The 282,273-nt window shown below is 28.5% G+C and overlaps 6 protein-coding genes across 27 annotated transcripts; all 6 read right to left on the bottom strand.

The window, feature by feature from the left end:
- Nucleotides 1–14,025: 14,025 nt before the first annotated feature.
- Nucleotides 14,026–17,291, bottom strand: LOC123297994. The gene is made up of 5 exons (XM_044879844.1): nucleotides 16,999–17,291; nucleotides 16,113–16,260; nucleotides 15,636–15,863; nucleotides 14,334–14,564; nucleotides 14,026–14,270 (listed from the first exon to the last, which is right to left on the bottom strand). Exons 1-5 carry the CDS (start codon nucleotides 17,197–17,199, stop codon nucleotides 14,065–14,067), a joined length of 1,014 nt encoding a protein of 337 aa, XP_044735779.1. The 5' UTR covers nucleotides 17,200–17,291; the 3' UTR covers nucleotides 14,026–14,064.
- A 21,569-nt stretch (nucleotides 17,292–38,860) lies between these two features.
- Nucleotides 38,861–41,582, bottom strand: LOC123297719 (nedd8-activating enzyme E1 catalytic subunit). Its single transcript, XM_044879477.1, has 3 exons — nucleotides 41,415–41,582; nucleotides 40,410–41,316; nucleotides 38,861–39,327 (listed from the first exon to the last, which is right to left on the bottom strand). Exons 2-3 carry the CDS (start codon nucleotides 41,307–41,309, stop codon nucleotides 38,896–38,898), a joined length of 1,332 nt encoding a protein of 443 aa, XP_044735412.1. The 5' UTR covers nucleotides 41,310–41,316; nucleotides 41,415–41,582; the 3' UTR covers nucleotides 38,861–38,895.
- Nucleotides 41,583–58,118: 16,536 nt separating this feature from the next.
- Nucleotides 58,119–77,731, bottom strand: LOC123299050 (protein argonaute-2). Its single transcript, XM_044881195.1, has 17 exons — nucleotides 77,603–77,731; nucleotides 75,018–75,135; nucleotides 67,945–68,019; nucleotides 66,417–66,649; nucleotides 65,666–66,032; nucleotides 65,155–65,455; nucleotides 64,807–64,915; nucleotides 64,480–64,601; nucleotides 63,971–64,151; nucleotides 63,684–63,914; nucleotides 63,533–63,620; nucleotides 62,256–62,422; nucleotides 62,002–62,186; nucleotides 61,088–61,170; nucleotides 59,753–60,003; nucleotides 59,472–59,671; nucleotides 58,119–58,434 (listed from the first exon to the last, which is right to left on the bottom strand). The coding sequence occupies exons 2-17, from the start codon at nucleotides 75,124–75,126 to the stop codon at nucleotides 58,326–58,328; spliced, it is 2,811 nt and encodes a 936-aa protein (XP_044737130.1). The 5' UTR covers nucleotides 75,127–75,135; nucleotides 77,603–77,731; the 3' UTR covers nucleotides 58,119–58,325.
- A 768-nt stretch (nucleotides 77,732–78,499) lies between these two features.
- On the bottom strand, nucleotides 78,500–79,062 carry LOC123298443 (DNA-directed RNA polymerases I, II, and III subunit RPABC4). The gene is made up of 3 exons (XM_044880443.1): nucleotides 78,932–79,062; nucleotides 78,776–78,868; nucleotides 78,500–78,703 (listed from the first exon to the last, which is right to left on the bottom strand). Exons 1-3 carry the CDS (start codon nucleotides 78,993–78,995, stop codon nucleotides 78,681–78,683), a joined length of 180 nt encoding a protein of 59 aa, XP_044736378.1. The 5' UTR covers nucleotides 78,996–79,062; the 3' UTR covers nucleotides 78,500–78,680.
- A 10,552-nt stretch (nucleotides 79,063–89,614) lies between these two features.
- On the bottom strand, nucleotides 89,615–270,627 carry LOC123298601 (calcium/calmodulin-dependent protein kinase type II alpha chain). 22 transcript variants are annotated; one of them, XM_044880666.1, is made up of 21 exons: nucleotides 270,385–270,626; nucleotides 187,154–187,248; nucleotides 172,248–172,307; nucleotides 161,779–161,820; nucleotides 129,594–129,648; nucleotides 123,050–123,188; nucleotides 122,412–122,549; nucleotides 121,161–121,304; nucleotides 120,973–121,095; nucleotides 120,815–120,898; nucleotides 119,889–119,931; nucleotides 119,006–119,014; nucleotides 117,618–117,707; nucleotides 110,560–110,616; nucleotides 100,721–100,828; nucleotides 96,566–96,622; nucleotides 93,441–93,503; nucleotides 92,809–92,884; nucleotides 92,107–92,201; nucleotides 91,932–92,046; nucleotides 89,615–90,365 (listed from the first exon to the last, which is right to left on the bottom strand). In XM_044880666.1, the coding sequence occupies exons 1-21, from the start codon at nucleotides 270,444–270,446 to the stop codon at nucleotides 90,218–90,220; spliced, it is 1,803 nt and encodes a 600-aa protein (XP_044736601.1). In that variant the 5' UTR covers nucleotides 270,447–270,626; the 3' UTR covers nucleotides 89,615–90,217. The 22 variants fall into 22 exon arrangements, with proteins under 22 accessions (XP_044736601.1, XP_044736597.1, XP_044736599.1 ...); XM_044880662.1 differs by having other exon boundaries at nucleotides 91,932–92,201; nucleotides 270,385–270,627; XM_044880664.1 differs by lacking the exon at nucleotides 161,779–161,820 and having other exon boundaries at nucleotides 91,932–92,201; nucleotides 270,385–270,627.
- A 2,590-nt stretch (nucleotides 270,628–273,217) lies between these two features.
- LOC123298033 (HIG1 domain family member 1A, mitochondrial-like) lies at nucleotides 273,218–276,929 on the bottom strand. Its single transcript, XM_044879904.1, has 3 exons — nucleotides 276,619–276,929; nucleotides 276,357–276,440; nucleotides 273,218–273,540 (listed from the first exon to the last, which is right to left on the bottom strand). Exons 2-3 carry the CDS (start codon nucleotides 276,436–276,438, stop codon nucleotides 273,353–273,355), a joined length of 270 nt encoding a protein of 89 aa, XP_044735839.1. The 5' UTR covers nucleotides 276,439–276,440; nucleotides 276,619–276,929; the 3' UTR covers nucleotides 273,218–273,352.
- Nucleotides 276,930–282,273: the final 5,344 nt, after the last annotated feature.

Below are 282,273 nucleotides of genomic sequence, written 5' to 3'. Positions count from 1 at the left end.
TAGGATTGTCTTATCAACATTCATTTTTAAACAATAACAAATAATTTATAAAAAATACATTAAAAAAAAAATTTTTTTTTTAACATTACATTAATACTTACTTAATTCAGTTTTTTAAATATAAATTAAGCTAGTTTTGGTTAATAATATTGTCTTTTTTTAGATTCAAAAGCTTAGGTTAGTAAAATTGTCTTGTTTTTACTTAGTTATTTATAAATGATTGAACTGAAACAAATAAATTGATTCATATACATAAAAACTATAACAGCAGAGGCGGATCTTTAAACAAAACGTGCAATTGCTTTCTATTTCTTTTTAGGAATATAAGTAGATAGAAAGCACCATTAAGTTTAGCAAATACCAATTATACCTAATTTTAAAATTTATTATTATTACTTTTTGTTTTTTGTTTACTTTTAATCATGCATACGTTATTTATTTACATCATGATCTCTTCGATTATAATTGATGCTTTTAATACGATACATACAGTGTAAACTAAATATTGATAACTATCTTGTCTAGTAATCTTAACTAAAGAGAATTGAAAAAAATACACTCGAGTCCTGGTTCGAGGGAATAATTTTATTTTTAGAGAATAATTAGCTTTAATCAGTAAGTATTTGTGTGTACCTTCAGCAATATAATTATTTAATCACTGGGAAAAATTTTTATGCAATGGATAATATTACGAAAGAGACTTTCTTCATTTTATCTACTAAATTATAAGTTATTAAGAGTAGTATTGGCGAATTAGGGCAAAAAAAAATTAGTGAGTAAATTACTGAAATATTCTAATTTTTAGATTAGTTTCTAAATATTGCTATCTAAGCTCACATTAGAAGAGAAACATCTTCGTTCTTTACTTTAACCAGCTCAATGATCGTGCGAATTAAATCGTCTTTAAAACCTTCGAACTAATTATTGGAGCCAGATTTAATTTTTTTGCATTGGACAACAACTTTTTTTTAATCAAAGAAAATTCTTTTTTTTTTACTTTTCCGAATTTTTTAGGAATAACTTAGCCATTGATTAGTCGTGCACAAAAGACGCTATGCTTCTCGGCTTGTTTTCTTCTGTAACAACGTATTTTTTGTTTTCTGGTAGCAATTTTGTCAAATTTAACAATGGGCATCCGCAGATTAATTGGTTTAATGTTACTTGCTGATTATAATTGGTGAAGTAATTTTTAAAATCGGTTAAGTAGTGGATTCAAAAATTACGGATTTTCAAACAAACTTACATCCCCTATCCATAACCGGTAGTTTAATTTAAATTCATCCGAGTGTATAGCTTTGAATGTCTCGTGATGAGTCAGTCAGTCAATCATTGTTATTTCACTTAGATATATTTAGAAGATTGATAAACTGAAAAAAAAGTAATGGTCAATACTTTTTTAATAACACAATGCCTTTAATAAAATACATAAACCTAATGGTGTAATAAAAGCACGTTTTTTAACACATGATATTTTTACGGAATTTTCTTAAAAATTAATTTATCAATAATTTTGTTTTATCTTAGACCAATAATATAAGCTATCAAATCAAATTTTTGCATAACCTGTTTTATCTACGAAATTTATTATGTTTATCAAAAATAGCCTCAAATGTTTCATTTAGTTAAAACAAAATAGAAACTGAAATTTGATCTAAAATCACCAAACAAAACTCATAGATCTTCACAAAAATAATTTTTGCATTTTTTTGCGGTTTGGGGCTAGTCAGATTTTTTTAAAGAGCCAACTTTTTGTATTCTATAATTTATTAAATTTTTTTTCCTCAAATTCTTTAGTTAATTATTTACCAAGGTTGCTATAAGACCAGTAGAATCAAAATGCATTGGATTCTAATAGCGAATTAAAACATTATCATAAACCGCATGTTTAAATTTTTTATTTATGGCTGCCGTACACCTCGCCTTGTGTACTAACTCTTTCTACGAAACGAATTCGAAATTTTTCAACATTTCGATTAACTCAAAAAGTTCGATACTCATTAAATATTTTTAGTAATTTTAAGAGAAGGCATTTCTTCTCTATAATATAGTTTATATAAAACATGAATAGGTACTGCACAATATTCTTAATATCCAAACATTACACAAATAGAGTTTATTTAGTGGACAGCTCTTGAATGAGTTATTAAGCTTTTTTACCACTTGCTGCTATGCGATCACGGTGGCTGTTGGATATAATACTAATGTATAAACATTGTCTCTAAAAGACAATCTTTTGCAAATTAAAATATTGCAAATATTCATCAAGTAGTATTTCTACCATAAAAATTGAAATATATCTGGACTCTAACGAGTTCCAATTTGTTTATAACAAAACAAAACAAAAATTACATACATACTTGGTTTTAATTTTTTATATTACGCTGATTCGGATAATCAGTGATTCGAAACGCCGAGCTATCAATTAAGTTTTATTTCATTTCTAAAAGTTAAATTATCTAGGAGTAAAACCATCACTATTATCGTGCTCCTGACCATTAATAATAACAATAGATACTTTTATGTTCACATGGCCAACATATTTTAATGATCTGTATGTAGAAATGGTCAAGAAACAAAATTAATTGAGGTAAAATTAATTAATTGTTGTATGTAATTAACATATATGATATTCAAAATGATGTTTAATAATAATATGACATAATGAAGTGAAGTGATTTGATGATAGATAATAATTCTTAAGTGTTTAATGTACATTTGTAGGTCATAGGTGATACCATTTTAATATATTATTGACGATAATACTAAGATAGTTCAACATGTGAATAGATAACACGTGATAATGTTTGTTTAACAATTGACAAAATTAAATAATTACACCTTTTAGTTTTCATTCAATCCATTTATCATGTGAATCAGTCCTTGAAGTTTATATGGACAATATACATCATGGGCGTTGACTAGGGGGGCAGATAGGGACAGCTTCCCCCCTTTAGATCCCCAAAAATGATTCAAAATGTACTTATTTGATTTCAAAATGTAATATTCTACTGAATTCAAAATTTCATTTCAAACTATCGTTTTCATTTATGGTCCGAGTACAATCGTAGGCGTTCCGACGGCTATTACAGGATACTGGTTGGGCGGTTTGCGTGCTGAACCCCTGAGCCTGGCAGTGTATCTCGACTACTTCAGGAGCTGTCACAGTGGTGAGGAGGAGGAGACAATATCTCATCTTCTCTGTCTATGCCCAGCTCTTGCCATGAGGAGATGGACTTACTTGAGCCAGCCTCTCTTTGACGACCCCTCCGACCAAAAGTCCGTCGACGTCAAAGCTTTCCTGCTGTTCTTAAAAAAACCCCTTCAAAAAATTCCAAAAAATCGAAAAAAATTTATGGTTTCTGATTTGGATAAAACTTAGTATATAGGGTAATTTTGACCCAAAAAATTCAAAAATCGTATTCATTTGATGATTCGAAGTATAGTTTTTGAAATATCACCCATTATCCCATATTTTGGCTCGATATCTCCGAAACTAGTTTCCTAATCGTTATATAAATACGATTTTTGTAAATTATGGGTCAAAATTACCTTATAAACAGAGTTTTATCGAAATCGGAGCCAACATTTTTTTTTCGATTTTTTCGATTTTTGTAAAGGGGTACCCCTTAAAAAAATTTCAAAAAATCGAAAAAAATTTATGGTTTCTGATTTGGATAAAACTTAGTATATAGGGTAATTTTGACCCAAAAAATTCAAAAATCGTATTCATTTGATGATTCGAAGTATAGTTTTTGAAATATCACCCATTATCCCATATTTTGGCTCGATATCTCCGAAACTAGTTTCCTAATCGTTATATAAATACGATTTTTGTAAATTATGGGTCAAAATTACCTTATAAACAGAGTTTTATCGAAATCGGAGCCAACATTTTTTTTTCGATTTTTTCGATTTTTGTAAAGGGGTACCCCTTAAAAAAATTTCAAAAAATCGAAAAAAATTTATGGTTTCTGATTTGGATAAAACTTAGTATATAAGGTAATTTTGACCCAAAAAATTCAAAAATCGTATTCATTTGATGATTCGAAGTATAGTTTTTGAAATATCACCCATTATCCCATATTTTGGCTCGATATCTCCGAAACTAGTTTCCTAATCGTTATATAAATACGATTTTTGTAAATTATGGGTCAAAATTACCTTAGAAACAGAGTTTTTTCGAAATCGGAGCCAACATTTTTTTTTCGATTTTTTCGATTTTTGTAAAGGGGTACCCCTTAAAAAAATTTCAAAAAATCGAAAAAAATTTATGGTTTCTGATTTGGATAAAACTTAGTATATAAGGTAATTTTGACCCAAAAAATTCAAAAATCGTATTCATTTGATGATTGGAAGTATAGTTTTTGAAATATCACCCATTATCCCATATTTTGGCTCGATATCTCCGAAACTAGTTTCCTAATCGTTATATAAATACGATTTTTGTAAATTATGGGTCAAAATTACCTTAGAAACAGAGTTTTTTCGAAATCGGAGCCAACATTTTTTTTTCGATTTTTTCGATTTTTGTAAAGGGGTACCCCTTAAAAAAATTCCAAAAAATCGAAAAAAATTTATGGTTTCTGATTTGGATAAAACTTAGTATATAAGGTAATTTTGACCCAAAAAATTCAAAAATCGTATTCATTTGATGATTCGAAGTATAGTTTTTGAAATATCACCCATTACCCCATATTTTGGCTCGATATCTCCGAAACTAGTTTCCTAATCGTTATATAAATATACGGTTTTTGTAAATTATGGGTCAAAATTACCTTATAAACAGAGTTTTATCGAAATCGGACAATATATAATATTATATGTAAAACGAGCATTTTTTATGACATTAAGTATACATTGAGTTCAAAATTATAACTTACCTATCTTCTTCATTAAAAGAATTAAATACCATGTTCCATTCATAATTTAATAGCAAATAGTAGAAAAGTTTTCGATATCAAAATATTTAGAAAAACAATTTATTGATATCGATTGTCTCATCTCGTATTTTCAAGGATCTCCATTTTTTTTGTACTCAAATTTTTATATAAGCTGGACATAAACACTCTTTTTTAAGTTTATAGCACTTCACTATAAAATCATTTTAAACTCGTTTTTAGAATAAATAATTTAAAGGATATTTGAGCAAAAATTAAAGACTTATTCTTAAACCGCAATGATTTTTTAAACTAATAAACATATTTAGTAAAAGGTCATTAAATTTCAGGTATTATTTAAGTATTTTCATTTTTTTCTGATTTGTGTATTATTTGTTTTTATTATTTACAATTATTTTTTTATGATTTTTATTTCATCAGCAAAAATATAAATACACATAGTATCGATACAAAATTGCAATCAGTATCACCAGAAATGTGAATAGACTCTCGTGATATTATTATGACATATATTGTATCTAATTTATAAATATAAACATCGATCAAGTAAGTATACTAGACCTCAGAGGTCGAAGATTCCAAACACTTCAATAAACATTCAAATTCGTACTTATGAGATCAAATTGGAGTATATAAAATACCCATGAGGGTACTTTAACGTAGTTCGAGAGCAAAGTTTAAACTTGTAGTTGAAATTATTTGTACCTTATTTTCAACTTTGATGATGAATTTTGTTATAACTTCATGAATGTAGACGATAAATAAGAAAAGAATTTTTCGATATTTGCCTTAGTTTTCAAAATAGCGAAGAAATAAATAAACAAAATTTTCAATATTTTAAAATTACTCTAGATATTGAAAAATTGTATTCTTAAAAAATTCGACATTTTTGTGCTAAGCAAAATTTTACCAGAACTTGCTTAAAGAACGAGCTTAATATTTACAGGGAAATTTACGTTCATAGTTCTTAAGTAAGATTTTGATTTTTTTCGAAATTTGAAAAAATTTTCGGGTAATTTTAATTTTACGTTTACGTTTACGTCTGAAAAAAATTTTATCATTTCGAAAGATATTTGATTTTAAATTTTAGAAATTTGAACGTGAACGTGAATAACTGGAAGTATCAAATTTTCAATGATTATTACTAACAAACGTCAGTTACGTCACTAATAATAATTTTAAAATCTACTTCAAGAAATTTATGGGTTACGTTGATACAATCAACAAAAATATTTGGTACGTGATCCTATAAATTAAGGGGGAATAAGGAAGCACAATTTATTAGTATAATATGCAGGAGATTTATTCCCATTAAAGATATAAATATATAAATCAAATTTTATGTTTATATTTTTAATAATTATTGATTTTTTTTATTAATTGACAATATAAAGTTATTGTTTACAAAACAACTACATAAATAAGAATATGTACTTATCTTTTGTTATACAGGGTGGTCAAATTTATAAAAGCAAGACTTCATCAGACGGTAGCTACCACGTTAAAATAATGACAATTTATCGTCACACTTACAGCCGAGGAAACGATATTTTCCGGGATTGTTTAAATTTTGTTGAAGAAAAAGGATAAATTTCGATTAGATTACAGGATAAAATAATCCTACCAAGGGTACTATTTTTAGTACACATTTAACTCTTAAGAGTTCAACACTTTCAATCCCACCAAGGGCGTACAACTAGGATAGGTTTAAAACCTAAAAACCTTACGTTCTATCCCAATAGATTTATGCTAAACCTATTTTATATGTGAACATTTTTACCCTTTTAAAAGAAGCCAACCAACATGCCTAATTTCAAGAAAATAGCATTTCACGTTTGGAGTAAAATTTAAAAAAATTCAAAATATCCATTTCAGGGTTGCTTAGCTACCAAAGGAAACCACCTGGTACCTGGCCGAGGTAACTTTAAGCTGTAAAATATCTGGTAAAGCGTTATACAGACTTTTCAGGGACACTCTATATATAACTTTGAATGCATGCATGTAAGAACAATTAATCAAATAATTATTTATCATTTATAATAAAAAAGTTTATCAATAAAATAATTTTTCGAGTCAAATAGATTGAAGTTGAAGTCTACAAAATTTTTAAATCGTCACGTAGACAAAAAGTTATTCAAACATATTTTCGACATACCAAAAAAATAAAACAATCTGAATCCTGAAATCACCCATTTTGATACTAAAATACGAAAGAGGGATTAGATCTCATGGCGTTTCTTTTTAGTTTAAAATATTTTTGGATTATTTTAAATATTTCGTTTGGAATATTTAAATTTTTTTCTTCTTCCAACAAAGAAGCTGATTTCGAGGTATTGTAGTGGAAAATTAAAAAAAATCGAGTATTTTTTTAAGATAAGCTTTCGTTTGAATAATCTCGAAGAAGGGGATGATAAAATACCTGAACGGCGCAAAATTATTTTCTGATTACCAAAGCTAAAAAATAGGCAGTAAATAAAATATAAACTAAGTAATATACATAAACTAACTATATGCGAATGAATATACAACATTTAAGATGAAGTCACCTCCATAATTTCGTTATTGATAGGAATATCGATTTGAATTTTTACACTGTCATACAAATCTAAACTCAGCCTTCTACAAATTGACAAATAGAATCGATTCTAAATAATTTACGTTGCGTTAGATAAATCGAAAAAGTCGTTAAGAATATTTTTTTATATCCATATACCGATTTTCTGAAGTTTTTTTGTTTTTACTTTTTAACACATGACACTATTAAATGTCAATTTGAAAGCACACTAGTTATGTTATACCATGTATATGAAATATATCAAGGTATACTAAGTTTAGTGCCAAGTTTGTAACAGTTAAAAATATTGATACTATGAAAAACATTTTGGAATAGGTGTTCATAAAATCATTTAAATAGTCCATTTCCGGTTGTCTGTCTGTCTGCCTGTCTGTCTGTCGTCTGCCAGTCCGTCTGTCATGACGATTACTCAAAAACTTAAAGAGATATCAAGATGAAATTATAACGTGCTAAGGACGTAAAAAGGGAGGTCGAGTTTGTAAATGAGCAACATAGGTCAATTAGATCTTGAGTCCGTAGGACCCACCTTGTAAACCGTTAGAGATAGAACAAATGTTTCAATGTAAAAAATATTCCTTATAAAAAAATACACTTTTGTTTGAAACATTTTTTCGTAAACAGTAATTTATATGGGAAAATCGGTTATATATGTGTGACATGTAGGTATGTATGTGTAATGTGACAGAGTAATCAACTCTGTCTATACATGGTATTTCAACAATTAACTCAATCAATTGTTTGTTTACACTTGTTATAAAATTAAAAAATAAACTTGTAATAATTTTGAGTGTAGCCCAAAATAATGAAAACAATTACAAATGCGAATTTTGCCTCTTTTTGAAATATTCTTAGCAACTTTTTCTAACAATTTTTTTTCGATATTTCTAACGCGAAGCAAAATATTAAGAATAAGACCTATTTGTCAATTTTTAGTACATTTAAAGTTTAAAGTTCACATTTTAAAAAATGTGACCTATCTCATCCTGTATGAATGCGCAAACATTCAAATTGTAATTGCTCGAAATTATGAAGGTGTCTTCATCTCAAATGCAATACACTGTATATAGGAATGCATAAAACTGAATGATAATTTATCTTTTTCGCACAATGAATACATTAGTTTCTCTTTTAAAAATTTATAATGTAAATAATATAATAAAATTATTACATATTTAATATAAACAATCAATAATTAATAATTATTTAATAAATATAATATAATATTATAATGTATATATATATAATATAATAAAATTATTACATATTTAATATAAACAATCAAGAATTATTTAATAAACAATTTTCAAATTGATTAAAAACGACATTTGAACTAAATTTTTGTGGCAACCGTGACATTAATTACAAAATTTAGAAAAATTTACGTACTTGAAACTAAAACACAAAAATTGAGTTTAAAAAATTATTATTTATCAAAATTTATGTAGTTTATTTACAGAATTATTAATTTATTAATTTATTATTACAATTTTAGAACAAATTATTAATGATTAAATTAATAGCCAATCAATTAATTGATTCAATAAATTTTTATTAATTTTATTTAGATTTATTAGTAAAACGATGAAAGGTTAAAATTTATAAACGCAAAGGTGAAATAGTGGATTTTAATTGGTAACAAACTTATTTCCATTAAATATTCTTCCCTAAAAACTTTGCGTCAGTTTGGTTGTAATTTAGTTCCAACAATCAAACAAAATTTCACACAAATAAAAAAGTAAAACCTTAAGAAGACTTTTTCAAGAATTCGTTCTAGAAAAATTAAAAAGTTTCGGTTTGTAAACTGAATACAAATTCAAAGAATTGCAATTGATTTGAATTCAATAAATTAAAATAATAAAAAATAATTTTATTATTAGTGTATGACTACAAGTTTTTTTATTTGATCTCAAAATTTTTTGAACTTGCGTTTTTGGCAAACTACCCTTCCTTTTTCAGAAAAGTTGCTCGCTATTAACAATTATCACTCTATTCAAATTATCAAGAAGATCCGTGGGAGCAACAGTGGACTCTCAGCACCAGTCGCATTTGTCCAGCTTCAGCAGCTTAAAAGCTAAATAAATTTCTTGCATGCATAAATCATTCAAGTTATTTCACTTACGCTAGACTCTTCGAACTTTTAAAATTATATTTTTGTCGCGATGGCGAAAATAGCTAACAACCTGGCCGAAACGATTATTTTTAAAAAGGTCAAATAAATAATCTGCCATAGTTTTCTCAAACTAAGATTGCTAGCGCAGTTTGCCTTATAAAGCAGGATTCCATTTATGTATTATGGGGCAGGATTCCATAAAATAAGATAAACTCTGGCTATATCCGTGAATAATTCCTCAATGTGGTACCCGTGGCTAAAACAGTCTAAAGAATTTTGTCGTATCAATAAATGTTTTTAGTTGGGAGTCCTCAATAACGGCTCCGATTTTGATGATTTTTTTTTTGAAATGATTAATTTTGTATATTATTAAAAATCAAAAACATTTCAAAAGGAAATAATCTGGAAGGGGAACGCAGCCTAAATCACTAATCGACACGCAGCCTAAATCACTAATGATAGAAGTTTGAAATTTCGAGGGCATATTGACTTGATTGAATTGATTATACTGTATATGTCACATACAGTATCTATATATTAGTCGTGGCATTGCCTATTCCTTCTCCAGAAAATTTCCCCCTTCTGAAATGTTTCTGATTTTAAATAATAAACCAAAAGAATCATTTTGAAGAAAAAAAAATCATGAAATTGGAAGCTGATGTGAGGATTTTCTAAGAATGGCTATTTTATGTATTCCCCCTATCCGACTAATTAATATAATATCAATTTACTTTATTTTTATTTATAGGCAATATTACTACAGATATGATGTACAAATTACGCAATGATAAAAATTGATGACAAGTGACCGTGAGTCCATTTTATTTCATAATAGATAGCATGATAAGCTTAAAAGAGAGGTAAATCATAATAAGAAAACTTACAAGTATAGTTACCTCTAACCGGAGACGCACCGTATATTACAGTATACAAATTGACCACATTATAATGTGCAGCATATGCAATTCAAATTTTATTACTTGAATAGCAAGTTATAAGTAGTATGTTTAAAGAAAATTAACTGCATTAAGCAGTCATATAGTTATCATGCAATAATAACCTTAAATTAAACGTAAATTACACAACATAATCCTGCGGAAATGAAAGTCATTATTAAATATAATTATATCAATTCATTTCAATATGCACAATAATGAAAAATAATATGACTTTCATCATTGCGTACGTATGTACCATACAATAAATCATACAACAATAGGACTCTTTGGAATATTCCAGGAGCGTCCCGCCAATAATATAAACCATTTCATTGGTAAGGATTGAAGAAATAAAATATTAAATAAATAAAAGTGGACTAAGCAAAGAAAATTGGAAATTTTATTTCTTCAATCCTAATTATGGAGTTCCACAAAATAAAGCTCTCTACAATTAATCATTTCATTGGTTTCTTATATCGTTCAAATATAAAGTCTTTTTTTGTTAGGTTATTATTATTAAATACGTTAATGCGAAAAACTAGTAAAATTTACTGCAATTTGTTAAAATTAAGTTAGACTGTTCACATAGCTTTTGAATCATCCAGTAAAAATTGTAGTTATCAATACATAGTATGAAACAAAATCATTTCCCGCTGCCTGTCTCTATCTATGCTTAGATCTTTAAAACTACGCAACGGATTTTGATTCGGTTTTTTCATATAGATAAAGTAATTCATAAGGAAGGTTTTTATGTATAATACATGCATAACATAGTAGAGTGAGGGATTGAAATAGGGATTGAAATGGATGTGCTGCAAAAACTTTGTACATCGATGCAAAAGTTGTGCATCGATTAAGCTGAATATTACAAGATATACAACCAGCCTCAAGGATTATTAAAAGGTCGAGCGAGAAAGTGCGAATGAATAATCGAGCATTTTCCAATATACCCAAGTGGGGTATCAAAGCAAAGAGCATGACGTGTACAAAACTGGAACCACTACGCAAGGGGGTATGGGGGAGGGGTGAAGTGGGGATGTTGCCGAGCAAAACGGATAGTTCACATGTAGTCCTGGATATTTCTTATTTTCTCCTTGTTAATAATTGGATTTATTTACGAATCTAAATTTCCACTCAGAATTTTTCCAGGATAATTTATTCAAGTCAATTTTCCTTATTTCTAATAGAATGTCCATCAATGGAACTAGCAAACAGACAAAGGACAATATTTATTAAATTTCACGGCAAAAATTCATTATAATAAATAATTTGTCAAGAATTTGCTCTTGAAGCATTAAAGAAACAAGGTTGATTATTACCAATGACAGGAAAATATTAATTTTGATTTAGATTTTTTTACCTTAGTTAAAGCTACAAGGAAAATTGACAAATAATTTTTTGTACTAAAAACAAGTAACTTTAATTATGCGGTCGATATACGTGCGGTTTTAAATATCTATCATTAAATTTTTAATATATTTTTTTGCTTAAATTCTGAAGTAATATTATGAATAATTTTACAAAGGTGACGGTACCTTAAATGGCAACAAACTTTGAGCTGAACAAAATCGAAGACCTTCAAATAAATCATGGGCTTAATTTTTCGAGTGTCTTCTTTCGAATGCCGAATTCTTTTTTAGAAAACCATAGGGTGAAACGGTGTATGAATACTAGATTCAAAATGCGTTCTAAGTCATCACTTAGAATGAGCGGGAGTACCATTTCTGTTACAATAGAGAACTTATTGTATTAATTTTTTTTTGCCACAAATTCATATATAAATCAAAAAATAATTCATTTAAAGTATATTTAAGTAATTTTTTTTTTTAATTAATTCCATTTTTTTAGTAATTATTAATAAAAATATTTATATTTTTGAATAGAAAAAACGACTTGTTATTAGTAGTGACGTATTTACACCCGTTCAAACTGTGAGTAAATTTGGAATCGCTCTAAATTCACATTTTTCGGCTTGTTTCTGAGAGACAAACCACTTATCGTTATTCACTTTATTTTATCATTTCTCCGTGCGGTAATGGTGTTATGAAAGCAATACGTTACTGCCGCTTGAATTTATAGATAAAAAATAAAAAAACAAACAACTTCTGTACTTAAGATAAAGAAACAGCCTCCGTCAAATTTTCTGAAAATTTGGTAGAGGCAAGCTTTTACCTTATTGATGAAAGGTGTCAGTGTTACAAAAGTTTTTCAGTGGCAATTTTTCTTTGAATCTTTAATCAGCAAAGTAAGAACTACGTTCTTCCTATCAAATTTTACATACACGTACCAAAATTTGTCGCAGTCCAAAACCTATAACATCGTTGAAAAGCAAAAAAAAAAAAAAGCTTAGTCAAATATGTTTACCTCTATGAATTGGTTGTCATGGTACTAGTGGCTAGACCGTTTGGCTAATAGTAGGTTTCCTCAGCCAGTGAATTTTTCGGCGTATGATAAGCGTAGCCTTCCAACTTGATTTATTCTATTGTATTATTCATACTAAATACTTTAATTTTATATCTTGTAATAATGTTCACAGCGGTTTGAGGTTTTATTTTGTAACAATATAATTTAATAATTACTCTATAATAGCAATTATTAAATTAAAAACTCATGGTTTGATATTTATAAAATATCTCTTTTTGGGTTTTCCAAATAATGTTCAGCTTTGATTTAATTAATAAATCAAGTTGTTAAACATTGCTTTTAAAGCTATTATCTATACGTTTTTCAATTATACTGCAAATTTTTTCAATTGGCGATTTTTTATCATATTCGGGATTTTTGCTATGTAATTAATATGAATACTAATTATAATATATTCTACTAAAAATTGTATTTAGATATTTATAACTTTATCTATCCTAAACATAAATTGTTAAAAATAATAACAATAATAAAGATCAAAAAGTTCTTAGACAACACGTCCTAAATTTAATTGCACGCTGTGAAATCTTTTTTTATTACAATTGCAGATAAGGAAAATAGGTTAAATTTGTGTATTACAAAAAGGTCACATATAATATTTATTTTTATTTTTTTTTTTTTTTAATTTAGAAATTATTTAAATATAAACATACAAAAAAAATTGATAATTTTGTACATAGAAAAATTCTTATGGCCTATTTTTTTTATAATAAACTATTCAAATAAAAAAATACATTCTTGAACAATAATTATATAAATCTCAAAAATAAAAAATTTTGATCAATATTTTTATCGAATATTTAAATATATCACATATTCTTAACTTAACATCAATTCGAGTCTTACATCTCGAATTCGAGTCTTATCTATTTAACTTTAAATTATTATATAAATATAATAAAAAGCGTTCAAAATTAAGGTAGTACGAGCACCAAGTCAATTTTGGAGTTAGGGTTGAAATTATTTGTACCTTATTTTCAACTTTGAGGATGAATTTTGTTATAACTTCATCATCAAAGTTGAAAATAAAATACAAATAATTTCAATCCTAAATCTTAAAAATACCTTTTTGCAGCCAGAAACAATAATAGAAAAACGATTTTTATTGTACTTAAAAATTTAATCAAATTTATTTGTATACTTTAAAATATTAACTTGTGCTTTCAAATTCATTGCTTCAATTTTTAACATTTCAGCTTTTGCTCGAACCATACTAGCTTCAGCTAACTGTTTAAGTGATTCATTTAATACTTTTAACGACTTTGCTATTTCGAGTGTTGCTTTATACTGACGAATTTGTAATTTCTTGTATTTCTTTGCTCGTTCTAAAACAAAATATTTATTAGTTATCATAATTCTATATTTGAGAAAGCTTTTCCATGTATTACCAATAGTTTTCAAACGTTTCATATTTCGATAATTCAATGTATTTTGTTCTTTGGATTTCTTATTTGTATTTAAATTTTCAGGAACAACACAAAATTCAGAAAATGGTACAATCGTTGGAAATGATGTGTGGGAATGATTTTCTTGAGAATTTTTTGATAAATTATGTATTTTTGTTATTTCATCTGGTATGGTTTTGAAATTTTGTGCAGCCATAAAATTCAATCGCAAATCTAAAAAAACATATTTTTGGAATAAAAACTACAAAATTTTAATGCAGTTAAAATGAACTAGGACAAATTCCAGTATGTAAAGACTCTTTTAATGGTAATATTGATAAAAACCATAGGGGAAAGTGTTCTATAATGACTCCCCTAAGAAAAAATGTAATTTATAGCCAAACTATTCGAGATATGTACAACGTCGAAATATATTTTGGTTTCTTTATTCAAGAGTTGCAATATTGGCATACCAATTTCTTTTGATTTGTTCAAATTTTTAGAACAATTCAATATTTCCCAAAAGGTATCGTTTCACTGACCTTGTAAGAAACGGTGAGTAAAATGATCCCATTGTACTTATTTTGTACCAAGCAGTTCACATAAAATATTAATTGTTCTTTTACGTTGCATCGATTAGTATAAAAACAAAAATCACTGGTAAAATTCTTTAAATCCACACATTCAAGACTCGCCACATGGTGAGGGATCATTTTACCTGTTATTATTTTACACACAAAATAGGGATCATTTTAAAGAATATAAAGGGGATCATTTTATCCGTAACGACATATTTGAATATCCTCATAAAAACTAACCTTAAGCTTGATTATACGACTACAAAATTATGTTATAATATTATTAAAAGTCAACAGAAGCCAAGAGTAAAACAACCAGTCAGTTGAAATTTGTCTTACCATAGATAATAAGCAGTAAAATTAATATTTTTGCTACGAAACACAAAACAGCTTTTACATTGCCAAAAGTCTTTGCTGAACAATTAATTTGATCACGTTGAAGCTATCTATCGATAAATATATAAGAAGGCTTTAATGGTTCACTTAAAACAACGAGGGATTATTTTACCCTGAGGGATCATTATAGAGCACTTTCCCTCACAGACTTAAACTTATTTTTAAGGTAGCACAACCGTAAACCCCATTTTCTGTTTGCTGTAATAAGTAATAACTTTTTGATTGGATAAATTTTTGATAAATTCCAAAAAGAACTTTCTTTCTGGAATTTCTCCTTTTTCATTGAAAATCAAAATCATCTATGATATTAAATAGTATATTAGACACGTACTTGACTGTTTTTGACCAATTAAAAATTGTTGATCTAATTTAGCTATGCTTAAGTCAGGTGTAGAATCATTTTCTGGCGAGTCTAAAGACTCTTCCGAAGGAGCAAAATTTGGATCTGGTGTTTCATCATCTTTTGAGTATTCAACCATATTATCTAAAAATGATGTACTCAGATTTTCAGATTTGATTTCCATTTCATCAGAAGGTTGTATACTATTTGATGAATGTTCTGGAAAAAATAAATTGATTAAAGTTTCCGGCAAAGTTCAAAAAACAATTTTTCCTCAGACCCCCCCCCCCAAATTTTCAGAATTGATTTAGACTTAATCAAGTTTTTTATTAATTGCCTTGGTGCTCGTACAGCCTTAAAAAGGAGACGTATTTGTTAATCTCAGATATTCAAGGCCTCAAATCAAAACATTCCTCGAAGAAATTTAACCATACTTTCTTTATAAATAAAATAACTATTCAAAAATACCATTTTCATTTTTGTTTCTTGCATCACCCAAAAGCTCCAATAATCTATCTTCAACATGTGCTAATTCTCGTACATCGGTTTTACCTTCTTCTGGTTTATGTAATAATCGTGATCTTCTTCTTGTATTGGCTTTCCATTCACACCAAATCTTTAAAAATTAAACAAGCCATGTTTTATAAAAGCTAGCTATCAACTACCCACTTTGCTGGTCAACATCTGTACTTTCACCCCTCCCACATTTTCCCTTGTGTAGGGGTTACAGTTATGTAATGTACAAGTCATGCATTTTTATTTGATTCCACACTTGGGTATATTTGAAAATATTCGATTCTCCATCCCCACTTTCTCGCTCCACCTTTCCACCCTTACTCCCCCCCCCCCGAAGGTTAAAAATAGATAATATTAATCCTTGAAGCTGGTTACATATCTTGTCAATATTTGAGCTTAATCGATGCACAACTATTTAAGTTTTTTAATGCACATCCATTACAACCCCTATTTCAACCCCTTACTATACTATATTATGCATGTATTATACATAAAAACATAAAAACCTTCGTTTTGAGTCACTCTATCTATTAGAAAAAACCACATCTAAATCCGTTACATAGTTTTAAAGATCTAAGCATACGTAGGGATTAGGGACAGGCAGGCGCATTGAAGCGACTGTTTTTATAGGTATTGATGATATAAAAAATCAAATTCATTATTTGAAAAATTTAGAAAATAAAATGGTAAAAGTTGCGTTATTAATTGATTTGTAACGTTTCGCTACTTTTATTTGACTTCTTCAAGTTCTCTGCAAGTTAATATTTGCTAAAACGTTTAAAATCAATTAATAAAACAAAGTTTGTAATATTCAGTAATATATATTGATATTGTATACCTTACGCCATTGTCTTGCCGTTTTTGTTGGACCAAGGCCTAATTGATTAATATGCGTTTCAAATTGTTTCCATAAAACATCAACGTTATATATTTCTCTTGGACCATATTTACTTTTTAACAATATTCTATTATTTTCAACAAAATTTAATAATTCTACATACTGTTTTCGAGTAGTTTTCGGTAATCGTTTCTGTCCCATTGTTTATTTATCTTCTGTTTATATTTTTCAGACAGTAAATAAATTGTTTTATGGCAAACGACTAAAAAATATACTGGAAATCACCGTTATGTTAACAGAACTGTAATGGCTGTCGACTATTATGTATGTTATATCAACTGTTGTGTTTGTTTACAGATAAAGTTAACGTCATTTGCAGAGTTGCATTATGAATATTATTTTATAACAAGGAATATGTTCACGTTATTTCAACATTCAAACATCAAAAATTTATTATAAACAAATAAAATACATTAAGATGGAAACTAAACAAAATAATGATTGTTCAATATGATCAAGTAGTTAAATAAATGTTTAAAAATATCGTTTTACTAATTAGACCAAGCGCCCATGATTAGAAAATGATTATTTTTGTCTGCCTTTTGAAAGACTCATAAAGGTGAATTTCGTAGCAAATAAAATTCAGTTTTAACCGAGACTCGAAGGTCAAAATATGTATTTAAAAATGTTATGAACAATTAATAAATTAACAGGAAATTCGCAACTATCGAAAAGGTTGAAAAACGATTTTGTTTTCCACAATTGCACTTCGTTACTCAACACTCAACCTACGGTTAAAAGCTTCGCTTTTCTTCGTTAATGTATTTACCTTTCTCAGTCGTTAAGAGGCTGGCAAAAAATTAATTACAGTTTCGTTGCATTGTACTCATTCTTCTATACAAGATATCAAGTTGTTCTTTATAAATACACAAACATTTTTTTGTAAAAGAAATAGTTCAGGCAGTAATTGATACTAAAAATCTACCTTTTTGTGCGTTTTTTCATTCAATTTGAACAAAAATGATCTTTATAGAAAAACGAACCACTTTTATTGGATTTATGGGAAAATTTTTTTTTCGAAGGGTGCCTAGATTTCACAGAAACAATTATACGAAAAAACAATTTTGGGTAAAACTTTCAGTTCGTTTTTTCCTAAACTGTACGGTTTGTGGAAAAATGTTTCGAATAAAAATATTACTTTTTTAATCAACTTTCTAATTTAAATTGTTCCATCGATTACTAGTTATAGAGTAGAGTGAGTTTTTCATTGAAATTGAAAACTTAGGTCAAGTTCAATGGCTGCGTAAGATGTGCGACTACACACCCAGCATCTTTCGCTTGAAATTTGATGAAACTCCCATAGAAATTTTTGTTTTTTGTATTCTCTATGCTCTGCGGATTTGGTATTAAATTGAAATCACCAGACTTTGTAGTTGAAACTACCTACAAATTTTCAACACTCTATGGTTTATAGTTTTGCAGAAAATGACCATCATAATTTTGCGCTAATTTGCACCTTCATCGGAAAACAATAATGTTTCAAACAAACGTTGTTTATTGTTTTATATTTAAACTTTTGTTCTATCTCTCACAGTTTACAAGACGGGTCCTGTGGGCCCATAACCCTATTGACCTATATTGCTCATTTAGTACGCTATAAAAATTTTACTTCCTTACCTCTTTTTTTTGAATTACCTTGTTAACGGACGAACAGGTGGACAGACAGACGGGCAAATAAGAAATAGACTAATTAAGTAATTTTATGAACAACTAAACCAAAAATTTGTTTGACAATATTTCTAAGCGTTACAAACTTGGAACTAAACTTAATATATTATGACTAAACTTAATAATTGAAGGAAGAACGACTCCACTTCTGATAATTTTGAGTCAAATCTTCTGTTATATATTCGAGAACCAATTTTTACTTCAGCAGTTTGGCAAAGATTGACTGATCTAAACTAAATATGCCGGTCGGCTCCAAACGACAGTTGGGTAGTCAGGGAAGTGATGAGTAATCGTTTTCTCCTTCTCTTCACTGTGGCAACTTCTGCCATAGTGCTTACAAAAACTATTAAAGCGAATAATGAATAAAATAGTAGCGGTTAAAATGTGATTACTGTTATTATCAATAATAACACAACCAACTTATGTTACGGGCCTGTTCTGTTACAAAACATACCAACACATTCACAAAATGTATTGAAATCAGTAACTAGCCTCACGTTCAGTTAACATAATAGCATCTGTTATACGCATGTTCCATGTTATTTACTTTTATGAATTGTAGTCATCAGCAAACAACAAAGTTATATATTGCAGATTACAGACCTTTGTGTTCTAATAATTTTAGTTTAGACTTTAGAGTATGAATATGTTATTTATTTATTATATGAATAATAATATTTATAAGAAAAAAATTTGATATGTATACCACACGACTACCTTGTTGTGTAAAAAAACAAGCAAATCGAAAAATTACTTAACTGTAAATGCATAAGAGATACGTCCTGCTTGATCGAAAATGGCTTTTTTTTCGAGACTTCGTCCCGGCGCCCTCTAAACAATGTTCGGAACGGAAAATTGTCCCGTTTTCAGCTAACATGTTGCAATGCCGATTTCTTCAAAATAAAACCAAAAGGAAGAAAATCGGTTTACGCAAGAAATATTTCAAGATGTTTATTAAAATCTCTGAAAATTTACTTGAAGTAATACTCCATTTACTTCAATACATTATTGTGGTAACGTCGGTCACAATAAAAATATCGTGTCGATAAAAATCGATTTGTATACAAGTTAACAATGAAGTATAAAGGCTAATTTTTGCCAAGTTTTTCATAAATATCTTGTAGTTTTTCTTCCGTTGTCTTACAACAGAAACGTATTGGAAGAAAAGGTAGGTAATATAATTATCTACAATAAAAGTTTTACCATTTTGTCAAAAGTACACGGTTATGGAGATTTACCCCAAAACAGTTTTCCTTAAAATGGAGGCACTTCCCCAGCCTATTTTTGTAAGAATTTTCTGCATTTACATTCAGTACGTGATACTGAACCTATTTAAATAAAAATAAGAACTCCTGTAATTTAGTACATTATGGACAAGAGTAAACTAGCTTCAATAAAACCTGTATTATATAATGCATTTTGCTAATTATCGACATGTGGGCAAATAAACCTATTCTATCGACATGTGGGAAAATAAAGCTATTCTTTTTCGTCTAGAATATATGTTTTTTGTCAGAATTAGAAGCCTTTACATTTTTTAAACTTGAAATTCTTATCGAAGCTCCCTACTAAATTGAATAAAGTATCACTTAGATTTTACCTCATTCCAATTAGTTCGAGACGATTACTTATGTCATCCATCAAAAATGCTCGATAAAAATCTTTGAATAATTTACATTATAAATTCGATAAAATAAATTTATTCATATATTATTTACAAAACTAATAATTCATTTTAAATGAAAAGGTTTTGAAATACTAAATTGTTTATTGTTATAAAATAATGGTTGCTTTAACATTTTATTTGAATATTCTATTAACAATTTATAACTATTTTCATTATCAATGCATTATATTTTTATACGATGGTAATTTTTATAAAATAGTTTTAGTGTTTCTAATTAATAAACAATTAAATATTTTAAGAAATGAATTACAAATTAAAATCAGAAATTATTAAATTATCGAAGCATTTCATGGCTGAACAAATCAGTATATCTATATTTTCATTAAACGTCCACGGAAATATTAATAAAAAGTCAAAACATATCCGCTGTTTTCAACCATTAATTATTGCTGTGGAAAATTTAAATGGCAGAATAGTCTTAGATAAGGTATCTAATTAGTTTTGAACATTGTTATATCCTGTGAAAGATTTATTTTCCAGCATAATGTGACGTTAAAATGTAACCAATAAATAAAGTATGGTCCTTTTTTTTCTGCAAATAATTATAGTAAGGCAGATTGAATTTTAATGGAGCTACAGGATCCTGCACTAGCAACTATGTACGGCGTTGGTGTATACTAACTTTGCATAAGTATTTCAAACTTAACTTCGGTACCGGAATTTTAAAAATTTTTTGACTTTCCCGTCTATTTCGCTTCGAATATTTATAAAGAGTTAGTATCCAGAAACGCCGTTCATATTTTCTGGTGCAGGGGTGAGACACCAAGGGAGCTTAAACTTACTTTTACATATAGAAGCATATACAGTACAGTTAAAGATGTTACAAATAAAGGATAATAAAAGAAATTTTAGATGTCAAATATCATTAGTAAGGTATGAGTTGAGGTGTCAAATATCATTAGTAAGGCATGAGTAGTGCAAATGTTTATATTTGTTAATAAACAATAAATTATTTATTTAATTGAACGGTTTATGTTAAAGTTGACTTACAAAATTAATGATAAATAGGCAACTTGAAATACTTATACGTTATACATGTATAAAAGTTTTCGATTATTTCACAAGCACTTAACATTTACGTCATACAAGTTGCCTATTTACTAATTTTTTAAGTGAACTTTAACATTGATCGTTAGATTGAATTCACAATTTATTGTTTATTAACAAATAGAAACATTTGCACCACTAACTTCTGTCTTACTAATGATATTTGACATCTACAAAATTCGAGCGGTTTCTTTCATTTCCTTTATTGGCCGATTTTTGGTAAAATCTTTTACTGAACTAAAACTGTACTCCAAAATTTTTAGCATGAGCTTATTGTTATACGTGCATAGAGAAAAGTCAACCGATAACAGTAACGATACTAAACTGAATACAGTACCTTCTCAACGATAAGAGTACGCTGTGAAGCTAAGATCAAACCGTTTCTCTCTTGAAGTTAACTGCAATTGTGGTCAGCTAACAGCGAAGTTTTTATAATTTTCAGATAATCTTTTACATATACAAATTTATTAATGTATTTTTAGATTTTGGAAAACAATTTATGTGATCCACGTTTAAAATGGGTTTATATTGATACAAATGGCTTTAATTCATCAATTGATATCGATGATGATGTAACGGAACCCACAAAATGTATTAATTATTTAAAATTAAGCCATTCCACAAGCAATAACTTTTCACTTATAGAATCAATTCCTTGTACTACCACAATTTTAAATTGGAAGTCTAAATTTTCAAGACCTGTTTGTTCAAATTATCATCCTTTTACAATAGGTGTGTGGCAGTTTAAAAATGAGGTAATGGCTCTTTTGTTTATAGAACTGCAGTGTATCCCACTTTTACAACTATTTTAAGCGAAGGATCTCGTTCAAAAAAAACTTTTCCTGTCTTTGGTTTTTAGGTAATATATATTTTAATATTCAAAATTCATTAACATGTTTTAAAATAATAATTTAAAAACTCTGTTCAATAAGAGGTGGAATAATAGTCGTTAGTGGAAACTGTTTTTTTTTTTTTTGTGAAAATTTTTGAATAAGGTGACAATGGTTTTAAAAAAATTTGATAAAAAAATTGTATCTTACGGCGTTTTCCAAAAAGAAAACATAAAAAAACTTTGGTTTTTGACGCTTTTACGATATTTTTAGAACATTTTATTACATTTACGCTATAGAAATTGCCTAGTTACTAGTTAACTAGTCACGTGACGGCCGGACTACTTTAATATAATTTAAATACCGGATAATATTAATGAAAAAGTGAATCTCTTATGTAAAGCGAATAGTATTATTATGTTTTTAGAATGAAGAAGGTGACCCCAAATTCAATGACCCCAGTTTATTTTTCTTTTTGTGGATAAACCAGAGGTGAGTAGATTGCTAAATAATATCAAGATACAAACACTTATGTATGACAGGACGTTATTCAATATATAAGTATCCTCGATTTGAAGACTTAATTATGTGCGTATACTGATTATTCAATTAATTTTTAAATTTTTTTTATATAAGAATCAACATTTTACAATATGACATACGTATAATCAATTCTGAGAGGGAAATGAAAGATGCGTTTATCAATGACACAGTGGATTTGGGCATTTTCTCCTTATTCATGGGCTATGAAGAGTTCTCGGAGGCGAAATATACATTTCCTATAGATGTTGTACCGTAAGTATCTCTCATAAGATTCAAAATGTACTGCGAGTCTAATCTTGGATCTTTGATCCATAATCTGTATCAGGATGGCATGGATCTCGAAAATTGTTCGAAAAATATTCACCACGAGATTTTTTCTAAAAGTATTTGAGAAAATATTCAAAAAAAGTTTAAGCAAACGCTATGCAACCAATGTCTTGGTCAGTTTGACGAAGAAGTCAAGAAAAAAATTGATATGTTTTTGTGTTACAGCGTTTTCAAAATTGCCCATTTGTCTGTCCCGCCCTTTATTTTACGTTGGTCCTTACTTACGCAAATGTTGCATCTTTACTTTTAATCTTTGATATTTACTGATTACAGATTCCGAGTATATTTAGCCAAAGAAACAATATTAAAAATTGGATGGAATTTATATTTTAAACCACTCTCATTCAAAATATGGATGATTTTAGCTTTTTTTATCATTTTTAACTCAATAATTTTAACATTCATTTATAGACAGTTATGTATTGGAAATTTAAATTTTATAACTGGTTTCACAATATGGTGCAGTTTTTGTAATCGAGGTAGGTAATAAAAAATTACATTTACTTTACACTTTAAGTATGTGCGAGCGCCGTGGAAATTTTGGATAAAAGGCATGATTTTCTTATATGAAGTTGATTCTGAAAATTTTAGGAGGGGTTGTCCGATTATTAACATAAATAAATGACTTCAAAAGTTGATATATTTAATATTGGCTTTATGAGAAAACGGTAGATGGATGATATGTTTTCATAGATTTCTCCAAAACTAGTCGGTGGAAATTAAAAAAACTATTTAAATTAAGGTTATAACCTTAATAAATTATTGAAAAAAAAATAAAAAATGCGTTGTGCCCGACTAATTAAGGATGTATGAGCACGGTAGTGGGGACACAAATTTTAAAAAGAATATCTACATTTTCAATTTTGATGGTGAATTATGTTATAACTTGACAATATAAGACAAAAAGTAAGAATAAAATTTTTCGATATCTGGAGTAATTTTCGATATCTGGAGTAATTTTCATAATATCGAAAATTGAAAATTTTGTTTAATTATTTAGCTTCGATATTTCGAAAACCAGAGAGGATATCGAAAAATTTTATATTTACTTTTCGTCTAAATTCATGAAGTTATAACAAAATTCATCATCAAAGTTGAAAATAAGGTACAAATAATTTCAATCGCAAGTCTAAGCTTGCCTTGGTGCTCGTACTACCTTCAATAATTTCATCTAGTCATATTATAATCAAGGAATGTTTTTGCAGCTTTTCCAGAAACACCCACAACTGTTTCACAAAAGTTTCTAATGATTATGTTTCATTTTACCTTCTACACAATATGGGCTTGTTATAACGCTTTACTCTTCAGTTATTTTTCTGTTCAATTTAGTGATAAACCAATTGAAACTAAAAAAGAACTATTCAATTCGAATTATAAATTGGCAGCTTCTCAATATGATCATGATATAATAGTAAAGCAATATCCGATTTTGAAACATCGAACTGAAATGTTTATTTTTGAAGAAGATTTGGTAAACAAATTTTCTCGTTTGTGTAAAGAAGATTTTGGAGTATTTACCTGTTTATCCGAAAAGGCAATGAAAAATATCTCAAAAAAAGTTGAATGCGAATATTATACAATAAACATGGGACTAACGGCTTATACATCCTATGCAGTTGCAAATGATACACCTTTGGGGAAATTAATTAGTCAAAGGTATAAAACTTTAATAGATATCTATATTAAAACTTTAATATTCACCTAGCTGTGAACTACCCGCTTTGCTGAGCAACATTCCCACTTTCTATTTGATAGCCCACTTGGGTATATTTGAAAATATTCGATTATTCATCCCTACTTTATTGCCCCAACTTTTCACCCCCCGAAAGTTAAAAATAAATTTAAAAAAATCATTGAAGCTGGTTATATATTTTTGTCAATATTTGAGCTTAATCGATGCTTACTTTTTACTTTTAATTTTTTTAGTATATCTGCAGTACGTGAATATGGAATTTTTTCACGTAGGACTTTCATTAAAAAAATTTATTACAAAGAGCCTTTCGACCCCATTTTTATTGAAATAACAACACCATTATTCAGTTTGCTTACAATTATGAGCGCTATTTCATTACTTATACTTTTAATTGAAATCTATTGGAATAAAAATGGTAAAGTATTCTGAATGGTTACATTTTACAATTTAAAAAAAATGTATATATATATATATATATTAATAGTACAGTAGAAGATGTTACAAAAATCGGCTAATCAAAGAAAATGAAAGAAACTGCTTGCATTTTGCTAAAACCTTATGGAATTTGTTTCTAAGGTGTCAAATATCATTAGTAACGCATGAGCTAGTGGCGCAAATCATTCTATTTGTTAATAAACAAGAAATTATTAATTCAATGAACTATTAATTCATGAACAATCAATGTTAATGTTCACTTAAAAAATTAGTAAATAGGCAACTTGTATGACGTAAATGTTAAGTGTTGGTCAAATAATCGAAAACTATTATACATGTATAACGTATTAGTAATTCAAGTTGCATATTTATTAATTTTGTAAGTCAACTTTAACATTGATTATTTATTTCATTTAATTAACAATTTATTGTTTATTAACAAATAGAAACATTTGCGCCACTAATTCATGCGTTACTAATGATATTTGACATCTAAGGAACATATTTTCCTTTATTTGTAACATCTTTTATTGTACTATAATATAATTTTTTTTAAATCTAATAAAAACAATGATTATCGACGGATTTCCATCTGTTCACCATTTTATTTTGCAGATTGAAACACTACTTAATGTTATTAGTTAATTACTAAAAACTCATTAAAAACTCTTGTTTTGTATTAGAAAATAAATTGATTTTAAGAGAGAATGGTTGTTGGTAATTGTTTTATTTTAAGTTACTACATATTGTCTAAAATAACAGACACTGTATTTCACGTTCAAAATCTGTTTCTTGGATTGGTAATTACAAAAATATATTTTCAGATCTTAACATGCTTATTGAAACTTACAAATTAAAATCGCATTTACATTAGATAAATAATTTAATGATGATTTGTTAACACTTTCCATAAGTTGCTTTATTTATATCAATAAATAAATAAACCTTAATTATTTCTCATTTTTATGTATATACATTACAATACTTACAACACTCACAATACTTACAATATATTACAAATTACAATATTAATAATTTATATATACATACTTAATCATTTAATAAACCGAATTTTCATCTAGAGGAGAGTTGCCCATTGCGTACAAACTAGCCCTTTAGGGTTACTTTTATTTTATTTTCTAAACTAGTGGTATTTTTCTATAATTTTGTAGGTATACCACAAAAAGAAATTAAAATAGAGAACACGCATAGTTTATGGGAAAAAGAAACATTTCCTATAATACGATTAATTAGTTCAATATTTAGTCGATCGTTACCATTGAATATTGTATGTTTGGGTGCACGAGCACCAAACACAACTATACCAACAATGGATGCAGTATTCGCAACAATCGTATATTTAATAATGCTCGTTATATTTTCATCATGGACAACAATTCAAATTAATGCCATACGTAAAATAGTTCAATTGAAAAGTGTCCATTGTATTAGTCGTTCAGGTAGTTTTCACTTTATTTAAGTGCAAGTAACGGGCTCCAAGGCTATTAATTTTGATTGCAGGTGTTGAAGCATTATTGGCATTAATACCAGATTTAATTGTCAGTCATTTTCCATTTAACAGTATTTTTGCATTTTTATATTATTTTAGTATTTTTACATTGGGATTGTTAACACAAACCATTTTTATAACAGGTAATGTTCATTTAAACCACTAAGTTTCACAAACTTTACAAGTCTAGGGTTCACAGTAGTAATTGACAGTCGTTCCAGAACGGATAGGCATTAGTTAGAAGTAGAGAAAAACAGACATTTCAATAAATAAGTGAGCCTTTATCGAGCTTCTTAGTTTCTTAGGTAATTTCCAGCCGTTCTGAAGTGACGGTCAAATTCTATGCGTGGCTATGGTCTAATAAAATGATCCTTAACAGCAGAATGTGAGAACTTGTAGGTGTATTGGATTCAATCGAAGATATAAAACCAGCATTCCATCATTATCGTTTACAATTTTGTGTCTTATTATGTGGCTTATCGTATTGTTTCGCTCTAATATTTACAACACCCATACATGACATAATAATTGAGTCGTGGTATTTTTTTGCACGCCATTTGGTGGTTTTAATTTCAATAACATTGTATGGGACAGCTGTTATGTGGATTTATGGTGCAAATCGTTTACAAAACGATATCGATTTTATGTATAAAACAAAATTATCGATGAAATTCTGGATAATATGTTGGAAATGTTTTCCATTTGTGGCTGCAACGATACTCAGTTATTTTTTTTATAAAGTGGACAAGATATTTAATACATTTATTTTGAATCAATTTTCTATGAGAGAAATTTGTGGTGTTTTCACATTTGTTATTTTATTGCCCATTCCAGTTGCTGCTACCTATTTTTATTTTCGAAATATTCGATTTGTTGCAACGAATGTAAGTTTTTTGTTTTTATTTCTGACCAAAGCCGTATAAAATTGGAATTGTCAAGTTTAGATTTGTCAATTCCAATTTTATAACAAGTTATTCATGTGAATGCGACCTTTATGGCCTGGAACAAAAATATTTTTTGATATATGAAATATATCAAGGTATACTAAGCTTAGTCCCAAGTTTGTAACGTTTAAAATATTGATGCCACGAACAAAATTCTGGTATAGGTGTTCATAAAATCCATTTCCGATTGTCCATCTCGATGTCTGTCTGTCCGTAAAATATAAAGTTAATCTTTATAAAATAACTAACAAATTTTTGTTTTCACATTCCCAGAATGTAACATCATTATTCAAAAATAGTACACAATGGGGACCGCCAGATGCTGGAATTCGACGGGCTAGAAATCGTTTTAATCCAAAATTTGAGAAACGTTTTAAAGCTGAGATACAGCAATGCACACATAGGTGTTTGATTAATTCAAGACGTTTAACAAGTGAAGTAGAACGTTTAGAAGCTAATCGAAAATTATTTTTAGAAGAAATTAAAAAATTACAAGGTGAAGATGGCACCATCATGCCACGGGAAATTATATCTGGTTCAGATAATTTATCACAAATTTATTAATTTTTTTATAAGATACAATTTATTTCAAATTATTTTTATTTTGTTTCATTTATGAATCTATTTCAGAATTTTTTGTGAAGGCGATATAATTTCGCCTGTGTGTGAAATTTTTCATTTTTTCTAAATTAATATAAATAAATAAAAATCGTTATAAATTTTAAATTTTAAATTTTGTTTTTATTTTTTAAATTTTCTATCCTATTTTTTATTTCAGAACAAAATTATCAATTAATAAATAATTTAGTAAAGGTAAGTATTAAGATAATTCTTATGATTATACATAGTCCAGGTAGCTGTGTGGATATAGCACTTATCTATGAATCCAAGGAACCCTGGTTCGTATCCTGGTGAAGATAATAGTTTTTCTTTTAAATAATTGAATTTTTCCTGTTGTTTAAATTTTCCACTCTTTTTATAATTAGACCCGCCCTCTTGTCATAAATCATGTCAATTATACATATGTCATAAATCACTATTCTTTCAGGGGGTGGGAACTTAAATAATCATAAATATTCTTTAAAATCATAAATCATTTTTGAATAGGAAAACATGTAATAAGGTTTATCTCACTCATATTCTCCTATTACAATATATTAAAATTGTAGTACTAAAATTAAAAAATAGCTTGGTTACGCTAAAATTTGATACTTTTTAATAGGATAACTTCAATTTTTTTCACATTTCTACTAGGAGAACATCATGAACGGACGGAATAAGTACTACCTGATAGCAAGGTAATTGTTGTCACCTCGTAAGTCAGAAAGTTAGTGGTCTACATACCCGTGTTTGGTGAGTGTGACCTCTAGTGGGCAGACCAATAACTTTCTGCCAAAATAAAATTTTAGACTTTCGGGGTGAAAACACTTACTAACCTTTCTCCTTATCAGGAACTACAAATTCCCACTTATGTTCTCCTAGTATAAATGTTGAAAAAATTAAAGATTTTGTAATAGGAGAACATGTTATTTCACAAAAACAAAAAAATTAATTATGTTAGTAAAATTGATTTCTCCGGCATAATAATTACTTAATAATTAATCGGGACAATGCTAGATACGAACCGAGGAACTCTGTATCCCAATGCGAGTGATCTAACCACTAGTCCAACTTTGACATGTTAAATATATAAATAATGTAATATACTTACCTTTTACTCACCTATTTTAAGTAAACTTGTTTTCTTAAACTTAGTTTTTATTTTCTTTTACTAACCTTTTTTATTAAACTTATCCATTCCGTATTTCTTTTTACTCATCTTTTTCCAATAAACTTACCTATAAATGAATACTTGTAGTAACATTTTGTTAAATCTTAGGTTCTGTTTGATATTCCTGAAATCGATGTAAAGGATAAAAGATAAAGGTAGGTATAATATTGAATAATAATAATTAAACCAGAAAAATTGATAAAAACGATATTTTATTTGATATGTATGTACAAATTTCACCTGAAATAAATATGAATGAATAATAATGGTTATTTTATACAGTTTAAAATTAATTTTTGGGATAACGTTTTCATTTTTTCTAAATTAATATAAATAAATAAAAATCGTTATAAATTTTAAATTTTGTGTTTATTTTTTAAATTTTCTTTTCTATTTTTTTTTTTCAGAACACAATTATCAATTAATAAATAATTTAGTAAAAGTAAGTATTAAGATAATTATCCACCATCCAAATTAATAATTAGTTCAACAAGTTTGCCATAAATGGCACCACAGTCGAAATTAATAGTTAGTTCAACCAGTTGACAATAGATGGCAATGCCATCGAAATTAATAGTTAGTTCAACAAATTTGTCATAGATGGCACCACCATCGAAATTAATAATTAGTTCAACAAGTTTGTCATAGATGGCACCACAGTCGAAATTAATAGTTAGTTCAACCGGTTTACAATAGATGGCAATGCAATCGAAATTAATAGTTAGTTCAACAAGTTTGTCATAGATGGCACCATAGTCGAAATTAATAATTAGTTCAACAATTTTGTCATAGATGGCACCGCCATCGAAATTAATAATTAGTTCAACAAGTTTAACATAGGTGGCACCGTCAAAATAAATGTTAGTTCAATATGTAGTTCATAGATGGCATTTAGATGTCTTTCTTTTGTTTTTTTTTGTGTTAGTCAAGGTTGCTTTTAACAACTAGCGACCGCAGATTATACATTATTATATTTTGTTTTTGTTATCCAATTTGCACTGCAATAGTACTAATTAAAATTCATACTTATTCAAAATACATCTTAATGCCCTCTATGGTAAACTTGTTGAACTAACTATTAACTTCGACGGTGGTGCCATCTATGGTAAACTTGTTGAACTATTTATTAATTTCGACTGTTGTGTCATCTATGGGAAACTTGTTGAACTAACTATTTGTTTCGATGGTGGTGCCATCTATTTTAAACTGGTTGAACTGACTATTTATTTCGACTGTGGTGCCATCTATGGTAAACTTGTTGAACTAACGTTAATTTCGATGGCATTGCCATCTATTTTAAACTGGTTGAACTAACTATTTATTTCGACTGTGGTGCCATCTATGGTAAAGTTGTTGAGCTAACGTTAATTTCGATGGCATTGCCTTCTATTTTAAACTGGTTGAAGTAACTATTTATTTCGACTGTGGTGCCATCTATGGCAAACTTCTTGAACTAACTATTAATTTCGATGGTAGTGCCATCTATGGTAATTTTGGTGAACTTTTTCGATGGTGGTGCTACCTATGAATAACCTGTTGAACTAACGTTAATTTCAAATATTATAAATGAATATTGATTTTTTTGCAATAAAACCAACCTGATAGGGAAATGATAAGTAAGTGTTTTCACCCTAAAAACGTTTATGTAAATCTTTTGCTGTAAATCTAAGTGTACTCACCTATGATGTTCTCCTAATACATATATTAGAAAATTGAAATAATTTTGGCCAATAAACACAATAAAAAGAAAACTTTTAACAAAAAGAAAACCGACTTCAAAAGAAAAACTTTTCCAAAACAAATTAATATGCACTAAAAAGTAAAAAAATAACGATAATATAATGCAGTTAAAATCATTGTTATTTTTGGAGTCGTTGTCAGCCAAGGAAACAACTCTGACAGAACAGTGTGCTACATTAACTTGACTGACACCGACTTCAAAAATAACAATAATTTTAACTACATTAAATTATCGTTATTTTTTTACTTTTTGGTGCATTTTAATTTCTTTTGGAAAAGTTTTTCTTTTGATGTCGGTTTTCTTTTTGTTAAAAGTTTTTTTTATTTTGTGCTTTTTAGTGTATCTGAAGTACACTAACTAATTTATCACTAAAAAAAAAGAATCATCGAAATCGGTTGGCGTGATATTGATTTATTCGTCCTATTGTCGTGCATACTTAATGCAAATTTAAAACTTTTATGGTTTTCTCATGGATATCGTTGTCAGAACTCGATCAAAATGAAATGGGACCACACGGGAAGCACTAGCTTTCAAATAGACAGAGAATCATCAAAATCGATTCACCCAGTCGAAAGTTCTGAAGTAACAAACATTAAAAAAAAAATACAGTCGAATTCTTTTCTTGTTTGAAGTCGGTTAAAAATGTTGGCTCTATTGGTAGCCCTGCATAGCCATGGAGTGTAGAGCAAACCTCTACCGGCTACAATCCATAACAGCCATAAAACACATGTATATACCATAGAATTGTTATATATAACCTCTTTGGTATGTTTAGACATTGGGTGCGTTTGGCAGAAAATAGCGCTTGAGAGCGCTTACTAGCGCTGAAAAACAAACTGTACAGTTTTCGGCCAGGACATATTTGCTAACTTCAATATCTTCCATCTCTTCTTCATCATTCACTACATTATTTAATATATTATTCATTATTGGTAATAATTTAATATGAATAATTTACAAACATATATTTAAATTAGGTTAGGTTCCCCGGTTAAAGCTAACTTAGCGTCCTAGAGGAATATAGCTATTTACTATTTGACAGCGCTTACCGCTTAACAATCGCCACTTTGCTTACAAGCGCTACCTAGCGCTTTTTTTGCTAAACGCACCCATTGTTGATTTAAAATTGATGTGTCGGTCAAAAAATTAGCTAAGGTATGATTGTAATATTTCGACATTTTTATTTAGCTGCTAGGGATACTAGTATTTTTCGAAAATATCTACTTTGTTATAAAACTACGATCATTTCATTATTTAATAAGATCTAGATTTCACTATTTAATAAGATGTGATAAGTCACAAGAACTTAAAACCAGGCCCGTTCGCAAGGGAGGGGTTTGGGGGTCAAAACTCCTCCCATTGAGAATCTGTCCACATAAATTTTGCATGTACAACATAATCCTGTAAATTCATCCGTTTATGAGTCTCATTTCCACTGACGAATTAAATATCCATACATATTTTGAGCTCGGTACATTCTTTGCAAATTTTTTTTTTCCAAAATCCCCATTTAAATGAATGTTTTCAACAACTTTGTATTGGTACGAATAAGGAAATTTGGTACAATTTTTTAAAATCAGATTAGTGTGTCTTCATCTTAAATGCAACACACTGTATATATATAATACATATAATAAATGTATTGGCTCTTTAAAGTTAAGTGGTTCGATTACAACTACTCTCCCTTAATATTCATAAATTAATTATAAATCAATATTCCTCCGTATAATAATTCATTTTTACAAAAAACCTGTTTGTATTGTTTCATGTTTGTAACGAATTTTAAAAAGAAATGGTTGTTTTAACGTCTTATTTGAATATTCTATTAACAATTTATAACTATTTTCATTATCAATGCATTATATTTTTATACGATGGTAATTTTTATAAAACAGTTTTAGTGTCTCTAATTAATAAACAATTAAATATTTTAAGAAATGAATTGCGAATTAAAATCAGAAATTATTAAATTATCGAGGAGTTTAATGAGTAAACAAATCAGTATATCTGTAGTTTCATTAAATGTTCCAAGAAAGCTAAATAAAAAATCAAAACATATTCATTGTTTTCAACCATTAATTATTGCCGTTGAAAATCTAAATGACACAATCGTCTTAGATAAGGTAAAGTTTATTAGTGTGCCTCGTATTACAGAACTAGTTCCGGCCTTAGACCAATGAGTTACATAGACTGAGCGTCAAAAGATTTTAAGAGTGCCAACATCTGAGGTAATTAATTGGGTCAAATCAAAGAATGTACCGAGCTCAAATAAATGAGCGCATTCACAGGGCTATATTGTTAATTCAAAATTTATATGTGAACAGATTCTCAATGGGAGGGGTTTTTAACACCCAAAACCACTCCCTTGTGCACGTTTCTGAATAAAATTATATGAAGGTAGAAAAATACTCATAACACGAGTGCGGATGGGTTAAATTCGTATACTTAATTATGTATTTTTATCTCTACCTATTCTTATCTGTATTCAAAATCAAATGAACTTTTAGATTTTGGAAAACAATTTATGTGATCCACGATTTAAATGGATTTATATTGATACCAATGACTTTAATTCTTCAATTGACATCGATGTAATGGTACCTTCAAAATGTATCAATTATTTAAAATTGAGTCGTTACTCCTACAACAGCTTATCATTGACTGAATCAATTCCATGTACTACTCAACCTTTATTCAGGAAGTCTAAAATTGCAAGACCTGTTTGTTTAAATTATTATCCTTTAAAAATAGGCGTATGGATGTACACCTCACGGGTATATGTTCTTATAATTAAAAAACTAATGGTAACTTTTGAGACTAAATCACTTTTGCTTGGGCTGTAAATGTCAGCCCATTTGCTTGGGGTAAAAATACCTATTATGTACAAAGTGTCCTACACTTTGCCACACACAATATGTGAAAGTTTTTTAGTTTTCAATTACAAAGTTATCAAAATTAAAAGCAAAATTAGGAAAAGTACTCACCACTTATAGGTACAATTACATTATTAACTATATTTTATACGTATTTATAGAGTAAGGAAAGGCTGAAGCGCATAGATCCTATGCATATTTTCTTTTTGTGGATAAACCAAAGGTAAATATAGTGTTTATTCCAAGTGACCCAAGAATTTTTAACCGTCAACTCAAAATGAACATATCATTGATTTAAGTATGTACAAGTGCCAGGGCAATTTTGGATAAAAGGTTTCATTTATTTTATATGAAGTTGGACTAAATCTAAATCAATTATAAAAATTTTAGGGCGAGAGGAGAGTCGTGGTTATTTAAATAAGTAAATTGATCTTATTGGAAAACGGTAGATAGATGATATGTTTTCATAGATTTCTCCAAAACTAGTCGGTTAAAATTAAAAAAACTATTTACTTTAAAATTAAAACCTTTATAAATTATTAAAGAAGAAAAAACAAATTGAACCCGACCATTTAAGGATGTGTGAGCACGGTAGAGGGGACATAAATTTAAAAAAAATATTTTTTTTCAATTTTGATCGTGAATTATGTTAACTTGGCAATATAAGAATGACTTTTTTTCTTAAAATGAAAAATAAGAAAATTTACAAGTATAGTTACTTCTATCCGGGGACACACTATATATATTAAGAGTCATGTAACAAAATCTTGGCTCACAGACTTAAGAGTTTCAAAATTAAATACAATAAATTTTGTATGAATTTACTTATTTGCTCATTTATTTGTTAAACTGTTTTATAAGAATCAACATTTTACAATATGACATATATATAACACATTCTGCAAGTGAAATGGAAGATATATTTATCAATGACACAGTGGATTTGGGTATATTAACGGCGCGGATGGGCTATGAAGACTTCCCACTTTCAAAACTAAGTTTTCCTACGAGAGTAATACCGTAAGTATTCACTTTGTTTTCAATGTGATGCGGCAGAGTGGTATTGCTTGTCAAATCAACCTTGTGTACCATTTATTCGGTAACCCGGTAGGAAATGGTTAAAACAAAATTAACAAAAAAAGTTCTTAGACATTTTTCTTTAAACCCTCCAGTTTTTGAATAAAAAATTCGTTGAAAAAACGCGATTTTTACGATTATCATGCCTCAAAAAAGTCTATATGTTTGCGTTATTTACAAAAAATCACACAAACACTGATTCTCAAAACTTTAGCTATATCCGATATATCGGATAAAAACAATTCAGTCAGTTAAGTGTTATTTTCATTGATTTAAAATTATTTAGTAGGTATTCGCACCGTGCGTAAGTTTTATTAGAGGCGTTTCCGTGGTAACGATACACTGCTTTAATTATAGAATTGAAAATTACATTGAAAATTTAATATTATTGTCTCACAAATTTAAATAAATAATTATGATAATTTACATATGAAAAATAATATTTGTACAATTTGATTTCTTATATTCACAATTTGTAATGCATTAAGTTTAATTAATTAGTGTTTTTCAACAATTTTAATTTGACATTTTCTATAACATTAACATGTAAAGAACTGCAAATTAGTCATAACAGCCTCCTTTATCTCCCAAATTTTTCACTGGAAACTCTGGCATCGATTTTATTGTCCCTACCATGACTACGCACACAATTAATGAATTGGTACAACAATTTAACTCTCATATTTTAGATTCCGAGTATACTTAGCCAAAGAAACAATTTTAAAAATAGGGTGGAATTTATATTTAAAACCACTTTCATTTAAAATGTGGGCGTGTTTAGCTCTCTTTATCATTTCGAATTCTATCATTTTTACAGTAATTTATAGAAAATTATGTATTGGAAATTTAAATTTTATAACTGGTTTTACATTATGGTTCTGTTTTTGTAATCAAGGTAAGGCAAAAGTTGCTTAAAATTTATTTTAAAGATGTACCTACGATCGATCACTAAGGCAATTTTAAATATGAATTTGCACAAAGTCTAAATCAATTGCGAAAATTTTAGGGGGATTTGCTCGATTATTTTTATTTAATAAATAAATGACTTTCAAAAAAAGCATATTTAACATTGGTTTTAAGGTAAAACGCTAGATGGGTGAAATTTTAGTTTAAGGTAAAACCTTAATAAATTGTTAAAAACGAAAAAACCCGTTGCGCTCGATTAATTAAGGATGTATAAGCACGGTAGTGGGACCACAAATTTAAAAAAATATTTATTTTCTTTTTTGATGGTGAATTATGTTAAATAACTTGACAATATAAAACGAAAAGTAACAATACAATTATTCGACATCTGGAGTAATTTTCAAAATGTTGAAAATTGAAAATTTTGTTTAATTATTTAGCTTTCGATATTTCGAAAATCAAGACAGATGTCGAAAATTTTTATTCTTATTATTCGTCTACATTATAACAAAATTCATTATCAAAGTTGAAAATAAGGTATAAATAATTCCTATCTTTAATCTATATTTTGCCTTGGTGCTCGTACTACCTTAAATTAATTTAATTATGAATTCTTTTTGTAGGTTTTTTAGAAATACCTAGAACTTGGTCGCAAAAATTTCTAATGATAATATTTGATTTTACTTTCTACATATTATGGGCTGGTTATAATGCTTTACTTTTCAGTTATTTTTCAGTACAATCAAGTGAAAAACCAATTGAAACGCAGCAACAATTAATTGACTCTAACTATCGACTAGGTGTTTCTAATTACGATTTTGATGTGATAGTAAAACCGTATCAACATTTGGAACATCGAATGGAAAAGTACAATTTTGAAAGAGACACAATAAATAGATTTTCACGAATGTGTAAGGAAAACTTTGGAATATTCGCAAGTGTCAGTGAAAAGTTGATGGCACAAGTTAGGGATAAAACCGAATGTGATTATTATACTCTAAACATGGGACTATACGGTTATAAATCCTATGCAGTTGCAAACGATACACCGCTGGAAGATTATATTAATCAATGGTATAAATGTTGAAATATTAAATGTAAAAATTGTAGTTTGATAATACCATATGCTTTTTACGCATTAAGTTTGACAGAGTGTAACAAAATATCACAAAGTTTAAATTTGTTAGCACTAAATAATACTGGTAACGATGTTAAATTTTGTTTTCACTTGGTCGCAACTACAATTGCGTGCAATCGTGAATCAAGTCTAGCACTACTTATTTACTAAACAGACTCACATACGACCCTCTTTTTTTATAAAACTAGCCGTGAACTACCCGCTTTGCTTGGCAATATCAACACTTCACCCCCTTCCCCCATACCCCCTTGCGTAGGAGATACAGTTTTGTACACGTCATAATCTTTTATTTGATACCCCACTTGGGTATATTTGAAAATATTCGATTAATCATCCCCACTTTTTCGCTCCTCTTTTCCACCCCCCAAAGGTAAAAAATAGATAAAAACAATCCTTCAAGCTGGTTGTATATCTTGTCAATATTGCTTAATTGTACAACTTTTTTGAAGTACATAACTATTAACCCCTAGATTTTAACCCCTTACCGCTTGAATAACTTAGAATAAACCGCATCAAAATCTGTTGCGTAGTTTTAAATATCTAAGCAAACATAGGGATTAGGGACAGACAGGCGGAAGCGACTTTGTTTATACTATGTATTGATATATACCAAAGTAGAAATAAACCCCAAAATACGATTCAATAAAAAAAAAGTTTTATAACAGCTGAAAATCTAATTCTTTTAGGTTGTGTTCCTTGAACCGTCAGAATCTTTCTTGGACAACATCCTAATGGAGCTCGCCATTCCCAAAAAATTATGGAGCAGACCCTTAAATTTATTCTTCAAAATGACATAGCCAAATAAAATAATAATTTGATCGTTGATTACGAATTTCATGCTAAAAACCCTTACAATACGAACCTATAAAACACCTCATAAACCCAGAAAAGTAAATAATATTAAGATTTTTAAATAATTTCGTCCCACTTTATTGTTTGTATTCGTCTCCAGAACCATAATTCATATTCATCCAGAGATTTCATTAGAACATTGTTAGATTCCAACAATCACAGCCATAGGTAAGCGCCGACCAAATACAAGATTGAAAAACTTTTTGCTTAGTGTTGATACTAATGTTTTTATTACAAATCACATTTTTTTAACTTCATTTTTAACACTTTTGTTGCCATAGTGATTCTTCGTCTCATTTCTCTCGCATCTTTGCCCAAATTATTGACCGATAACATATTTTTACTATTTTTAATTGTTTTTGCAATTTTTTTAGCATAACTGCAATACGTGAATATGGAATTTTGTCAAAGTTATATGCCGTTAATGAACAAATATTTTACGAGGAACCATTTTATGCTATTTTTATTGAAATAACAACACCATTATTCAGTTTACTCATAATTACGAGCATTATTTCATTACTCATACTGATAGTAGAAATCTACTGGAATAAACATCGTAATAAAACTGTAAATGAAATTATATAGAAATCGACAATTTATAAAAACGCCATGTCTTTAGTGGAAGGTAGAATGTAGCGGTCAATAAAATTGCGACAATCGATTTTTGAAAGTTATATCATGGTGTCCAAATTAATTCTTTTAAATGTTTTTTTTCACAGCAAATAAAACAATAATAAAATTGTCTAATTAAGATTTATTCATTTATAAAAATTGATAATAAAAATACACAAATTAATTAACATCCATTGTTCTGGATCGGATTTTAAAAAAGATTGAATTAGGAGACGTTATATCATTGACAACCAACTCAGAACCATCCACTAATCCAAGTTCACACAATGTTTTCTTAAGATTTTTTCGTGTTGCCTCTTCAATACTTGGTACATTCTCCATATATAATGTTTTATTTTTTCCATTCATATCTGTCGTTGTTAATCCTGGCGATTTCATTTGATATGTAACATTTTCTTTTAACAATTGAATAATATCCTCTAATTTTGTTTTTTCTAAATCATTTATTTCTAACGGTTGTGATTTCTGACTACAACCAATGCAATCATCTTTTTTCTCAGCTTCATAAGTGTATGTGTAAATACCATCCACATTATTAAATACCATGTAATTACTAAACGGTGCACAGCAACTCGTAGCTAATTTAAAGGCCTGAAATTTTTTAATTATGAATGCGCAATATTAAATAAAATATTTAGCTTTTAATGTGGTCTAAGATACAGTTTAAGGTCCGCGATATCGAGAGGCGGTACCAAGGAAGATGGGATGTGACTATGCTTGCAGGCTACTGTATAATTTTTAATAAACGAGTGCTTTTACCAATTTTCAGTTTTTGAATTTGCAATAAAGCCTTACGTGATAGAAATGGCCATCATTTCTGAAATCAGCGCATTCTAAAACATATAATTTACTAAAAATATCTCATGCAGCTGACAAAAAAAATTTTTTTGCAGACCTGTGTTATCTGTGTTTCAAATTTTCAGTCACTATATTTAGTTATATTATACGGTCATTTAAATATCATTCAGTATAAATGTGGTTAAAATAATGTTAACTTTTCCAATCAAATGCTTGTTCCAATGATAGATTTCTAAATATATTTAACTTCGTAGACGAAAAAACTTCAAAGATTGGCAAATTTTGAAATCGAACCTTTTTTTCTGCATTTGACTGACTCTGCTGAAAATACTTTCCTTTGTTTCAAGAAAACATTGTTAATCCAGTTATCACCACACTTTGAGCAAATACGCGAAAGAAATGTTTAGAATGAGCATAAACTTTAAACAAAACCGAACTTGCACGAAATTTTCATGTGGTTGGCCTTTATTAATAGATGCCTTTACGAACTATATCGAAGGTTTGAAAATTAGTATGAAAGTATTTCATAAATCAACCCAATCTATTTTCTCAATAAATAATCAATGTGAAAAATTTATAAAATTTGGAGTATTTTAGTTTTAATAATATACGATAATCGCCCTGATAAAAAAACCGGATTCATCAAATCGTAAATTTCGGATTCGCCATGTTATTTCAAGTGCTTTTGTCTGCTAAACGGTGACAATTTCTATAAAATGTTGGCAAAACAGTCTCTTTTCATTTGATGAAGGCATTTAAGAAGTTACTTCCTGAATTATTTTAAGGAAGAATATGTTTATTTACTTTGAATTCGAAATTTACGATTCATGAATTCGACTTTTTTATCTGGGCATGAATACAGAGAAAATAAATACCTCTGTCGCACATGCAGCAGCAATAGCCGCATTGGTAGAAGCTACTGCTGGAATAATATTTTTCACAACACCTTGTACAAGTCGATAAGTTAAACCAGATATATTAAATTGATTTGCTCTTTCCACTGACTTTTCGTATATCCAATTAATATGTTGAGGATCATCTCCATCGATAACAGCACCATTAAATGGATCTTCTTTACCCCATTGTATCAATTTCACATACTCAATACAATGTTCTGGCAATCGAGGAGTATTTGCAATCGTACACAATGGATAATTTACTTGTGGTGGATACAAATCTAAGGTGCATTCAATGCAAGCAGTTAAACCAGGTATTATTACTCGTGCATTACCTTTAAAACCTTCAGTTCCACCGTCAATTAAAGGTATAATTGATGATTGATCTACTTCCCCATCCTCTGAATATTGTAACGTGGATATTAAAAGTCCATTTATCCATCGACGTGTTACAATATTATCTAATCCGGATATAATTATATTAAAATTCGTAAAGAAATCTTCATCCAAACTTTGTAATTTACAACAATGTGGTGTTACTTGACAGCCTCGAATACGTTTGTTAATAAATTCAGCAGCACATTCGGCTTTTGATCGACCAATATCTTTTTGCCGAAATAAAAATTGTCTATTTAAATTCGAGAGTTCTATTGTATCCATATCAACAACATCTAGCTTTTTGAAACCCATCAAAGCTAAGTCTTTCAGTAATTCACAGCCTAATCCACCTGCACCAATTATTAATATTCTACATTGATTAAAAATTTGATCCATTAATTGCGATGATGGTTCAAATTCTGGATGACAGAATGGTCCACCTCTCTCTAAGACTTTTTTGATATTTGACCAACGGCGAGGTAAATCTTTTTTGTCCGTCATTTTCTTACTAAAATTTATAAATAGTTTTAATTTATAAAAATCGTTTATAGCTTCAATTTTATATTTTTAAATTTAAGGTCACCATTTGATGTGTTTTGAACTCACTTTTTAGAACCAACAATATGCTTAATATAGTCTCAAGTATATTAGAATATAATAAAAAATGTAATTTTTAACAATAATATACCATAATTTATAATTATAATAAGTTTACATTTGTTTTATAAATACCGGTTCCTCAAAATTAAATCTGCCAATGACATTTATAGACCATATATTTGACAATAGACATGTTGCTTTGCTACCTGGTTTACCGATATAAAGGCTCCTTAACACTACAGTAGTACAGTTACATTTCCAAAGTCTTTAATAATTTCGCTTGTTAAACCGTGGGACACCACGGTTTTTTTAAATGATGAATACATTCTTGAAACTTCGTGATCGACTTCCTTTTGACGAGCCTACCAAAGCTTTCCTATACGATTTTTTTCTATAAGGCTGCGTTTTAAATGAGTATGATGACGTCATATTTGAGATATCGATTTGAAAAAATGCAGTAGGAAATTTGTCGAACACTATGACCACTTGATAACATTAATAATTATTAAATAATTCAGCAAAAGTAAACCATTCAAAAACAAAAATTCTTAATTACGGCATGTTCAAGGTGATATACAAGCTTATCGGTACAGTATTTTTGTCGGACAAAATATTTTATTGTTTAATAATTATTAATGTTATCAAGTGGTCATAGTGTCCGACAAATTCTCTGGTGCGTTTTTTAGCACGATAACTCAAATATGACGCCATCATGCTCATTTGAAAACGGAGCCTTTTCGAAAAAAATCGTTGAGGAAAGTTTGATAGACTCATGAAAAGCAAGCTACTCACGAAGTTTCAAGCATTTATCATATAAAAAAAACCCGTAGTGTCCCACGGTCTATATAAGGACGTTTAGTAAGGTATCCGGAAAATTAATTACATCATTCTTTATCCACATATTTCAATGTTTATTGTTGGTGGCAGTAAAATACATAACTTTTTTGATCAATTGATAAGTTTTTTTGGATTTAAAATATTATATGAAATTAGTTTAAATATTAACCGTACAAATTTTACGCCAATCAAATTAACTTTTCCTTATAGGTGATAGAACGAAAAAAAATTTTAATCCGAAAGATATTTTAATATATTGGAGGCGGGGGGTCCTTTGGTGAGCTTTACTTCAAAAATGCTACTTTTGGAAAAACATACCGCCATCCTGAACTTGGTCCCTAGTAGTTTTAACGAAAAAATTGAGGTAAAAATTATTGTAAATTAAATTTTCTACAGATATTCAACACTTCTGGTTTCCAGCTCGATATTTACTGCCGAATTATGTGTGGATTTTGGAACACATTAATATTTCTTTTAGAAACTTGTGCATTAAAATATTAATGATTTTTAAGTGATTTTTGTATCTGGTATTGCTGCCGAGTCATATTTCACTATCTTTTGTAAAGGCGTGTAAAAGGTATTACACATTTTCACAATCACGTTTACAGGAAAACTGTCATACTTGCTCACATATCTTCTTATACTTATCAAAATCTTTTTCGCTTTTACACTCAATCGTTCAACATTTAGAATCCAACTTCCGTTACAAGACAAAGTTAAATCCAAATACTCAAAATTTTTCACATTTTCTATCACATGCTCCTTATACTTCTATACCTTATTTTTGCATTATATTTTTGCCCATTATTCACAATCATAATTTTTACATAGTTGCTCCTGTAAGTGTAAAAAGTATATAAATAAAACCAAATGAAATAAAATAATTTTTATTAATAAAGATGATTCAGTTACATTACTTTGTAATTCATAAAATTCAAATTTTGTCTCTTAAATAGGTACTTATTTTGATTATGACTTCCGCATTATACAATATTATGCAATTTACATTAAACATCATCATAAGTTACTCGCAATAATAATTAGAATTTAATTTTTAAAGCTTCTTTTTATATGGTTTCAATAACATTTCGTTCTTTAAATTTAACACGATCCTCTTTTTTTTATTTTTACTTTAAAATATTATGTAATTTTTCATTTTTATTATTTAGATTTAATATTATTTTCTCAATATGGATTGGTTTATTCTTATTTTTATTAAATTATTTATTATTAAAACTCGAGATCTATTCACTATAGCATCTAACTTTTTTTTTCACACACATATTTGTAAATAATTTTTCTATTTCCAAAATGACTTACAATATTAAAAATAAGTTTTTATGTTTAGTCATAGAAATATTTATAAAAAAATTAATAGTTTAGTATAAAAAAACTGCATGGCGGCTTCGCACATGACCATATTCCAATGTTCGGCAATTAAGTATTTTTAAGGAAACTGAAGTACTTTTAAGGGGGGATAGAATTTCTTATACAATCTTTATCAAAAATTATTATTTTAGTTTTTTGATAAAGTATGATTTGTAAATAAATAAACGAATAAAATTTTTTAGTAGCTCTGATCCAATCCGATCAATCAATTAAAAATACGAAATCGAATAACTCATTGACTTTGACAGCATTTCTTATTGCTTGAATCTGATGCGTAAAAAATCTGCTATACAAGCCAAGTAGTAGCTAAGATTTCTAAATGCCGAGCATCGGATACATCCACGCGAATACAGAAATGTATTAAAATTTTCATTATTATTTCTAAAATATAATTGGTTTAATATATTAATTTATTTCGGCCACAATAGAAATTAGTGACTTTTATTAATAAGAAACTTAATTTTTTTAAACAATTTATATGAATTTTCATAATTCTTTTGATTACAATTTTCCAAAAATGACCTTCGTTTAAGGAAGTTTAAAATTATACTTGTTTTGTTTCGCAAGTTCATGAGTTAAATGTAAATGAAAGTTCTTTCTAAATGACGGGTAGGATTTATTGATGACAGGTTTCTCATATAAGAGCATCATGTTTTTATGGTGGGTTTGGGGACTGTGGTTAAACTTGCTTACAAATGAAAGTTTGTGTTTTTGTTTTTTTAATTATTTCCGACAATATATCAATTTACCACTTTGAACTCACTATCGTTATAGCTCAAATTTAATGCACTTTAGCTAGTGGTTCAACGATAACGATAAAGTGGAATTATTTGGCAGTTTATAGCTCACACAATCCATTTCTTCCACATTAAAAAGCTACCTATCATCTTATGATAAAAAAAAGCTATCAATTACTAGAAAATTGATGTAACAAAATTTAATATGAAAGTCTTCTTTATATTCACTCTTATTATTTTAAAAATGGCGTGAAAATATAACACTAACAAAAAAAAAAGAGCAGTTCAGTTATTCGAAAGACATTTTTGGAAAAATTAATGAATTCATTAACAATATATAAGTACTCATATTTGTCTTTCATAATTCATATAAAAAAAGTTCTAATAAATATTTATTAGATTCTTATAAAGAAAACCGTTCGTGAAAAAAGCATACTGTTTGAGTAATGAGTGCAACCCCGATATATCTTTACTAAACCAAGCATAAAATAATATTATGTATTAATTCTAAGAAATTATTAACAAAATTCTAATTGTATTAAAATTAAATAAGTTTAAATTTTATTGTACACAAATTCTAGACGACATTAACAACAATATATCAATATTTAACAAACGACAAAAATTGTTTTTTTTTTTTTGTAAAATTAAAAACATTACTAAGAACATAAAAAAAACATAAATAAGTTATATATTGTATTTATATAGTAGTTTAAAATTATGAAATGATATTTTGAAACGACGACTTAATTACTAATTTATCTGATTAATTTATTTAATTATGTGCCATGTGCATTAATATTAATTTTATTGTAAAATCGATTTTTTTGTTTCTATTTAGAATAAGTATGCTAACGTGGAATTTTCAACGATTTATCAATTAAAAATAATATTTCTGAAAGGATTCATGTAATTAATTCTTCGATAAAAATATATTGTACTCATTAAAATAAGGAAACAAATACTCAGGATGCCTATTTCAGTTTGTATTATCTCTTGAAGACTGAGCGGTCTGTGAGTCAATATCTAATATAAAATTCATTGCCGAATCCGCCCTGATAAAAGAGTCCGATTCATGAAATTTAAATTTACAATTCAATCAACCGGAATGAATAGGACTCAAATGGGAAAATTTTCCGAATTCATTTCGGTTCATTTCAATTGAAAACAATTTCAAATTTGAATCGAAATTTAATTGAGAATAATCGGATTTACTTGGAAAAAAATTTCGATTCATTGCAATTGAAATCGATTTTAACTGGCAATTTCCAATTTGTTTCAATTCATGAGTGGGATCGAATTGAAAATTTTTGGTTAGTTTCTATTGGATTGACCCGGAATTGAAACGGAATGAATAGGAATTGAATTGAACTTTTATATCAGGGTGTACACATTTCACTTATTTGTCTTGAATTTAATGCGAGTTTGTAATCATGAAACTTGAAATGTATTTCTCAAATATGTGCACGAAATGTTAATTCCATAAAATGGGCTCTTTCTGGATAGGACTACTATAACAGTTCTAATTTATAAAAAAAAAGCACATATTTGCTAAAATTAGTTAGGTTTCCTAAAAAGGAACACAATATTTCGTGGAGAAAAATTGCATACATGAAAGGGCATTGTGTTCATAAAATATATTTTCATTATTTCTAAACGTTTGCTTCTAATAATAATGAATACCATATTATCGTAGAAATTACAATCTTTCGGAAACATCCTAAACTATTGATAAACCATCTTCTTACTTTATATTATGTAAACCAGGCTTATGTAATGACTTAATATCTAATTCCGAGCTTTTTTTATCACTTATTAAATAATATTAAAAAATTTATTTTCATTGAATGTTTTTCCCTATTCAATTTCAATTATTTTTGTCAATAATTCTTATATATTTGGCACAATAAATAAAAAAGAATATTTTTTTAAATAAAATAGTTAACACAGCTCTCAAGTTTTTTATTGAGATGAGCTGGTTAACTTTTGTAAACAGTTCATTGAATAAGACCTTTTTTTTTATTTCTATGGAAGAATATTAGCAAAGTTGAGGATGCTAATACTGATTGATTGATGAATATGTTCAAGTTTGTGGGGATTTTTTTTATTGATTCAGTATTTGGACATATCCCTAGATTTCGCACCTCAGTAAGCCACATGTTGAAAGGTTTTGCACATCAGTATCTCAGTATCTAATAATTAAGAGGTTGTTAAGGTAAATCATTTCTTTCTGAATTATAATCCTACTCGTAATTTAGAGAATCGGGTGTTAGTTATACGACTTATAATAAATTGTTCGATACTTTTCAACAAAAACTTTTTTAAACTATTGATATCTGAACATATCGCTAAATATTTTCATTTATTGTTGAGATACTTTTTAATAAGATTAAGTTTAAACTACTTTGTTATGGTCGACATTGGTAATTTTAATCAGTAAGTCGGATGAGCTTAGCGTAATATTGAAATGAAACTATTTATGCCACTTTTTTTATGTCCCAAAATCTAGTTTAGTACAGCAAACGATCGCACATCTTTCAATTCAACCATTATAAGACAGCCTTCAAACCTAGGTTACTATTAATAAAAATTTAATAGACCTTTTCATTTTAAATTAAGCCTACTTTTGTTATCAGGCAGAATAAAAATTACTTAAAACTACTTTAGTATAAAATATCAAATGCAGTGAAACTTGCTGAATTACGCCTGTTAGTGAGACGACTCTATATTTGAGAATCGTTCTTTCGATTTTATCGTCATAGTTATCTCTATAACTGAGACAGCGAGTGAATTTTATATGCATTAAATTCTGTAACTGAGAACTGAAATAACATCGCCTTGTTTGTTTACTGCTTATTCTTATTCTACTCGCAAATTCCGCACTTAACTAATTTTGAGCCTCAATAACTTTCAGTTTTAGTTTCGCTATACTATCATACCCATGTTTATTTGAAAAAAGCTGAAACCAAGGCTCAAATCTTTATCAGTACGTGAAAAACTGAAGTTAATATTACTTTATAAAAGTGAGAAGACACGCAATGAAGATTAAGCCAGTGTCAAATTTAATGTGCTAAAATCTACTCTTTGTAAAATAATTCTGAATAAAGATAAAATTGCACGTTTCTCAGATTATGAATATAACTTGAGCAGTGTTTGCTAACATGGGTCAAGCAACTTCGTAACAAAAACGTTCCGATAAGTGGACCGATGATTAAAGAAGCCCAGAAGCGAGAGTGAGATAAATTTGCAGATACCTTGATGTCTCACTAAACCAGGTTTCACTGTATCTCTTATATTTGTCAAAAAAAAAAAATTTTTATTTTTTATGTGATTGGTTTTTTGTCATTGGTTTGTCTAAAACAAAAACAAATCGTAATTTAAAAATCAAAGGTCTTAACAGTGATGCTAGTTTTGTGCTAAATAAAAAAAACTTCTATAAATTAACGCCCTTGCTAAGTTAATAAAACCCTTAATAAATTAAATAAATTAAGGCCCTGCAATATTAATAAAACCCTTATTAGTACATTATATAGTTCATATTTTGTAAACAGTATAAAAATTTATTCCAACTTAAGAAGCGCGAAAATAAACATACATACATAAGGTTCGGTTTAGAATCATTGACAAATACAATTGAATTTTAATAAATCATACGCAAATCTTAACTATAAATAAACATATAATTATAGATATATATTATTATACTCCGTACTTTTATTTTTTTATTTATTATTTTATTTTATTATTTCATTTTTTGGTTTTAACAAGATGCTTGATGAACAGCTTTAATATTTTCAAAAATTTTAACTTCTAATTTTAAATAATTTTATAAATTGTTAAAGCGTATTAGATTTTGATGACTTATTTTTAGACATCTTTAATTTGTTTTGATATTTATAACGAAATATGGATTCTAAAATATGTGATGACTATCGAAACCAATCATAAAAGGATTTTTATATGACACGGGAGAGATTATTGCATTTAAGATATTATTGCATTTCTTGCCATGTTCATTAACGAAGAAAAAAAAAACGTCTCTATTTGTAGATTTTTAGATTTAGTCCACTGGACCTTTTCCCTTATATCCACCACTGAAAACGTTATATGTCCAAAGTTCATTACTGTTTCGGACAGACAGTAATAAGTTGGACAAAGGTATAGTATATTTGTTATTTATTTGCCTGAAACAAAAAATAAACATTTTTTTAAATGTAAAGGTATATTGCACATGCTCACGACAAAAGACTTCAATTCTAGAATAGACTTTATAATGTAATAAAGTAGCCTCTTTTAATCAATTGAACAGAAATTCAAATTTTACAAAATAATTTTTCTTTTATAAAATGTCACTTGAGCCTGCTTTGAAACAAAAAAAAAGATCTATTTTTTTGCAAATATACCGAGTGAATAAGAACAAGCGACTTATAATGAAGGGAATGTTAAAATACACCAAAACAAAAGTTTTGCTGTGTCCGGAAATCCCCTTCCGGAGTTTCTTTATTGGGCAGTCCAATAATAATAATTTTTCTTTGTTTAAATTTAAACTTTTAAAGTATACCATTTAAAAGTGCGCACTTAGAAACAATTTGAAATAAAAAAAATGCGGCACATATTTTCCACCAAATCCAAGTAGTCTGCATGGATACACTTTTAAACACATCAAACGGAGCTAGAGAATTAGAAAATTGAAAAAAGACTTGTGTTCTTAGTTATATATAGCTTTCCCGCAATTAGGACACATTCATTTTATGTTAAAATACATTATACAATGCAATAATATCTCAGAGAAATTTTCTATTTTTTGTTTTAATGACTGATCTAATATATTTTATGATAATTTTACTAATATTAAAACGAAGATAAAAATTGATCTGGCCAATGATAAGTTTTACAGTAATTTTTTTTCATTTAATGTTATGTACAAAATGATTCGACACTTAATGATTTTCTTATCAGAGTTTCTAGTCTTATGTTTTTTTAGAATTTTTCCCCTGCTAGTATTGATAAAAGATTTATTGAATTTTGAACAAATGTCTACATTAATAGTCAATTTAAATTAATAATTATTAATCTTATATGTTCTGAAGGCATTTAGAAAACTGTATCTATAATGAAAACATTGACAATTTGATGTTTAAGACATGAAAAATTTTCCGATATAACAAACAATTCATGCAAATTTTAAATGCTTTAATACATCATTCAAATCAATTCATTTAAATCGTTGGAATAGAAAAAGTATTTCCTCCTTGTAAAAAGCAACAATAATTGAGCTCACTACAAGTTTGCATTACATATTCCGGAGGTGATTGAAGTAGTCAGTGAGTTAATTAAGATTTTATTAGCTTAATTAATAATTATCATGCAATTATTTCAATAATTAAAATTTCCTTTATTGAAAATACAATTATTTTATAGAACTCTAAGGTACTTTCGATAGCAACAAATAAATTATAAAATTTGATAAAAGTTAAAATTTATGTAGAATTACGATTATTCAATATTCTGATTTTGAGGCATTAAAGCACATTATTGTTTTATTATGGTACTTTCGATAATAAAAAATAAATTATAAAATTTGATAAAAATTAAAATTTATGTAGAAATATAATTAAATTTTCTGATTTTGAGGCATAAAAGTGCATAGCACATTATTGCACATTATTGTTTTATTATGGTACTTTCAATAGTAAAAAATAAATTATAAAATTAAAATTTATATAGAAATATAATTAAATATTCTGATTTTGAGACATAAAAGCAGTGCATATTGTTTTATTATATTAAAATTAAGAGTCGTAATTTTGAATCTGTATATCACGTGACCTAAAACACGCGCCGCCATGATGTAACATGATATAGGCAAAAATAATATGCATTAATTACTAATTTGTTGATGGCTTTCATAGTAATTATAGGTTATGTTACCATCAACTTTATTCATAAATAAAATAATTACATACAAGACTGTTGTTTTTATCAATATTACGTCACTAAAATGGCTGGCAGGGTTTTGGAAGGAATCAAAAAATTTTAAAATTTATTTTTTGTGGCTTCTATTATTTCATTGATTAGGGGTTCACAATATTTGGCTTCGGTTTTAATATTTGATTCAATCAAGTGAATCGTCATCTGGTTTCTATCTCTGTTGTTTATTACGTTAAAACGAATTGTGCACGCAAATTTGAATTGTAAAAAATTCCTTAGATTATATATAACGAGTTTATAAATGGTATCATAATTAAATGCCAACAAATATTAATATTTTATTCATAATCAAAATAATATAAATTAAAATTACGTCGTCTTTGTAAAAAAAAGGGAATTTTTGAACTCATGTTTATTAATTTTTTTATGATTTTTAATTATTGTTAAAACGTATTAAAGGTAAATGTTTACTCAAATCACTTCTACTAAAGATGCCTTTTTGGCCCTCGCATTAACCCTATGACGACTTCCACCCTATGTTGTACGGGTTGGGCATGCTTTTAATGGGGTCGAATTAGCACAGGTCTGCGGTTTTTTTTTTTTGCTTTTGCGTTCATGTAATATATGTAATTTTATCAAAAGAGAGTTAAATGAACATTTACCTAAAAACCAATAATTAAAAATGCTAATTTGACTAAACTGTTTCCCGCCTCGACACTGATAAACTACCTTAAATCACCATTGAACTTAATTGTAAAATTGTCAATGAATTCATATTTTTTTAAATATATAAAATTCTCACTTATAAAGTCATCAAAATAAAAACAAATAATTTGTTATAAATAGTGTAATAATTTTTGTTACATGTCAATGTCACAATGTATAGTTGCGAAAACATTGCTTAGGCACAGATTAGACGAATGACATATAAATGAAATTGAGGCTCTAATTTCATCGTATGTCATTCACTAAAACAACCAACACTTCTTTATCATATTTAAGATTAACAAAATTAGACACAATTTTGAAAATACGTAAATTTTTAGATAAAACAACATATATGCAAGTGTTTTTTAGTAAAAATCAATTCGGATATGAAAATAAAACCTTATTACTGGAAATCTTATTATTAATAAATCTTATTATTGACATGGAAATACTGTTAAAAATTGTTTAATTGTTTTAATAGTTAATTGTTGTTAATTGTAATTGTTAATGTGATTTTTAATGATGTGTTTTCACGTCACGGTGTTTTAACATTTGTAGATTTAGAAATAAATAAAACTAAGAGAATTAAAATTTTGACTGTGACATAAACACAATTTTTGTATTATTATAAAGTTTCGTAATTGTTCGATTGACGATACACAAAACATTTATTGTAATGATTATAAAATATATGCTCTTTCAGCTTTCAGGACCGATGATTAAAGAAAAGGTACAAGATTTCGTGGGAAAGCTCAGTATTCATAATTTTGTATAGCAGCAATGGTTGGTTGGAAGGATTAAAAAAAGAAACCCTCTGTAAATGAGACAGATATTGATTTATACCTGGATATCGGAGACACTGGTGGAATATCTCTATAAGTTAGACAAATTTGCAGGTCCTTTGATGTCTCAATTACCAGATTTCACTGCATTTTCAATAATCTCGCTAAACCTTAATAATTACTATATATTTTTATAAATCAGTTTTCTAAAATTAAGTTTGAATTTAAAAAATATATAAATTTTGACGAAGTGTTTTATTATTATCTTAATAGAAAGAATTTTTATTCACAATTAACCACAAGTAAAAGTGAGCTAGCGATAGAGAGTAGAAAGAGCCAGCATTAGTAACCGAAAGTAAGCAACAGGATAAACTACTTTCATATCTTATTAACCTTAACCAACTCTAATTCTCTGAAATAGTGAAGCTAAACCTTTTCTAAATCTACAAATGAAAAAACTCCACAGGCATTCACAAACTTGAAAGTTTATGATCTTTAAACGATTATTATTGGTAGATTAACTTATCACACTCCAATAAATTATAAATGAAACGCAAACGTAATATCTTTCGATTAAGTTCTTATTAAGACGCATGTACGACGAGGAAACGTTGAGCATAATCGATTTGTAAGTTTTTAAAAAGAAAAAATCTTAAACAAGTATATGAGTTGATGATAATGACTAAATGGACACATATTGAAAACAATTAGAATAAAGCTGCGTGTGCTTATGGTATTTTTTCAAATAATAAGCTAATAGATCGATCACAAGCCCATGCTGAAATTTTTCGGGTGAAATGATTCACCAGGAATCATGTTGAAAAAGATGCTCCTATATGTAAAAGTAACTTTAAGCACCATGGCGTTAGTTTTGCGCCGTACAGGTGAAAACATGGATGTCACACCCTTTGGTGTTTCTTTCCTGTACCAGCAAATATGTACGGCGTCGGTGGATACTAACTCTGCAAAGGTATTCGAAACGAATTATATAAATTCCGTACAGAAATAAATTCGGTCTTCAGTACCGGAAGTTAAAGAAAACTTTTGATCTTCTGCCAATTTCCTACGTCCTACGTGTTTATTTCTGTACGGCATTTATGTTATTCGCTTCGAATACTTATGCAGTTAGTATCCAGCAACGCCATGCATATTTGCTGGTGCAGGCAGGGGTGAGATATCAAGTGGTGTGACATCTATATTTTCACCTGTACCGAAGCCATGGTAATTAAAGTTACTTTTACATAGAGGAGGTTTTTCGACATATTTCCTGGTGGGTCATTTCACCTGAAAAATTTCAACCATTCAGTGGTCTATAATTTAATGTTTACTAAATAAAAATTTCGTAAAATATTTATAAATTGTACAATCAAATAATCTTAAATTGATTTTTACTCCAGTGGTTAGTAATTTTCTAAAACTTAAAATTAATTTTTAAAACTGGACCCACACTGACGCTAAAACTAATATATAACGATTTTTAACGTACATTTATTTCAACCTCAAAACTGATTTTTTTTAAAGCGTAAATGTTGTTTTTGTATTATTTGTTTATATCATGAATATTGTTTCTTAAATTATTAATTTTTCATTATTTTTAAAAACTAGTTCAATGTCATAAAAAATATTACGTTATTATAATCAAATTATAGCCTAGTATACGTCAATGATCATTTAGTAGCTATTTTATTCAACTTTAGTGGCATTTATACATAGAGACTTAGTTCACTTTTTAGTTCATTAAAAGATATAACAAAAATCGGTTAGTTGAAAAAAATAAAATAAACCGTTCACTTTTAAAAATCTGATAGAATGTGTTTCTTATAAGTCAAAAATCATTCGTAAACCATGAGTTAGTTGCGCAAATGTTTATATTTGTTAATAAACAATAAATTTGTTAATTAAAGTAGTTCGGCCGTTACATGACTAGTCAAGTTAGAAACTAATTTATATTCATTGAATTAAAATCTAAGTTATGAATAAAAATAATATTTGTATCACGTAGATGTTTTTTAATGCATTAAAAATATCGTAAAAGATAAAGTTTATACGCCAATTTGACTAGGTTTTGACGTTTAAACGTCAAAAACTAAAGTTTTATATGTTTTATTTTTGGAAAGCACCTTAATGTTTATTTTTCCATAAACAGAATCTGTGACAAATTTTCTTCATAATGAAAACTTTTTTGAAGCTCAATCACCGATTAATTTTTGTACAATTGACATTATTGTGAGTTCATCCATAAGGTACTGTGTTAAAAATCACAATTTTAAAATGGAATAATTCACAATTTTGCCCCGTAAGAGGCCCCAAAACTGTGTTTATTGTGATCAAGGGGCAAGAACTATCATTTACCGCAAAAAAAAAATGAACATTCACTGTACTTGCTAAAACAGGCGAACCACTTTAAATGAAACGTTAAATATATAAAGTTAAATTAAAAAATTCATAAATAGGCGTTCAAAAAAATTCATGAGCGGTTTATTTCATTTTTTTAATCTGTTTACATCTTTCGACTATTCTAATTCATTTAAAAAACACATAGTTACATCGTTACATTTGGGAAACATTTGATAAACAAAATAATTTTTTATTTCTATGCTCGAACAAAGAATAGCTATTTTTATTTATTTGTATGGTTCTAATTTTTAAGCGTAAAAAACGTGTCTGTTCTCTGAACTACATGAGTTGGATTACAATAAAAATTAATTCTAATACTTAAATAAATTGAAGGATAATATTGTTTTTTTAACATAATTTTTTTACAAATAAAATTTTTCATGTTTATTATGCGTATAAAAATAAAATAAATGTTTCAATTCAATTGTATAAAAAAAAAAAAATTGGAAAATGTAAATGTTAACAAGAAGATTTAGGATCGGATTAACCATTAGGAATAGTAGGCTACTGTCTAGGGGCCCGCGCACACAAAGTATCGAGTAGTATAACTAATAAATAATATGGATGCGTTACATTACTTGAATTAAAATACCCGCATCAAAATTATTTTCTTTCGTGTATCGTATTTTATTGCATTTAACTCCTTTGGACCCTTTGCCTCAATAATTACATTTTCTATAATCCCCGACATGGTTAATCCGGCCCTGATGAGACTATTATATTTTATACACACAAAAAATGTGTTTGTAGGTCCAAAGAAAACAAGTTACCAGATATATTCTAAAGTAACAATAAAAATTTTTTACTTTAATAAAGGTTTTACTTTATTATTTATGAAAAATTTTAATTAGTTAACAGCCAAAGAATATTTTATTTATAATTATTAGATTCGGCATGATTTAAAATATTTTAGGATAGTCAACATGTTTAGTATAAGTCAGACTAATTTTCTGTATGACTTTCATTATAATAAAACCCTTTTATTTCTAAAATTGTCAAGAAATTTGGTCATTATCTATTTGAACTCAAACATTCCACTTTTTTCTTATTCAATTCAGGAGATTGATGGCAACAAATATTGCAAAACTATAGTTAATTTTTTTTGGCCACATATCAGGCTTCGGCCACTTGCCTATTGCGTTTCTACTTTTGATCTAATGACCCATTTGATAATTTTAATTATGAACATTTTAGATACTGAGTGAACCTATTTTTAAAACAATTTCGCGTAATATTAGGAAGATGATTTCTTTGTTGTTGTTTTTTTTTTTTTTGTCATATTTAAATTTTGTTAAAAGGTCAAATTTTTTTAAAATATGATATGCAAAAGTAAAATTAATATTCCCTGATAATCAAATTTGATCCTGTTAATATCACAGATGTAGTTAAAAAAAATGCTTAAAATGATTATTTACAAAAAATTATTTATAAAGCATGCAAGAATGTTGTATGAAATTGTTTTTCGAAATTTTCAAATATATCTGGTAACTTAATCATTTTTTGATATTGTTTTTGTACTTTCAATCTTAAAAACATATGCGGCATTATAAATATTTGAAGAGCGTTAATTATCAAGACAAAGGGAAATTGTTTCTCTTTACGATAATTTATAACCAGTTTGATATTAACTCAATTTTTGATAACCTTACCAGATTCTATATTTACTTTCTGATTAACGATTTTGTAATATAAATAATCTGTTTTAATCGAATTCTAAAATAAAGTTGATAATTAGCGATCCATGATGAGTATCGCCTGGTAAATATCGTAAAGTATTATAATCTTACTTCTCTGTTAATTTAACGCTCTTGAAGTTCCATTATAGTATAAGAGATAGCAACGTCACGAAAAAGTTGATTTCAAAACATCTGGATTTTGAATTGAATGATGAATAAAGTATATCGCATCTGAGAGCGGTTTATAAAGTTTACGAAAAATTTGCGAAAATTACTAAATTTAATATCATTTTAAAGCAATTTTTTTCATATTATTTTTCACGTCTTTTTAGCGATATCTAATAATTTAAAAAATAAAAAGTATTTTAATTATTATAGGAGGTATGTAATTTTAACATGATTTAGTTTAATAGTTGAAGAAAGTATCTGCCAGACGGAAATTCGATTGCTTTACTAGATTCCATAATATATTAATGCAACCGCTCTCCGATGAAAGACGTATTTCATTCCTTTCTAATTTCAATAAAGAAAGAAATATCCGAAATTCAGCCATTCTAAAATAAACTCTTAAAAACGTTGCCAGCAGTTCTCGTAGCATTAAGTATTTCATAATTTCTACACACATAATTTGTTGCAGGGTACAGTTAAATATAATACATTATGGTAAGGTAGGGCTGAAATTATTCAAGTATTCAATTATTGTTTGGAATTTGCTTTGTGTTTTTTTTTTCTGCTTTTTTATAAATAAATAAATTTACTTTCAAGCGTAAAATTTTTAAAAATACTATTTCAAATATGAAACAAGTTTATTTCTTAAACTAAACTAGTTATTGGACAAATCGACGCTTTACAAATTGCTGCCAAGACTTATGCTTGTTTATCTTATAATTTTCTAGTGTGACATTGTAATTTGAAGCAGAAAATATGAACGACTGTCAAAAAATTACAAATTTTGAATAGAAAAATAACATTTTAGAGATAATTTTTGTTAAAATCACAAACACATTATTATTATTATTAACAATAAATATTATGCATATCAAATTGAATGGCTTTAGTTTTACAATTACAATACAAATTAATTCATTCAAAATAATAATTCGATGGAATCAATTTATAGAAACTTTTTTCATTGTCGGAGCTTTATTAAAAACACAATTTTTTAATAATTACTTGGCTTTAAAAAACAAAAAATAAATTAAAAGAACTAATGTGGGTATAAATTAAATTATTTGCATACTTAAGATCGTCAGAAACACTATTCTTTTTCCATAGATTTTAAACAAAATGATGTTTGGTGTACGTATAAAATCGGTAAGTGCGTTATCAGCTAATCCTGTAGCGTAAAATTAATATGAACTGTATTATTAAGAAACAGATGTTTTTTATGAACTTTTATATTTTTTATACCACAATTCTTCAAAGTTATGACACACTTACGGATTTTAACTGCTGCCCTTTGGTAGTTAATTTAAAGCCTTCAGTCATACTACTTTTGATAATCTTTGGTTTTAGTCGCATATTTAAAACATAATTTATCGAATTTATATAATTTATATCAAGATTGCCATCCAATTAATTGCAACATCTTCAACAGTTACAGGACGCACGGCTGTTTTATGTTGGGGCAAACATTTAAAAAAGAATTATGTCTATGACAAAGTATACAAATATGTGCTCGAACATTTTTCCCGATGCATCGTCACCAATTTGCGATTCAATTTTCTCATAGAAATTTGAATCAAATCCGATATAATTAGAATATTTGTATTGGAAATGAAACTTACAATACTTTGATAATTTTATTTTATACAAAATAATAAGAGATCGAAAATGATTGATTTTAGTATTTGAAACATCATTGTATAATAGAAGCATATTTAGATTCTCATCAATAATTTGAACAAATATAATTTGTTTCGATAAAAATAAATTATTTAAGTGTAAATTAGAAAAATTGAACCCTTTGTACAAATATTGTAAACAAAAAAAAAGTATTAATTTACACACATAAAAATGTTGCATACGTAAAAACGTAATTTGTAAATTTATATGAGAGTCTATAGAGTACACCCGCCTTACGGTTAAATAATAATTATATAATATTAATTTAATTCAAAAACGTCAAATAATAAAAAATAACATCTTATATAATATAAATAATAATATGATTTGTTTTCTTAATTTTTTTTAAAACCTAATTTTTATACAATTTTTTTCGTTTACACGCGTTCCTTTTATAAAATGGTCGTTCGCTGCATTGATATTTTGGTTCCTTTCATTTTTTTTTTTTAATATTTAATATCTAAATGTTTTCTTTAGCTTATTATCTAAGAATTTATTAATTAATATTAATATTCTCAATATAAAGTGGCTTATTATGCAGTGATTTTTTTAAAACATTGTTTTGCATTTCTCCGTTGATATAATTATAATAATTTATAAATTTGATTAATTGACTTAAGCGAAGTACATTACTTTTTTTGTATCTGCATGTACAGTTATCGCTCGAGCCATTGCGCCTGGTGTTCGATCTTCGGAACAACCTGATTGATGTGAACCTTCCCCACTAGAGAAAAACAAATTTTATTTTATAATTATGCCATGTTCCAAAATAAGAGAAATACCGAATCAAATGATTTTACTTTCAATAAAAAAAGATAGATTTTTTAAATTTAGGCAAAAAGTGTGTGGCCTAATGTGATTCTTTTTCTTTAAAATGGCCTAATGTGATTCTTTTTATTGAAAATACAATAATTTAACCCGATTTATCTATGTTTAAAAAACTACTAAAATAAATAATACTGTAAGGTGAAGATAATAACTGAATTATTCAAATATCCTGCATATGCTTAAATATCAATATTGGAACTATTTATAATTATTAAAATTGTAAAATGTAAGTACAGTGAAACTTGGTAAAGTGGGACCTGCATAAGTGAGAAACTTCCATTACTGGAACTCATGCTGAGATCCCAAAACTTTGGCACTAAATTACCTCTGTTAGTGGGACGAAGCAGACCTTAATATCTGGGATTCGTTCTTTCTATTTTATCGTCATAGTTATCTCTATAACTGAGACAGCGAGTGAATTTTATATGCTTTAACCTCTGTAACTGAGAATTGAGATAACATAGTTTTGTTTGTTTATTCACTCATTCTTATTCTACCCGCAAAATTCCGCACTTAACTAATTTTGAGACTCAATGACCTTCAGTTTTAGTTATGCTTTACTATCATACGGATGTTTATTTGAAAAATGCCGAAATGAATGCTCAAATCGTTATCAGTACGTGCAAAATTAAAGTTAATATCCGTTTATGAAAGTGGGAAGACACGCAAAGAAGATTAAGCCTGTGTCAAATTTAATGTGCTAAAATCTACTCTTTGTAGAATAATTCAGAATAAAGATAAAATTCAATCATAATGTTTATCAGAATATGAATATAACTCGAGCAGTGTTTGCTAACATGGGTCAAGCAATTTCGTAACAAAAACGTTCCGGTAAGTGGACCGATAATTAAAGAAAAGGTAAAAAATTTCGCCAGTTATTCTGCGCAATTATTTCTATCGCAAATAATTAATCTAAATAAAATAATAACATACCTGTCATGTTCTTTTTCAACTAAATGATATCGTGCTCTAAATGCAACAAGATGAGCATAATATGCAGGCGCAGGTATCGAAACAGATCTTGTACATCTAACATAAGTATGACATAGTTGATAGGTTAAACATTGTAATTCATCCGAATCTAAATGTGAATCATCCCAAAGTACATGATAGTGTGATGGACGTGAAGTACCCTAAAAAATAGTAGCAATATAATAAAAATCTATTGCTAAACGTATAAATTAGAATAATTATAAAAACTTCAAAATACATACTTGAATTCCTTGATGACTACATAAATAAAAATCGAATTCTGTAGGATGTGTTATACCCACATCAACTGTTGTACCAGCTGGTATATTACCAGATTTACCCGATTGTTCTTTTTTATCAGCACAAAACAATCTTGTGTGATGTCTTTTTTGAACAACTATAAATGTAATACCTGGTTTATAATCAGCTTCTAATTTAATACAGGCTTCACGAACAGCTGGCAATTCATGTTGTAATAAGTGTATAAATTGGCCTGAAAAATTTTTTAAATGAAATTTGATAAAATTTCAAAGTGTTTTTTAAATCTGTGTTAAGTGGGCAAATAATTTTTATAGACGTAGTCCACTATTAAATGACGTTTAACAAATTATTAGAAGATTTCACATTCACTTTGCTAAATTTCTGTCTGTGGCATCGTAGCTCGTAAACGGATGAACTGATTTTGATTTTTTTTTTTTTTTTTGTTTTTTTTTTTTTTTTTTTGTTTGAAAGTTAGTTGCTGATGAAATATAAAAGACTTTCACCAAGAAAAATGGTGATGATCTTTAAACGAGTGAGCAAATTTTCTTAAAACAGTGCTAGAAACACTCTCGATCAAATTACCTTTCAAAGAAACAAAATTTCATTCGTCCGATATGCACAGATAACTTTCTTAGTATATAACTAATCAAATAAAATCAGAATTGTTAGGGAGCAAGACCTAAGCTGGCTAAATTGCAATTGTTACTTTTTTAATCAATAACAACTTTCTAATTTAAAGTGTTCAGCTACCGATTACCAGTTATGGAGTAAAGTGAGCCTTTCGTTGAGCTTGAAAACTAGATCACGTTTATTGTCTGCGTAACTTGTGCGCCTACACACTCAATTTTTTTTGCTTGAGGCATTTTTATCAATAAAAGTTATTTTTCGAGTTTTATGCATATGTCAACTTAAAAAAGACACCTTGTATAGATGAGATAAGAATAAAATTGGTCTGATAGAATTGTCTGCTAGCTTCCGTTGACTCTCTAAAAATCGTACTGTAATTGACTGATGGTATTTTATTATCTACCACTAGCTATAAAACCTAGAGTATAACACGCTGTACACAAGTATGACAAGAAGAATAGAATAACTCTTAGCCCTGTGTATCCATATATTATGAAAATGATCTGGCAATATGCTTTTATTTTCATTTAAATAAAATTAATATTGAGAATTCGCCGCCTTCTCTAGTTTATAACAAAAAATGATGATAATATCCATGAAGCAAGAGTATTTTAGTGAATTTTTCGTTAGATGATTTTATATCTCACTCAACAAAGAACAATTAAAAAATATAAATAATTTTAATTTACCTTCTGAAACTCCATCTCTATACATAATAATTCGATGAGGTTTATAACCACCAGTAGATTTGTAAAACATAATTAATAACTCCCTGTAAAAAATAAACAAGAAACAAATGAAACAATGATTATAAAATTTAACGCCGCACAATGTAGTTAGTATTCATATCAAATTTCTGGTAAAAAGTCAGAAAACTCAATTCTTTTGTTTTGCATTGAAAATTGTTTTTTGGTGTTGTTAGATAACCACTCCATCACAAATAGGCCACTGGAGTTACCTCAACCTCGCCCCCCCCCCACCTGCTCATACGGATGCATGTTATCAGGTAATTTTTTTCATTAAATTTATCATACTCAAAGCTTTTTGTCGAACAAAATTTTTTGTAACAAGGCAAAGTTAGCAACAAGGCGCGAATTAGCACCTTTTAAGATTAAGATAAGGATAAAATAAAATAGCTTAAGGCAAAATTAAAAAAAGGAGCAAGCAATTTTTCAGAAAAACTTTGCAACTTATAATTCCAGTATCACATTTCGTGGAAATAAAAGCAAGCATAGATAAGATAAAAAGTGGCTCAAAAGCAGAATAAATTAAAAAAATTGTAGAATATGAATTAATTTGGTTTGAAAACGAATATGACTAAAAATTTTAATTATTGCCAAATAAAAGGTACTTTTCATCTAAATAATCTTTTTAATCAAATTTGTACACAAAAAACCCTTCATTATATTTTGATAAGAAATTTGATATAAATACTCCATTGAACGTCGTTGGGTTGGATTACATGATTACAAGCATAGATTTTTAATATTTTTAAGCTTTTACATAACTCAAAAATATATCGTATTTCTAGCTTAAGCTGAATATTAATTCAGATATTGATCAAGAACGCTGAATATTAATTTAGATAAGTGGTAGAACCTACCGAACCATAGAACTAAGTTCTTGAATAATTTCTTGTCGATGCTGTTGCACACGAACAGTAGCCGCATATCGTGAAGGATGAGCATCCATGCTACCAACGACAGCTGCAATTGAAGGTTTTTTATTATCACCAGCTGGAGGATGTGTAACATCAGCACCCAAGAATATCAACGGTTCGTTGAACACCTAAAATAATACATGAGTTTGTTAAGAATAGAAATTGAACAATCAAATAACTAAACGTAATATTCACACCTTAGGGCGAATTGAAGGCACAAGGATGCTATTGATACCACCCAATTTGACGTTTATTTTTAGGCACAAATTAGACAGTGTTTGCGGTGATGTCTTGTTTACATTTTTTGCTTGGACGCATTGAGTTGCCATTCCCAAAACAGTATCTCCAACACGTTTTACTTCAGCTAAAAATTGAAAAATTTTTATAATTATATTTCCTAGCCCCAAGTGCAAGATTTAAAAAAATTTTTGTCGCAATTTTTACTACTTGTTGATACGTATCAGTTGGTCTATGAGTTAAGGGGCTATATTCATTTGCGAGCGCAAAAAACACTTTATTAGAAACTTGAGTAATATTTTTATGTTTATTCCTCAATGCCGAGAACCGTTGCAAGGATGGTAATGCTCACTAGATTAAAGAATTAAGGGGTTATATCTAGTTGCAAGCACAAAAAACACGTTTTTGAGTTGTTTTTTTTTTTAGGAGTATCATTTATTTTACATAAATATAAAAAACGTATACATATAGGACATTTCTTTAATTTTAAGATTCCGTTGTCCGATTGCAGAAAATTTCTTTAGTCGATAGATGAATACAGGTATTAATCGAAGCAATAGTCAAAATCTCGCTGACTTTGAAAACGCAGTTTCGAGAAAAATGTAAAATTAGTTTCAAAAGACGTTTACACTCAGTTAAAAACTTTTTTATTTGATGCGTTTATCTACTTTAATATTTCTCGGATCAAAATGAAATTTTCAGAGAATATACTTCAATACATGTACATTCCGGAAAAAATCGATTCTTTGATTCATTTCATGGTTTCCTAAGATTCAAATTACATCGCAAAAATTGGGAAAGTATCCTAGGCGTTGCCAAGCTGCTTAAACATTATACGAGAGGCTCACAACCAATTGTCAAAATATGTATCCTTGATATTTTGAGAATTCACAGTGAGTCTCTTGTATATTGTTTTATATCGTGGGAATTTCTAGTTAACTATTTTTCTTCGTTTCTTGCCCAAATTTAAAAAAAAATCCACCCGCTACATAATTTTTGTATGAAATTTGTGTATTTGAGACATGAATAGCTTATACCAACAATTTTCGAAATAAAACATTGCACAAGAGGCCATGAATTAATAACTCCAATTCAACTCATAGACCACCAGATAAGAAGTCTCTTCGAGTAGTAAATTTTGCGACAAAAAATTATTTAAATCGTTGTCTCTACTCCAAAATGCGAGGATGGTTACATTTAAAGTGCGGCACACTGAATAAATGAATATATAACTTACCATAAACCGGAGTTTTTCCTGGTAAAACAACCACGATTAATTGCAAAGCTGCGAATGTTGATTTCAAATAACGAAACATTGGTTCTACCTAAAAAAAATTGTATATATTTTTATTGAAGATGTATTTTACTAAATCATTATGAAATTTTACCTGATCGGGACCTGTGGCATATTTACAAAAACATGGTTGACCAATAATTGGCATTCCAGCATCATTACTAATTTTTTGCAATTGCTGTGTAAAATTTCTTAAGGCATCCTCTCGGACAGTTCGCTGTGGAGCAAAACATGCAATAGCCCATACTCGAATTTCGACACCGGTAAAGAATTGTTTACCTCGCATATCCCATACGCCTTGATGAGGCATAGCTTGTTGTTTACACTGTAAAAAGTAAACATTAGTAAATGTTTAAAATTATTTTAAAATTTAAAAATTACTTGTGTGCTTAATGATGTCATTCGTCCGCCATACTGTAATTTTGGTGGTGGTAAAACTCGTCCACGAACTTCCATCATACTATTACTAATTGTTAATCCAAATTCTTGTACGTACGCGTCGTTATTGAAATCAGCTCGTCTTACTAAATTATTAATTTCTCTTTCACGATCAGGCGCAGATCTGTCAATATAAATTAATTGATTAAATAAGTGAAAGATGTGAGAACAATGTTGCGTCAAAGATTAAATTTCGATTTTTGTTTTATTTGATGTCGTATTAATTCCAATTCCAAAGTTTTGGATTATTTACGTCTTATGAAATAATTATGCTTCTCTAGAGAAACTACCGAAACGAGCAAGGTTCATAACGTTATTATTTTAATTAGATATTTATTTATTTATTTTTTTTACATTTTAGGTATCCAAAAATTCTGATGAAAAACTTTCAACCCTAAATGGTAATATGTGAGAACTAATAGTGAATTTTTGGTGATAAATATTTTTCATACCTTGCAGTAGCTTTAATCATAGTTGACGTTTGCATATCCGTTAATTTCTTAATACACCGCTGACCAGCAACAATATTACAAACTTCTAATGGCAAGTATGTATGTTTATGTTCCTGACCAACCTGAAACAAAAAATTAAGTTTTTTTAAGAATTTTTGTGATAATATATTAAGATATATGATAATATATAATCTTCTCACTATATTTACTTTGTAAAAAAGGAATCGTAAGAAATATAGTACTAAGATATGTTGAAAAAGGTGTAATGGAATTAATCAAAGAATATTCAACTATGAAAATAACTAGGGTAAAACGAAAAAAACTTACCTGTAAGCATGGTAGATGAGGATATCGAAGTTTCATTTTGTATTTATCAAGAAAGTATTTAGCTACCGTACATTCAACAGTTTGTCCATTTTCTAGTTGTAGTGGAAATCTATTTAAAAAAAACACTAATTAATTTATAAAACATATACAGAAATAGCATATTACGATTCTAGACCAGAAAGTTGGCTTTCCTGACGGATGTGCAACATTCTGACCGTCTAGCCGAGGAGAGTACGGTATAACAATCTTTTAAATAGCGATTTAAATTTATGCAAATAAATTTTAATCGATTTTCACTATAAACAATCACATATGCAAACGATTAATAAATTAGAAAAAACAACATACGATTGCATTTGAGCTGGCCTTCTTGTAACATTACACACACGATATTTTCGTCGCATCGTTCCACAATGTGTAATTTCAATTTTTAATCCTTTAATTTCCTTTGTAAATTTAACACGTTGACTGTCTGTTAAAGGTTTCCGCTGTTCATTAATGTCTCTTAGATCTAAAACTTCACACATAAAATCGATAACTGGTTGTGCTTTATAAAAGGCTGTTGCTGATACATCAATATTTAACATCATTTTCCACTGACTAGGACGTACTGACTGATGAAAACCAAACCAAACCTCTCTCCCTCCACCTAGAAAAGAAAATTAATGTTATTTTTAAACATTAATATTTTAAATTAAACTTTTAAATTAATTCCTCATTAGGAATATGTGAGTTGCAAAGGATACATATTCCAAAAGAAAAAAAATTGAGGCTGAAGTGATATAGTCATTTTAATTACAAATAATTGCGAGCACGTTTAGTAATGTATAAACTAGCAATTCAGACTGTAATTACTTACCAAGCGGATGGTAATATCCATCTGGTGTACTGAAGAAACTTCTACCTACGGGAGTATAGCTCATAGATGGTAAATGTCGCATAACGACATCTAATGCAGAAATTGCTTCGTATGGAATTTGACGAGTTCTACCTTCTAATGCTTCTTCAAGACCAAATAGTGACACTTGAGCTACCCATTTGATTGTCACTCGAAACAATCTGTCTTTACCTTCACCAGGTAAAGTTACTTCTAATTCTTCTCGTACATTACCAATAGGAAGTGGATCTCTCGTGTATAAATTATTACGCCCGTCGAATACTGGTTTTAAATTTCCGAATATTTTTCCATACGCATGAACCATAGTTTCAATAATTTCTCTGTTAACCTAGAATGCACAAAAATATTTTATTGAAAAACTTAATGTGAGTACAATTTGGCTTTCCCTGAAATATGAAACTCTGAATTCTTGATATTTCTGCTTTAGTATTTGCCTAAGGAGAAAAGTAGCTTATGGCAGACTTTTATTTTAATTTTAAAGATCTTTCCAAAAAATACTCTCGAACTGTTTCGCAAAGATCAAGAAACATTTTCAGGCGCGTAACAGGTCTGCATCACCGTTGTTTGCATAAATACCAGATTAAAAATTAAAGATTTTTAAATAAAGAAAATTGAATACTTATTTAGTACGAATTATTATCGCCAGTTGGCGGGATTGTAACTCTCTTTATCTAAAGAACTTTTATCATATTTTTTTAATAGTTTAGCTTACCTTTCGTGGACATTTATCGGGTTGTATATTTACATCGTAATGATGTACAAACCCTCTTGGCATAGTAATTTGAAAATGATTTGCCCGTAATCCAATTGGTCGTCCTTCTCTTCCTAAATTCGGCCGCCTCGGACAACAAAATAGTGGTTGTTCGCCAGCTGATGGACTTCCTGCAGTGACGCTGGCAAGAGCGACACTTTGCGTGGAAGAACTTCCAGGTTGTGTCGCTGCTTCTTCAACAAACAAATTTCCCATAACTCATACAGAAACATAAAAAGTTTCAAAATTTCCAACATTTACTTTTATTTTTAAAATAAACAATGCAATAGTAGTAAGCATAGAAGTTTGTGATTATAAAAAGCTTGTTTATGGTTGCAAAGCAATTTTTGTTACTGCATTTTCAAAATCATAAAAAGCTAATTTTCATTTTAGTTAAAAAAAAAATTTTTTATATAATTTACAAAAAAAAGAAATTTGAATCGCAAAATTATACTTTAAAGGCTATACAAAATACTTTAGAGCAGTCGTAGAAAACTTCTATAATTACGTGATTTCCATTGCTAAAACGAATTTGACAATCTCAGAAAATTACATGATTACAAATCTCAAAAAAATTTAACAAAGAAATATAGGAAATAAGATTATTTACATGGCGCCCAAAATACCTTATTATTAGTAATACTCTTCTCCATTCGAAAATTTAAAAATATTTTAGCCGATCACATTTATTGTACCAAAAATAATTTTAAATTTTTTTTGTAATTTAACAATAAAAGGCAGAATTACAACATCCGACGAAACTCGATTTGACGATTTAGTCAAAATAAATCGAAAATGGAAAATACCAAATTTCGAAGCCTTAAATGTAAAATTTTTGACGTAGTTTTTAAAAAATAACTACAGCAAGATTCTTTTTTTATTTACTTGATTGGCTAAAATATTTTTAAAAATAGATTATTTAAAATAAGTCACGACGGTAATGATAGCCGTCCAAATATATGGTTAATAATTAGAATAAAATTTTGATTTAAAGTACCTAATTTTCTTAGCTTTTTCATAAGAAATTTTAAAAGTATCAGAAAATTAATATAGGTCTAAAATCAAGAGATATTTAAAAAATAATTCTCTTATCGAGTTCAATTCATAAAAAATTTTATTTGTCTACTGTAAACATATTTTGAGGGGAAGAGATGCTATTCATGAAACTCAAAAACTTTACGACAAAATCTAAAACATACTCGCTAGAAATATATGTTTACAATGACTGAACGAAACTTTTAAGCCCTAAACTCTTTTTAAAAGAAAAATTAAGTTGATTTGACCTTTATTAATTTTCATGACATGTAAGCCTAAAAATTATATATTTATTCACAATTTACTGGTCCGTCCATAAGTATGACCAAAACCATCGTGACAATCCCTAATAAAATGGTTCAAAATCTACTTGATGTAATAAATTAATAGCAGAATGATAAATGACAAATTTTCAAATCAACTTGTTTTATATTAATGCACCATACAAACTTACGTGAAAATTGATCTGAAACAGACGTCTGGGTGCCAGGGCTCCCCGTTTGTCTTGGTGGGCTTGAAGTCCATGTTTCTACAGGAAAAAATTGGAAGGTCGCAATGATGAAAATTAAAATAAATACAAAAGTAACACAAAAACTACTGAAACAATACAATTTGTCAATTGTATAGTTTCCGCACTGAATTGCGCCAATAAAAATAAGTGATCTGATTAAAAAGATTTTTTACGTAATTTCCGCACTAAAAAAGAGAATGAAAGCAAAAAGCTGACAAAGTTTCTAAAGGCAAACATATCTTTACCAAATCGGGTTGATTACAAACAAATTTAGAAAAACAGCCTGACTCAGGAAAAAAGACCACGCCAGTTGGTTTTTTTGTTTATATCGAAAACTTTGAGGTTTGGTAAAAGTTGTCATGTGATTTTGTTGAGTACACTCTTTAAATAAACATTTCCCACTTGCTCCCATAAAAATAAACTGGCAAGGAGTTTTTTCTGTGTTAAACCCTTCATTTCATACTGTATTATGTTAGCCACATAGTTCGAAATTCGAGTATATTAGAAGAAGTGAAAAAATTTATATTCCATTTTTTCTTGGATTATGTTGACCCTTTAATTTAGTGCGGAACTTACAATTTACGAATTCAGCAACAATCTTTTGAATAAGTGATTTTAATTTACTTTCATTTATGCAAAAATGAATTGTGTGGATTCATTTAATTGTCAGATCTGCTGATAGATGCGGATTGGTTAAATAGAAGTTTTAAAATATCTGTAGGAATAAAATTAGAGTAATTTTTGTACAATAATTACAAAAAAGTTCGTATTTTATACATTTAAAAGTTAGTTAAGCAATATACACTTATAAGTAGAATAGACTAGCTAAGAGTTATATGAAGTTAGCATCACTATATGTAGATTCATATTAACATTAAGCTATTCACTCTTGACATCGAATGTACAGGATGAACACATTGAAAAATTTCGATAGTAATGTTAATGGTCGCTTTGAAATGTAGACCATTTAGAACAAATAATAAAGGAAACGGTTCAATAAATCACTCCCGAGAAATATAGGAGTGCATTTAAAGAATTTTGTAAAATAACAATTACATGTATAGAACATGAAGGTGGGTTGACGTTGAGGCAAAAACGAACTGAAGATAACCATTGTTACTTACGTCAACAATAGTAATTGTATTTGTAATGTAATGTATGAACAAGTGAAAACAAACAATTGACTGAGTTAATTGTTGAAATATCATGCATAGTCAGTGTTGATTTCTTTATCACATAACACATACAAACATGTGACACATACATAACTGATAATCAAGTATAGTAAATATTATAAAATTTCCGCCTAATTGGCGCCCTCACGGGTAAACAGTGATGTTTACGAAAAAATGTTTCAAACAAAAGTTGTTTAATTTTTGATAAGGAACATTTTTTACATTTAAACTTTTGTTCTATCTCTACCGTCCACAGACGGACGGACGGACGGACATACGGAAATGGACTAAATAAGTGATTTTATGAACACCTATGACAAAATTTTTTTCCTAGCATCCTTATTTTTAAGCGTTACAAACTTTGGACTAAACTTAATATACTATGTATATTTCATATATGCATGGTATAAAAATAGATATTTTGTTACATATTGTACATTAAATGTGCCAATGTACATAATGAAGTACGATATCTGATTAATTAGGATAACAAATAACGGGTTTTATAAATAAGATTTGCAAGATTTAATTTAAAATTGAAGTGATCTAATATTTCTATCGATAGGAATTTATTCCTAAACAGTTATCTTCAGTTCGTTTTTGCCTCAAGGTATCCACTTTCGTCTTTTGAATACACTTCAACTCATCTCGAAAAAGATTTCTTGAACCGTTTCCCTTAATATCTGTTCTAAATGGTCTACATTTAAAACGAACATTAACAATTGCATCGAATTTTTTTAATTTGTGGACCACCCTGTATATTCGATGTCAAAAGTGAATAGCTAAATATGAATATTTATAAAAAAGTTTTTCATATGGAGCCAACTTAAGTAGACACTCTGTATATTAAAATGAGATTCAAATAACTTACTGTAAATAATTTACAAAGAGTGAATAATTATAAAACAGACTAAATTGATAGTTTTTAAATGAAACATTTTTTTTCCTCAGATGGCAGAGAAGTGGACGCATACCATCGATCATAGTAGTGCCACAGTCAATAGGACAGGAAAATAACGTCCATCTGGATCAATTAGAGAAGCGAAGATCAGTTCATAACGTACCACGCAGTATAAACATTAAAGGGGTACTCAGTTTTGGTACAATTTTAGCATAAATCGTTGAATCGTCGGGTATGTAACTGATGGTCGAGTAGGCCAATTTTTACCTCGAATTATACAAGCTGACTACAATTTTATAAGAAACTTGCCTCGAATACTTCAAGGTACTACTTTATTTATTCAACGGACATCATTTTTTTTTATATTGGGTATTTTTGTTTAATTTATTTTTTTACTATTTGATTTTACATTATTGTAAAAAGTAATTGGAAGCTGGAAATTGGAATTTTTATCTGTAAACATCATACAATTAGATCGCTGGTTGTGTTTTACAGGGTAACACTGAAATATCTTTACAACCAAGTTAAAAGCAGTTCAAAATAAGCCGATTTAGTAAAACTTACGCAAGTTGCTTAAAAAATTATAATAAATATCAATTCATTATCATAAAACGTGGGTGGAGAGCCTTTAGAAATTAAAACTCCCCAATTTGTACTTCAATAGACTCGAAGTATTTTAAGTATCTATAAAAATTTGATTAAATAAATTGTTTACTACAAAGAGGTACTTTTAAATACAAAACCGAGGGACTGGGCTTTACGATATTGAATTGATATTCATTCAACTTTAGAACCGTATAGCGTATACATAGACTTATATATTGGGCTTCACTTTATCCGAAAGAGCGTTACACAAACCCACTAGGACATCCTGTATATTATGTCTTCTTAATTTATCATTTTTAAAGATTTTATCGGCTATAATATTTTAAAAACGATAATTCTTGCTGCCTTTTTATGAATAAGGTCTAGACCACATACAGATAAAGTGATAAACCTTAACCTTAATCGGTAAACACATACATAAATTAAAGAATTTTGAACCTAATTTTATACATTTGGGATGGTTTAACTATTATCAATTTTTAAGAATTAGTTCAAAACATAAATTAAAAATATTGCTTTTATTTTGAAAATTTATTTTTTTGTAAAATTTTACGATAACGGGGTATTATTAAAATTACTTATTTTACTGATTTTTAAAAATTAATAACGAAATATACTTTTAATTATTTTCAAATTTAAATATAAATAATAAAAATTTTGATGAATATATATTAAAGCTCAACGAAATTATGACAAAGGAGGTTAAATTTTTCAATATTAAATTTAATATTCGAAAAATAAAGCCTTATATTGAGGGAAATAAGAAAATTATTTATATTTATAATGACAATTCCAAAAAATCCAACTTAAAAAATCCGATTACCCACAATTTAGCTAGAAATTCATTCATCTAAGCTCTTATGTGTAGGGTATTCCCCGAACCATATTTCACAGATAAAATTTTAGAACTACATATTACATCCGATATTTCGAAATTAAAGACGATTTTAAAAACATTTATTAATTTTTGTTATCTTATCAAGTTCTTAAAGAATCCATCAAAACTTGTCGATCAAGAAATGATAATATTGCTACTAAATGCACTGGGGGATATTATTGTTCATTAAAGAATGTAGACAACATATTACTGTTATATCATCGTTAAGAAGAGTAATGTTACTTAAGCAAATTGAAAGATGCTGAATTGCAATATAACATTAAAATCAAGTTTTATCATTTAAAATTTTCATTTAGATTTTATGTGTTTACGTTATTTATAAAGAAAAACCCATTAATTCATGATAATAATTCATTGGAAAAGGTATGAATCACTTAATAACTTTTCCGAACATTAAATTGTAAACATTGTAAAATGATATCACCAAAATCGATTAATAAAAACATAACCTCTGCAAATGAATAAGTACCTGTAGATTAGCTACAAAATTTGTATATATACATAAAATAAAGTATAAAAGCTTTAAGAAGCATTTTTTATTTTTAAACAAAAGTTAATTTTTTTTTTTATTTGGGTATACAGCAAAAAATTTAGACAAAAGATGTATATATGTACAAAAAAACACGCATTAAAAGCCGTTTGTGTACAAAAAGTATGACATACAAAGTAAATTAATTGAATATCTAAATTCATTTAAATGCCTTTAATAAAGTTTTCGTCAGTAAAAACAATTAGTAAAGCATTAAAATTATGTAAAAAAAATTTGCAACATGCAGCTGATTGAACTTATTTAAATTGTTTTTTAATAAACGTATACTTGTATGTATTTTAAAAAACAAAATTTTTTGTTACTTACGATTGCTAGGATACATATTTGTTTAAAAAAAATTTGACACCAAAATATTAAATTTATGACAGTAAAATATTTAACTAATATGTATATATACACACACTATCTCACAAATGGCAGACTTTATACTTCAATTTATAAATCTTTGAAGAATAAAACCGTACTAACTACAATACAAAAAGTAATTACTAATTATGTTGTTCATTTGTAACATTTTTAATATTTAGAATATCTGGTTTATATTATTTATTAAAAGAAATAATGTACGAACAATGTAACACTCTTCATTATTAGGAAATTACTATGTGATGTTCGTAGAAAATTGTGCGTTGATAAATCCAATATGGCTTCCTATTTGTATAAAGCTGCGGTTACATGTATATATTATACCAAGTTTATCTATAGGTGTGTTCTTTATTTGAAATATTTCATTACATTGTTGAATTTTTGTCTTTTAAAAGGCTAGTGTAAGATAACATAAATTAAAGTCAACGTTTGCCTTTACTTGATTGTATCTAATATTTTGTTTTTGTTTTTTCTTAATACTTGTAAACAAAATCTTATATCACAATTAATATGCCACGTGTTTATTCATTCCCCAGGCATAACAAAACTTTAAAGATAAAAATGTTCAAATTTTCCTTGCCACGATAAACAGTTAGGGTAGAAGTCTCGCTCGAGCTATCAGCTCCTATCTTAACTATTATTATGCCAATGAAAATTGCCTTAAATGACGAAATTTATTTCTAAGAAAGGTTGTCTATTATCCAGCCAAGCGGAAAAAGTATTCACTTCGAATCTCTTTGATTCCAAACTCATGACCAATTAATGATTTTTGGCGGCTTTGTCACTATTGTCACTGTATAGTTTTTTTCACCAAAATATTATTAATGTAATACATAGTACTAAAACTGACATATATTTTCAAATTTCAGTTCGAAACAAAAGTGTAATTGGATGACAAATTCTACCTGAATTTCCCAATGAGTGTTTTTTCCTTGTATTATGTCATTATATCTCTTAGGAAAGTGTAATTGAGGCTTTATAATATAGTTTTAATACAATGTGCCTTTAAGTAGAGGACATTCACACCGTCACTAACTACATCTATTTTAAAGCGATTGAACTATTTTGTACAATGAGGTATTTTTATTATTTGTTTTCAAATATTACGTTTTAAATAAAATAAATTGTGTTTAAAACGCTTATAAAATTACAGAATAAGTTTCGAATAAAAATTAGGAGTACTATTACGCGTGAACGCAAATTCTCATGCAATTTTTGATAGCTGCTAACTAAATTATCTGAATTCGAATTCAAAATTCTTTCACAGTCGGTGGTTTTAGATTAAATTAACAATACATTTCTTCGTTAACGAGTTTTAATTATTAGAATGTAACCATATGATTAATTAAATCTACAAAAATTTAATTTACAAAGTAAAGTAAAAACTTCGTTTTAATTTACAAAATCAAGTAAAAAATTTGTTTTAAATTAATTCGAGATTTCTGTTTTAGATAAGTAAGAAAAAAATTCAAAAAACATTTGGTCAAGTGTTTTTCATTTTCGAAATATATTTATACAAAAAGAACGTAGGTAAATTTATTGCCGTATATTCTGATTAGCTATTAATATTTATGCTCATATTCGGAGTATGAAGTTAAAAAAATGTCAAGAAAAGTCGCAAATCTCTTAAATTAGTTAATTTGTTTAAACAATTTCAAGATTCGTTAATATAAAAATCCAATCTTTTGTTAAGCAGAAAAAAATTGCTAATTTTGAGTTTTTTTTTGTTTATAACAATTGAATGATCAAAAATAAAAGTTCTAGCCTTAAACGACGTATTTTGTTAACATCTTAATTTTTTGGATCTTAACTTTCTTTTGGCCGGCGCACTGTTTCCCTTGAAAAGTTGAAAAACCTCAAAACAATGAAAATTGCCCCTAAAAATCATAATTTTTAACAATGAACTCAGAGTTTGCAAATTTTTTTGTCACCATCGTATTCAGTGCATTTTTTATATAAATAAAATATTGAATAAACTGGCCTCTTTAATTTTCAATCGTAAAAAAAGTTGGCTCGATTAGGCTAGAACAGTGATTACTGTATGTTTCAGTTCCAATTTCTGACACCTGCAGTTTCGCAGGGGAGTATTCCGGGTATATCTTTCTTATAAAAAATTGTATATGATACAACCGATAAAAAATTGTTAATAAAAAAAACTGATCCAAATTTCGTCTGCGAAATTGTCATAAGTTCCAGAATTTTTAGTAAGATATTTCGTTCCCTCCTGAATGTTTTAATATTATATAAATAATGAATTTGCTTACCAAAAAAGCGAAGTTTAATAAAACTCACGAAAACAACAAAAAGTATATAAATCATATCACTGCATTCAAACAACAAATAAAATTTCAAAAAACATAAATATTAAAAAATGAACCAATTTGAATTGTTTTTTTTCTCCCGAAATGTAAAAGAAAATCAAAGTAAAACATTTTTTTTTTTTTAAATAAAAAATAAAGAATTACTAATTAGGTAAGTATTATAAATGGTATAGTTAGGTAATTATGAAAACAAACATACCACTGCACTGAACACAGTCAAGAAAACTTAGTGCGGATATATCGGGAATCAATTGTTGAATGCTAGCGGCTGTAGCCATTGCACCAGTCGACATATCTTCTGTTGGCATTGTTATGGGCTGTAAATCAAAACAAAGTTAAATTAATATCAACAATTCTATGAAATTTGAGAATTTGTTTACATATTTCTAGGAATTTTAACATATAATATTAAACATTTATTTTAAAATTTTAAAACAATGTAGTGTAGTATTTTACAATGAAACAATTTCATTAATATTCTGGTATAGCCCAGTCAACAAATTGAAAATGGTGAAAAAAAGAGAAAATGCTCTTAAAAATCTGTGCGATAGCTCTTTCGATTCGAAATGATGAATATTTCATAAACTATTAATTCTCCAATCATCTTAATAGTGTTTCGCCTCGGAATCTAACGGAATAAGCTGAATTTTTGTACAAACCTTTATTTTGAACGTACAAATGTTGTCTCAAAAGTCACATACGGTCACGCGTGCGCCTATTATTATATTAATATAATATATTATTATTTATTAACAATTATTAATATTTATTGCCATTTTATTATGATAAAATTCATAAACGTATTATGTATAATCTAAGGAATTTTTAAGGGAAAAAATTTGATGAAAAAATAATAACTAAATAAGTTAACTTTGATTTGATTTCAAATGCATTATGTCACCTAGCCTCCGGACTACTTCTATTGTTAACTTTAACTTAAATGATGCAACAGGTGCAACGTATACACTGAAGAGGCAGAGGGGGTTCAAACAGAAAGATTCTTGTTTTACACTTCTTACAACATTCGAATACTCCTTATTTCATTTCGAACAGAATTTGAACATTATAACGGTTTTAGTCAATCTTCTAGAAGTTAATTATATAAATTTATAATTTGTTTCGTGTTGAAACGCTTTTTATCTACAATCCACTTTGGAGTAGAACAAAGAAATTGAAAAAGCGTACTTTTAAATAAGTAAAAATAAATGAAGATGTGATTCTGCACAAAGGCGTCGTCAGTGGAGGGGAGGGGTGGCAAGAAAGGCCAGTTGTTAATTTTAAATTTCAATAAAACATCAGAAATTTTGAAGTTAATATTTCTTTATCGTTCGAGGGATCTATCTGAAATTTTGTAAATAACGATAAAGAAGGGCATAATTCAATATTTTCTCTCTATTTGATTTCATTTTCCCTTTGCTCTCTGTTATTTCATAATAGGGTTTCAGGTATAGGTTTAGTACAATGACGGTACAAGATGTACAATAAAGGTTACAGGGTGCACATAGTGCTTAATACAGGGTGCAAAACAATATGCAGGATACAAGACTCACTACTTTTTCTATATGTACTGTAATTCTTCAGCTAATAAACTAAAAACTCTTCTCTTTAGTTTTAAGTATAATCAGAATTTCAGTGTACTAAACCTTAAGAAATGTTTAGCGTCAATTACAATGCTGGTATGGTATAGAGACAGACACTACAGTATCTATGTAAGCATAAGTAATATTACAGTATTTAATAGGGCTATCCACCAGAAGTATTGTGATATAATCCACCAGTATGTGCAAGACGCCCATCCTGCATTGACTCGTCCACATTTCTATTGCTAATATATATAATTTCCGCAATTCTCAACAGTACAGGCACGTTCGAAGGGTGTCCGATTATTAGATATGTCGAAATAAGTGTCGGGCTAGTGAGACTACTGTAATATTATAAGTAATATCAAAGATAATTTGAGCGATAATTCTAGGATTTTTCAAATTAAATTCCGATTTTCCCCCAATTTCCCAAATTAATCATTGTGGGTAAAATCATATATTTTTACGAAGACCTTCAGACTTTCTTTTATAAGTATTACTTTTCTTTTTTAAATATTAAACTCAATTCAATGTACAACTATATGATAGTAGTTATGGAAAAGTGATAATACATGACTTTATTCCACATTATTTTTTATGCTTCATTTAACTTTAACGCAATTATATATTTTTGCAAACTTTTTTAAAATTGCAAGAAGCTATTTTCCCGTTTTTTATTTAATTATAGGTAGGTATACAGACAAAAGAAATTTTAATAAAAAGTAGTCCTTCCTAATTCTTACATTAGAAGAACTGTTCTGTTGAAAAATATCCCATCTCTCTGCATAAATTTTTAAAATATGCTTTAACAAAAGACTAGATAGACTACATCGGATTCTCAAGTACATTACATTCATCTAAATAATAAATAAAAAAATATTATCTAACTTATACAGCTATTGTAGCACTTTAAGAATTTAATTAATTACCAAAAACTTATTTTAATGTTAAAAACTTATCTTCTGAAAGTACGAAGATACGATAAAACAAAAAGCCATGGGGTCTTGCGGTGTTTTTGTTTACAAAATGAGAGGGAATGAAGAACATTGTATTACGTAGGTTTTACAGATACCTGTAAAAAATCTTGGCGCTTTCTCAAGGCTACTATTGTCACAGAATATGCGGTATATTTTTATATTTAAGATATTCCAATATTTATCACATACATGTAAAATTTTATAAAATTTATTAATAAATATATTACCTAGTATGATTTAATAACATTGTCACATGAATATTTTGTCTAAACACAGAATTATGAGTTTTTAAAATGATGAAACATTAATTATACATATATTACTTAATAAACTAAAATGAGCTATTTTAGTTTTCATTAATATTTAAAATACATTAATTTTTCACAATCAGTTAATTTCATTAATAAGTCAATTTGAATTTTTACACATTTTTTGCGTGAAATATGATATGAAAATTTTCAACTTGTTCATTAAATTATAATTAAACACAATCGGTGTTTATATGAAACTTCTTATTATTTATTAAGTTTAATTGATCGATTTGGATTTAGAACCAAATAAAATCACTTATGTTTACAAATAAACTGTTATTTTTTTTATTAGAATATTCCATAAGTGTGATCACTTTATTGCGCACTTTTTATATACTATTTCAAATTTGATTTTCAATAAAACTTGACACATCATCAAAATTATTTATTAATATACACAATCAAATAATTTTTTATTCAATTCAATTTTTATTTATTAATCGGTTCAAACAAAACGCATTTGCACTTGTTTGCATGAATACAGATATAATCTAAATTTAAGTTCAACCAGCTTTCTGTACTTAATACGCTTGCGTTTTATTTATGTTCGTACCATGGTATTTGTTGCGTATTTGCAAATGAGTATAAAAAAAAAAATTCCAAAAAATAACATAAATAAAAAAAATCAAAATCTGTTAACAAAAATAAATGAACTAAATTATTTATTAGGAATGGATTTGTAAAGGAAAACTTATTTAAATAAAATAAAATTTATATTAATACAAAATATTTTTATTTTTGCCTAAGTAAAAAGTTACATCAATATTATAATTAAAATTTAATGTTTTCAAAACAAAATAAACATATTTGGCGGTAATTGTAAACAATACTCCGTTTGATTGAAATGATGAACTCTACTTTTTGACATTTATTGATCGTTTAACAATGACCTTGAGGATTCGTAATATATTACGATTTGGTGTAAGCATGAACCTATGTCAATAGAAAATGAACCTAGATACTAAATTGATGTGACAATTAACCTAAAAACAAATTACCGTGCATCGAACACGACAACTGTAAAAATTTTAGTTAAGGAAAAATATTAACTCGAAATACATTTTTTAACATAAATTTATAAAAGGATACGTCGTTTTGTACGTTTTTTATACATAATACGGTAACCACATTCTCGACATCTTATTGGATCTCTAGCACGAATTTCGTTTTCGTGATGACATTCTATTAAAAAAAAATATTTTATGAATTTATGGTGTATTTTTTATAGGTTATTAATTTACATACCGCCACAAATATAAACCATTGGTGTTCTTATCACTGTTTCTTTACTTGAAGATGGCTCAGACATTGTAGTATAGATTTTATATTTAGTTAAAAAATTATTTAAAGTGTAAATAATAATAAAACAATTTTTAATAGTTAGCAAATTTTCCGAAATATTTTGAAAATCTTCAGTTGTTTTAAATTTTTAATTGTTAAGTTAGATGCATACTAAATGTCAAGGTGACAACTTTATGAATGTTCCTATACATCAATAAAAATTCCCTATTTATTTTTTTTCTTTAGGTCAAATAAAATACTTTCTTTAACTTTAGATCTAATAAAATACTGTACCACTCATACATTATATTAGGCACGCAGGAAATTTTAAAATTATTTTTGTATGGATGATCAAGTAAGTTTAGGTAGGTAAACATGGTATAAAATGAATGGGAAAGGAAGTGTCATTCACTCCGAGTCACTAAAAATTCCATATTGATACCCCTACTATATGTCAGCGTTCTATTTGGACCCATTGAAAGAACCTTTACGGGGAGAGTGAAATGCATTTGTTCTCCGTATGATAATAATCACAAGTTGCACAGAAATGTGCGGATTTGCCAGTGTGCGAGTGAGACATATATTGTCTACTCTCTTTTGATTTCGCCAGACATCTCTGGATTGGCCCTACAGAAGGAGTATTGTAAATATTATTTTTCAAATGTAAATTATCATAATCAAAGATATTGTAATAGTAATAATTAATTATTTAAATTTGTGAGACAATAATATTAAATTTTCAATGTCAGTCTTAAATGCAATCCATACAATTATATATGCATCCATACAATTCTATAATTAGTGTATCGTTACCATGGAAACGAAACTCACGCACGGAGCGGATTGACTGACTTAACCATGTACACAGAAGCAATTTACTTTGGACACATATATTTATACTTCCTAAAATTCAGTGGGCTGTCGAAAAATTAAAAAATTTTACTTACCTTTTTATCTCGAACTATTGTTGTTGACGCTTAATGTGGATGCAGAACTTAATAAAAAACTACTACTGGCCATTATATTAATGTATATTTCAGAAAAAGGCTATAGTTTAATGGAGTAAAGATATTAAACGAATCTTTTGAGGTGGCATCTCTTAGACCTTGAATGAGAATTGATGACATCATAACGTGCTAATTGGCATGACTAAAATAGTTCGTATCAGAGATGTTGCGCATGTAGATCTCTTAACATCCGTGGAAAAACTCTAGTGGAAAAGTACGAGAGATTTGAAATATACAGATCCTCAAGAAATTTTATGCTCTATAACTTTGAACTGAATCATTTTTTTCCTTAAATCCATAATTTTTAATTTGCAAATGGGAAAAAACACTGGCAATTTATGGATTTTACGAAATCACTCTGCGCACACGCAAATTTTCGTTATGGAAATTGAAAGCTACAACTTGGCAAAGGTGAATTTGCTGCTTTTTACTTCAGAAAATCAGCGATATTTCATCTAATTCAGACGGAGTACTTTTTCGTTACAAAAATAAAATGTCTTACCAATAATAATAAATTTATTTGTGATCAATAATAATAACAAAATGATAAATAAAATATAAAACATAAACATCATATAAAACTATTGTAAACAATTTATAAATAAATAAATAAAATAAAAAATAAATGTTGTCTAAAAACAAAAAAAACTAACAATATAGAACTTTCCGATGTACTACTAGTGGTAATAAATAGTACTAGAGCAAACAATGAATTTTATTATTTTTATTATATTTTATATATTTATATTAATTTTTTTTTTGTAAGTTTTTCTCTTTTTTTCCTTTTTATCCGTGTCATTATCGTTAATACAAATAAATTCCCTGAAAATAGGGAAAATAAAGGTATTTTTATTTGATTTCTAATTTTGAAACAGAAATAGAAAAGTGTTTTGAATTAGTGATTTGCAATCAACTATCGTAATAATCATTTTGTATGGAAATTTGTTATTAACACTTGTAGGCGGTTTTTAATATTAACACCCAAAACGAACTATAAAGTTAAATAAATGGCATGATTATCCAGAAACACTAGAAAAGCAGAGCTTGTGGATTGAAAAAGTTCGTCGGTTGAAGGAAATAAATTATACGCTGGCATTTTTCTGTACTTATAGATCTCATAAAGTAATTTATCAGATAGGTATTTATTTTTTTTTTTACTGTTGAGTGTTGTAATTTTCTTTTAATATTCAAGTAAAAATTATTTTCCATTTTGTGTGCATTTGAAATGTATTTGAAATTTGTGTGCATTAAAAAATGTGCTTTACAAAAAAAGTGACCCAAATTTAAAATTTAGCTGTATATACTTGCGTCATTTGTACAGCAATAAGCAGTTTATATATACAACTGTTTGATCACTTCAAGCTGCAAAGAACAAAATCTTGGATACATATAGTTTTCAGAAGTAAGTTTTTAAAGGAAAGTCACGTTTTCTTTGCCGAATAAAACAAAAAAGTTTCGTGGAAAAATTGTACCTTCGACGCAATAATAAACTCTTAAAGAAAACGCATACCTACACGCGAAAATTTTAAGTTGTGTTACAAATACATATTTTGGACTCCAGCTTAATATAATTTATAATAAAAAATCTCTTTAAACATGAAAAACTATTTTCTAAATACTGATAATTTTTTTTAGTTCGTAGTTTAATCATTCTGAATAAACATTCCCATTACCTTTGTTAGAAAAATTATTCCTTTTTGGATGTCCTGCCAATCAACTCAGTTATTCACAATAACTAAGAGCTATAATATATATAGGTAAAAATCAGACATTTTGAATAAAATTAATTTTCATTAATTTGATTTTTGTGGAGATTTTCAATTTTAAAAATATTAATGTTAGTCAAGAAAATAAACGTAAATCGAACCAACTGCAGCGAAACAAGATCCGTCTACTTGGATATGTTCTTTTATTTCTTATGAAGTCTAGAATAAACAGTTTAGGAGCTGTGCTTAAATTACGTAACGCATTTTCAACCCCCTACCCTCTTACCCCCCTATGTAACACATAGTAACAAAATATTAAATTTGGCTTAAAAACAAAAACGACCGTGCCGTGTTACAGAATGTATCAAGGAATCACGGTGTCCCATACAAATTTTGCTCTCGTTTTTCACCCCCTTAGGGGTAGAACTTCATACCCTCCAAGTTTCAGATTTCTACGATCAGAGCTGTGCTTTGATCCGTCAGTCAGTCCGTCAATTCATCGATAGTTCAAGACAAAGCATTTTATATGTGTAGATTTAACATTTTACAACAACAACAAACTATTTTCAACTTTTTAGACATCAAAAGTAACCGCATGACGTATCATAGAAAGTAGATAGGTATCGTATTCTAGTTCGTTCGATCTCTGTTTTTGCATGTATGTTTTCTTGATTATATTTAATAAAATTAATAAGATATTAAACAATTTCAAAATTAGAAAAAATCAAATAGTAAAATAAAAAAAATTGTACATGTAAAATTACAATACAAATACAATTTATATATGTTTATATATTAACAAACACACAAATTTATTTAACGGAAAATGAATTTCAGTAATATTCAATAAAGTTACAACGATATATAAGCATATATGACAGACATTATTATTATTACTCTTTGTCCTCAAATACATATTTACACAATTTTGTTTTTTTTTTTATTAATGAGTACAAAGGCGAAATACAATAGTTTCATAAAAGAACAAAGTACAATTATGTGACAACATTATTTATCCATCATTTTAAGATCCCTTATCATAGTAATTTGAAGAGATATATATATATATATATATCAGATCGATGGCTAGTTTTATATTAGCAAGAAGATGGCACATTAGGTAAATAATTCTTTTTTTTTAATGGCACACGAATGTAAATGTAAATTCTTCTTTAAGATTTCGTAAGCGAAAATAAATTTTTATGTTGCACATAAATATATTTTGTAGTCATAAATATTAGAAAATGGGTTTTATTTATGACTAGATTTATATTTTTTTTTAACAAGATCAAGAAAATAAATTTAAAAAATTTATGGAATTTGCGTCTTTCAAAATCAAAGAATTAATTATTACTCCATAGGAGATATTTTTATGATTTTTGAATAATTGTTTTTCTTATAATGAACTAATTATATAAACTTTTTTCTTTTTTTTTTCAATTTGAAATGGCGCAAATTCAAAATTTTATATTAACAATAGAACAACTTTTTCTTAAAATACTTTGAATAATATCTTTAGAAATGTATGTATCTGTTTATGAAATAATATATCAGATGGATCCAATTCACTTCGTAATAATGTTTTTATTAATTTATCGGAGACCTCTTTTGAAATAACTTCCCAGGTTTATCTCGTGTGAAAAGTTTGTAATGTTTTACCAAAGGTCATTCTCAAAAACTCATAGTCACCTAATAGTGATTATGGAAGTTTTCATAGTATTATTCTTTTGCGTAGGGGCACTAATAGGATGAGATTCAATGTGTCTGGATAGAGAGGAGGAGAAAATGCCCTATTACTTGATAATGCAATGAACTTTGGATGTTTCATAATTTGAAGAGAATATCCAAGTTATTAAAAGAAAAAAAAATTACTGATCGATAAGAATTAGACCCATCTCGTATATTTTAGTTTGTATAGTTAAATTATAGACTGTTTATTTCGTTCGTATATAATACACATTTAAAACAATCACTTTGTACATTAAACAGAATAAATAGTTGTTTTTATCAGAAATATTTTATGATCTCTTGAATGAAATCTAAAACTTCGATTGCAAATCGAATTTAGAAATCGTAATATTATATAAGATTTAACAGAAATATAATATTTTCTGGTAAAAATGGCCCATATATTTAAATTGTCCGTTGTTTTTGAAATATTTTTCTAATAATAAAAAAAAAAAACACCAACTAAATAATAAAAATCAAATTATTTTTATTTATTTTTTACTTAACTACTCTTTGGAAGAGATTTAGATGATTTGATTTTTTTTTTAGATTCTATTTTTTCATTTTTATTTATTTTTTTTTTAATTTAAATATTTTGTATTAAACATTATTATAAATATTAACAAACGACAAAAAATTGTTCATATTTTTTTAATATATTTACGTTGATAATAATACTAAAGTGATGATTTAAAAATTAAGTAACGCAACTTGAAAGAATTTATTCTCTTTATCATATTAAACTTTATATTAACTCGAAAATATTATTTTTATTACATTGTATTAAATTGAGCGCGCTTGAATAATGTACTTAATAGGAGTTTGAGATAATTATAAGATTTGATTTTTTTAGAAAAAAAAAAAAAAAAACGAATCACTACTAGGATCCAATAACACGAGTTTCGAATCTGAATTTATTTTGAAGTACTGTTGCAGTAAAAGATTAAGTGTCTGTGCTTTCTATCCCAATTTACTCAAAATGATTGGAAAGATCTGGGAGCAGCACAGATATGAATCCTAGAGAAATTGTGGGTAAAGAGATCACCATAATAAAAAAAAAAAGATAAAACTTATCGAGGAACTTATTAAATTATGGCACGATAATGACGAAATTAAAATTAAATGTTCAGTTCTTGTGATATAACGTATTTAACAATGAAAGAAAAACATAATTTTCGAGTTATTATTTCAAACATGTATAAAGAAATATTTTTATATCGGATGTGTCACAATAATTAATCCTAACTTTAAGAAATTTTCGAAATTATTCTATCTAAATTCATACAATGATAATTCTCTTCAAGGAATTGGAAATATTAAATAAAAAATTGTGGTAAAATTTAGAAAATAAAGTTAAGAATAGTTACTCTGATGAACCTAAATGATTCCACAACATTTGTTTTATGGATAATGGTTTTCAAATAACATTTACAAATAAAAAAAAGAACACTTTTGACTATTTTTATTCAAAAGAATTCAAGTTTTCTTTAAGTTTTTATTCAAATTGATCGAAAGCCTATTTTCCATATAAAAAATTGTGAGATCGTATGTTTTTTGGTAAAACAGAAGCATTGTATACAAATACCGCGCCCTTGTAGTAAACCAATTTTAGCAAGTGATTGATTTTCATTTTTTTTGATAAGTATAGAAAACTTTAAAAATGCTATTATATATAATATTAAAAACACAATAATTAACTATTTTATTTAAATTACAAATAGAGTGATTTTTTTTTACATATACATATTATATATTCTTTTTAAATTATAGCAAACACATTAAGGTATTTTTTTTTATACTATCTTTTTAATTCATTTATTTATATATATAATTTCTTTTTTTCAATAATAATTTAATTTGATCTCTTTTTTTTCCAAGTTTAAAGTTTAAGCAAATTAATTTTTAAACAAAATCCACTGTTGCAAAAATTTATAATTATTAAGTATCAGAATTTTTTTAAATAAAATATTAACAAATTATTTCATTAGGGCGTTTAATAAAATGATTTGTAGGCTTGTTAGATAAGTTTTTATGCATTAGTTTTTCGGGGCATAGAAGTGAATTTACGATTTATTATTCAGTAACAAATTATATGTCTTAACTGACATTATTTTTTTTCATTTTGACTCCAGAATTACTCCAATTATTCTTTGATTATCGTGTTTATTTCAATTTTACCAAGTACAATTAAAAATAAAATTCTTCATTACCCTACATGTGATTGCACTCATTGAAGGACAAGACGATTATTTCAAAGTAAAAATTTCGATTAGAGAATAATTTTTTTTGAGAAGCCTCATACGAACACCTGGGGTCATTTTCACAATGTCATCAGTCCTCTCATTTGACAGTGTTAGGTACAATTTACATATTGGGTTGTTTAATTTGTATTCCTTCTGACCGCTGTAACCTCACATTTTCCACTTTATCTGCAAACTTTTTGAAAAATGAACGAATTGAGTTGAAATTCTGGAAAATATGTAATTTACGAGTATAAAAAAGAGTGGTGAATTTTAACCCGATACACGATACAAAACCTCAATTTTCTTCATATTTTTCATAACAAAAATTTCAACAACTTTAATAACAAAATTTTCAACAGGCAAATCATCGGTTTTTAACTTTTCTTTTCTTTTCTTTTGTTTTTTGTTTGTTTGTTTGTTTTTCTTTTTAAATTGGACATATTTTATGTACTTTCGGATAGTACGAATGTTTTTTTTTCCAAATTCTGATTGAGCCGAAACATTACAAAACAAAAATGCAAAAAATAAAACGAAAAAATCCAGATTTGGATTCGAAAAAGTCCAGTTTGAGTCCAGTGAATATCAATTTGAATTTTTAAGAATTTTTTGCATTTTTTTGTTGTTGTTATAATACTTTGACAGATAATCAGGTTTTGAAAAAAAATGTTCGCACTATCCGAAAGTACATAAAAAAAACCTCCAATTAAAAATAAAAAAGAGTTAAAATCCGATGATTTACCTAAACTGTACGAGCTGTTGAAATTTTTCAGAAAAATTCGTTTTTTACCCAATTAAAATGAAATTTGTATAATTCGAATTAATTGGTGATTTAGATCTCGATAATTCGTAACTGATCGTATTTTTGCATTTGATCGTGTGTCAATAATCGAGTCTTTTAAAATTGGTGCTAAATAACAACATGTAAATATTTAAATTCAAGCCCCTAAATATCTTATCTTTACAATCTTATATCACTTGACGTTTTACTACAAAGAAATTCAAGATTTGAAAATAAAATGATATTCGCAATAAAGCCAAAGAAATGTAAAAATAGTGCCCTACAAATATTTATATGATTAATCTAAATGAGGTCCCATCAAAAACAAATTTGACCTACATTCAGTGATTCTGATATGATATTCAAAAATTGAATATTTTATTTTATTTTTTTAAGTACAATTTATAGGAAAGTATAACATTATTTATAAAAAATTGTTATACACAGGTTTTATAAACATGCTTAAAAGTCGATTTCATTTTTTTTGTGTTTTATTTTTATTTTTTTGTATTCCGTATATGGAAAACGTATAAACCAACAAACGTTTAGTATATAAAGTGATTTGAAAAGGTAACATTTTTTGTTTTTTGTTTTGATACTATATAGGTAATTACTTAATTAAGTTTTTTGTTTTGAACACAAAATTGCAAATTAAAAAATATTTCGATGCGACTTATTTTCAATAATTATTATTTTTTTAATATACATCAATTAATAAGAGTCGATAGAACAAAAGGGTGGATACAAGTTTGATAGTTTCATCAAAAGGTGATTTTCATCAAAAGGGCGCCTTCGGCGCCCTGAAGATCTTATATTGCTTCCAAGGGCCTCTATTAGCAAAGTTGTTCCGACTATTACAGGACACTGGCTGGGCGGCTGGGCGGTAGGTTGTTAGGAGGAGGAGACAATGTCTCATCTTCTCTATCACTGTTCAGCTCGTTTCATGAGGAGATGGACTTACTTCAGCTAGCCTCTCTTTGACGACAAAGCACTCCTGTTGTTCTTAAACAGCTCCAAATGGTTCATAGAGTAGTGATCGAGAATGGATCAACACTTTTTCGGTATCACAACGGACCCTATGGTCTAAGTGTGTCCCTAACCTAACCTAACAAAGATGCATTTTCCATGGCATTCACAGAACGTTAAATCATGCGAACTTGATTACGCGGGGTTAATACCTACTTTTTGTCGTTGTATAAGAATGGAACATTTGAAAAAATGTTGAGTGAATCACGTTCGATCCAAAGTTTCTACAAGTATCGACGAAGTTCGAAGAATTTATTGTATTATATTATTAACGACAATTAGATTTTTGATTGATCTTAAAAGAAAAAATGATTCTCCGATAAATATAATTATTCTCAATATTTTGATCGTTCCGATACGGTAGGCTTAGGCGAACAATATAAAACTAGTTACCATTTTTATTTAAACTTGGACGCTACTTTTTTGTGCGATTGACTCATATTAACTGATGTGCTATTATTTTCAATAATGAGAAGTTATTAGTGATTTCTTTTAATTCATTAATTAATTTTCAAATTCTTACAACACTCTGACGACATTATATACTTATAAATTATTTAATTTTTTTTTTTCATTTTTATACATATACGCTTATAACATTAAAGAAACACCGGTGTATGCAAGTTATTTCATAAATACTTAGAAAAGGATTATGCGCTCATTAAGTTCAAGTATTGTATGAGAAAATTTTATCAGCGACACTTGCTAATCAAATTTTGTGCGCATACATGAGTCGAAGAGATATTTTAAGCACAATAATAAGTACATTATATTTCCACTTCCGACAGTCATTCTTAAGTAAATTGCCGACACTGATTCTATGAAACAATTTTTTCAGTGAATATCACTTTTACAATATATAACAACAATTGCTTAATGGGCGCCAACCTTAAATATTATTTTTATATAATCAGTTACAAATTGTGAATAAAAAGGTGATCAAATATTTTCGTGTTTCGGATCGGAAACTAAATCCATAATAACTCGAAATTATATTATCGAATCATATTTACGAAATAACTTACTTATATACAGGATGTCTAATATAAGTTTCATTTGGGGGGGCAAAATTTATTTTAGTGTAATGGTGCTTTTTCTAGCTTTGTTATTAATTTGTAAATGGTTGGAAATTTATTAATTGGTTTTCTTAATTTAATAATATAATTATAAAAAAAAAAAATTGTTCAATTTTCGATAATATTATGTTTTTAAAAAGAGTATTTCAATTTTGGAAGTATTAATAAAATAATTCGGAAATTAATTGAAATTTTTTAAAATGATTGTTAGAAATTTTTCCCTGACAATACAAACATTTTTTGAAATCAAATATGTGTTTTCTGTGTTCCGCAAACCAAAGAATATCTCATTCAATCTTAATTTATTAGTATCTAAGATTTTTATTACCGCCAATTACCTTTATTAGCAGTTCAATTAACAGCCTTACCTTTTAACTAAATGACAGCATTCAACTAACGAACTCAGTTCATTAAATGTTGTAGTAGCCGCTACGGCTGAACACCCTACAAGCTGCTAGTTGAACGACGGCATTAAGTTCCTAGGCTGGGCTGTTAACTGAACAGCTAATGAAGTTAATTGGCTGCGACATTAATATGTAAGAAGTTACTACGCCGAATTACACACGTTGTCACTATACTGAGTGACACGTAAGAGCTAAAAAATAACTATACCTCTTTATTCGATTTAATTTGATAGACCTATAGATGTAATAGTAATATAAAAGACTCTTCCAATAAATAAATGGATGAAGTGTTTCAGCAAACTTGCCTGATGAAAAAACTTTTAATTTTCAAAGGTTGAATAAATTCATTGCGACGTTTGATTGGATTAAGTTAATACAATTAGACGATTAGAAATGCAACATATCCTCAAGTATATGGTATAGCGCCTGTGATTTTACAAAGTTGTATGAGGAGCGATGAACTTCCAGAAAAAATTTAATTTCCAAATTCTCTTAATATCGTATCGAAGAAAACAAAGATTATATTTATAATTTAAAGTAATTGCTTTATGATAATGATACATTTTAATCAAATTTCGTAATATCCAAGTGAAACTTATGTAGAAAACATCCTATATTCTATAACAATTTGCAAATTTTTTATCTATAGTTTTGAAATAATTTAGTGTATATTATTTATATATGTATATATATTATTTAAATAATGCTATATAATAATTTAAATGGTTCTAGAACCAATATTCAAGTAAATTACTAGAGTCACAGTGTTCTCTCATGCCTCTCTCAGATCTCTAGTTGATTAAAAAAGACTAAATTTCCTAAATTTTAAATGTTAGTATGTGTTCTTGTTTTTTTTTTATTCTCTTTTTTAAAGTTTAGATTATAATTTTAATTCAAGGATCAGTTAAGTTATGCTCACTAATTGTTTTATTTTACTGATTGCAAATAAAATCTTGCTCTCTTTTTAACAAACGTTTTCTTATATTTTCATGATTCTCTTGTAAATCATCTGTCATCAATTATAAGATTTATTTTTCCTTAATTTGACTAAAAAAAATTGATAGATAATAAATTTGAAAAATATAGAACATTCATGCGACACAGCCCTCACATCCGTTTTTTTTAATCTCATAAAATTTGTTTAAAGAAACAATTTATTATGAAGTATATTTTATAGAGATTATCATAAATTTGATTAAGAAGAATACTGTCGATAATATAACCATGATGACAGACAAATCACATTGAATATAAACAAAGTACATAACCGCCAAGCACTGGCTTATTTGTGCGATGAACCACTAAAACCAAATGCTGCACCAGATCCAGTACAACTGCCACTACGATGAAAATGTACATTTTGCCATTTATTATCACGTTTATGCCACACTCGACTTTCTTCTGATTGATGAGTATGTGCTTGTCCGTGTCTAGTAAACAATAAATTTTTGTGAGTTTATTTTATTATAGTAAAGTTTACAGGACTAGTGCTAGCGTAACCATTAGCAACTCGTTTTATCGTGAACAGAAATTTAAAAGCTGGTTGTTACTGTCGGGTCCTTAGCCGTAAAGCTTCTTAAAGTTAAAGAACCGTAAAGCTACTTAAAGTTAGAAGAGATTCAACATGGATAAAATGATGCATCCTTAAATTTTTTTGAAAAATATCAGAGTTGGTAGCCAAACAGTTTATGGTTGTGAGAACAAAAAATTAGCGCAAAGTAAATATTTAGTGAAACAAACAAACTTGCCTTTTTCGCGTAATTGCGTATTAAATATGTTTGAACTTTGCCTGTTCTTAGTATTTCGTGCCCATAAAACTCTACTCGTCAAGAAAATATCAGAATATGTATTTCAGAAATTTTGAGGGAAAATCAATTTACCAATGAAAATAGTAATATCCTTTCAGCCGTTGATAACCAGTTGCTTAAATGTACACTAACCCTAGAGACATTGACTTTTTAACATATAGGGTGGGTCATTTTAATCTATAATAGGTAATATCTCGTTTTGTAGTTAATCAATCAAAAAATAACTTAACCAAAAGTTACTGAATTTGATGGGGGATATCATGTTCTGACATCAGATTTGACCTAGTTTTCGTCTGTGTTCATGACTTTGACCTAAAATTATCGATAAACTTTAAGCGTATTTTCTTTCGAATAAATGCAATAATGACATATTCTTAAGTCACATTTCCTCCGACAGCTGTCGATTTTCAAAAAAATAGTTTAGATGAAAAATGTTAATTTTTTATTAAGATTAACTTTCTAATCTCTTGCCGTTTAAGATCTTAATTAGGTATTAACTAAACCCGAAGAACTAGGTCAAATCTGATGTCAGAACATGATGTACCCCATTAATCTCAGTAACTTTTGTATTAGTTATTTTTTGATTGGTTAATTACAAAACGAGCTAATAACCATTGCACATTAAAATGATCCACCCTGTATTTTAAATTAAACTAAACGCAGTTATATCAATTAACCATGTATTCATCGAAATATAGAAACAATAGCCGGGTATCAATTTGAGGCAGAATTTTATGGACTCAGAAATATTAATTTAACATAAAGGATAGTTCACGGCCTCTCTAGCAGATGGCATAATTGGCAAACGAAATCGGCAAACTAGTGTATGAAATGTAGATAATAGTAATTACAGTAGAACTCCGGTAATTTGACCTCTGGCTAATCCGGCGCCCCCCATGTAATCCGACATGTCTATTATTATTGAATACATAATGAAGTATGATTTGTACTTCAGAGTATAACATATAGAATCTTATAATTGGATTTGTTATTTGACGAATTAGAAGGTACTCTTTTGTAAATTGCTGACTATAAGGGGTCTTAGGCAATACTCTATAATCCCACAAATTCGAAAGTTCGACACTACCCTGCAAAACGTTTACGGGATTATCGCGGTTCCACTATAGTTACGGTTTATTTATATTGAAGTATTCACACGAAGGATACTAATATCTAAAAAATACTTACTTATCCATGTATTGAGTAAGGCGAACGTACGCTATACATGCGCCATCTTCACCTATCAGATGAACATGGGGATTGAGAATCGTTGTATTCACAGCCTTGCAGTTTTTACCTAATACTAAAAGTTGTAAATAATTATAATATGGAATAACTATTATTTTTTTATTAATTAAATTACCATTATCGAAGTAAAATTTATGGAAATCCATTCCTTCAACTAAATTGCCCATAGCTTCAGGTTCAAATGCGGTTAGATGAGGATCACATATTTTTCTAAAATGACATAAGATCATTATTGTAAATATTAAAATAAAAATTAAATATAATCTTATATATTTAAACGAGCAATTCTTGAATATATATATCTAGAATCTCAGAAACGGCTCCAACGATTTTCATGAAATTTAGCATGCAGGGGGTTTTTGGGACGCAAAATCGATCTAGCTAGGTTTTATTTTTAGAAATTGTCGTTTTATGAGTGTTTTTAGGAAAAACTGAAACATAAACTGAAAAATATGATTCTTCCTGACATCTATCTCCACATCCGGTCTCTAAGTGTGACATCTATCTCCAAGTTGAATTTTTTCATATCTCAGATTTATGTCAAATATGTTACTTTCTATTTAAAAGTGTCATTCTTTTATTAGTTATTAAATTCAAGGTCACCGAAAAATGTCTCGTTTCGAACAGAATAACTATTTTCGGTTTTTTCTTCTAAAAATTAAAATGCTTTGTTTGGGGGATATTCTTTTAGATGGTTTAAAATAGGGCATGCTGTATGGAGTATCTTTTAAATTTCCAATTTTTTACCCTTATGCGACAAAAAAGTAACCACAAAAGTTTGTAGATATCCCACAAGAGTAAACTTTTATTAACTTACGTGTATGCTTCATAATCTCCTGTGTTAATGGCTTCTATTAATTGTTCAGTCATTTTAATGATTTCTTGACGGCGAGCTGTAAATACACAATAAATTAGTACACAATTAAATAACAAATTTTACACATATACAGAGTTCGTCAAGATTTTCATGATGTAAAATTTACTACTGGTTTGTAGAGAAAGTATTCAAGGGTAAAAATAAAAGGGAATAATAATAATATTTCATAGTTAGAAAAATAGTTTCAGTATAAAATGAATGAATTTTGAATATATGAGAAATATAGAATCCTTAAAATAAACTGCATCTTTATTGAATAATTTTATTTTAATATTATTAACTGTTGAATACTTAATATGTGTTTAGAAATAATAGAAGAAACTTTTGAAAATAGAAACAACACAGAAAATACGAATTAATATACATGCAGCAAGAAAATATTTTCATTTTATCTGAAAATTAAAATTAATTGTTTTTTTTTTTATGTACAGAGAGAAATTTTAATTTTTAGAGCTTAAAATGAAAAAATAATAAATAGTTTTAGGCTTATTTAAATAAATTACTTCGATTACGCACCAATGAATTTTTTAATAAAATTAAGTATTCCTATATTAATATTACATAATATTTACCTGAACATTGAGAATTAGTTGAAAGTTGTGAATATGTCTTAGTGGGACATAATATCCTTATTTCTACAGCCAAGAATAAAACAAGCTTGTTAGTAAATAAAAAAATTAGCACAAATTATTTTAGCTGATCACACGAAATTTGCATAAATTAAACGTGAATATCCTCCCATTTATGTTAATAAAATTTAACATAAAATTATTTTTTTAGCTAGAATTTGTTAATTTTCATTAAGTTTTATTGCATATTCTATTTATATTATCATGCATATTCTATTTATAATAATGTCTTTTAAAAAGCTCTTAATGTACTTTAAAGCTATTTTAAACATAATTTGGTAGTAATATTAAGAAAGAAATAAGCAAACAAATTATAGTTTCCGCTGAAATTACAAAATTCTTTTCAATAAACCTCATGAAAATTAGCTGTCAGAAAAAGTGAATTGAAGTTTTGTAGTTTATGCTTCTTTGATTATGTCTATCTATTTACAAAATTTATATATGACTGTTTCCAGAGTTAGAGAAGCGTTTGGTTAATCTATTTGGTATAAATGGTTGGTTGATATCAATTTTAACAGCGCTATTCGTAATCATAATTTTATTATTTATAGGAATATCGACTTTAAATTTTGCATAGCGATAGGCATGGTGTTGGGTTACGAAATTAGCTTTTTTAATTTTTTGATTATTTTGGCCTTTTCTCAAGTTTATTGAAATATTTGAATACAAAACACTATTAAATTATCAATTTGTCCAGTTTTTACATTCCATAGCACACTAGTTATAAAAGTTTATTTATGTATAACTTATGTATTATGGAATGTAAAAACTGGACAAATTGATAATTTATAGTGATATGTATTCAAATATTTTAATAAACTTGATATCATTTTGAGTAAAGACCAAATAATGAAAAATTAAAAATGCGAATTTTGTCATGAAAATCGATATATGGGTATAAAAAAATATTCTAAACAACTTTTTCTAATAATTTCGGTATCTCTAACCATCTCTGACACTAGGCAAATTTTTAAGAATCTGCCTTATTTGTTAATTTGTAGTTGGCTGAATTTAAAATTGCGATTTCAGTTAGATATCTTAAGAAATGTGATCCATCACTCTGTATGACTGTGCAAAATTTCAAAATGATGTTCCTATAAATAACGAAAATATGGGGGTGTCGTGGAATTAGTAAATATAAGTCTCTGATTTAAGTCGGCATTTTTGATATTAGTTTAAGTATTCTCAGTCTTATTGCTCGTGGTAAAATTTTAATATTTTACTCATATTATAAACATAATTAATTTATTATGTTAGCTATAAATTTTGATGCATATTGCATTTTCTTTACGAAGTTGAAGCTGTTCGTAATAATAGGCCTTTTGTTGGTAATATAAAATGTTACCCATGCCATGTTATTAGAAAATTTTATAATATCAATTCATTTCAGTTTCGGAGAATTTGATATAAACTTACGAACCAAATACGAAAAATTTAGATCTCTGATAACAGTCATATTCAAGCTTTCTGCCACCGGTTGAAACCGGAAATTTAGTTTCATAATTTGTTCAATAAAATTATTCGCAATTGAAAATGACAACCTTAAAATATGTAGCTTAAAGCAAGCTATGTTTAAGAATTGTCATTGTTACATCTAACATAGTAACATCACTAAAACAATGAATAATGTAAACACTTCTCAATGAAAACTATCTTTCTCTAATCTATTCAAGTTATCATTTCTTATCTTTTTTTGTACTTATTAGAATAATTTGTATTTAATAATTTTCACTAGGTTTAAGTAGCTTTGTTACTGATAGATAAAATATTTTATTTTTAGCAGAATGTACGTAGTTCTTAGAATTGCGTGAAGTTTTTATGTCATCATATTGAATTGGTAAGCACTTACTAGAGAATCTGGGTACTCAATACTATGATACATTTAATCTCAAATTACGTGCATTGTATTTTTAAGCAGCATTAAATATTTGCTTGTTCTATTTTATGAGTATGGAAGAAATATTGTTAAAAGTGAACTAAGTTTATGTGATATAAAAATAAGAAAGTTGTGTATTTAAACAGAACTAGTTCGGTTATCAAACTATTAGAGTAATTTCAGGTTTAATTTTTTATATACTCTTAACTAGTTTGCACACGAAGCCTCTCAAGTTTCTAATTATAGGCTTATTATGTCTCAGAAATATTGGACCCCCAAAAAAACAGACATATACAGGGTGTCTATAATTGGCTGTAGACCTATTCGCTTCTTGAATATGCTGAGGAAAAAAGAGAAGAAAATGATCTTTAGCATATTTGGATCTAAGGCCTAATTTACGAGATAATTAACACCATCAATTAATAAAAATACATTCATCAAAATAAAATTTATCCAATAAAATACCACTTAAACAGAGGATGTGTTTTTTCAAAGTGTGAAACAACCTATCGCAACCTATCGTGCACATATCACATACCTTAGCATGTATTTATCAAAACAGACAGTAGCCTTACAGACAAACCACACTTTCTATAGTCTGTTGAGGCTGTAATTTTTACGATGTATAAGAGTTTTTTGTGTACTAATTTTGCATGTAGGTCACTCCTCCACACTATGATAAAATACATCCTCTGCTTAAGTGGTGTTTTATTGGATGGATGTTATTTTGATGAATGTATTTTTTATTAACTGATGATGTTAATTATTTCGTAAATGAGGCCTCAAATCCAAATTTGGTAAAGAGCATTTTCTTCTTTTTTTTCTCATTTTAATCAAGAAGCGGAGAGGTCTGCAGTCAATTATAGAACTCCTTGCGAACATGCGAATGTAAATTCTTCCTTATTAACAAATTGAAGAAGTTGGTAAGATTGTTTAGACGGTAAGAATCGGAGACTTGAGTAGTTTCGCATACATTACACATTGCTTTGCTCAATTTTAATTAACTATAAGCGCCAGCATATGTAATAATCCATGTAACACCTAAATTTTTATGAAAGTGCAGCTTATTAATTAAAAACACTACTTAAACTATTTTGCTAATTTGCTATAAGCTCCAAAACCAAAACAAACAAAAAAGTGTCTATTTAAAAAAAAAATAAAACGTCAACAAAGTGCAAAAATAAAATCTCACCCTCGTATTCCATGGAATCGCATTCTAATCGCTGATAACCCATTTGTTCAGATTCCTCTAATTGCGAGAAAGCGTGCACAACAAAAAAATAAGCATAACACACATGCCCGTAATTAAAATTCTTTTAAATTCATTTTTAAAAACAATGTACTTTTTTCTTTTTTTGTAATAATTCAAAACAAACAGAACAATAATTAAAGAATAATAAAATTTCACTTGTGTTGAAAAGTGTTTTCTTTGAAATGTAAATAATAAAAAATAACGTATTCCTTTAATGACTAATTTATGAATAATAAATGCCAATAAATGGATAAAAAAAGTTATTAAATATCATTCAGCTACTTCTTCTAATTAAAAATGTTTGAAAAGTGTTTATTTTTTTATTTAAATTTCCCTAGTTTTGTTTCAAACTCTGAAATAAAAAGTACTATTTTTCTGTTTTTACGATGGATCATTTGCAATTGTTTTTATGGTATGTTAGTGATTACTCAATAAAAAAAATTTGACAATCATTTCCAAAATATGTTATTTAGATTAAAATCGGTTTGTTTATTTTCTATTTTAAATCAGAAAAATATTAAATAATGACTATTCCAAGCTAACAATAGTAATGTAATTGTATTAAATCGCACAATGTTTGAAATACTACACTAATACTAAAGTTTTCTAAGACGCCATTATTTCAAATTGTAAGCTCAGCGCCATCATAATGACGCAAGCGCACTACATTAAAGTTTAGTGTCTTCGGTTCACTATATCAGTAGTATTCACTTGATTACTTTATTTGCTTAAAAATTAAATTTTTTTGGCAATTAAAATACGAGACAAAATATTGCCTTTTAACTGTACAAACTTCGAAATTATTTTCCCTTTCTTTAAGTTTAAGAAAAATCATACATTCGTGTTCAATCCACCATATTTGACAGGTAGTGTCGCTAGTAAGTTTTGGCAATATCTCCATTATATTTTATTAGTGAAACTGAAAATGTCAAATGCGGTGGACTGAACGGGAACACATAATTTTTATCAACATTTGTAGAAATTTTCGTGTTCAGTATTTCAATGTATCCGATCACCATATATTTTAATATTAATACAATATCACTATTGAAGAGATTCGGAATAGTAAATTCTGTGATGTGCTTGGTCAATGAATTTCACTTTTTACAGTGTTTTATACATTATGTTCCATAGGAGCTTTACCATCCTTTAATAACAAACAGATAGGGTGAGCTAAGTACAGAAAAATGTTTAAAAAAAAATTGATGGGTTTAAAGTGGAACATCTAAAAAACACCTTGAATATAAACTTTGACCTTCAGGTTCATCTAAAAGACAACTCGAGTTCGTGACTCACAATCGATAAAAGAACACTTTACATTCGAGAGTTATTCCTTATAAAATAACTAATATTTTTTGTTTGAAACTTTTTTGCATAAAGTAAATACGAGTTTAAATAAATCCAACTAGCTCGACCCGTGCGAAATTCCACAGTGCGGTATCAGTGGCTAAAAACAGGCTAGAGAAATTATAAGTGATAAATATCAACAGTAATTTACTTTATTTTTATTTATAGGCAATTTTATTACTGATGTACAAATTACATACTGAATAAAATTAAATCGTAATATTATTTCTCTAATCTTGTTTTTTTCCTAAGCGATACATTTTTAGACCTTGAACCTACATTTCGTAATTAGCCAGGTGTAAATCATGGAAAATACAGGAATAAGGCTAGAGAAATAATATATAAGATGGCTTTCTATTCAACTTATAAAGAAATATTTCAAACAAAAAATATTGGTCTTTTTATAACAAAAATTTTTTTTCGTAACAACTTTCTAATATAAGGCGATATTCTATCTCTTTATCACTTATGAACTCGAGTTGACTTTTAGATTATCTATTGTATCAAAACCAAATTCCAGGTGTTTTTAAAATTCCCCTCTTTAGGATTCAACAACTTTAGTTTGAAACGCTTTTTGTATCTTACTTAACCCGCAAAATATTTTTCATTAAAGGGTGAACTAAGGACTTCTGGAACATACTGACTACATTATATAATATTTATTTTCCAATCACCAATTTTGAAAAAATTACGGAATGCTTTTTGTATCCAAGCAAACGAAATACTAACTTGCCATTTTAATAGTAAATACAAGTGCATCGAATATTAAAACAGCTGTATCCCATAATTATTTCATATGTTAATTTTTAAATCACTGTAAAATTGGTTGCTGGAATTATTATTATTATAGGTTTTTTTATTTAAAATTTTTGTTTTTACAACTGGTATAAAGGATTTAGATCTAGTCTGTATTTTTTATTATTTTCTTTAGGTATTATGAACAAATATAAATTAATTCTCACGGGATCATAGAAAACAAAAAATGGGGTTTAAAACAAAGGCAAACCATGTAGATATGAAGAAGAGAAAACAAAGGTGGGGTTGGAAACCAAGTTGGGTCAAGTTAAATAATACAACGTTGGTAATAATGGTCTGTAATATTTGGTTCTATTGAATCTTGTTCTATTTAACCAGGCTGTAATTAAATGACTAGTGTCAAAAGTAACAAGCTAGTGATGAATCACTAAGAAGGACTGGGTACACGACAGCAAAATCTGCCTATGCCGGTTCCCAACCACATTGCAAGGAATGCATTGGGGGAAACACGGTAGAAGGTAAAAGCAGCATTATAAAATTTTGGAAAGAAGCAGCGGGAAATGAATCGTGGAAATAATTGCTAAAACCTGGAGAAGCTGGAAGCCTGGAGCTTTAAGAGAAGTTGAAGTTTTTTAGTATTAGATGGACTGATAAGCTCGTAGACTGGCACATAGATGGAGCTACTAGTAATTTGTGAGATATATCATTTTGAGTGAAGCAACTTGCTGTTTCATCAAGACAATACACCGTGTCACAAATCAATAAAAAAGATGGCAAAATTGCATGAATTGGGCTTCGAATTGCTTCCGCATTCATCGTTTTCTCCAAGTTTGGCTTTCAGCGACTTTTTCCTGTTCTCAGACCTAAAGAGAATGCTCGCTGGAAAGAGATTTAGCGCCGATGAAGAGTTAATTGCCGAAACTGAATCATATTTCGAGGCCTAACAAATCGTACTATAAAAATGATATCGAAAAACAGTATGACGTTGTATCACACTTGAAGGTAACTGTGCTGAACAATAAAATTGAATTTTATCAACAAAAAAAAATGTGTTTAGCTGTGTTAGCCTATGAACTTTTCAACCCAACTGTTGCTAGGAAATGCAATGGGCTTTAGTCCTCCGGATGATCGAAAATTGAACGAAAAATGGGGGAGTATAATAACTTTATAATACGCAATACAGAATAGATCTAAGTAAATTATCACTACATAATCGAAAAAATTTTTACATCTTAAAAAGTGAATGTGTAATAATTGAAAATAGTGAGAACTAGATTTCGCAGTTTAAGGACACAATCTAATAAAACGGCTCCATTCATTTGGTAAATACATGTAATTAGAAATCCATTAAAATTATATTATAATTAAAACTACATGTTTTTACACCACGGATGCTTTCAGTTTAATAATTTTACCACGATGAACTTAGGGGGTTCCCAAACCAACTTGGGGGTTTTTTACATCATGCATGAAATTTATAATTCTTGGTCTAAAATAATTGGAATCTTGAATTTTTTTTTCAACATAATCTTTCATATAAAAGTTTTATAAAAAAACTGTTTCTATTTTTTTTTTCATGATAATTTTAAAGTTACAGGCAGTTTTAAATAAACTTTTCAAAAGAGAAACGAAACCGCTCGACAAAAAAAAAAGTTCGTAGAAGATCGTGTAACGTCATAATGTTAATTAATAATTGTATGCAGTGTATACTATTCAATTAACATTATTACGTTACAGCGATGTTTTACGATCATTTTTTTTGTCGGGAGTTTTCGTTTCTCCTTTGAAAAGTTCTTTTAAAACGATCTGTAACTTTAAAATTATCATGAATAAAAAATAAAAACTGTTTTGTTTTAAAATATATGATCTTTCCATTTTTGTCCAAAAAAATTTGGTTCAAAATTCCAATGAATTGGATTTGTGTATTTGTATACCGAATAAATAAAAAATAATACATAACTACAAACACAAATTGAATACAGAACAACATACCTGTAAGCATTGAATCGGGTTTAATATTTGTGGACTCTAGCCAATCGTGCACAACAGTAGTATTATCATCATTATTATTTGTTTGTTGAAAATCATCAGCAGAAATTTCTAAAAGTGCAGAAATAGAAACACACACATGCAATGCATAGAACAAACAATAAAAGAAATATTATCAAATAATTCTTAAATATAAATAAAAATGTTTAAAATCAATTGAAACAGAAATTGATACAGAGTGATACAATATTTAATCAAGTTATTGAATCGATTAGCATAAAAAATATTTATTACATTCAATCATTTTTATGGGAAATATAACTGACGAGCTAACCCAACTCGATCGTAACGATATATTGTAGATTCGACTGTGATATTGGTCATAGTTCTTGTTTTATGCTGTGCTATAATACTGATGTTACTTTTATAGTTGTGTTTATTTCTAAAACGAAGTGGGATACATATAATTGAATTAAATTTTTTTATACGTTACATTAATATCTGATTTACACCAAAAAAGTAATATTTAAAAAAAACCACACTATTTGCATTATGAGAACAGTGTAGAGTGTCATGGCGCCTTGAATGACATCTTGACTTGTCAAACAATCATTTTTGTGTATGAAAGTTGTAAGCAGTTGTAAGTAAACAATCTTTATTTGTGTATGACAATAAATCAAGTAACTTGCTTCATTCTATTAAAATGTAAGCAATATTAATAGCGTTTGGAATGGCGTGATGTAACACTTTCTGATTAGTGAAAAAATTTGAAATCTTCTTAGAAACTTCTCTTATTTGAAAACTAGAAATGGTAAAAAGGACTAACGATTAACTTAAAAAACTAAGGTTTTTATATCAAAACCTATAACGTAAGTTTGATTTTGCATATTTAAAATAAATTATATTATATTTATAAAATTTTATTCATAATATTATATAATATTTAATTAAAATTTATAAAATTTTATTTAATGAACTAAATCTAACAGACTCACTTCGTCATTCTAAGCATAAAAAAACCGAGTTTCGAAATAGTATATTTATTCAAATGTGATAAACTTCAATATTATCAAATATTTGAAAAAATTCGCAATATATACAATTATTATACCTTTTTCTATATAACACAGCTCCCTGCATTTCTACGTTAGTATCAAACGTATTTATTTAAATTGGGGAGCATGCGCAAATTATGACGCATGTTTTTAGACACTTTGGAATTGTCAAGGAAATGTAGCACGTACGGTTTCATGATTCATAACGCCGTCTTAAGAGTTTAATTTCAAATTTGACCAAAGTTAATACAGCTATGTTGAATTTGACTTAATTAAAATCATATCACTTTGTAAATAATATAATAAAAAAAATATATCCCATGCAAAACTATTTTAAAACAATATTAAAAATAGAACAATATATATTTATAAAACACACACATTTTAATGGAAGCTCCATTGAATAGGCGATAAAATGATGAACGAATATTATCCAATAAAAAAAATTTTATAAAGTGCACTACTGCAGTAGGAATTTTTGATTTTTCATTATTGAAACAACTATTTTTTTATCGAAATATAGGGCAACTTACAACAAATTTGTATACAATAAATGATAATAACAAAACATTTTTTTATTTTTGGCAATGATTCATAATTCCTACTACATGTTTATTTTTAGTCGATAGTTATAAAAACTTTTTGACACGTCGTCGTGGACATAAAATAGTAAGTTAATTATTATATGGATAACTTTTTATAATTTCGATGGAATATTTCACAAAGTTTATATTTTAGAATTCATTGCTTACGAGTAATTTTTACAGGATTAAAAACTTGTAAATGTCATGATAGAGACCCGGAGTAATAGAAAATGAGATAAAATCGAGAGACGAAGGGAATCAAAAATTTCTTATCAAAAACTTTCAATGCCTGAAATAAAACTTTTGCGAATGTATTTTTAATCAACTATTCCACTTTACTAAAATAATCAAATATTAATAATTGTATATTTAGATTTAAGTGATTTTTAAAGAGTTTCTTAATTATCAATGGTGTAATTGTAGAATCGGCAAAAGTACATAGACCGTAAAAATCGTAGAATCGGCGGTCTATATACTACACAGTATATAGACCGTAAAAAACAAAGGGTATACACTAGAAAGCTACAAGGTAGACTTGGTTTAGTTTTCGGCAAACACAGGTTATCCGCTAATTGATGTTTTTATCTTTATCACATAGTAAAAGCGAAGTTATTTCGGTATCAGAATATTTGATCGATTTATCGTTATTACGTTTGTACCACAAATAAATTCAAAACAAACTTTGTTCGGTCATATAAATATGACACGTGTGACGTCAATGATGTTTTAAACGGTTAGATACTGTCAGATTACATAATCAAATGTACAGGATGCTCAAAGGTTCTTACTATTTCCAGGTTATATTTCACGAGAACTGTTAGGAGTGAGTGGATCTCGCCAGTTGTAATCACGAATTCGTCTCTTGGAATTTTAGTAACAATGGAGAGATACACGGGGCCACAGCGCGCTTTTTGGAAAAAAGTATTTTAAGAAAACATCCATTCTTAATAACAACTAACAACCATATCGGCCGACCCAGAGCCAGTAGAAGTAGGGAAAACACAGAGCGCGTTCGTGCAGCAGTAAGGCGAACGCCTCGTCGTTCAATAAGAAAACATGAGGCCGCCCTTACTTTATCAAAATCGACCATTCACAAGATCTTATAGAAGGAGTTAAACTTGTGGAGGTCCAATTCGTGTCGCACTTCGACAATTTCGACAACATTGTGTTAAGTGATGAGGCTCTTTTTCATTTAAACGGAGTCGTAAATAAACAGCTGATAATTAAGTGATAACAACCTAAGGGAAAAACATCAAATCAACCTCTACACAGTCCCAAAAGTGTCACTGTGGACAGCAATGTCTGCGCATGGAATCATTGGTCCTTTTTTTTGACTCTGTTCACTCGTTATAGGGCAATGCTGGAAAATTTTCTTGGAGCAGAATTGCAAAATTTTGCAAGTGCTTTTCGCAATCCACTTTAAAACTCATAATCAAAATAAATATTAAATTTAATACCACATACACAGTTTTCGATAAGAAGTCTTTGAATCCTGCGAATTAAAATATGTTATAGACATTTTTATAGAAATAAATAAATGATAAAGGGAACTTAAAGCCAATTCAAAGTATTCGAAATTTTTTATTGATCATTTATTTATGAGTTTTAAAAACAATAATTAATTATACATGATAACAAACCATTTGTAAAAAAATTATTAAAAGATAGATTTTCGTTCAAATTTGAACATATAAGTCTCCAAAGGAAAAAATATTATTTACAAAAAACATAATTAAAAAAAAAAAAAAACAAGCAACTATTTTTTATACTCAATGAAAATGTTATTCTATGATATTTGTCGCAAAATACTTTCACACATTTCTATATCGATTTTTTTTATTTTTCAATACCAAATTACAAAAGCTGTAAGATAATATAAGCTATGATTAATATCAAAACAATATGCACGCATAGGGTTTTGACACCTTGCACATTCTGTAATACATTTTGCCCTAGATTATTAGAACCTTGTAGAGCAGACGATGGTACGAATGCTTGTGTTGAATCATCTGATGAGAATTTTGTGGCTGAAGTACATGGACCTCCAAATGCGGTGCAGATATTTTGTCGGGTTATACTCCCTATTATCATATAATTATCATATAAACGTTTTTAATGTTTTATTTAAGGCTGTTCTATACACATTTTTGATTGGCGTGAAACTTGATAATTTTTTTTAAGACTTCCCTTAAATATTCATAGGTGGAAAAAAAATTTATCAAGAAACGCAGTTTTCCAGATAAGAATGGTTAAAGTTACAATTGAATTTCAAGCACTGCGTTTATACCCTTTACTCTATCGATTTGAAATTTGGATATGTTAAGGTACTCATATTCTACCTGCCTTTTATTTTTCGAAAATCCTGTTAATTTTCCCAATTTTCACTGTTAAAATTCAGGTATACATAGTGAAACAAGAAAAAGTACCTGGGTGTGAACAATGAAAATTGGGAAAATTAAAAGGATTTTCGAAAAATAAAAGTAACCAGGGCAGGTAGAATATGAATACCTATAATATATCTCAATTTCAAATCGATAGAGTCAAGTGCTTGAAATTTAATTGTAACTTTAACCATTCTTATCTGAAAACCGCATTTCTTTATAAAATTTTTGTTGTCCACCAATGAATGAAAAAAAAATTTTAAAGTTTCACGTCAATCAAATAATGATTTCACGCCAATCAAAAATGTACATAGAACCGTCCTAATTGTAATTTATAGTTCCAGTGTCCGTAAGCATATCTTGTCATTGATAAATACACGTCTAGAAATTATTGAGTGTCTTAGTTATTCCAGGGAACCTAGAAAAGTTTTGATTGCGCGGACTAGCGGATTTGGCGGATTTCCGTATTATGTTATTCTAACTGGAAGATTATCGAATAACAGAAATACTCAGAACCCTCAATTTTAAGTTTACCTGCGCAATAAAAAATGTCCGCGCCAACTAAGAATTTTTAGAGGTTTACTTATCAATGACAATGTTGATAGGCACCAGGACTATTATATTTAAATTGTGATTTATCATCGTGTAAATGTATCCAGGTGAAATATTAATAAGAACAATCGAGTAAAACTAAATTGTTTCGTTTACTTTATTTTGACTTATTCCAAAACATTTTGCTAAAAGAGATACTGAAGTTAACAAAATAGCCTAAATCCATTTGTTCATTTTTATTCGATTATTTCACTGTCATGATAATATAGATTTTCAATGAAATTCGTGACATTGTTCTCATCTTTCGTCATGACAATTAGTCGATTAATTACAAATGAGGGAAATGTTAAAAACATAACTTAAAAGGAATTATCATTTGACTTTGAGGTTGGCACTATTTGTAAAGATGATGGGCAAAATCATCTAAATAAAGATAATATAATTAATATTAATTTCAATAATGCATCTATAGCATCTATAGAATATAAAAGATAATGGGGATGATGACTAAATTTATTTTCACGGACAGAAAAGTGAGGATGGAATTGAAAATCTTTCGGCTTTCTTTAATAGCCAATTTAGATTTTAAACGGTAAGACATAGAATAAAATTAGAAATTTGATCCCATTAAAAAACTAACAATTTTTGTTTAAAGCATTTAAAAATATGTCATTATTGCTTTTAATCGAAAGAAAACCACCAGTTTTAGGCAAACTTGAATTTCTTGAACTATGTTGTCATGACGAGTTTATGAGTTACGAATTACCTTTTCGCAACACTTTGTAAATATCTTGTTTTTTCCGATGAGAAATCACTAAATTAATTATTAATATCGTTTAATAGATTGGTTTAGACACACAGAAAATCAAATTAAAAACGTTTTAGAAAATTAGATCTGTTAAAAAAATTTATCAAATTCGTAGGCGTTGGATTACGAATTAAAAAAGTACATCCTTTTTATTCTACAAATTTGGAATGGAATATATTTTCAAAAAAAATTGGTCCAAAGAAAATACCATGCAATAGATTTTTGTAATTTCATGCACTATTGATACGGTGTTTGGCTTAAAAAATATTGTTTGGTTTGATACATTTATTTTATAGGGATTTTTTTTTTTAATTTGTGCATATTTGTATGACCAGCATGAGAAAAAACTAATTTTTACATTTTCCCTACATGTTTTACTATTATTTTTTTTTTATATAAACTCGTGAACAAAACAAAATTGGTTATTAACATTTTTTGATACTCGTGGAAAAAAAGGTGCTGAGATCTTTTTGCAAAGTGTATGAACAAATCAGATTCTTAATATGATTCAGTTTATTTGCAGTGTAACGCTTTTACTCAAGAACATTCCGCAAAAATTTTTGGCCTAATTGCATTTTAAGAGCTTAATTGTTAAGTGTCAAGAGAGCGAGCGAAAAACCACTCAAATATAACGATTTTTTGTTCTATACATGCTTGAAAGATGGGATTTTCCCCAATCTTCGAAAAAAGCGCGAGGGGTTGCGTTGTGGAAAATGAAATTGAAACTTTTCTGTTAATTTGACTTTATTTCGAGTCGATTGGTGAAAACCCCATCTTTCTATCAAGTATAGAACAGAAAATCGTTATTTTTGGGTTGTTTTTTGCGCGCTCTCTGAACAATAAACAATTAGAATGCAATTTAAAAAAATTGCAAAAAAATTTCCGGTTTGTTGTTGAGTAAGCTACTACACTACAAATAAAAATTTGATACATATCAAAAATCTGATTTTTTCATACACTTTTTAACGGATAAAAGTTGTAAAAATCGCGTTTTTTCAAATTTTACGAATTTTTTACTCGAAAACTGTAGAGTAACTAAATATAAAATTTTCCGAAGCGATTCGATCAATATTACTCATTTGTTTAAAAAAAAATAGTTATTAACAATATGCTACCGGGTTACCCATCGGCAACCTGCAATTTTAAGTTCAAGAGCATTTTTTAAACGGGATCCTAGAAAATTATTCATGCTCAATGACGCATTTTACTGGGTCTATATTGTACTTTGTATTGTAATGTAAAGCTTCTATAAAGTTAAAAGTAAAAACTTCTGCAATAAATACTTGACGCAATATATCTTTATAAATCACCTGGTATTTAGTTTCTACAACAATATAGGAGAATGAAAAAGTTAATTCAGATTTTTAATTTTATGAATTTGATCTGCGAAAATCGATCAAATTTTTTTTAAAACTATTTGGTATCCTCAAGTATTTAAAATTGTTAACAACCTACTTTTTTGTCACGAGTGTATAATTTAATATTATTCAGAAATGACTTCAATTTAATAATTTGAATGAAACGCAAAATGATCCTCTGTTTGAAGTTTAATACCAATTTTAAAAAGGTTATTTGCTTAGAATATTTTTTATATACCGTAGTATTTATTTTGAAGAAAATATTTATAATTTAATTTTTTTTTAAACAGTACTTCGCAAAACTGGTCTAGAAATTTGCGAAAATAATAATTGTTATATCTGTATGGTTCTGTATATATTCCATAGAAACTCGAAAATAATTTTCCATGGGAATTTTTTTAAGTTTTTTCTTGAAACTACCATTTCTCCCCCCTCAAATACGATTCAGATTAAAAAAATTGAATTTTTTATGACTGGGCAAGGAAACAAAATTGTAGAGAATAAAATTTCCAACTTAAAAATTTGTACAATTTTTTTTAAATGTGCTTTACATCAATATTATCGATTAATACGAAATATTTAGAATTATTTGGCTAAAATCGTAATTTATATTGCAGCCATGTTATTCCTGGATGACGAAGTCTATCATAATTTTGATAGGGCAAGCAGCTTATGATTCTTATCAAACAACTAGAAAGAATTTCGCATTTATTTATATTTATTAAACTACGAAGACCAAAAATGTAAATAATACCAAAAGACCAAAAATGTAAGGTGAAAAATCCGTTTTTTGTTCGAATTTTTTGTTTTTAGTCCAATAAATAAGATTTTCAATCAAAATTTGGCCTAGAAGCATGAATAACTGGTCCACGTTTGTTGTGCATGAAAATAAATTTGTTTCCAACCGCCGTCAAGGAATGCAAAAAATTTATAACAGGATTTTTATTTTTTGAATTTTTCGCAAAAAGTTGAAGTATGTAGGCTTGAAACTACCTTTGTTCCTTCTTCAAATACGATTCAAAACCAAAAAATTGAATTTTTGATACCTAATTTTTTTCTGACTAAAGGACAAGGAAACAAACAGACCAAACAATGAGAAGCGAACATAAAGGCTGATATTTAGGAGCGGCGAAGCACAGCGTGTGTGTTGGCAAAGGCCAGGTATTGAATTGTTTCATATGTAGCCAGATACCCTCTGTCAAAAAAACGCACAGCTTTACAGAGCATATGTATGTAGAAATTATTTCATATGTGGAATAAATTATAAACCCGTGATCGTTGGGGAAGACCCAAATATTGGAGAAGACCCTAGAGGAGACACTTGTTCAGTGTAAGAAAACACACTTTTCTAAAAAACTTTGAAGAAGCAGTAGAAGTATTTTTCAAATTTGTTTAAAAATATAAACAATTTACAAAAATGGAAATTCTTCAATCCAAAATAGAAGGAAGTGCCACTAAGTGAAAGCGTAGTGTATATTGGACCAAATCCTTAGTCAGAAAGTGGGCAGTAAATTAGCATTTACATATCCTACTATTATTTAATAGCAGTGAAAGTGAAAAGGGCATATTATACGTTATAACTTCATAAATATTAATTTGAAACGCATTTTTTATTGGAAAATTTGTTTTTGTAGAAGTATTGGAGCTTCTAATACTTATTCCTTTACAAGTTATAAGTTGTTGTAAATATTGAGTTTATACGACGATTATTCATAGCAATTTTACATTTTATAAGAATATATTTTGTAAATTATAAAAGCAAAATAAAATTTTGATTGAAAAAATGGTTAAAATATATTAAAAAATACTTACGTATTTATAATAATCGTATTATTATGAACTGAAATTCAAGTAACGAATTGATAATGAAATCAATTTGTGTGCTGTGAAATTTTATAAAACACAGGCAGTGATTTTTGGTATTGAATTTCTAGCGTGATTTAAAATTGAACAAGCGAATTAATGGGGAATTTCTTTATATTACAAATTCATGGATAAAAAAAATTTACAAAATTCAATGGAATTGAATGAAAGGTAATATCGAACTTCAAAGCGAGGAACATTGTATTATAGTTACAAATTTAAATTCTTAAAAAATAATTTTTTTCGAATTGCAAATAATGACCCCAAATTTATGGCAAAAGCGTACTGTATAATAGAAGTTATATTTATATTATTATACAAATTTTCAAAATTAAAAAAAAAATTAGGTACCTTAAAAATGTAGAGAAAATTAAAGGAGCAACGCACTAAAAGCCTAGATTATTTGTTATTTAATAATTTTCTAAAATGGTTATATTTGGAAAAAAGGGGACCAATGATTGAAAGAGCCAAATTCAAGGGAAATCTCGTAAATTTACTTATATACCGGCTCACCATAAAATCACAAATATTTTGTCATGATCCAATATATCAACACGCATACTCTGTATCATTTCAGTAGTTTTCGCATGTTGCGCACACAAGAACGAAGCGAGCAACGTTTTTATTTCACTACCAGCTTTCCACAAAGCATGGATGAAAAACATATACAGTGTGTCGCATTTAAGATGAAGACAACCTCATGTTTTCATTATTTATAGGAATATCGACACACTGTATATTGCCAAGCACATTTTCGCATTTATATTTATATTTAAGCGAGCTATTGGCAATAAATACAGCTTAAAATGATTGAATGATTGAAATATGTGGTGTATTTATAACGCTATTGAAAAAATATTGAAAATTGCCCCAATTTTCTTTACATCTTTAAGTTACACCTTTGATATTATTAAACGAATTCTCTACGATATGATAAGGAAAATTAGGATATCAATGATCGCAGTATTATTGGAAACCTACTGAAAGAAAATCTTCCAGAATTAATTAAAAATATATTTAATTTTAAAATAAAAACGATTAATTTTCCAATAAATATTATTATTCTGTTAAAAAAAAAAAAATAAAACGTTAGCTTATTAATAATTTTTAAAGAAAGCCAATTTTTTACAATAATTTTGAATAAATTGAAAAACATTATTAATAAAATATGCAAATATTAACAATAAACAATTGTAACGAAAAAAACATATTTTTTATAAGAATATACACTCAAACATTACCTTCTGGTTCTTTGGCTATGACTGTTGAACTCCGATCCACACCACCCTTTTTATCTTCTGATGGGGTCAACGAGCAGCCAAAATAAGACACATAGATATTTACACATAACATTAACAGTAACTAACATATTAATTTTGTAAAAAAAATTAACTAGTAAAAAAACATTTCGTACCATAACTTTTTCTAATGTCATTTACAAATTTTTTTAAAAATTTACACTAAATTTTATTTATTTTTTAAAAATTTTTCATTTTTGTTAAACAAATCATGTGATAAGTACTAATAACTTTAAATTTAGTTAGATATCTTGAGCGCAACTTGTCCCAGATTATTGTGGGCACAGTTGGTTCAGCCTCTAATAATTTGCTTTCGATGCTGTAGAACAGTGTGTCTCCGGCTAGAGGTACTATACTTGTAAATTTTCTTTAAAAAACTCATTAAATCTTACGTAAGAATTAACCCCCTTTCTTCCCCATTTACAACGCCCCTCCCCCCACATAAGTACATGAATAGATTTTTAAAGATAGGTCTTAATAAAATCTACAGTTAAGTTTAAATATTCAATATACATTTCAGAACGTTGAAATTGACGTAACGTAAAGCTGATTAACACAAATTTTATTCTGTGTATATTTTTTTTACACATAGCCTCGAAATTCCCGGACACAACGCGCTCAAGATATGTTGAATATCATATGAAATTATATAATCAAGATTTGTTTAACATAAAGGTTTTCGAAAGAAAAGAAACGAAATTTTTTTTGTAATATATTACACGCGCAACTCGAAGAAACATTTCTTAACTTTTACTATTGGTTCAGTAATAATGTCATGATTACACTTTTATACTTTTATGTGAGTAAATTATTTCTTTCTCCATTTCAAAGAACGGGTTAGTAGATTTTTTTTTAATGTTTATAAAAAAAGAAAAGTGTCATTTTTAATAATTTTTAAAATACGTTGTAAATAATTTTTAACGTAATTATTTTTCTTGATTATTCTAATTATGGAAATGAGAATGCGGAAATTTTCTTTTGGAAAGACACACAATTTAATAGAAAACAGATATAAAGCTCCTGACGAGAAAGTTGGAATGAATGAAGAAATTTCATAGCCACTACTATCTCAATTCGAATATTCGTTCGAATTGGTAAAACGGGCTTTGAATTAATTTGTGAAAATTGTTGAGAGATTCAAACATTTTCTGTGAACGTTCTTAGACTTTCTCAAATCGTAGGTAAGTATTCGAATGGGAATTGGCAGACATAGTTTTGTACGAAAACTTTATTCATTGGTGCGATTTTCCAAAACAAAATTATAAAGATTCTAGTTTCCAAAACTAAAAAAATGAAAGAACCAAATTTTTGGTAAAATTTATAACCTTTTTCACTAATTAACTGTTATTTATTTCAGCCAAAGAGGAGTGTTATAAGTGTCTGTGGGATCGTAGCTCCCACAGATACACAGATCCCTAAAGGAATCTCCTAAAGGAATGAGCCGATTTCATTTGTCGTTTGAATGGTAATTCGATTGAGAGCGTTCTATGTTTGAAGAAAATCTGTTCAGTCGTCATCAATCATCATCTATTTTCTAGTTAATCTCTTCATCAAAATTCATATTAACCGAAAAAAAAATCAAAATCGGTTCATTTATTTAGGAGCTATGATGCCAAAAACGAATCAATCAGACCTGATTTTGTCTTGGGAAATTTTTAAGATATATTTTTTTCTTTATAAGATACGTAACCGTATATAGGTTTTAATTTTAAGTACATTATCTTGGCGAGAAATAGTGCTACTGGATTTGGATATCAAGAGAATATCTGTCATTTTTCCAATGTCGGATAAAGAAGAGGTAATGAACTTTGAATCAAACTGTGTATCTGCTACTTTACGATAATGTGTTCATTTTCTTTCTTGGAAAAAAACATAAGCAATAGGCAAGGGACAAAGTGGTAACAAGAACAAAATTTTTGACGACTCAATATCATACGAGCAAAGTGACTCTTGGAACAGCTGAAAAACCGTCAGACTGTAATCCTGATTGAAATTTTTAGATCATCTCTGCGGGGAAATAGAAACAGTTAGAGTACCTAAGCCCTGAAGAAGACGAGAATCTATATGCGCCTCAAGTTGAAGGCTAAAACATCATTATCGACTTTACTGGATCTTCCTAATAAATCACAAGATAAATCAAAAGTTGAATGGATATTTGATTAGAGAATTGCATGGATTGGCAAAAAAGTCCTAAATATGACACTTCTTTAACCTGTGCCCTTCTCCCCGCTAATACTACTGCTACTAGGAAGACAAAACAAAAAAGTGCGTTGATTAATTCAACATAGTCCGAGTATTAGCTATTAATTCCCTAGGTCTCTTCAGATAAAGTACGAGATCCGTATATGGGTCCTGGTTGCTTTACTACAAAACTAACCAAAAGAAATCAATATTAAGAACTTTTCACGGTTCCAAGATTTTTCTGAGCAGCCATGAAAATTTTTTAAACTGGATAATTTTAAGACCAAATTATGACTACTGCAAAAACTTATCAGACTGCTGCAAAAGTTATGACAACGAGAAAGAGGCTAGTTAGTTTTTGGTTTTATGGAAAATGTTGAGATTAACTTCCGAAAACCGAATGCAATGCAAAGGTAAATTTAAATAAAAATTTTTGAACAGTTATGGTGGTAAAAGGAGTAATATGAAAAATGTTGATCTATATGTGCACACGTTGTAAAATTTTATCTCTTACCAAAAGAGGGATATTGCTGTGCTGGCTATCCTGATTCCTCTATTTCTTAATAGAGTCTTTAAATTGCCTTGTTGCAAAGCGTGGCTGTTAAATCTCTCTATTCCCCATCCAAGTGTGGATAAGCTAAGAGAAATGTAGGAATACTGGAAACAATTAAAGGAAATTTTTCAGAAGTTAAAAATGATATCAAGAATAAAGAAATTATTTTCTCTTATAAAAGACTTAAGATTTCTATTATTTTCCTTTATAAGAAAGTTTTTTTTACTTTACAAAAGCAGTAGCATGGAAACCATTGAACTACCTCTGTCTTGACCCCTATGCGACAAGCTAGGAGTAATAAAGATAAACTGACTACCATGAAAGAAAAAGTTAAAAAAAATAAATTAGAAGCATAGGAAGAACCATAAGACGAAAGGGTCGAAAGCGTAAAAGGATTTTGCTCGACAGCATTGCTGTACAGAGAGAGTAACAGAAAAAGGGGTATAGTATCACTGTGGAATTACTTTTATCTTAAATTTTGTTTAAATAGGCTAAGAGAAATAAAGAAAAAATGATTGAAATGAAAGAATAGAATATTTTCACAAAAAAGGATGGTATTTTCATTTGAAACATTGTACGAGAAATATAAGGGAATTCTTATAATAGTAAAAGGTTTCAAACAGAAAGAATGGTCACGTTTATACCCTGCTTTGTTAAACTGGTGGTCAATTTACTTTAAAGCAGTAGCATCTGTAAATAGTTATCACAAACTTTAGCTAAATGGAATGATTGCAATAGTTTCCTATATTTGTAGGTTATCTTGAATACGAACGCTTAATTAAAAATGTGATGAATTCATAAGAGCTGTTATTAAAAAAAAAAAAAAAAAAAAAATAGAAAATAATTAATGAGAGTTATGATGATTAGCTGCTGTGCATGTAATAGACAGATACTCTAGACGTGTTATAAAATTGATTTGACATAAAACATTATGGACCACAAGTCCATGCTGAAATTTTTCGGGGAAAATGACCCACCAAGAATCATGGAATCATGTTGAAAAAGATGCTCCTATATGTAAAAGTAATTTAAAAAACATGGCGCCAGTTTTGCTCGGAACAGGTGAGTACAGGTGAGAATATAAAATCACAACTCTTAGTGTCTCGCTCCTGCACCACAAAATATGTACGGCGTTGCTGAATACTAACTCAGCAACATTCATATTCTCACCTGTACTCACATGTACCGAGCATAAATAATAGGAGGATCTTTTTTAAACATGATACATATACGAGGATCTTTTTTAAACATGATTCCTGCTGGATCATGTCACCCAAAAAATTTCAGTATGGGCTTGTTGTCGTTTATGCCAATTTCACTGTGTTATTGTGTTACACGATTTTTTACTCTGACAAAGCAATTTTCTATGGAATTTAACCCACTGAATACGAAATTCGCATATAAATTTTTCTATTACCTCACATTTTTGCGGTATAAGGTATGGCAACTATTTCGTGTGTGCCACTTACGTAATCTCTCTTAGAAAAGTCATCCCTCTCTTAAATTGGGATGATACTATATTTTCTCATAAATTTGAAAAACATGAAAACGCGCGTCTGGAAGAAGCTAGGGAAATCGAAATTAAAACCGACAAAATTTCTTTCACCTAAAAATCTTAGTAAATCGAAATTATTTCGTTACTTGCCATCGCTTAAACACGCTGAGCTCAATTTCATGATTAAAACGATTTAGATTTCTGTTCAGGAAGTCAGCTCAAATAACCGTTGCTTTTTGAGTGAGGATATATAAAATTACGCCATACCTTAAAAACGTGACGTCTTAGAAAAATTTAGCTGCTATTTTCGGAATCAGAAAGTTCAATTTTATAGAAAATAACTATTTTAGACCACAAGCCCATGCTGAAATTTTTCGGGTGAAATGACCCATCAGGGATCATGTTGAAAAAGTAACTTTCAGCACTATGGCGTTAGTTTTGCGCGGTACAGGTGAGTACAGGTGAAAATGTGAATGTCACACCTCTTGGTGTCTCATCCCTGCATCAGTAAATATATGCGGCGTTTTTGGATACTAACTCTGCATAAGTATTTGACGCGAATCACATAAAGGACCTACAGAAATAAATCCGGTAGCTTCGGTACCGGAAGTTTTTTTGATCTCCCGTCAATTTCCGAAGCCCTACGTGTTTATTTCTGTACGGTATTTATGCAGAGTTAGTATCCACCAACGCCGTACATATTTGCTGATGCAGGGGTGAGATACCAGGCTGTGTGACATCCATATTTTTACTTGTACTCACCTGTACCGCGCAAAACTACCGCCAAGATGCTTAAACTTACTTTTACATGTAGGAGCATATTTTTCAACATATTTCCTGGCAGATCATTTCACCCGAAAAATTTGAGCATGGGCTTGTGGTCTGTTTTGATCAAAGGTACATATAAAAGTCGAATGAAACGAAGTGTTTTTAATCAGTACACTTAGGTGTATTATATAATATATCCAAAGAAGATCACAATAAATCACACTTTTCTTTCGTTTTGCACGAAACTTTGGAAAGCTTGAAGCTATACTTTTTATTTATGTACAAAATTTTTATACAATTTAATTAAAAAATTATGTGCGAAATTACAATGAATGTGATTTACTATTAAAAAAATTATTTGCGCAAAAAAATTTTGAATGCCTAACATTAGTGCTTGAAACAGTTATGCTCTAATAAATACAAAACGTTTGGAAAATTCATGCAAGTGATTTACGAAAAAGACCAGAATAACATAAAAGCAGAACACAAAATAAGAACACAATTAGAAACCATTTTGTTTTAATTTGAAATAAAACAAAATTATTAAGCATGCAAAAACTTATTTATAAGTAAGCCCAAATGTAAATAATTGTTATGTAATGAATATTGGTGTCGAAATTATTAATTAATGATTCAAATAGGTAATAAATGGTTAATGAATTTGTTTATTTTAAATTTGAATTATATTAAAAAGCACTGAACGCAGTTTGAAAAGAGCTGATGAATAAAAATTGTATTAGAGCAAAATGAGGTATGTAAGAAGCTTTATATTTTATTAAAATTATTGATCCCGAAATTGAAAAGTATATGTTAATAACAAAGTTTAAGTTTATAAAATGTTTTCTTGTTAAGCTGTTACCATGACATTATTTTTGATTTCTTAAAAATGGCCGCTATAGCAAATAGCAAAATCTATATATTTTTAATAAATTTATCGACGTATGGAAACACTAGTATGACAAAAAGTCGAATTATTTGTATTTATGGAGGCGAATAATCGCCCACCTTTCGAGAGGCGAGTCTTCCTTTGTCAGCTTTCCTATTTCACCCAAAAGAGTACATCTTTTTGCTAAAAAATGCGTAAATTTCCGTATTCTCTTGGCGGCGGATGGAAATACTTGATTGTGATTGTTAAACGCTATCAACTGCTGGTTTTATGCTTCCCTTGCGGGAGCAACTGAAATTAACCTGTCAGAGCCTCTATGTTAATTAGTCACAAATATGGGCAAAAAATATTTCGAAAAAGATAGCGTCATTTGCTCTCAAAATAATGGTCCCGAACATAACCTAAAAAATTCGTAAGTGTAAAAAGAAAAACGGTTTTTTTGCGAGTAAAAGAAATTAGTATAACTCCAATCGAGGAAAGTTAAATGAGAAAACTGTCGTTTTATAACAATTTTACATACTACTTATTGACGCCTATTTTATTATAAAATAAATTAGCAGAATATAGTCGGTGTGGTACTGAAATCGTGTTAGTGCGAACCCTGTAGTCCACACGACTAACTTCCTAGAGAGGGAAAAACATTAAAGAAAGGTCTTGTTAGCCTTCATAAATTATTCTTCGAACATGTACTGCAGCTTATGCTGGAACGATTATTATCTCCATAGACAAGTGTTTTATCCACTTTTCAGATTCGGTTTATTCAATTTTTTCCAGTTTCTTGTAACCGCGGAAATATATAAAATTGGAGTTTTTCAAAATCGGCCCCAATACATTAACTTCCTCTGGGAAGTTAATAAAATTTATAAATACATTCTTTTCGACTAATTGTCAATTTAAAATAATATTCTTATATAGCCATTTTAAGTAATCAAATTTATATTCAATGAAAAACCAGTAGTAAATTATCCGAAATGTAAACACAATTTATGACCAACAAAGACACCAGAATAGTATAAAAAAAGTTTTCATGTATAATATTGTAGGTACGCGTATATATTCGTCTATAAAAAAATTAATGGCAAGCCTCTAAATATAAATATATGAATATGAAAAATAACCTTTAATATCATCATCTTCTAAAGTTGTTGAACTATCTGTTGATTCTTTTACTTGTGACCCATCGCCCTTTTTCACGATAATACTTCGACCTAAAAGAAGATATCACTTACAAACCAGTTCATATTATAAAGAAAAAAATGTAAAGAAAAAACTTGAAATTAAAAACGACGAATAAATAAATGGGATTTTGAAAATAAAATTTTTTCCTTTGTTTGGCAAAAATGGAAAAATCAAATATAAGTTTTATAACAAAACTTTTTTTATTTTTTCATAATAATTTTAAAGTTACAGGAAGTAAAAGAACTTATCAAAACAGAAACGAAAACGCCCGACAAACAAAATGCTCGTAAAAGATCGTGTAACGTCATAATGTTAATTAATAATTGAATACAGTGTAACGTTATTACGTCACAACGATGTTTTATGAAAAATTGTTTTGTCACCCGTTTTCGTTTCTCTTTAGAAAAGTTCTTATAAAACAGCCTGTAAGTTTAAAAATATCATGAAAAAATAAAAACAGTTTTGTTATAAAACTTATATATGACCTTTCGTTTTTGTCAAAGAGAAAATTTGGTTCAAAATCCCAATTGAACAAGATTAAATGTTAAAAGAATTGTTTTTTAATATAATTAACAGAAAACTTTTAAAATGCGTAGAACCCAAGCTCACTCATAAGTGTAGAAATACATTAATCAGCTTGAAATATTTTGGAAGCTATTCGGAGAATCATGAAGTTTACAAGGGACTCAGTAATAATACTTACGGAGAAATCTATGAAAAAATAGCATCCATCTGCCGTTTTCCCATAAGACCAATGTTAAATTAAATATGGCTACTTTTGAAGTCATTTATTTATTTTAATAATCGAGCAACCCTTCATAAAAATTTCAGAATTGATTTAGACTTAGTCTAAATTCATATTAAAAAAATGAAGCTTTTTATTTAAAATTGCCTTAGTGCTCGTACATCCTTAATAATATATAAATAATAATTATTAAATCTCCATGACGTTGAATGTAACATTTATTTGAAATTATTTTGCGGTTTTCTTCAAAGGAAAAACTGATTGAATCATTTATTTTTAGTTAGGAAAAAACGATTAAAAGTTTTTGAATATCAGGTAAGTCTTAAAATTTTTAAATCAATTGCATTAAATTTAATACTTCATGAAACTCATTCGTAAGCGATTGCTGTTAGTAGAAGAAAATGAAATTACCTTAAAATGTTTGATAATGATTAACATTTTATATTAAAAAAAAAAAGCCAAATAAACAAAAATTTGTCGTTAAAAAAATTTTTTAATAGTATAAAAAAAGAAAAAAAAACATGAAAAATATTTTTTAAATTTGTATCTTCGTAAGTTCAACTACTATAAAAAAATAATTACCAACTCCCCCTGAAATTGAAAAAGATACATTTCTAAATAAAATGAAAATTTTGTTGTATTTATTTAAAAAAAAAAAAAGTAAACATATTTTGTACATAAAATAAAATTGGTTAACGAACTAGTAAATAAAAGCATAAATTGGATTATCTATTCTAAATTCTGTTAGAAACAGACAAAATAATATGTTAAGAAATTATATAAAATATTTGTTGTAAGACAGGCATAATAGACTAGAAGATTATCTCATCAAATTTATTCATTATTTGGTATCGTTATCCCGACTGACTTATACCTTTAGAGTCTTAGACCACCATTAAGTTACATAGGGTGTATTCCGAAATAAACATCAGTATACTGACCAGTGTTACACATTTTGACCAAAAATTTTTGGGGTATTTTTGGTGAAAGACCATCGCGGCCGCCAAGGCTGCCTAAACGATACATGTACCATTTCGGTTCAAATATTCTTCTTCTTAGTCTATTAGTACCATTTTAATAAAATTATATTTTAAAATAATTTTCTATTATCAAATGAAAATGTATGAAACATGAAAAAAATGAAACTTGGGATAATATATACACAATTGTTAAAAAATAATTATTTGCTTTTTATTTTTTCAAAACTATTCCTACAGGATAAAATTTTTGGGATTTAAGAGTTACTTACTGTTATTGAAAACATAAAAAAATAAAATTTTAACTTTGTACAGAGTATTTGAAACAAAAGTTGTAAAATTCTGTTTTATTACTCATTTTTGCTCAAATTATTGTTTAAGATTAAGACTATTATCTTATAGTTTTTATAAGTTGCTTTATTACTAGCATGAGCAAAAACTTGCTCAAAGAAATAATAAAAAATAATAATATAATAAAAAATACTCACTAGAAAAATTGCGCGTTGCTAGCATTGTAGTAAGTATTGCACCCTAAAATGAAATTAAAATTTTTATAAATAAATAAATAAATTTACCGTAGACTCGATAATCGGAAACGCCTAGTAATCGGAACACTTTTCGCCCGCTCGCACTTTCATCTAATATGATTCAATGAAATAATACTAATGGGGTTTGACCTCCGTTTTTCGGATATCCATGTATAACAGAGGCCACCCACATCATTAATTTTAATTTTAATTTTATTTTAAACTACATTCGTATATAAAATTAACTTTATAATATGGGTGGAGGTGGTTACTTCGTTCTTGCCCAAGTGACAATAATGTGATCAATTTTCCGCCACATAACTGGATTCGAATCCGTAACCTGCCAGTCAATAGCCAAACGAGTAAAGACACTGCGCCTTAAATACACATTCCCGTGCGATTTTTCCATTTCTTTATTTTATTTAAAATAAATTTTTTCGTACAATCCCAGTTTTTATTGCGTCCCGATTATTGAGACTCTACTGTATATAGATAATTTATACCCTTTGATCCCGTTAAATATTATTCCAGCTCTCCACTTTATTGACAATGTTCTATTTATGGAGCCGACTTAGTGTTTGATAACTTTGATATTTAAGTAATACGTTTAACATGTAAAATTTTTAAACATCCGGCAATTTTGCATTGCAACTGCTTCCAAATTTTGCAAATTCGACCTTATAATGAATTAATTCTATCTATAATCGAATATTTGTAATACCTGGACAGACTTACTCTCAGTCTTAATTACCCTTAAGACTGAATATTGAGTACTAATAAAAATTTCTGCTCTGGGCGTATACGTGTGTTTCCTATTTCTATGACCAATATGAGATCTTAGCCCACTTTAATAGAACAAAGAAAAACTACTTTAATAAATTACTCACTTTAAGTTTACGCCTCGCATTGAATTTCTTGAGGCAATCGACAGTCTCTTGACGATGTACCATTGAAGCAACCCGTTCTCTTTGCTGTAAAAAGATAAAATATTTATTAGAGAAGAAAATAATTGCATGGTTGTAGAGAAATAATAAATGATTCTTACATAGATCCATGGGTGTTTAAGTGCTTCAGCTGCAGTAATTCGTTTACCTGGATTTACTGTTAACATTTGATTGATTAAGTTTTTGGCTTCGGGTGTAACAGTATCCCATTCAGGACTTGGATACTATAATATAAAATAAAATTTAAATTAATGTAATTCATTTAATACAAAAAATAATGGATACTTACATCATAGGCACCAGCCTTAATTTGTGAATACAGTCTGTGCTGATCTTCATCCCAAAATGGAGGATAACCCACTAGTAATATATAAAGTATTACGCCACAAGCCCATATATCTACTGGTTTTCCATAAGGTTCTTTTTTTAATACCTGTTCATAAAAAGATTATTACATTTTTCGTAGAATAAAATTAGAACGATTTCTTGAACAAAGAATACTAAAAATTTGCGTAACAAAACGTTATCTTTCATCTATTTAAGATTTGGTATACCTAATTATTATCCATTTTATCTATTCATTATTTAGTTTTGTATATCTTTTTTTTCATTCTTTACATTCAATTCAATTCAATTTAAATTAGACACAACAAACAAAATATTTTCGAAAATCTAATAAATTCGGTACAAATGGTATGAAACATGAATAAAAAACAAGAAATCCTTACTTATATTATAAATGAGAAAGTAACTATGCCTCTCTGTTTGTATGTTTGTTACGCAATCACGCCTAAACTATTGAATTGATTTAAATGAAATTTGATACAGAGATTGTCATGAGCCTGAGAAAGGACATAGGCTAATTCGAAAAAAATAGCTGTAAGTGATGGAAATAGGGGTCGAAAGGGATGTACTTCAAAAAATTAAAAAGTTCGGTATCGATTAAGCTAAAATTTAGATACGATATATAACCAGCTTCAAGGATTGTTATCTATTTTTAGCCTTTGGGAAGTGGAAAGATAGGGCGCGTAAGTGGGAATGAATAATTGAATATTTTTAAATATACCCAAGTGTGATATTAAGAGCATGACGCGTAACTCCAACGCAAGGGGATATGGGAGAAGCAACCATCTCACACGGATTTTTCCCGTCAATCTCCCGCACCAAACCAAATAAATAAGTATTTGTAAACAACAAAATGATAATTTTCAAAGAAGCATGTATTAAAGATTGTTATTAGAATTTTCTATTTTTATATTTAGTGCACCTATGAATAATAATTTACGTGTATAGTAAATACATTTTACTACAAAGAGGGAAGTCGATCATTAATGATTGTAATTAGGTCATTTGAATGGAAAAAAGGTAGTAAGTATTTTAGCTTTATTCAATCGCGTTAATTATTTATTTTATAAATAACATACCTTAAACAATACTTAACATGAACTATTTTTAAAATCTGTTATTCTCATTATACAGAGTGTATCATAAGTCACGGTGCATCTATTGAAAATTAATTTATGATTATAACTATATATACCTCAGGTGATAAATATCCTGGAGTTCCAGCAAAACCATACCAAGCTTGTTGTTCACCTTGTACTTCAATCGCTAATCCAAAATCAGCTAATTTTACAGCAGCACCTTTTGCTTTACTCGCTAATAGCAAATTTTCTGGCTGGAATACATAAGAATTTATTTAAATTAATAATAATAAAACAGTGTGATTTTAGATAAGTGTCCGCGACTTTTGGTATCAATTCTGCGGGTCAAAACTCGTCCCCGAATCCCTTCACTTAGTAGTAGACTTAATTTTTCGAGCAAAAGTAATAAGAGCCAAATTTTTTTTCGAACAAAAGTGTAAAAATGTTTTTTTAAATAATATTAAAAACTTTTGTTCGATAAAAAAATTGTGTCAAGATAGTCGGCACAAATTCAAGAAAGTGAACGAAAATGTAGGGAAAATAAAAAAATGGAAATTCTAAATCCTACCTAAAGTCCACTTCAAATTCAATTTCCCAGATATTGGAGTACTTTTGTAATACAGAGCTTGGTAGACTAATTTTCCGAACAAATAGTGTTAATTAATCGAATTCGTTTTCAATTTTATCAAAAACTTAGTTTTATCAAAGTATATTATCTCAAAAAGATTGCAGAGCATTGAAAATAATGAATTACCTTAAGATCCCTATGAACAACACCATTTGAATGACAATGATTTACACTTTCCAAAATTTGTTGAATACAATGTGAAGCATCAGCTTCTGAATAAAACTCTCGTGCAACAATATCCTCAAATAATTCTCCACCAGTTACTCTATAAAAGAAAATATTAATATGATAATTAATAATTTGAAATTAGTTTTTATCTAAGTCATTTTTGAATATTTAAAACAAGTGAAAACAAACAATTGTCTGAGTTAATTGTTGAAATACCATGTATGTATATCATGTTTTTTTAAAGAAAGAAAGCCAAACATATATACATACATGTCACACACACTTAACTGATATTCCCAAATAATACATACTATATAATTTGCGCTCTCACGAGTAAACAGTGATATTTATGAACAAAAGTTGTTTATTTTTTTATAAGGAACATTTTTTACAATTAAAATTTTATTCTATCTCTAACGGTTTACAAGATGGGTACTACGAATTCAAGACGGCTCGTTTACGAGCTCGACCTCACTTTTGATGTCTCGAGTACGCTATAAAAATTTCAGCCTGATATCTTTTTTCGTTTTTATCTTCGTGTTTTTCTATCGTGTTGACAGACAGACAGACAGACAACCGAAAAGAGACAAATTAGGTCATTTTATGAACACCTATATCATTATTTTTAAGCGTTACAAACTTGGGACTAAACTTAGTATATCTTGATATATTTCTTATACATGGTATAAAAAACTTCAAATTCAAGGCCCAGGCCAGTAAAGGTATTTTTATTTTCTATATATCGTCGGATTCAAATGGAAAACTCCAAACTTAATTTTCTTTCTAATACCATTTTTAGAGTTAATTTTCTACACAGTGATGGGAAAATGTTCGGTAACTCTCAAATTACTCAACGGTCCAAGATGATGGGCTTAAATTAAGATGAGTTGAAGCTCAAGGAGGCTTATTGTTCAAGGCGGCTATTTTGTTCGTTTTTTATAAATTAGAACGGTGTCAGGTCGAGTAACGGTTCGTTTGAAAGACTTTTTTTTAAAGAGGAATACAACGAGATTATGAAAAAGCTCCCAAGGAATTTATTCGCGAGCTTATGATGATCTAAGCAGTCGGTTTTCGTATCTTGTTGTTACATTGAACAAAACGTACAAGCGCACACTAAATAAAAGGTACTTAGAGTCAGAATAAATACAGTGGAAACGATGGGCCATGGTGATGCCTTATTTAAATAGATAAACTAGTAAGCATTCAAAATAATATTATGTTCGTGAAAAAACACCATTAAAGCGATCAGTTGGAAAATGTAATTGAAAATTTCAATCATTATATTGAAATATGTAAAAAAAAAGTCATGGAAGACAATTGGCTGATACTATTTTTGAGAAATAAGTGATAGTCAAACAGTTAATTTTGAAATTTTATCCACTCGATCTATACATCGACCATACTCGATTGTCCTGCTAATTCGAATATATTTACTTTCGTATATGCGTTTACTTTCTGCATCTTAATTGGCGATATCATTTTAAAATAAAGCGCCTTCGAGCTTTTATCATAGGTAATCATTATTTAAGAATAAAATGATTATAAGTAAATTGCCAATTCAATGTGAATTATCACCTAACGTTTTGTTTGCTTCTAGTAAATATGATCACAGACTATACAAATCAGAAAAGGAGGAAATGCAAAAATGTTAAAGATAAAAAAAAAAAAAAGAACAGTGAAGAAAAAAAAAAAATAAATAAAAAAATAAATAAACTAAGAAAAATTTATAAATCGTGATTAACAGGTGTTTTTTTCAATTTTGATTCAAGTAGTTTATACATTATACTACATATCAGTTCTTTTATTAATGGCTTCATGTAGCTATCACGATATGATGTCGTCGACATAATGTTCAATCATATACATGGTAGGAAATGTCAAACCAATATTACGTGATGGTCAAAACTAGAATCGCTCGCTATATAGAGTGTTCTTGAAATGTCCGTACAACGCTCTACCACATATAGCTTAGCTCAAAATAAGTTTGTCCTAGTAGAAGTTGTTCCGTTTTGGTGCTACACACTCTTGAATTTGCCATTTTGAAATCGTTTTTCTTCCATAACTTTAGAAAGGATAGCGCGATTTTTATGAAATTTGCGTATTTTCAACCATACTGGCTACTTTTGGAATTAAATAAATAAATAATGAACATTTTAGGGATTCATTTTTTTCAAACAGTTTTCACACCAATCTTTTAACAGCCAATGTAAATCCAGTTAGTTGTTGATCTACAATTTGTAATGAAAAGAATGCACAACCTTACCAAGAAAATGGAGGGAATGACCGAGGTTTTTTGTTTGCTTCACGCAAAAACTTCAAAGTATTCCATTAAAATTCGTATAAATATCTAGTAGGGGGACTGATATTGGCTATTAAAGAGTGAAAACAATTTCACGCGGGTACGGATTCGTCGCAGAAACGAAGGAATGGTTCGAAAAATTTGAACAGTAAGTCGGATTTCAATGCGGTTTTCGGCATTCGATTCGTAAGAGCGTCAGGTAATTTTGTGAAAATTATAAATCAATTTGCATTTTATAATTGCATTAAATTAATTATTAAATTAACCGTAAACATACTAACTTTACAATTCAGTTAATAGTGATGAAAATGATTCCAAACGTTTCTAGGGAGACTTTGGAAAAATTCGTTATATAATCGACCCAAACTCGAATCTCAGAATAGGGGACCAGGTACCTCGTAGATCAATTCTGTCGCGGCCCCATGAACGTATTATTCGTGCTCAGCGACCCCATGTAACAATCTCCGAGTAACAAGTTACGACCAATTATATAACGAACTGCCTGAAAACTCCATTAGGCGGCGAGGATACCGTTTATCCTGTGGACCAGGTACCTCGGAGACCAATTCTGACGCGATATTGCAGCATTTTTGGATTCTGAAATTTTTTACCAATCCTCGCCATTTTCGATATATAAGCTTTGAAAAAGAATGCGAGTTTTTACCGTATCGTATTAATTTATTAATTTTTGGACCATTCTAAATACTTTTTGACTCTTTGTACCTAAGAACATTTTCATAAATCTCACTAAGTAAAAATATATGAACCATTAAAAGCTGCTTAACTTAAACGCTAAGTTAAGTTAAAAACTCGACAACTCAAAATATTTAACATTCCCCTTAGTTTTTATCCAATCGAGATTCTATTTATAATCTACAATCTTTTTTTTTTTTTTTTTTTTAATTATTAAATTTTTTTGACAGTATTTTTTCAATATTAGCCTCAATATTACTGCAGCTATAACGCTACATAACTAACCTTACGGATATGTTCCAAATGTTTAATGATTGGTATAGGTGTATGTATTCCAATCAATTAATGTCTAGTGTAATGGTCGAACGAAATTCATAATAAAATTGACCCTAAGGTATAATTATATAAATACAGTAGCTAATCCTCAGTTTTATATGTTTTTCTATACTCAAATGAACTCAACAGACACAATAGTCAGATAATTAATTAATATTGCAAGTGGGTTTAATTAAATATTGAATGTTTCAATAAATAATATATTAATTACTGTAGTAGGTATCCATCAACAAACTATTGTATCCTCTCATTTAATATACCTATTTCATAAAAATGATAAAATGGTTGACTAAATGAGATTACAAAACTTTGTCTAAATTAATAGTAGGGTAAGGTGTAGTATTTCGGATACATTTTACTTTGAATCATTCCATATAGTCGAATATGTAAGCTGGGATGCATAGGAAAGTGAGACAAATACTTAATTTGTAGTTTTTGTGACAAAAAAGTGACATTCTTGGCCAAAAAGATGGGCAAAATTCGTGTAATCGGATATCGGATTCATAATCATAGCGAACAAAAATTCCTAATAGAGCAAACTTTGGATGATAGAATACTTAGTTTGCTGTTTTTATGCCAATTTTCGCAAATAATGGCCGGTTTTTCGGAATACGTGAACGAAACCCTTTATCTAAAATCAGGTTCGTAATCAGCGACCCAAAATACCTCCTAGATAATATTTTGGACGATAAATATTTAGTTTTCTGTTTTTGTGCTAAAAAGTGAGATTTCGGGTCTAAAATGTCACGCTTTTTGTGACCCTATGCCCCGCTCGCTGGGACCCTATGCCCTTTTCTGACTATCTGAATGTTCCATGGAGTCCTATAAACACGTTAAAAAAAGTTTCATTTAAATCGGTCCTGTTTCCCATTTTTCCACTTTCGATAGTTTTTCCGGCTTACTAATTGGACTAATAGTCACTGATGGTTTTAGGGGTGGGCGACGGGGATGGAAGATCGCCGGGGTGACAGGTTTTCAGGGCACCTCCCGTTCTAGCTCAACTTGGCCCCTTTAATTCGAGTGTTTCATTCATGTTTAGAACAAACTATTGTAACAGCAACTAAATTAGCATCCGAACTTGATATGCAAACGTAGACCGGACCAAGATACCATATATCTATAAAGAAAAGATCTCAACAGATGCAAGACTTTTCACGTGGAATTTCTTGTTTAACATTACCTAAATCTTGAACCAAAATGACCTCTTTTCACATCTAACGTTTGATTGTGTTCTAATTTTGATATATGTGGCGATAGAAAACAGACATATACATATAAAATAAAAATGGAAAATCTGTTGAATTGATCTTTGTTTCTTACGCCTTAAATATTTTGTACTTTATACAATTTTGTATTTATAACGTGTCCCTTCAAAGTTATATTTAAAAAAAAATTTTTTTTTCGCAATAATCTTTGCAAAAGAAAACCAAATAACGGCGTTTAATTATATAAAAATAATAAGTTAAATCAAAGCACCCTTACAAGACGAAATAAATAAGATTCGTTTTCTATAGACCGTGGGACAAAAAGGGTGCATTCTTAAATGATGAATACAAACTTGAAACTTCGTGTTCGGCTTCATTTTGACGAGTCTATCATACCAACTTCTTTGGAAAGTGCTGCGTTTTCAAATAAGCATGATAACGGCATATTTAAGCTACCGGTCTGAAAATACTTGACACTTGATAACATTAATAATTACCAAACAGTTCAGCAAAAGTGAACCATGTATGTATTCAAAAACAAAATTAATTAAGTTCTGACATGGTTAAAGTGGTCGATATTTACATCATGGTCTATTCGACTATATTTTGATATAATATGTTACATATGTTACATTATATCAAAATATAGTCGAATAGACCACGATGTAAATATCGTGTGCATGATTAAAAATAAACAACAACAATAAGTAATAATAATAAATAAGGGGATAAACAAATTAAAAAAAATTCATTGAGTTGAAAAAATTGCATTCGTGTCTAGAGCTCGAATAGCCTAATTGGTAGGGCGCTTGACATGAATCCAAGAAGTCCGTGTTCGAGTCCTGGTTCGAGTGTATTTTTTTCAATTCTCTTTAATTAAGATTACTAGACAAGATATTTGTCAATATTTAGTTTACGCCTGTATGTAACATTTTATATCAAAAATAATCGAATAGACCATGATGTGCATGTGCATGATTAAATGTAAACAATAACAATAAGTAATGTTATCAAGTGGTCATAGTACCTTGCTGCGTTTTTCCAGATCGATAACTTAAATATGATGTTATCATACTCATTTGAAAACGCAACCTTTTGCGAAAAAAATCGTTGAGCAAAGTTTGGTAGACTCGTGAAAAGCAAACTACTCACGATTTTCAAGTATGTATTTATAATATTAAAAAATCCGTAGTGTCCCGCGGTCTATATAAGGACGTTTAGTAAGGTATCCCGAAAATTAATTACATTATTCTTTATCGACATAATTCAATGTTGTTTGTTGGTAGGAGTTAAATACATAACTTTTTCGATCAATTGATAAACTTTTTTGGATTTAAAATATTATATGAAATTAGTTAAAATATTAATCCTACAATTTTTACACCAATCAAATTAACTTTTCCTTATAGGTGATAGAACGAAAAATATTTTTAATCCGAAAGATATTTTGATATATTGGTGGGGGAAAGAGTCCTTTGGTTTGGGAGGAATCATTGGAAAACGCAGTACTTTCGAAAGAAGTCGTAGCAAGAAAGTTTCAAGTATGTATCAATAATCATTTAATAATAATAATAATGGAGTTTAACCTCCGTTTCTCTGACATATACGCCTATAATAGAGGCCACCCACATCATTATTTGTTAATCTTTATTTATTTAATTACAAACATATTTACAATTACATTTTGATGTGGGTGGAGTCGGTTACTTCGTTCTTATCCAAGCGACGACAATGTGATTATTGTTCACACTATAAATTGTTCACACTGCCGCTGCCTGGATTCGAACCCACAACCTAAGTCTAAATGGACAAACGCCTTAGACCGCTCGGCCATATAGGCTCTTCATTTAGTAAAGCACCCCTTCTGTCCCACGGTCTATAGTTTTTCATCATTAAATTTTCAAGAAATAAAAAAAGATAAATATAAATGTAAAAAAGCAATAAAAACTAGTAATAAAATTATACTTACAAATCAAATACAAGATAATGAAAATTTTCTTCCTGAATACTATCATGTAATCTCACTGTAACAAAATAAAAGAAATGGGTTAATGATTTATACAGTAATAATATATTATTTATTAAGAATTAATAAGATACTTTAATTATATATAAAATTTATAACGAAAATCCCAGACAGTTTTATTTATCATGCTATAAAATAATGTTATCATGCTAATCAGTTTTGAATAAGACATTTTTGGGAAATTTTACATGCAATACAATGGACTTTGCGTGCATTTGTAATATTAATCGATCAGAAAGTGGTCACTGTTTTTGTTATTAAAGTCATTTTTATTGATTTATTTTTGGGTAAACTAGAAGAAAGATAATCAATTGTACTTCAGACTACAGAGAATTTATTTTTGCATTAAATTACAGGAGTTATTTTTTTTATTTAAATAGGTTCAGTATCACGTATTGAATGTAAATGCACAATATCCTCCATTTTAACTATTTTATTGTAGATAATTTGTCAAATTTTTTTTTTTTGTATTAATTCATCATCAAAGTTGATAATAAGGTAAGAATAATTTCAACCGCAAGTCTAAACTTGCCTTTTGGCGCTCGTACTACCTTAATGTACCAAAAGAGTGTAACAAAGCCCCCGCAGTGCATTAAATCACACTAATACCTATGCTATGATTATTTATTCGAATAAGTATTGTTCTTATTCAAGTTCGGATTTTGATAATATTTTAAAATAATTTACCTGGAATCGAAAATAGAAGCTAAAAATACGTAATACAAATGCAATTTTTAAACAATTCCTACGGAAGGTTTACCAAATTACATTCTACCCACATGATTCAATTGACATTATAAAGGTAATCATATTATTTTGAAATTAAATTTCAAATACCATTTTCAGTATGACATCATCATTTCGACATGTTCAGATAATCACATATATACAGGGTCTCCCACATAATTATATACAGAAGAATATCAGCAACTCTACATCGAATTTCTATACCAAACAGTTATTTTGCAGTTTTTTGACGCTTCGTTAATTTTGTTTGTAATTTTGAAATTTTCATTAGTCAAGTTTAAATTTCTATAATACTTAAGGTAGTACGAGCGCCAAGGCAAGTATAGACTTGTGGTTGAAATTATTTGTACCTGATTTTCTTTGATGATGAATTTTGTTATAATTTCATAAATGTAGACGAAAAATAGGAATACAATTTTTCAATATTTGCCTTAGTTTTCGAAATATTGAGAGCTAAATAATTAAATAAAATTTACAGTTTTCAATATTTTGAAAATTACTCCAGACATCGAAAAATTTTATTCTTACTTTTCATCTTATATTGTCAAGTTATGACATAATTCACCATCAAAATTGAAAAGATTTTCTTAAAATATGTGTTCCGGCTTCCGTGCTCATACATCCTTAATTAGCCGGGCACATCGGGTTTTTTTTGTTTTCAATAATTTATTAAGGTTTTAACTTTAATTTAAATAGTTTTTTTTTTTTTTAAATTTCGACTTGTTTTGGAGAAATCTATGAAAACATTCATCTACCGTTTTACCATAAATAAGACCAATGCCTACTTTTGAAGTCATTTATTTATTTAAATAATCGGACAGCTCCCCTCAAACTTTCAGAGTTGATTTATATTTAGTCCAACTTTATATTAAAAAAAATCAAGCTTTTTATTTATAATTTCGTTAGTGCTCGTTCAAGATTCAAAAATGCTAAGGAACTTTTTGGAGAAAATTCATTGTAGAATTGCTGATATTCTTTTGTATTTAGACATGTTTACAGAATAACAGTGTTTCTGGGATATTCTGTATATTTAGTAGGTACAATGTTATAGAAAATACAGAGTTGGTGGTTGTCGGTTATATAAATATATATGTAATGTAAAAGTCCATCATTCGTATGTTTTCGATGTTCGTCGGACAATATGGTTGTACCCTATATCAGTACCATGTTTATTTACACTCAGTGATCGTTAAAATTGTGCCAATACTGTCGAGAAGGTTGTCATGGTGACTGATTACTTCCACCAATTAGAAAGAAAAAGCAAATTAGATTAAATAACTTTAATAAACACATTTTAACTTGGGAATGACATATTATAATCAAATACCAATCTTTTTTTTTTTTTTAATTTCTATCAACATCAAGTATCAGTATTCAATTAAGGTACTGGAATCATATAAGGCCCGCTTAACTTCAAAACGGCATAAATTCTCTAAATTAAATTTTTTCAAAAATTACCGTAATGTCAAATTTTATAAACTTGTCATATTTAGATGGTTCTAGAACTGAAAAAACAAATTAAATTTAAAAATATAGGTGGCCTGGAATTTAGTTGCCCAAGGAGGCCCGTTTTATATATACAAAAAAATTATGTAAAATTATCATTTGATTGCGTTTTTTTTATTAATACATTTGCTCATTTTTATTAAGAATTCAGTTTTATTAAGAAATCAGCTTTATTAAGGATGTATGAACACAATTGGCATAGTGCAATACAGGAGGGAAATAAAAGTGCAAGGTTATTTTTATTTAAATTTTTTGAACATATAACTTCATGAACGGATCTGTTATTCTTCGATATTGAAGATAAAAAGGATTAAACCCCTACGATTTCCCCACTTTCCTCACCGTACTTTTTCTTTACATCCGTTCCCTCTTTACGAATTACATAGTTCATGAATGACTCGAATTAAATTCAATTGTTTTCTGTATGTAACTCATTTTATGATATAAAACAGTTAAGAGATATTATAAACGTAGAACGATATGTATGGCACGTGTCAAAAGTTCATTGACCTTGTCACTAGGAAAAAGTGGCATTGTAGATTGTCTGTATGAATAAAAAAAAGCATGTTTGATTTTTCTAGGGTGTATAATATTTTTCAATGATAAATATATTATGAATCACTAAAAATGCTTAAAAGCTTGTGGTTTAACAAAATATGAGACCATTAACATTTCGAGGGCCTCATGTAAAAAAAACGTATCCACCAATTTTCCTATTTTGAGATATTTTCTCATTGCATTCCATTTATTGGGAGAACATTGCCTAATTTTTTTATGAATGGAGCTAAAATATTTAGGAAATAATGATATTTTACAAGCACGGATCCAGCCCTAAAAAAGGTGATGGGTATGGCACAGCACCAAAAAATCGGTCAAATTCGAATCGGAGTATGAACTCGCTCATGATCGATATAGTGCATTTCTACAAAGGAGATGTTTACAAAATATATGACGCCCTGACCAAGATTTTGTACAGTGTATTTGTAAATTAATAAACCAGTAAAATGTAAGTTTGTTCTCTCACAAAAATTACAAAAGTAAATGTTCGTGCGTATAATACACAATGTCACATTTAGACTCTAAACTACTGAACCATTTTACATTAAATAATTGTATAAAGCGTTGATAATATCATCGATTTCCACTTGTTTAGGAAAGTAAGCCCGAATAATCTTTCCTGTACCATTGAGGCACGCGACCAAGATTTTATTTTACTCCATGAAGTGTAGAAAACGATTTCTCTACGGTAGTTACGCTGACCAGAAGAGTTATCCTACAAATCTTAGTCGCATACTTCAATGAGATAAGCTATCGACTCAGGTATGGCGGAATTATTTTCACATTCTGTTTTCCATTTAGCCTTCCAGAGTCGGTATTCATTTATAATAATTGATTCACTATCACTAATGACTCGCCGGTACAACTGAATCACTTTTTTCACTGCCTGGATTTACAATGAAATCTAATATAGCGGTAAATAATTTGATTTCCGAAAGTACTCTTCCACCGATTTCGCTAGGATTTTTTCGATTTTTGGCATCTACGTGCTTTGAAACAATAGACTATGAAATTAAAAACAATTGACTAAGTATTTAAAGTATTTTTTTTAATTTTATTAAATCATCAGTCTAGTTAGGTGATGGGCATGTCCATCATGCCCATATGGGTGGATCCGCCACTGATATTTTATGTGATAATTTTTTCGTCCCAAAAGGGCGTATTTAACACTAGTCAAGCTAGTCATAGAATATATGACCTTTTGGAACTAAATAAACTGTTACCGTGCCGGGGAAGTAACGAATCAGAAGGGCGTATCTTTATACACTTGTAGTAATAGTAATCAAATGCATGTGTTCTAGCTATTCACAAATTAATGAGACGATTACAAATAAATATTAAATGTTGGGAATCGGTTATAGGAGAAAACATGAGATTTTTTTATTTTTATTATACACCCTTTTGAGCCGACATTGATCAATTCTATAACAGAATACTTTTAAAGGAATAAAAATTGCATTAAAAGTCTTTTTAAATAAATAGGTATTTAAGGATGTATGAGCATGACAACAATGTTTGATTTAAAGGCTCAAAGAATATGTGGTTAAAATTTCAGCAAAGATATAATTTTTAAGAAAAAAATAATTGAAAATGGATATAAAATACATTATTGGCTCTTATGGAGGAATCTCAAAAAACGAAATATTTTGAAAGTTGAAAGTTTTTGATAATTTTCACTTGGAATGAATGAAAAAAAATTTAAAAAAAAAATTGTTTTAATAGAAAGTAAACATATAAGCAATGGCATAGAAAAGAGAAAATAAAATTTAAAAAAAATCGATTTTTATTAACAATTTCCGTTTTACCGGTTTCAGATTCATAGCTCACATATTAATGTATATTTTTTAACAAATAAAAAAAATCTTCAAAATATATTTTATTTAATAACGAAAAACCTTTAATAAAATATTTAAATGTTTTTCAGAAAAAATCTTAAAAGTGTCCATATTTTTTACTCCGGCGATACAATGGCGAGGGTTATGTATTTCACCGCTATGTATTTGTTCATCTGTTCGGATCTACCTTCTAAACTACTTATCATAATTTAATAAATGATATATCGTTAGAAGTGTCTTGATCGTCCGCCGGTTATCTGCATCACATTAAAATGAATACGGCGCCCTCTAGAGGATATAAAGTAATGATGGAAAAATAAATTGCGATTTAATTATAGCGTGTTTGGTTTCAAAGGCGTAATTAGAACTTTTCAAAAATAGTTTAAAATGTATGTATTTTCGTCTGTTCCCTCCGCTTCAAAACTACTTATCATAATTTGACAAATAAAGTATCGTTAGAAGCGTCTTGATCGTTCGCTGGTTATAGGCTATGTACCGCAACATTAAATTGAATACGGCGCCCTCTAGTGGACATACAGCTATGATACCACCATTCAAATATATATATATATGTTGTTATACTTTCTTACGAAATTATAACCCCAAAATGGTTTAAATAAAATAAAGTTCGAAAACCAAAACCCCGACACTTACAGAATCGTGCTTTTAAAAGTATATGAATACAAGAAAATATTTTCATCTGAAATGATAAGTAATATTGTAATTACAGTCGAGGACCTCTAAGATTAAACAGTCTTAACAATGTCAGATGAAAATATTTTCTTGTTTTCATACTTTTTAGAGCGCGATTCTGTAATTGTCGGAGTTTTAGTTTTCGAACTTTATTTTTTACACTTATCGATTGCATACCCCCTCTTAAAACCCATATATCCCGCACTCAAGTTTTGCTGTAGTTTCATATAGCCTAACTGTATGAAACTATATGGTTGTATGGTTGCTATGTAGGTAGTGTAGTTACTATTATAGTGTATCGTATGAGTTATATAATTTTCAATTCAATTCTCTATTCACAACATTGAGCACATATAACCTAGGTATGATGTCAAGGTGTCTCAAAACTAGTTTTTATCCCAATATTGACCTTTAATAATATTATTTGTATCTAATATAAAATATATTAGAAGTGAAAAAGGTAGGTAGGTATATAATTGAATGAACAGTATATATATATTTCCTAGAAAATTTGTATAGTGGAAATATTTAGAATTATATAATATATCGAATTAGGTTTCTAATATACAGGTGGGCCATTTTAATCAATACCCCTAAATATCTCGTTTTGTAGTTAACCAATCAAAAAAAAACTTAAAAGTTACAGAGTTTGATGTAAGAGGGGGGCATAAAATTCTGCCATCAGATTGGACCTAATTCTTCTTTAATAGCCAATTTAGATCCTGATTATAAATTAGAAGATTTAAAAAAACTAGCAAATTTATGCGGTTTTAGAAATTTCGTAAATTTTCGAGAATGTCTCACAAGATCTATAGTTGAAGCTACCTGCAAATTTTCAACTGCCTATCTTTTACCTATCGTTTATAGTTTTGGAGAAAATGGGCACCAAAATTTTGTCATAATTTGCGCCCTCACGGGTAAATGATAATATTTACGAAAAAATGTTTCAAGCAAAAGTAATTAATTTTTTTATAAGAAACATTTTTTACATTTAAAATTTTGTTCTCTAATGGTTTAACAGACTCCTACGGATCCAAGATTTAATAGTTTAATAATCTATGTTGCTCATTTACGAACTCAAACTCATTTTTTACGTCCTGAACACGCTATAAAAAGCTTTTCGCTTTTGAGTAATCGTGATGACAGACGGGCAGACGACAGACGACAGACAGACAGACAGACAACTGGACTAATTAGGTGATTTTATGAACACCTATACCAAAATTTTGTTTATAGCATCAATATTTTTGAGCGTTACAAACTTGGGACTTAACTTAGTATACCTTGGTATATTTCACATATCTACATGGTATAAAAATATATCCCATGAGACTAAGCACATATAAAGGCAAGGTTTTCCGACTCATACAATATATGAAAATAACATTTATAGTTTTGTAAAACATAATTCGATAGTGATTTTTTAACAAAAGATTTATGAACTTTAATGAATTTATTAAAACTAAACTTGTACGATGTTATTAACGTGTTTGTTAACAAGTGTAATTATAACATGTTTTTACATGTTATAATATGTACAAAATTAGTTAATTAATGACAAATGTGATGTTGATAAACATACCTAATTTGCAATTTAAGTGAATATTTATTCAATGTTCATGTAAATCAGTTTATAAATCTATTTTCGAGATCAATAGCGAGATGAAATAATTGCTAATTTTTCTAAACTTTATAAATTTTTAAAAAATCCTCTTAAATATTCATTGGTGGAAAAAAAATTCCTAAAGAAAAGCGGATTTAAAAACAAGGATGATTGAATTTTTAACACTGCAATTATACCCTTTACTCGATCGATTTAAAATTCGAGTATGTTATAGGTAATCATATTCTATCTGTCCTGAGTACTTTAGTTTATTTTTCAAAAATACTGTTAATTTTCCCAATTTTCATTTTTTTACACCCGGCGAAACCATTTTTCACAACCGCCTCAAACAAAAGAAAATTTTATACTTTTTTTCACTATTTGAATGGTAGGGCATTTTTACCTGCCCTAGGACTACAGAAATTTTTCTTATTTAACTGTACCTGGGTGTGAAAAACGAAAATAGGGAAAATTAAGGATTTTCGAAAATAAAACCCACGGCAGATAGAATTTGAATATCTAAAACATATCCAAATTTCAAATCGATAGAGTAAAGGTATAATCGCAGTTGTTAAAATTCAATTGTAAGTTTAACCATTCTTTTCCGGAAAAACCGCTTTTCTTTATAAATTTTTTCCCACCATAAAATATTTAAGGAATTCCAAAATTATAAACTTTCACGCCAATCAAAGAATGTTTATAATTTGTACATAACAACCTCCTTTCCAAACGGATTATCTGTGCGTGAGTGGGAGTAGGTGGTGAAAATCTCCCTCTTCTTTCTAAAACATTGGTACTGGATTAAACATTTGAGGCGCTCTGTACTGAAAATCATAGGGACCCCATGTAAGGGCAGACTTCTTTTACCATCACGTGTAATATAAAAAATTATTTAAAATATATTAAGTTTCATTGTATGTTAAAATTTCTTTAATTATTTTGACTGTCAGATTTTTACAGTAAATATTTCTAGTACCCTGAGCTATGTAGTTTTGAAGATGCTCGCTTATTCCATTAGTCATATGCTGATTGATTTTTTTTACGTTTTTTTCATTTGATTGTCGAGGACCCCCAGAACACTAGAGTTTCCTGGGGGTTCCCGCCCTGATTGGACAATCCGAGCAATGCTATTCAATTAAAGCTAGATTTAAATAAAAATATTTTTTACTTTATTTTGAATTTTATTTAATTTTGCATACCGAGCGATTGTATCTGTTATCTTTGCCGAAAACTTTGAAAAGTATATCAATTTTTAAAATAAAGATTCTATATTATACTTTTCACTGGATTAACCTTAAAAGATTTACATGTTCATTCAATAATACCTTTTTTTTCGTTATTTCCTTAGTTTATGATAAGTTTATGATTTTACATCATCTTATACGTGTTTGAAAGTTTAGATTTAGGATCAACTTTATGTGATATTCATTCTATTGAAGGTGTGATATTTATTTAGAAGTGATTGAACTCTAAATAAGTGGTGTCGATTTAATCCCTATGGACACTATTTACAAACGACACTTGAATCAAAATTGACTTTTCCCTTTTATCTGATACAAGGTTATTCGATCGGTAGGTACTAGTGATGGGACGAATGTTGTTTTGTGTACATTACGTGTACATTAGTACAGGCGAATGCGAATTAGTACAGACGAGTGCGAATTAACTGTCAATAAATTATTATGTATTTACTTAATACGTACTATTCTTCATTGTCGTGAAAAAGTCTTGCATGTAAGTAGATTACAAGCAAACCGTATAAGTCCATGAAAAACACACCGTAGAGTGTAGAAAAATTATAAGTTGAATTATTATCAGGCCTGTGTTTTTTGGTTGCCAACTTTAAAGTCCTTATTTCATTTTTAAGGTATTTCCAGCATGAAAGCATTTGTCGACTGGTTTGGCCCATTTTATTAACACGTTTTTATTAGTTTCATACGCATGTTAATAAGTAACGAAATCTTTGAACATGATTTTGGCCCCCTTCAAAACGTCGAATTAACTCGAAATTTGGTATACTTATCAAGGACTGATGACAATAAAATAATTTAATAAGTTTATTTGATTAACCTGATCAGGATTTTCAGGAATAACAATTTTCATATCTGAATATACATTCATTTATTTGCGCTCCCACCATATTTTTACTAAATTTTTGATAAATAAATAATAGTTTAAAAAAACTTAAAAACACGCTTTTCTAACTAACTGAAATAAAAGATAGAAAATAATTTCTTTAAATTTAAAAAATTATTTTTCGTTAAAAAGCAAGGGGTGCTTTTTAAGAAATTTTATAATGGCTTTACTTATACCAACAATATCTGTCTATAAAATATTTACAATAATTGAAATTGAGCACTTCACGCTTTTTTACGATAAAATGATTTTTTTTCGTTTAAAAAAATTATTTCGTACCTTTTAGTTCAGCTAGTAACAAAAGCGTGTTATTTAGTTGTTTTTTTTACTATTATTTTTTTTTTACAGATTCACAGAATAATGTTTGCTGTGAGATTTGGAAGTTGCAGTTAGGTTGCGAGATAATCAGCTGCAAAGCTCGCGATTTCGGGGGTTGAAGCATGTTAAACTCAATGTCCTCCCAGCTGTTTTTTACAATATTAAAAATTATCTCGACAGAATTGTTTTTAGAAAACCACGTCGTTTTGTTTTCGAAATATTAATTTTGACGTAAATTGTTAAAATTAGGAACTTAGGTATTAATTATCTCGTGTTTTAAATTATCCAAACTTTTGAATCTTCGGGATTAAATAATGGGTGTACGAAAATTCTTTCTGTGGGTAGAAATGAGATAGGAAAACGCATCAAACCTAGATAATATATTTTTATAAAAAAATTTTCAATTTACACCCATCAGAAACATTATTATTTTCTTTCAATTAAATATGAATAACCTAGGGTAATATTTAATGATGGGAAAGAAAACTTATGTATATAATAATAATAAATTTCATTCTTATAATTGAATTGTCATTAATAATAATTATTATTAAACTTTATAAAGAATATATATCACAAAAAAAAAAAAAAAACAACAAAAAATGATTAACTGTCTAACTTGCAAGTTCTATATATTAACTGAAAGCATTTTTTTCTTATTAGTCCAGCATGCCACGTAACTGTCATATTGAAACGCAGTAATGTGCCGATATTATTATACCAGTCTTAAGAAAAATCAGTACTTGTAGAATTTAATTCTTTAGATTGCTTAATGTAGCTCATTAATTTTACTCGCAGAAACTTAATAAATGTTACCGACCGAAGGTTCGGTTTCGGCAAGTTTCCGCCTCTAATCTAAATCTACTGAGCCTTCGGCCGCACACAAACTCTGCATTCACCATCATCAACCGAGTTCCCTAGTTTTGTCATTTTTTATAATTTTGTTTATCTTATAGCAGTTATACCAAAAAAATTATTATTTTTCAAATAATTTAATTTTTTTTTTAAATTTTATTTAACAAACGTCTGTATAAGTGAAAAAAATAAGTAGATAATTTCAGTAAACAATCGAGTTTTAACATGTCTAAAAAAGTTTCGGTTCTACTGAAACTGAAACAGATGTCGAAGATTCGGTTTCGATAGAAAGTCCTGAAATTTGGGATTTTGGTTAACAAAAAACATAAATACGCAAAGGAGATTCAGTTTATCAGATTAATTTGATCAGAATTTAGTATTATTACATTTATATTAGAATTGCAGATTTATCTTTATTTTATATTCAATCTGATTTTGAGACTTGACGTTTCTTATGAATTTTGTCCTGGATGTTATTCGAGAATTTAAAATTTGCTGTCTCTGATTTAACAGTTATAGCTATATATATACCAGCACAGTGGCTGTACTGTCAAAAACCTATATAAAGTCGGGAAAAAATTGGATTGGCTCAACTATTAGTCTAAGTATCAGAAAATGTCTATTAAAGAATCATAAATCAATTTTTTGTTCTAGAATTTCAATTGTAGTGTATTTCTGTTTAAGCTATAGTTTTTTGTTTATTTTTAAGTAGCTAGTGCAAAAATATAGATGTAGAAATCTGAAAGGATTTCTGATATAGATCAAACAAAATGGAATTAATTCTTATTAAACGACAAGAAAAGTGAAGTTGGTTTTTAAAAATCTTCACTGGTATGCAAGATATGAACGTTTAAAATTCCTAATTAAACAAAGCGGAAGATACCCACTAGTGACATCATACGTGGATATCGCCATACATATTACATATAAAACTTTTTTTTGCTAAAAAGGACATGGACAACCTTATAATGGTATCAAGTCTAGTTTTACATTTTTATGGGTAATATGGCCAATTCGACATCAGGATTATTCCTTAATATAGTAGGAGATGATTTGAAAAAAAAGAATTTTTCTTAAAAAATTAGTGATTATTTATGTTTTTCAGGACGTAAATAACAAAAATAAATTTTTTCAATACAAAAAGGTTAAGAATTCTGTGAATTTCTATGATAAAACGTAAACGTCAAAGCTAAAATGTTATGATAAAAAGTCATAACAGTCATTTTCAAAGCCTTGCAAGCTTGTCATGAGCCTTTGGACCTGTGATTATGAAAATTACTTATCTGATAACAGTTATCTCGAAAATCACCGAGTGCAATGGATATTTGAGTATTATTAACGAAATATTTTTGATTGCCTCTTTTCTAAGAGGTCATCTCCACGAATTCGTAATCAGCGTCCTTTAAAGGTCTCACGTAAGAAATTTGAGATGGTTTAGCGCTCTTTCGGACTTTCGGCCAGCTTTTGCGGTAAAATTAATATAGAAATTTAACTGAACAGTAAATTTTTATATGTACCAACACATGCAAGTCACTACCCCAAGTCTAAAAGAAAATTGAATGGGAATCCGATTTAAATATATTTGATACACCTCGCCGCGCCGATTTAACCTGGTGTATAAATAAATAAAGCACATATATTAGTTGCTATGAGTGTGAATTACCGATATGGATATAATAAATGAACAGTTTTGTGTGGTTGTTACGAACAACATTTGATATACACTTTATACGCTTCACTTACATAAACACTTCAAGTGCTTCACATACTCATAGACAAAAAAAAAAAGAATGTTTATTAACACTTGAATTCTCATTTATATTAAATAATATATAATTGAAATAATAGTGATATAATATTTGTTCAAGTGCGTATAATAATGTATTATAATTGCTAGGTTCTTTTATTCTGATCCTGTTTACCTCAAGATATGTTATATAAGTAATTAGTTCAAATAGAGTGTGCATAAAACAATTTTAACCTAGAAATAAAATTAGGTTTTTAACGAAAAGGTCCATATTATTAACGGAAATATCCCTGAATCTATTATAATAAGTTTCAGCGTGATGTTTTACGTACTAACACTTGGTCAGATGATTTTTATTTTTAATGGTGAAATTTAAAACAAGTAAATTTTTCATCACGCAGAGATGGTTTACAATATGCTTGCAATCTAAAATTCAGTGTGAAAATCATCGTTACTTTTAAATTGTAAAGAATTGTCTTATTTTCTTTAATTTATTTATGTACGCTAAGGGTGGAAGCGCAAATAAATCATGTTAATTATTTCAAAGTATTATGCATTTCTTTGAACTTTCATCGTACTATTAAAAGGTTGAAAGAAAAGCGGTGCAGGTTTCATTGTCCCTCTTACCTGTCACATGTAAAATGCATAGAACGAAGTATCTACTGCCAACTATAAATAAACAAATTTTTTAAATTTTAACTTCTGAAAATATTACTATAAAATACATAGGTGTATATTTTTGCAAATTTTTTTATTAACTTCCCAGAGAAAGTAAATGTAATAGGTTCGATTTTGAAAGTCTCCAGTTTTACATATTTCCGCGGTTTCAAGTCCTTAATATCCGAATCAAAGCTTTTCAATATGACGTCCGCGTGTGTGTGTGCGTATATCCGCATGTTCGTTCGCATTTTTTTGTCTCGATTATCTCGCGAACCAATAATGGCATTAACACGTGACTGGGCTTATTCGACGCGTAATCGCGTATTTAAGAAAGAGTTTTCAGCAGAATTTGTTGAGCCGTTTTTTAATGATAATAAAAAAACTGGAATAAACTCGATAAACAGAATCTGAAAGTGGATGAAACTCATCATTTATCTATAAAGACGAGGATCGTTCCAGCATAAGCTCCAAAACATGTTCGATATATAAATGATAACAAGACCTTTTTATTATACTGGGAAGTTTTTCGTGTGGAATTCGAAGGTCGCACCAGACTCAATTTATTGAAAAGTATTTTTAATTATTTGATTCTTCTATGTTTATCGATTCTGTTTCGAATAGTTTTGATGATAAACAATATCTTGTTATATTAAAAAAAAATTGTGATATTTAAAAACAATGCGACGTATGAAGTTCAACAACAATATTTATGCTGACATTTTACTATACTTTACGATTTTCCTGGTCGTGTTGAAGTCAAAATTATCCATTTCCGTCAGAAATTTAATAAGAATAGTTTATTGACTATTTTAATATAAAAATGCGCAGAATATGACGGTGACAAAAAAAAAAAAAAAAAAAAAAAATTGTAAATCATAGGCTTTATTGTTAAAAATTATGATTTTGAGCCGCAATTTTCATTGTTTTGATGCTTTTTGACTTTTTAAGGAAAACGATGGTGTTGCCTTATTAAGAGTAAAAAAATTATGATTTTAACAAAATACGTCGTTTGGAACTAGTCGCAATCTTACCGACGGTTAAATTGTTATAAACAAATTAAAGTTCAAAAATTAACAATTGCTTTCTGATTTTTTTTTCTGCTCAACAAAAGTTCGTATAGATATTTTATTTCGGTCAAAATATTGTGTTTTGTTCATAGATTACACAGTTTTTTTGTGTTCGAAAGTAGTTTTATTTAGAAAAACGAAAGTACATTTAAAAAGTACATAAACAATACTAAAATCAACAAAAACACACCTCAACTGATGATAACATTCACAATCCAAAAAGAATGTTATCAACAATTGGTCAGCTAATGAAGCATGATGATAATACTATTGTATAAGTGAACTACCAAATGACATTAACCTTCTTGATTTATTCCTTAATGTGGTATAATCACGTGAAGATCATTTATTCAAGCATTCCATACTATGTTGTACACCTGAATATGTAATGAGGCGCATTTAATGTAGGAACAAGCCGTAATGGATTTGGCTTTTAGGGATCAGATAATAACTTTGTAAATTAATTGCTTACAATACTCATATACCTTACTTTGATATGTAACTAATATAAGACAAACCTACCAAATTTTTATCGTACGCTGAATTTCTTTCATTGCTTTACAACAATAAGATAGGCGGTATATAGAGTGAACCATTTTAATCTAATATGGCTAATAGCTCGTTTTGTAACTAACCAATCCAAATTCCGGGTTTCTTTAATAGTCAATTTAGATCCTAAAGGGTAAGACATAATTAACACTAATAAATCTCCTAATCTCCTAAGAAAATCAACACTTTATATTTACAAAAATTTTTTCGCAAATCGTTAGCTTTCATGAAATGCGACCTAAAATTATGTCATTATTGCATTTAATCAAAAGAAAATACGCTTTAAGTTTATCGATAACTGTAGGTCAAAGTGATGGACACAGGAAAATGTCCAACAACTTTTGGCTATTGCATATTTCTCCTCCTATTTCAAGTCGCATTTGCTCCTAAAGTTTACGATTTTCGAAAAAATTTAAATAAAATGTTTGCTCTTTTATGAAGATCAACTTTCTTATTTAAAATTATTCTATCTGTTACTATTTAGAATCTAGATTGACTATTAAAGCAACCAATCTGATCCAATCTGATGTCAGAACATGATGTCCCTCATCAAACTCTGCAACTTTTAAGTTCAATTGCTTATAACTAGAAAATGGATAAAGATACATCAGGATCTTGGCTCAAAATACGTGTTTTTGAATTATCTTCAACTTTCCAATTTAATGTTATCAGCGAAAATCAATAGTTTTCCCAAAAAACCCAATAACCCGCCAAAAAGATCATTCTAGGGTAACTTTTTAGGATTCTTGTTTTTGATAAGATTACGAGCCCACCTCCCATGGTCATTCAAAAAAGCGTGAACTCAAAAAAATTGGCCTCCAAATAGGGAGACTGAAATATTAGCGCCACCGTGTTGTTCAACTGAGATAAGTATGATAAATCCTAGTAAAATTAACAGTATATTATAACTTTAAAAAATCATTGCCATTTTACCAATAATAACTGGGAAATTTCCAATTTTGTGTGTCTCTCTAAAATCTAAATGTAAATTTAAGATTTAGCTTAGACAAACTTCTCTATTTTACTGATATTATCTGAGAACTTCTAAATGGTGAGTTAATAACACGCCCTATCCAACTGTTTTTAAGCCTCTCTTTTCTTATTCCATTCCTTCAAAACGACTGTAAGCACTTCAAAACGTGCAAAACGAATCAAATATGTAATTTCGATTTTCGGGGTAGAAACATTGGCTTCTATCAGTAAGTTAATAATGGTGATATGGAGAAAAAAAAGTAATTAAAAAAAGAGCATCGTACTAAATGTTAGATGGTAATGTTGGTTGGTAATGAAGGGCACCGCATAACAACAAACCTGGAAATGTTACCTTACGTACTATATATTTCATATTTAAATATTTCAAAATGCGAATATTGTTGTCAAGGCTGGTGGTTGTAAGTATATTTTAATATGAATAGAAATTAACTAGCATGCAGAGACAGTGTTGCCAACATTTATAATATTACTAAGAATTCCCTAAAAATTATTCTTATTTGAAATCCAAACTGAAAGTTTCAATATATCTGAACGATTATCACCAGTTGCTAACTTGATGAAAAAGTTAGTAAATAAAACACGTCGCTAATTTGTTGAAATTGTCACCAAATTAGCGTAGAGAAATATATCTCCTAGGAGCTAATTGCAATTAGCTAATTTATATTTGCTTTCTAGACAGGACCGTATGCAGGAATTATCCAAGGGAAGAGCCAATAAAACAAAGTCCTTTTTTGATTTTATTAAAGTAAATTCTTCGAGGTACAGAAAAAAACTTTTACAAAACTTATTGTCCATCGATCTTTACATCACGATGTATATTGAGCAAGGCTTAACTGTTTAGCCGATCCTCAGACATTGTCGTTCCAAAATATGTCTTGAGACGACGCAAAGTTGAAAACAAGCGTTAATTTGTAGCCTTTGTCACAGGTAAAATTGCCAGAAAGCAAACCATTTGGATCGACTGCTTCGAGTGAATTTTGAACGTCCAGCCTGACAATGCGTTTTCGCCAAAGTCGAACTAGATATCACAGGAATCATCATGCAAAATTGAATTGTGTAATACAAAAAGTCAAGCGAAAGAGTATAATCGATAAGAGCAAAATTGAATTGATTAATTCAAAAAATCAATCTATAATCTTCAACTAAATCAATCTGTGCATTCGAACGTTGAGTCTGTTATGACGCGAACTTTGGCTTCTGCAATTATATATCGTATTTATCGCAGATATAGCTTCAGCATGATAAGTGGGTGCATTTACAGGACTATATTGAAAGTAGATATTGAGTTCTCAATGGGAGGGGTTTCGACCCTCAAAGTTCCTCCCGTATGCACGGACTATTGTACGTACGCACGGGCCTGCTTGACGAAATGCGTATTTATAATTTTTTTTAAATTGATATTCGCTTTGGGGTGTACTTGAAAAATTTCAAATATTCAGAGTTCTGGTTAATAATCTTTCATATTTATCCTTTTAAGGTCAAAACATTTTGATAACGCTATCTGTCTATTACCCCTTCTATCTGTGTCTATTACCTCCTTTTTTCACATCTACTTGGAACGTAGAAAATATTTATTATTGTTTGATTATTTATTTAAGACGCTTTATCTAACGTGATTGTACTTAAATAAAGTATTTTATAAAATTTCTTCTATTTCTTAAAAATAAATAATGGAATAATTACTTAGTTGGCAACACTGTATGTAAAGTTAGTTAAAATTAGTCAGTAGTAGGTAATAGCAAACTCACTCGACTTTGTGAATAATTTAACTGATATTTTATGGGTAACAATCTCAGATTAATTACCTATGGGAGAGCTAAAATTCTAATCAAAGAAATACACCAGAGAAATTTTATAGTGAAATTATTCTATCGTGTACCTGCGAACCATGATTATAACAAGTTATTTATTATTTCCAATAATAGTATTGTTAAGGGTGATATGCTTTTGTTTTTAATTTTCGCATAGCGTTTTTATAGAAATATTAAAATAGAAAATAGTAGATTTCATTGGCTAATAATTTATCTTAAACAAATCTGTTCTCTATTTTTCCTTATCTTTCGAAAACTATTAAAATTATCAACATATTTTATTTTATAATTTCTTTGTATAAAGGCTGGGATCAACCGAGATATTTCAAGAACACGGGAAGTCTATAAAAAAACATTTAATTGGTTATTTTATGGATAACCACAAGTTTGAGTAACACACACAATCAATAATAAAAATAAAGTTCAAAAACTAAAACCTCGACAATTACAGAATCGCAAACGTTTTTCATCTGAAATTGCCATGATAAGTAAAATCGTCATTACAGTCGGGGGACCTCTAAGGTTAAACAGTTTTCCACACTACCGAAAAGAGGTCCCTCGACTGTAATGACGATTTTACTTATCATAATAATTTCAGATGAAAAAAGTTTCTTGTTTTCATACTTTTAAGAGTACGATTGTATAATTATCGGGGTTTTAGTTATTGAACTTTATTTTATTTAAACAATTTGGAGGTTTAAATTTATTTGGAACCATATATGTTTATTTTAAAAATGCTTGTTACGCGTTTTTATTTGATACCTAACATGCAGTCATTAAACCGAAATTAGTTTTTCGATCATAAATTTATGTCCCCTAGAGGGCGCCCATATTCAGAACAGACGAATATACATTATATTTGAAACTATTTTCCGGTTATAATTTCGTGAAAAAGTATAACAATATATATATTTTTGAAAAGTGTTAATTCCGCCCTTTCACTTGATACCAAACACACTATCATTAAATCGGAATTTGTTTTTCGATCATAACTTTATCCCGTCTAGCGGGCGTCATATTAAATTTAATTTGACGTAACGTAGCGGAAAATATATAGTATAAACAGCGGAAAATTGAGACGCTTTTAACGAAACTTCGTTTGTCAAATTGTGGAAAGTAGCTTAGAAGCCTATGTCAAAAAAAATGCTCGTTTTAAAACATTCTAAGTGTTACTATTATAACATAACATATGATGAATACGCTTAGAATGTTTTAACTGTGGCATTTTTTTTGACAGTGAGTATACATACTACCGGTCAAACACATTACCCTCGCCATAATATAGTCGTGGTAATAATAATAATGACTCAAAAATGAATTGTTGAGACAGAATAAAAGATAAATAATTCATTTTGTGGTAACTCATAACCGGCCAGTCGTTTTGTACCTTTTATAGGTGCGTAATATATTAATGTGTAGAAAATATATTCTTCCACGTTCTCATTAATTTTGTGAGCTGAAAGATGGGTTCTTTTAATTATTATTATATAAATATTTGATGTAATATATGATATTAAAACAAGTGAAAACAAACAACTGAGTGAGTAAATTATTAAAATACCATGTGTCTATACATGTGTTAATTACGCAATCGTTTATTTTTTTTTACGTCATGTAAATAAAGAAAGAAAGTAAACACGGGTTAACAGTGACGTTTAAAAAAAATGTCATACAAAAGTTGTTCATTTTTTTATAAGGAACATTTGTATATTTCAGCATTTGTCCTATCTCTAACGGTTTACAAGAAGATCCTACGGACCAAATGGCCTATATTGCTCATTTACGAACTAAACGTTAATTTTTACGCCCTGAGAATGCTATAAAAATTTCAGCTTGATATCTCTTTTCGTATTTGAATTATCGTTTTGCCAGACAGACGGTCAGACTGATAACGGACAGACAGACAAAGACAACCGGAAATAGACCAATTAGGTGATTTTATAAGCATCTTTACCAAAATTTTGTGCGTCGCGTAAATATTTTTAAGCGTTACAAACTTGGGATTAAACTTAGTATACTTTATAATATATTTCATATTTACATGGTATAATTAGATAGGGTGGGTTTTAAAGTTTACTTATGATAATCATACGGATCTTTTATAATTAGCTATACCCTCAAAGCACCGTACATATAGAAGGGAAATATGCGACATTTGAGAAAATGCTATCTAGTTACATAATATTTTTAAGGTTTCCAATATCTCTTTTTACATAGATTACAGAAGTTTTCAGAATAAATTGACAATCAGAAATCGACCAATAAGGTGATTTTATGAACATCTATACCAAATTTTTGTTTTAAGCATCAATATTTCTTAGAGTTACAAACTTAAGACTTAATATACTCTGATATATTTCATATATAAAAGCTATAAGAACTAATAAGAGTGTCATATTGGAACATAAAGAAATAATTCTTACAGTTACTTTTAGTTTTTAATTTCCTATTATAGCAATCTTCTCAAATTATTAAAAAATGGCCAAATTTTAGCTTGAGCGCTCTTAAATTCGCTAGTAAATCGTTCGTTATAACTAAACTTGTAAATACATTCCTATATATTATAAATGTGAAACTAAGGATGTTTGTTTGTTTGTTACGCTTTTACGCAAAAACTACCAAATGGATTTAAATGAAACTGTATAACAATACATATGAATAACACATGAGCTATAATCGATAAAGATATATTAAAAAAATTATATTTAATGTGAAATTTTACTACTCCATCTATGACTATAATTTTGAACCGTAAATTAAAGATTTCTGTAAAAATTTAAAATAGTAAGTGTAAAAACAATTCATGGCCATCTTTTCTGATATGAATTATGACTATATTAAACTTAAAAAAAAATTGAAAACTGTGACGTAGAGGCTATAGCGAGTGATGTTTTTTACTTTTAAGCCCAGTGAAGAGTGCGGGTATCAAGCAAGTAAATTATATTTTTAGTAAATTGCCGAAGGAAATGCAGCTATTGCTTTTGTACTTGTGATGGAATTTTGGAAAAATTTCTTCAAATTTTCATCGATCCTACCTAATAGATGTCAAAAATGACCATCGCTAAAATGAATATATATATATATATATATATATATACGTGTCTATAAACTCTTTCGCAATTTAAGTCCGATTTGAATAAAATTTTGTATCACAAAGGGTTTTGGTATTTGAAAGGTCAAGTTCGTTAAAGAAGAAAATCGACAGATAAACAAAGGGTGGGGTGTGCAAAGTACAAAATTTTAAATTTTTTCAAAATAAGGCGCATAGTGATCGAAATAAAATTGTTGGAAAACTAAAAATGCAATATTCGGTTTTAGTAAAAATGTGTGATTTTTCAATCCCTGAGGGAAATTCGCTTAGCTAACGCAGCTCCTGCGTTACGAATTTTTGTTAAATATACACATTTATTGCACCGGAAAATGATAAAAATAGATACATTGTATTTTCTAGAGGTTGGTAGATAATATATAAACTATTATAATATATACCTATTTAGGATTTAGATTTAAGGGAATTGTATTATCGACAGCAAATACTATTACGAAATAAAGTAATAGGAATTCTGTATATGTACAATGTTCAGACAGATAGATTTATGCATGAGTATTTGTTTTCGATTTAAAACGTAATAGACATACTAATCACACACACATTCACAATCCGATTACGATAATCGATCGACCATTCGTGTAACAATTTTCCACCATCGTCAATTAATTTACGATATGCCTAATAATACATACAACTATAAACTTTGAATATAGCAGAGCTCTCTACTCTCTACATAAATGGTTTTGTAAATAAAATTTACATAGAAAATTCAAAGTGAATTTAATATGTATTTAGAACTGTTATATATTCGTTTGTATGCAAATTTTAAACTAGTTTAAAGATTTTTAATAAAAATACGGTTTCGAGAAATTAAAGTGTCAAGGATTTCAGTCGAGGACTTGAACTTTGTTGACAATTAATTATGGTTATCGACTTAAAAGTTTATACTTTTAATAACTAATAATGAATGCTTTATTTTCGAAAGCATGTCTCAAAAGTAGTGAATAAGAAGGTATTTGGCATTCCGCGATCTACCCTACCGTTAAAGAGTTAGCGATTAATTAATCATTGATCTTAATTTAAAAAATTTCTCAAGTAATATAAGGAAAACTGAAATTTTTATAATAAAAAAAGAGAATAAAAGTAGAAAATAAAATTTACTCTCAGATCGTTTTTTTTTTGTTATTTTAAACAGAGAAATTTACGTCAAAAATTAAAAATATAATAATTTTTTTGTTTTCGAAATTTTAATATTATCCTTATCTACAACTTTGAACGTAAAATTATTTCCAAAAACTTATTAAATTAGACGAAAAGTTCTTTACGTTTAATAAAAGTCCTTATTAACGAAGCCCTAGCTCTAAAGAATTTTTATCTTAGCACTCCATTCCCAATCCAACAATTTGCTGTTGTTCTCTACTTTGGACTTTGGCGAGATCTTGAAAGTATGGTCAAATACTAGTGAACTTTCACTTCTATTCAGAAAGTGTGGATTTACCCAAGTACGCGATTTACCATGACTGCAGAGTAAATAACTCAAAGCTGCAGAGTAAATAACTGAAGGGTTACTTGGAGTATCGTTACGTTTTTTGAGACGTTAAATCAAAATTTCGAGGTTATCAAGCCACGTCCAAACTTTTGTTATGACCAATTTTACGTTTGAAAATTTTTGGAAGGGCCCATCCAATGAGTTTCAATAACGTAAAAATTGAACACTATTTGGGCAAATTTTACTAAAATATTTTATTGCTTATAAAAAGGTAATCAAAATGAGCTATATTTGCCAATAGTAGTATAATAATTCACGGAGATATGATGAAAATAAAGTTGAGTATCAACTTCTTGAGGAAATAAAATGCTTCATTAATTGAACCTTAGCTCCGTAAATATAATATTTATAGAAACGAAAAGCAATCGAATCTCTTTGCTATTTTATCAGATTTTAACCATACTAGATGATGCGGTGAATTTTGTTTCACCTACAATTTATTTAACTGTAACTATTGATCAGCGTTTATGAATCTTAATTAATGTGCAGCTCCCATTCATTAATAGCTATACTATTCTTAGCGTCTACTAAGTCCATTAAGCCCACTTGCAAGCCCGCCCGCTAAACAGAAAGTTTACTACTATATCTTGAACAGGCCTACGGCCTTTGGCCTGGCTGAAGCATTCGGCAGTGGAGCTCGCTGTGCTCGCGTAGAGCTCTGATAAATATCTATGCACAATATATGAATAATAAAAAAATAATACCTCAATACTATTCAAATAACTGTTCACAATTCTAGATAAATATGGTGGGAGCGCAAATAAATACATAGTACATAATAAGGTAATACAGTGCATGATTTATATGCGTTTCCACCATTTATTGCATTTAATATGTTCCGCTCAACTTTATAAATTTTTTCTTTTATACAAACCTTCTCATGACAATAATTAATACAAGAAAAAATGATTAGCTTAATTGAATATACCAATTTGATTGAATAGTTATCAGCGAAATATTTTTAAAAGTTGATGCTACTCCAAATTCATCATTTTTAATGTCATATAAATAATTATTCTACATCCTGTTAACTACCAGCCCACAAAATTTTAATCTTTTTCACGTAAATTTTAAGATGAAAATCTTTATTGTCTTTGCTACTAAACTTTTTTCACAATGCACCAGTAAATTATGAATTTATATTTTGACCTTGTTTTTTAGTTGACAATTGAACTTTTATTTTAAAATTGTCACAATAAATTAGTTTATAAATTACAGTGATCAAAGGTTCCATCCCCTATTTCCAATTCCCAAACCACTTACTTTCAATAAACAAACAAGCATAAGTGCATGATCACTTAAAAATTCCATAACTTAAATTATATTAAGGTAGTACGAGCGCCAAGGCAAGTTTAGCCTTGTTGTTATTTGTACCTTATTTTCACTTATGATGAATTTTGTTATAACTTCATGAATGTAGACGAAAAATAAGATTTCAATTTTTCGATATCTGCATTGGCTTTCGACATATCAAAAGCTAAATAATTAAACACAATTTTTAATTTTTGATGTTTTGAAAATTACTCCAGATATTGAAAAATTTAATTCTTATTTTTCGTCTTATATTGTCAAGTTGTTATATAATTCACCACCAAAATTGAAAAAAAACTACCGTGCTTATACATCTTTAATTATAGTGTGGCATAACGGTTTTTTTTTTTGTTTTCAATAATTTATTAAGGTTTTAAATAGTTTTTCAAATTTCCACCGACTAGTTTTAGGAAAATCTATGGAAATAATCATCCTTCTACTATTTTACAATAAAACCAATGTTAAATATGCCTACTTTTGAAGTATTTATTTATTATAATAACCAGGCAAAATTTTCAGAATTGATTTAGACTTAGTCCAACTTCATATAAAAAAGTCAAGTCTTTTATCCAAAAATGTCCTTGAGCTCGTACATCCTTAATGAATAAGATATTGTTTTTATAACAATATTTTCTGGGAATGGTTTTTTATATGATGACGTCAAATTTAAATAAAATTCATATAAATGTCACATGCAATACAATAATGTTACAAAAATATACTTAATATTTAATATTAATAAATGTTATTAACCTTGTGAGTAACAACAAAATAATCAAGTATCTATATTATTGTTGCATGCACAAATGTGTTATAGGCCAAGAACAAATGTAAATCCAAGAAAGAATGCCAAACTTGAGACGATAGGGTCAAAATTGGACATGAATTACTCAGCCTGAACATTGCTCAATCGTAAAACATGAAGAAATGCCTAAATATTACAGATTTGCTCCAACCAAAAATGAACAAAGCTTTGGTTTGCAAGTTTTGCTTCAATTTTGGCCAAGAATTTATTAACCTTAATTTTTAAATATTTTTCGAAGCCGTTGCCAAGATGCCAAGGATAATCAATCAAGCCTTAGTATTTCAGGACTTGTCCAATTACAGTACTAAATATACTGTAAGAAACATGTAAAAAATTAATCTTATTTTTCGTTTACATTCAGGAATTTTTAGTGCGCAAACCGATTAGTAGGAAATCGCGATTTAAGAATGTATGAGCATGACAACAATGTTTGATTTAAAGGCTCAAAATTTCTTTATAGGCAGACTTTTATTACTCAAATGTGGTTAGAAGTAATTGGAAATCGATATAAAATATATTGGGTTCTTTATGAAGGAATATCAAAAAACGACATATTTTGAAAGTTTTGATGTTAATTTCGAATGAATGAAAACAAATTTAAAAAAAATTTTTGTAATAGAAAATAAACATGTAAGCAATGACATAGAAAAGAAAAAAACTAAGTGTCTCCTTCCAAATAATTTGTGCCCCCGCTACCGTGCTCATACATCCTTAAAGTGGAAATGCTAGCTTTATAAAAATTGGCAAGTTTTTTAGTTCAATTTTTGCAAATCGCTTGAGAGTTCTTTCGGAGAAGAATGAAAAGTTTCAAATAGCTTTTTTGTTCAGATGAACCTGGCGCTTTTAACCTATGTCATATAGAAATGTGAAAAACGTGTCGATACGGATTCAATACGAACTTTCAACGATAATTATTCCTAAATAGTTACCGACATATTGACGCATAAGCGATTATATAGGTAACTAGCTTGATACCCTCCTGTTTCACTGAGATTAAAAGTAAAAACCACCGCTTTATAGCCTCCACCTCTCTTGATCTCGCTTATCTCCTTTCCATAACACTGGAAGGGATTGATTAACACAGCTAAAATAATTTTAATTTTTTTAATTTTTTTTTTTTAAAATTATATCTTTATAAATTATAACTAATGTGTTATTCTGAGCTATATTGTTTTACAGGTTCATTCAAATCTATTCGGTGGTTCTTGCGTGAAAGCGTAACAAACTAACAAACATCCTTACTTTCACATTTATAATATATAGGGATAAAGTATAGTAATAGATAGGGATTCACAATATATATATATAATATAATATACGATTCTATCAGTCTCTCTGACTAAACATAATAATGGCATGTAGTACGGCTGTCATATATTATTTAGATACCATCCAAATGATACTAAAAATAATGGTGCTCCATTGTTTTATTATTTTAATCATCACAAACTTGTTGTTTTAAATGTCCACATCAGTATAATAATAATAATGTCAAAATCAATTATTTATTGAAGAGTTCAAAGTAAATAAATAAATTAAGATTCTTTAAAAATATAGTTTGATATTGTTACATCAGATATTTGTAGTACCGGAGCTTTATTAGGAAGAATGGCTATGAGTGGCTAAAAAATTCCATATCCAGAGCCCTACTATCTTCAAAACTTTTAGAGTAAGGTTAAATTTAAAGAGTATCACCCAAATTTAGTATAATTTCATACTTGGTTCATTAAAATTGGATTTAATTTTAATGTGATTGAGCAAAATTTAATTTTTTTTGGATTTTTGTGACGTCACTAAGTTCGAAAAATCAATTTTTTTCATAATACACTCTAATTTTATCCGATCTGAATGAAATTTTTTTGAAAACCTACTAATTTTGGATCAAACTTTTCATTTTTGATGTTATCTTTTAACTAACATTCACCATTGTGCGAAATCTTATATCAAGACTCCACAATCATCAAAACTTTTAGAGGTAAGTTAAATTTGACCACAAGTCCACAAATTAGAAAAGTATGATAAAAATTTACTATAATTCCATACTTGGTTCATAAAAATTGTATATAATTTGGATGAGATAGAGCAAAATTCAAGTTTTGGATTTTGATGACGTCATAAAATTCAAAAAATGAATTTTTTTCATAATAAACCCAAATTTTATTCGATCTGAATGAAATTATATTTTTGATGTTATCTTTTAACTTACATTCACTTTTGTGCGAAAGATCAGTACCGAGGCCTTACTACTATGCTAGTTTAAAGGTTAAAAGGAACACATTACTACCTGTGATTTTATACATCAGTTGAATTAAAAAAAAAAAAAAACATATGAAAGGAGAGATTTGACTTTGCTGAACGGCGAGGAGGCTCATAAAGCAGTTCCAACGGTTCGAGATTTCGGGCTATAGTTCTTTCTAGCGATCCTTTGTAATGACAGAAATTTAAATACCCGATATGTGTGATATATTTCTAACATTTTTCAACCATTGTTCAATTTTTGAATCATCCGTATTAGCTTGGAATCCTTTGGAACCGATTTTTACACATCTATTCGAATAAGCTAATAAATTACTGACGTTTTTCTTCTATGGTCGCGAAACATAATTTTTTTAAATCTAAAATTAAGATTATATATTATACCGTCGTAGGATGCTTTAGCATCCTTTTTGTCAATCAAAAGTCGGTGGAATGAATTTCTTTTTTCACGAATAAATTTATAATTTTTTTAAAATAAATATTACGAACGAAAGGCCGCCATAATTTATTGAAAATAATGCAAATACTGATGATCAATACTGTCTTTACAAGGTATGTCAAAAATTAATTCAATTAATTGTTTATTTTCACTTGTTTCAAACGATTTCATATTTTACGAAAACTTTATGCTATTTCTATACAAACGAAGCTTTCTTTATTGACCTTGAATCGTTAGACTATTTCAAAAATATTGCATTGCAGTTAATTATGGACCAAAATATTTGACGGTGTAGCGATCAGTGACTAATGCAATGTTATTCCATCCACCATTTACGAATAAAATGTAATTAGTTTATAAGCTTTGATAATTTATTTTCGAGAAAATAAATTCTATATTGATTTGCAATTAACGACGATTTTAACTATGTTTATCATAAAACATTAAATACGTGTAAAAAATATGAAATATGGATTTATGAATTCAGAATTCGTTTATTACAATATAATTATTTTTACATTAATTACATTAATACATTATTTCGAATACTTTTTTTTTACTAAGAGCCGCCGTTTTTGAGATATAACGATTCAAAAAGTTGGAAGAGCTGAAATCGTTAAATACGGTCAACTTCAAAATAAATTTGAAATGGTCCTTCATGTATAACAATGAAGAACGTTTTTTTGTAACCCGAACATAAGTCGACAGACTTATTCGACAGAAATCGAATACCCTCGACAGAAATCGAATTCAAAATTATGTAAGCCACTGGAGACTTTTGATCTGAATAATAACTTTTGAAAAATATAAAAACTTCAAAATTTTCCAATTCATCGAAGGCCAATGTATCATCATCATTGTGTGCCATGTCTATTCAACAGACGTTTGACGATCATGGACTTCCACTGCTGCTGATCATAGACCATGTGAAAAAGCTCAACAGACATTTGCGGAGAAAGGATTGATAAAAAATTTACTGTCTCTCTGCCTCTTCATTTGTTACCTAATATTTTACCGCTTAGCATTAAATATTCTAAGGATTGCTGTTTGATCACATGACCCACGAACTGCACTTGCCTTGTTTTCAGAGTCTTTATTAGTTCTCATTTAGTACCAACTCTATCCAACTCCTCCTCGTTTAATATTTTTTCTTTCAAAGAAATATTCAATATACGTCTCCAAAACCACATTTAAACAGCAAGTATAGAAATAGAAAATTATCATCAAAATTATCTGTCTCATTACTCAATAGATAAATTTTTGCATTCGATTTACAAAAACTGTAATGATGTTACTACATTTCGTTCGAAACAATTAACACATAAAAAGTCTTGAATTTCTTAAATTAATAGACGAAAAAACGTCGAATTTTACTCACCTTACATGAAACACCTGTGTATTTATGAAATAAATCTAATTGAATATTTTTTGCCTTGTTATTAATTATACGTCAAATGATGAATAATTTTTATTGTTATAAAATATTATTTGAAATAATGCAGTAATTAAAGCAAAAAATATACAGAAAACATTGTCACTAACAGAACTGCCATACAAAATAAACAAGCTGTCTTAAATTTAATTTATAAATTTTTTGGTGTTTATAAAGAACGCTGAAAACCTTCTGAAATGTATATTTTTTATCTTCGTGATATTTTGAAATTATTTAATTTCTTTACTTCTACCAAAGAATACAGATACATAAAGAACAACAGTTCTATACAAATATACGAACTCATCATTTTTTATTTTGAACTTTGTTTCTACTTTCGGTTAAAGGTAATTATAAAAAATGGAAGATAGGCATTTTAAAATTTTAATGTTCGCTTTTTTTAATGCGGCGGGGTAGTGAGTGAGGTTTTCTTAGCACAGTTTTCTTTTAAGAGGTAGAATTACCTTTCAAGATTTCAAAATCGAGCATTTAGAGCAAAAAAAAATTCTTTTTGTTCATCTCTTCATCCATTATTAATTCGATTACAGCCTCTCAAATGTAGGGTGAGCGATTAATTTGATCTTTGAGCGTTTAAAAATTTAAGTCTATCTATTGTTTTAGACAATTCGATTTAGTTATTCTATTTTTAAATTAATCGTTTATATTTGAATAGTGCAAAATACATAATACAATTTCGGAACTAAATGAATACATTTTATAGTATATTTATAATATCTTAATATTACTAATCAAACATAAAAACATTGAACATCTTTCGAATTAAATAGATTTAAATGAAACAAATTTAATTAATTTTTGTACGTAAATTATGCAAAATTCTTTACCATATTCAGCTTTGGTGGATCTTTTATTTATTTAATCTATTAAAATATATGTTAAATAATTTATCGTTTGAAGCATGAAAAATAATTGTTTACCCTTGTTTCAGTGACGACTTAAGAGCTTAAAAGTTTTTATTTTTTTCGAAAGCATTGAAAAAGCTAAATACTCTCGCCAATAAAATACAGAGCCACGTTTTTGAAAAACAGAGAATACATTTTGTTAAAAGTATTTGCATCAACCATCAAAATTGGAGCTGTTATTGAGGACTCTCTAAGAATGACTATTTTATGTATTCCTTTATCCTACTAAATCCGGAAACACGCATTTCCTATTTTGAGCTTGAAACAATGCGAAGCTTATTATGAAGTACGATAGTTAATACAATATCATCATCAGCATTCAAATATAAATATCATTTAAATTCAGGATTAGTAGGTGTATGAATGAGAGATAGGTTACAGAATTTCAATATTTCATATTTTCCATACTTACAAACGAATTATTGCGGATGTCATGAATATAAACTAAATTTAGGCGAATAATTATTTGACTAGGTATATGTTGAAAAATATAAAAAAGACTGACAATAATACTACTTAACTTGGCTAAATTACGAAAATCACTTATACTCGACTAGAAATTTCGGTTAGAAATTTATTAGGTTCGAATGAGGAATTCCGAATTCCCGGTTTAGTACAAATAAGCCCGAATGGAAAACGTAACGCACATCCATCTGCCCGCCTAATGTGCCTTATGTGGCAGGAAGCCACACTTATGCCGCCGGGTGCTTTTTGCCTACAATTTTCTACGGAAATAATTTTCTTTTTGGAATATGTTCAGGGGAATTTCGAAATACAAGTTTTATCAAATATCTGGTGAGTAATGCATCGTACGACAAAAATAATAGGGATCATTTTCGTAGATAATAACATTTTCTGTAACTTTTGTTTAAAACTTTTTTCTGTATAATGCATAGGTTTTTATTTATAGCGCTCCAAACTTTTGATATTTTAATGTATCTTGAACCGTTAACTATACATTTAGAAATTACCATATTGAAAAAAGTTTGAAGCGGTTTAAATAAATAAAAATGCATATTACAGCAAAAAGTTTTGAATCAAATTTATAGAAAATGTTATTATCTACGAAATTGATCCCCACTATTATTGTCCAAAGATGCACGGTTTACGAGATATTTGAGACTGAGAATTATGTGGTATGTAGAACATTGTCTGCAAAACGGCATTTTGAAACAAATCACAAATCTGTTAGTGAAAAAAGCGAACCAGAGAAACTTACTTCAAGTGCAATGAAAGCCTCTCTACGCCCTCAATAAACTTTTTTTTTTTATAGAAAAAATGACCTGTTGATACATAAAGGTTCACCACCCCTGACCTGTTAAGCACACTTGTCCATGAACCCTTTTATAAACTTAAGAAAAAAATGAGTTAAGGACAATTTCGTGTAATGATTGAGGGGTTTTTCTAGTAATCGCATTTTGTATTAAAAAAGTTGAATGGTGGATTATAGTGCCTTAACCAAATAAAATTCATTTCACCAGCTACACAAAAAGGCTTGGTCAACGCCTGTTGACTCAGCTAATTTATTATATAATAAAATAACAACTTACCTCATTACTTAAAATTAATTTTTTACACTAGAAAAGTAAGATTATTAATGTTTACCATTATATGTATTACAGAATATCCTATAAGTCTTTAGACACCCTTTAATAGGGTCTATATTTTTAGGTTCAATTAGAAACACAAAAATGTTTAAAGCAAAAGTTGTTCGTATCAAATGTGGACATCACACAAGCACTTTGGATTGGAATTTAACCTTGAAGAAAATTAAAAAGTATACTCGATTTATTTTAAGTGACACATAGAAGAAAACTTTAAAACTTTTTTTCGAAATATGAGTAGGTTCCACAAAAATTGAAGGTAAAAATTCGCTATAGAAACAATTGAATTTTAGCTCCAATTTCGTGTATTGGGTAAGTTTTTCACAAAAATACTTTGTAATTCAAAAGAGCACACAAAAAACTCCTTCTTTATAAAGAAGTGGTTCTAATGTAAGTTTTCTTTCTATCTCTTACCTGAAACGATATCGAGTATGTTGCCCTTCAAGGCCAAAGTCCAATCTTAGGTGCCCAACTTTTGCTTGATACATTTTTCTGTATCTGACTTAACTTAGAGGAAAGAACTTGTTTCAGAGTGGCTAAGGACTTCTGAGACAACTGTATATGTTAAGGTTTCTTTTCTAAAATTTACCTTTATAAGAAAGAGTACTAGTAGTAATACAATAAGTTTTATAACTTTTTTTTATTTTTTCATAATAATTTTAAAGTTACAGGCAATTCTTTTCTCCACTTTTCAAGAGAGAAACAAAAACGCCCAACAAATAAAATGTTCTTAAAATCGTGTTAATCGTGTAACGTCATAATGGTAATTAATAATTGTTTACAGTGTATACTATTCAATTAACATTATTACGTCACAACGATGTTTTACGAACATTTTTTTTGTCGTGCGTTTTCATTTCCCTTTTGAAAAGTTCTTTGAAACATGACCAATGCCCGTACCTACTTAGACTACAAGTTTACGCAAATTCATCAGTATGATAACTACATCGTATACAATTATTGTTTGGAACAGACAGGAAGGGTGAAGCATTTCTACTTCCGCGTGCGATCATTCTGAGATACCGTACCTTATTTAATTACTTACATACTGGCAGAGCTTATAAAAGCTCGTTACCTAAAATACTTTATAATTATTATTGTCAGTCATTTTAAAAAATTCATAGGCTTTGAACATATACATATGTTAAGTCAAAAGTTTATTTACCTAAATTAGAGTAATACCTTCAACATGTATAAAATGAATGAATTTATTTCGGAACGTTATAAATAAAATGATCCACCTTTTGTTGTGTTTTGGTTGCATTTATATAAGCTGTATAATAATGATTATATTTATTCAGAACTATAAATATGCACATGCATTAATTAGCATTATATATGAACTCGCTTTAAAATCAAATAATTAAATTTCGTGCTTTAATAATAATAAAATATAATAAATTTTTTTATATAAATATTTGTTTAAATATTAATAATTTATTTATTAAAAAATTTATAAAAAAGCGCTAAGAAATATTTATTGGAATAGAATGAATAAAAATACGTGTTATTCGACAAATAAAATAACAAAAAAAAAAAATAAAACACTACTTAAGAAATCAAAAACAAATAATGATGGACTCAATCAAATGAAAAAATTCTGTAAAAATAAAAATTTGTTTGAAAAACTCCTGTAAAACAATTTCATAAAAGTCAATATTTATATAATTTGTACATACATATGTTCTGCTGGATGATCTTTTTTGTGTTAGAATCCGAATCTGGAAAAATGGGGATTTTAGCACCGTTTTGTTCTTTTAGTTTTTTTTTATGATTTTTTGTTTAAAAAAAATCAATGTACGGTGTTCTTGAATTTCGAAAATGGTGTGTGAGGATGTTATTTTTTTTTATCAAATTATTTTATTAGAAAAATACAAAATTATTGGAATGCAGTTAATAGAAAATTTTGTATGAATCTATTAAAATTAGTCCAATATTTCTTAACCAAATTCATATGTTTCCCAAAACTAAAAAGTAACAAATAAATTGTGACGCAGTTCTATCTGCACCATTAAAAAGAAACGTTCAGTATAACAACAAAATCGATTTTTGTGTTTTTCGTAACTTTTAATTCAACAGACGAATGAGTTTATTTAACGCATTTGTCTCTGTGAATTTGGACCTAAGCTCAAAGAATTACTTATATTACATAATGTCAAAAAGACTGACAAGAAATTGCGAGAATTAGTTTAAAACTTACAAATTTATTGTCTGTCGCCTTCTAAAAATAAACGAATAATGAAATTAAATTTAAAATAACAGCTTCAAAAGTTTTCAAATATCTCACCCAAAACGAGTTGGGATAAGAATATTGTAAATTGTTCCTCCTATCTGAAATTAGCAACAAATTTTATGAAAATAAATTCCACTTGTTTTTACTATACGTTTACATTTCATTCTTTTTGACACTGTTTCTTTGAGCTTTGACCAAAAAAAGCTGATATCTAAGATTTTAATTACGAAAAACAGCTGATAAATTTGAAATATTGTCTTTCTAAAATGGCAAAACTAAAAATTATATATTGAGCCAAAATTTGTTTGTTACTTTGGGGAACTTTTAGAATTACTGGGCTAAATGATGTTAATTCTATTTTAAAAACGAATTTAGGTATGTTTATTATAAATATGCTAGGTTTGCAAACTATTTTTCGTATAATAATTTCGTGTGATTCCGACTTTCGATGCAATGGATATTTTAATATTCACCATCTCTCCTCTGCTTATAGAATTCACATTTACTTGTGAATCCAAAACTCAGGGAAATGATCCAAATCCAAAACTTAGTTTTAAATATACTGAGCGATTTAAAATATAATATAGCTAGTATGAACTAGAAAATTTGTCAAAGAAATAGGTAAGCGGTGATCAATCAACGAATTTATAGACGGGCAAACAAAATAATATCTGACAAAACATATTTGCTACCCTTATAACATGGGGACATGAATCATTATTTTCTTCCATTTAGCTCTACAGAAATACTTTTTCACATTCGAATTGTTTATATTTCGACATAAAAAAGACATAAAGATCTGTGTATAACCAAAAGCTGTTTGTATTAAAATTACAAGCTTTTTATATTTCATTTTTATATCCGTGCTTCATTTGGATGAAGTCCTAATTAGTTGGATACTTAGTTGACACTAAGAAATCTTCTTCAGCAGTTCATAGTGTAATTTATTTTTTTTAAATTTAACTTAAACAGAGGCTCAGTTTGAGTGCAGGTATGATATGCCATGTACCAATACATTGAGCAAACTCTCAATCACAAAAATTCTTTCGAAGTGGAAGTTATGTGCAAATTCGGCTACGCAATGAAGGAAATTTACAATGAACAATATATGATTCGTAATTTCTTTTTGAATATCTTTTTCTTCACAGAATATAAGTGTATTTCATTCAAAAATTCCTCTTCTTCTCTGTTGGAGGCCGAATACTGAACAATTCTTTCGTTATGATAATAAAAACTACTTTTATTGATTAAATTTTAAATGAGCTCCACTAAATGTAAATATAGGTATGTTGAGTAATTTGGTACAGTTACTCTGAGTAACATTTTTGAGTCTAATATTTATTAAGGCAGTATTCTAGAAATTTGAAAAAGTCGATTCATTTTTTTGTTGCACATTTTTAAAGGTTATACCCTTAAGAATATGCCCTTAAATGGATTTTCAAAATTCCAATTATTTTCGGATATACAGCGGATTTTCTGATAACGAAGTTTGAATTGATCGCTCTGTGCTACGAGCATCTGCTGCTTCAAAAGAAAACAAAACAACACACGGTTAACAGAAATAACTTTGCAAGACATTGCATATGAAGTAGAAGAAGGTCCAATGTATGGATCTTAGATCACCGACTAATTGAAAGTGTGTAATATTATTATCCGAATTACGAGGCCCGAATTGTCTCTCAAATTGAAAACGCGTTTTTCTCTAAACTATATTTTTGGAGTAGGTTGACATGATATCTCAAGTTCTATTCGATCGATTTCTTTGGAATTTGGTGGGAATCTTCTTTATAAATATCTCTATCGACTGAACTTCGGATTTTGAAAAATTTCAATTTTAAGTATTTTAAATAAATTCGAAAAATTCAAAGGACGACATTTTTACTAATTAACAATTTTTTTGATCCAGATCACTATAAGGGATGGAATCGTATCAATCAGGGTGTTTTATTGTAGCCCCAACTTCAACGCCCTGTATTCGAATAATTTTTTTTACTATTTTTAAAATGTCAATAAATATCATATGAAAAAATGGCTACAGAAATGTTTTTCATTTTTAACCCCCGAACTAAAAAAAAGGAGTGTTATAAGTTTGACCGCTATGTGTGTGTATCTGCCTGTGCGTCTGTCTGTCTGTGGTATCGTTCATCCTAAACGGATGGAGCGATTTTAATTTTTTTGGTTTTGTTTGAAAAGTAATTTAAAGGAGAGTGTTCCTAGTTATTTTCAAGTGCATATTTAGGGTTCCATACCCGAAAAAACTAAAAATTGGCGATGATCTTCCAAATCGGCTCAGTTTCGAAAAGGCTTAAAAGAAAAAGGCAATTTAATGGAGAGTGTTATTAGATATGTTTCAAATGCGAGTTTGGAGTTAAATTTGTCGGGGGTTTTTAAAATTTTAAAAATTTCTCTTGTCTTATAATCTTGAGTCTTGTAGACTAGAATACCCCCTTAATGCACTTTATGATTTTAAGTAAAAAATAATAATTTCAAGCAAAGTTAAAACTTTTTTAAAACTCTGTTTTTCCTATGGAAGCATCCAACTAATTATAATTGCATCGATAGATATAGGAGAGCACTGAAGCGACGAACTCGTTTACTGTTAAAAACATTTTCTTAGAAGGTAACAACATAGCTATATAATAAACATACCAATGACGTAAATAACATCGACTAAATTTCTTTTTGTACTATTTGAAAATATATAAACTACACCTGCGCATTAACAACACAAAACAGATGAACTCCAATGAATATGGTAGAATAATAATCATATGATACGTTTAAAAAAAAATAGAATAAAATAATGCCCTACTGAAAATTTAATATTTTATTCATTTAGAAAAGTGACAACGCAAACCTCAAAACTTGTAAATTGAATAAAAGGTATTTTAGTTTGAAAACTGAGTAGGTAGTATAACTTTTCCAAAGTAAAGCATGTGCATGTTTATAGTATTTTGTTGTTTCAACTACTTTGTATCGTATTTTCTATATAAACTAAAAAAACGAAATGCAGCAGTACCTACAACCTAGCAGCAACCTACTCACTAGGTTTTAAATAGGCTTTAAACTTCGACGTTCTAAATAATATATTATATTGCTTGTGTTTCATTTCATAATCATTGTCACCTAACTTTAAAAGATTTATTTAAATTTTGTTACATTTAATTATTTTATTCAAATTCATTTATTTTTACAATTTTAAAATCAAATAAAAAATTCAAAATAAAAAACACACTAAATTATGCCAATTGAAATAAAAAAAGTACTAAAAAAAATATACTACGCTAAAATATTTCCAATATTAATAATTGCTACAAATTACTAGAAGCTTTTATATTTTCCTATTAATTTTTATATTAATTAATTTAAAAAAATCTCATTTTATATTGTCTACTTAGTAGTTCATTTCATAAAATGGCGTCTAGTCCAGAGTATTTCAGGGGTGGAATTTTAGCCATAAAGGTTAGAAAAGTGAAATTATATTAATCATTTAGAATTCTTTAAACCTATTGACTGTAAGCTAGTTTTCAACCAGTCGATTTTTTTTTTGCCTACCGTATGTGAAAAAAAAGTTGTTGACTACATAATACTTGAAAAAATAGGGCACTATGTCTGCAAATGTCGGAAGGGTAGGAACATGTTCTTCTTTTTCTTCAATCCTGTCGAAATTTGCAAAATTCCTCCTTTAAACATGTTTTGTTTTGCCAATAGATTTCTTTTAACGTATACGATAGAAAAACAACAATCGAAAAGTCCGATTTCCCTAAATTCGACACTTCAGTCAAGGTTAGATCATTAAACTCTTTTTTACTACTATTATAAATTCTCAAAAGAAGCATACAAATTTTTCTTCATTATGAGCTTACGGTCTTCTATACCCACCATGATAAAAAAGAATACAAGAAAAACAGCATTTTCTGAAAGAAATTACAGCAATAAAATATTGTTTGTATATTTCAGATCTGGCTTGATTAGTATGCAAGCATGTAAATTTAACAAAGAACAGATAATTTACATCAAGTGTCTAAGAAAGCGCGGTTGTCCTGTCACGTGACTCATTCGCACTAAGCTGATCATAATACAATTTTTCAGTGAGTAAATTGTATCAAAGTGTGATAAAGCAGGTGAAAATATTTTTGTAAAAATGTTCTATAAAAAAATTGCATTTTATTAAACAAATTAATGTGTCTGAAAAACCTCAATGAAGTTATTTCGTTTTTAACGACATACAAAATTCTAGAAGCATTTGCCGTCTTTATTGACCGTTTAGTATACATTTTTAGTTCGCGTGTTTGTTATATAAGGTAACTTTGCAAACAATATGTTAATAAACAAATTAAGGATGCTTTGAGACTAAATAAAACATAATTTACCGGGTTGTTTATGAAAAAGAAATGAATAAATATTACTTTTTGACGAAAATATAGTACAATCCGGACGTCAATCATGGGATTGCAACTTCCCACAAGCTGCGGAAGTGTCAACTTTGTTATGAGACAAAGTTACAATCTGTGTTGCCGGCTAAGTGATTTCCACGAGTAATATGCGCGAGGGTGTCTTATATTTAAAACTGCAATTTTGACAACTCTTTTCTTTTCTTTCTAAGGTATAGCTTTTTCTTTCTAAGATATGGCTTTTCCTTTCACTTCAATAGAAAAACCTTAACACTTTATACCGTAAATTAGCAGAAAATGAACCTTTCTAAAGTTGCCATCATTATTCAACTAGGATAAATTAAACTTTCATTGATTTGCTAAAATTTATATGTCCAGTTAACTACTCAAAAAGAATTTGATAAAACCCTAGACGTATACCTCAAGATGAGTGAGATACGCTTTTCTGCGTCGTTCTGGTTTATTGATCTTCTATTGTCCTACTATATTTTCGTGCACTTGACACAGCACGAAATTAAGCTTAAGTCAGATTCACGGCATTAACACTTTCAAATGATTGTTATCACGCTACAAATTTAAGTTCGATTTTAGATCATCTATCACCAGCTTTACTTATTTACTTAAAGCGTAACCAATTCCAAACGCGGTATGCTTAGGGTAGCGGGTTCGATTCCCACCATTTCAACAAAATTTAGTAAGGAGATGCACACAGCTTTTCAAAACAATTAAAGACCTGAAATAATCAGCGAAAAGGGTGATAAAATAAATCAATCAATAAAACAAAAGCCGTGGTAAAAAAAAATTATGTGTGATAAATCAGACTCTCGGGTGAGTGATATGTTTGCGAGAAATATCACAAAACTAATTGATTTTTTATGCGGTAAACTTTAACAAAAGTATAATCTTAAACTAGTTTATAGTAGGGAATTTTTTTTATATTCAAATAGAAAATTTAAAAAAAGAATTATTCGAAAGTTTCGAAGAACTCTGCAGACCAATGAAATAATTTTAACTGTAGCTTACTTTAATTTAATTAATGTAACTGTAGGTTTATCATCAAATGCCTGTAACCAGAATTCTTCAGCAAGTCTATTGGGCATTTAAATAATAAAATTTCAATTGATGAATTACTTTAATTCACTCTAAACAAGTCAATTTGAATTAACTTCAAAAATCATAATAGAAATTTTATGAAAAATTTTTAACAATATAAAATGAGATAAATTTATGTATTGTATTTTATAATTTACGAAAAAAAAGAAGAAAAATGGAAATGGTTTGTTGAAAGTTTTTCTTTTAAAAATTAATCACAATTCTATACATCAAAATCATTTCCATTTCAAATGATATTATTATATGTTTGCTGTCAGGAAATATTCCCAAGATGAAAACTTGATGAAAAAAAGGAAAAATTTAATAATAAAAGAAAAACAAAAATTTTGTCACTAAATTCTTTTTTATATAAATTTTTTGTTGTTGCTTTTTTTTTTTTTTACATTTTTACAAAATTTAATATTACTATTTTTATGGAAAAACATAAGGTTGCATGCGTTTATCACTTTACTACACGATTCATGTCATATTTATATGTACATAAAAAAAATAAATAAAAATTTGCGTAGAGTTTCCCAAAATATTTGTGTATGAATCATGTTTTATCACTTTCAATTTTTATTGATTTCATCAAATCTTTTTAAACATTGATTTTTATGAATTAATTTTAATCATGTGTATTTTCTAGATATAAATTAAAAACTTAAATTTAATAAAATAAATAACTCTGATAAACAAGTTTTTACTTTTAATTTCTTAAATGCGTGTAAAGTAAATTTTCTGGTAATCGGAAAAAATAGACCGAAAATTTTATAGGTATAGAGTATTGTTGTAATTTTTAGTTGGTTGGGTTCAGTTTTTCGACCATAGAGGTGTTGGTTGGATTTTGAAGTTTTTCCTTACGTTCAAAAATGGGACTCTTATTACAGAAATTTTATTTGGTCTATTCTTTCCGGGTCTATTTTTCTCGGGCCTATTTTTCCCGGTCTATTTTTACCTAAATCCAAATTTGCTTATAGAATTTGATGCGCTGGTTGCAAAGTTGACCTCAAAATTACGTTAACACGTCTAATTTTCTAGAATTTTATCCTAGAAATGCAGGAAACTGCTGATTATATTCAGTTCCCCAAAATATTTTTCGAACAAAATTTGTTGATTTTTTATGAGGATCAACTTTTTAATTTAAAAGTTTCCTTTATCTCTTAAAAGCTATATCTCATTTTTCACTGACCTTGAGAGTTGAAGTTATGCTCAAGGTCAACACTTACACAACTCTTAGCTCCAAAATGAAATTTCTTTTCTGAAACCATTATTTTACGAATAATTTTGAAGTGCCGGTGTAAAGACATCCTGTGTAAAGCCTAGTTTATCGTGCATTATTTTTTTCCCTTATATGATTTTATTAAAACCCGATTAAATCAGAGATGTTACATTGTTTGCTTGACCACTGACGAGTGTTTGTGTGTATTTCTGTGTTATCAAGGATTCCAACCGGTTTTCCATCAATAAAATGCTTGATTGTAAACTAAAATCAATCTCTTTCATAAAAGTAATGATTTTGTTTATTTAACTTCAGTGATTTTGTATCAACGAATTCATATTTTAAATTTAATCCCATGCTATTTATTGTAAATACAAATATTTAGCTGTACTTGTTGGGATGAGGTTGTCATTGTTTTAATTTTTTTCAGTGTGGAGTTTTAAATTGCGTTTTTAAGGACTTGCGCAACTTTGGAGTCAGTCCATATTAAGCTTTATGATAGGCTTTTATGTGATTTGAATAAGTTTCGAGGGAGTATCAACTCAACATCTCCACATCCTTACATGCCTGTGGCTCATTCTATTTCATCCAAACAGATGAACTAGATTCTTTTTTGTAGTATCTTAATCGAGAGTGTCCTAGATGATTTCGTGCTTTGGTTGAATAAAATCTGTTCATCCACTTATTTCAATGTAAGAGATTACAGAGGATAATAAGAAATGAGTTAGATCAATGTTTGCTTTATAGTCTCTTATATTTATTGGTTTTTCTTCTGTATCGTATAGATTGCGAATTTAATATTATATGAAATTCTGTTTGAAGAGCTAATTTTCTTGCCAACTTGTTTAACACTTTGTATTTGAATAGCTTTCTTTCTTATTTAAAAGAAAAAGAAAATGGAAATCTAAAATGGAGGCAAACAAACGATAATGGTCAGTCAAACGTTCAATAAAACGATACTTTCGGACACCATGCGGTGTTTGAAAATTGAATCTGTCGAGCAAATGTAACCTCCATAAATATTTATATTGTCGATATTTTCTGTAGATAGATAATAATTAATCAAAACCATGTTCTGATTCATTACAAAGCAAATGCAACCGAACAGATAATCGATTTCATTAAAATACGAGGCATAATATTCTGTTCAAATAAAATTCATTATGATTATTTTATAAAATTTAATATAAATGCAAATATAAAATTATGAATATGGAGTATATTTTCAAAATCAAGTTTTTTTTTTTCAATTCAACAAATTATCCTGAGGCATACATTGTTTCAAAATTAGTTAATTTTATTAAATTTAAAAGTATAATTAAAACTTTTAAATTTAATAATTTTTGTATGTATTTATTAAAAAAGTATTTCAAGTTACGGAAAGATTGGATTGATTTTGATTTTTGCTTAGAAATTTTTTCATAAAAAGTTTAATCAATAACTGTAATTCAATAAAATGAAAACAATTTTGGTTGATTTATAAGCAATCTAACGGTAATTTGGAATTATTTACAACTTTTTTATGTAGTTACAACCAAAGAAATCCATCGTTGCTCGGGTTAAAATACTCGTTGATTCCCGCTTTTATACTGACAGCAATCGAAATTTCTAGTACCAAAACTTTCTAGAATTCACAACTACATTAAAATTCAACAGTCGTTGAAATTCTGCATGGAATGACTTTATGTATATTCCAGAATAGAAATTAATTATTTATAATCGATTTTAAACTTTTAAATAAATTTTAGAACATTTTATATTATTTCAGAAATTAAAAAATGATCTAAAACATTTAAATATATTTCATAATTTTTTAGAATGTTTTAGAAATTTTTGAAACCATCTGTAATATATTGGATATTTCAATACACTTTAGAGCTTTCTCGATCAATCTAGAAATATTTAGACTATATTCTTAATTAATAATTTTCAGTATTTCAATATATAATATGATCCAATTTCTTAGATCATTCGTACAATTTTGAGAACAATGTAGAAAATTCTAGATCATATACAATCAGTCATTTTCATGATTCCTTTTAAACATTGTAAAATATTAGCGTGTAGGTAGGTACTCAAGAACAATCTGGAAAAATCTGGAATAATCTAGAAAGCCTGGAGTATTGTAAAACAGTCTGGAAAAATTAGAAATAGTGTAGAAAAGTTCTCGATATTTTCACGCACTAACGTAATTTATGCCATTTAGCACACTTCCGAGTTTATACGAATTGTACCATGTGTTAGGTAGATGGGTGGCAGTGGGTGGGCTTGGAGAAAAGTTTGGAAATACCCACTAACACTCCCTATATACATTTATTGATATATATTGATTAAAAAAAAGTATCCCAAGCTACTTCTCTACTTCTTTTTTAAACAAATTTTAACAATTAAAAATTGAGGTTTTAGAATCAAACAATCTGTATTTACTCTTCAGAACTTTATAAAAGACGTTCAAAGATAGTTTTAATATTTTGAAAAGCTCAAAAATTGTATTTATTTCCCAAAAAGCCTCGGATAGCATTATTTGGATAAAAAAATTGACATTTGACATGGATATACAAAAATTGGACCTCTAGAGTTTCTGGCAACATCCGAAATTTTAGTCTATAAGATTTTCTGAACAAGAACCATTTGACAAAATGCACGTCCCCTATTTTTGTACACTCAACTCTATCTAACGCTTGTTCTAATAAAATTATTACCTTATTTTTTTGATGTAAAAAAAAAAAAATAAAAAAACTATTTTTCACCTAAAAAATATTCCATTATTTTAATGTTATTTTCATAACAAATAAAATACAGAAAAATAAACCTCATATTTTTTCAAAAACCTTCTCAAAAAACACTAAGAATTTGCATGCTATGTGTATATGTTGAAAAGTAGTAATTTTGTTTACAGAAAAAAAAAAACATATTTTTATTAAAAAAAAAATTCATGCCATTTCTAATATAAATGCAAATTTTTGTATAAATATTTGTGAAAAAGATATAGAAAATACAACTATCAAATAAAAATTTTTATGGAGAAATTTTTAGGTTATAAGAATTATCCAGGTTTAAAAAATTTATTAACAGTACAAGACTGATTAGAGACACAAACAGTTTGGGAAACATTACTCTACATTTTGGTAAGATTATTTTGAAAAAAAAAAAGTTTATAATATTTATGAAGCCACAATATTAATTAAATATGGAAATGCAACTTACCTATATTTGGATGTTGTAACTTTCGGCAAATTCTTGCCTCTCTTTCTAACTTTTGGAAATCTGAAATATGAAAAAGAAACAAATATAAATAAGTTGTTTAAAAATGTCGGACTAATTTGCTAAAGTGCTTTCATAAGCGTAATCTACCAGCTCGTTGATTATTCACGCAGTATAAACATTACTCAATACTTATGTATCTCGCGATTTTAAATAAAATTCGTAGCGCAAGACCTGCGTTAGGTAAGCGGATTGCATCAGAGATTGAAAAAATTACACGTTTTTCTTAAAATCGAATATTGTATTTTTATTTTTTCAAGAATTTTTAGTTTGAAAACTAAGCACCTAGAAAACAAAAATACAAAAGTACTTTTTTGCTTAAAACTGATAAAAAAAAATACAAAAATATTTTTTATTTTGGAAAAATTTTGTACTTTGCTTACTCTCCACCCCCTTGTTTATCGGTAAAACTCTTCTTGATACCAAATTTTTCTATGAATTCTTTCAGAGGAATATATATATATACAACGTGTTCTGTTATTGACTGCAGAAACCTGACTTCCGAAAATAAGCTCATCAAGAGCAACAAAAAAACTCTTTTCCAAATTTGGATCTTCATTATATTCATTCACTCACTATCATTCGATAACCAGTAGCCAATAATAATCAGTGGATATTAGTAAGTTTCACTTAATAATGGAAGGGATTTTAAAAAAAGTATAAAATTATTTAATAAAATTTGGTCAAACTGTCCCACTTTATCATTTATCAACTTTTTATTATTTGACGTAAACAAACAAACCACATCCATTGTCGCATGGTTTGTTTGTTTGTTTACGTACAGTAATCTAATGTTTTTTCAAAATAATATAATCCAATTAAATCATTTTATACTTTTTTTAAAATCCCTTCCTTTGTTGAATATTATTGAATGATAGTCAGTGAATGAACAAATTTATCAATTTTTGCCATACCCGTATCTCCCAAATTAAGCCTCCAAATTTGGAAAACAATTTTTTTATTGCTCTTGATGCGCTTATTTTCGGAAGCTCATTTTTGACATCTATTAGGTACAATCGATGGACATTTGAATAAATTTTTCCAAAATTCTACTATCAGTACAAAAACAATTCCATTTCCTTCGGAAATTGGCTAAAAATTTAACCAAAATAAATTTTGTCATTTTTTTTTAATTAAAAAAAAAAATGAATACTTCAATTCCTGTTGAGACAATTTTATTTTTCGTAGTTTTCATGAAAGTTTTATTTTAATTATTTACTATTATTTTTAATTGTTTTGTAAATAAACGATTGACCACACGTATTATTTGCAATAAATAAACATAGGTAATTTACTTGTTTTCAAAATGTTTGCTAACTGTCAATGGGGTTGAAAGTGTTTGTCACGAACACACGTCAAGCCATTAACTAGTTAAAATCGATAATTCACTTTCTGAAAGCTATGTATGACAAATTTACAAATATTACATTTTTTAAATTGGTTTTTAAGCAAGAATATGAAGTATAAATAGTTGTTTTTTTTTCAATCTGGGATTACCACTTCAAAGTTTCGGGAAATCGGGAGAATTTAATGTAATACGACCGAATTAAAATACTGTTCTATATTTTTTGGTGGTTTGTGAACTAAAATTTTTCATAATTAAATATTGAAATACTTGCCTATTACTTTAAGGCGAAACAACAATTTTATTTGTTGCATCTTATTCGACATTTTAGATAAAATTCTCATAAATCATCATTTCGAAATTCTCCGTATCTAACATTTATATATGTATTATGCAAATTTTGACAATCTATATGCAATGTTCAATGTTCTATTGCATATGTAGTTGTAGTAGATATGATCAATTTAAACTGAGATGTAAAATCAATGATGCATATTAAATGTACTCTTGCAATAATCATCATCACATAATTAATTCTGAAATGAATTCAACTGTTTTGATTGCCACAATATCTTCCACATGTATGTTTATAGATAGATAGATACTCATCCAAATAACCAATGAGATCGATCGAATTTATCAGAATATATACTTGAAATTATCGTATATGAAAATTGTTTTTATACCATTTATATATGTAATATATATCATAGTATAATATATACCATTTCCGGTTGTCTCTCCGTCTGTCTGTCTGTCTGTCAACACGATAACTCAAAAACGAAAAGAGATATCAAGCTGAAATTTTTATAGCGTGCTCAGGACGTAAAAAGTGAGGTCGAGTTCGTAAATGAGCAGCATGGGTCAATTGAGTCTTGGGTCCGTAGGACAAATCTTGTAAATCGTTACAAAAGTTCAAATGTAAAAATATTCCTTATAAAACTTTTGTTTGAAACATTTTTTCGTAAACCTCAACTTTTAGCCAGGGCGCAAATAAGTATGTATTATATGGTAATATCAGTTATGTGTGTGTGACGTGTATGTATGTGTAATGTAACAGATTAATCAACACTTTCTATACATGATATTTCAACAATTAACTCAGTCAATTGTTTCTTTCACTTGTTAGTGTTGAATTAATATTATGTTATTCATTATAATTTATTTAAGTAAGTTTTAATAAAATATTTATTTAGTTTTCGATAATAAAACGATCCAACAGTGGTTCTCCGCCCATATTTTCAACTATTTTGTTGGCTTCTAAAAACAATAGTAGTATAATTAAACAAAATATCTAAAAAAAAAATTAATGCGTCTTTGAAATTTTTGACAGTAAGTGGACCTAGCGCAAGACCCTCATCGCTGGAGGGTAGTTGGAAGGCGGTGGGGTTTAATCAGTTTTTAAAAATTACAAAAAAAAAAAAACACTATGCATTAAGGAGGATCCCTCACCAGTAATAGAAAAAAATAAATTAGTAGAAAATGATCCAAATTTTTAGTATGTTGTAGTTAACGATACATTAAATCAACAATATGGAGATAATGGTTAATTCACGAAAACGAAATATTCGAAAACTGCCTTATGAAAGGTATGCTACATTTGATATGCACGATTTTTATCCACGATCAAAATATAAAATGAAAATTTAAAATACAATTACCATCACTAAACATCCAACATGCTTCAACATAATAAATAAGCATAGGAGCATTATAAAAATGTGCAAGAATTTCACTTTTCAATGGAGAAAAAACGACAGAGACATAATAATTTATTTAATGTTGTTCTATATGGGAGTTTTATCTTTTTAACAGTACGTGACCTAACTACTTCATCTACGTTATGTTCTCTTGAGATACATATATCGTTTTCAGTTTATGAACTGAGCGAGTAAATTATGATAGGCATTAGTTTATTTAATGTCTAGTCAGTTTTAAAATCTAATAAAATTAAGTTCGAAAACTGAAACCCCGACAATTACAGAATCACGCTCTTAAAAGTATGAAAACAAGAAAATATTTTCATCTGAAATTGTTATGAGAAGTAAAATTGTCATTACAGTAGGGGTACCTCTTTTGGGTCCTGTGGAAAACTGTTTAATCTTAGAGGTCCCCAGACTGTAATGACGATTTTACTTATCATAACAATTTCAGATGAAAATATTTCCTTGTTTTAATACTTTTAAGAGCGCGATTCTGTAATTGTCGGGGTTTTAGTTTTCGAACTTTATTTAATTGAAGCCATTTTGGGGTTATAATTTCGTGATCAAGTATAACAATATATATTTTTTTGAATTTAATGTGACGCTACAAAGCCTATAACCAGCGGGCGATCAAGACGCTTCTAACGATACCTCATTTGTCAAGTTATGATAAGTATTTTAGAAACTAAATCCGAACAGATGAACATACATATGGGTCAAACACGTAACCCTCGCCAAGGGTAATAGTCGGGGTAAAAATAAGAATAGCTTAAAATTTTACTATGGAAATTATAATCTCGAGAGTCGCCAGTTTTTAAGATATAAGAAATCGCAAAAAAAAAACAAGTGAATCTTTTTTAAACCCCCAAAAAAAAGGGTTGTTATAATATGGTCACTATGTATGTGTGTGTGTGTGTGTGTCTGTCTGTGGCATCGTAGCGCCTAAACAAATGAACCGATTTTGATTATTTTTGTTTCGTTTGAAAGTTAATTTAATGGAGAGTGTTCTTAGATATGTTTTAACAGCGAGTTTAGGGTTCCGTACAATAAAAATTTGTCGGGGTATTTTTAAATTTTGTAAATTTCACATGTTAACAAAATAAACATTAGAGAGATTGGTTTCTGCAAAACTTCTGCATACAAGTTTTGCAGGAACTTATATTTTATAAAAAAAAATAAGCAGAGTTATTTTTGTTATCGTTTTACTAAGTCTAGCCATTTTAAAAACGAATATAAATTTTATATATATGATCAACGTGAAATATTTGCTTGTATAATAAGTTTATGATACTAAAGAATATAAGACAATGTAATAAATAAATTCTATGTATTGTAAAGAAATTTTGATCTAATTTTATTACGCACATGTTCACTTTAAATGTCACATTTAATATTATTATCCAATGAAAAGATAACACACTAACGAAAATTTAGAGTTAAATATTTACACACTCATTGTACGCTATTGAAGACATAATTCGACATGAATGTATTTAATTTACTCAGAGAATTTCCAGAACAAAATTTATAACAAAAACTTTTTAATGAATTACGAAATTGTATAAAACGGTTTATAAATCAATTATTTCTTCCTCGTATGTTTAGTCCTCGTATTGTATAATTCTGTATCCCTGAAAATAGAAATTCAGAGGGAATTGACTATAGTTGTTAAAAGGTCAAAAAAAATAAGACGATGATAAGGACCTCCAAAACCAGTATTTTGGTACAATGGAACATCCGTCCGGAAACCCTACCCTTCAGAGCTAAAGAGGTTAGAAACTTTGCCGAATCCACTAAAAAAAGCCAAATCTTTATGAAAAAATCAATGGTTTATTAAAATAGTTACTTATGCTCTTTCTAAATATAGTTATTCTGTATCCCATAGTAGACCAATAAATAAATTTAATAAAAAAATAAGTGAAAACAAACAATTGACTGAGTTAATTGTTGAAATATCACGTATAGACAATGTTGATTAGGGAATTATTTGTTTTTTCATGTCATATAAGTAAAGAGAGGTAGTCAGCCATACATACACGTCACACACACATGACTGATATTCCCATGTAATACATACCTCGCAATTTTCGAACCTAATTTGCGCCCTCACGGTTAAACAGTGATGTTTTCGAAATTTGAAACAAAAGTTGTTTATTTTTTTATGAGGAACATTTCTTACATTAAAACTTTTTTTCTATCTCTAACGAATTACAAGGTGGGTATTACGGACCAAAGACCCAATTGACCTATGTTACTCACTACGAATTCGACCTCACTTTTTTCGCCCTGTCGTGATATTGAGTTATTCGTCCATTTGCCATTAGTTCTATGTGGTTGTCAATACTTAATGCAAATTTAAGACTAGTTTTCTCATGGATGTCATTGTCAAAACTGGACCAAATTGAAATAAAACTATACGGGAAGTAGAAACTTTCAAATAGAAAAAGAATAATCAAAATCGGTTATTCTAGTGGAAATTTCTGAGGTAACAAAAAAATAATACAGTCAAATTGAGAACCTCCTCCTTTTTTGTTTGAAGTCGGCAAAAATCAAGCCTTTAATCCAAAATTACCCTGGCTTTAATTCAAAATTACTCGTACATAATAAATTAGTAAAAATAGAATTAAACTATTTTGTTGTTATTTGTAGATAAGATATGTCGCTGGTATATTCTGGTACGAGGATCTATCCTTATCAAGTGCAAACTACCAATAATTCAACTGCAAACACAATAAAACTCTATAAATAATGCAAATTAAATTATGCACTTTTATACTTTTTATATTTTCTTCATATTTAATTGCAAAAGAGTTTTTTCACCTTTTTGTTTATGAAAATACAAAAACACAAAAAAAAATAAAAACAATATTGAAATAAACATGCTAAAAATTATATATGCGTGATTAAAATGTCAAGATTGTGGTACATTAAGTTTGAATATGCGGTAGAATAACTATATGGGTAGATATACGAATACGACCATACGATACGTAGGTACCAACCACATAACTTTTATATACGATGATCATCTAATTAGATAAAAAAAATATTAACCCCTGAATACGTTTGTTGTGTGTATTATACTGACCTAGTTTTCATCGTATCGTGAAGGTAAAAATGAATTTATGAAAAAAAAAATAAAACTTCAAAACTATGAATAATAAGTTTGAAGATATAAACTATATACTACACATATATAGTGGTGGGGAGAATGGTGGGAGGTATCCTCATATCTGTATATTAGAAAACTGTTATCTACTTGTGTGTGTCTGCTTGTGTGTTTGTTTTTATCAAGAAAAAACAATACTGTACGGAAGCCTGAATGACTCACTGTCAATTTATGAGAAAGTGGCGCTACACTACCTTAATTTTTAAATGTGTACTTTCCAACAGTATAAAGCCAACTTTTAAAAGTTACTAGTTCATTTTCAACAAGTGCACTTGTGACTTGTGGTATTATGGAAACGAATCTCTTTAAAGGTGTCGGTATTTTGTCATGTGCAGATTTTGAATTAAACGTCATAATAAACCCTTAATAATACTTTTAAAGGTTAGAAATTAGAAATGTGCAGATGCAAAAGAAAAACATCTACAATTAAAGCATTATATTGTTTAAACTATACTAAAGAAAAATTTTAAACTAACTACATAAAACAAATTATAAACATTATCAGATTATAATTAAATCCGGATATATAATTATTAATAATTCCAGACAATTGCGGCAGTGTCTAATTAAAGGATAGCCATCACCGACTGACATCTTCAAAAAGGATCGTTTCCATAATCTCACAAGTCACAAGTGAAATTGTTCAAGTGAACTGGTAACTTTTTTAAAAGTTGGTTTTATACTTGTGGGTAGTACACATTTAAAAATAAGCTAGTCCTAGCTTTCTCATAAAACAGTGAGTCATTCAGGCTTCCGTAATACTGGAGCCATTTGGATATTTAATTTATTTAAAAACATATGATTTGACTTGCTAAACTTGGTATATATTTTACTTCATTTTACGATTTCTGCTAGAAATTTATCTTTAGTCGAGACGCATGTAACACATACCTAATAGATTATTTCGAAACTCAATCTACAGTTCAACTGAAGTTTCCGACACCTTAAGCCAAGACAATGAAGAAGACCTCAAACATGACAATGAATTATTTGAACTTCAACTAAAAAGGCTATTCAGACAGTTGAAACTACATACAAAACCAGTCAGACTCACATAACTAGAAATTAAAAATAATTTCAGTTACTTGAGTCTACTGAGCATCGAATGCTTACTCTTTAAAAAATGTACAAAGCTGTTATGACAATTAAGCGAACATCGATGAAGAATGAATATGTTTTGTCGTTATCGGAAAACATTGTCACTAAAATCAGAAATCGCCTTTTAGATTATGCAATTCATGCTCTTTTATTTCTGAAAGGCTATTTTATAAGAAAAAGCTTTGAATTGATTTTTTTTAAATTATTTTCGAATTGCTGGTTTAGTTTTAGTTGACAAACTATGCTCAAATTTAAACCTATTGAAGTTATATTGCACATAAAACCTATGTAGTTAGAAGGGTGTTTTCCCGTAATCGTTTTTGACGCATGTATAATGCCATTTTTTCATTTGCAAAAATATAATTTTCCAAGACTAAAAATAAATAATATTAAAAAAATAATACTGGCAAAAATTTTAATAATATTTGGGTCACGAAAAATATTACCAAGAATTAAAAGTCGGTACATTTTTTGATAGCCTTTGATAGATAATTTAATTTACTTTAGTATTTAAATCAATATAAGCATTAAAAATTGTGCAGTGAAGCAGACGAATAATGGCTAGTATAATATAATATTTTAACATAGATAACAAACTTTAAAATCACTATAACAGTAAGGCGTCTAATGTAGAATTTACCCTTCTTATATACTAGTACTTTAGGTATAATACACTGAGTGTAGATAGAAAAGAATGGTGCTATTGCAGTGTTATAAGGCTATCATTTTCACATCTCTCTTATTGTAAATTATGTATACACTATACCTTGTGTAAGATTGATACGATGAAGATATTTTATATTTTGTCGTAACAACTTACAGGATAACAACATACAGGATGTAATGTATGACGGAAATGTTCCATTTAAGACAGCATCATAATGAGCATAATTCTTATTTGGCATGCGTAGAAATTTTTCCTAGTAATCGCTTAATGACAAGAACTTTCAATTACAAATGTGTAATTTTGCGTGTAAGGAGTCTCTCCAAGAAGAATGAACAACAGTCAATAAATTATCATTATAAAAATTTTAACTGTGTTACAGAAATGCAATTCGATAGCGATGGTGATGATAAGGTTTAACTTAAGGACGTCCCTAGAAGTGAAGAATTGATTAAGTATGAAATTATTTAACACTTCCGTTTCAAAACTTCAGGGTGGATTCTGTTCGAACTTGGGAAAAGTAGGCGTAAATTAACAGTAAAATTTTTCGATGTATACCATAGTTTTTGAAATATTGATGCCTAAGGATTTAGAGAAAATCACTTATAGAAGAAATAACACATAAATGCATGCAATTTCATGACTTATGATGTATTTTATGGAAAAACGAGTACCGCTTGTTATAATTTTCTTTATGAGTAAATATTTGTCACGCGTTTTTTAACTATTGAATATTAGTTTTTCAAATTTTTCTTAAGAAAATTAATCTTGTTAAATGATAAAATATACCTTTAAAAACACTTCAATATAGGAATTAGATGTTAAAAACGTGAATTTTAACAACTCGAATCTAAAAATTTAGTACCGTAAGGGGTTTTAAAAAATTAACCTGCTTATGAAGGGCAATAATGAGAATGCAAATTCAAAGATTTTCTTAAGAAAACAAGATTTTTAGGTTCTTCCAGAGGAACGTCTTTAAGGACGTTTTTCTCTTGCACAAAAAAAAAAAAACAATTCATCTTCTCCTTTCGAGAGTGGCAAGGTTTATTTATCGATGTATATACAGAAGCATGAGCAAAACATTAAAAGGTTGATTTGTTTACCGTTGGCGTTTAAAAAACGTATTCTAAAACTATTTGGCCAGGCAAAGTGACATATGACTAATATATGTTACTCCTATTTCCGAGTAAAATATAACTAAAAATCCAAAATATTCACTGATTAAAACTAATGTAAAAACGTTCATAAACCTGTTTTGCCTAAAACTCTGTAAAATTTTGAGAATTTTTCTATTTAGATATATTGATTTGACTTATATAAAATACACTTTGAAAGAAATGTAAAAAATTGGTTCCATAACAAAAAGTGTCTTTAGTTGGCTTAAACTTCATGACAAGGTCGTGGATAGCAGAATTTGAAATAAATATGTAATGATGTTTATGAAATCATTTTCAGTTTTTTACTTTATGCTACAAAGATTTTAATCGCAAAAATCCAGTGTCGGGTCTTTGATGGAAATATCTATTTTTAGTATTCCTAGTACTTGCTGTATGTTTATGTATGTACATATCTCGCAGAATTCTAAAACTATTAGTCTTAAAATGTTGGAATTTTGGATTTAAGATTGGTACAACATCTCGTTGTTCTACTCTTGTTGTCTTCTTTATACTTCTATATGATTGCCGTTATCGAAATTTTTTGATAAATTATAAAACAAGCATAAAAGGTTGCAATTTTTTATTTAGTACTTACCGTTGTAACGTCTGATTGTATTATTTCAGTTTTTCGCATCATTCAAAAGCAATTAGCTGCATGATTTTCAAATTGTGGATTTATGACTAATGTTGTATTTTGATTACTTTATAAGCGTACAATGATAACATCAATTTTGAAGAGAGTTAATTAATCAATGCGACTAGAAATTTATTTATATAGTAAATTTATTATTCAATAAACAAATGTGTACTTAATATCGAATCTTGAGTAAACCAGTACTTTATATACTGATCGGTAATGTCCCCAAGGTAGATGAAATTTATTGGTAAATAATGATTATAATTTCTATCTTATTTTATCTATAGACAAAATAATAATTTTGTCGAAACTATATAATAATATTAACTTTAACAAACTCGAATATAATAATAATCACTTATATAATTACATTGAATATCCTCCATTCGATGCTTTAAGAAATCGTTGTGTTGCTTTACATGATAGTCAAGAATGGCATTAGCGCTAGATCTTCATCTTAAAAGAATTTAAGACGCTGTTCAGTATATTGAACATGTTCTTTTAGCATAAAATTTGTACATGTTTTACACTCGATTTTTAGACCGTACTACCCGAAAAAGTAATCAATTTACAAAATAATGCGTTACAGGGCAAACTCAGCAGGAAAGGGTCGATAAAAGGGTTACGATGCAAATCGCCAAAATCGTTTCCACCCCTCTAAATCGTCATCCTTCTTCATCAGCAAACATTCAGCTGTTTAATTTTTTACCCAACATTTGTAACCCCTTTATCGACGCTTAGTACGCTTACACTATTTGGTAGATAATAATAGTTTTATAATACACTATATAGGACTATGCTATTCTATTTAAATCGAAAAAAAAGAACATATTCTCGAAAAGAGGCTTTAAGTGCTTCAGAAAATATATAAAAATAATAAATATAGATTAAAAGTTATAAAACGCTAGAGAAAAATACTTTATTTTTTATAAGAAGTCAGATGATTTTTATACCCTGAATATTTGAATCTGAAGTATATTATATTTTATTATTAAGAAAATTTTGATATATGTTGTTCATAATATCACCTAACTAGTCCATTTCCCTTTGCCCGCTTGTCTCGAAAAAGAGAAAGAGATTTCGAGCTGAAATTATTATAGAGTGCTCAGGACGTAAAAAGTGAGCATGAGTTCGTAAATGAGCAACAATTGGATTTTGGGAGAGACGAACCCATCTTGTAAACCGTAAGGGATAGAACAAAAGTTTAAGCATAAAAAATGTTTCTTATAGAAAAAAAAAACAACTTTTGTTTGACACATTTTTTTGTAAATGTTATTGTTTTCCTATGAGGTTGTAAATTATGGCAAAACTTTGGTGTTCTTTTCTCCAAAACTATAACAGCTAGAGAGTTGAAGATTTGCAGGTAGCTTTAACCTGTTGGTCTTGTAATAGATTTTTGGAAACAAATTTTAGAAAATACTTTGAAAATTAGAGCAAATGATTGTCGAAAACTTGCCACAAATGTTGCTTTTTTAAAATTTTCTATTTTATTAAAAATAATGCAAGCACTGACAGTCATCATTATCCACACAGGGTATTTTAACAATTAACTCAGTCAATTGTTTATTTTTACTTATTTGTAAGAAGTTCTGTTCACATTAGCGCAGTTATTTTGTCCAGTGGATTGAAAAAAAAGTACTAGTTACAAGAAAATGTGTTCTTAACATGGTAGCAAGTAAATATATCCGGACAACCTTCTCCCCTTAAAATTATCGGAATTGATTTAGACTTAGTCCAACTTTATAAAAAAAAAAATCAAACTTTTTATTTAAAATTTCCTTGGTGCTCGTACATCCTTATAGAGGTCTTTGCCTGACAGCTATTATCTAAAAATAAAAGTTGTATAAAAAGTCTATTTTCTGAACTTTAACTCAGCGACCCTCAATCAATGAAAGTACTTCCGGTATATTTTTCAAGTCCAAATATGATGTCCAAATGGATATCAATAATGATTAGATTTGACTCGTTCGAATGTTAAATCGTGCCGTATTGTATTTTCAGTCTTTCCGTCAATACTAATGAACACAGCCCTTGTAATTTCAATGGGGTTTCCGTCTCGCATTGAATATTTACTATTGAATAGCTAGCAGCTACCTGGGTTATTCATTGTCGATACTGATATTTCATCATTATTATTTAATAATTCTATAGGTATCGAGTTTCTATGACCTAATTTTAATACCATTCATTATACAATATCTATTTTGTTTGTATCATGTGATGAGAATGAATTTGGTATCGTCCTGAAACAGCTACGTGTGTTTATAATGTATTGATGAATTTTGACAGTTTTTAAGGTCTCGCCATCAAAGACGAAAAAACGAACCTCTTATAATTTTTCCATGGCTGTGTGTGACATATAAACATCTAAAAAACCTTAGAACTCTGACATTTGTCGTTCAATTTTAATATGTAGCATACCGTTGGATTGATCTTTCAAAGGAGAATATGTTTCATATTTATATTTAGATATAAATAGATTTAAGATAATATAAAAGGCAGGTATTCTAATCCTGCAATGCATGATGGGAAATGTGTCCAGCGTTTCACATATTAACTGTCAACTAAAGTAATTTAATGCTAACTCCTATACCTCCCATAATGATAATAAATATTTTTATTATATTTAGAGGTATCTAAAGTATTCTTAATACTGAGAACAATTAGGAATATCATTTAGAAATTATGTTATAATATTATAATATTATTGCAAAAATTTAAACAAGTTTATTTGCGAACAGTTTTTGTAGAAGAATGTACGCATAGATGCACTTCGAGAACTAAAAACAACAAGATTTTGGTTCTCTGGTTGAACCGTTCTTTAGCAAGAATGGAATTTCTCCAAAACTTTCTCGCGTATTTTGTGGCATTCAGGAATGATAAGCGAGTGTTTAACTTCCTGAATATATCTTGTTGAACGCTCATGAACATTCTACAGATGCAATAATGACTTTCCATAGAGAGTGAAAACTTCTTCGGCTTTTTTCAAGAGTTGATATACTGCCTCACTATAGGATGTTTTATGTGACCACTGTTTATTGCATCTGTGCAGTCAGAGCTTGTATTTGATAAAGGTAATGAAAAATTAATTCCTCTTTCACATAATTCGCAATCAGAGGACGAAACAAATACTGCCCAACCACAAAGATAATACAAGCTGATAATTCTGATAGCAACTGTAGCAAGTTTTTTAACAACCGTTTAAGTATCCTATAGCTAAATTTTCATAAGATCGCTAAAATTTTTAAGCTCAGAATTTTTTTATAATTTATTTCTCTATTGCTTATGCAAATATGTACCCTTTTTTTTTATTAATTTACATAGTTATTAATTACATTTGATTCTAATAAATAAAATGATAAAAGATCACAGCAAAAAGAAGCAATTAGAAAAGTATCATAAATAAAATAAAATAAAAAATAAAAAAGTATAATAAAACAATAATAGTAACGCTTTTTATTGGGTTGAGTTCACATCGTTATTTTCAATGATATTGATTGCATTTGATACATAAGGTAAAATGTAGTACCTAGAGTCAAATGTACCTTGAATCATTCATTCTGTGTTTCTCGACAGATATTGATATCAACTATACAGCATTCGCATTGAAATGAGAATAGTTATCAGAATGCAAATAGACTGAAGAATGGTTGTCAATGTGGTTTGGTTTTCGATTACCGTTTTTAACGATAATTGTTTAATATTTAAATTCGAAAACATATGTAGTTTTGAAACATAATAGGGTATTTCACTATTTTTGAAAAGTACTTGAAATTGTTGATTTTGCTAATAAAAAGCCACCAAAAATTTATTTCGGAAAAATACACACGCTTTCTTGCCAAAAACTTTAATTCAATTTTAAAACTTTTTTAAACTGTCAAAAACGCGGGCATCCAATTTGATGACGTAATATCGGTATCATTACACGAAATAACACAAATAAGTTTGACAGATATATTCATAGACATCTGATTATAATAAATATAAATACTTATTATCTATGGATATATTATACTCAGCTGTCTACACTGAACTAATTGATGGTCTATGTCATCACAGAAGGGCTTACCCGCGTTTTAGGTCACGTGATATACAGTTTAAAAATTACGATTTTTAATTTTAGTATTTTAAAAGTAAAATGTGCTTTTATGACTCGAAATCAGAATATTTAAGTATATTTTTACATAAATTTTAACTTTTTTCATATTTCATGACTTATTTTTGACTAACGATAATACCCCATTGTCTTATAAACATAGATAATTGGCATGAAGATATTTTAATGCAAGTCTAAAAAAATTTAATTATAGGCAGTACACTTTACCCTATATATAATTTTATTTTTTCATGGAACTTTTTAATAATACGAATAGTTGCGAGAGCTTATACCAAGAAAACAGAGATGGTACCTACACTGGAAAAGTTATACTCTCCACTGAATTACATTACATTTCAATTTACAATTAGTTTTTTATATTATATTATACAATTTTTATTACTTTTGTTTCTTTTGCAAATAACGACAATGGCTCTGTTTGTAGCAAAAATCAAATCAAACAATAACAGTAATTTGTTTTAATATTATTTTGAAACTGTTCTTAATTAAGGTTCTGTGCTGGAAGTTGTTGTAATGTACACATAAATATGGAGAGTAAAAATACGTAGTGTCAAAATAATTGACCAGCAGCGGAGCGGGTGATGGCTAGTATCACATATATTTAGTTATACTAGACTTAACCGGCCCAGTCTTTACTTGCTTTGAATACTGGCTGGGAGGTTGCGGGTTCGAATTCATGCAGCGGCAGTGGGAACAAAAATAGTCAATAAGGCGGTATATTTATCATACTATCTTGGATTAGAACGAAGGAACCGACTCCACCCACATCATAATATTAGTTGCATGATCAGATGTAGTTTAACAAATAAGTAAAGATTAAAAATAATGATGGGGGTGGCGTTTTTTATAGAAGTGGCCGGAAAAACAGAGGCTAAAGCTCCACTATTATTTTATTAGATTTAACATATTTTTTAAGAGTGAAATTAAAAAGCAAAAAATTTGTTTAATTAATAACATACCTCTGGTTGAAAGTTTTTTTGTGTTGATTATTTTGGCAGCAAATTCCATTCCCGTACATTTTTGAACACATCTTCTAACTACTGAAAATGCCCCTCTGAAACAAGCAATAGAAAAATATTAATTTTAATTAGAATTGTCAGGCATATAACTTTTCGGTTCATACAAAATTAAGGACCACCAAATCAAATTTTATGAATGTTTTTATTAACAATACATTAAAAATTGATCCCAATTGATTTCATCCTTGCGAATAAATGGCCAGCTTTCTATACCTTTCTGTCATTTGCAAACGACGAAAAAAGTTGACTTATTGTGATTTTTAGGATTTAATTTAAGAGAATAAAAGTAAATCAGCTCACTATAATATAATTCATGATATCATTATAATCAAAATCATAAAAAAACCTATTCGCATCGTGTGTGAGTTTTATTCGTGGCGTTTCCATGGTAACGATATACTTTTATTTATAGAATTTTATGGATGCATATATAATTGTATGGATTGCATTTATGACTTACATTGAAAATTTAATATTATGGTCTCACAAATTTAAATAAATAATTATGATAATTTTCATTTAAAAAATAATATTTATGCAATGTGATTTCTTATTTTCACGATTTTTAATGCATTAAGTTTAATTAATTAGTGTTTTCCAATAATTTTAATTTAACATTTCTATAACATTAACATTTATTATAAAGAATTACAAATTAGTCATAACAGCCTTCTTTATCGCCAAAATTTTTCACTGGCATCGATTTTATTGTCCCTGCCACGACTACGCACACAATGAATATTAAGCAATATAAAAAATATATCATTTTATATACCTTTCTACCTTTTGCATATAAATGAGGGAAAAAACTTATATGATCATACTTGAGACTTCTGTTTCGAATTCTATTTATAAATTCTTAAAACATAATATTATAAATTTAGTAAAATTTTTTAAAATATACCATAGTTTTTTTAATATTGATGCCTAATGATTTAGAGAAAATCACTTATAGAAGAAATTACACACAAATGCATTACACATTTCATCATTTTAAATATATTTTTATGGAAAAAAACGAGAGACATGCTTTTAAATAATGAATAATATATATGGCAGTAATGAAAATTCAATATGGCGACCTCCAGACGCCATATTGTGAAAATGTATGTGTGACACAATGAATATGTGTCGACCGATTTTTGTGATTCTGACGTCAATCTATTTGCTTTAAGCTACTAAGTGCTACTAAAGAGATAGCAGTAATGAAAATTTATTATGGCGACCACCAGACGCCATATTGTGAAAATATAATTGTATTTCTATGTGGCACACTACAGACCAAACGTGGATACCGATTAACCTTGCGAATGCTACTGAAGATATGGCAGTAATAAAAATTAAATATGGCGACCACCAGACCCCATATTATGAAAATGTAAGTATGATCCCATGTGGCACACTAGAGACCTCAAAGGACCAAAAAGACATACATAGGCTGAAAATGTAAGTCGACAAACTATGGTAGGTGAAGTATCGTTGAATAGGTATTTTAAAATCCTAACTAAAAAGGGTAAAATAAAAAAAAATTATTTAAAAAATCAAAAACCCCGACTGAGTTAAATATAAGTTGAAAAGAAAAAAATAAGTACAGCAGATTACTATTGATACAATCTTACTTTCTATCTCTTTTCAATACATCTTATTCAAAACAATCCAAAAGTACAATTTGTTTGTGCAAAATTGTACCATAAATAGTTGAGTAAGTTAATATACAAATAATACGTACTTAGCCTTTTCAAATAAATGAGGAGCTGAACTAATCAACAATAAAAGATGCTGAAACACAAAAGATAACACAATTCGATTCAGGCTTCCGCCATTGTCGAACGAGTCCTTCAATCCAACCTTTACCAACCCACATATTATAATTAATTTTAAGAAATATAAAATATTTTAGTAATAATTTATTTTCAAAGAAATCAGTTTCTTAGGATTCAATTAAGACAAGAAATAGTTTCTAGGAAAGTGTTCTACCAATGTTCAGCTGTGTTCTACCACTGGTAAGATTAAATCACTCTTTAATGTTTTTTTAGCATAGCAGGTTGTAAGACCAAGTGTACATCATTTGAAAAACTTAATTGATTTGACTTTTAATACGAAATTAATTTTAACATACTTAAACGAAATATGTTAAAGAATATCTACCTACATTATTTGAGCAATTTTACATGAGCAATTTTATAATTGCTTGTTAAAATTTTTTCAAAAAGCAAATTATATATTTGTCATAGAAACATGAAACATTATTATTTACTTTTGTTCACAATACATTTAAAATTTAAAAAAATTTATTGATGCGGAAAATATTATGCTTTATGCTATAACAGAACAATGTTTTTGATGGTTATGTTTACACAATAAAAACTCTTTTAAAATATTCAATTTTATCATGGAATAATTGAATTAGTGAATGCCTTAAAAACATCATTTTTACACCAAAAATAACTAATTTATTAATCGACTTCAAACAAAAAAGAAGGAGGTTATCAATTCGATTGTATTTTTTTAATGTTTGTTAGCTCAGACCTTTCGACTGGATGAACCGATTTTGATGAATCTTTATCTATTTCAAAACTAGTGCGTCCATTTAATTGGTCCAGTTCAAAAAAAAAAAACCATAAAAGTCTTCAATTTGCATGCACGACCAGAAGACGAATAACTCAATATCACGCCAACCGATTTCAATGTTTATTTTTTTAGTGACAAATTAGTTAGTGTACTTCGGATTCATTAAAATCACAAAATAAAAAAATTAAAAGAAAATCGACTTTTACGAAGATAAACTTTTTCAAAGCAAATTAATATGCAATAAAAGTAAAAAAATAACGATAATATAATGGAGTTAATAAAATTATTGTTATTTTTGAAGTCGGTGTCTGCCAAGCTAATGTAGCAAACTGTTCTGCCAGAGTTGTGTCCTTGGCTGACACCGACCCCAAAAATAATAATAATTTTAACTACATTATATTATCGTTATTTTTTTACTTTTTAGTGCATATTAATTTGTTTTGGAAAAGTTTTTCTTTTGAAGTCAGTTTTCTTTTTGTTAAAAGTTTTTTTTATATTAGACATAGGATGTTGTAACGGACACGAATATAAGTTTAATTATCGAACTATTTCTTATCTTTTCAATCATCTAACTAAATCAATAGCGTCTATGGTCTACCAAATCAGACATTACCATTTCTATTACACTTTACATATTTATCGTTACATGTTATGTAAATCATCTTCATCATTTGGTAATTAATTATTCACTTATGCTATTTGTTTTTCCAATATTTTAGGTATTCCCTCCGCAACAGAAGAGACCTCAGCATTGGTTGCATTACCGGAAATTGAACAAATGTTAAACATTAAAGAATATTGCAATATCATTATATATATTTGTATAATAATTTTAGTGATTATAATTAATAATTATTAATTAATTTTAATAATAATTTTAATAAATGCAGATGACGTAGTTATATATAACGATTTTTATTATTTATTTATATTTTAATTTTTATTGAAAACATTCTTACTGGTACATAACCAATATTTTTTTTGACGAGCAGTTTTACTGATGGAGGTTTCATTTCATTCGAATCTATTCAATTTTTATACAAACTTTTCGTATGAGCGTTCTTGGTATTTTTAGAAGAAATTTTGTTAATACTATTTTTGAATTCAATAACACACGCTTCGCGATAATTTTATTTAAAAAATGATCAGTGAATGGAATTCATGAGACTATTGATGGAACATTGAATAGGTTTCGAATACAAATTGAATAAACGTTTTATTAATTACTTTTTTTTTTTTTTTTTTTAACAAATAATACCTGTACAAGAAAAACAAAACATGCTTTTTAAACAGACTGAAATTTTCCCATTAAATAAATTTTCCCAACAAATGTTTATTTTGCAATATGGAAATCATCACACTTTAAACACGTTAATTAAGCTTTTATAAGCTGGAGAAATAATTGACTCGTATATTTTATTGAAAGTTCATACAAATAAGTGTATCGAAACAGAATGAAAAAAATGTAATTAACATTCAACCTAAAGCTGTTTATGTATGTATGAAATTTTATTAACCTTTTCATTCATGCTAATAAATTTTTCAATGGGCTTGATTTAGAAATCTCTTCTTTTTGTTGGGTAAAATTATTGTTTAGACAAGAGTTTCGTATATTTGTAGAGAAATTACCTTTGTGATAGAAGGTATTTAAAAAAATGTTTCAAGATTTTTTCTCAGTTTCTCAAAAAAAAAAAAAAAACTTTTAACAAAAAAATAACCGACTTTTCCAAAACTATTCCAAAACAAATAAATATGCACTAAAAAGTAAAAAAATAATTGCGTATTCTTCTGAATAACAAACAATAATCAAAATATTTTTTAAAGTTCTCCTAAGTAAAGTTTTAAAAAAAAATATTCTTAAAAACTTCTTAAAAGTCAATCAAATTATTCCGATAATATAATGTATGTCTCAGTCAAGTTAATATAGCAAACTGTTCTATCACAGTTGTTTCCTTGGCTGACACCGACTCCAAAAATAGCAATAATTGTAACTATATTATATTATCGGAATAATTTGATTGACTTATAAGTAGCCAGAACTTGACCAAATTGAAATGGGACCACACGAAAAACATCAGCTTTCAAATCTTCAAAATCGGTTCACCTATAGTCGAAAGTTCTGAGATAACAAACATAAAAAAATACATTCGAATTGAGAATCTTCTGCTTTTTGTTTGAAGTCGATTAAAAAGTAATAGGAACTGTACCAATATCTTTTCAAACCTAGGTAAAGACTGTTGAGTGTAGAGCTAATCTTCGAAACAAAGACTGGGCTATTCCTGTATTCATATCGATTGATAACACCGTTTTAAGTATGACTGTCAAATTTTTGCCTCAAATCCGGTCTTCGTCCAAGCCTGGAATCAAGTAAACAATTTTGCCAAAAAGAAAAAGTTGTACCTTTTTGTACGTACAAATTCCAACTCTTGATAGTTTGGCCCAAATTCGAACATTTGGTTACAAGTTTCCAAATGTAAAAGCTAATAGTTTCCGATTCCCGTGGCATCTTCTCGAATGATTTTATTCTGAAATACAATCTCGATAAGTTTTAAGAAGTTAATAAAACTATTCTTAAATAATTTTAATTTATACCGCTAAAGTATCTTTCTTACTCGAACCCAATAACAAAAAGTAAAATTTAATTCAAATCATTAAAATAACAATTTGCAAATATACTTACTTGTTGCGTATAAAAATAATACAGAATATTTTTTCTCTACAAATTTGTTAAAAAATGTAAAACCCAATTCTTGTTAAATCATTTATTCTTTGTTCATTCTTTTGAAAAAAAAAATAGTAATAAAAAGAAAATTTGTATAAAAAGAACAACTGATATATAATGTACGCAAATGAGAAACACATAGCGACTTCTCCACCTTAAAAAACTCATTTAACGTATCGCGATAGGTACTTGGAAAGTGTTTAACAGTAGCGTACACAAAAACTTTCGTAGTTAGCTTTCCGTATTAACAACAACAAAAATTTGAGAAATAATAGATATACTACGTGTGTTAAGTATCGATCGTAAACCATTTAGTAAAACATAACATCTTTACCGAATCATGGTTGGTAATTTATTTTCTATATATAGATACATTATCACTTAGTCAACTGGAGCCGTGTAATTAATTGTGTGAAAATTAATCGAATTATAAGAGACAAGGTAATACTAATGGGTAAGTGATCGATCGTTCCTCAAGATCAATCCTACATAAAACGAAAATAACTGTTGTTTCAGAATAGGATAAATTCTTTTTTTTAGACGAAAAAAATGTCTGAAAAATATACTCTATGTTTTTATACCCTGAATATATTAAATATATCCAGGTATATTAAGATTAGTTCCAAGTTTGTAACGCTTAAAAATATGAATAAAACGAACAAATTTTGGTATAGGTGGTCATAAAATAACCTAATTAGTCCATTTCCGTTGTCGTGAGATCAAAGTGAGATCGAGTTCGAAAATGAGCAATAAAGGTCAATTGGGTCTTGGGTCCGTAGGTACTATCTTAAAAACCGTTACAGATAGAATCAAAGTTTAAATATAAATAATCAATTTTTGTTTGAAACATTTTTTCGTAAACAACATCCGCCCTAAATATTGTAAAATAGCGTGTTTTAAAGATAAATTGGGTGATTACTCAAATCAGATATGTAAATTGATTTTAAGATGATTGTAAGCCTACAGTATAGTAAAAAAGTTTTGGTTTATTGCACGGTTCATACATATAAACCAAATACATGCTTTACAGTAAAGTAATGAGTTATATTTAGCTTTACAATACCACACAACTACAAAAATATATAATATATTATGTGCAAGTGATGCTTATAATTTTGATAATATAGATATCGCTCTTCAATCATCAATACTCTAACTGTAGTCGTCTCTGTTTATATCACACTCTCTAGATTTTTGTATGTAGAAATATCCAATTGAAAAGATAGGATTCATAATTTTTTCAGCCAACTTTGAACGATAAAATAATAATAAAAAGCTCGATGACCTATGAATTTTTTTTATTTTTGGAAAATTTGTTAATCAAAAAAGTATTTATAAAGTATTATTGAAATCCCTAGTATTATTCAATCCTTGCATATGTCCTTAAATTGATAGAAATGGCATATCAGATTTCAAAACTTCAACTTCCTAATATCTCAATCGAATTGATTACACAAAATTCGAAGTAAAACATAACGAAACATTAAGTTAACGTAGTTTAGACTATTATAAAACTTCTTAGTGACAAAGTTCTTAAGTCATTTAAAAAAGAAAAACAGTATATATAATATGAATTGAATATAAACAATAAGATAAAAACCCACATCTCATCTTTAACTTAAAAATGTAATTATTATAAGTCACGCTACTGTTTCATTATATTTAAAAAAATGGTGGTGTATTTCTTTTTAAATAAGATGATTTCTTAAAGAAAAGTACAAATACATAGGTACATTCAAAGAAAGCAGTACATTTTGTTTTTCTTCTTTTACTAGGTAATATTATTATGCCGCATGCTTTTACACATTTGAACAAGATGTCTCAAAAATGATAGAAATTGTGCTTTTATAAAAAAGGTAAGTAAATTGTATAAAGCAGAAAAATATTTCATTCGTTCTGAAAATTTCAAATTTGAAATTTTTCGCAAGAGAATTTCAGTGACTGGCAATTATCTCTTTACAGATACATGAAAAAGAACAATTAACAGAGCCACAGATTATTGTTTTTAATTTAAAACAGATCTGCAACTCCCTGACTGATTCCAAAATTTCGTGCGCAGAAATTCTTACCTGCTTTGAGGACTCCGAAAGCGACGTCACTAAACCGAACAACGTCTTTTAATAAGACTGAATATACGTTACTGATTTCATTGAAACATATCTTTGAAACAAATATATATTATAGAAAGTGTAACTAGATATTTTTGTGAATTATAATTTATAATTGAAAGAACTAAATGATTGAAGGTGTCATATTCTAATTTTTTATTTTACTACTTGCCCCAATAGATGTTACAACAAACCCCAAGCACTGGGTATGTTTTAACATCGCCTTTTTTTTAAATAAAAATGTAATTGTGGAAGAGTAATCCGTAGTTTTGATTTTTTTTCAAATTGACTAAATAGAAAAATGGTTTATCAATTAGGACTTTCGCTCTCCTACAGAGCAGAACCGTGACGATTGCTATCCTGTTAGATACATATGGATACAATATACAATAAATATCTTGTTTACATTACTGATAGGAGTAATTATACATTTGAATTTACGACATTCACTCTTGAGAGTCTATCGAGAAGGAAAGGGAAATTGAGAACTTGCTTTGACATTGCCCAGCGTTAGACAACACACGCTTCTTTAAAATAAGGCATAGTTCTTTGTCGGCGAAAAAAATACAGAAAAGAAACTTGTGAAAATAAGTAATGTTTAGGTAGTATGAGCGCCAAAGCTCTTTTAGATTTTTGATGATTTTTGTTATAATTTCATGAATGTAGACGAAAATTACGAATAAAATTTTTCGATATCTGCCTTGGTTTTCGAAATATCGAAAGCTAACTAATGAAACAAAATTTTTCCATTATTTAAGATATTTTAAAACTTAATAAAGATATCGAAAAATTTCGTTCAATAATAAATAAATATTGTCCAGTTATAACATAATTTACCATCAAAATTGAAAATATAAATTTTTTTAATTTGTGTCTCCACTACCGTGCTCATACATCCTTAATTAGTCAGGCACAACGGTTTTTTTTCTCAATAATTTATTAGGGTTTTAACTTTAATTTAAATAGTTTTATATTATTTCCACCGTCTAGTTTTGGAAAAAACTATGAAAACATATCAACCATCTACCGTTTTACCGTAAAACCAATGTTAAATAGGCATATTTTGAAGTCATTTATTTATTATAATAATCGGGCAAACTCCTCCTCCCCCTCCTTAAAATTTTCAGAATTGATTTAGACTTAGTCCAACTTCATACAAAAAATATCAAGCTTTTGTTTCCAAATGGCCTTGATGCTCGTGCATCCTTAAACATTAAGAAATTTTATAATGTAATAATCAACAGCTACCTTCCATGTTTTTGTTTTTAAAACACCCAGTTTTTAAAATATATGGACTAAATGGATACATGGACTAAACAGTCAGATTGTAGAACATATACCATACACAGACACCCATCTGTACACTCTCATATTGATTTTACCTACAACTAAAAACTTGAAAAGAAAAAGCTTCATCTTTCTTACCTTGACTACGAAAATAAACAGTAGATGTGTCTCACTACGGGTGTAGCAGTACTAAAACTGTGTAGACATATTTTATTTATATGATGGTGGCACTACTGATATTGTTCTTTAGAACATTACGACTATAACTTCTACATGCACACAGACAATAGAAAACTTATAATGAAACAGTTTAAATAGTGAAAAACTTCTGATAGGAAACAAAAAGTGTTGTTATCAAAAACTTTAGAAAAGGAAAAAAACGGATGAAGGAACTGAATGTGAATGTTAACGGACCATTCAATTTCGTCTCACACAATTAGATATGACATCTTATGTGTTGTTCCTGTGGTAAAAATGTATTTGACTCGAAAGAAAAATATGAAGTTCACAATTTGAATCACAAATGATAGGCACATACATACTGTGTCCAAAAAATAAGGTGACATTTGAATTTAAACAGCCCGCCTTTGTTGTGCATTATGAATTCCTTCCGCCCGGCCAAACAGTCAACAAGGAATATTATTTGAACGTTATGCGTCATTTGCATAACACTATCCGCCTAAAAAGGCCGGAATTGTGGAAAGACAAATACATGGCTTTTACACCACGATAATGCACCATCCCATACTGCACTCATAATTCGTGTCCATTTCGTCAAAAACTCAACACATACCGTTCCGCAACCACCCTATTCACCTGACTTGGCTCCGTGCGACTTCTGGCTGTTCAGCAAGCTCAAAAGACCGCTCCGGGGACACCGTTTTGATACGATAGAGGAGATTTAAGCCGCAGCGAAGATGGAACTGAAGGCAATCCCGGAAAGTGACTACAACCAATGTTTCGAAGATTGGAAAATCCGTTGGCATAAGTGCATTGCATCGAGAGGGGATTACTTTGAAGGGAATGCAATTGATTTGGAAGAATAAAGAATTTTCAATAAATAAAATAAAGAAATTCATCTACAAAGTAGAAAATAAGGTACAAATAATTTTAACCCTAAATCTAAAATTGTCTTGGTGCTCGCGCTACCTTAAGTGTGCTACAACTATTGATAAGCTTGTTTATTTCATCCCCAAAAAGAAATATAATATTATTTACTTCTTTAAATTCAAAAGTAAATAACTTAAATTATTTATGGAAAAATAAGCTGAAGTAGATGAAAAGTTAAAAATGAAAATAATATCAATATCCATGTATTTCCTGTTTAAAATTCTATATAAGTTGGATGATAGTTCTATATGAATGAACGAAAATGTTGTCGAATTTGTTTAAAAATGGTTATGATACAGCGATCTAATAGGATATGCAATATCTACAAAGTGCCATCATTTTACAGCAGCTGAAAGACGCTGCTGTAGTGAAATTTATAGTGTATGTGTCCTGATATTATTTACGAAGAAATATTCATTGGAAACTCAAAATATATCCTTACAGTTAAAGTTAACTCTATGTTGAAACGGTAAATATTATACATGGATATTGACTAATGATGGCTATATCCTGTGTAAATAAACGCCAGTCAAATGGGATAAAAAAGTGAGAAAAAGCAATTGACAGAGTTAATTGCTTATATACCATATTGTCTATACATCCATGTTGATAACGCAATCGTCAATTTTGAGTAAATTAAACATTAAAATTTTGACATCAGCACTATCAAGCGAGAATTTTCTCTAAATGGAGATGCCATTCGTTTGACAACGGTAAAATTTTGGGGTAGAAAAATTCCGAGGTACTGAAGTCAATTTTAATTTCATCAGAATTTAAAATTGAAGGAAGGGCAATCATATTGGGTGGAAAAATCGTTGTCAAACGAATGACATTTGCATTTTAAGTCTGGGTGTGCTAATGTGATAATTTTTTAATTATGTTATAACTACCAATTAGAGAATGTACAAACGAATAGACTGACTACAAGGCCATACTAAAAATTTAAGATGAAAAAATTGTTTTTAACTTCCGGTACCGAAGTAAATAAATGCACAGCATTTATTATGTAATTCGATTCGAATACTTATGCATAGAGTTAGTATCCAACAACGCCGTAGATATTTGCTGGTGCAGGGGTGAGATATTCGTATTCATCTGTACCGCGCAAAACCCACGACATGATGCTTAAACTTACGTTTTCAAACAGGAGCATCTTTTTCAATATCATTTCTGATGGGTCATTTTACTCGAAAAATTTTAGCATGGGCTTGTAGTCTAGAAGGGAAGTGCTATTTGTAAGGCGTTGGCAGTACGGACATTTGAAATTTAGCGTTCGCGTTATACGTGGATGATCAATATATTTGTAGATATGAAAATAGATATAAATATTTATCCACTATTTGTGTGTTCATATTTATGACATAATTTATGTCTTCAACACAAATAAAATATAGAGAAAATAAAAACACAGGTGTAATAAAAGAAAACAACCAGAAATACATTGAACATTTTTGTATAGATTTCCCATAGGGAATGTCTATGAATTTTATTCGATGAACAGAAAAATATAAAAGAAGATTCGATGTTTTATGAAAAACTACTATTTATTTAAACATATTTATACTCTCATAGGTAATGCTTGGTTGGTAGGTAGTAAGTATTATTATATATAATGATGAAAATTTAAAGGAAATCACAAAAGATCATGATCATGCGTAGTATTTATCTTTTGAATCATTTTATACAGAAATATTAAACTTAATGACCAGTTACCAGTTGTCATGGGGATAAAAAGGAGATTCAACGTATACAAATTCAAAATTCATTATAAATTGTAGATTCTAATGAAATATTCTAAGAAGTTTATAGTATACAGAATGTTTTCTTAAGTTTACATATGCTTGAAATTCAAGAAATAACTTTGATCGATAAAAATGCTTAAAGCGAAAAATGTTGGGTATGTAGGCGCCCATCCCACGCAGAAATTAAACTTGGTCTAGGTTTCCAGGCTCAATGAAAATCTCTCTATACTCCATAACTGGTAATCGATAGATGAACACTAACTGAAGTTGTTATTAGGTAATTAAAAAGTAAGATTTTATGTTCGAAAAATTTTCCGCAAAACGTAAAGTTTAGGCAAAAACTGAGTGAAAAGTTTTACCCAAAATTTATTATTTTTTATAATTGTTTCTGTGCCAATCAAGGCACTCATTGGAAAACTTGTCCAATAAATTCAATAAAGTTGTTGCATACCATAGCATCACACAAAAAGCTAGATTTTTGCTATCATTTACTGTCTAAACTATTCGGTTTACAAAAACATGTTTCAAACAAAAAATGTGTGTGTACTTATAAAGAACAACTTTCTTAATTAAAGCGTTCATCTATTGTTTGTCAGTTATGAATCAGAGTGAGGTTTTCGTTGAACCTGAAAGCTTAGATCGAACTTGATGCCTGTATAATATGGATGCCTTTGAAACTAACTTTTATCGTTTAAAGCATTTTCTTCGATTAAATTTATTTATCGAGTTTCAAGCATATGTCAACTTAAGAAAGGCATTCTGTATATGGTAGCCGTTTTCAGCCTTAATTAGCTCTGCGATATATCTATATAAAATTTGTTATTAAAATACAGACAAAAATACCACCCAGAGGGTTCTCGAGATTGCTGATTTTGAATCTGATCATGATTTAATTTTTGGTAAAATGATTCTATATATTCCGTATATCTAAATATAATAAAGTATTGCGATCAAATTGAGGACCCTGATTCCAAAAAAGTGGATTTTAAAAAATGTTGCGTCCGTCGTTATATCTGTTACCAAGCTGGAGCCTTCAATTTTCAACCGATTTTTCTCAAACTCGGTACATAGGTTCAGTTTGGTCATAATTCCAGACGATTTTTTCCCTAGGACTTTTTTCAAGGGTACTGCCCTCTAGGCCAAAACAGGATTTTTGGGGTTTTCTCAAAAACGGTTCTAACGATTTCGATTAAACTTGACACAAGGCTAGACCTTAAGGTGTTTCTGGAATTGGTATAAACAATATATCCGGGAAAATTCCAGAAGGCCCATATCCTAGGGAAAACCTTTCCAAATACAGGAAAATGGGATTTGGGACAGCAGTGAAACTTCGTATCAGGGTTTATACCAACAAGGTTCTAGGTTTGATATAACACCTTTCTGGGACCCTCCCCCTGGAGCCGTGGAGATGTAGGAGATCAAATCTTCAAAAGTGGTCAAATCAAACCTACATAAAATTGATCAAATATTATTTAAAATGTCCTTTTAGGTAACTTTTGTAACTTGGAGATCTTTGCTTAACCCCACCCTTACCAAACTACATCTTCTAAATATTATGAGGGGAGGGGTAGCCATTATTATTGATTTGAAACATCTCAATGGATGCATTAAATTTTATTTTGTTTGGACTATAAATTGTTCTTATTAGATTAATGTATACTTTAAAAAATTTTATGAAATTTAATATTATTTACTATTCTAATTCGAAAAGGTTGTTTGAATATCAGAATGGGATTGTGGTTTACAAACAAATAGAAATATCTTATAAATTTTAACATTAAATCATAACCAAATATTTTCTTTGTATTCTACATTGTTGTTTCTTTTTCGAGATTATGGTAATAACTGGGAGGGGAAGGGACGAACCCCCCCAAATATGAGGAGTAGTTCTTAACATTGACTACAAACCTACCAAATTTGAATATGCACCGATGTCTCTGAAATAAAATGCCCCGACCATTTTTGTAAGGTTTTATGCATTTACATTCAGTACGTGATACTGAACCTGTTTAAATAAAAAAATAACTCCTGTAATTTAATGCAGACAAAAATTCTTTGTAGTCTGAAGTATAAGAACAATTCAAGAGAGAAATGAAAATCCACATACCGGTTGTTTTCAAAATAGAATTTTAAAGATACAAAATACATAAAAATAATGAAACTCAAAAATAATAGTTTTCAATTGACATTCTAATCATGTACCATTTTTAAAAATAAAGGTAAATATAGTAAAAATTCAAAAAATTTCAAATTAATAATTTATCGATGTTATTATCGATATTAGTTGATAATTGACATTGTAAAATTTCTTGAGATCAAGGTAAATACGCCACTCTGTATATTTTGTATCAATAATATTGAATTTCCTAATTTTCTCCAATCTGTACGTACCACACAGAATATTTCTAGCCAATAAACTTTGTTCAATACATATATACTAAAGTTATTATTATATTTGGGACGTATAATATAACAGAGATCTATCAAGTTAGCAGATACAATCAGCCTTTAACAGGTATTATGGTGTAAAAAAATTGTAAATTAAATCTACTAATATTGTGTCTATTACTTTCAAGAAATTTTTGTTTTTAATCAACAAAGTAATACAATTTGAGCGCCAAGGCAAATTTAGAGTTGTGGTTGAAATTATATGTACCTTACTTTTAACTTTGATGATTAATTTTGTTATAACTACACGAATGTAGACGAAAAATAATATGTAATAACATTTTTCGATATCTACCTTAGTTTAAGAAATAAAGGAAGCTAAATAATTAAACACAATTTTAAATTTTCGATATTTTGAAAATTACTCCAGATATCGAAAAATTATATTTTATTTGGACTTTTCGTCTTATATTGACTATTGATAACATAATTCATCATCAAAATTGAAAATATATACTTTTTAAATTTATGTCCTCACTACCGTGCTTATACAACCTTAATTAGTCGGGCACAACGGTTTTTTTTTTTTTTTTTTTTTTTTTTTTTTCAATAGTTTATTAAGATTTTAACTTTAAATAGTTTTTTTTTAAATATCCATCGACTAGTTTTGCAGTAGTTTTATCATCTATCTACCGTTTTACTATAAAACCAATGTTAAAACCCGCCCTTCTAAAATTTTCAGAATTGATTGAACCTTAGGTTCGAATTCATATTAAAAAAATCAATCCATTCATCCAAAATTTCCCTGGCGCTCGTACATCCTAAATCAACAAACTTAATCATTTTTTTTTTTATCATAAGAAATGTTTTCGATACCAAAATGTCGTTTGGTAAATTTTAATTACCAAAATTATAGCAAAATTAAATGCTTTAATTCCTACTTTAGCACTTGAGAGAATTTGTTGACTTTAAAATCGAATGTGACTAGCCTCGATGTATCAATTTTTCATGGCAATTTCCCATCTCATTACCACTTAATAACACAAATGTAGAGAATGTTCAGCGTAAAAAAAAATCGCATAGATTTTAGCAAAAATAAACTTTCAAAAAAATGATTAAAGCAGTATCTGAAAAACTCTTACTCGATCGCATTTTAGGATTGGGATTATATCTATTAAATTTACCGTAAAATCAAAATTAAATGTTTATAGGCAACAATATTGATTCAAAACTAAAACTAAGTGAACTGTTACTCAAAACTTCAAGATCAGTTTTTAAACTAGAAAAATGCAATGCAAATCTCATAGAAATAATAACTGCATATAATGACGTACGTAAGGTTATCGACCTAGAAACTCACTTATATTTTTTAATAAATATAAAATGTTTTCTACATGTCATAAAAAGAGAAGTCTAGACAAAAATTAGTTCGAAAAAGGTACATACATAATATGCTTGATACTTTGGATTAGTGCAATGAAATTTTTACCTGAATTTTTTATCTAATGAGATTAAAAATTTATTCGCAAAGGTTTGAATAAGGATTCCAACTCAAACCTGTTTCCGCTTTACTTATTAGTTTTGTTTACTTTTAATCATGCATACGATATTTATTTACATCATGGTCTACTATTCGATTATATTTAATGTTTTTAATATGATACATACAACGTAAACTAAATATTGACGAATATCTTGTCTAGTAATCTTAATTAAAGAGAATTGAAAAAAATACACTTCAACCAGGACTCGAACCCGGACGTCTTTGATTAATGACTCAATTAAATCGATTTGATAAACTGTTTAGCTTCGATATTTTAGCGTTCCCAAAACTAAAGTTGGATTTTTTGGGAAAGTTCATAAATGTACCGTTTGTGGACCCACATTCATACCATCCTTTGGCAATGTTTTTACTTCAAGAATTTATAGCGATTTTTTGAAACCTTAAAAAATCTGCTAAAATTATTCGAGAAATGGGTTAGAAACCATGGCTACGCCCATGGTATTTATTTGCAACATTCCTTTCACAAATCTTTTAAAGAAAATATAAAAACAAGCGCTTTTTATTTCTGTCTTACCTTTACATGGGCGAGGAATCAGTATGCAAAACCCTGAGAAAGCTTTATTAAGGACGTTAGCTTCGTAGACCTATGTACATATAATAATAGATACTTATTATTTTAATAACAAAACCTGGTTTATAATATCTATGATGAATCTTGAACTATCATATGCTGTAAGAAGCTTAAATGAACTTCGTATACTCGACTCGTACAATGTTGAATGTACATGATTATTATTTGTGAATTTGATATCTTGTTATAATTTGAAGATAATACTTATTTATTTGTAAGGCAAATAATAATAGTAATAATCGAAATGTTTTTTAATTATGTAAGGATTGTAATTACATCTCTTTCTTATAAGTAAATTTAAAAAATCAAAGTATAATAATTAATAAAATAAAGTTCAAAAACTAAAACCTCGACGACTGCAGAATCACGCTCTTAAAAGTAAGAAAACATGAAAATATTTTCATCTGAAATTGTTATGAAAAGTAAAATGGTTATTACAGTCGAGGGATTTCTTTACGGTCCTGTGGAAAACTGTTTAATCTTAGGCTGTAATGATGATTTTAAAACGTGTTTTCCAAGATAGGGGCTAAGGCTTACGCCCCTGCGTCCCACCAATTAGGATTTACACTCGAAGGATACCCCTAAATATGTTCCAACACGTAAACATTTCAAAAATTATATCGAAAAATTGTACTCTTATTTTTCGTCTAATTTTCCCTAATTTTAAGTTTTAGTAGAATCCACCCTTAAAATTTGAAACGTAAGTAAAAAATATTTTCATACAGTCATTTTTTTGGGATCGTCCTTAATATTCTAAAAAATAATATTCATAAAAACTTAAAATTAAATCTATGTAAAAATTACTAAAGTTATAAATTATCCTAATTTACAGACATCAGTAGTTAATAATTTTAATGATGATCTAAATCAAAACGTTAATAAAATGTGAAAACCTTTAATGAGTACCTATAAATTCTTTGAAACTTATACCTATGTGTAGATAATAAAATATCTTTAATAGGTATGTCGTTTTATTTTATTTCAAAAAGAAAAAAATAAAATTAACTTTTTTTATTAGAAAATCAATATTAAAGGTAAATCCTTTCCTTCGTTCATTGGTATTAAATAGGTTGTTTTCTGTAATTTTATTAGTAATTCAATAACCATAATACAATCATAACAGTAAGTTATCATTACATTTGTCGTATCATAGATTTTTAAAGGCCATTTATTAATACGTGCACGTATTTTATTCAATTTGAAATGATAAGGGTTTTTGTACCATGTATATGAAATATACATAGTATATTAAGTTTAGTCCCAAGTTTGTAACGCTTAAAAATATTGATGCTACGAAAAAAATTGTGGTTTAGGTGTTCATAGAATCATCTAATTAGTCCATTTCCGTATGTCTGTCTGTCTGTCGTCTGTCCGATTGCGTCATCATAACTGTCTATTCATGGTATTTCAACAATTAACTCAGTCAATTGTTTGTTTTCACTTGTTTAAATTTAATTTGAAATGTTAAGTTAAAATCAATTCTGAAAATTTTAAGGAGATTTTTTGAAGAAATAAATTATTCAAATGAAGAAATAAATCTCAAAAAAACTGCAAAAAAAATTTTTTTTAAGTGGTTTTTTTTTAATAACTTTTAAACGGCTGTATCGATCAATTCCAAATCAGCTCTCAACATCAAAAAACCACGTCGATCACCACCAGTCCGGTCAAAATCGGTTGATTCGTTCGTGAGTTATCGTTGACGAAAGGAAACCCAATAAAGCGTTTTTTCGGAATAAACTCAAAATTTTTTGTTCTATCAATTGAAACTCAAAGATTCTTCATGAAGCTTCAAAAACTGCGTCGAATGTCACCAACCGCGTGAAAACCGGTTTATTCATTCTAAAGTTATCGCGATTTGAAAATTTAAAAAATAGCGTTTTATCAAACGTCTATAAAATTTTTGAGCTAAAAGCTCAAAAGCATCGAACATCTTCATTTTTGAGCTCAGAGAACTACCGATCGATTTCAAAGACTAATCAGCTCTCAACGTGTAAAAACTACATCGATCGCCACCAAGTCGGTCGTAATCGGTTTGTTTGTTCGTATTATATCGTTGTCGAAAAAAAGCGATAAAAATGATTTTTATAAAAATGATTTTTTTGTCAATAATGCCATAAAAATTTTTTTAGAAAAATTAAAATTATTATTTATGCCATAAGTTTACATACTTGAATGACAAATAACTTGAATAACATCAGAATAGATAAAATTTTTTACAAGTAATGAGTTAATAGTTAGCGGGAAGTTACAGGGATGACCTGCAGGGTCAACCGTTTTCCAAATTTTTTTGTGATAATTTAAAAAAAAAACGAAACCAATTGTAGTGCAATTTTACCGTTAATCTAAAGACCGATTGAGCAAAAATCAAATTTACATTCTATTTATTTGTTGTCATTTCCAACGGCGGTGTGGTAGGCTTGGTAGAGTGTTGGACTTCTATTCCATAGGTTTAAGGTTCAAAGCTCATGCAAATCGATCACCGTCAATTGTTCAATCAATACACAATATATGATCTGGAAGTGGTTATCTGAGGAACGCATTACTAAGGGCACTGATGGCACAGTTCCGATTCGTCTCGACGGTAGTACAAGTACGCTAAGAATAACCCGCATCAGATCATTCTGTGGCCAGATTGAACAGCTGTATTGAAGAACAATTGAAGAGCCGTTTAAGCGACTGTCTGATGGTGATAACCTCACCATCACATAAGTTTTTGTTTAATCTTTTGACAAAATTTAACAAAAGAACCAGCCAGATAGGTGTCAGTTGTTCGTGCTTTTGACTAAGGATACAAAGTACCTCAGTTCGTATCAAAAGCGGGATCCTTAAAACGTCGAGATCTGATGAAAACTCGATTTTGGCAAAACGGGGTGAAAACAATAACTTTCCTATTTTCTTAGCGGGAAGTTAAAAATACAATTTGACACACACGGTACTTTCATTAAAATGATATTAAAAAAAAAAACAAAAGCTATAAATAAAAAGTCTAGTTATTTTATATTTTTAATGTTTTAAAAGCTCATGTAATATAATAATAGATACAAAGGGTTATAATTCACGGAAAGTTTTTTTTTTATGTGCGGCATCCGACTTTACCGCAGAATATACGTATACAAAATACATATACGATATATATATATTTATTTTTTATATGAGTTGTAAAGTTTTACCGCATGATCCCTGTGTATGTTTTTAAGGTTATTATTATTCGACATTTTTTTATGAATATGTTGGGTGGTTTTTTATTTTTTTGGTGGTGCATAACAAAAAGAATATTAATTTTACCTCTCCAATGGGTGATGGTCACGAGCTTTACTACAAAATTGACCCACCCATCTAATATTTATTCTTCGTATTAATTTTATACCCATTAATAGAATTATAAAATGATTTTATTAATGTATAGGATGTTACAAAAGTCCTAGAATAATCAGGAAATCTCTAAAAGTAATAGTTTTATATTAAAATTGCAGATCTAACGAACTTACATTCTGACCCCCCACTAACAATATCACTGAAAAATGAACTCAAACATTTACCTGGTAAGTACGTTAAAACATCAAACTAAAATTTTAAATAAGAAATTGTTTTCAAGCACTCAATGGATGTCTAATAGATTTATGCTTTTTAAATTACCTACGATAATTCGTAATATTTCTGTTTGTGATTTAAAAATAATTTTCATTTTATGAAATCGGTTAATTTGTATCATCCACTAAAAAGATCAAAACTGTACAATCGAAACATTTTTTCGAAAAAATATAAAAAATGAAATACCACGCATGTTATCGTACATACGTTCATGCTTATACATTTCTCATTCCCATCCTCGAATCATAAAAACAGAAGTAGTTGTCTGGTATTTTATTGTTGATGCTGTTATCAAAATATAAATTCATCAACGAAATGTTTTATGACATTTATAAAAGAGTAGAAGAACGTGATAGCACAGTTTTACTCACTCACTTCTAGTTTTAGTGTCATATAATAATTATGGTGAAAAATCGTTAATGTTATTACTTTTAATTTAATAAAATGGTTACGAAACACAATATAATAATAGTACCTACAAGAATACTAAGCCTTGTGTGGTTTGCTTGCCTGTCTCACTATTAAATATTGTTGAAGGTATTTGTGAAAACTTTTCGAATAACTTTTAAGTTCAAGTGAAGTTTAGTATTCATAATATAAATATAATCGTATACGAAAAGTTATAATGAAATTAAGACCTAAACGGTAAAGCCTAATAACCAAAAACGATCAACGTTAAAATTTTGGTTGTGTTTAATTAATTAACCTGTTTTCCTTAGAACTAATATTAGCTCACAAAAAGTATTAGTTGAAATTTGAATAAACTCAAATATAAACAAGTGAAATCGAACAATTGATTGAGATAGTTGTTGAAATGTCATACATAGGCAGTGGTTATGCAATCATTTGTTTTTTACGTCATGTTAGTAAAGAATGATAGCCATTCTTATACACAAAGTAATAAGAGTATCTTTCTTCTCACTTCCTCAGTAGGTATAGTAAAACCAAACACATACATAATACATGTAACGTATAAATTTAAAATATATACAATATTGGTATTCAAACTATATAATGTTTCTAACCTAATTTGCGACTTCACGGGTAAGCAGTGATGTTTACGAAATAAATGTTTCAAGATAAAGTTGTTTATTTTTTATTTTTACATTTAAACTTTTTATTCGATCTCTAACGGTTTACAAAATAGGTCCTACCCAAGACCCAATTGCTTATTAACGAACTCTATCTCGCCTTTTACGTCCTAAAAATTTCAGCTTGAAATCTCATTTCGTTTTTGAATTGTCGTAATCACAGACAGACAGACAACCAAGAAAGAACTCGTTAGGTGATTTTTGAACACCTATACCAAAATTTTGCCGTAGCATCAATATTTTTAAGTGTTACAAACTTGGAACCAAACTTAGTATACCTTGATATATTTTATGTTTTAAGATATAAAATTGCTATTTTAGGCGAAAATCCGTAAAAAATGTAAAAAAATTATCACGGATTAAAAAATTCTTTAAACTGTTCAAAATATCAAATCCAATAGTTTTTTTTAATGTTAAATAAAAAAATGTGGTGTCTGGAAGTTGTGTACTTTTGTCCCACTTTATGGGCATAAATTGAAAATGCGTTCGCAAGAATATGATTTAGTTGAGTACGCACTGAGACAAACATTTTCCAATGGCTCCCATAAAAATCAACTGGCGTGAAATTTTTTCTGTGTCAAATGCTTCGTTTCCTAAATCTTTGAATAAACAAATAAACTTTACCTATTTACTTCCGCTTATGACATTTAGAGACAATAGAGCTTGATACGTTTATAATGTCAAATTTCATTTAATCCCATAATATAAAAAATGTGTAATGGGAATTTAAAATTAAATAGTAAAATATGCCACAGGAATATATTTTAATGTTAAAAGAGGATTAGTAGAAAATAAAAAAATATTATACGAAAATGCGTGGTTACTTGTAAGTTGCTTATTTTTTTTAATGATATTAACAAAAAATTTTCTAGAATTTAGAAATATAAATGAAAAAAATTGTAAACATAATTTTTGCAAATTAAGTTTCTTCTTCTTATTTTTTAAACTCTTTAAAACCCTATTTTCACTCCTGATATAAGATTTTTGGATTAAATTTAATATTTTTGTACCTCTTATTTATTTATTTTTTTTCGAATAATAACCATATATTCTTTTGTTTGCCATTTGGTGGATTGATACAAGTAAATTTTGGTAACAAGAAAAGGGAATATTCATGAATTTTTTATATTTTTCATTCATTGTTTACACCTTTATAACATAGTAAAAAATATAAATACTGCTTAAAAATGATGTAATTAAGTGTAAAAAAATATTTAAAATAGATAATAATTTTGAAATGTTTAAATTCAGTCCTTTTGGCGCTCTGTGTTGATGACGTATTAATATGTGATCTGTCAATTTTTGGCAGTTCAATGTATAATTGACACTTTAAAAAATGAATTTACAACACAGAATTTATACAGTATGTCAACAAGTCTGACAAGTCACATACTATGACGTCACGTCTATTTTATAATTTGAATTTTCGTTTTAGAAATTTGAATTTATCTCACTGAATTTGAACTTTTATTAATTAATTTTAAGTAATTAAAAAGATATTAATTACTAAAATAATGGTTTAGTTGAAATGTCCAGCCAATAAAGTTACGCGAAAGAAAATATTTGAACCAAATTTAAATTTCATGAATATTCCCTATTATGTGTCAAGTGTCCAATTTATGAAAATCAAATTTTTTCTGTTTCCAATTTGGTGTTTTGATGTTTTTTTTTTTTTTTTTTTTACATAATATGTTTAATAATTCGAAAACGGATAAATACTAAAAACACTATACTGTAGCTTTCAGGCTTTTTGTTCTATTTGAATCAATAAACTTGACGTTATTTGTTATAAAAAATGTATGGTATGAGTAAATTATTTTCACTAATCAGAAATGATCCGCATCAAATTGTTAGTTTTATTAAAATAATAACTTAGTAAATATTTGTATTGAAAATGTTTTAATATAATTAATGTTTTCTATTTCTAATGTTATAATTTTCTATTAATATTAAGTTAATATTAAAGCAAACATTTCATTAATGTGTTACATATCTGTATAGTCTTGAAAACAATCGATTTACCTTTTTGCACCTATCTTTTTTTATCAATACATATTAATTTATAATAAAGATGCCACGAATATTCGGTTAATATCTTGTGTTTCACCTAAGCGGTCGCATTTTCTTACATTCGTTATTATACCGAAATATACCGTTATTAAACCGATTAATGAAAAGCGACGTACATATTCCTTAAAATATATCTATTTCAACAAAAACCAAGTGAAAACAAACAATGGACAGAGTTAATTGTTGAAATATTTATCAAGTTTCAAACGTATGCTAACTTAAAAAAACTCCCTGTATATCTTCAGAAAGCGTACGAAAATTGACTATTTCTCTCTATCATTTTCCCATCACCTCCACCTTATTTGATATACCTTGAAGTTATCTGCAAATTTTCAACTCCTTATCTCTTATTGTTTTAGAGAAAATGGACTACAAAATTTTGTCCAAATTTGCGTAAACAGTGATGAAAACGAAAAAAAGTTTCAAATAAAAGTTTGAAATGATTCAAATCTCTCTTCGTCTTTGAGTTATCCTACTCACGAACGGATAGTCGGATGGATATGCGAAAATGAATTAATTAAGTAATTTTATGAACACCTATACCAAAATTTTGTTCGTATCATCAATATTTTTAGTGTTACAACCTTGGGACTATAATAAGTATACTTGGATATATATTCCATATATGCAGGGTGTAAAAATACTTTATAAGGAGCGAAAGTTTTATTGTACTAAAAAGTAAAAAATAATTTCTTTTTTATATGTCACTCTTACTAACATGACTACGATAAAAGCTTGAGGCATTCCGAATCATACCTGATAAAAAATAATTTTCTAATTTTTAGTAAGTACAATAAATGCTTATCCCTGTATTTCTTATTTAAATTTTTATCATAAAAAGCCAGATTTTATCTAATACAGTCCAAATTATTGTAATATTATTGTGTTTTTTTTTCGATGCGTTGATTTTGTTATGATTTATAAACCTGTTTGCGTAAACATATCTTATTTTGTGCAATTGAACGAATTTTCGTTCAACAAAATGGAAAATAAAGTTTAAATTATGACTAACCACACCACACAGACATATCTTATTTTGTCGTTCCACTAATGATGTTTTAATATCCAAAAATAAAAACGATATTTTAGTAAAAGGTTAAATATAAAAAGAAGGAAATGTATCTTGGGAATTATACAGGAAATCCACTACTACCTGGACGTAACATATCAGTATGTATTACAGGGAATGAAAACGGAATATATTTTTCTAAACAAATACTTACACACAACTTGATCTATAGGGGGAAACTAAATGTATCCGGTTTCATTTCTTATTTTTCATTTTTGTTAACGATAGACATACCTATAAAAGTTTCTTTTTTGTAGATAATAAAATATGAAGATACGTAATTTATCATGTGAAAATAATACTTGAAGACATTTCTCGAAATAAAATCAACATAAGAAAACCGTCATTTGTGAGTTTATGCGGAATGAATTTGTATGGACAATTTCTAATTGAGTTCTCTATGATTTATTATTAATATTAAACATTATTCGATTTTAACGCTAAGATGTCAGCGCTATGAGTAAAAAAAATGTAAACCATACTTTAAACACCCAGATGATTTTTTAATTGAATAAAAAGATTAAAGATGCTTACTTCATTATACATCAAAATGTGCTGTACCATATTTACCCCCCCCCCCCCGAGTCTTTTATAATTGCGATAGATGTAAAATTTTATATATCAACGCCATCTATGAACAATAATCACAAGTTACCAAATATCAGAATAAATTAATTCTACACCTTTCATTATTATAACATAGATGTCATTTTTTTTGTTACAATATGTTTTGTTACCATAGAGATAATACATATTTGTCAAAAACAATTTTTTTTTCATACTTTACCATGCTCCCAATAAAAATGTATATAAATTATTCTGGATTGACACTTACCTAAAAATAGAAAAGAAAAACAAATCATTAATTATTTGTACGCTAAAAAAAAATTATTATTTGTATGGATAACGAAATTTTTGGAAATTTAATCAAATTAAAATCCATTCTACTGTATTTATACTTCAAACTAAATATTTAAAATAAATTATAAAATTTACACTCTGGTCTATTTATATACTCGGGCACAATATACAAAAATTCGTAGGGCAGGAGCTGCGTTAGCTAAGCGGATTCTCCCTGAGAGATTGAAAAAATAACACATTTTTCTTAAAATAAAATACTGCATTTAAATTTTTTAAGAATTTTTATTTAGAAAATTAAGTGTCTAGAGAAAAAATTTCAAAAGTACTTATTTGCTTAAAACTGATCAAAAAGTACAAAAATATTTTTTATTTTGAAAAAATTCAAAATTTTGTACTTTCCGCAACTTTTTACAACTTCAAAATTTCATGAATTTATTTTTTGTAGGTTAAGGCAACATTTTGACTATAATTCTGCATCAAATATAGTATTTTTTCCTGGGGCCACAATGATGAGTGAATTTATAAAGAGTCATAGAAGAGAGAATCATATTGAGGTGTTTTAAAGAGGTAGTATAGTCGGGAAATATTTCGATAAATATATTATATACCTACTTGTTAAAAACGAATAATTAGGATTAAAAATTTTAAAAAAATTGATAAAGAAAGTAAAAAGATGAAGACAATCAAATCACAGTTAAGATAAAAAGGAATTAAAACAATAATTGAAAAAAAAATTTACAAATTGCAAGTTCAAAGTTAAAGCATAACTTAATTATTATTCATTTGTCAACTTATGAATAAATTAGTGCTAATTAATGTCATGATATAATACTGCGATGTATCAAGTATAAGGAGATATAAAACCAGGAGAGTGTGCCAAAAATATGGATATATAGTTGAACAATTTGTCAGGATATTAGAATATCGGAAAATAACAAGTATATTAGTTGTTGAGAATATTACATGCAGATCATGGATTTGACGTACAAGGTTATTTTAAAGATGAAACAAAGTAAAACTCAATGAAACTCATATATTCGGCAAATAGTTTTCATTAGTAAATAATTCCTATATATTATAAATGTGAAAGCAAGGATGTTTGTTTGTTTGTTACGCTTTCACGCAAAAACTAGAGTGAATGGTTTTAATGAAACTGTACAGCAATAGAGCTCATACATCAGAATAACACATGAGCTATAAATTATAAAGATATAGATATTATTAAAAAAAAAATTCAGTTTAATCCGACATTTACTTTTTCAACTTTTATAGAAATCTTTAATTTATGGTTCAAAATGATCCATAGATCACAGATGGAGCAGAATGATCATCATTTTGAACCATAAATTAAAGATTTCTGAAAAAATGTAAAACAATAAATGTCAAATTTTTTACAATTTAAAAAATTGAAAACTGTGCATATCTTTTAGCTGCGTAAAACAATCCCTTCAAGTGCTATGCAAGGGGGATATGTGGAGAGGTGGAGAATGACGACATAATCTGAGAATGACGGTTGTTACCGTAACCAAAATAATGTTCCTGTATGGTCTCCATGGATAAAATTGATGTTGAATAAGATATAAAGGACTTGTCGTTTCCATGAATGATCTTGACCCATTCTTACAAATAAATCAATACAAACACTAACGACAGGAATTGTTAGAATAAAACCATATTTAATTTAAAATCGGTCAAGATTATTTATTACAAGAATAAATTATATTTGAAAACTTTCAAGTACATGGATGGCACAAATTAATTAGAAATCATATTTATAGTTTTAAATAGAATAGAAAATCAATATATTATAAAACCACAATTAATTTTGTTTTATGTTTCTGAAAATCGACTTCTATTGTTTATGTAAACAAATAACGTAAGCAAGTTTATTTCAGAAAATACATTGAATAGGTACACGACTATCATTTTTCGTTTTTGAGTTATCGTGTTGACAGACAGACGGACAGACAACCGAAGATGGACTAATTAGGTGATTTTATAAACACCTATACCAAAATTTTGTTTGTAGCATTAATATTTTTAAGTGTTACAAACTTGGGACTAAAATATACTATGCTATATTTCATATATGCATGGTATAAAAACTTAAACGGAATAAAAGGTATGAACTTAATTCATAAAACTATAACTTTATTATGGCGGTATTTTTATCAACAAGTACGGCTTAATTTTTCTGCAATATTTTCAACATAACTCGTATCTGTAATTACTTTGGATTTATTATTATAAATAACCTTGAAATAATCGAGATAAGAAATCAGTACAAAAAACAATTGCAATAAAATCAAAAATATTTAAAAGTTAAAAAAATTTTTATTGTTTACAGCTATAAAATTTTTTTAAATGGCAAAAAAATTTTATTTTCACCGTTTCGAAAAACAGTTTTATATTTGTAAAAACGCAATAGAGCTCGTTTTCAAGGCCGCTAAAAATAAACAAACAAAAGTTTTCGCAATATTTTGGGTGTTTTTTTTTTAACTTGAAATGTTGCTCGAAACAAGTTTTAACGCGAGAAATACTTCAAACAAACACATTTTAGTTCAAAAGCGAACGCGGGCATTTTTGGCATTACTCAGTTCAAAAGTATTACTCAGATTCGTAACTGACAAAGTTGTTCCATATAAAAATACTACGATCATTTATTTGGAACATTTTATCGAAAATCGAGTTGATTGTAAATAAAAATATAATTCTTTTGTTATTTTCAATATCTTCAACTTTCGTAAAAAACAATTTTGCAAAAAGCAATCTGATTCCGCAAAAACCATACTTTCTGTCTAAAGTAAGCTAACATTTACAAGAAAAAATGGAACCCCTTAAAAATCAATTTTGGGACCTTTTTTTAGAAACGCAGTTAACACTTCTTTAGAAAATCCATAAATACAACATAAAAAAAAAATACTTAAAAAAAATTTAAACTTTTAGATTATTTTTTTGAATTATGATAAAAAAATAATTAATGAACTAAAATCAACAACTAATATTTAATAATTACTTATAAATTAATTACGAAAGTAAATATTTTGATATAAAATTGTTTATTTATGTTTTAAGCGTATATCCACAAGTTTGGTTGAAAAAGTTGATTGACTTATTACTCCGTTCGCTAAATATCCAACACCATGCCGATACAAAACCAACTATTTACAATCATAGTGTTATTACATATTATATGACTAGCTTGATACCCGCCTGCTTCACTTGGCTTAAAAGTAAAAACCACCGCTTTATAGCCTCCACCTCCCTTGGTCTTACTTATTCCTTTTCCATAACACTCGAAGGAATTGCTTTACACACCTAAAATATTTGCACAATTTTCAATTTTTTTAAAGAGTAAATAGCCATAATTCATTGAAATATCATTCGTATATCAGAAAGAAGGTCATGAATTGTTTATCATTTTCTACAATAATTAATGGGATCTGCTGAATTGATCACATTGTCGTCACTTGGATAAGAACGAAGTAACCGATTCCACCCACATAATAAATGTAATTGTAAAAATTAATAAAATTTAATCATGATTAACAAATAAGGATGTGGGTGGCCTCTGTGATAAGGCGTATGTCAGAAAAACGGCGGTTACGCCCCATTATGATTATATTATTATAATTTTTAACAGAAATCTTTAATTTATGATTTAAAATGATGATCATAGATGGAGTAGTAAAATGTCAGACTAAAATTATTTTTTTTTAAAAACATATCCTAATAAATTATAGCTCATGTGTTATTTGTTTGTGTGAGCTATATTGTTGTACAGTTTCGCTAGTTTTTGCGTGAAAGTGTAACAAACAAACAAACAAGCATCCTTACATTCACATTTATAATAAATAGGGATATACGAAACTTACGTTGCGTGTAAGTAATATGCATGAGCGTGAAGTTATTTACTAAATGTTTCCTTCAAGTAAACTGAAGAAAAAAAATCAGATTTCTTCTTTAACACGCTACATTCTCAATTCTAATTTTAACACTATATCATTATGTACAATAAAATTGAAATTGACGAACCAAATAACACATGGGGTGTGAAATATAATTATTTGGAAAATATATTGTTATCAAATTATAGATAGAAAAATATTTTACGGGAACTTGGATTATAAATCATATTGAGAAATGTGCTCAAATTTAACCTTAGTTATGCGGAACCCTCAAAAACATTTTGTAGTGAACCGAATTAAATCCAAACCATCCTCGTACCACTTAAATAAACACACAAAATGTCATCAAAATCGGTGCAACCCCTAAGGAGGAGTTCAATTACAAACACCGATGACGCGAATCTATGTGTATTATAATAAAATTATTTTAAAAAAAGTATGGAACAATTCTGGAAACCTCTTTAAGTCAATTATCAAATATTATTCAATATAAAACCTAAAAAATAAACGTTATCAAAGAAATAATAATTGATAAATTTTATTTAAGTGCGAAAATATCGAAAAAATATATAATTTAGTGTAAAAATAAATTACAGTGCCAACAGTTATAATAAATATAACAATGTTTAGAGATATCTTCAATATATGTAATAAATTGATGATCGATTGAACTACAAATTATACTTCAAAATATTTTCAATCAATTAGTTTATCGAATACACAATATAACAGCTATGATGAGTAGCATTACAATCATTTGTATAATGGATTTTAAACTAAAAGTTTAGTGATGTGTAAAAAAGCTTTTAGATAGGAAATCAATCAAAAAAACAAAACTTAATATTTGTTAAATATAAAAATAAACTAAAAAATAAAAACATATTAGTAAAATTATTTTTCTTATCAAAATTCTCCCCGCTTATGGGCAAAAATTTATTTAATTTGGGATCTAGCATATTTTGAACAACTGTATTTATATTTTCTACAATAGCGGTAGTAGAAAGGTAGTAGAACTAAATAGTCCTATTACACTGCAATAGCACTTTCATATTCGACTTGCACTCAGTGAATTACACTAAGTCAAAAAAACCGAAGTATAAGTACAGTTATCGCTTTGAATTAGTGTGCATTCATTGCTAATAATATTGTAACAATTTGGAATAGTTTTCCCTGAATTTACACATCGCAGTTTGGCTAAACTAAAACTTTTATCATTATTTCGAGGTAATATAATAAAACATACTATACATTTCTCAATACTTTGTTTAGTATTAATAGAGGAAAGTTTCTTCGAAAATTTACAAGATTATCTTCATAAAAGATAATGTCAATGTTTACTTTAATTTTCTACTTGTCTTATTATTCCAAAGAGTGAATCGAGACGATCATACCCAAACTCGTGCTAAATTGTAATTTACGTATACAAAAATACAATTTTCTTATAAAAAGTTATTGTTGAGTACCCCTTAGAAAAATTCGAAAAAATCGTAAAAAATTATTTGTTTCGGAATTTGATGAAACTCAGTTTATAAGGTAATTTTGACCCAAGAAATCCAAAAATCGAGTTTATTTGGCGATTGGCCGAAAAATTTTCGATAAAAACGATATTTCGGATCGATTTCCGGTATTATCTCGAGAATTATTCGCCCAATCGTTAAATAAAACCGATTTTTGTATTTTTTGGGTCAAAATTACCTTATATACAGATTTTTATCGAAATTGGAGACGATAAATTTGTATCGATTTTTTGCAATTTTTTCAAGGGGTACCCCTTAGAAAAATTCGAAAAAATCGTAAAAAATTATTTGTTTCGGAATTTGATGAAACTCAGTTTATAAGGTAATTTTGACCCAAGAAATTCAAAAATCGAGTTTATTTGGCGATTGGCCGAGAAATTGTCGAAAAAAACGATATTTCGGATCGATTTCCGGTATTATCTCGAGAATTATTCGCAAAATCGTTAAATGAAACCGATTTTTGTATTTTTTGGGGCAAAATTACCTTATATACAAAGTTTTATCGAAATTGGAGACGATAAATTTGTATCGATTTTTTGCAATTTTTTCAAGGGGTACCCCTTAGAAAATTTCGAAAAAATCGTAAAAAATTATTTGTTTCGGAATTTGATGAAACTCAGTTTATAAGATAATTTTGACCCAAGAAATTCAAAAATCGAGTTTATTTGGCGATTGGCCGAGAAATTTTCGATAAAAACGATATTTCGGATCGATTTCCGGTATTATCTCGAGAATTATTCGCCCAATCGTTAAAGGAAACCGATTTTTGTATTTTTTGGGTCAAAATTACCTTATATACAGATTTTTATCGAAATTGGAGACGATAAATTTGTATCGATTTTTTGCAATTTTTTCAAGGGGTACCCCTTAGAAAAATTCGAAAAAATCGTAAAAAATTATTTGTTTCGGAATTTGATGAAACTCAGTTTATAAGGTAATTTTGACCCAAGAAATTCAAAAATCGAGTTTATTTGGCGATTGGCCGAGATATTTTCGAAAAAAACGATATTTCGGATCGATTTCTGGTATTATCTCGAGAATTGTTCGCCCAATCGTTAAATGAAACCGATTTTTGTATTTTTTGGGTCAAAATTACCTTATATACAGAGTTTTATCGAAATTGGAGACGATAAATTTGTATCGATTTTTTGCAATTTTTTCAAGGGGTACCCCTTAGAAAATTTCGAAAAAATCGTAAAAAATTATTTCTTTCGGAATTTGATGAAACTCAGTTTATAAGATAATTTTGACCCAAGAAATTCAAAAATCGAGTTTATTTGGCGATTGGCCGAGAAATTTTCGATAAAAACGATATTTCGGATCGATTTCCGGTATTATCTCGAGAATTATTCGCCCAATCGTTAAATGAAACCGATTTTTGTATTTTTTGGGTCAAAATTACCTTATATACAGAGTTTTATCGAAATTGGAGACGATAAATTTGTATCGATTTTTTGCAATTTTTTCAAGGGGTACCCCTTAGAAAAATTCGAATAAATCGTAAAAAATTATTTATTTCGGAATTTGATGAAACTCCTCAGTTTATAAGGTAATTTTGACCCAAGAAATCCAAAAATCGAGTTTATTTGGCGATTGGCCGAAAAATTTTCGATAAAAACGATATTTCGGATCGATTTCCGGTATTATCTCGAGAATTATTCGCCCAATCGTTAAATAAAACCGATTTTTGTATTTTTTGGGTCAAAATTACCTTATATACAGATTTTTATCGAAATTGGAGACGATAAATTTGTATCGATTTTTTGCAATTTTTTCAAGGGGTACGTACCCCTTAGAAAAATTCGAAAAAATCGTAAAAAATTATTTGTTTCGGAATTTGATGAAACTCAGTTTATAAGGTAATTTTGACCCAAGAAATTCAAAAATCGAGTTTATTTGGCGATTGGCCGAGAAATTGTCGAAAAAAACGATATTTCGGATCGATTTCCGGTATTATCTCGAGAATTATTCGCAAAATCGTTAAATGAAACCGATTTTTGTATTTTTTGGGGCAAAATTACCTTATATACAAAGTTTTATCGAAATTGGAGACGATAAATTTGTATCGATTTTTTGCAATTTTTTCAAGGGGTACCCCTTAGAAAATTTCGAAAAAATCGTAAAAAATTATTTGTTTCGGAATTTGATGAAACTCAGTTTATAAGATAATTTTGACCCAAGAAATTCAAAAATCGAGTTTATTTGGCGATTGGCCGAGAAATTTTCGATAAAAACGATATTTCGGATCGATTTCCGGTATTATCTCGAGAATTATTCGCCCAATCGTTAAAGGAAACCGATTTTTGTATTTTTTGGGTCAAAATTACCTTATATACAGATTTTTATCGAAATTGGAGACGATAAATTTGTATCGATTTTTTGCAATTTTTTCAAGGGGTACCCCTTAGAAAAATTCGAAAAAATCGTAAAAAATTATTTGTTTCGGAATTTGATGAAACTCAGTTTATAAGGTAATTTTGACCCAAGAAATTCAAAAATCGAGTTTATTTGGCGATTGGCCGAGAAATTTTCGAAAAAAACGATATTTCGGATCGATTTCTGGTATTATCTCGAGAATTGTTCGCCCAATCGTTAAATGAAACCGATTTTTGTATTTTTTGGGTCAAAATTACCTTATATACAGAGTTTTATCGAAATTGGAGACGATAAATTTGTATCGATTTTTTGCAATTTTTCAAGGGGTACCCCTTAGAAAAATTCGAAGAAATCGTAAAAAATTATTTGTTTCGGAATTTGATGAAACTCAGTTTATAAGGTAATTTTGACCCAAGAAATTCAAAAATCGAGTTTATTTGGCGATTGGTAGAGTAATTTTCGAAAAAAACGATATTTCGGATCGATTTCCGGTATTATCTCGAGAATTATTCGCCCAATCGTTAAATGAAACCGATTTTTGTATTTTTTGGGTCAAAATTACCTTATATACAGAGTTTTATTAAGGGGTAGGTATAGCCCTGATCAAAATCAATAATTTTACCAAAGATTAAATTTATTGATTTCTTGTATATACAAGGTATAAAAATAACCATAAATACATAGTGTATAAGAACATAATGTTTTTAGAACTTTAAGCTTACAAGGAGTTGTCCATTAAAAGTGACAGAACTTTAAATTGTGTATGAGAAAAGATTAAAAAGATTATTTAGGATGAAGACATCCTCATATTTTCGTTATTTATAAGAATATCGATTTGAAATTTTACAAGAGGAAGTCATACAAGAGGAAGGGTCACATTTTAAAGATACTTAACGGAAATCTAAAGTTTAAAGCCTACAAAAATTGACAAATAGAGCCGATTTTTAATAGAGCCGCTAGCGTCAGAGGTGCTTAGAATGACTAAATTTCCATTTTTAATTTGTTCATTATTTGGTTTTTACTAAAATTATTAGAAGTTAATTGAAATATTTGAATACATAACAATATTAAATTTATCATTTTATCCAGTTAATACATTCCATACCACACTTGTTAAAAAAGTTAATTTTTTTATTTTATAACTAGTGTGCTATGGAATGTTAAAACTGGACAAATTGATAATTTAATAATGTTATGTATTCAAATATTTCAATTAACTTCTAATAATTTTGAATAAAGATCAAAAAAATTAAAAAGATATCAACTAAATGTAACTCCCATCTTCTTTAGAAAGCGCGCATAAGTGACAAATACAACTTTGCGATTACCCGATGGCACAATCGATTAAACCTCATGTTTTGAAGACCTTGGCGTAAAGTTTGATTATCTAACAGATCGGTTGATTTAAAATTTCTTACCGATAAATAAACGACTCATGTTGAAATGATGAGCCAAGGAAAATCATGAGGTATAGGGTAAATAAATAGCTCAAATTGAGCTCAGTTAATAAATATTGTGGAAGAACCACCGCACAGGGAAGCTGGGACTGCCCTTTGTCTTGTATCATACATCACACAAATTGGCATAAAATACTCAATTTTATGACATCTTAAACATAAGTTGTTAAGTTTTAGTCAGTTCTATCATTTTAGATGAAAGATTTAGATAGATTCTTAATTGCAGTTTTATTTTTATTTTTAATATTTACGAGCAATCACGTTAAAGTTAATAACGTCATATATTGCTTTAAGAAGTTAGTAATTACTATCTTTTATACATGAATAGAGTAGTTATACTTAACGGAAGTACTAATAGTCAGCCATTAATAATAAATCAACTACATTTTAAAATATATTAGCACATTTATTTTGCAATAAAAAAAGTTATTTATTAAAAATTGTTATAAGCACTGAATAAAAAATGGAAAGATAACATTTTCAGATCATACACATCTTCTACACGACTTAAGAAGTTAAATCTACGTGCTTTTGATGTTGTAGATTATTAATACTTAGTTTGAGGTTGATATAGGTATTTATTTTTATCAAATAAAAAGGAAAATTAAAGGCACGTATTATTGAGAAAATTCTATACATGAAAGATTATCCAAATCTAGTTATAATAAGAATAATTAATTTTTTAGTATTTGATAATAATTCAATGAATTAGCGGGGAATTATCGAAAGTGGAAAAGTGAAGAAACAGCATCGATTTTAATGAAACTTTTTGTAACGTGTTTATAGGACCCCAAACAGCCTAAGTGGTCGAGCGGTCTAAGGCGTTAGTCTTTGACTGTTTGTCTATTCAGACTTAGGTTGCGGGTTTGAATCCAGGCAGCGGCAGTGTGAACAATTATAATTAATGGAGGCGGGAGAATTGATCACTTTGTCGTCGCTTGTGTAAGAACGAAGTAACCAACTCCATCCACATCATAAATGGATGTAGTTCAATAAATAAAGATTAACAAATAATGATGTGGGTGGCCTCTGTTATAGACATATGTCAGAGAAACGAAGGTTAAGCCCCATTATTATTTATTATTATTATAGGACTCTATTCAACCAACTTAACCTAGTCAGAAGGAGGCATTGGGACCCAGCTTACTTTGGCTTACAATTGTCATCTAATAGTTATTTTTGGACGCTGAATGCAAATACGATGGCTGGTGATACTAATTATAACACGTATTCCAAAACCCGTGCCACTTTTGACCCAAAACTCCTTTCCACTTTTTGGCAAAAAAAACAAAAACGGAAAACTAAGTATTTATCGTGCAATGTCATCTAGGAAATATTTTTCTGTCATCTAGGAACTGTCATCTAAGGCGTTGCTATCAAATCTGATGTCAGATAAACGAATTCTGTCATGTATATCGAAAAACAAGCCATCTTTTGCCAAGAACTAATTCTTTATCAAAAATAACACGATTTTCGGAAGACATCAGAGAATCCGTGTAATCAGATATCGAATTCGTAAACAGCGGCCAAAAGTCTGGTGCGACACTTGAGGTCCACACTAATAACTTCAATAATACGCTTCAATCAGAATCTCAACGAAGTCGATATTATTTTTGTTAGCGCAATATCGGTCAGAAAAAAATTTAAGAAAAATCTCGCCCGATTTGAAACGACTCGACCGAATGTAATGAAATTCTTTTCGGATCATATCGCCATTAATACTCTTCGATCGGCACCTCAACGAAGTCGATATAATTTTTTTTCACACACACACACACACATGCACACACAAAAACACATACATTCCTACTTCTTCTCCAAATTAGTGATAATGCCTTATCCTAACCATGAAACGTAAAGATATGTTGAAAATTTCGATTTCGAAAATCGGACCCATTACAATAAAATCTTATAGAGGGAAGTTAAAAATTTTACTTACTTAAAATTATGTATACTTTTTTAACATACATTTTCTCTATTGAAGGTAAAAAAATTCCATCCTACTACCACCTACTAAGATATGACTCTAATCGAAATCTACTTATCGTACTCTTTGAGAATTATTTTACTAACGACACAGCTAACTGCGTAACAACAAAATGTATATAATGAATGCTCAAATTGTTACAACATGATAATGATTCTTTTTCAAGATTACAACTGCTGCGTATATTGTACGTTCTTTAAAATGAATAAAACCTAATTTAAATAAATATCCATCTACCGCCTATTTCTTTTTCGAGGTTTTCCGGTACTATTTCCGTAACCTTGACAATTATACAAAATTGTTTTGTATGTATAAGAATAGAAGAAATCTTTTCTAATTTGCATAACAACGATGGTAATGATACAAGCAAAAATTTCATTATTATTATATTCACTCGGGTTTTCTAAGAAAATTTATATACAAGAATGGTGGATATATTATATTTTATTTTTGTACTGTGGCATATATTTGTAATAAATGTATGTATGCTCTTATCATTTTTGATAGTCCTCTTTTAGGAGAACATTTTCAGGTATAACGGGTGTTTTTTTAAAGTTTTACAGTTTTAAATTTAAATGAAACATAGAAAAATATTCACGAAAAAATTTCAAGTGAAATCATTCACCGTTTTTATGATGGAAAATGAAATATTATTTGGCAAAAACTCATTTATAGATCGTAAAAAGGTAATCAGAAAGAGCTATAGTGGACGTCAATATTACTGTAATTCACGTACTTATGACGTAAATAAACTTGCTGACTAGCTTCGTAAAGAGACAAAATTCTTCATTTAATGAGTCCTTAGAAAAAGATTATATTTATACTAACGAAAAACAATAGAATATTTTTGTTATTTTATCACATTTATAGTGATATCATTGAAGTGATTGAGTATACGGTTTTTGAGTATTCCGCAAAAAACTGTTAAAATTTCGGGTTTCACACATAAAAGGTTCTTTAATCACATGAAACAAGTACTTAAGTACTTGCCTTTAAAAGAAGCATATCTCAGACAATTTTGGAGAAAAAAGTCGAATGAAAAATAAAAATATGTACGATAGCTATAACATTTTCTTACTTAAAGCATACTTTTTGATTTATTTGAGAAAAACTGAGTTCTCGATATTAATTTTCCATTTTTCGATACAAATTTTCCTGGCAGAACAAGATACAGGTTCATTTAAATTGTTACTTTACATCCTATAAACTACATATAACCAAATTTCCATATACTTTAAGTGATTTTTGAGCTCAAAATCTCTATTGTCTGTGCTATAAGACAGAAGCAGAAAACTAATTTTGACCTTAATATAAAATGTGTAGCAGCATTTTAATCGATTGATCCAAAACTGATTTAGCTTGAAGGGAGACATTATTTTTAACCGACTTCAAACAAAAAAGGGGGAGGTTCTCAATTGGACTTTATTTGAAAGCTGATGCTTCCCATGTATAGTCCCATTTCAATTTGATCCAGTTCTGACAACGGTATCCATGAGAAAACTATATAAATCTTAAATTTGCAGTAACTATATTCACGACAAATGGACGAATAACTCAATATCACACCAACCGATTTCAATGATTATTTATTTAGTGACAAATTAGTTAGTGTACTTAATATAAGATTCACTAAAAAACACAAAATAAAAAAACTTTTAACAAAAAGAAAACCTACTTCAAAAGAAAAACTATTCCAAAAAAAATTATTATGCACTAAAAAGTAAAAAATAATGATAATATAATGATAGTTACAATTATTGTTATTTCTGGAGTCGGTGTCAGCCAAGTTAATGTAGCAAACTGTTGTCACAGTTCTTTCCTTGGCGGACACCGACTCCAAAAATAACAATAATTGTAACAACATTATATTATCGTTATTTTTTACTTTTTAGTGCATAATAATTGGTTTTGGAATAGTTTTTTTTTTGAAGTCGGTTTTTTTAAAGTAAATACGTCGTCAATATCTCTCAATCGAAAAAGGTTTTAGTACTCTTACATAATAAAATTTTTGAATGATTAAAAGCAGTAGTAACCTCGTAAATTATATTAAAACATATTCTCAGATTAAATAAAAATAAACAAAAATATTGTTTATATTAAAAATGTTACGAAATCTATTTTTACCAATAAGGAAACAAATAAAATTGTATGGATATTTCTTTTTTTTTTGTAAGGAAGTTGTATTCCCACAACATGTTCTTAAATTATATATACACTTGTAATATTTTGTTATTCATGAAAAACAATAGTTTATGTATGCAAAACACACATATGTTACGATTGAAAATCGAATTTCATTTTAATTAAAATTTTGGTCAAAACTAGAATTCAATACATAACAATAATTTGAATCCATTAGGGCCATTATTGATAATGCCAATAGCTTTAAGATTTTATAAGAAACAAATGTCTGTTTGTCAAACTTTTGAGAAAAACTTGTACTCTTTTTGTTCTCGGGGTAAGTCGAAGAATGGCAAGACACAAAAAGTTGTTAGAGTAGTCCAAAATATAAATTTCAATCGTTTTTAAAATAAATATTCAATCACCATCTACGATAATCGTCAATTTTGGTGTTGACCAAATTTTAGTTTAAAAATGCGAATTTTCTTTAAAACGCTTATATCTCAAAAACGGCGAGGAGAGGAAAGAGTCGAGAGGCAAAAATTGTGTAAAATCTTCTAATATATGAGATACAACAAGTTTCAAGTGAAAAATTTGATCAAAACCACATTAAAATCGTTAAATTCAGTTTTTTTTCAAACACTTGTATCTCAAAAACGGTGACTTTTAGAAAAAAATGTCGCGAGACAAAAAATGCTTGGATTTGAAAAAGAATGATTTTTCAGGAGAATAAGCTTTGGCGAAATTCTAAGCGCGCGCATAGTAAAAGTACACATTCTAATCAATATGACTTTGTTCACTACACTACACTCCATTTTGAGCCGGGAAAAAAAAAAAAAATTTATACCTCGGAATCCAGGGCCAGTCAATGGATTTTTGTAAAAACTGTTCGACTGCATTGTTTAAAGCTTACTTAAAGAAGTTAAAACAAAAATTTGTGCGATCTTGCCCAGGGGGTGGGGGCCGCCACTTCTCGGGTGTTGAAAAATATATGCTGAAAATAACAACGAGAATCGATATAGGAATTAACTCTAAGCAAAAAGTGTCATTGAAACATATTTCGAAAAGTCAATACTTTCTGCGTTATTGGCGATTGAAAATCGGAGTCTTTAATTTCAAATAATAGAAAAATTTGACGTTTTTTTGGAAAAAAGTATACCCTTTTTAAAGTACTATAAAAGATCATGAAAATGAAAAAAGTTTCAAGTCATTTGCATGAAAATTGACGAAGTTATAATGAAAACAAAGTTTCTCGGAGCATTTTTTTATGTTGTATTCAGCACAAAAACTGACGAATTAACCACGGAAACTAAAATTAATGCTTGCCGCTTTCGAATTTATATTATTTAGGTAATGGCGACATGCTCAAAAAGTTCTAGCATTTATCTTAGGACAAGTTTCGGAGGCTTGATATTGAGCTCTGCAAAAAGGTTAAACCTTCAAGAATTTTAAAATGCTTTATGGGTTTTTTTTAATTGGCCTTAGTTCGAGAAACGATCAATATATTTTCATCTATTTCTGGCTATGTTGTTGAAATTCGATGAAAATTCGGTTTTGAGTGGTAATACAACATACAAATGAATAAGACATTATGTTGTAGCGTCTTTTGTTCATATCGTTCAACATAAGAATATCAAATGTATCATCTATATGTAGTGTATTCTGGTATTCACAATACTACAAATAAACTACCCTACTATTTTACTATCTATGTATAGTACCTAATAACACATAATACCATTTCATACTATACAGATACAATATACACTATACAATATACATTATAGTACAGTCAGTCAGTATACACGATACAACTGTAAATAAAGTCATGATAATTTAATTTTATTGTTTTCAATAATAAATGATAAAGTTTGCCAAGAATGAAGACGAAACAAGACACAATACAAGCACAAGACATAAACTTGAAAGGAATTTTATATCTTGTGTAAAAAATTTGAATTAAAAAATGTATTATGTATGTATTATTAACTATTTATATACTTCAACTGAGTCCTATCTCATCTATTTAACTTGGAGATACTGGCAAAAAATTCTAAATCGGTTAACTTTTAATATGCAAAATTATATTACATGGAATTTGACATTAATAATAGTTAATTTATAAAATGTAATAATTAAACGATTATAATATAATATTTAAATACCTTAAATAATGTTCCATTAAGTACGAGCCAGGACAATTATGGATAAAAGGCTTGATTTTTTTTAAATGAAATTGGACTAAGTCTTAATCAATTCTGAAAATTTTAGGGAGGGGGGGGGATTATTTAAATATCATTCAAATTCATGAGGTTATAACAAAATTCATCATCAAAGTGTAAGGCACAATTAGGTATAAATAATTAAAATTGCCTTGGTGCTCGTACTACCTTAATGAACGTACACATTTCATTCTAATTTCGGATACTTTCATTGTAGTGTAATCCAAATTTTTTTTCCTGGCATTTTTCGCTTTATTTAATTATTTTACAAAACCAAACCAAGTTTGGTACATAATTTTACAAGGTTTCGAAACTTATTCACAATTTTTTTTTAATTACCACTATAACGCTTCACAATTAAGTAAATTTGCCCACAACCGGGTTATTTAGAATCAATGAAAATTTTATGACTTGGTGAATAAATTCGAAAAATCAGCCTATTTTCGATTAGTTACCCTGCTGAAATTTCAAATAATCGTTATAATTGTTAAGAAATTACATAATTTGACCCATTAGAGTTACCATGCTTGTAGAACTTGACTTGATAATTTATGTCAGTGTCTCCAAGTCTATATTCCTATGTGACTTAATAAATATTAAAGTGTAATATATTATGGTAAGAAAATAAGACATAGCCAAGTGTCATTTTATCAGTTTGGACGATAAAGATAAAAAAAAAGTTTAGTGGTTAATGTAGTAATATATTTTACTCACTGAGGCCGGGCGCACACTGTCTGCCACCACAGAAATTCCGACCGGCTCCCACAAGAGAAAGATCAAGACAATCAAGTGGCATGAAATAAAATAATGGAGCGTATACCTTTTTTGTAGTACTATAAAGCCATTTCTATAAAACAATGACAAAATACGCAATATTAGCAAAATAAGATTTCGCGTTTCGTGCAAGTTCAAAACGACTTCCAAGAAATTTAGAACCATCTAACTCAAAAACAAAGTAAATTGGTACCAAGGCAAAATTAGCTAAATCAACTTCTTATTGAAGATTGGTAGAGACCTACAGATTTGTACATATTGATACAGATTTATTTTAGGACATCCTGTATATTAACGGTGACAGTAATAATGAACAATAATACAATAATATACTACCTTCATCCGCAAATTGTAAATAAGTAGAAATTCTCTTCGAAAAATAGTTCAACGATAAACACACGATATACTTCAAGCCTAAATATTATTGTTTCTTCACAAAATTAATTCTAAAATAATTTACTAGGCCAGCTACAGAGTTAAATTAAAATAATCATACATTTCTAAAAGTGAAATTTACAAAATTTAAAAAACTCCCGACAAATTTTTCGGGCTCTAAGCTCACATTTGAAACATATCTTAGAACACTCTCCATTAAACTGCCGTTTTTCTTAGACCCTTCCCCAAACTGAACCGATTTTGAGGATCATCGCCTATTTTTTGATTTTTCCGGGTACGGAACTTTAAACTCGCTCTTGAAACATACCTAAGAACACTCTCAATTCAGTTACCTTTCAAACGAAACAAAAAAAAATCAAAATCGGTTCAGCCGTTTAGACGCTACGGTATCACAGATGGACAGACACGCACACAACAGTCAAACTTATAAAACTCCTTTCATAAGTTCGGGTTTTTAGTTTTACAAATGAACAGATTAATCAAAGAACTAATCGAAAACAATAAAAAAGATGTAATGGTCTGTAGTTTTTGCAAAAGATCTGTTTCTCTCTAAGAAATGAAGAACAAAAAGATTTAATGCAACAACCAGAATTCGAACCTTAAACTGTCGACCTAGTTTTGAAAAAGTAAATTTTTGATATTAAATTAAACTAACCATTATTTTATCATGACATTTAATGCAAGTAACTTTATAACATTTCATTCCATAATATACGATTATAGTTTACTGCAGGACATAGTAGGTATATGGAGTATCATGTTATAGTGCTGGCAATTAAACAACCAATAATAAATCATCTACATTTTATAAGGTTAATATTAAAGAATAAATTTATTTTCTTAGAATTCCGTATCAATCATTATTAATCAAATTTTTCGAGCAGATTAGTCGCCCTATTAGTCAGTTGGTTAAGGCGTAACCAATTTCGTCCGCGGTATGCTTAAGGTAGCGGGTTCGATTTCCGCCTTAATTTAATTAATAGTTGTGGTGGGCTGGTTTATTGCATGGTATATGCATGAAGGAGGTGCACTCAGCCTCTGAAATTGAGGAGCTGATAAATGAAATTATCAGCGAAAAAGTGGTAAAACACATATATAGTATCACAATGGGCTCTATAGCGTAAGTGTGTCCTTCGTGAACAGCCAATATAACCTAACCAAGTCTAACCTAGGTCCAGATTCACGAGCAAGATCACCATAGTTTTTCCCCCTAAACTCTTGAGAAACAAGACTGCTTTAAGTTGGATAGTAAATTTAATTTTCTTAAGTATTCATAATAGATTGGCATTCAGCCCAAAAAATGGTTATCAAAAAATGAATTCTAATCTTAACGCAATTTACATTAATTGTTGGGAGTCTCTTCAGAAATAAATTTAGCCTACTCCGATAATTTTTAATACACGTTTACTTCGAGATAGACTTTTAAAATGAGAAATACATCTCAAAAAATTATTCTGGTAAACAAATAAAAAAATTCTTGTTCCGTGTCCGGTCGTGACTGTTGAAATTTTGTAGTGTGAATTACTTTTGCCGCTGTCACAAAAAATGATAAAAAACGGCGAATTCCCCCGGTTGTGTTTTTATACTTAGCCGGTGTGATTTTAACCTTGAGCATACCTTACTTACGTAAAAAATATTTTTTTCTTAAAATTTCTTTAAAGATATACGCCCTTACTTTTAAAAAGCGATTCAAGCTTTCGAATGATTATTATAATTTTGAAATAAGTTTTGGCTTTGAAGAGTGAAATTATGCTTAAAATTTTTGTTTGTGTTAATTTTAATATCGAGGGTGTATGCGTATTACCAAAAGTAAGACTTGCGTGCCAGATAAATTTTGTAAACTTAAACAATTATATTAACTTTGTACTTACAATTTTGAATTTGAAATAAAAGAACGAAAACACTGATTGTACTTACCTAGAAAAAAAGAAAAAATAATTAATTTTTACAAAATTGAAATGATTAAATTCAGATTATTCTATACTGGTGTGATTTGATTGTTAAGGATGATCATTAAGAATTTGGGTACTACGAATTTCAAGTCATCTAGGGCCTTAAGTCCTATCGAAAATAGGATCTACAAAATCTACAACAAATTAATAATTTGAAAACACTTTTAGTCTAAGCGTACTACTTTTTTTAACAAACAAAATTCGTTATAGGGAAAACTCAGCGGGGAAGGGTGGAAAAAAAGGATAACAAATGTTGGGTAAAGTATCCAACAGCTGAATGTTTGCTAGTGAAGAGGGTTGGGGGTTTAAAGCGATGAAAAACGGTTTTATGTGACTTGTGGCGGTAATACTCGTCCCATCAAAAAAATAAATAGAAAAATTCTACATAGTAAAACAATCTAGAACTTTTATATTCTTATCATTTCTCAAAATTTTCGAGCAAAACGCAAAAAACTATTTTGTTGGTTTTTAATTTTTTTCCCGCGAAAAAAAATGTAATCGTTATGAAATTCAGTACAGTTGATTCCTAACAACATATTCCTATTTTACAGTAGGAAAGAAAATCAGTTTTTAAAATAAATGTGTTTAGGAAAAACTTAAACACAGTTTGGAAAATTGAATAAAGTGCGGTAAACACAAGGAGTAGGAGTTTTTGAAGTCAAACTTACAATTTAAGTCCTTGAATACCAATTTTTTCAATTCATACCGAATGTTTTCATATATATCTTAATATGCCTACCATACTAAATTTTCATAACAAATCCAGATTTAGAAAGTTAATTAATTATAACACTTTTAATAAATATAATTAAAATTTGTACAAATAAGATAATTAAGAATTCAAAATTGCTAATATTATGACAGTTGCTTTAATTATTTTCTATTAAAATTTTAATCGTAAACATTAAATAAAATCTATTTAAAATAAAATGATGAAAATCGAATATTTAAATAAATAATTAAATTTAACTAAAGAAAATTAAGTAAAGATTTTCATGATGAGCACATAAAGACATAATTATTTCCATTAATAAATTTAATATATTTACGATGTAATTTCAACACACAATAATAATATAATATATTATCTATTATTGGTGGTTGGAAAATCAAAATTAATTTAAATAACACAATACATGCTGAATCTAAAATTGTCTGTTTTTAAAATAATATGGGTTATGTGTTGTAAAAAAGTATGGCATCTTCCAAAATGGCAACTCTTTCCTATTCGAGAAACGTCTGTTATGCAGGATAGTTGATTTAAGATTGTTATCTCGCTATGGGCATATGGACAGAAAATTCCAAGTTTGTGTAATAATACATTTACCACAAAAATTTGAAGTCGATAGACCGGCTTTAATTCTACAAAAATTCAATTCAAGTTCGGATAATTAACATTGAGAGCATAAGGAAACTTGTGTCTTATTGTGTTTTTAACAAGTTTTTTAATACTAGAAAAAAACTAGATTTAAGATATTTTCAAAAAACTAACTGAACATTGTATGTTCTGAGTTTAAAAAAACGATGTTCTGAGTTTAAAAAAAAAAAAAAAAAATTATTGACCGCTTCATCCTTGAGATATAAATTACTCAAAGTTATTTAAATTTTTTGTATAACAGAAACAATTATACTTAGAGTGTAAGCAGTAGCGGATTTACCGGGAAGAAAAGGAAGCAATTGCTTGGGGCCCCGCTTGGACAGGGGCAATGGAAAGTTTTTCGGTTATCGAAGCCAAAGCGAAGGAGCTTGTTCCTGGTTCTGATTATAAAGCGAGCACGCAAAGAACCAGACGCAGAAAGACACAATGTAACGACGGGCCTGCTCCAGATGCGCTTGAGAATTTGTCTCCACGTGAAAGTTTTCGGAAAAAATCGTTTCTTCCGATGATCGATTCCTTGGCAACCAACTTGCGAGAACGCGCTACGGCGTACACTGATATCGCGGCTAAGTTCTCTTTTCTTGTCAATTTAGACGCGTCGCAGGAGGAAATCACACAAAGTTTAGAAAGACTGATTAAAGACTATCTAAAGGATGTTAACATGAACTGTGTGACTGAAATCCAAAAAGTGATAGAAGTTCACTTTATTTTAGAAAATTCCATTACGAGGAGTTTGGCAATGAATTATTGAATCATCTTATATATCAAGCTTTCGCCATATATTATAAATGAGTGAATTCATTTAATTATAATATGAATTGATTACCACTGTAAGTCGTTTATCTAATAAAAATAAATATACATTTTTTACGCAGAAAGTAAGGCAAAGCAAAATGATGAATAATTAGTATTTATTGCAATACATCTTGGTTATTGTGAAAATATTGAGACTTATTGTAAATTATAATTTTTGTTAGTACCAAGAAAATTTTATCTACATCATACTATGCGGTTGTGAATCTCCAAAATGTATAAATGATATTTTAGTCTTTACGCGGGATAGGCGTTTCGTAGGAAGCAAAACCGGGATGAGTAGACGCAATGCTTTCTGAAGGTACTTAGGTCGCTGATTACAAACAAAAGTTATTAACAATTTAATAAAATAAAATTTGTTGACAAAACTTGCAACAACTAGGTGGAAATGTTATTTTGGGGTATGAGTAACATAGTAAAGAGGCGAAAAACCAATTAAATTCGAGACCCTTGGAAATGGTAAATTGGTGGTTGATTTGAGGGGCTAAAGCCGATTTTTTTTGCAATTCAGAGCAAAAAATGACCTTCAAACGAAAAATTTTTTGAAGAAAATTTGTAGAAAATAAAATATTGAAAAACCATTGCACCATTGGTGTATGGACTTTTTTCAACATAACCTCAAATTTCATGAGAAAATCGGGAAAAACGATTTTTTGAGTACGAATGTCTGTGAACACAATAACTCAAAAACGAAAAGAGATATCAAGCTGAAATTTTTATAGCTTTCTCAAGACGTAAAAAATTGGGTTTGAGTTCGTAAATGAGCAACATAAGTCAACCTACAGACCCATCCTGTAAACCGTTAGAGATACAAGAACAAAGAAATTCTTATAAAAAAAAAAAAACAAACAACTTTTGTTTGAAACATTTTTTTTGTTAACATCATTGTTTGCGCCTCTCACGCATACCAACATGTTATTAAACAGTTCACTATTTTTTCTTTTCTTATTCGATTTAGTTACCTTTTCGATGTTTCTAAAGTCCAGTGAAATTATAGGTATAAAAAAAAACTTTCAACATCCCAAAATTTGTGTACACAATTGAATTAAACGTGTACGTTCTCAGACTATACTATCATGCTTTTACACTAAAAATTTATTACCGTTCTGAAATTTTATTAGCTGAAATGTAAATATTCTATTCTAATGGTGTTATGGAATTAGCTTATACTTATTTTTAATTCTCTATACATACACTCCCGAATATTTATGATATTTAATTAACCGAGGCAGTAGTTATATTAAAATAGGCTTGATTCACTTAATTCGTAACTTGGTATTTAATTCTTGGCGAAGAATTATATTTTACAGAATCTGTATCTCTATATATTATAAATCCGAAAGTAAGCATGTTTGATTGTTTGTGTGTTACGCTTTCACGTCTAACACACAAACGTATCAAGTCTAGTTTTATATTTTTATGGGTAATATGGTCAATTCGACATCAAGATTATCCACTATTGAATGCGACATATACATATAATAGGATATTTCTTAACAAAGGACATAGGATCTTTACGAAATATGATTATTTTAGTATTTGAGTGCGTAACATGATATATAATTTAGTTTGATTTCGAATTACATTTATATGATATAACATGTCGAGATAACTAAAAATAGAATTATTCGAATAAAGAAATAAAAACAAAAAATAAAAGAAAATATATTTTTATTATGATTGACGATTTCGTATAGCATTCAGAGAGATATTATTTTTGGAAGTTTATTTTGTTGATGTAAACAACATTACCCTTCTTGGTCTTTTTTTCTCATATTGATTGATTTCTTTATTTTTTTTATACTTTCGTCATAACCAAATGTAGTTAGAGACAAATTGTCATATTTTGTCCGTTGTCTACCACTTCTGTCTAATATACTTCAACTTTTAACAGATAGAGCTTTTTTTGTGGATGAAGAAAATGAAAGTTGATCATTTAATTGGAAGTTTAACCGTATTCATAACTTCATTTTATATATGGTTAAAATAAAATTAATAATTAACAAGAGAAAACAAACAATTGACTGAGTTAATTGTCGAAATACCATGTATGAACAGTGTTGATTACTGTGTCTGATACTATAACTGATATAACCATAACATACATACTATACAATTTTGTGCTCTCACGGATAAACAGTGATTTTTACGAAACAATGTTGTTTAATATTTTATAAGGAACATTTACATTTAAATTTTTGTTCTATCTCTAACGGTTTACAAGATAGGTCCTACGCAGCAAAGACCCAAATGACCTTATGACTCCTTAGAAAAATTCGAAAAAATCGAAAGAAATTATTTGTTTCGGAATTTGATGAAACTCAGTTTATAAGGTAATTTTGACCCAAGAAATTCAAAAATCGAGTTTATTTGGCGATTGGCCGAGAAATTTTCGAAAAAAACGATATTTTGGATCGATTTCCGGTATTATCTCGAGAATTATTCGCCCAATCGTTAAATGAAACCGATTTTTGTATTTTTTGGGTCAAAATTACCTTATATACAGAGTTTTATCGAATTTGGAGACGATTAATTTTTATCGATTTTCTGCAATTTTTTCAAGGGGTACGTACCCCTTAGAAAAATTCGAAAAAATCGAAAGAAATTATTTGTTTCGGAATTTGATGAAACTCAGTTTATAAGGTAATTTTGACCCAAGAAATTCAAAAATCGAGTTTATTTGGCGATTGGCCGAGAAATTTTCGAAAAAAACGATATTTTGGATCGATTTCCGGTATTATCTCGAGAATTATTCGCCCAATCGTTAAATGAAACCGATTTTTGTATTTTTTGGGTCAAAATTACCTTATATACAGAGTTTTATCGAATTTGGAGACGATAAATTTGTATCGATTTTTTGCAATTTTTTTCAATTTTTTATCCCTTCTATCACTAACTATGCTAATTATCACGAATTAAATTAAAAAACCCGTTTGTATATTAAATATTGTTTTTTTTTAATTTTATTCAATATATTATTATTTATTATAAATCAATTAATATACTTGTTTTTTCACAGAAATATAAATTACAATTCATAATGAATCTAATTAATGGTCACAACACACGAATAACTAACATGTCAATAATAATTTGTTTTATCAAACAATTGTTTTCATAACAAACGTTGTAGAAAAGAACAAATTACTAGTAGAGAAGCATATTTAGTTTAGTGATTTCAGCTTTCTGACAATGTTGTTTGAGTTGATATTTTGTATTGTTGTTTAACAATTTAATTCTGCACAAAGCTTCTTAAAACTATGCACTTAATTTTAATTAATGCAAATCGATCAAAAATAGTTTGTCGATTTAAATGGATACTTTTTTTGTACTAAACCGATTTACTTCATTGTTTATTTATTTTGTAGTATTCGATATTCTTAAAAGAAGTCCCAACATTAAATAGTAGAGATGAAACGGATATCCGATAACTATCCGATATCCGGCCGGTTTCACTAATAATTCGCCGAATTCCGGATAGTAATATTCAAAATCACTATTTTGGTGGTGAATGAATATCAAATTTTCCGCATTTGTTGGTAAGGGGCGACTCCGCTTATCTTACCATATACCAGACCAGCTTCTGAAAAAAGTCTTTCGTAAACGCTACTGCCAGGTACAGAGTCCTTTTGACGTTAAATAACCCATAGAACCTAGAGTAACTTTTACTTGATTCAAAAAATGTCGTTATACTGTTTCTGTGGGGGTGTTTACAAAAATTGGACCAATGGGGTTTCTGGCAATAATCAATTTACAAAATGCGGTACTCATATTTGAGTACCAGTGCCCGCTCTACTTGATACCATGACAAAATTTGAAAGTGAAATTAAAATCGATTAAAAAACGAAGAAGTAATAAGCAAATAAAGATTTCATTCAAAGGTTGCCCATTTCCTTTTAGCAAAACAAAGTTTAATATGTAATCTCTACGACGATACCCACGTATGACGTCACTAGTGGTTATCTTCCTCTTTGTTTAATTATGAATTTTAAATGTCCTTATATTGGATACTAGTAAAGATTTTAAAAAACCAACTTCACTTTACTATTCGTGAAGTAAGAATTCTTCATCTAAAGTGATAAAAAAAAGTTTTAATCCGACCGCCTATATTAAAAAACATATTAATAAGAATATAATGTTAAAATTTTAAATCGAATAATTAAGATACAACATTGAATGCGTGTGCACAAATGAATATATAACAACAAGACCGCCCTACCAACAACATATGTTTAAAATATTATTATGAATTTATGAATTTATTGATTTATATATTTATTATACATGAGTTTCCAGTAATGTGTTAGTACAGGCAGGTTTTCATTGTAACATTTATCTTTATCTAACACACAAACTATTACACATTAAATAAAGGTATACAATATCGCGTGTAAAAGAGTGTAAATTGGTCAAATTATTACAGTCATTTGTCCACAAGCCGTTCGGATGTTTATCAGAAATGTTGCGGTTTGTATAAACATTTTTAACGTTTGACTAAATAATTGTTTTTGTTAACCGAATGGATGCGGCACATCGTGGATATTTGTCAAAAGAACATTGTTTTAATGTAAACCAATTTTATTCCTACAAACGAAACTATGATTGTCATTTATGTTTCCAGTGTTCGATATGATGAAAATAACACTCGAGTGGAAATCGAACCCACAAACAATTTGTCCAATCCGTCACCAACTGAGACACTAAACCGTACGATAGTTGTGTACAATTCAAAGATACTATTAAGGATATACGAGCGCCAGTGCTGTGAATTCTGAAAATTTTAGGGGAGGGAGGTGGTGTTGAAGATTAAATAAATAAATAAATTACTTCAAAAGTAGGCATATTTAACATTGGTTTTATGGGAAAACGGTAGATGGATGATATGTTTTCATAGATTTCTCCACAACTAGTCTGCGGAAATTTAAAAAAAAAAAAAAAAACTATTTAAATTAAAGATAAAACCTTAATAAATAATTGAAAACAAAAAAATAATAAACGTTGTGTCCGACTAATTAAGGATGTATGAGCACGGTAATGTGGACACAAATTAAAAAAAAATATATTTTCAATTTTGATGGTGAATTATGTTATAAGTTGACAATATAAGACGAAAAATAAAAATAAAATTTTTTGATATCTGGAGTAATTTTTGAAATATCGAAAATTGAAAATCTAAACTTATCTCGGCGCTCGTACTACCTTAACTAAACCTAATTTTGTTTGCAAAATTACTTTTTGTAGCAATAAACCTTTCAATTTATAAATCGCTTTGTATATTTACGCCTAGTAAAAGGACTATTAGCTAAATATATTTTATGCTTACAACTTTTACATAAAACAGTATTAAATATTCTTTGTTTTATAACATGTAATATTATATAAATGTGATTACGTAATAAATAACTAGGTCTACGTATGTATTAATTAATAATTATTGTATTTTCAATTTGCCATTTGTTTTTAGGATTATTATTATTCTTATTTTTTAATTCTTAACATTTTTTTATTAGGTTTCATTTGTAAGAAAGTATCGTATAAGTTCAGTATAAAACGGTGTTGGCGTATCGAAAAGTATTCCGGTGAGGTTGACCTTTATTGTGTAGTGTAATAGAATGAGGTTTATTCTTACAATAATAATTAACATAAAACCACCAGAGAATCAAACTTAACTTTGAAACACTAAGGTAAAGTAAATATTTGATTATTTCAAAAAATGACATCGGAAGAATATTTTTTAGTAATAACCTTTTTCCAATATTTGCCCATGTGTATTTCTTGGAAACATAAGGAAGAATATTTTCTCTAAAAATATAGAAATTACTTGAATTTAGAACAAATGAAAATCTCTGAAAAATTGCATCTTGGGGTGCTAACTTCACACAGCCAACTTAAAGATTTTCATATGTACTACCAGTAATACTAATAATAATTTTACACAGGTTGGCTACAATGATTTGAAGTAAAAACGCTTATTATGATTGTCATGAAAGTGGACATGAAGTGGTTTAAAGTTTAATTTGTACATCTCAAACAAAATGATACATCATCATTAATTTGAAGACTCATCATCATACAATATATATTTTATACGGAGTGTAAAAAAAAAGAGCGAACTCTCAGAATAATTAAAAATAAAAACGAATAGTAGAGAAATAAAAAGTTGTATACAAAACTCCTAAGATAAAAAAAATTACATTGAGCAATTACCTTAAAATTGTTGTTACTAAAGAAAATCAATAACCTTTGTGTTCGCAATATTTTTTCGAAAAATGAATGCTTCTCGTTATCTAAAAATCTTATGCATTAATCTTTCTTTAATTCTTATTATAGCAATATTAAGAAGAGATGATTCTGCTTTCAAAGGCTGTTAATATAAATAAAGTTATGAGTTATGTTCATAAAGTTTAAAGTTATGATCATAATTTCGAAAGTTAAATGAACCATAAGGGTCGCACTCACATGAACAGCTTGTTTCCGTTATTCGGAGATAAGATTTTTTTACACCCGTTATATACTGGTATAGATAGGTATATGAAAGCACTTTTAGTTCATCTCATATACATACATAAAAAGAACCAAGTAAGTAGTAAATGAGAACATCTTCAATTTGAATTACATTCTTATTCTCCAATGCAAATTTAAATTCTCTATTTGTATTACCTCACAACCGAACCAAAGATCCAACGAACAACATTTTATTCTATGCATTCGTTTTTTTCATTTCTAAATAAATTACATGCTAGTACGAGTTACAGCAACCTCGTCTTCTAATAATTATTTATTTAATTTTTTTAATTAAATTACAGAATAGTAAATACTCTTACCCGTAAAGTTGTTGCCTGTTTAATGTACTAGGTTGTACAATTTGAATTTTTATGGAATGTTCGATTTTTTTGAAAAAAAATTGGATTTGAGTTTTGGTAAGAGCTTCTTGAAACTCTCCAAATGGAAACCATAAAATATCATTTAAAAACTAATATGTTTAACATTAATTCCACTGTTGTATCCACTTAGCATTGCACTGTTGTATCAGCCGTTCACATCAACTGCCAGTAGAGAACTGCAGTTTTCATAGCACCCATAACTACATATTTTCATATATGTTTCCATGGAAATGATGTAGGGTAAGCTATTCTAAAAGTACACGGGAGATAAGCGTACGCAGTGGAGCTAGCGACTAAACGGTTTGCAACTTGAAGTTAACTTCAATAGTGCTTAACCACCTAACAGTGTTTTTACACTGTGCATCACGAAAAAAAAATCGAAAAAGCAGTAAAACGGAGAAGTTACGTAAGTCCGAAGTTTTTTGTGCAATTTGTTATTTATTATCATCATTTCTAAAGTATTACAACTCGAAATCGTAATGTATTAACATACAAAACGATTATTGTTATCGAATGATGATTTATCCAGCTTACTTATATAGTAAATATAGTTTCGCTACTCACCACTAAACGGCAGCAACAAAAGTGTATACATAAAATGGATTTGTGGTGTAAGATGACGCAGTATGCAGGTGTATAGGAGTAAGCGCGAACTCCTATACGACTACCTTATGTTATGTGTATATAAAATGAAGCTGACTACTCTCTGCCAATTCTAAGGCACTTCTAGGCGTGCTAGAAAGATGCGTTTTTTGCATTCGACACAGAATTGCTTGAAACCTACGGAAAAACTTCAATTTTTTCAAAACAACCCCCAATAAAATCGTAAAAACATTCTCCCTTCCCCCCAAAATTAAGTGCGTACTCCTTTGCCAGCACATCCTAATATTTTTGCTATCCACAACTACCTTAGATTCCAGATTTAATTATATTCTTCTAGAAAAATCCTCCACAGCCTGCAGTCACGATACCAGACTTGTCTTACTATTATTAATTTAATTCTTTTGTTTAGAATTTTGACTTAACACCTCAGCCTGGCGGTCAACAATTTAAAACGATATCCTAATAGTATAGGATAATTAATTCAGTTGGAATAGATTTACAAGGACCCTTTTTAATTGTCATTCATATCCAGACGATACTTCAGTACGAGAAACATCCTGTGAGAGCTTCGACAATAATTTTCAAACTATATTAGAATGTTGTAATCTTGATAAAGGTCGCTTAAATAAACGTTTTCAAACACACATATGTAAGGACACATTTGTGGTGGATACTATACTTAAATTAAACACAAACTTGTAAATAAATATTATATCGTATGAACATATCCTTTTGTAGTCCCTTTAAAACTCAAATTTATATACCAAAATAACAAACGACTGATTAGATGTTATAACTATCCCAGCAGAACTTGGGGTTGAGTAATTGTAGATAGAAGTAGGTTAGTCGCAGAAACGAAGCAATGAAGTTCGAAAAATTTGAACACGGTTTTCGTCGGAAATTTTGTGACCTAAATTGATTTTTAAGAAATCAAAAATATTCAATTTGCATAAATAATATGCAGTTTATAATTTCATTTTAAATTAACTGTAAATATACTAAATTCACAATTCGGTTAATAGTGATGAAAATGATTCTAAACTTATTACACAGGAGTTTTTGGGCATAACACGAATATCGTGCCAGAATTGATCTCTGAGGTACATGTTGCCCGTTTCTGTTGCGATATTAATGTTCAGCGACCACAAAAGCCCCCGAGTAAGAAGTTTGGATTCATTTGTATCACGATTAACCGAATTGTGAAATACGTATACTTACGGTTAATTTAAAATGCAATTTTAAAATGCATTTAATTTCTTATGAATCAATTTAGGTCACAAAATTTCCTGACGCTCTAACGAATCGAATGTCAAAGACCGTACTCTTGAACTTTGAACGTTTTTAGTAGTTCATTTCTGCGACTAGGTACCTTTTTGCCAACCACCAAGGTAAAAACAGATAGTTTATTATAAATTCTAAACTTCAAATAACATTCATTATATGTTAAACGTAATAACTAATAAATTTTCGTACGAAATTGAATTTTTAAATATTCATTAGCCTAACCTTTACCATCTTAACTTATTATAATCCGCTATATGCACATCAAAAAAACTACCAACACCGTCGATTTGCATCAATTTTGAAATTGTTGCGCATATATGCAACCCGATTTTTTCTGCAAGTCCCAAAATGTAATTTTCAAGATCTAACTATCACAAAAATAATAAATGCATCTAAAAATGCTTTCTAAATAACAAATATTTATTTTTTTATGAGTATCAACTAATTTAAATTGATTATTAAAGCAATCCGGAGATTTAGGCCAAATCTGATCTCAGAACAACATAATGTTCTCCATCCAACTTTGCAATTTCTGTTAAAATTATTTTATATTTGATTTACTATAAAACGAGCTATTAGCCGTAATAGATTAAAATGGCCCATCCTGTATAAGGTAGAGCATTGTACAGGCCTCTTAGACCATCTTGTATATAATAATATTAAAAAATTCTGAACACAGATTAAATCTTAGATATGTTTATCTTATTGAGAATAAAAACGAAAAAATGAATCAGATTTTTAAACAGTAAAAATATTAAGCCATTCTTGTTTCCTACTTATCATAAATTTGATTAATGTTAATAGAAATATTTTTATAATATAAAAACTTTGAAAACAAAAAAACATGAGAAAAATATTTCAAACATTTTTTTTTTGTTTTTTTGTTTTTTTATTTATTATTTCTAGAAAACATTTATTAAATAAAAAAAACAATCATGTGTGTGTACAACATATTCATTGACGGTTTCGTTCTCCTTTCTTTTTAAGCTATAATAAACGGGAGCGTAAGAATTATAAAATACAAATAGAAATATATTCGATTTGCTTGTCATGGTGAGCAAACTGGCGAAAACCGTCATGTAACAAAATCAGATATGCTTGTTTAGTTTTTTATAAGGAACATTTTAACTTTTGTTCTATCTCTAACGTTTTATAAGATGACCTATGTTGACACAATTGACCTATGTTGCTTATTTACGAACTTGACCTCACTTTTTACGCTATGAGCACGCTTTAAAAATTTCATCTTGGTATATTTTTTCGTTTTTGAGAAATCGTGATGAAAGACTGACAGACAGACAGACAGACAACCGGAAATGGACTATTTAGTAGATTTTATGAACACCTATACCAAAATTTTGTTCATAGTATCAATATTTATAAGCGTTACAAACTTGGGACCAAACTTAGTATACCTTGGTATGTATATTTGATATACATGGTATAATAAAATACCACAATCTTCTTTAAGTTCATTGGTACAAAGCCCTAAATAAACACAAAAACATTTTTCCCTCAAATAAGAATTTATATATTTCAATAAGCATATTTTATGTGATAGTAATATGTATTATGATAATGGAACGAAAAATGTGTTTATTTTCTCTCAACGATCGATGAAAAATGTGTCGTAGAAAGCCTAACGGAAATTAATGAGTTTATATACATAATGTTGTATGTTGTAATTACAACAAAATTAATAACGATGTTAAATTAAAAAAATATCAACATAAAATAATTGGCTTCAAACCAGTGGTTGTCAATTAAAAAGCAGTAAAAATTATTATTACAAATTATTTTATAAATTTTACGTTATTTCACTTAACGTAATTACAGTTAAACTTCGAATTATTTTTAATTACGATTGTAAAGTAACCTTAGTACTTAGGATAATTGAAATTATTAATACTATGGTTTTATTATTACATACTATTACGAATATTGCAAATAAATAAACATGCAGCTCTGATTGCTATCGTTCTAATGGCAGTAAACAATAATATATAATTTAGTTAAGTATACTCATGTAGATATATTGATTAAATAATAATCAAAGCTAGATTAACGTATTCTTTTTTGCTGCCTTCTTCTGGACAAAAAAAAAGGCTATTTGACAGCATGAAAAATATTGTCATAATTAGTGATATCTGCATAATTATGGCTTTTAAAATTTATTTGCCGTAATAGCACAACAAAATTAAATAAATAAATTGGCAGTACATAGTCGGTGTGGTACTGAGCCTTCATAGATTATTCTTCGAACATGTACTGCAGCTTATGCTGGAACGATCATTTTCTCCTTAGATAAATGATGCGTTTTATCCACTTTTCAGATTCTGTTTATTCAGTTTTTTAGTTTTATTACTACCATTAAAAAACGGCTCAACTAATTCTGCTGAAAACTGTTTCAGTTCTTAAATACTCGATTACGCGTCGAGTCCTATGGCCCAAAAGTGACCCTTGTGGACAGCCAATGTAGCCTAACCTAATCTAAGGCAAAAACTGCGAGTATTCTTCAATTCATTATTTAATATTTTCCTTTATTCAATAAAATTAATTATTTCAGTAAGTTTTACTAAGTAACGTAAAGTAAACTTTTACATATCACCTAATGAGGGAAGGGAATACGAAAAAGGAGACTCATTTTATGCATCAATTTAAATGAAGTACAAATATTCAGCATCCTACTCCCACAGGCTATTCCAACTTCCAGTTATTGCATATTACCAATTCCAGATATTCATAAAAATTCTTAATAATTTTGATATTTAATACAATAATTCACTAGCACGTAAAAGCAAATTTATATAGGTACATAAGGGAGACATATTGAATTAATTATAAACACGTGACTCAGATTTCTATCTTTCGTAATTTTTATAAAATATTATATTTTTTTTCATAATAGAATTAGTTTTAGTGCTTCACATAATATAAGGATGAAATTAAATAACCTGTGTTTGAGTGTGCGTAGGCTTGATAAGCAATGTCTGTGTGTGAATTATACATTTCAGAAAAAAATAATTAAAATGTTCACTCCATTAAAAAAAGATTTTTCTATGCAACGCAAGGACGAATGTTAAATGATTCGCATTATTAAAATCTCATTTTATTTGATTAAAACTAAAAATTCTAGCTATCGTTCGTATTTTTAGTTTTAGCCCCCGAACCAAAAAAGGGGTGTTATAAGTGCATCGTAGCATCTAAACAGATGAACTGATTTTGATTTTTTTGTTTCGGTTGGAAGGTAATTTAATGGAGAGTGTTCTTAGCTATGTTTCACGTGTGAGTTTAGGGTCTGTACTAGGAACAACTAAAAATAAGTGATGATCTTCAAAATTGGTTTTGTTTGAGGAGGCCCTAAGGAAAAACGAGTCCCTAAGGAGGCCCTAAGGAAAAACGTTAATGAAAAGAGTGCTTTTAAAATTTTGTAAATTTCACTTATTTCACGTTTTTGAAAACATTAAATATCTCCATAAAAGGGACCTAGAAAATCGATGGATTTAACATCCACATCAAGAAAATATTTCACGGCCATCTTTTCTAATATACTCAATGAATAATTATACATTAATACAATAATTATACACGACTATTATACATTTAAAAAAATAGAGAACCATACATATATTTTACCTGTGTACAACAATCTTGACCATTATTTCGAGTGTTTTTGAAAGAGGATAAGCGAGAGAAATTTTTATCAATCTTTACTATTAAACCCAGCGAAGCGGGTGGGTATCATTCTAGTTTCAGTATAAAAAAAGGAAGGAAAGAAAGAAAATGTATGCTTTTGATAAAATTTATTTATCACAGCGAAAAGCAGTCAAATGTAAAAATAGTTTTTAAACACAAAGAAATTCTTCATTAGATATTCACAACACCACAATGGTAAATTATTTAAGATACATTTATATCAAATAAATGTAAATAAATTTTTTATTAAATGTGAAAAAAAAACAGTACATGTAAAAACATGTTGTTCTCTATTAGTACGATATTGTTACTATTTTCTTGCTGTGATACTACATAAAGCTGCGCCAATATGCGTTCGCGCTTTCATTGTGAAGGTAAATAGTAGGTGCTTCTTTTTTTTATAATAAAATTGCCTGTTTCTAAGGGATTTACTATGATCAGAAAGACAAACATGCTATACATTTATAAGCTTAGTAGTGTTCGAGTAACATGCTAAACGTAAATCCCTATAGAATTAAAGATTGTATTATATGATTGTCTCGTAAAATCACATAAATACAAATTTAAATCTATAATCCTATCACAAAAACTGTTAAATCAAGTGTAGAAATAAATTTGTACCATATTTACAAGTTACATACCCAACAAAGATTATTTCAGTTAATGTTTTCATAATTTATAAAGTTGTGTGTACAAGCTTTCATGGATTTAAGAAAAGTTGATATTTTTATTGAAAAGAGCTAATCAAATGAAGAAAAATTATGTTATACAATTTTTTTTCATTTAAATCAAGAAATTTAAATATAAAAGTAACTTTTCTCGTTTTATTATACCTGATTGATTAACTCAAACTTTTGACAAACCAGTTTTTGCGATAAAAAAATGAAATCTTGAAAGCGATCATTTTGTAAACATTCTAAATTACTCAACCCACGCGGTTTCTCAAATTTAACGACCATCGTCTAATTCATGCAGGCAGGGTGGGCCGCTTCCCACCTAGGAATATCTCTGGGTGGGCCATGCATACTTTGTTGAAGGGATTAAAAATTAAACAATTTTATTCTTTCAATACCAATTGGTGTAAGACAATCTTAGAGGCAAAAAGATCACTCTTCACGAAAAAGTCGACCTTTCTATTCTAACCTGTTTAGATGAATCATCGATAATCCTTTAGGCAGAACTTTCGATGACGCGCAACCAATGCACTTTTTGACTTCGGATTAGCAATGTACTTTTATGGGCTTTTGTTTTTAATAACCAATAGGACAACGAATATTGATGATCCTATTGCCACTATTGTAAGTATCCCCTGTTCAATGAAATGAATCTTCGAACTAACTAAAAGCATGCATCGTGCGAGTTTACCAGTCACTTAAATGTAAATTAAGAATGAACATGCGTACCACAAGTCACTTGTCGTAATTTTAGTTCGTCCAGTCAATTGAGATAATAACCATCTACCTACGGTTTAAAATCCAATTCTTTCTAACCCAAAAAAGATTTGATGAGAAAAAGCTGCTAGAATAATATATTTATAAATATAATTTATATTTTTAATCAATTTTCGAACACTTTGTAAATTGGCTAAACTTCTATATTATACAGGGTGTTCTATAATTGACTGTAGAACTATGCACTTTCTAAATTAGCTTATCCAAACGAACTAAAAAGCTCTTTGCCAAATTTCGATCTGAGGCCTAATTTTTAAGATATTGTTATTGGAAAAATTAAAAAACCCATTCATTCATGTTAGGCGTGCACTTATATGGAAGGGACTACCAAAAAATTGCAATGTAAAAAACTCGGATATTAGATCCCAGATCGGAATTTGTTCAAGGAAAAGGGAAAAAGATGTTCGTTTTGATAAGCTTGTTCGGGAAGTGTACGAGAGTTCCACAATCAATTAGAGAACACTCTGTATAAACTTTCTTTCCCTAGTATCGATTATTAAAAAGTCTTTTTTATAAAGAAATTTTCTCTAACTAAGCCCATGAATGATTCCCCCGTTTACTTTATTAACCCCTCAGAATTATATCCTCAGATCAATGAGTTTAATTAAATACATAAAATCTATAATTTCCAATTCAGATACATTATCAGATTATATTATCAAATATAATTGACATTAATTGTAATCTCACACGCATTTACCTTCTATACATTATTCATGAATAATTGATAACTTCTATTCCCATTTTTACAAAACATGATAAAAAGAAGTTAGTGTAATCGAATGAGGGGCAATAATATTAACCCCTCCTCTTCCTAAAACTTTTTCGTTTTACGATTTAAACTACGAACGAAGATTTATAAAAAAAAAAGCTCAAGGAACTGAATTGCGTAATTTAAGTTTTCTCCAAAACTATGAAAGATAGAAGGTTTCCAATTGAAATGTTGCCTATGTTTTTAGTTTATAGTGCCTAACTGCATACCAACACCACCTGATAATATTAAGAGGTTCAAAGAGTGTGATTTTTCCAATTTTACTTCCAAAACTAACATTTTCCCACGTTTAGTTTCAAGAAGTTTTATCCGAACTGTAACAGATAGTAGGTTGTAAATTTGTAAGGAGCTTCGAATACTAGGTTTATTGCTCTTAAATATCATACTTTAATCAAAATTTAATGTTTTAAAATTCTTTTTAACCCCCGAACCCAAAAAAAGGGGTGTTATAAGTTTGACCGCAATGTCTGTCTGTCTGTGACATCGTAGCGTATTTACAAAATTTAATGGGGAGTGTTTTAGCTATGCTTCAAGTTCAAGTTTAAGGTTCCGTACCCGGAAAAATGAAAAAATTGGCGATGATCCTCAAAATCGGTTCAGTTTGGAGAAGGCTTTCAGGAAAAAGGTAATTTAATAGAGAGTATTCTTAGATACGTTTTAAGTGTGCGTTAGGGTACCGTACCCGAAAAATTTCTTGGTTGTTTTTTAATTTTTTAAATTTCACTTCGCAGATTAAAAAAACTAAATTAGTCCCTAGCGAGTGGAGAAGTTTTTCTAGGGGAAAAAAGAGATAAAAAGTTATTTTATGGATATTATATTATTATTTGGAATGTACATGTTTTGAAATGAATTTGGGCACATACCCATTAATGGCGAAATCCGAATCGGGCCAAAAATTATGTAATTTAGAAGTCCGTAATTTTAATGTGGAAAAATAAAAAAATGTTTACCATTATTAATAATTATAATAAAGTCAAATTTTGATTCCAAGACATAAAATGAGGATAGAAGTTTGTGTGGAATCATTTGTATTGGTTTTTTATACAATCTTATATGGAATTCAAAATAAAATAAAACATGGCAAGATAAGAATTGATTAACCAGCAGACACAATGTAACGAAACGTGCTACGAAAGTACAAAACGTACCAATTAATTCAATAAAGACTTCTTACCTCCGTAAACTGAGAATTAATCTCAAAAAAAAAACTATATGTGTTGGATATAATCGTTGGAGGTCGGACCAAGGACTTTCTTGAATTGTTTTCAAGTCATTAATCAATTATAATAAAACTTATTTTCTTCATATATGAACATTCCTACTAATGACAAACGAAGTTGCTTCCTTTTTAGCGAATTTCCAAAGGAAATGGAATTGGTATTTGAAAAGACAAGTTTGCTAATGAGAAAATTCGACAGATAAACAAGGGGTATGCGTACAAAATTTTGAATTTTTTCCAAATAAAAAATATATTTATATTTTTTGGTCAGTTTTAAGCAAAAGAGTACACCTATGATTTTTCCTTTAGGCGCTTACTTTTCGAAATAAAAATTCTTAAAAAATTAAAAATGCAATATTCGATTTTAAGAAAAATGTATTATTATTCCAATCTCTGAAGGAATTCGCTTAGCTAACGCAGCTCCTGCGCTAAGAATTTTTTATGTTTTAGACCGATAAAATCTGATAAATGTTTCAAACAACATTTTCAGGAATTTATTTGCTATCTACAACTAACTAATTGCAGCCGCACATATTCGTAAATGCCTTAAATGACGCATTGCGCCATTTAAAAACGTTAAGATTTCCAATTTCGTACACCCATGCTATTAGTTGATTCTATCAATCGTTAGACTGTAACTATAACAGAAGTATGATTCGACATCGATTAAATATTGAAGCATCTTATGTTAGTTTGTGATAATACATGTACGAAATGCGTTTATTGATTTGCTAAACACTATTACATTAAAAAAAGCCTTGTAATCACACGATGTCTTTCAGTTATATTTACTACTATTTTCTACTTTTTAGTTCAGCTTGTTTTCAGAAATGGAAAAAATCGTGAATCCTTAAGATCCTGATCAGTATAATAGAACAAACTTATTAAATTTTTGTACTATCGTCGGCCCTTGATAAGCGTGCGAAGTTTCAATTCAATCCGACGTTTTGAAGTAGATGAAAATCCCGTTCAAAGATTCCGTTACATAGATGCATACCAATCTAGTTAAATCGTGTTAAAAAGTAGTAATAGTTTTCTTTAATTGTTGCATATTTAAATAATTTAAAAAATAAATAAATTTTGTAATTTAAAAAAAATTAAATTTCTATCAGGTTAGCCCAACACTATTTAAGGCAGAATTCAAAAACCACATCAAATACATCAATTTTCTGTTACAATGTAGTACCATCCACGCTTTTTGCCATCCAAAGGTTCTGAAATTTATGGTGAATGTCTCTATATAAGATTTCTACTCGCATTTGACCTTTTTTTTTTGTTGGTAGATCACCCGTTATTTTGCACATGATTGTACACTAAGCAATTTCTACAACCGAATTTATTCGTAAGAAATATAAAACCAGAACACACATAACACAAATGTATTATTATTCTGAACGAGGTTACAAAAGGTCACGAAATGTCTTGAGATAATAACTTGTTGCCGCCAGGATAATTAGTTTATATAACGCTCTAATTCCACATGAATTTTTTATTCAATATATAACAAAATAATAATAATAATATTTAACCAGTGAAAACACCATTCCAAATGATATATGCAGGATAAATTTTCAAGCTCCACATTTACATATTCATTCAGGCAAATTTGATTCTAGACTACACGGAACCCTTAAAAACGCTATATCAATGCGTTTGTTAACCCCACGTGGGTGGAGAAAAAAATTAAGTAAAAATCACACATTATTTTCCAACAGTAGTATAATTTTTTTGTTTACATCATCTCGAAATCTATGTGAGATGTTCTCTCAGTTTGAAACCATATAATACATAATGGAAAAAGAGTAAGTAAACTTGTATGATGGGGAGAGTGTAGAACCAGAGATTATATTTTCAAATATGTATTTTTTTAATTCATTTTTTAAATATCACAGCAAAAATACTTTCTATTACTGTTATTCCTCAACAGTATTTTTTTTTTTTTTGAGAGCTAGGTTAGGTTAGTTAAGAATGGCTGTACTGGTGTGAAACATTACTTAGACAATAAAGAACATACATAGACCATAAAGTCCATTATGATACTGAAAAAGGGTTGGTCCCTCTGGAAGGTGTAATCATCCATGATAGGTACAAAATAATAATGTACTGTGGATTAAACCCCTATGTACCTAGAATCATCCGCCGCGTTTTTTTTTTCCAACTTAACTTTCTTGAAATTTAACATTGTGTTTAAAATTGGAATATCACATCACAAAATACTAACCAATAAGTAGTGATTTAGGTGGAATATGATTTTGTCCACAACACACATATAATGAATAATAAACAGAAAATAAATAAACAGCAAAGCAAGACTTTGCACTTGGAAAAAAATAAAACAAAGCTACCCTCTTTGAAAATAATTGAACATTATTGATTATCGTTCTGTAGATTGCTTTCTGATGATCTTTTAAATGACTTCTCGTAGCTAAACTATGTCTTCAAATAGTTTCTATCTTTTTCTCATAGACAGCAATATCTATAGAAAAACTAAAGAATGAACCAGGGTATATTGTACCCTGCCTTGGTACTACATATTACACTTTTAATATTTCTTTTATATTCCACTCTTCGTATCTGATTCTTGGCACACACAATTTGTTATATTCTTATTTTTATATCGAATTGATTATTAAAAATAATAAAACTGATTCTCTTTATTTTTTTTAGTCTAACTGACGCCACAACTTCTTTCTATGTTATTTGTATATTCCATGATTTTTTAATAATTCATTATATAAAAACGTCTGTAAAAAAAAAATGCTTGAATATAACAATATTAGTTAGAGAGTTCCCGCTTTCACAAAGCGTTGATATGTTCAAGAGAATCAAAGTTTTAAAATGTTTGTTATAACTGTAATTGTAGGAAGATATCTGCACCATATGGTCCTCCAATTTACTGAAAAATTTCATGAAAATCATCCTAATAGGTACCGAGGCTCGTGAATGATTGACGAGTACAATGCAGCTATACCAGAAAAACTTAAACGTTTTAGCTGGAGATTTTACTGGTTGTTACAGGCTTGAAAGGCATCTACCTCTTCTTGAGGTTAAAAGACAGATATTAATTATGTGAGCACAATTTAACAGCATGTCTTCATAAAATGGTAAGTCTGGCTAAAATAACTAAAGTGAAACTCCAAAATAAGCATAATTAAGGCTGAACGAAATGACTTAAGGATGTATGAGCACGGTAGTGGGGGCACAAATTTAAAAAATTAATATTTTCAATTTTGATGATAAATTATGTTATAACTTGACAATATAACACGAAAAGTTAGAATACAATTTTTCGATATCTGGCGTATTTTTCAAAATATTGAAAATTGAAAATTTTCTTTAATTATTAAGCTTTCGATGTTTGGTAAACCAAGGCTGGTATCGAAAAATTTTATTCTTATTTTTCATCTGCATTCATAAAGATATACTAAAATTCATCATCAAAGTTGAAAATAAGATAAAAATAATTTCAACCCTAAATCTACCCTGCTCTTACATCCCTTATATGGACGGAGACACTTGGTTTTTTACTTTTCTATGTCATTGCTGATATGTTTACTTTCTATTAAAAAGTTTTTTTTTAATTTGTTTTCATTCATTCCAAATGAAAATTATCAAAAACTCTCAAAATATGTCGTTTTTGAGATTCCTCCATAAGAGCCAATGTATTTTATATCGATTTTCAAAGACTTTTTTCTTAAAAATTTGCATGGATATGAATTAAAAACAGGAGTTAAGGTAGAAATATTTTTTTTGCGTCGATGATGGGCGCACTACTAATATTTATAAATAGTACAAAATCAATATTTGCAACACTACCTCTCTAACTAAAATACATTTCTTTCATTACATAAGAGGGTTTTTTTGAGGGAAAACATTTATTTCTTTTAGTAACAATGACATGAATTTAATCATAACAGCAAACTGTTTTATAAAAATTTACTGCTTATTGTTGTCAACAAATTTATTTCTGTTTAACGTTAAATGAAAATACGAGACAAAATTATACAATAAAAATACAATTTCTGTAAATGAAATAAATAATATGCAAGATAAAATATACTAGACAAGTATTAAAATTAAACCATTTGTCTAAATTTTAGGGGATAATGAATGATTTAGACCGGGTATATTCCTCTTAAATATATCTGCACCACTTAAAACATTCAAAGTGTACTGATCTTCTTGACTTCTTCCTCTTTGTTTGTGTTTAATTTAATCCCTTCGTCCAACGCGTAATAAGCGCGACGCCTGTTTTTTTGTTTTTTTTTAATTATGAAAAAGTTATGAACGTCAAAAGCTCAAAATAAATGTTATACATATTTTAAATATTCTAGCACTCATTAAAAACAAATTTCATTCCAATTATTATATCTCGAAAATAAATATTTATTTTTAATTGTCCTGGGATTATAAAAATACGGTGCTCTACCTATTACGCGACCAAAGTCTGGTAGTTGATTTCAAGTACAGCGTTGTCAGATCAAGCATTGTTAGGTTCATCTATGTTTTACCACTTTAACTATATGTATTTATGATTTATAAATTACACTATGTTGAATTGATGGACACCCTGATATCCCACAAAAGGAGTAAGGGATCCTTTAAAAATTATTTATAAATATGCAATCTTTTGAAAGTGTACGAAATATGAAGTAATTACTGACAAAATAATACAGAAAACACCCTTAATGAAAAGAAAATATTCAAAATGAAATATAGTAAAATGATTTTCATAAATATTCGTTGAATTTATTATATCTTTCCGATATAAACGTTATCTATCTTTCACGTATGTTAATAATAACACTAATTAATTAAAACTTCATAATTAAGTTATGCTTATCCAAAGTAAATATGTATATATATATATATGTATTAGCCTCAGGCTTAAATTGTTAATTATACAAATATTCGAATCATTTCAATTCGTATCGGAAATATATAACGTGTGTGTAAATATATAAATGTATTTGAAAATATGTTTGAAATTATTAGTTTATTTCTATCTGAATTATATGTTCTCTGATAAGTGTAGGCATTTATATGGACTGAGAGATAGAGACGTGTTCTGCTCGTGATATTTAGTCCTTCCAATTTTGTTATCATTATATAAAGGAGGTGTGGGGGGAACCTTTTCGGTAATGGCGGATAAAATCACTGATACGGGGCACTTTTTCCAATATGATTTACGTCACCTAAGAAGTGAAAATTGAAGTGGGCGGGTGACTAGGTCTTGTTTAAGGAGTGAAAAAAGAAATTCGGGCGATAGAAGTAATATAATTAATATTACAGTGCATTACAGCTGGAATGACTGAATAACTCTTTTATTTTAGTTGTTTAATCCTCCTATTCACTGAATAACTTTTTTTTACCATTTTTTTATCTTAACATAACGCAAAGATTAGGTTTTTTCAAAGGAAATGACACGATTTTCACAATCACTTCAAATATTTATTTAATATTAATGACTGCTAAAGATGCCATCGCTTTCTTGCAGAATAAAACGGTTATTTATGTAAAGTCAGCCCTCTTTGTACTTATAATAAAACTTAATTCCATAAATGTTTATGGTTGGAAGATTTATAATAAATAACTTCGAGAAAAAATTAAAATCAGAGTACTACAACCTTGAGTGCAATATATCTTATAGTATGGTAATATTGTAATACATCTTTTATAACAAAACCATCCCATCGAATAAGTTTTCAAGGGTTCGGAGTTTGATAAAATGTAGATGTAACTCCTTATTCTTAATTTTATCACAGTTTTCGCAGTAGTGGAAGTCATAGAGAGAACGTCAAACACAGCCAAGACACCAGCTAAAAGTTTATTACCATTTTTTAAACTCAAATCCACTCAGCAATCGTTTTTTATTTATGGTCTATCGGAGTTTAAAACAAGCGAAAACAAACAGTTGACTGAGTTAATTGTTGAAATACCATGTATAGACAGTGTTGATTACACATACACACAATTTGAGCATAATTTGCCCTCCCACAGGTAAACAGTGATGTTTACGAAAAAATGTTTCAATCAAAAGTTGTTTATTTTTTTATAAGAAACATTTTTTACATTTAAACTTTTATTCTATCTCTATCGGTTTATAAGATGGGTCCTAAGACCCAATTGACCTATGTTGCTTATTTAAGAACTTGACGTTACTTTTACGTCCTCAGCACGCTATAAAAATTTCAGCTTGAAATCTCTTTTCGTTTTTGAGTAATCGTGATGACAGACGGACAGACAACCGAAAATGGACTAATTAGGTGATTCTATGAATACCTATACCAAAATTGTTTTTATTGCATTAATATTTTTAAGCGTTACAAACTTGGGACTAAACTTAATATACTATGAATTACATATATACATGGTATATGAACAACTTTCGTAGATATAGCATCCTGAATGATACACGTTTTCTTGAAATGTACCACCATTTTTATTTTTTAGCTATATATCAACCATTTTTAAATTGATTTTGAAACGTCAATAACAACAATATACGGACATTTTCCAACTACGTAAGCATCACATAATAATAATAATAATAATAATAATATTTTTCCCATTTTCTTTGTGTTTATTTATTTTATATGTAAACACTTAACGTGTAGGAACTTTCCTTTTAAACATGTTATTATAAAGCTTTTGTGTATGCAAATATTTCATTTTATTTCCATAACAGACATTTTATTTTGTATATCAATATATTAACTTCTAATACAACACAAATAGTTGAAGATCAATTATGATGCCTACACTATACTACAAATTTTTCACATTCAGCCAATAATAATTTTTAATTTAAAAAAAAAAAAGAGATGAAAACAAACAATTGACTGAGTTAATTGTTGAAATACTATGTATAGACAGTGTTGATTACTCTGTCCCATTACACATACATACATGTCACACACATAACTGATATTCCCATATAATACATACTAAACAATTTGCGCATAATTTGCGCTCTCACGAGTAAACAGTGATGTTTACGAAAAAAAGGTGTTTTTTTTATAAGAAACATTTTTACACTTAAACTTTTGTTCAATTTGATTTCTAACTTCTCTTCTATCTAAATGTAGCTCATTTACGAACTCGACCTCACCGTTTAGGACGCTCGCTATAAAAATTTCAGCTTGATATCTCTTTCCGTTTTTGAGTAATCGTGATGACAGACGACAGACAGACAGACAACCGGAAATGGATTTATGAAGTGATTTAATGAACACCTATACCCAAATTTTGTTCAATGTATCAATATTTTTAAGCGTTACAAACTTGGGACAAAACTTAGTATACCTTGGTATATTTCATATAGATGGTATAAAATCTAGAGGTTTCGTGGGACACCCGGTTGGAACTATATTCCTGTCGTTTCTTGGTACATTATAAATGTAGCGCTTACTTTTTTTATTTACAAGATATTTTTCTGAAAATTTAAGATATTCATTTTAGAAGTCAAATACATGTTTGATTCTTTAAAGAATTTAATTTTATAGCTACTTTTAGTTTATACTGTATGAAATAACTGTAGTATTAGTTTAAAAAAGACGTATTTCTAATTTAGCAGTCTCGATTTTTTATGTAAAACAATTTGTGATATGAAAATTTGACGTTTAATGTTTTTTTTTTTTTTTTTTGATAAATGTCCCTAACTGACCCAAGCAACTACCTCAGATGTTGGCACACCTCTCACTGTACAGAAAGATAGGCGATGTTCAGTCTATGTACTTAATGGTCTAAGATGTGCATATATTTTTGGCATTTTAGGCTTCCATGTTTTTTTTTTCAACACACCCGTATCGATTTGTAATCGACAAAAATTTATTTTTCGGTAAAATTGAACTGATATAAGAAAAGTTAGATTCTATATATTGAATAAATTTTAATAAGTGAAATTGAATATAAATATAACCAATAATAATAATAGCTTGAAGGTTGTTTATGTTTCGTTTGATATTGATTTTGTTACCTTCAAGGCTATGTTGTAACCATCTTTGTGTTAAATGGTTTTTAAATAATCAAATTGATTTAAAGGTAACATTGTTACTGTTATTTGTAAATGACTTTTGTGTAGTAAATTTTCTGTATTATACTACTTTTAAAAAAAGTTTCATGTTTTATTAATGTTATTTATAGTTTGACTACCTAGATTATTCATTAAATTATTAAAATTTCATTAAAGTAAAAGTGAATTATTATTATTTCCGTTTAATTCATTTCTAACACAAGCGAAGTAAGGGACCAACGCGTACAAAACTAACGGCTCTAAAAGCTAAGAAAAGTGTCTATAAACTATTTATGAAAATAAAAGAATAGGCGTAATATGAGTGTAATAGTATTCATTATTCACATCCTCAACATATCTTAAAAAGTTCAGTCTAGCTTTTTTAAGAATGTACGAGCGCCAGGACAATTTCGGTTAAAAATCTTGATTTTTTTTTTTATATAAAGTTGGACTTGAAGTCTAAATCAATTCTGAAAATTTTAGGAGGGGTTGCCTGATTATGTGAATCTTGTACATTCAAGACAAGCTTGCTAATGTGATGATGATGAATCTTTATCGTTATTGAATTTAATTGCTAAGAAAAACTCTATCTAGCGGTTAAAAAAAGAACTATTGTCAAAACGAAAAATATAGCACAGCACATTAAAATGTATAATAAAGCATATTTCTCCTGCCTCTTTAATCATTGAAATAATCAGCTGATTGTAACGAGAATGGTTTACATTTTTTTTTACTCGTGGCGCTTGTTCTAAAACTATTTATGGACGTAACCGAACTGTATTATTGGTAAGAATTTCAGTCATTTATAAACGATCATGTTTATCTTATAAGTTTGAATAGCACTTTTTAAAGATGAAATTTTTCGATTCAACTACATTTGATCTTTTGATTAACACCTAGTGCCATCTGTATAAAGAACTACCAACTCCTTTTTCAAGATATCCAATTTTAAGGATATAATATGTATTGTTGAAAATATTTGTATTTTATTTATATTGATAATAATGTCTGCGTTGCAGTATAATAAATTCCCAGTATTATACATAAGGCAGACCCGCGTTGCCTTCAAACTCTTCCACCATTTTACGACCTATCCCGCATGGATAACATATAGCATAAACGTGATAGCATATATACATTCATACGTACATTATATACTAGGATGGATGTGAACGTACTCATTGACCGAAAAATATAATAACATCTGATATGAAGATTTCTGCGCCGATGTGGGTATAGTTATATACAGATAATATATTCATGCTAGTTGTTGCTACAAAATTATTTTGCCTTACATTTTCATATATTTAGATAGAAATTAAATAGTTTTAATTAATTTGTTTCTAGAAATAAAATTAGTAAATTTTACTGCAAAGAAATATTATTTATACCAACTTGACACCCGTCCGCTTCGCTGGGCTTCAAAGTAAAGACCACCCCTTTATACCCTCCACCTCTCTTGCTCTCACTTATCTCTCTTCCATAACACTCGAAATATTGGTAGGGATTGTTTTACAGTAAAAGGTATGTCCAGAATTCAATTTTTTTATATTATTTATGAATCTTGATTTATTGAGTGTATCAGAACAGGTGGCCATGAAATATTTAATTTATGGTTCAAAATGATGCTCATAGATGGCATAGTGAAATGTCATAAGCTAAATTTAATTTATTTTGTTTAATATAGGTATCTTTATAAATAATAGCAGTTTAATTCAAATCCATTCGCTAGTTTTTCCGTGAAAGCGTAACAAACACACGAATATACAAACAAACAAACATCCTTACGTTCATATTTATAATACATAGGAAATTGGTAATATCCTACAGCACGCTATAAAAACTTCAGCTTGATATCTCTTTTCGTTTTTGAGTTATAGTGTCCACAGACGGACAGACAGAGAGACGGCCGGATGGACGCACAGACGAAAAGACAACCGGAAATGGATTTTATGAACACTTATACCAAAATTTTGTTCGTAGCATCAATATTTTTAAGTGTTGCAAACTTGAGACTAGCCTTAGTATACCTTGATATATTTCATACATACATGGTATAAAAATAAGTGTGGAATTTGGTCTCCTATTTTTACAATTTTTAGTTCAACAAGATTAATTAATTGTTGTTTTTTATTTGACATTTACTTATGACATTTACATGAAAATAATTCGAAATTAGTTATAACAGAACCAACGTCTAAATTATCCACAGCAAGCGCTGGCGTCAATGTTATTGTCCCTATCACGACTACGCACAAAACGAATACCAAAATTTTATTTGTAACTTCAATATTTCTAACCGTTCAAACTTGGGATACATTTCAAATAAACAGGGTATACAAATTCGCCCTTAAATTTAACCCTTTTAGTCGTCTTAAATCTTAATATTATCCGATTCTTTTGGCATGAACTAAGAATAAGAATAACAAGAGAAAACAAACAATTGACTGAGTTAATTGTCGAAATACCATGTATGGACAGTGTTGATTACTCTGTCTGATACTATAACTGATATAACCATAACATACATACTATACAATTTTGTGCTCTCACGGACAAACAGTGATGTTTACGAAAAAATGTTGTTTAATATTTTATAAGGAACATTTTTTACATTTAAACTATTGTTCTATCTCTAACGGTTTACAAGATAGGTCCTACGCAGCAAAGACCCAAATGACCTTATGACTCCTTAGAAAAATTCGAAAAAATCGTAAAAAATTATTTGTTTCAGAATTTGATGATACTCAGTTTATAAGGTAATTTTGACCCAAGAAATTCAAAAATCGAGTTTATTTGGCGATTGGCCGAGTAATTTTCGAAAAAAACGATATTTCGGATCGATTTCCGGTATTATCTCGAGAATTATTCTCCCAATCGTTAAATGAAACCGATTTTTGTATTTTTTGGGTCAAAATTACCTTATATACAGAGTTTTATCGAAATTGGAGACGGTAAATTTGTATCGATTTTTTGCAATTTTTTCAAGGGGTACCCCTTAGAAAAATTCGAAAAAATCGTAAAAAATTATTTGTTTCGGAATTTGATGAAACTCAGTTTATAAGGTAATTTTGACCCAAGAAATTCAAAAATCGAGTTTATTTGGCGATTGGCCGAGTAATTTTCGAAAAAAACGATATTTCGGATCGATTTCCGGTATTATCTCAAGAATTATTCGCCCAATCGTTAAATGAAACCGATTTTTGTATTTTTTGGGTCAAAATTACCTTATACACAGAGTTTTATCGAAATTGGAGACGATAAATTTGTATCGATTTTTTGCAATTTTTTCAAGGGGTACCCCTTAGAAAAATTCGAAAAAATCGTAAAAAATTCGATTTACCTATACCAAAATTTTTTTCGTAGCATCAATATTTTTAAGCGTTACAAACTTGGGACTAAACTTAATATACTATGTATATTTCATACATACATGGTATAACAATACTCACTATTTGAAGGTTCGAACAGTTTTTATACTCCATATTAAACACTTTTGAAGAAATTTAAAAAAAAACAGTTTTGCCCGTATTTGTACCCTCGCGTGAAAAAAGGATACTTACGAAAAAAATGTTCCAAACATAAGTTGTTTATTTTTTTTATAATGGTCATTTAAACAATTTTAACCTTTGTTTCATATCTAACGGTTTACAAGATGGGAAAACAATTAACCTATTATGCTCGCTTACGAAATTTTTACGTTTTGAGCACACTATAAAAATTATCAAACCTTGTTACTTAATTCGATTAATACAGAGTATTTAAACAGTTGACTATGTAAGCTATTCTACTTCTCGTTAAAACTATACAGGGTGTCCCAGGAGTAACGATCACCATTCACCCTTATAGCATCAGGTAGAAAATAAAATTATAATTCTGATTCTAACTTAACCTAACCTTCACCTTAAAACGTAAGATCATGAATTTAGAAAATTTAAATTACCAATAAATTCACGGACAGTTTTATACACTTTACAATTGTTTTTCCCAAATTGCATTAAGATACCTTAATTGTTTATGCAATTTCTGTATAATTAAACAAAAATTTAAAAAATAAACGACCTTGTACCATAGTTCACACAAACAATCATTGGATTACTTTTACCTAGCTAGTTTAGCTTATAAACAATTATAAAATTATAGAAGTTTATTAAATTTAAAAAAAATTAGAATATTAATTCAATGTTTTTAAAATAAAATGATCTTTTGAAACATAATTTACGAGATAAACTTTTAAGTACAATAGGATAAAAATTACCAAGCGAAACTATTCGAATTAGTCGCCAGACTGTCTCCCCCAATAAAAAGTTATGTGTTAAAATTTTCCACCTTGCGGGCAGTGGTACAAGAAAACTCTGCGAAAATGAAGTTTTTTAGTATTACGTTAATTTGACTATTTTTGATGAAGTATCGTAATAGACTTAATGATTCCTTGTACAATTAGTCGCAGAAACGAAACAATAAAAGCAGTCAAAGTTCGAAAAATTTGCATAGTCAGACGGATTTTAATGCGGCTTTTTACATTCGATTCGTTAGGAAATTTTGTGACCAAAATTGATTAATAAGAAGAAATTAAAAATATGCAAATTCACAATTCGGATAATAGTGATGAAAATTAATAAAAACTTGTTACTCAGCCCAAGGTAAACGATATCTACAACGTAATCCTGGAGGTTCGAGAAATTCGTTATATAATCAGATACCTGGTGCCCGATTCTGTCGCCCCAAAAACCCCCGTGAAACAAGTTTGGAATCATTTTCATCACTATTAATCGAATAGTGAATTTAGTATATTTACCGTCAATTTAAAATGCAATCATAAAATGCATAGATATTATTTATGCAAATTGCATATTTTTAATTTCTTAAAATCAATTTATGTAACAAAATTTCCTGACGCTCTACGAAATCGAACGCAGAAAACCGCATTAAAATCCGCCTGTTCAAATTTTCGAAATTCAGTGCTTCGTTTCCGCAACTATAAGCATTTATATATTATATAAGAATACATAGTTGATTATGTTACATCAGGTGCGTATAGTGTGTTAAGCAAGGCTTTTAATAACGTTTTAACATTTTAAAACGTCAATATATTATGTATGGTTGCCAGTACATGTACGACATAGACGCTTTCAGCAAGCTTTGTTCCCTGAATCCCTGAATACAAACTGAATTTTAAATCAGTACACAATATACATTTTAAGTTCACTTTTATTGTCAGAACATACCAACATTACTGTACAAATACACTCTCTCTACAATAGTGAACAATGATTTTAACACGCATTTTAATTCAATGCTTTCAACATTATTTAACATGGTTACCAAAAATATATAGCCCACCAAAAGAAAATGAGGTGGCGACAAACGAGAATATATCGTATCTTCAGTGTATTTTATAAGAGTGGGGGGCATGTATTTTATAACGGGGTGGTAATGATGGTTGGTTTATTCTGATGACGATAAGACTATTTTCAAGATAAAAGTGTTTTTAAAATTACGTATTGATCTCGAAATTATTATACCATGTATATATGAAATATACATAGTATATTAAGTTTAGTCCCAAGTTTGTAACGCTTAAAAATAATGAGGTGTTCATAAAATCACCTAATTAGTCCATTTCCGGTTGTCCGTCCGTCCGTCTGTGGACACGATAACTCAAAAACGAAAAAAGATATCGAGCTGAAATTTTTACAGCGTACTCAGGACGTAAAAAGTCAGGTCAAGTTCGTAAATGAGCATCATAGGTCAATTGGGTCTTGGGTCCGTAGAACCCATCTTGTAAACCGTTAGAGATAGAACAATAGTTTAAATGTAAAAAATGTTCCTTATCAAAAATTAAACAACTTTTGTTTGAAACATTTTTTCGTAAACATCACTGTTTACCCGTGAGGGCGCCAATTAGGCGGAAATTTTATAATATGTACTATACTTGATTAACAGTTATGTATGTATCACATGTTTGTATGTGTTATGTGATAAAGAAATCAACACTGACTATGCATGGTATTTCAACAATTAACTCAGTCAATTGTTTGTTTTCACTTGTTTACAAATTTAAATTTAATTTTTAAAATAATCAAAATGTAAATCCATTTTATTTGTTGAATAGTATTTTAATATTCGTAAAACTATGTTAATGTTCTTCTAAATTTGAGATCATGTTTACACAAAAATACGAAAGACCCCGCAATATTAGATAGGAAATGGCTTTCTGTGAAACTTTTTCTAACTTACCCTAAAATATTCTGTGGATCATTCTGATCAAAAGTTCTCACGGTCACAAAAATTTTAACGAGTAGTTGTCGAACAACGGGCAATCAAAGCTATAAATTTAATATAGTATAAGTATATGACTAAGTAAATTTCTTTCTGTGAAACTTTGTCAAACCGCCGCTAAAATGTACTTCGGATTATTCTGATTAAAAGCTCTTACGGCCACAAATTTTGAACTAGTAGTTACGGGCTATATAAAGTATCTGTAGCTTTGATCATCCTTAGTTCGAAAACTACTCGCTAAAAACTTTTGTGGTCGTGACAAATTTTCATGAGAATGATCCAATAAACATTTTAGGATAGTTTAGAAAAATTTTCACAGAAAAGCATTTTCCTATCTAATATTGCGGGGTGCTTTCTGGTTATGTCATATTTTTATCAAGCGGTTTTTTTCTATTTATTTTACCTATTCTGTGGTGAGTAATCAATAAGAATGGTAAGTAATCAGGTGGTCTAAATTGGAACTACTGAAAAAGCGGTCCACTTCCTGTTTAATAGTACAAATTTAAACGTCATTTGGCGGGATTTATCTGATTTGAATTTGAATATTTTTAGTGACCTTAAAAAATAGTAAGTACAAGTATTGCCATCTGGTAGCAAAAATTGTTACTACTGAATTCGGGTCTTCTTCTGATTTTTATTAGTAGAAATTATTATCGCCAGTTGGCGAACTGCAACTCCCGGTTATCAATAGTACAAATAATGTAATATAGGTTATTGGCACCGTGCATTAGTTTTATTCCAGGCTGTTTCCAAGGTAACCAATTGAAAACAATTTAAAAAATTTGATTTAACAATTTTTAAAATTTTAAAATTGGGGCTTTAGAATCAAACAATCTGTAATTACTCTTAAAATTTAATATAAGATGCATTAATTTTCAGCTTTGAAAATAGCCTTTTTGGAGTTTTTTTTTTTTTTTTGGAGGCGAAAACCCAAGATCACAAAAAAATACACATTTTACAAAGAAAATTTTTAATAGGGGGTAATCCTGATGCCATAATCGGCCATGCAAGTGTAAAACTAGACTTGATACCATGACAAAATTTGAAAGTGTAATTAAAATTGTTTAAAAAATGAAGAAAGCAATCAAATATTGCAATCAAAGATTTTCCATCTCTTTTTAGCAAAACAAATCTTCCTCTTTGTTTAATTAGGAATTTTAGACTTTCATATCTTGCATACTAGTAAAGATATTTCAAAACTAACTACACTTTTCTATTCGTGAAGTGAGGATTCTTCATCTGAAGTGGTAAACAAAATTTAGTACCGATCCCCTATTATTATCATGGTAAATGGTGCACACTATAGAGAAGATATAAAAATACCACCATGATCTAAGCTTAATGTTATTTATGAATGATGAAGTTAACATACATTGGATATTTTTTACAGATTATAAATTAATAGTAAATAGTGACATAGTCGCATAATAGTAATAAAATGTTGTGGCTATGTGTGTGTGTGTGTGTGTGTGTGTGTATGTGTGTATGTGTGTTCAAGAAAAATAGTATAGAAGAAAATGATTGTAATCTGAAAATAAATCAAGAATCATTGAACTTTGTGTGTGTGTTTTTTTTAGTGTTGACTTTGTATTATATGCGTTTTGTTATCCTGATAATATCCAAGTCAGTTGTTTTATACATCGTTTATTATTTATTGGAAGAAACAATTCGAAATAAATTTGAGAAATTTGATTAAATCTGTCGTTCAGATATCAAATTGTATGTAATATATATGAAGGTATACTAAGTTTAGTCCTAAGTTTGTAACGCTTAAAAATATTGATGCTACGAACAAAATTTTGGTAAAGGTGTTCATAAAATCACTTAATTAGTCCATTTTCGGTTGTCCGACCGTCTGTGAACACGATAACACAAAAACGAAAAAGATATTAGGCTGAAATTTTTACAGCGTACTTAGGATGTGAAAAGAAGGAGTTTATTCTGCTCATTTACGAGTTCGTAAATGAGCAACATAGGTCAATTGGGTTTTGGGTCTGTAGAATCCATCTTGTAAACCGTTAGAGAAAGAACAAAAGTTAAAAAATTTCCTTATAAAAAAATTAACATCTTTTGTTTGAAACATTTTTTCATAAACACCACTGTTTACCCGTGAGGGCGCTAATTGTATAGTATGTATTATATCCCAATCAGGCTTCCGTATCTAGTATGTCTTTACGATAATCAAAAGAATATTTTTTCTCAGCCACTCTGCTTTTTACTATTTTCATAAAACCATTAAATGTTAAAGATAAAATTTATAATTAATCAACACTGTAATTACCAGTACAATGTATAAATTCCAAGATTTTGTTAGTTTAATAACAAATGTAAAACTTTTAACAAAAAGAAACCGACTTCATAAGAAAAACTTTTCCAAAACAAATTAATATGCACTAAAAAGTAAAAAAAATAACGATAATATAATGTAATTAAAATTATTCTTATTTTTGGAGTCGGTTTCAGCCAAGGAAACAACTCTGACAGAACAGTTTGATGCTTTAACTTGGCTGACATCGATTCCAAAAATAACAATAATTTTAAGTACATTATATTATCGTTATTTTTCTACTTTTTAGTGCATATTAATTTGTTTTGGGAAAGTTTTCTTTTGAAGTCGGCTTTCTTTTTGTTAAAAGTTTTTTTTATTTTGTGATTTTTAGTGAATCTGAACTACACTAACTAATTTGCCACTAGAAAAAGAATCATCGAAATCGGTTGTCGTGATATAGAGTTATTCGTCCCCTTATCGTGCATTTTTAATGCAAATTTAAGACTTATATGGTTTTATCATAGATGTCGTTGTCAGAACTGGACCAAAATGAAATGAAACCACACAAGAAGCACCAGCCTTCAAATAGATAAAGAATCATCAAAATCGGTTCACCCAGTCAAAAAAAAAAAAAAAAAAACCCAGTCAAAAGTTCTGAGGTAACAAACATAAAAAAAAAATACAATCGAATTGATAACCTCCTCCTTTTTTGTTTGAAGTCGGTTAAAAATATTTCATTACCAGTGGTTAGCACCTTTGTCTTGGGTACAAAGAAAGATTCCAAGTTAAAATTTCGTATCAACAGGTAAATGTTACATCTGCTACAAAATAATTTTCCCTAAAAATCACCCTCATCAGGCAATATTGACGATCAGTATTGCAAAATAAAAATTGTAGTGCAGTGCAAGTATCGAGATAATTCTCGGGGACAATTGATCCAACACAGTCAAATTGATATCTTCATTTTAAAAGATATTGACGGATGCAAACAGCTTAACAAAATGTGCTTAATCACGTTCCCTTTCATCTGCTTTTCTTACAATATTTTTTTTATGGTATTGTTGTAAAATCAAGACACTTGCAACAGCTGCCACTATAAAATGAGCATACACAAAATCGTGTGTTTCTCTGTGATTATTTCGAAGACATTTCGCAATTTAATTGCCTCCATAACCTGGACTGGTATTTATTCCTTCTCAAAACTGCTAATTTCCTTTTTTTTTTTTAATTTTTATATCAAATTTCTAGTAATTTTCGAACTAATCATAGCACCACAAAGACTTGTGATCTGTTATACAGAGCGAATAATTTTAATCTATACACCTAAATATCTTGTTTTGTAGTTAACCAATAAAAAAAATAACTTATGCAAAAGTTGCAGAATTTGATGGGGGACATCATGTTCTGACATCAGATTCGAACTAGATTCGACGCTAACTACGGAAAAATGCTTTAGCTAAAAGTTGTCAAGGACAATACAGGACTTTCTAAGTTAAAGTATTATTCTATTTCTTACCGTTTAAGATCTAAATTCGCTATTAAAGAAACCCGAAGAACTAAATCCAATCTGATGTAAGAACATGATGTCTCTCGTCAAATTCTGCAACTTTTTACTTTTGCTTAAGTTTTTCTTTGATTGATTAACTACAAAACGAGATATTTAGATACAAATAGTTCGGCCTGTATATTATACTATTATTTTTTTCATCGTGCCCTTTAGCAGGTTAAGCACACTCAATGGAATTGACTATTAATTCTAATAAAAGCGAACTATTCAAAAAATGAATTCTGTAAAACTTGTAAAATAAGTAAGCTTAAAATCACAACATCGATATAACCCAAAACTCCAAATAACTGATTCCCGCCTGATAACAGCTTAAAATAATACAAATTTAAATTCACTTAGAAAACTCTATATCAATGCAATAATATAGGGCCCCACACCTGTAGGGAATACAGGGGCTCCGATTCGATGATTTATTAATAAATAAGTTCATCCATAATAAATGAAAAACAAGTAAATTAAAGATATTTTCATTTTGGTAATAAATAAATAATAAATTTATAATTTAAAGTAAATTAAGACGCAACATCTTCACGAAAAAGTCACTCGGGGATAGTTTTGATATGGGGTCCTACGTCATTGATTACATTATTTAATTATAGAAAACTTTACCAGCCTTAAAAACTATTAATGAATAAAAAAATGAATAAAAACTGAATGTTTGGAAAAAAAATTAATTACATAAAAAAACATTAAACTTTGATAAAAATAAACAAATTTTTAATGAAATTTTAAAAATAATCTTAAATTTTTAAAAAACACCAAAAATTTATTAATTAGAAAGAGAAGTTATACATAACAGGCAAAACTAAGCACTATTATATAAAAATCTATTTTGGAAAAATTATTAAGATTTTGTAAATAATAAACAAATTGACTTAAATAATTTTTAAAATCAAGTAATAAATATTGTATTGGGTGTGTCGTTTGTCAACTGAAATAATTGCTTGGATTTTGGGTAAAGACATTTATTGTTTGTGACTAGTTTCAAGCAGCCATTTATACAACAAAAGAAAACTTCGTAGCGCAGGAGCTGCGTTAGCTAAGCGAATTCCCTCGGAACCAGAGATGCTACAGACACATAAACTAAAAAAGAGGTGTTGTTGGTTTGACCGATATGTGTGTGTGTGTATCTATCTGTCTATTTGTGGCATCGTGGCGCCTAAACGAATGGACCGATTGTTTTTTTCCGCATGAAAAGTAATTTAATGGACTTCTATGTTTCAAGTGGAAGTTTATTACCCGAAACAACTGAAAAATAGCCAATGATCCTCAAAATCGGTTCAGTTTGGAGAAGGCTGTAAGGAAAAAGATAATTTAATGGAGAGTGTATTTAGATATGTTTCAAGTGAGACCTTAGAGTTCCGTACCCGAAAAAATAATCGGGTGTATTTTAAATTTTGTAAACTTATCTTGTAACCACCTGTTTTCGAAACCACATCTAGGGAGCAACAGTAAAGAATCTTTCATATTCCATGTTCATTGTCGCTCGAGGCGAAGTCCTAGTGATAAACACGAGACCCGAGACATCCTTCTCAATGGAGGCAGAAAGCGGTAACTTCGTGTAGCACAGCGCACGAAAGTTGACATTTTCAGCCCGGAGAGGAGAAAAATTTAATTTTTACAAATTTCCGTGTTTTGACTCCATGGCAAAAAAAATTCCATAACATTCAATTATTTTCAAGGTTTTTCCAGAAAGTGGCCACCCTAAAATATCAACTTTGGAGAGTTTTGAATTTGGTTAGAAAATTATAACGCAACTATAATCGCACACACAAAGTTTTATGACCCAATAAACATTTTAAAAACGTGCGAATCGATCGTTTATAAGGGAGAAAACACAATTTTTTACTTTTCAATGCAATAATTTCACTTTTAAACTGCAATTGCAACAAAAACTGTAGTATTTAAAAGTTTAAAATGATATAGAAACATGGCTACCAAACAAATAACGATTTTGGATTAAATTCTTCGCCAAAACCGCCTTAATTTTTCAAAATATTAAATTTTCTTTCGCACTGTTAATAACTTTAGCATTTTCATTTAAAATTTTTTTATAAATCACTTTGATCACTTTTTATGAACATGATTGTAATCATGTTTGTTTCTAGATTTTTAATGAACATGGCGCTAAAAAACGGTTAACTGCAGGATCACCTTAACAAACAAAAAGTGAAATTAATTATAAATTTAGAGTTTTGAAGAAATTTCAAATAATTATCCTCAGAATTTTCCCAGCCATTGAAACTAATGTCAGTTTAAAATGAGACAGATATGGACCAACGAAAATAATTTAATAAAATGACAAGCAACCACTTGCAGTAACATTTATGTTGGACAAACAAGAAGAATTTTGAAAACTAAAAATTAGATACACAAAATATGTTCTTTAGATACAGAAAGTAATCGATAGTTATGAAAAATTTCTGGGAAATCTATTTTTGATAGCAAATTTGACAATAATTTAGTAAAACTAGAAATTAGTATAATCAAAAAGACTGAAGAAATTAATAGAAGCAAAAAGACTTTTTTAGCAATTCAAAAAATATTTAGAATTAATGTAAATACAATGAAAAGAATTTCGACATTAAAAAACACATTGTTTTGGACCTGCCCTACCCATAGATTAATTTTTTAAAATATCATCAATTTTATATGAATTATCTTGAAATTATGCTTTTATAATTTGGCTTACCAAAATTAGTCACAAATAAAAAATATTTTTACGGAAAGTTTAAACATTAAAGTAATAAAATTGTAATATAGAAGAATCTAAAATTAACTGCGCTTATATTTACAAATATCAGTTCATTGTTGTTATCTGAAACAATGTGGATTGATATTTATTTTTTTTTTAAATAGGGAAAAAGAAAAAATAATATTTATGTTATGATGAATTTTGTCAACTTAAAGTGACTAGACGACGTTCGACGACAATCTAGGATGACGACATTTGATTTTTAGGGGTTGATATATTTCATGTGGTAAAATCGATGTGATGAAATGTTATTGAATTAAAAGATTTATTAATAGTTATTTGAGAGTAATATTTATAATTATATAATATTTTAAACACCTCTAGAAAAGGAAATATGTATTTAAATAATGCTAATAATAGATAAAACAACCACCTGTCATGACCACCCCGTACTATTGATTTTTCAGTATACTGCAGATGTACTAACCCTGCTCTTACATTTATTTTTTATTAATATCTCTAGGTATTAAAAATATTGCGCGCCTCGTAAGTAACGTTTTTATACACACTAGACATATTTACAATGCAAAAAAGTAAAGTTTATTTTCGTATTTCGCCTGGCATATCACAATTTTATTACTTTGGGTGCTTAACTTAACTCGTTACTACAAATACACAGATTAATGATGGATACACAATTCAATGATGTTATACACCTAAATAATTAATTAAAAATGCAAGTATCGATGAATATAAAACATTTATTTAGAAATGTCATTAACTACTTACTTGCCCAATTCTTCTTTTAATTCGTAGTTCTCGGTAAACCGTGTACAGATCGGGACCGCCATTTCTCTCAACACAGAACACAAGGCACCGACTGGCGACTTACATATATATAATAGCTATCTGTGATGCGACACAGAGCACTACACGATTCAACCACTTCGTGTATATTCGTTTTTTTTTTATAAAAGATAACACGTTTTAATTATGATACATATATGATATGCACTTCTCTCTTTTTTAAATGTTCAAATATTCTACGATTATTTTACTACTAGACATGAAAATGAAAATATATTTAACTATTTTCATTTCATACTAATCACACTCAAATTTATATGTAACTAAAAAAAAAAATATTTATGCGCACAACTATTGAATTTTTTTTTATTATATACTCAAAATCAAAATAATTTTTCTCATTCAGACTTTATAAAATAATAATATGGTTTATATTTAGTTTTTCAAACAAAAACACTTTGGTACTGTTGACAAAATTTCTAAATTTATAGTACACAATTTGTGTTTATATTTGAAGAAAAAACGAGAGCTACCGAAGGAGTATCGTAGTTGATAACGTATTTGACGCTAATGTAATATGCTACCGTGAGCCGGAATACTTTCAATCAATATCAAATTATGTATGGAATAGGAATAACCAAATCGATATTTCTTTTAAAATTTGGAAAGTTTCAAATTTTCAAACTGGTAAATTTAAAATTTATTCAAGTGAATTTTCTCTAAATTCCATTTATATTAATTACATATATTTATCTTGAGATAAAAATATTTATAACCTATCAAGTGGGTCATTACTTAACGAAAATCAATGAAAATTATTGAAGAAAAATCATTTATTTGGATTTTTGTTAAAATATTCATTTTTTACTAGTCAACAAAATATGTAAGGTCTGATAATCAATGATTAATATAATTTTGTTTATAAAAATTTCAAACAATTAAAATTATTTCAATACTAGCTTGATACCCGCCCACTTCACTGGACTTAAAAGTAAAAACTACCGCTTTATAGCTTCCACCTTTCTTGATCTCACGTATGCCCCTTCCATAACACTCGACAGGATTGTTTTACAAAGCTAAAATATATGCACAGTTTTCAATTTTTTAAGTGTAGAATAGTCATAATTCATTGAGTATTTCAGAAAAGATGGCCATGAATTATTTTACATTGACTATTTTAAATTTTTACAAAAATCTTTAATTTATGGTTCAAAATGATGATCATAGATGGAGCAGTAAAATGTCAGAAATAAATTAAATTTTTTTAAAAATATATCTTTATAAATTATAGCTCATGTGTAATTCTGTTGTGTGGGCTATATTGTTATACAGTTTCACTCAAATCCATTTGCTAGTTTTAACGTAAAAACGTAACAAACAAACAAACATCCTTATTTTCACGTTTATAATATATAGGGATTTCAAAATAGTTATATATTTAAATTTTATACGTTATATCTGAAAATAACTTACCCATCATCTTTAAGAGCAATAAAAATCTATGCCAAAAAACAATTGAAAAGCATAATGTTCTCTTTGTTGAAATATTCATACATCGATAAAGATATCTATATGCAATAGTAATTGTTGCAAGGTATCAATTATATCTTTTCTTTCAAAATAATTAGGTCACGTTAAAGAAATGAAACATCCGATTATTATCCAGAAATAATGATCAATTCAACTCAAGCCTATTTTAAATATTTCTGTGTTTGGAATCAACTAATATATATTTTTTCTTTATGCAAAAGAATAGTGAAAACTATGTGTTATGAAATTTTCTAATCTAATTTAACTCAAGTTGAGAAAACTTTTTAAATTAAAATAGTAATAGTTTGAGTAAATAAATAAAAAGTTCATGACAACAATGAGCAATAGAATCAATTTCTTCCGCTAAAAGTTCAAATCTAAGAAGCCTAAACTAGAACTTTAAATGGCGAAGCACCCAACATATTTTTAACTTAATTAAATTTATCTATAAGTTCATTTTGCATAATATTATCGAACTTAATTTGATTAGTTTGGAAAGTTTAGGGATCAAAAATTGATTACTTTCTTTTAGCGATTACCTTAATTTCTTTAGCAATTTAGACGCTTAATAATAATTAAAACAATTAAAACGATGTGCTAAGTGAACTTGAAAGAAATTGAAATACTGGCTTAGTTAAAAATGGGCATTTTTGGATAATGTTTTTATGATTCTCCTTATTAAAACCTCTCCAAAGTAAATCTGAATATTTACAAGTGGAAACCAACAATTGACTGAGTTAATCTTTGAAATACCATTTATAGACAATTATGAAAGTAAAGATAGTCACTCCTAGAAAGCCACATATACAAACATGTCAAACACACATAGCTGACATTCCCATACAATCAATACATACTAAATTATTTGTGCCTAATTTTTGTCCTCGCAGGAAAACGGTGATGTTTAAGAAAAAACATGTCAAACAAAAGTTGTTAATTTTTACATAAGGAACATTTTTTACATTTAAAATGTATATTTTTCTGTAAAATACACACACGAACATTCCAGTAGGAGTTTTTTCGATTAAATTATTCACTGTCGAAACAAAAATAACACTTTTGGCTTTACCATCCTTGAAACGGTTCTCGGCATTGAGGTATAAACATAAATATATTACTCAAGTTTCGTATGTAAAAATACTGTCAGTACGATGGTTTGTTTATTGATTAAAAACAAATTTTATAAAAAATAACGTACATCATTTAAAATTTATTTTATAACAAAATATATCCATAATAGGTTGAATTTATTTAATTCATTAAGTTTCTGTTTGTATAATTATAAATAATATCGATAATTAAAAATAAATAAAGGATTTGTTATGCATATAATAATACGTAATAACATAGCAGACCCGCTGCATTTTTAAAATTATTTACATCTATCTAATGAAATCCGTACTACAAAATACAAATCAAACTAATCCTTTTTTTTATTAAATAGATGTTCTTTGGCCATCATATATATTAATCCTCCCGTTAATGTTGCAACAACTGTGCCTTGTGCTGCCACTCGAAGTTGCATTAAAAATACACTAGTACTCATTGCTCCACGATGCTTGTATCTGTATGCACCAATTCCACATGCTATTAAGCAACCGGCAATACCTAGAAAATTGGAAAATATTTCATTAAAATAAAACACGTCTTTTATTAATAGTATAATTATAATCGTTAATTGCTTTTTTTTTTTAATATTTCATTGTTAAGGCCAATGATAGAAATACATTCAGAACAGGACGATATTTACATTTAAGAATGTACGAGCACTCAGGCAATTTTAAATAAAAAGCTTGATTTATTTTTATATGAAATTGAACTAATAGAAAATTTTAGGGAGGAATGACCGATTATAGAAAAAATTTTTTTGATATCTGAAGTAATTTTCAAAATATCGAAAATTTTCTTTAATTATTTAGCTTTCGATAATTGGAAAACCAAGGCAGATATCGAAAAAATGTATTCTTATTTTTCGTCTACATTCATGAAGTTATAGCAAAACTCATCATCAAAGTTGAAAATAAGGTACAAATAATTTCAACACTTAATTTAAAATTGCCATGGTGCTCGTACTTCCTTAAAAGAATCCCCTTTAAAATATAAATAAATTTAAATTTAATAAATCCTTTACTTCTGAGACCGTAATTTTCGAAGTAATAAAACATGATTGAGTATGCTACTTCTGAGACAATCTTTACAATAGTAAAATTAATCAAAGTAATAAGACCTAATTGGGTATCATGATATATCTAAAATACAAATTATGATGAAAAAAATCTTTAAACTTCAAGACGCGAACTGAAATATGTAATAAAAAAACACTCAAATAACTCAACAAAAAAAAATTGATCTATTTTTCAAGTATAAAAGTTACTATCGGAATGTGACAAAATTCACTTTTAAATTACTTTGCCTAAGTTGCTCCAACGCAAGCCATTCTTTGTCTTCTTCTTTAAATTATATCATGCCGATAGAAGCTGTAATACACGCAATGCTTTGTTACGAAATAGGGAACCGTATTTTGTAGGCTATTTTGTAGACAAAAACTGAATAATCGTTTTCACATAATGAGAGCGGTCGTCTAAAAATTTAGAAGAAGTTTCCATTCTATCGAATCGTCCTTGGTCTGAATGTGTCATAATTTTAACTCGTATGCCAAAAACTATTGACTAAAATCTATGATATCATACAGTGCAAACATCAAACAAGGACTGTAAATAAAATACACAAACTAATTAAATAAAATTTAATATTTTAAATTAATAATCATTATTTTCAAGTCTGATCCAACACTCTGAAGTCAACACAACTAATATGCTAAGCTGCGGCTTCGGTTTTGGGTGGTATATCTGATACACGACTTAAGTTTTAGTTTGGTCACTCTCAATAGAAATTTTTTTAATAAATTGTATCAAAAATAAAGACAGAATGTAATTTATATCATTTCCACGTTATCGTGAAAATTGATACGATGACCTTTGTTATCAATGTCATCAAAATGATTAGTGGCGATATGACACATCAAGTTAGACAATGGCATAGACGTGAATTCATTTTATAAGATAATGAAAAATATAAACACAATTTTTTCGAATAATTCTCATGCCTGTTTGTTCGTCTATCACAATCTATTCGCTCGAAATCTAATAATATACAATTGAATTATAATATTGAAAATTCGTTTTGGGAGGAAAGGTAGAAAATTGAAAAATAAATTTTTCTCAATAAATCATGTGACATATCAAAAACAAGGGCTTGCGGAATGTAAATATGAAATTTTCGTACTTTTAAAAATTAAAATTCGTACGTAGTTTAAAAAATATACCTAAATTATAAAATATATATTTAACAACCCCAACTTTTTTCACTGAAACTACTGAGTAAAAATTTTAAAGAAAACAACAAAAAATTAACTGAGTTAATTGTTAAAATACCCTGTATAGAAAGTGTTGAATATCAGTGCTTGCATCATTTTTTATAAATTAACCTTTCGGTCGCCATAATTATGTTGGTTTTTAAACTCTTCTAATTATTAGAAAAAGATGCAAGCACTGATATTCAACACTTTCTGTCAATTTTTACACAATTAACTCAGTCAATTTTTTGTTTTCACTTGTTTTTCTTTAAAATTTATTTATTTGAAAGTATTTTCTAGAATTTTTCTCATTTTAGAAAGTGTTTCACAAGACCACTAGTTGAAGCTACTTGCAAATTTTCAACTCCCTATCTTTTACAGTTTTAGAGAAAATGGACTCCAACGTTTTTATCTACTTTGCGCCCTCACGGGTAAACAGTGAAAAAAATATTTCAAACAAATGTTATTTATTTTTTTTTATGGAACATTTTTCGTATCTTAACATCTGTTCTATCTCGAACGGTTTACAATTGGCCAATATTGCTCATTTACGAACTGAACCCCACTTTTTTGTCCTGAGTACGCTATAAAAATTTCAGCTTGATATTTCTTTTAGTTTTTAACTATCGTTCTAACAGACGGACATCGTTTTTAGACTATCAGTAAGCTGTATGATTTTTTGAAATCTATATTATTTGCAGCTATAAGTTTACTAAACAAATCCATAATCCTGGAAAATATAAACTAACTTACAACAAAAATAATTGTTGGGCGAGTGAACGGTTCACTCGCCCAATAATTATTTTTGGTTCACTTAATTATGGTTAGGTTCACTGTGAACCTTTTAGAATGTAATCATTTTAGAGATGAGTTTGATAGTAGAATGTAATAATTTCTAAATAATTATATTTCTCATAAAACTTGTAGAGGTATATTAACTGTCAAAATAAAATTCAAGGTTAAACGTTTCCACTGACGTTACTACTAAATCCAAGCGTAATAACCTCAATATAATTTAAATTTAAAACTTATTCTTAATAATTATAAAAAATTAATACTTAATAATTACCTATTGGAAAAAATGGATTTTCAGCAACTTTCCTAGATAATCGGCTACCTTGATCTTCTTCACCATAGTAATTATTCGACATGTCTAAAATTTTAATTATATAATTTTATAATAAATGAATCACAAAACGAAGGATTGTATCAAAATTTTGATTGTTGAGAATTTTAGCAGGTTGCAATAAAATTAGTACCAACTAATTATACAAATTTGATATACTGATAATTTCATCTCTAATTAATGTTAATATATAATAAATGCATACCTGTAATTTTACATGTAACTAATTAAAGTTGAACTAATTTATTTCCTTGATCTTCAATGTTCAATCAAAAATGCTTTTGCTGTTAATGGCAAATTTATTACGAGCAAAGACTAAAAAGATGTGCGCACGATCACGTTCTTATATTTTAACCTTGTATGATCAGTCATACACATTACACTCATACCATATACATTTACGTATATTTAATGACAACAAAATCGAAAGTATTGTGAAATACTAAAAACACACTTCGTAGTTCATACAAAATTTTCCGTGTTTATTAATATTGATTTATTCAATACTAATTAGGAATTTGATCAATCACTTGTTATTAGTAAATCACTGTCTGATTTCAATTCAGTATTCTATCTGAGCTAGAACAATCATTGATTAGGTATAATATAGATGGATATTTTAAGGGAAGTGGCAGCTATGATGACTCTCAAAATTGATAAATATTATCCCAGATAAAAGTTTGAAGTATGTACATGTGGACCCACCTACAAACGTCAATATTTTTTCTCAGAATTTTTATTTAATAACATTTAAAAAGCGTCATTGTTTCTAAAGTTTAAGCATGCGCTATTTTCAACCGTCTTAACAGATATTGGCAGTGTGCATGAGTTTTATTTCAGGCTGTTTCGTTAGTAACCATTATAATTGTATGGATAGACATACAAATCACATTGAAAATTTAATATTAATTTGTAACAAATTTTAATAAGTAATTATGTTAATTTATATTTAAAAAATATTATTTACGCAATTTCGCCTCTTATTTCCACAATTTCATATCTTCATATTTTGAATAAAACGCATGATTTATTGCAAATTTTATAAGATATAACAGTGCGCGACTACGGTCGATTTAGATGTCCCCTTCACTTACTATGTTCCTTGCTAATATCTGAATTCCGAATGATATAAAGTACATGCATAATGCGTACAATACACCAAAGTAACACGATAACACAATAATATAAACTTCGAAAATTCATTTTGATGGTCTATTTTTTATTCTAATGCTATCTTATCAGTTTCATCTCTTTATAAAATTCTTATTGCTTACAGTAAGTACAATCAAGGAAATTTTGTTTAAACTTTGGGTTTCTCTTTGGGAAAAATGATCAATGTTGGCAGAAGTCTCTCTGGGAGCATTTAACATTAGTAACAATAATTACGTTTAAAAAAGGATTAAATCAATAAGGCGAAAAAGATGTTTCAATCCTGTTAAAACTGTTGGAGCGTGGAGGTTGGATTTGGGGTTACTGCGGATAAAAGATATGAGAATTATCCAAACGGATCACGTTCCTCATGTTTTGAATAATTAACTATCTTCAAAGCTCGATTTACGACTATTTTGGATATTTAAAAATCAACGAATGTAATAGTTACAAAAACCAGAGTACAGAGTTTTTAAAAAGTTCTCAGATTCTCACTCGCCGCAAAAGGTGGAGCTGTTTGATTAAAGATCTTAATTTAAATACAGGCAATATTTATTACATAAATAAGATATGTGTTACATATCATATCATCTTGCAACTATTTTGCAGAACATGTGCGGGTACTGATTCAATATTAAACGAACCAAAATTTATTATGAAGTACCAATTAATAACAATATTTATCATCAGTTTGTTAATTATCTAACATCTATTATATCGGCAAAGAACTTTGTTTTTAGAACAAGCACATCTATTATTGCGACATTTATATACAGCAGGCTAACAACTTCATTTTTAGAATACCTGGACATCGATAGGTTAGTTACTTGCCATAGCCCTTTCTAAAGGAAGTCACTTCATTCTTCCATCGTACTATAATTTTTGGATAAACGCAGTCAAACTATGAGAAACACCAACAATATTATTGCTGGCCTTCGCCAGGTGGCAGAGAGTGGAACGAAATTTAAAAGACTACGCTAGGCAAGTAGTTAAAGGTTATCGATCCATTTTATTTGATTAGCTATTGGATTTAATGGCTGTATATCCTCCAAGCCACCAGTCGAACGGCGTCGTTTATTTATAAATTTCAATCATATGGGCTAATTAATTATTATTGAATGATTGAAGTTCTTTTTTTCAAATAATCCACTGATTTATTATTGTTACCTATTATTTAACACTTATCCAGGATTAGTTTTGAGTTGTTTGTCTACTTAAAAAATTTTTTTGGTACCTTATTTTATTATGAAACCATACTGTTATCAAATTCGTAAATAAGACACCTCTTTTTAACCCCCGAACTAAAAAAAGATTGTTATTCGTTTAACCACTATACCTGCCTGTCTGTGACATTGTAGTGCCAACGGATCAACCGATTTTGCTTCTTTTTTTTGTATCGTTTGAAAGGTAATTTAATGAAGTGTTCTTAGCTGTTTCAAGTGCGGGCTTAGGGTTCTGAACTCGAAAAAACTAAAAAATTGGCGATGATCTTCAAAATCAGCTCAGTTTGGAAAAGGCTTTAAAGAAAAATGTAATTTAATGGAGAATGTTCTTAAATATGTTTCAAGGGTGCGTGTAGGGTTCCGTACTCGAAAAAATTGTCGGGAGTTTTTCAAATTATGTAAATTTCACTTGTTATAATATCATCACATTTGTCTCCTGAAAATATTTTTAAAACCGAAATAACCGTTTAAAAAAAATTAAAATTAAATTGGAATTCGTTAAACGCAACGCAAAAATGAAATATTTATTTGTTAATTAAAATAACAATATTTTTATGTTTATGATCGTTAAATTCATTTTGATGGATAAAAACTAAGTCACAATCTTCACATGCGTAAGGTCCCTTTAATTGTTCAAGTCTATGTTTTACTAAATTCTTTTTAAACTTAAATGTTTTATCATAAACATGAAATTGGGGTGCTTTTTCTCTAGTATGAATTCTTCGTTTTTGTACAACTAAATTTCGTTGGTCGTTAAATTTGTCCTCACAAACATCACGTGAAAATGTTTTCTTCCCTGTATGTAGTAGTTTATGTCGATTTAAACTGAATTTATATTGAAATTTGTCCCCACAAACATCACAAGAAAGTTTTTCCCCAGTATGTGTTCGTTTATGTTCAAATAAACTGTATTTGTTGGTAAATTTTTTTTCACAAGCATCACATGAAAATGTTTTTCCTAAAGTGTGTATTCGTTTATGCCGAACTAAGCCACGTTTATAATTAAATTTTTTCTCACAAATATCACATGAAAGTTTTTCCCCAGCGTGTATTTGTTTATGTTCAAATAAATCTTTTTTGGCGGAAAATTGTTTTTTACAAACATTACATGAAAATGATTTATTTCCAGTATGTGTTTGTTTATTATGTACAATTAAATTTTGTTGGTACCTAAATTTTTTTTCACAAACATTATATGCAAATGATTTTTCTCCGATCTCGGGAAATTGGTTATCCTATTTTCGGGGACGGTCGTTTTTTTCCCAATTTTCCAATTTTGCGTTAATTTGAATTTATTTCGAGTCGATTTGTGAAATCACTTTATTTCTAGCATGTACAGAAAAGAAAATCGATAATATTGGGTGGTTTTTCGCGTGATTTCTTAACAATTAACAATCAAGCACTTAAAATTCAATTATTTCAAAAATTTTTGCGGGATGTTGTTGAATTAGCTTTACACTATCTACAAATAAAAATTTTGTACATAACAAAATTCTGATTTTTTTATACACTTTTTGAGGGAAACGAATTTTTTATTCCAAAAATGAAAGGTTTAGAAAAAATTGCATGCATTTTTAGTTAATTTTGACCGAAATTATACCATAAAATTTTTCGGAAACTAAATCTGCCGATCCGTTTTGATATGCAAGCCATATTATGCTCGGATAATTTTTTACGACTTATTGATGTGCTAATTTTGCTTAAATTATAAGTACCTAATGTTAAGTTTTTGATGTTAATGCGGAACGCTGTAATCTATCGACGACTGAAAAACTGCTAACTTCAAAAATTAAGGTCGAAAAAAAGAAAAAAAACTTTTTTTTTGAAACTATATTTTTTACAATACAGAGAACATACAAAATCTGGCTACCGGAATGATTTTTCTTTTACGATAATCAAATGATATGTTTTACATTAGAAAAGCTGCTGAAATTGTAGTATACATAATAATAAATATATTTTCATTTGAAAATAAAAAACTAAAAACAATTTCATGCCTTCAATATATTATTTATAAACAAAAAGCATTCTTAAAAATATTAACAAATTAATTAATTCATGTACATCTCTAATTAAATTGTAGATTCTGTAATTTATTACTACAGCGATATTTGTTACAGATAAGCGAGTATTGCAAAAACAAATCAAATCAATCAATTTTAAATTAAGTCTTTGCTTCTGGGATAGTAAGTAATTCAAGTGGGACTGAAATAACAAGGCTTGATTCATACTATCAGTTCGTTTTGGTTCAGTTTTATGTGTATATTGATAACTTTTTATCAAATTTTCTGAAAAAAGTAAAACTGTTTGTGTAAAGTACCTTATAACATGTTACCAAAATCTATATTTATGCTTCTGTCGACCTTCAAAAATTCCTCGAATTATTTTTTTTATGAGGCGATTAGTAGGTTCGTTAAAGTATACGAAAATTACTATTGACAGTTCGAAATATGGTCAATCCCCACCCACTTCATTATAAAGCAGAGTGTTCGGATAGAGCAAAAAACTTTTTCATTTGATCAATGTACAAATCTTTATTCGGAATATCTGGTATTCTACTAATAAAGTCAATAATTACTCGAAATAACTTTTGCGCAATTGAATTATTTTCAAGAAATTGCTTTCGATACAACAAATTGAAATTGAAAATAAAGAAGTTTCCAGGTCTAATATCGAATTTATTATCTTTAATCGATAGTACCTGGATGACCGAGTCTGCTGGGTATTTTTTGTTAACAACGCCTTCTACTGAAACCTAGCTGCAGTGTTGCAGTATCGGTAAAGCAGTTAGCTGCTCTCAATTAAAAAAATACTAATATTAATACTACCCAATAGATGTCAGAAAGAGTCACATTTTTCAGTTTTTTCTGAAAACACGAATAAAACGATGTTTTCTAAAAATGAAACCTAGCCAGATCGATTTTTCGCCTCAAGAAACCCCTGTATACTAAATTTCATGAAAACCGTTGGAGCCGTTTCCGAGATTTCAGATACATATATACAAGAATTGCTCATTTAAATATTTGAAACGAAAAAATGGCTTAAATTCGACTAACTTTTTAACTTTTTTTAAATTATAATTTTTGTTTTTATACACTCTTTGATGGGTAATTTCTGATGAGTTTCGTCATAAACACTTGATGCTATGTAATATAAACTTGCTAAAGTAGCTAATAATATAAATCACAAAATAGAGCACTAGACTTAGGTACATCGAAATGATTTGTGCTTATCACAAAGTAAAATGTCAAACTCGAATTTTAAAGCACCATAAATTGATCACTTTTTAAGATAAATTTTTGGATAATTTTAGACATTGTAATTACGCGTATTATTTAAAAAATGAATGATTAATTCTCTTGACAAATTTTTCGTTTTATCGTGTAGATGCTGCCTACCTAATTATATCCCATCCCATACTCAGAACCATTTATAATTAGCAAAAAAATTATGCATATTTTTTAAATTTCAGAGTTCAATTTTGAAAT

Source organism: Chrysoperla carnea, chromosome 4 (assembly GCF_905475395.1).
Source record: "Chrysoperla carnea chromosome 4, inChrCarn1.1, whole genome shotgun sequence".
NCBI lineage: Eukaryota > Metazoa > Arthropoda > Insecta > Neuroptera > Chrysopidae > Chrysoperla > Chrysoperla carnea.
The sequence above is the reverse complement of the archived record's forward strand: the minus strand, read 5'-3'. Positions and strand labels throughout refer to the sequence as shown.

Excerpts from the sequence above, each read along its gene's own strand:
- LOC123298601 (XM_044880662.1), bottom strand. The coding sequence starts at position 270,446 with ATGGCGGTCCCGATCTGTACACGGTTTACCGAGAACTACGAATTAAAA. Across the intron at positions 187,249-270,384 it reads TTAAAAGAAGAATTGGGCAA|AGGGGCATTTTCAGTAGTTA; the intron begins GTAAGTAGTTAA and ends TGCTTGTTTCAG. Across the intron at positions 172,308-187,153 it reads AAAAAAACTTTCAACCAGAG|ATTTCCAAAAGTTAGAAAGA; the intron begins GTATGTTATTAA and ends TTCATATTTCAG.
- LOC123297994 (XM_044879844.1), bottom strand. The coding sequence starts at position 17,199 with ATGGGACAGAAACGATTACCGAAAACTACTCGAAAACAGTATGTAGAA. Across the intron at positions 16,261-16,998 it reads CGGCAAGACAATGGCGTAAG|ATTTGGTGTGAATGGAAAGC; the intron begins GTATACAATATC and ends TAATTTTTAAAG. Across the intron at positions 14,565-15,635 it reads AATTGGTCAAAAACAGTCAA|ATTTGCGATTGAATTTTATG; the intron begins GTACGTGTCTAA and ends ATGTTTTTTTAG.
- LOC123298443 (XM_044880443.1), bottom strand. The coding sequence starts at position 78,995 with ATGTCTGAGCCATCTTCAAGTAAAGAAACAGTGATAAGAACACCAATG. Across the intron at positions 78,869-78,931 it reads AATGGTTTATATTTGTGGCG|AATGTCATCACGAAAACGAA; the intron begins GTATGTAAATTA and ends TTTTTTTAATAG. Across the intron at positions 78,704-78,775 it reads TAAAAAACGTACAAAACGAC|TTGTCGTGTTCGATGCACGG; the intron begins GTATCCTTTTAT and ends AAATTTTTACAG.
- LOC123299050 (XM_044881195.1), bottom strand. The coding sequence starts at position 75,126 with ATGCCAACAGAAGATATGTCGACTGGTGCAATGGCTACAGCCGCTAGC. Across the intron at positions 64,916-65,154 it reads AGGCCAGCTCAAATGCAATC|ATTTCCACTACAACTAGAAA; the intron begins GTATGTTGTTTT and ends TTTTTTAAATAG. Across the intron at positions 62,187-62,255 it reads TGCCTTCAATTCGCCCTAAG|GTGTTCAACGAACCGTTGAT; the intron begins GTGTGAATATTA and ends GTATTATTTTAG.
- LOC123298033 (XM_044879904.1), bottom strand. The coding sequence starts at position 276,438 with ATGTCGAATAATTACTATGGTGAAGAAGATCAAGGTAGCCGATTATCT. Across the intron at positions 273,541-276,356 it reads AAATCCATTTTTTCCAATAG|GTATTGCCGGTTGCTTAATA; the intron begins GTAATTATTAAG and ends CCAATTTTCTAG.
- LOC123297719 (XM_044879477.1), bottom strand. The coding sequence starts at position 41,309 with ATGACGGACAAAAAAGATTTACCTCGCCGTTGGTCAAATATCAAAAAA. Across the intron at positions 39,328-40,409 it reads CTGCTGCATGTGCGACAGAG|GCCTTTAAATTAGCTACGAG; the intron begins GTATTTATTTTC and ends AAAAAATTTCAG.